The sequence below is a fragment of the Hydractinia symbiolongicarpus genome, chromosome 13, assembly GCF_029227915.1.
Source record: "Hydractinia symbiolongicarpus strain clone_291-10 chromosome 13, HSymV2.1, whole genome shotgun sequence".
NCBI lineage: Eukaryota > Metazoa > Cnidaria > Hydrozoa > Anthoathecata > Hydractiniidae > Hydractinia > Hydractinia symbiolongicarpus.
The window spans coordinates 11,362,575-11,640,503 of NC_079887.1; the positions used below are offsets into that span (position 1 = coordinate 11,362,575).

Consider the following 277,929-nt stretch of genomic DNA (forward strand, 5'->3'; position numbering starts at 1 on the left):
AATCAAATCAACAAAAATTATGTTTTACACAATGATAATTCTTTCTTTTAACATAAATAATTTCCTAATAACTTCATCTTGTTGATTCATTTTTTTTTCAAACTTACTTTGACTTTCAAAAATTATGCACCTCACAACAAGTAACAACAAGCGAGCCCTAATTGGGTTTACATAGCTCAAAATGAGCATTAAAAGCTCAAGGACTCTCCATCTAAGCCATGTCCCTTCCCGGAAATAATAGACAATGCATATCCCTCGATATTTGTGAGGCTAGCCATGTAAAATGTGCACATCTATCTATCTATCTATCTATTAGGATGCATCTTTGGTATTCTTTTTATATATATATGTATATATGTCAAATCGTTCCGACACAAAAGGTATAAGAATGAAACGGAACTATCGAAACTGATATGAAGACTGAAAGATGAATCCAAACCGTACCAACTGTCATGGAGTATCGCTGCAAGAGCATTCCCATACAAATGTTGAACACGGAGATGCGACCTTTGCTTGTCCGACCTTTTTTTTATGTTTTTTTTCATTTCATTATTTATGACGAAAATAGCACTGTTTATTAGCAAATTTACCTGGCCTTCATAAATACATAATCTTATTTCTCAGTATTGAAATATAGACAGTGTTCTTAACATGAGTAATGAGTGTTTCATATCCTAAAATGTAAAAGTGATTGAAAAAACAAAGCAATTTCTATGACATCATAGGTTTCTATTTTTTTAAGTTGTATATATTTAATAGAGAGATTTCATAATGAGATTTAATTTAGGAAGGATCCTAAGAAAGGAAATCTCTTGTTTTTTGTGCTATTTAGTGTAAGGTTTCCTTGCTTGTTGTATGATTTTGCAAGCATTTTTTAAGCCCATAATTTTACTGCTTAAAAGATAATTTTAAATTGGGTAAAATTTTAAATTTGTACTGAGACGATATTTTTTAATTTAGACTAACTAGGAAAAAATATGGCACACCCTGTGTAATTTAACAAGCAGAAATGGTAAACAAAAATAATGTAGGTACTGAGTCATTGGAAAAGACAGAAGAAGGCCAACAAGATAGCACAAATCCAAGTACCGATACTGAAATAAAAACCGTGATGCCTGCGCGACAAAAAGTGTCAGGGCGAGCCATAATCACACTTGCAGTGCTTGTGTACATAAACTTACTGAATTACATGGATCGCTTCACAGTATCAAGTAAGTGAACTTCTAAAATCAAATGTAAAAAAAAATTGACAAATTAATTTTTTTTAAAAGGAAATTTTAGGTCAAAGTACTGTTTACAGCTCAATTGTATATTAACATTTTAAAATAATTGCTGTCAACTTAACACGTTAATAACACATTTTGTAGCAACATTATATAGTGTGTCACTTCCCATAACGTCTTGTTCTGAATGTAGTCTTTTAATTCAAACAAAGCTCTAATTTAAAAATCAATCATCAAACATTTTGAGCTTCAATCGTATCCTTAAGAACTTTTTATGACCACTTTAATTAAATTGAATTATTTTAAAAAACGCTAAATTTATTTAATTAAATACTGCCTAATTTTTGCTGACGACCCCATAACTTCAGATCTGCACGTCGGGTTGCAATTAAATTTTGTAAGAAAACATATAGGGCTTATACAAGCTTACCCAGCTTAGTTATTGCAAACTAAGTTGCAGATCCCAAGTTATTGGGTCATTAAAAAAAATTTAAAAAGCCTGGGACGAGCAAACAAGAGTTACTTTGGCAAAAACATTTATGTTAATCAATTCAGCTATATATTATCTATGCATTAAAGAAGTTTGAATGCACATCCCTTAACAGGTCTAAAATTACCAATGCCGGAAAATTTCAAAGTTTGCTATTACTTAAATATGACATCATAATTTATGCAACATAATTAAATACAACTAGCGGTTTACAGACGGACTCATAATTGAAGTTAAAATGTGCAGAAATCGAGCGCAATTAATTATAGAACAACAGAATGGTAGATTGCTTGTTAACTTGTGTTATTTTATCGTTGTATTGAGGGAAGTTAAATCAGAGTTGCAAATTTGATAATCAGAATTTTTTTAAAAAGTTCAACATTGCTCTTATACAGATTTTATGACCATGGTTCACACACGCCGTATTTGCAAATGTACATTTGACAGCCTTAAGGGACTTAATATTCATATGTACTCTTGTAAACAAAAACAAAGTCATTATAACAGACGTGTTAATAACAGTTTGAATGTTAATGTTGCATGTGATTATGATGAAGACGTGGAAACCATCAACTGCGCTGAAACCTTATGCTCGGAGGAAGAAATGTCAACTGGAATTACCAGACAAGAAATTTTATTAAACTTTCCAAAATTCACAGTGCGAGAGCATTTAACATCCAATTCTATTGTAAACAATCTTACAGGCAATGTGTTTACCAGCCTTGTAAACAATGCTTACAATGAAACGATATTTTGGATGAAAAATTTATTTTTCTTACCATCAAGGAAAGCATCTAAATTATTTATAAATGAACTATCTTTCTGGATTGACCAATTTAATCGTGACACATAATTCCATTGAATCCTGTTAAAAGTATTTATGATTTTACCAAATCCTCTCCTTCAAAAACCATCGAGGTAGAGCAAAGCAAAAGAACACAATTCAAAGTTAGCTGAACGGTTTCAACTTTGGAAAGACGGTAAGATTAAATTATTACTAAAAAAAGGACGCAAAATTCAAAAACGAATGCGTGCGACACAAGCAAAACACACCAAAAACTTTCGCAAAGCTAATGATGCAAGGAAAGGTCTCTGCTGCATTGAAAATATTATCTGATGATGATAATCAGGAAGTTTTACCTCCAACAGATGAAACGATTCACGAATTGAAGAATAAACATCCGGAGCCAACATCTATTAAGAAGAAACATTGTTTCAAGGTCCAGTACCAGTACCAGAAGATTACAATTTCTATTTTGATAACATAAATGCTGACATGATTAAGAAAGCTGCTCGCCAGACCAAGGGTGCTCCAGGTCCATCAAAATTCGACGCAGAACAATTTAGAAACATTCTTTGTAGCAATAAATACAAGCATAAAGGGCAGCTGGTCCATTACAAGTAGCAACTGGACTAGAAAGTGGTGCCGAATACGCCATACACTCTATGCGTGAAATCGTTGAACATCAAGACCGCAATGCCGTTATTTTTAGTTGACACAAAAAATGCCTTTAACTCATTGAATAGACAAGTTGGACTAACATACAATATATTTGTCCACAATTCGCAACTGTGCTTATCAATACATACTGCAGTCCTTCGCGTCTTTTATCAGCGATGGGAAGGAGATTTTGTTGCAAGAAGGGACAACTCAAGGTGATAACCTTGCAATGTCCTTCTATGCCTTAAGTACTGTGTTATAGCAAGAACGTCTAAAATCTGCTGCAGATTGTTTTTGTAACAGAAAAGGAATAATCAGAAAAAACATAATTTACTTTCAAAATGTTAAATTATAGATATAAAACAGGTGAATTGTAAACAGCTTTAAATTTTCACTATTTGGCAATAAACAGAAGACTATATTTTGTTATTTCATCACCAGCAAGCAAGGGAAACTCTGAGTAGCATGTCATCAAATGCAAACTGTGCATAAAAAGCATAGAAATGCGAATAAATAACACCGTTTTTCTTTGTTTTACTCATTATAGGTGTTTTAGTCGACATACAGCATTGGTTTAACATTGAAAAAAAGAAAGCTGGACTTTTGCAAACTATATTTGTGTGTGCTTATATGGTGTTTGCACCAATATTTGGTTATCTTGGTGATCGCTTTTCAAGGAAGTATGTCATGGCATTCGGAATCACAATATGGTCAATAACAACTTATGCAGGCTCACTCATGGGACGAGAGGTACAAAAAAAATTATGTCTAACAACGTACGTTAGTTGATAAATAAAACATTATTTCCAATATTTTCTCCCTAAAATTATCCTAAATTTCCATAACTTTGTAATGACTCTAACAAAAACCTGCAGTTAGGATAATGAGGTTTGAAATACTCCTTGTTATTTATCAATGTATTTTGGTTTGGCAGTAAAAGAATCTGTGCGTTGTCTGAACTCTATAAACATCAGCCTTTATTTATGTTTTTTTCAGCACTTCTGGGGTTTCTTTGCTCTGCGAGGTTTGGTTGGGATCGGAGAAGCAAGCTATTCCACTGTTGCTCCGACTATAATTGCTGATTTGTTTGTGGGAGACCGAAGAAGCATAGCATTATCAGTGTTTTATTTCGCCATACCATGTGGAGGGTAACTGATTATATGCATTGTTTCTCTGCATCAGGAAAATTGTTGCAAAAATCTCTTACTGTTTATTTCATTTATAGCGGTCTTGGTTACATCGTTGGATCCAAATTTGCTACGTTGCTTGGAGGATGGCAGTGGGCACTAAGGGTTAGTATAAAAAGATTTCAACAAAATATTGCAGCTTGTGTCATTGCATCGAAGATTGTAGTAATCGTTCAGCCCACTAATATTGGCTTAAAATTTGTCAAAATAAAATCATATATCAGATGAGTCAGCAAACACAAGTGACATGTTTCTTCCATCAACCTGGATTTGCATTCACGTTTAAACTAAAGATTTTGTAAAACTGTCGAATACTTCTATAATTCAATCCTCGAAAACAAGTTGTTGCTTTAAACAAAACAAGGAGGAAAAAATTATATGTTCTTTTAATTTCTTTTTTTAATAATACAATAAATTTACCATTTAAATGGTTAGCGATCACTAAATTTCATTGGCTTTATTCTCCAATTTTTTATTACTTTTTTTTAGCTTTTCTAAACGTATTTTTTTGTTTGGTTTGAAATATGTATTTATTGCTTGATTTTTGCTATACGCATAAGAAATATCAGGTTTTCCATTGGGTAGTCTTTTTGCTTCACTTTGATCAATGGGTTTGATTAAAAGCTAAAAAATATGATTGTTGAAAATTAAAAATTGCGAATGTTTACCTCCTTATTTACGATGAAATAGATTATGAATTATTTTTATGTATATATTATCATTAAAAACTGATACTTTAAGGGAAGAGAGTGTTTGCATATAAAACTACGGTTCTCTAAGATTTTTTTGCGGATAAGATCAATTTTTTAATCTTTTTTGATTTATTTTTATACATTTTGTCATACCAGTAAAATTTTTAGAAGCCATCTCTTTTAGAATATTTCGCAGAATAAAACTTTTGCTGTTGACGATCGACCTTAAACGTTTTGCAAGAATAAACGTTTTTGTGAATTTTATAAGAACAAAACCAAAAGTGTATTTATAATAAACCAAGCTTAAGAAATAAAGTTCCAGCTCCAACTATTTAGTTAGGTAGTAGCTAACCAGCTATTTACACGCCTATCATCGTTTTAAGTTACTTTAGAAGGTTGCCTGGTAAAGGTGTTTTTCTTTTCTATTATCTCAAGTACAGTCGCCGAACACATTATATAGTGTCCGTTTACCTCATATTTGTTTAGGTGACACCTGTTCTCGGCATTATAGCTGTTCTACTTACATTGATTGCAGTGCACGAGCCACCTCGGGGCGTCATCGAGACAGAGGGGACGACCCCTGATGTTGAGGATCTGTCTGAATCGGTCGTCTTGACGCCTCATTCAAGCTATATTGAGGATCTGAGACAAATTCTCAATGTGTAAGTTTGAATCTGTTCATTTAAAGACACGTGTGTGTTCAGGAGCAAATATTAATTTAGTGTTTTCTTCCAAAAAAAGGTCACATTTTATGCCCCTTGCGAAAGTTGATACCTGCAAAATTACTCCTAAATAATTATTCACAAAAGTTGATAAACATTTTTTTATAGGCCGAGTTTTATTTGGGCTACAGCTGGTTTTACCTGCGTATCTTTCGTTGTGGGTGCTTTGGCTTGGTGGGCGCCTGAATTTGCCTTTTATGCCGAACAAAGCCATTCATATGACGCTAGCCGAAAACAAGATGATGTCAGTTATATCTTTGGTATCGTTACATTTGTATCTGGTATACTTGGTGTTTGGATAGGCGCTGAGTCTGCTCGAAGATGGAAAGTTTATAACCAAGAGGCAGATGCATTAGTTTGCGCGATAGGAATTATCTCGTCCATTCCATTCCTGTTTTTCGCTTTATATATAGCTGATAAAATTATGATTTTATCCTGGGTAAATTTATTTCCTCAAATATAAAATTTTAATTCTGCATTTACCATTTTGAAAAGCTTATTATTTTATTGCCTTTCTTTAGATTTTGATTGCCTTTGGCGAGATCTTAATGTGCATGAATTGGGCGCCGAATGGTGATTTATTATTGGTATGTGTTAGCGCTTCCGCATGTTTCCATATTCATTTGCAATTCATATCAAATTATTTTTTGCAACAATTCAATATTTTTGTTTTTGTAGTACGTAATTCCACCAAACTGTCGCTCCACCGCTGAAGCAATACAAATTCTGATTATCCATGTTCTTGGAGATGCATTTAGCCCATTCGTTGTCGGCGCCGTAAGTTTAAACTGTTATGTGTAATATGAATTTCTATTTTTTTTCTTCATCTTTTGGTATAAGGTAGGTACGTGGGTTTCTAAGTTAAGGCTTTGAATTTACTTTTCACCTAAATTTACTTTTTTTGAATGTATTTTTTATTTTATTTTTTGAGAGTAAAATGTGATACCAATCTGTACAGTTCTTGTACATTACGAACGTTCAACAAAATCAGTTTCTAAATCAAACTTTTATGATCCATTTTTAGTGTAAATTTACAGGCATTGTCTGCATAAACACATTAAGACTAAAAGTCACCTGATTTGGTCCCAAATCACCATCAGCAAATTTCAAAAAAAATCAAAAAACTAAAAGTAATGTATAAAACTTTTGACCGTGTATTGTTGGTGTTTACCGATGAATTTTTTTTTAGATATCGGATGCTTACACCGGCGAGGTGGATCCAAACTCTGACTATAAAATAAAACATCTAGGACTTTTATACGCCTTATACATAACGCCTTTTATTTGCGTGGCGGGTGCAGTGTGTTACTTAATTTGTGCAAAGCACGTACCAGTAGACAAAGCAAATGCTGAAGTAAAAGTGCGTAAAATTATGGAAACGCCTCCCGAATCTATACTAAATAGTTTCCCAACGTCACAATCACCGTTACCAGATGAACCGGAACCTTCTGCGGTACCGGATGTTTATCCTGATTCAGAGAGTGACCGGTATGATGCTGATACAGACGTAGAACAATTGATAAAAAAGCCTGCTCAAAACGTGCGTGTTTAGATCTTTTTTAAAATTTGACATCTTGTTGGTCGAGACAAAGTTTGTATCTGCTTTCTTTTTTGCTCTTTATTTTATCATTCCTTTAGTTGCGATTAAAATGCGCATGACGAGAGAAATTTAATAGAGTTATATATAAATTTTTTGTTATTAAAAATGTTTTGAATTTTTTTTTTGTCCTTTATTTTTTAATTTGATGTTTGTCTTTTACTCTTAAAAAATCGTTGAAAGGAATTAAATTTTCTGACTTTTCTATTCACAAATGCTTCTTTGCTTTGCAAAATATGTAGTTGAGAAGAATCAGTGAGTTTCTAAGATAAGAGAGTTTTTTTATAATTTGTTTTTGACGTTTTTTATACTTATATTTACCAATTTTAACTAGAGTACTTTTACCTTTGCATTAAAAAAAGAGAAATTACTACGGCACATACATCGTGGAACAAAAGAATGCGAATGTCATGCATAAAAAAAGGCCACCCAGAAGGAGGGTGTAAAGCTTTAATTACACGACCTCTTTCATAAGAACACCCAAATACTAACCAGGCTGGTTGTTATTCTTATTAATGTATTGTCTTAAACGATAGACCTATTGTTTTTATCCTGAAATCACAGTCTAATATTCTTACAAGGGATTTTTATAAAAAGAAGCATGTAGGTCTTATACTTTTGTAGCCGTATCCTTTCTTTTGCTGTTAAATGTTTTCAAGTTAAATTTAAAGCTTATAACTAATCAGTACGGTACTTTGTTCCTCCAAGCGGTGCTAACGATTGCTAATATTGTGAAGGTACACATCAGATATAACTAATTTTCAACGATAATGATATTTAATAAAACGGTTGAAGTTTACCTTGTATAACAAAAAAAAAACTGTCGGACAAAGTCAAATGTCATTTAAAAATATGTCGTCACTTTTAATAATTTTTGAAATTTTTTGTTTACACAGTCCTTTTTTCCCAACCACTGATTACGTAATCGGGCAAAAAAACTTATAACAATTCAACACGATAATTCGTCAGTGTTGTGATACATTCCTTCCGGCCCGCTACCATCCATCACCCAAAACCCCGAAAAATTGCGTTACCTTTGCTCGACAATTTTTTGTTTTGGCAGGTAGCTACATTTTATACACAAAAATATGATAGCGTTGTATATGTTTATATTTCAAAATAATTTGAGTCCAGTGTTCATATAATCGTTAATGTAATAAATAAATAATATAACAGAAAAATTTTTTACGTTATTTCCCTGTTCTAATCAGTATTTCAAAAAGTTCCGTTGTTTCGTAGCACCAATCGCTTGACATAGATCTGGCATTTGTTGACTCAAAAGACAATAAAGACATTAATTGCAGATAGACTGCAAGCCTTTGATGGCGACTGGGGTAAGTGATGGTTCGAATCACTTTTTCTTCTTTGAATCACACACCCAACATCGGGCAGTTTACCGTTTTGTGATAAGACATTTTATTACACTGTCCTAATGAGGGCTGTGACCAAATTTATTCTTTCACGCGGTCAATCTTTTTTTTATACAGAAGGTAGTTCACAACTTTATGTCTCATCATGTTTTTAATTTTTTGTATTTTTGATACTTCTATAAGAGAAATCAGTGAATGATGATAAACGCTGCCCTTTCCAAAACTAGGTTTACAGTGCATTAACTTAAAAAGCGTTTAGGAACTGATGTACAGCCGTCGCGCAACAGCTTTGCACAACAGTCACGTCTTTGACTTTTTTGAAAACTTATGTTGTACAACAACAAAAGCGGGTGCAAACAACCTCGTATCCACCAGGGCTCTTTTACGCCTATGTCATTCCGATATCAGGGGCGTAAAAGACGCTAGGGGAAAAGGTTAGAAAAAAAGGAAAAAAAAGAGAAAAGTAAAAAACTTAGAAACGGATGTAAAATTACTGACTTCATCTCCTGCGTAGGTAACTAGACACCAGCCGAGACCAAAATTAGGTCACTTTCTCTAACCTGCGTAAACTCACCACCGGCTTCGACATCACGGGTTGATGGCGTTATCAAAAGACCTTTAAACCCCAAAATACACGCTTTTGTTATAAGAAACTTGTTCTAAAGATTTTTCTTAATTTTAGTGTATACTTAAAGTGCTTTTAGTTGAAAAGGTTCTTATTCGGTTTCTTATTTCTTGCTGCAAACGTTGGTCCAGATACTTGAACTTTTTCTCCGCGATGGATGTTTTAACATTTTGGTGCTCCCCAAACTGGGACAATGTCGCTTGCTTCATTTTAAAAAAATATTTTGTAGTTTTTAAATTATTTATTGGAACGTTTGATTTTTAAATGAGTTTAAAACAAATTTGTCTCTGCAATATAATAGCTTTATTTAAATAGAAGTTTTCCTTTTAAAATAAGAAGTCAAATAAGAAGTCAAATAAAGTCAAATATGGAAAAAGGTTTCTTATTAAAAAACAATAATTGTATCGTAGACGACCATGTTCGTATCGCCGTCCCAGGGTCAGAAAAGATTCAAGATGCCCTGGGGACGAGGTTGCAGCCACACATATATGCGATCAAAAATCCGAGTTGCAGAGCAAAACTTTTGCGACAGTTTCGAAGTGATGACACGGATTGTTTTTGACCCCATGCTTCCTTGTTCCCCCATCCCCCTATCCCACAGACAGTGCTTTTTTGTTTTCAATGGTCCCGGTCATCATATAAACAACTAAAAACTTCTTATCATTTTGGCGCTCCAACACAAAATTTGTTCCGTAAAATATCCTGGTTGTTATGACAAAACACTTATTTACAATAAAAATGGTGGAAATCGATTAAAACGCTCTGGGAGCAAAAAAAGAGCATGCCAAAGTAAAAGTTGCAGATTCTGACTTCCTGAGTTTTGATTTAACTACTGTCGATTGAAAAAATTTTCACCATGGTTCGTGAACTAAATATGGATACTCAAAGACAAAATTTCTGGAAAGAATCAATTCATAAAGAGGCTACAGTTAGATTGGCTTGGCACATGCGTTTTTCGAAAGAGTTTGCAAACAAAACATTTCAACCTTTGCGAAAAAAAGAAAAAAGCTTGGTTCCAAAAGCCACAAGAGTAAATATTGAGACAGCTAGGAAAATCAAAAGCAAACCACATAACAGCTCTTTGACAGATGAAGACAAATCTTCAGCACTCCTAGTTGAAATGCGACCAGTGTCTTCGCAAACTCGTAAGTTACTTTACAAGGGTTTCAGCGCTCTTGGTGAGGGAAGATATGCTTATCTACAAGAGAGAAAACAAAAGAAGCCTGAACAAAAGTATGAGTTTCCTGTAACTTCAGGCTGGGAGTATGGATGGAAAATAACTGAAGCAATGAAAACATCTGCCACAAAACCGGCGGAATTTGGAAGGACCAGGATTGTTAGGGATTCGTTTTATCGCAGTAATGGCGTCGTTCCACATGATGGCATAATATCTTCTTTCCAATAAAATCCATAAAGCATCCTAATTTGTATTCTTTTTCTTTCAATTTAACCAAACTATTGCTAAAATTTGGATGATTTAACTATGGGTTAATATTTAAGCTTTTCTTATTTTTCCACTCTACAAAGAATTTCTAAAATATTTTTTCTATGTCAGAAAAAAGTAAGGAATACCAACTTCATTAAATATTTCAGAAATTTTAGGGTTTTGTCACTGAAAACTATTTTCATTTTTCAATAATAGCCACAAATTTTTTGAAATATCAAGAATTGTATTAGTCAAAAAATGTGAGGAGATTGTCAGGAAAAAATTGAGTGGGCACCCTGCTATGAAGCATGTTCTAGTTTTCAGTTAAAATATTGCTATGCAAATGTCAATATTTTATTTTTATTTCTTCATTTTTTTAACACTATGCAACCTTATCCAAAAAATTATTTGGAAGTAATTAGAATAATGCACACATTTTTAAAGATGTTTTGCCTTTTGCTACAACCTGATCCGTGTTTTTAATATTTGTTTCCAAAAAACCTTGTTATTAACTATTTAAATTTTTTCAAAAAAAATTTCTCTGAAAATTTTTCATACTAATTTTTTTTATCTTTAAAGGGAATATAGCATGTTTTATGACTTTGAGAAGTGGCTTATAATTAAAAAAAATATTTTTTCACACCATATTCCCTTTAAAGTTGTTTGTACTGACTAAAAAAAGATGACATTAAGTAAGAAGTGACTAGATTTTAGCACAGTAACTAATAATTTTCACAGATACTTTAATATATATATTGACTTTTTCTAATTATTTTACAGACAAATAAGAATTTTTTTGCTTTAAAAAGAACTGTCATCTTTTTAATCCTTCCCAATATCAGTTAGCAAAAATAAACTATATTTGTTTAATTTGGTTGTGAAAAGGTGACTAAATTTTGTGCTAGTGACTTATATTATTGTTAACTTAAAATTTTTACCCTCTTAATATGACGTCTACAAATACATGGAAAATACATACACAAAGCAACATAAAACTATGATTGCTAACTATAATTATAAGGGCTAAACTTTAATTGAGTCTTAGTTGTCAGAAAAAAGAATTCCAATTTTCTTTCAAAATATATATTTCTTTACGGTGTTTTTATATCTTTTTTTTAATACACAAAGAGTACAATCACTATTACATTTTATATAGTATTTTCTTGTACTATAAGGTTACAGTTTCTTGTATTCGTTTTGTAACAGAAAAAACAATAGAAATATTAATACTTTTACTTTTCTCAAGAATGTGTTTCTTCCAATTTGAAATTACTTCTGTGCATTCGCCCTCTAAGTGAACTGGGATAGTAAACGAGTAAAGACTCTGATCTAAGTAGTCGCTAGTTACAAAAGCCTTATTATTTAGAGAATCTCCTAACTTGGCCTCAAACAGCAGTAGATCCATTGAATCTAGAATAATGTCCAAATCAGCAAGTACATATATGACAGGATAGTTCAAAAGGGCACCAAATACTGTTGGGGTCAATTCTTCATCAGGAAGTACTGTCCTACACGTTATCGCATCATAGTTATCTTTTTTTAGCGTGTTGCAAACATGACGTAAATTCTTTAAAAGTTTTTCTTTTAAAAGTTTTGTTAAGACCATACAGGGAGCTAGACCATTTTCTAAAACAATATATTGACTACTTTTACTTAACGTACCAGAAATAATATTCTCTATATTTGACGTTACGGTTTGTAGTGCATAATCTTTATGCAAAACTAAAATGTCTGTGCCGATCTGTAAAACGCATAACGTGTTTCTTAAAAAGCCAACTTCTGTACAGTAAAGAATAATCTTTTTCATTTCTGATAAATCTGACTGAAACAAATCACACAACCAGGCTGGTTTTAAAAAAATATCCACCGCTTTAAGATATTTGTACGCCAACTTTGCTTTTTTCATAAGATGGTATGGTTTTAAACCTTGGAAGTTCATGTGATCCGCCATGTTTGTTTTCATGGAAATGGCGCGCCAAACTCATAAAAGCCCGTGTTAGTTACCAATCTCCTTCAGAAGCTCGTTTTTGAAGAAATATGATCACACACCGGATATGTGGACTCACTGGTGGAACTGGGTATATACTTTATGTTTGTGGTAGACTTAAGTTATGAATTCCTATCCTTATGACTTCTAACACAGGATTTCTACGCCATCTCATACCTCCCCAATTTTTTAAATAGTCTTCTCAAATAGATAGCAACTTTTTCATCTCATTAATTTTACTTTGCAAAAATAGATGGCTAGCTAGCTAGTTTATAGTCAAGAAATACAGTCAGTACTAGTATACAGTCAAGAAATCTTTTAAATATGCTGTTACAGTATAAATAGTATGTTACCTTCAAATTAAACGTTCTATACAACTTAAATAAGCAAATTACAGCGTAAAAATATGCTGTGTTAAACTTTAAAGGCTAATATACGGCTTTTTTTTCCCTGGTCGCATTGTGTTTTGTTTTTTAATGCAGGCCTTGCCATGAGCAAATAACCTCCCGAGCAATTAATTGCTTGCGTCAGAGTGTCCACGCGAGCAATTTTGCTCGCCATATTTTTTGCTAAAAAAAATTTACATTTAGTCTCTCAGGGCAATTTTTTCAAGAGAGGCCTTGGCGCGCACCTAAATCGTTTCAGGCGTAGCTCGTTTTGAACTTTCGTCAGTTAAAACGTCTGATAGATTTCCGTCTTGGTCGGACACTTTCAGATCTCAGAATTACTGAATAGTCCTGGTCCTTTAAATCCATGAGCAAGCCTATTCATAGCCAACCTGACCATCCTAGCTTATACACCGACTCCTGACATAGTTAAAAAAGTACGTAGACATAAATCTCTTTTGCCTGGCCACTTTGTCGTTGGTAACCATGTCTTACACAAGAAATCCAGCCATGCGGTTCTTAACTAATGTGGAGGTGAATGCCGACGGAGCACGGATGACGCAAGTCTGCAAAACTGCACTTACAGGCTGAACAGACAATTTATCATGCATTTAGTTGTAGATAATTTCTTCATTTGACGAAACAATTGGAGACCATAGGTCCAAATTTAATTGATTATTTTCTTTATTTTTTTTTATTATAAGTGTTATTTAAACAATTTTAAAAACGAAACCCACGTGCGGTATAAATTTTTTTTCTTTATAAATTTTATTTACCTGACGTGTACCTTTTTAAAAAGAGATATTTTATTTATTAGTTTTATTTAAACCACGTGGATAAAGTTTTTTTTTAATTTGATAAAGAAGCACATTTTTTCCTATTGGCTTGTGATGATCTCAAAAATGAACATTAAATTTATGAAAACGACAGTATAGTCATGCATACTATGTCGGACATGTAGAAAAGGGAGTTAAGATTGAGAGAGTCACTATACCAGTAGACACTTGATCATCGTGTTTGGGGTTCACAATTTAAAACGTCCCCCACTTTCCTATTGCAAAATGAATGCGCATTAGAAAATGGCAAATGAAGTGTTGCATGATGGGTTGAAAATAATCACACCAAATATTCTTTCAGTTTCACTTAACAGACCAATCAATTCTTGAGAAAAACGTGTACACTTATCTCAAAATGTTGATATTTACGCGAGCAATAGAATGGGTTTTGCTGCTTATTTAAGCGTGTTAGTTTCCCCGTAAAAGCACATGTTCCCCACATCAATCACTTTTTGATTGGTTTAAAATAGTTGAAGGTGGTCATACATACTTGCTTCCTGGCATCAAAAAAGATGCGAATTTCGGCTTAAGTATGTGAGTTTTGGAAAAATTTGTTTTTAACAGTTCAAATAAGCGATTTACTGCTTAAATAGGATGTATTGGACGCTTAATTAGGAGGCGTAGTTTATTTATCCTGTAACTCTTAAAAGTTTTCCCTGACTGTATTAGTAGTAGTATTTTGTGTGAGATAACTGTGTATTTTACATTAAATAAATACCTACGGGAAGACCATCAGATAGTATAAATACTAATGTAGGCGATGGCCACCTATATAAGAGGAACGATTGCAATAAGCAATATGAAACTACAAAAAAATTTTAGTAAAATCTTTTTTATGCAATGGAGAGATTACTGTTATAACAATCCAGAAGATAAGTTTTGCTAGCTAGCTAGCTACTAGATGGATGTGCATATTTTACATAGCTAGACGGGCAAAATATTGAGGGCTTGTGGCTCAGATATTGGGAGCCCTAGAGTATTTAATGCTCACTTAAGCTACGCAGAGTCACTTAAGGCCCACCCCTTTTCTGATTTTTCCAAAATGGTAGCTTAGCTGCGCAATAGCGGTATAAAAAGGACGGGCGAACCCGTGGATTGTCCATGGGCTAACGACTAGTAAGTTAAAATAAATGGAAGAAATTGTGCAACAAAGTAGTTATTGTAGTTTCTTCTTTTGTTTAATTTCTTTTGTTTTGAAAGCATGTCTCTTTCTACAGGGAGCAAATTAACTTTTAATGAATCAATAGCGAAAATTATTTTCGATTTCGCCATCTGAATTTGTTAAAATGCGATATATTTTTGATGCTTACGCCATAAGTTTAATGGTCTAATCGCTACCTCAATAATCACTTTATATATATTTCGAGATTTTAGCTTTTTAGGTTATAATGATTTTTAAAAATGATGCTATGCTCCCTTTTTCATTCACGTAGCTGAATAAACACGCATCGCCATAATCGCTACCATATTTAAGTTTGTTTGGAACTGTATCGCCGGTAGCCAAATTGCGAAAACATACCCGCTCTGAAGAAAGAAAAATATATAAGTTACGCAATAAAACTTTAAGTAATCATTCAAAACAACTGTTGTAAGAATCAAACAATGTGGTGGACGTATGCGTTGCGATTTTTGAATTTTCTTTTACGTCCAGGATATGATATGAAAAAATTATAATTTTAAGATAGCAAATTTTTATTTAATAAACGTTTTGAGATTGCTAGTCCATAAAAACTGATCGCAAATCGCGATCCCTTAATTCGATTGTTGTTCTATTTTCGCAAAAATATTTTGTTTGTGTGTTGCTAGTGCTTATATTTAGAAAATTCCATGAGAAGAACAATGCAATTAAACTGACGTCAGTGCATTTTTATTAAGATTGGTGAGGACACTGCATTGCAGTCGTAACCTTGAGGCCAAATAACTTGGAGACAAGATTGTGGTGTCAGACATTTTTTACCACTTGGATAACTAGGCACAACCTGGGACCAAATTGGGTAAGTTTTCCAAACCGGGATGCCCCAATTCGTTTTGAAATGAAGGGGTCCAATGAAGTCATCCAAGAACAGCTAAACCTCAATATCTGTGAACTGTTTGTGAAAAGTACATGATTTTATACATTTTCTCTACATTGGAAACGGGCGTACAAATTTTTAGAATTTCTTTTTTGTACTTGGAGGGAATTTGGTGACCTCTAAAGCTTAAAATTTTTTACATTAGTTTATTGAACAGAGCTTTAATAGTTAAATGCTTTATTTTTTGGGCACATGGGCAACTGTTGTGGAATGGCTTACAAGAATTAACTTTTTGCGCATTTGCAAATTTTGAAATTTTCGCAAAATAATTTAATTTGCCACTGAGAATGCCCCTAGGAGTTTTGTTATATATAATTTAACCAATTTTTGTCCTGGCCGAAATAATTTTCACAAAATTTGTTGAAACTATCTAATTACAAAATTAAATTCTTGCTAAATTTAAAGTGTTGCTGAACTAAATTTAGCTAATAGAATAAACATTTGTTTATTGTAACTTTCCGTTTTACTTCTTAAAGTGAATTTTTCATGGGACTTATATCTGGCATAGATAAAATATATTTGCGGTATTGCTGCAATAGATACCGCCATGGTAAGCACATTCTGGGTACCTGAGTTTGTTCAATACAAAGTAACTATACTAATTCTCTTTTTTTTACTAGAATAAACTAATTATACAGCCCTCAAATTCCAGTATAAAAAGCGTTATATTGTTTGTGTAAGCAGTAAGTTTCTGTCAACAAAATCCATACCAAAAAACAGTATAGACCTTGTTTCAATATGAGTGACAGTGATGATAATCAAGTTGTCGTGAAGGAACCAAAGAGACGTAAAAGAACATTCCAAGGTAGTATTTTTTATGAAATTTATGAGTTTAAATTATAGAATATCTCATAATGACACCTTGTGTTGTCTTTTCATGTAGGTACTCGACTTGAAAGTTGACTTAAATGACAGCTTCTTTGGATTACATATCAATAATGGCTTATTGTTTTTTTGGCTGGAAAATTCATAACAATTATAAATTGTTATGAATTTTCCAGCGCTTGTTTTTATCTTAAAAATCAGATTATTACGACATCCTAAACGTTACTTTATGTGGATTTAATGCACTCAGTTCTTTTGTGACACACACTGGTCTATGAATGTTCTATAAAGGTCGTCTATCTAAATTAATCTGATTGAAGATATGATAAAAATAAGTGACCAATTTGTCCAAAATCTAACTTCAGAAGGTCTGGTACATTGAATTCACCACTATTATCTGACTTAAGTACTACCTGTTTGCAATAATTTTAACAGCTGTCAAGGAAGAACTTACGTCTGATATAGACTATTTTATATATTTTCTTTGCTTGTTTAGAAGCTGTCAGTACTGAAGACGCTAATGAAGATCCACCCTCAAGCGTAAGATTTTTTCTCTTACTACTTCACTTTTTTAATTTATACATGTTACCCTGGAGTCCAGCCAACTTCTTACAGTATGGTTAAAAAATTCAAATTATTATTTTTAATAATTCTGTAGACGTTAAGTTACAAAAGGCTAAAAACAACAAAGTTTGTCTATGTTTTAAAAAGTTTCTTTGCAATGAGTTTCAATGGTATTCACATTTTTCTTGGTATAATTTAAATGTCAGAGATCTTCAAAAGACATTGTTGATTGCCATTATGGGCATGTAAAACAAGCGTAGTATCGAAGCCATTTCCTGTCAGGTATGTATATGCAGGTTAGTATAATAAAAAAACACTCCAACCGTTCACATGTGTTAATGTTCAACATTTGATGAAATTTAACTCTGCTTAGACGTTCCTTTTACAAAATTTCCCATTGTTATGTAAGGTTTTGCAACTTTGATTTTTTCTTTTCCAGCGTTCACCATCACCGGCTTTACCGTCTCGATTAGACCGGATTCCCTCACCATCTTCATATGAGGTTGCGCCGGAAAGGCCGTGCCAAGAAGGTAGCAACGCCTTTTTATTTTTATTTTGGTATTGTGGTCATCCTAAGGTCACAAGAACAAAATAATATACATGTTATGTGAGTTTGAGTTGTTTTTGCAATTCTAGGTAGTCAAATCGTGCGAAAAAACAACACCGGGGAAAATGTAAGCGAAAGTGAGGCACAAGAGCGAAGTAGATCAAGAAGTGTCGAAAAAAAGCGAAAATCTCGAAGCCCGAAGCGTGATAAAAAACGATCGATCAGTCGAAGCCCTGTAAGGAATAGAAAATCACGAAGTACAAGTCGTAGTCCCGTCAAGAGGAAAAGGTCACGAAGTCGAAGCCCCAGAAAGAGTAGGCGGTCTAAAAGTCCAGTTCGCCGAAAACGCTCTCGAAGTAGAACTCGCGATCGTCGTCGTCGTCGTTCACGTAGCAACAGTCCTGAACGTCGTCGAAGATCACGTAGTAATAGCAGAGAACGTCGTCGCAAATCTCGCAGTAGAAGCAGAGACAGGAGACGAAGTCGTAGCAGGAGTCGTGAACGAAGGCAACATAGAAACGGAGGACGATCACGAAGGAGCTACAGCCGTAGCCCAAGTCCACACTTTACCAGCAAGTGGGGAATGAAGCGAACGCATGGGTTAACTAGAGCAGTTTTACCAGCTAACCCAAGTGGTGCGTTGATAGATATAATTGTTCTTCGTGCTGTTTTAAATTCGAAGCGGGTTTTATATGTATTTACGTATAAAAACGTTTTTTTTTTGTCAAGTGTAGTCATGGAGGTAGCTTTAGTAGAGTTTTATTTTCTTTTAGACAAAAAGTCAAAAGTATTATCGACACAAGAAGTTGAGGAGAAGGTTGCGCGTCATATGAGAACAGTAAAAGAAAAAGCAGAGGAAGAAGCAAAGCGAATTAATCTTCCTGGCTATTTAAATCCAGCCATGGTGAATGTGCATCAGTTTAAACAAGTTCAAGACAAACGGAAGCTTTTATGGAGCAAAACGAAAGATAAGGTAGCGCCCTTGTTATGTTGAGTAATGGCGATTAAATAAATATTACCTTATTTTTATTAGTCTATCCTGATTAATTCACGAAAACATATTTTTCAAATAAGTGTCGCGCAAAGTGGCAATAATACCTGAAAACGATAGAAATAGCGAAAACTCTTAAAAAAATGAAAACGGAAAAACTGCTTCAATTATCTTTATTTTATCAATTATCTTTAACTATCTTTGTATTAGAGGGAATACGGTATATATTCTGCATTCTGTTTTCGTTTAGAAAGAGAGCGCTACTCAGTGGGCAGGAGCATTCGATGATCAGGGTAATGACGAAAAATTCAAACGTTTTATGGGTATTCAGGGTGTCGAGGTCAATGCAGATGATTCTCAAGTATCAAATAGCAAAAGAGTGTTGGATGAACTTGAAAAAGAGTACGAAAAGTCACGTGCTTTTCAAATGTCACGTGGCGCTGGTGGCTTAACTGGAATTGGCTTGGGATTTGGTTCAATGCCTTCACAACCATAGTTTTTCAATTGTGTGTTGGAGATTAGAAAAAACGTAGAAGTTGGTGGCCCGTGTTTTCATGTTTCAAAGCGTGGGATCCTTTTTATTGCTGTTGCAATCGAATTTCGTGACATGCGAAAGTAACATTGTTTTCGCAATGAGCGGACAAACGAACGTGTTCTTATAACTGAAGAGTTTTATACGTTTATGTTTTATATATATAAATGTTTCTTGTTAGTATGTAAGGTCTTCAATTTAGTTAAAAAAGATGTTTAATAAGAAATACTGCACGGTTTACATCTTTACCTTGAGGAAACTATCACGGTATAGTGCATGGTGTAGCTATGTTTAGATTTGATTTGGAGTCGCCATAACCTCGAAATTATAAATAAGGCAATGTAAAAATATCCTGAACTAACGAACATTCTTTTTTAAACTAGTTGGTGGACTGTGGATAAATGTACGGGTTCGCCCATTCTTAATATAGTTCCAACAGCTTCTTTCTTCATCTTAACTAAGGGCCATGCTTCAATAAAAACAGCTAAAGATAAAGGTCTTGTTCCTTATCTCTGAAAGCACAACAGTTTTCGTTTACACGCGCGCCGAGAAAATAGTGTGATAAAATTTTCCTGAAGACCGCCGCCGCGCCACAACGAAAGGGTACACCAACATATCATACTACTCCGTCTGCGTGATTTAAAAGGTTTTTTGAAGATATTTACAGAATTTTTCCATTTCTTTCCCCCTAAAAACTTTTAAGATAAACCTAGGAGGAGGAGACCTCCCCTACCTAGAAAAAACCTGTTGTCTAAAAAATTCCAATCGCAATTTTGTAATTGTAATATAAAAAAGGGTTTTTAGATTTTCAGATATCTTAAAAAAACAAGGCCTGAATCGTGTTGATTTTTACGCAATCAACAACTTGTCAAAAAAAACATCATTTTTGGTTTTACAGGAAAATCACACTAAGGCAACCTCGATAGTTGGCCCTTTGATAGCTTCGCATTCGGCGATAAGGCAACCCGGGAACAAGGATGCCACGAAAAATGTAAAGCCATTATTAATTCGCCTCGTGTTTATGACCTTGACAACAGTCAAGCGATGTCGGTGAAGACAAAATGAAAGTAAACATTCAAAAAAACATCTGTTTTATTAGCTGTATAAATATTTCCATTTCCATCCAGTGACTAGCAAATTCGATAAAACAGATTTTCTGATTGTTTTCTGATAGTTTTGTATTAATTGGACGAATCTTGCGCGAAAGAAGTAGCAGGTGGCCACAGCGTAATGCTGTGTTGTTAGTAGTTCGCTAGCTAGTTAAACGTCGCGCACATTGTTTTTGTAATCATAACGAATGCTACTGTCATGACGAAAAGAAAAGTTTCTGGTACCCAAGAACAGAAAATTCAAAGCCTTCAGCACTCTATTTTGTTCCTGCAAGAGCAGCACGCTGCTACTTTGTCTGGTCTTCATCAAGAAATTGAAAAGTTGCAACAAAAATGTGTTGGTAATAATTTTACTTGTTTATTTAACTGTAGCTATAGCTATATTTATATCTCTTTATTATGGTTCACATGATTGATTTACTTAGCTCAGTGATGTGAGTCATAATATAATTCTTATCCATCTTTAAGAGATAAATTAAAAATCAAAATGTTTTGCCAATACTGTTTTTATTTCGTGATTATTTCACAGCTCTAGTTACAATCTGGCAATTCCGCTTGTTACAAAACTCCATGGTTTTGACTAAAAGGTACCCCTAAAACAACTTTGCAAAAATGCCAGTCAACAGGCGTTTGTGTAAGTAGGGTCGAACAAAAAAAGAAGCAGTCAAAACGTTCTACATGTGTAAAATAGTTGCAATACTTGGTAACTTGTCTCAGATTTAGCTATAATGACTCTTTCAAAAATGAACCATGAACCTTTTTCTTTTGCTCAAAAATTAGATGCGAGATTGGGAAAACTTTGTAAAGCGAATTAACAAAAAGGATCTATGCAGGAGATCATCCATAGTAATGAAACTTTTTTCTAAAATATTTTCCAGTCTGTCTAATTTCATTATTGGTTTGCTTTGTATTTAATAAATGATTATCTACCCCATTGATGTTTAGGCTCTCTGTTTTGTAGCCAGGCGACCCAGCGTAATTTTTCTTACCACCAGGAAATTGGAGTAGTTAAGGTGGGAAAAATTACGCTGGGTCTCAAACGATAAAATAAAATGGCCTCTGAAGCCATTAGTCACATTGTTCAAGGGTTTCCGCTGAGTTATTTGTTCGCGTTAAGCTTTTGTTTGAGAGAAATTCATTTTATCAACTTGAAGAAGAAAGCTTGGTTAACTAGACTATCTGTTTTGTAAAGGACACAAATTTTAGTTCAAGCTAATTTGTAATATGGGTAGATTCTTAAGGTTCAGGTTGGCACATCAACAACAAAAAATGTCTGAAAATCGAAATCAGGAAATTAATCTTCCAACCAACTAATATGCTCAACATGGCTACATTGCGATTCCTCGTCCATAGCGACATATAAATATATAACTATTAAAAACCCAGATACTATTGGTTAAATTATTATATTAAAGCTTTTTTACAGCGCCCTCAGAAAATCTTAAATATGGGCATACGTTGCTGTTTATGAAAATTTTGCCTTGGATTCCAATTTTGTTTCAATCTCTAGAAAGTCCTTCAATTTAAATTTGTTTTTGCAATTCCTCGCATTTTCTTTGATTAATGAAACGGATGATTGTTTTACTAGGTTGGTTTTTGTTTTTGTTAAAAAGGCAGTGACAGGTCTTGATGTCTGAGTCTATACTTTCAACATCAATAATATATACTCACAATTTTCACAAGTTTGCTTTTAAGATTGTCACCAAGTATCTGCAGGCCTTGCTATGAGACGCGAGCAATTGCTCGCGCCCATGTAGTGCTCGCGTAAATGCTCGTTACCAGAGCATTCTATGGCTCACGTAAATATTAACATTTTGAGATAATTGTAAACGTTTTTCTCAAGAATTGATTGGTCTTTTAAGTGAAAAACCTGCACGAACGCTCAACCTGAAACTGAAAAGATATTTGGTGTGATTATTTTCCATTCATCGTTCAAAAGTTCATTCGCCATTTTGTAAAACGCCTGCGATACAGGCATTAAGGTTAATCTTTGTTGCGCATTTATTTTGCAGTAGAAAAGTGGGGGACGTTTTAAATCGTGAACCCCAAACACGATGATCGAGCGTCTACTCTCTCAATCTTAACTTCCTTTTCTATATGTCCGAAATAGTATACATGACTATACTGTCGTTTTCATAAATTTATTGTTTATTTTTCAGCAAATGTAAAAAAAAATTATACCGCACGTGGGTTTCGTTTTTAAAATTGTTTGAATAACAGTTGCGGCATAAAGAAAATAATCCTTTAAATTTGGACCTGCTATGGTTTCCAATTGTTTCGTCAAAGGAAGAAATTATCTACAATTAAATCCATGTCTGTTCCGCCTGTAAGTGCAGTTTTGCAGACTTGCGTCATCCCTGCTCCGTCGGCGTTCACCTCTGCATTAGTTAAGAACCGCATGGCTGGATTTTTTGTGTAAGACCTGGTTACCAACGGCGAAGGGGCCAGGCAAAAGAGATTTATGTCTACGTAGTTCTTTTAACTAGGTCAGGAGTCGGTGAATTAGCTAGGATGGTCAGGTTGGCTATAAATAGGCTTGCTCGTGGATTTCAAGGACCAGGACTATTCAATAATTCTGATAACTAAAAGTGTCCGTCCAAGACGGAAATCTATCGGACATTTTAACCGACGAAAGTTCTAAACAAGCCACGGACATGTCCGACCAAACTGGAAATGTGGCATGCATTTTAATCACCGCCTGAAACGATTTAGGTGTGTGCCAAGGCGCACGCCTCTCCTTAAAAAGATGCCTTGAGAGACTAAATGTAAAGTTTTTTTAGCGAAAAATATGGCGAGCAAAATTGCTCGCTTGGACACTCTGACGCGAGCAATTAATTGCTCTGGAGGTTATTTGCTTATGGCAAGGCCTGATCTGATCAGGGATTTCATAAATTTATAAATTATTTTTTCTGACATACTGATGTCTTTTTCCATCTCAATGATTGTGTCATCTTTTCTTAAATTATCTTTTTTTTTCTTTGTGTAAAACCCATAAGGGGTGTAAAAATCTTGTCCATAATTTAAAAAAAAGACACTGAAAAAATTTAATCCACTAGCATTAACAAAGTTTCTCAAAGTTAATCTTACTATATATACCTTTTCTTTCTTTTGTTTTAAATGCTATTAGAATATTTTTACATCTGAATAATCACAGCCACATATTGCGTCTTCTTCGCCAGTCAGTCTTCAGTGGCTGATGATGGTCTATTATCATAATTTACGTATATAAAGGACTTGGGAACAGAATTAACTGGTGTTAAGTTTTTTTATGCACCTAAAAACAAATGTACTGCTGATCAAAAAATCCTAGGGAAAAATCCAACTGATCAACCATCATATTTTTTTTATTGTGGTCTGAAAGACAAGACAAGACAATATTTGTGGCCATGTTCCTGCATGACTGCAAAAGGATTTCATATCATTATGCATTATATGTCATTGTTAAGTATGCAGAAGTATTTTCGATGAGTCCTACATTATAATAAATTTATTGGAGAATTAAGATTTAAATAAGAGGACATTTCCACTAAATTTACTCTTTGCCCAGCCTGCTTGACCACTTGTCAAATGAAATTTAATGTAACTAAAAATGAGGTAAGCGGTTTTAAAATAACTACTTCGTTGTGTAGAGTCATAGTTGGAACTTCAAAATAGGGGGTTGTTGTAAAATGGGTAGGGTTGCTCTATATTCTGGACAAATATATTCTTCTTTGACTACCTACTTCAAGTAAGACAGCTCATTTAATTTAGCCTTTTTTTGTATTGTTTTAGTTTGCAACCAGTTTCTATTTCTTTTTTTAAAAAGTTTGTTTGTTCTTACTAAAACTGAGTAAGCAGTGCTTGCTTTGAGTTGCTCATTCATAAATCTAAATTCATATTTCTGCCTGTCAAAACCTATTAGAAAAAATCATTTGAAGTTGACGAAAAATATAACAAACTTTCAAAATTGCAATATTGGAAAATTAGAGAATTATTTATGCAGATCTTGCTGAAAGTTCTATAATTACTAGGTATTTGTACTCACATTTAGCAGAGCAAGTAGGCAATGGAATTAACAAGAGCACAATCCCATTTGCTAGTACTTTTTCTTGCTATCAATTTGTTATATACAACTATTTAACATTTAACAACAACAACAACAACAACAAAATAATTTCTGATGTCTTTTAATATGAATTAAAATTGATAGGGTGTTTGTGTTACACATCTGTAACAAGATGAAGCTAATAGCTTGACCTCCAAATAATAGGTGGGTCACTCTCAGAATTAGAAGGGTATAAATCTATCCCCCTAATGATAGGGGGTTAGATTTATAGGATTGAGTTTCCATTATTTATTTAATTCTTTGAATTGGATTTAAAGAAAAAAAGTAATGTTACATCATTATTAGATGATGTGACATTGATCTGATGATGATGTGACATAGTTTACGAGAAAGTATAATGAATTTTAAAAATTGTGTTTTTAACAATGAGGGGTTCTAGCACTTTTGAGAGTGGCCTTTGCTTTCAAGCAATGTTTATTTCATCTCTTTTGATATGGTTACTGTAAGGGGGTTTTGTAAAATCTTACGTTATAATTTTTCATTATTTTTTAACAGAGCTGACACTAATATTTATGTAGGTAGTCAAGAAACTTGAATACTTTTATTAGCAACGGAACTATCAGATTTTTGTAAATATCATAAAAAAAATCATGAAGATACTTATACTGTGATAGCTCAGGATGAATGTTTACACCTGCAGCTTGAAACAAGTGATAACTCTCGCACAAGTGACATTAACTGTTAATTTGCAGTAATGGATATATAATTAATATGCACCGATTCATTCTGGAAGGTAAAACGCTCTTTTTAAGTTTGGGTGAGATGAGATGAGAGTTTTCCAAACGAACAATTCTATATTGATAACTATGAAATTAGAACTAGAAAAGATAGGAACAAAAATGGAGGAGGGTTAATTGAATATGTTAAGAAAGGAATAGCCTGTAGACAAGTTAATGATTTGGGTATAACAAATAATGACATCATTTGCTCAGAATTAACGATAAGAAATAAAAAATGGACAGTTATCAGTATTTATAGACCACCTCATTATTCAAACTTAAACAACTTTTTTGAGGAATTAGAGATAGCTTTAAATAAAGCTCTATCTAAAGTCGAAAACATAATAATTATGGGTGATATAAATATCGATTGCCATAACTCGAACGATTCTGGTTTCGAAACCTTAAATAATTTCTGTGATATTTTTAGTCTTGAAAATCTTGTCAAAAACAAAACCTGTTTTGCTAGTCCTAACGGAACAGCTATAGATGTCATTCTTACAAATAGACCCAGATGTTTTCAACACACACTAACATGTGAAACAGGATTAAGTGATCATCATCAAATGGTAACAACATTTTTAAAATCTCATTTAGCACGCTTAGCATCCAAGAAAATTATTTACAGAAGTTACAAAAATTTTAATGAAGCCAACTTTTTACGTGATGTTGAGAACGCAAATTTTATTTGTAATAGTAAAGATCCTGAACTGAATTATGAAAACCTCATCAATGTTTTTACATCTATCATAGAAAAGCATGCCCCACAGAAGCAAAAAACTCTGCGTGGAAACGAGGCACCATTTATGACAAAAGAGTTAAAAAAGGCAATATATACAAGGTCTAGGTTCAAAAATAAATACAATAAAAATCCTACTTCTGAAAACAAAATCACGTACAAGAAACAGAGAAACAAGTGTGTAAATTTACGCAAAAAGGCTATCAAAAACCATTTCAAAAGGGTAACAGAATCAGGTTTTATTTCCAAAAAAACGTTTTGGGAAACTGTTAAACCCTTGATATCAAATAAAAGTGGAATAAGCAAAGGAGATATAGCGATCGTTCAAAATGAAAGTTTAGTTACTGATAAAAAACAGCTTACCAAACTTTTCAACGAATACTACATCAATATTTTAGAAAATTCTTGTAGCATGAAACCAAATCCTATAAAATATAAGAATGTAAATGATAAGTCACAAATGATTGAAGAAATTGTTGATAGTTTTGAAAATCATCCAAGTATCATTAAAATAAAGGAAATCAATGATTCTAACAACAATGAGAACTTCACATTCCAAGAAGTTGATGAAAATACAATTTCTAAACTGTTTAATGATTTAAACACCAAAGTATCAACAGGTGAAGATACAATACCATCAAAGCTGACAAAATTAGCAAAAAGGCACCTAGTAACGCCACTAACAGATGCTATAAATAGTAGCATAGTTTCAAACAAATTTCCAAGCAAAGCTAAGCGAGCTGCTGTAACGCCATTGGATAAGGGAGGAAAAGATAAAACTAAAATATCAAACTACAGGCCTGTCAGTGTTTTAAATGTTTTTTCTAAATTTTACGAAAGGGTTATGAAAGAACAAATAACCGCTTATATGGAATCAAAATTGTCGACCTTTCTCTCCGCCTATAGGAAATGCTATAGTACCCAACAAGTACTAATTCGCTTAATAGAGGAATGGAAGAGTAAACTTGATAAGAATTATGTGGTGGGTGCGATCTTGATGGATCTTTCAAAAGCTTTTGACTGTGTACCACATGACTTACTAATTGCGAAACTAGCTGCTTATGGATTTGACAATAAGTCTCTTCAATTCATTCTATCTTATCTTACTGATAGAGAGCAAGCCACTCGAATAAATGGGATCTATAGTCTATTTCAAATTATCTTATCTGGTGTACCACAAGGTTCTATTTTGGGACCTATCATATTCAATATATTTATAAATGATTTGTTTCTTTTTATAGAAAAATATAAGCTACATAATTACGCTGATGATAACACAATATCCAACTTCTCAAATTCTATTCCTAATTTGATAAATACTTTAGAAAACGAAGCTAAAACTGCCCTCTCCTGGTTAAAAGAGAATAAAATGATTGCAAACCCTGAAAAGTTTCACTCGATAATTCTGACAAAGAATAAGGCAGATAATTTAGGTCTAAAATTTAATATAGGAAATAAAACTATTGAAAGTGAAAATAACGTGAAATTACTAGGTGTGACTATAGACAATAAATTAAATTTTGACAGACACGTTAGTGATTTGTGTCGCAAAGCATCAGCCCAACTAAATGCCTTATTTCGATTTAGAAGTTTCTTATCCTTTCAAGCAAAATATATTTTAGTTCAAAGTTTTATCTACGCAAATTTCAATTATTGTTCCCTTATATGGCATTTTTCTTCTTCTAAATCTTTATCTAAAGTCGAAATGATACAAAAACGAGCATTAAGATTTCTGTATAATGATACGGTAAGTACATACGAAAATTTACTTAAAAATTCCAGCAAGAGTCACATGAATGTAAATCGCTTACGGTCATTGTGTATAGAAATCTCTAAAACTATAAATAGCAGCAGCCCTCTTTTTATGAAAGATATATTTTGTTTAAATGATAACGGTAGGACAGTCAGAGAACAAAATACAAATAATTTGGTAGTCTCAAGGAAAAGGACCGCGACTTTTGGAACTAATAGCTTATCAGCCCTGGGACCAAAGATTTGGAATAACCTACCATCACATTTGAAACGATGTGACAACCTTAAAGTTTTTAAAAGCATGATTAAAATGTGGGACGGATCTAAATGTAACTGTGATGAATGTAAGGTCCCTTTATAGAACTTTGTTGTTATTATTGTTTATATATATAAAAAAAATGATTTTATTTAATTGTAAACATAAAAAAAATTTAGTCGATTTAGATTAGTTTTCTTAATTACTTTTTTTTGGAAACTATTGTAAATATGTGAATAATCGACTTTAAATAAATTGAAAAGAAAAGAAAAAGAAAGAAAGGTTGTTTATTTCGACTTCGATTCTCTTTTGAAAATCTTTGTCACATTGAATCAACAATACTTGTTTATCAAAAGTATAGATCAAGGAGAAGATTAGTTTTGGATTTGATTTCGAACTTACACTTCCACTGAAAATGTATCAAAGTACAAAATTTCACGACATACGTTTTAAATGTCCCCATCCTAAACAGGATTCAAAACTTCTTCTCCCCTACAAATTTAGAATCCTTAACCAGAGTTTTTCTTATTTCTCTCCAGATGGAATATTTATGACATGGCCTAATTTGTCAGTACACATCTAATTTTTTTAATAATGCAAATTTTCCATTTGATCTATTCTAGTTTATTTTAAAATACTTTATATTGCATATGCAAGGTATTTAAAATTTTAAAATAAAATATCCACTTTGCGTAAAATATTGTGTTTGATTTTTAGCTGATCAATTGCTCAATTTTATTTTTAGATTTGACATATCAGGTATCAAGTGGTCAATCTTCATCCATAATTAACGAACAGCCTTCTTGTACAGGTAGAGTTGTTGTTAATTGTTCACCGTTTGATGTGTCACAGCACCGTTAACACTGCAAAGACAATTGTTCCAATAATGTTTTTTTAGAAATAAGTAACAGTATTACATTTAAACTGATTCAAAATAATCATTTTCGAAGTAAAGGTATAGCTGTGATTTGTGTTATGTATATATTGTTTATATATTGTTATTAAACTAAAAGTCTAAATGCCTAAAAATGAACACTTTCGGCTTGTTCAAAACTGCATATTCAAAGTTACATAGCATTTGGACCCTCTAATTTTATTAATGTGTAGCCTTGTTTAGTAAAAGTTAAGCAGTATAATGCATTCCTTGAATCGTTCGCTTTGGTCTTCGGTTCCAGCATACTGGTATTTCTTAGAATGGATTAAAATGTCCTCAAGCCTTAAAATTAGGATATGGAGAAGGTTGATTTTACTGAAAAGGTTACGATTAAGGATACTTGAAGTGTAGCGTCGTTTAAACTGAAAGAAATATTTAGAACGGGTGGAAACTCTATGTACTATTGTACTTGAAATGAGAGACAAAAAATAAATGGCCTAAAGGTTTGGAGCTCAATAACATTAAAATTAAAAGAAAAAAAAGCTACCTACGTAGTGTCGCTATCGTTTTTTTCTTTGTTTCTTATACAAGTATTTATCTGTTTTAGGTTCGCTAAAAACTACATTTGAAGCAGAAATTCGAGATCTGCGCTGTGAGAATGCTAAACTAAAAGATGGCTTTGACACAAAAGAAAAACGCATTGCTTTGCTTGAGGGCCAGTTAAAAAGTCGAGAACAAAAATACCACGACGATATTCGAAACGTGGAAAGAAAAGTCGCCGAGTTGCAAATCGAATTAGATCATAAATCACATAATATCATTTACTTGACCTCACAGTTGCATCAACATAAGCTACGAAGTAATAAGAACTTTAATGACCCTCATACCATTGAGCAGCCCAGGGTGTCACTAAGTCCTTCACCACCGCAAGGTAGCCCACCAAGAAAATCAGGGTACAACTTACGGCATCGTTCCACTACTTCTCCAGCAGCTAATGTTACAGGACTAATTCAAGAGAGTAGTTCTCATCAGTTGATCGCTTCAGATTATGTTTTGCAAAAATCTTTACCAAAGACGAACAGTACTAGATACTCTAGACGATATAAACAATCCATTGAAGATGCAGCCAGGCCTTCTATGGGACATTCTCATGCGAGGAGAGAACGGGAATTGCGATTGGCCGCTAGACCCAAACCTTCTGACTATGAAGACTTTATAAATTTAAGTCAGTCCCAAGAAGTTATATCTAGATCAAGTATAGAACCGTTACCGCCAATAACTACTCGGAGTGGTCGACGATTACGTGAACCAATAAAAGCACGCGCTCGCATTTTAAGAGGTCATAAAGCTGCTGCAAACTCTTCTGGAGAGGTGGAAACTATTATTGTGGAGAATACACTTACATCTCCAGAAAGAACATACCGAACGTTAAAAAATTAAACGAATAATTTTTTTTTGTTCATTTTTAGTATTTTTTAGTTTGAAATTTGACGTGTGTGCTACCACAGAATGAAAGTTTATTAATTTCTTTTCTTTGTAATGTATTTGTGTGAATGAATTGAAAATTGATTTTATCTTATTCAAATTACAATTTACCAAACCCACCCTTGTTGTAGTATTGTCAATAAATCCTGTAACAATTTAATTGGAAATTTTACGTAAATAAATGTCATGCGTTAGAAGTATCTAAAATTCAGTGCTCTCTACTTGCTGCAGAAATTTTGTGTTGAATGTGTCACGATTTTATCTCCTTTTGCATACGATGTTTTTCAAAAGCGAACACACAAGGAGTTCTCCATGACAGCTGTTGTGGATTCGCTGGTTTTGTGGCAGTTTTGTTTTTGCTAAAACACGGACCGGTATATCTAATTGGTGACAAAATTTAGCCGTGTTTAGATTTGTCAGGAATATAAGAACTTAATAATAGCGCATTATTATTAAGTTCTTATATTTTTTATTTAGATTTTGACTGCACAATGGTTTGACATTGTGATTACTACCTTAAACACTTGAGTTTCGCGTAGTAGTTTTCGCGCAAAAAAAAGCTCATTAATGCGCGAAATTTTGAACAAATTACGCGCAAAAAGTTTCTCACGAAATTTGCCACACGCTAAGTAGGCTTATATTACTATTGCATGAAAAATAATGCGTGCGAAATATTTTTTTTGTTTTCTTGATTACACAACTGTTACACTACAGGCCTTGGTTTTAAGGTTTTATTCTCAGCTTTTTGGTGATCCAGTGTAAAATCCTTATTTGATTATTGTGCAAATATAACTTTTTAAGAGTGTTAGTTATTTTAAGTCGATGTTTATCCTCGCAAAAAAGTATTAAATTTCGGCGTATAAATTAACATAACTTATTTTTCCCAGATTTTGTTCCTATACCTTTTTATATTTTTTTATAGCAAACAGTTTGGTTAAAAATTAATTTTAAGTTAATCAAAATACGATAAAAACAGCCTTTAATGGTACTTCGGATGAGAAGAGGCAACTGAAGGCCAATTTCACGGAGTGTTGGCGTATTTCTAGCTCCGCCCTTGCTTACTCAAATACACTCACATACGGGTGCTGGCGTGTGTGTGGGCAGAATATCCAATTTTCACAGAGCACAAACGAGAAAATTAAATCTCTAAGATGATATAAACGATAGTTAGAGGTGAAAAACAATCGCCTGTCACTTCTGATCGCGTGGCTTTGTTTTCCACCAGCTTGTTTATCAAAAGATTACACAGGGACAAAAGTTGCATGCGCCCAACTCTGTGACTCACCAAGCTGACAGAGCACGCGATTTTTTTACTATTTATTTGTTAGATAGATGTGCATATTTTACATGGCTAGCCTCACTAATATCAAGGGATATACCCTGTCTATTATTTCCAGGAGGGCCCATGACTTAGATGGAGAGTCTTAGAGTATTTAATGCTCATTTTGAGCTACGCAGACCCAATTAGTGCCCGCGCTCTACTAGACAACTCCCGGCAACATCCAACGGCCCACACAGTGTGGTGCCATCTCCCCAATTTCCCTCACATAGCTTGGGTTAACCTGGGGCTATGGTAACATTCACTTGAACATATGTTGAATCGCCGTCAAGAGGAATCGAACCCCGGTCTCCCGCACAGAGTACGAGACTTATAACCAATAATCTACGGCGCCACATGGTTCCTTAATTTTCCTATCTATTTTCGAATTTAAGTTAATTTAGAGGTTTTAACATTTATGTTATTTCAGCCTTCTCGTCCAATTTATGGTTTGTGTTTAGTTGTTTCTTCTTCCAAGGTTAAATTTCTTTTCACAAAGGGTCCCGGTCTTTTTTTTTTTAACCGTCGTAGCTCATTTCTTTGAATTGCAGTCCGCACGTGTTTTCCGTTTTCAGCGGTAAAAGAAAACAGAAAGCAAGAGTAAGAAATAAAATTATTTTTTTCTATATATATTTTTTCTCCGTTTGGAGTAACAGGGTGTCATCTGTAAAGAAAGTAAGGAATTTTCAAAATATTGTCAAAATGTCCGGAAAAAGTAGGAAATTATTTGTATATAATTTTTATGTATTTTCTGTGACGGATCGGACATAATGTCATTTTGCCTTTTACAGGGTATTACTTCTTACTTGTGTTACTTTTGTTAACTTTTGAAGTTGTAGCTTCACGCCTGTTGTGGACGACCGACGTCAGTCACTTCTTCCTTTTCTTCTACTCCATCTCTAATGAGAGGAGGATAAGGATTAGATCGAACTACAGTGACTATACTGCTTTCTGAGGCTTCATTTGTACCGGGGATCAGAGGTTCATCTGGGAGAGTTTGAAACTTGTTGAGGGCTGTTTTAAACTTTAAAACTGGACATGAAGTGATGCTTCTTAGAGACTTCGGACTTGTTCCAAGGTTTTTTATATAGTAGGTGAATGGGTTGGAGGACGCATGCGAAATATATTTGCAGTAATGGCCTTTATACAATAGATGCTATAGATTCAGGCTGTATTTTGTTAGGGTCAACATTTTTTTGACCACCACTAAGTGAATGGACCACATTTTATGCTGTATGGAAGTACACTTGCATATGTTTCGTCCAGAAAACTTTTGTTAAGTTGGGGGGACTCTTATAATAATACAGAGCTTCCCTGTGTCTGTATGTGACTTTTACAAAGTGGATTATATTCTTCACAATTTTCTTTGATAAAGTCTATAAAACATTACCTATAAATTTGTTCAGTAATTTACAACTTTGATGTTAAAATAATACTGACGTCAGAGAAAAGTATATTAAAATTACTGAAGTCATTACAAGGCATTTAAAACTTTGAGGCCAAATAACTTGAAAACGAGGTAATGATGTCAATGATTTTTCATTTCGTAGGTAACTAGGGACCACCTGGGATGAATTTGGGTAATTTTTCCAAACCTGGGTCCCCAAATCCGTTTCGGAATGGACTGTTTAATGACATCTTTAAAAAACCTTTAGATCCTAATATCTTTGCAACAAAGGCAACGATATACAAATTTTTTGTGTTTTGACGGGACTTTGATGATGTCAGCAAAATTTTTGAACCCCTATATCTTCTTAGGCATTCATTAAAAGCACACGATTCTATACATTGTTTTGACCAGCATTTCAACCTCTATTTATTACAGGCAACGAATAAACTAATTTTTGAATAATATAAATATCATCATGTCATGAACAAGCGAGTTTATTCTAGGCTACGTTTCGACAGCTACAGCTGTCATCAACGGGCAATGGTCGTAATCATCTTAGGCTATTTATTATTTGAAGAGATAATTAGAGGATCGAAATTAACGAAGTGCGGGTAACCATATTTCTAAAAGTTGATAGGAAATACTATTGATATGAGTATTTCTGTCTATACTATTTATGGTTTCTTTTACTTTTCTTGCTGTCCAACCAGACTCTCGGCCTATGATCTTTTTATTGTCCCAGTCTATAACATGATCATTCTTCCAGCTATGGTCCGCAATCTGATTTTTGTCTGTATCTGCGTTGCGTACGGCTCTTTTGTGCTCTTGCACACGTTGTTTAAACATTCGTTTTCTTTCACCGTCATAAACAGCATCACAATCCTTACACAGGATTTCGTAGACAATATTACATTGACCCTCTAGACATATTTTGTCTTTCGGATGCGACAGTATACTACGTAGCGTGTTTTTAGATTGAAACACTGGCTTTATTTTATGATTTTTCAATACCCGACGAAGTATATTACTTGTCCCTGGTATATATGGCATACATACAGTGGCTACTGGATCATTTTCTGCATCTTTCCCATCACTGCTCTTATCAGTCCTGTTCATGATTTTCCTCTCAACCTTTTTATTGGTCTGTCTCGAGTACCCATTTGCAATAAGTGTTGCTTATATGAGATAACTCTTTCTTTCGGTCATTCTCTCAACTGACGACATTGGCTGCTCTGTTCAGTAATGAGGACACTACACTTTCTTTGCAAGACATTTGGTGATTAGATGTGTAGTTGAGATATTGATCAGTATGAGTTGGTACTGATACTGATAAGTTACCACCGTTGCGAGAAACTAATTTTTACCAAATTTTGTTTATATCTGTACTGCTGACGTCAGGAAAAAAATCTGAAAACCTTTTTCCATTTTTCTTTTGCCTAAGTAGATTTTTTTATTGGCTTTATTGACTAGTTTAATCAAAATTTTGAATATAGTCCTGGACAAATGTTTCTCACTTAAAATTTGTTGTGTCTGCTCTCTTTCTTTCTTGTGCATTGTCAACATTGTCTACTTTTCACATTAGGTAATGTCTGCACAAAATAATGACCCAAAAGATGCTGTTGCTGTGAAGGAATATGTTAAGAAAAATGATGAATCTACATTTTGTTTCAGTAAGGAGCCATCACTTGAAAAAATGTAAGTTTAGTTTTTATATTGTGTGTTTGTGTGTTCACATTTGTGCCAACAAAGGAGCCGGTGAAAAGATTCTTATCATCGCCAAAGTAGATTTTTAGGAAGGGGGCAAATTTTGGGGTAATGAAATTAAAAATACAGATGAAAATCACTTAAGATGTATACATTATCACAAAAAAATAATAATAACCATATACAAGTTTTAATTAAAACCCAGTTTAGAGTAGAGAGTAAGCAGGCTGAAATTGCAATAAAAATTAAGGATGCCTTAATCAAGAACATGCTGAGCTTCAAACAAGTTTTTGTGCCTACAATATATTTTCAATAAGTTACTTGGCCACTGTGATATTTCTCCCATACTTGTGGTGCTTTCGTTATTTTTGGAGCACTTGATGGAGTCCAAGTCCTAATGTCCTACATTCATGTGGTGTACTTTGCTTCATTGGTCAAAAAATTAATGAATTGTACAGAACTGAATTCCCCAAGTTTAATTTGAAGATGGTGGCAGGGTGCCGATGCCAGGGTGATGATGTGCTCCAATATTATTCTTGTTTGGTTAGCTAGTGACTTTTTTTCAGCATCTGATATAAAGTTAATATGGATTTTAATAATAAGTAACATATTTTAAAGAACCAGAAAAAGCCTGGTGAAAAAAAAACATGTCCAGGGCCTTTTGCATGTGCGATTTGTCACACTCGCAACTAAAACTCATGCCAATGCCTGATTCAGTAAAGAGTTTTGAGAATAAGGTTGTATTATGTGTCATACATTCTTTTTTTATAAAACTTCCCAGTTGTCAAGTGTAAAATCTGTACAAACAAATTTGTCTTTTTTTTCTTCTTTTTTTGCTGTTCCACGATGTTTCTTTTTATTGTGAAACTTCAAATAGAGCAGTATTATATATTCTACGATGACGGCATCAAAGCTCACCAAAATTGAACTATTATACTTCGAGTTTTTTTTATTACATTTTTATTTTTTCCTTTTTTTAGGGTCAGTCATTTTACTGTAAAAGGAATACTGGGAATTCGTATTGTAAAAGAAATAGTAAATTGTTAAAATTTATTAAGAAATAAGCAACCACACATTAAAAAGAATGGATTGCCCTTTCCAGAGCAATAACATCAATAGTAACATGATTGTACTAAGTACTAATTGTTACACTGTCAAAAGAAGAAATTACATTCTAAACTCTTCAAGAGTAAGAAACTTTATTTTAATAAAACCCAGAATTGCCCAGTGGACAAATATGCTTTTAGGATCCATTTTTTCAACAAAATATCTGGCTACAAGTACCACAAATCCCACCATTTGCAGAATTTTTTAATTTTTTTCAGTCTTTTGTGGTACTTGTATCTGAATTTATTTGCCTCCCTCCGGAAGCAAGGCAATGTAGTAGTGGTGGTACTCATAGCTAAACTAACCTGAACCTCCAGTGTAAACCTTTATGCTCCGACTACCAACTTTCACCCATTTTATTCTGATAAAATGTGGCAATCGTAGTAATTTATTCGCAAAAAGTTACCATATTTAAAATAATTATTGTACAATTTATGCTTGTTGCATAGTAACATAATTAGTATGTAAAAGTTTTTTGTGCGTAACTCGTCCATGTTTGTTTACAAACTAATGTATTCGGATAATTTATGCAAATAACAACGAAATAATTATATTATTTTCGAACTATCCATTTTCAAAATGGCGAACTAATATGGCGTTGTTCGTGGCCAGATATCAATTGTTTTTTTTAGCCCTGATAAGTGTCGTTGGTACATGTGGTATTTGTAACTGTTTCCTAAGTTGAAAGAAGTGGACCCTTATGATTAATTAGTTGGGGGTGTGCTAGTTTGAGTTTGAATGATTTTTTTATCTCTTGTCTCTAGACGTCAGATGCAAGCACAATTTGCTGATGAAAGAAACTGGAATCAATTCCATTCGCCAAGAAACCTACTTCTGGCTCTAGTAAGCTACAATTCCTTAATGCTTGAAACAGTTATGCTAATGTGTTTTAATCAACATACTAAATTTATACATTCTTACACACTACATATATACATTCTTACATACTAAATATATACATTCTTGCAAACAAAAGATTGAACATTATTGATATACATAACTTTTGTAAGTGATTATAACATCAGTTTACTGTATTATTCCCGCCAAGGATTAACATTTAAACCTAAGAAGAGAGGCAGGTAGAGAAAAGATGATAATTCTTGTGACTATACCATGTGAGATTTGGAATGTTCTAAAAAAGTTGTTTAAATTATTATCGACCTACATTGTGTTGATAAGCATGTAAAAGAAATCCTTATCTAAAAAATTCTAAATAAACATCACATAGCATCATGTTTATGTGAAAGATAAACAATAATAAATATAAAGTCCCAAATGTTTATTTGATATTTATTTCGAATGTATATTCTTGCTATCCAAGTACACCAAAGTTATACTAAGCAATAAGATATAACAAAAACAAGTGTCTTGTTGAGACTGACTCTAAAATATAGTTTTTGTTTGTTATTTTTATTAAAAGTACTATGAGCAACAACAGCATTTCATAACAATACCTTATATATTTATGTCTTATTCTTTAATCACAAGAAACTGATTTACTTCATATTACATTGTGTTTCAAATTGTGTAGAAAAAATTGGAACAGATCAAATTTGCTCTTATATATTTTATATATTTTTTTCTTTGATATTGCCAAATTAAATTCAGGTGAAATTTTTTTTTTTCTGCCATAGTCATATAAGAATAATTAAACGTTTTAAATGTAAATTTTACGTAGAAATTTCCATAAAAAAATCAGCATTTTTAAATTAAATGTGTGCTAAAAAATGTTCAACTTCTCTCGTCATAAATTGTGAACTCTTCTAAACTTTAGGTTGGCGAAGTTGGTGAATTGGCGGAATTATTGTAGGGATTTTTTTTATCTTAAGTATTTTTTGCAATTTAATAAGATGAAAATAAATGCAGAAAAAGAGTGGATAGTGGAATAAGTATTTTAATAACCTTTGGCTTAAATAAAATGACTTTTTGGCTGGTTCTAAAATAGTGCCCAAAAAAGAATATGAAAACATAAAGATGATTGTAGTTCTTCTGTGTAGTATTTTTCCTTTAAAAAAATGTTAAGTAAGTAGAAGTATCCATTCCTGATTTGATGTATCTTCTATTTTAGTCAATGGAAAGGTGAAGTGAAACAAGGCTTGCCAGGTAACTTTTGCTAAAGATTTGCATGTAGATGTTTTCTTTTTAATAATTGCTTACCTTAGTGTTGCATCTATATTATAATACTCGTATACGTCCGTCCGCAAATGGTAGCTTAGCTGCGCGAGTAGTGAGACGCACAAACAGAAAACGAATCCTTATTGCTTCGCCACATTGTTACCGACTTTTATTTTTTCAAATGTCACACTTAAACACGCACACTAAATGATGTGAGGGAATGTGAAATTGCTATAATGTTTGCCATATGTTTTTGTGTATTATACTCAAAGCAGTCATAATCAGCCTACCTTATTAACACAATAATAGGCAGAGAGATTGTTGAAAGCAATTGCCGATACAATATAATGAGAGAGGGGTCAACTTTCTCAATTTTGGCCAAACAGGGAGTTAAGAATTTCACAGTAAAAAGGGTGGAGATTAGCAAAAAAGGGGGGTTGTTGCAAAAAGGTGGAGTTGCTCTATACTTCAGAGTAAGTTATTGCTTCTTAGATTACCTACTTCAAGTAAGACAGCTCATTCAATTTAGAGGTTGAGAAATTGAAAGACTTATGCATTAGAGATCTTGCTAAAAGTTCATAAAATACCAGGTATTTTTAGTCACATTTAGTGGCAAAGACAAATGGAATTAGCAAGAGTACAGTTTAATTTGCAAGAACTTTTTCTCACTATCAATTTTTGTAACTATTAAACATTGCTTTTTGGCAGGTTCCACATATTTTTTAAACAATAACAACAATAAGTCCTTTCTGATGTCTTTGAATATGAGTTCGAATTAATAAAGGTGTTTGCGTTACATATCTGTTACAGAATGAAGATAATAGCTTGACCTCAAAGTAATATGGAGGTTACTCATAAAGTAAGAAAGGTGGGGTTCCTAATAATAGGGGTTTGTTTTACAAATAAGGGGTTTCTGACCCCTCTGCCAATTATGATTGTTATTTTTTATATGCAGATTTTGTTACATTTGATATGCTTGAATAAATGCCATAATTTCCTTACTTTTTGTGCCTTTTAATCTTCACCCACTGAAATTACAAAATGTTGGCATGAATTATCTTGCTGTAATACATGCAGATTAATATGTTAATCTTTTTCTGTTAAAGCATAATAAGTCTAAATTTCATAAGAGTTAAGTAAAAATTAAGACTTTTTTATTCCAGTGAATTACCAAAACAAAGCACAAAATTCATGCAAATTTTCAAAATACGCATAAATTAAATTCCCCTTATCAGAGTGTAACATAAATAAAAGTAGTATTTATATTTGTATTTATATTTTCCCAGTAATCACAATACAAAGCACATACACATACACTTACTTTGTTCCTCTTGTTTGATTGACAATATTGTAGACATTTTGGAGAAAACTAGAAAAAATGAAAAGGTCTATCAAAATTTGCGTTTCTAATCTCCTGCAAAAACACGTTAATCAAATTCTTACTAAGTTGTTATAAAAATTTGTGTTAATTTCCTTTGTGTTAATTTTGTGATAGTTAATTCTATGCATTGTTAATTTTTTGGAATAGGATATTAATTTTTGTTTCGACTCAAAACCTACACTGACAGAAATGGAGAATCATGAGCCTGCTTATATTTTGTTGCAAAAAATTTACAAAAAAGAAAAAAGAAAAAGGAAGTTAAAAGATTATTTTTTACTAGACTGGACTGAGAAAGAAAGGCGTAATTTGGGTGAAGAACTTAGTGATGTTGTTATGAACACTGTTCGATTAGCTGATGTTTGCAATATTGACCTTTCGAAGGAAATACTTCATAAATTTGGCGTTAATGCCAAAAATTACCCAGTACAAGAGTGCTTACGAAATTCAATGCATAACAAACCGACAAAAAAAACCAAACACGATGACGAGTTTAAGCCACGAGAGAAATGATAAAATGAACTATTTTTAGACTGGAGTGATAGACAAAGAGAGCATTTGGGTGAAGAATTAAGCGATGTTTTGATATACCTGGTGAGACTAGCTGACAAATGCAACATTGATTTACCTGCTGCAGCTTGTCGAAAATTCGAATTAAATGCAAAAAAGTATCCAGCAGCATTAGTTAGTGGGTCTAACAAAAAGTATACAGAATATGAACAATAAAAATTTTGGTATAAATGTATGATAACTTTTATAGGACGCTTATTTTTAACGTTATGTTTATAGACAAAGTGTAAGACTTACCAATTAGTTACAGAATGATCTCAATTCTGTGGTTGTTTTTCTACTCTGGAAAATTTTTTTTATTTGTGTAAACCTTTCAAAAGAATGATGTTGTTTTTATTTTTGCATGCCCTTCTGTTTATTTCTAATATACCTACACTGTTTTTTGGCTTTTAAGATCATTACCTTTTGGAAATGTGAAAGTTTTATGTCAAAAACTGCAGGTGGCAGAATCTCATTTAACAAAACTTTGTGACCCTTAATTCTGGCAACAAAATCCTAGCTTTAAAGGTTCTTGCTTAATATTACACAGAATATCCACCTGCCTATATGTTTTGTTAATTGGTAAAAAAACCTTTATAGTTAAATAAATATGTGGACATGTGGTAAAAAAACATTTATAGTGAAATAAATATGTGGACATGTCACTTTTAAATATATTGGAAAAGCTGAAGATTGATCAGGAGAAGATTATTAAAATGAAAGATCAGGGTATCTCAACAGGTAAACACTTATTTACTTCTAAATCATCTTTTTCCTACTTTTTTGTTACTGCTTTTATAACTTACTATTAAATTAGGTGCCCTGTATTAAGTTTTAAATATACACCCGTGGTTGCTTCGGCACTTCTACAATTTAAAGTTAAATTTGTTTTGCCACTTTAGTTAGTTAGGGATAAATAAATAATTAAAACAAAAAATTATCTTTATAACATGACTGATACAAAAAACCAGTTAGTATGAAAAAATCTGCCTATTTGATTGATTTACAGTTCACTAAAACAGATCGTACGAAGTCATTCTAACCAGTTTGGAAAGCCATTACTAAAATGTTACAGTAAAAACATAAACAAATAAAAAAAAGATTTCCGTACCACAACAAAAAATATAAACCTTGTTCACCTAAAATAATCTTCTAGTTTCAATTTACATAAACAATAATTGAAATTTGTTTTGTGTACTTACAAACCTTTAAAATTGAACAATTTTGACTATAAAAGTATCTAAATCAAACATGTTTTTTACTTCCTCAGTGACTTGGAAAGACAAATGGACTTAAATTTTTGTACTGGGGTACTGTAGAACTGTACAATGCAATACCCTCGATTAAAGGCACATTTTGTATATCACAGTTCAACAGCAAAACTAGTCTGTATTTTACCAAAATCGACTTGTAGACTATAAATCTTTATTTTTAGTACTAGGATTTTTGCAGCACAGTGACAATGATGAATTGATGAACAAAGCAACTCTGACACAACAAGTTAGTTTTGTTTGTTTGTTTGCTTGTATGTTTTGTCGGTTTTGTCAATTTTGTATTATTTTGTTTGTTTTGTCTTATTTTGTCTTATTTTGTCTAATTTTTTTTTTGTTGTTGTCATTCCATCCTAATCAAATTATTTTTTTCAGGAAGTTAACTTAATAAGAGAGAATTTGTTTGCAGAGCATGCGAAAGTTCCAATACGAGGCACTGATCTATATAAAGAAACGATGAGACTAATGAAGATACTTCCAACAGGTAGGTTTGGTGAAGGTTGTTTATTGATTTTATTTTGAACTCATACACAATCAGAAAATGTTTTGGAAATTGTGTGATGTTTAAATGCAAAGCTTTTGTGACTGTAAATTCTATCAAACAATTTAACTTGATCCAGGCCATACTGATTTAACAATCGCTATTGCACACATGATGCCTAAATTGAAAAAAAGTTAGAAAAGTTAAAACTTTAAAGGACAAATGTTACAAAAGTATGAAAACGTGCAGCTAATATCATTGATAATAGCTTTAGAAACGTTGGTTTAGTTTGCTTAACGGAAAAAAAATATTTACACTGTAAAATCTGTTTTAGGCAGAGAGGTACTGAAATTTGCATTGTTTAATCTTTTCTGTTTGTTGTTTTAGCCTGTAGCAAGTAAGTAGCAGAACCAGCATTAGTAAGTTCATTCACCTGAATAGCTTGATTACAATTCAGAATCATTGTTTTTTTAGGTTATTCTTATCATAACTTAGTTTTGTTGATCACTATTTTCCTTTATGTTAATAATCAATATGTTATGAGATCATTATATTTTGTTGCTTTTAAATATTGTACAAATCAGCTTTTGGAACGTCTTTTAAACTATATACTGTATAGCTATATACCGATTTCACTACTTAAACGACTACATGCATTTTTTACATGCATTTTATAAGCAACTGTACTGAAATCTTTTGTACAGGTATTTTGATTGTTCAGTTTTTTGCTAAGCAACCTTCAGCTAAATTTTTTATTGATTTTAATTTGGGAGTTCATTACTTGACTTTCAAGTTGCTTAAAAAGACATGTACCACAATCAGCATCATGTTTTACTTTCACCACAGTTGACAATTCTTGATATTTTTGAATCATTACATAGTTTGGATGAGTTGCTTCATGGTGGTTTGTTTACTACTGAAATGTTGGAAGTGTATGGACCACCAGCTGTTGGGAAAACTCAGGTAAGATTACTGAAAATTCTGTCTTTAAACGCCTGGCGTGTTAAATTGTAGGGGAATTTAAAAAATACCATAATTATGCTGAAGAAAAGGAGGAGGGTGTTGTGCTCAAGATGTACGATGGGATATGTTTTCTGCCTTAATTTAAGAAGGCCTGTTTGTGTCAGTGTGCCAACACTTCTAACTTTTCTAAAGTTTTAAAGTTATTTCTCGAAAGGTCACAACTACTTCATTATGAAGCAAACCGAAAAAACTTGTGAGTTTTACAACACATGATCCAATCCTACGAATCGATTCAAAAGTTAAACATTAATTTATATATATTATAATTATAACCTTTTTTGAACAGCGCGTAAATTAAGCTTTAAGAGCTTGCCTAACTGAGTTGTCTTTTTCTTCTGCTTTTTTTGTCTCTTTAAGAGTTTCTGTTAAAACTGGTAATTGAGTTGTCTTTTCTTTCCTCTCTTCTTGCCTCTAAGAGTTTCTGTTAAAGCTGGTTAATTATAGTTTCAACAGTTACGAGAGATTTTGTAAGGTCTCAATTTGTTTTTTGTTTGACGTTTAGATGTGCTTGCAAGTGACAAGTGTTGCAATCTCTGCACAGCAAGCAAATGTTGTTTACATGGACACTACAGGTTCCTTCACCACAACACGTCTGGTGGAGATGATTGAATCGAACGTGAAAGCACACTCTCCGCCGGTGTGTCATTTTTTTGTTCTTCCCTGTTGATTTGATGAGCAAGCGCTATTGTACCACGGAAAAGTTTTTTTTGTCTTTTTTTCATGCAACGGCGAGCTAGCAGGACAGAACCACAACAAATCTATCAGGTTTGGAATTAAAAAAATATCGCATAGAATAAAATGTGGTTCATCTGAAAAAATTCTCTTTTTTTAATTACTAAGAATGTTTTTCTTTTTTTTCCAATTATTATAGTGTAATTGTATTTTTATACTGTTCCGTGAATACGTGTTCACTGCTCGCTCTGGAATTTGAATTTAACCTTTTACGTCCTAAAATCGTTTAATGTTCTTAAATTATAATCTCTCTGGAAGGAAAGAAATGTCCTAAATTCCTAGTTATCAACATTGAGGCTTAACTTTAAATAAAAGAACAAAATGTTAAAACTTTTCTTTTTGATCAGATGAATAACTTTTTTTCCAGGTAATGAAAGACATGTTATCTAGAGTCCTCCATTGTCGAATCTTTGATGCTTTTGGTATGACGTCACAATTAGAATGTTTGAAAGAAAAATTAGAATCAGAGGTAAATTTTACACTTTTGACGACTTTAAAGGGGCTACGAAGTGGCTTAAGTAAGATCTCCGTCAATGATGTTACTCTCCATCTTCGCACATTCTGAATAACATTGGGTAATGTCCAAACCATTCAGAAGGTTAAGATACAAGAAATTATACTCACTTTTTGCAACATATTATTGCAAAAAAGTGTGTATAACCTGTTATGGATAATTAATTTTTATGATTTTCTACTTTTTAATGGTGTTTTCCGAAAATAGGTACGTTACCAGTAAAATAAGCCACGGTCTGCAAAATATACTACATTATTGTAAAATTGTTTTGATGTAGAAGCGAGACAACCTCGACAGACAACATGCTGTACTAAATTGTCTTAAGAATGTTATTAATACTTCTAAAAAGATTTTAAATTTGTTGGTGTTGCTTCAACTGACTTGTATGCACTAATGTGGTATATTTTTTGTGCAGAATTTAAAAGACAAGCTAGGTCAAAAAACTTTCTTCTACTAAAAAATTGCTTCGGCGGGAGTTGTGTTTATTGTCAGCCGATACGACTGTCAATAACTCATTGCATTGCCCAGGTCCACTACTTAAATGTTAGCTCAATTGCTAATGATGCGACCGTACTTTGGTATATCGAAAGCCTAGAAATGTTAAACACTTTAAGCAGTAGGGTCATAAAAGCATTCACAAACAGCCGAATTATCAGTTAAATATACGTTCTTGATAATACTACAACACTTCTACTGTCCTAAGATGATATAAAATATATATACGATCACCGACCTATCTTCTTGTTAGTGTCAAAACACCTGTTTCTTCATTCTGCCGAGTAAACTTGTACCAATGTAGTGGACCGGCGCGTGTGATTAATAATAAAGAGATGCCATTTCTGCCGTACCTGTCGTTCGTTTGGTGCTGCGTTCGGGATATAGTTGAGTGCGTTCAAATAGGGGTTTGGGTGTTGTGGAACCTGTAACAGAAGCAAAGCAAATGCTTAAATCGAATAAATTTTGGATATCCATTTTATGCAGGGAACTTTTCGGTCATTTCCAGTTAAATTTGGGTTACTTGTATTATATCTAAGTTGTTTTTTTTTGGTTGTTTTTTTTATCGTCATTGTTAATAAACTTTTCCAGCCATAAGCTCGACTTTCGTGTAAGTCAAAAATCAACAGCTCGTTGCGTAGCTCCTTTAAGAATACTTTTGCAAAATCAGGTTAGGAAATAACTTTTTTTTCTAGATCTCGTAAAATTTAAAAAAGTTAGAATTGCGAAAACTTGATTTTACGAATACGTTTTTGTTATTCTCGCAAAATAGAAGGAACTTGTCAATCCCTAGATATTTGTTTTTATTAAATTGTACGCAAAACCTCTCTTATTATATTATTTTTGCATTAAATATATTTATTATATTTTTTGTATCCTAAAGAATAACTAGTCTTTTCTTGAGCTGTTGACAAAGTAATAAAAGTGAAATTGAATTTCCAGCCAAGAAAATTTCTGAAAATTCGCTTCCCAGAATGCCATAAAATGAGCTTTTCCTCCACGTGTAACTTTTAACCAGCTTAAAGCTTAATTTCCGCGAAAAACAATTTAATTTCTTATGAAAGAGCTTAAAAAGTCTAGCAATTTGCTTTCAAGTTTTCACTATGATTTTTGATGAAATTTTTAAAAAAATAAACATCCTCTTTCACCCCCTTTATTTGCGTGCGTGCCAGTTTTTAAATTTAGTGTCACATAATTTTTTTTTACATAGTAACCCAAGTGACAAATGTGAATTATAACGCTTATATTGTAACTTACTCGAGATTTCCAAAATTTAAACTATTTACAAATTTTATCATCCGCTCAGTATTTTTTACCAAATAAATGGTTCCCTCCCATTAATTTTAAAAAATTTTCAGGTAGCCGAGTTTTGTTCGCACGTCAAGTTGCTGATCGTCGATTCAATCGCATCTGTTATCACTCCAATTCTTGGTGGACAGCAACAGCACGGTAAACATTCTTCTACTTAGGCGAGAATTTTTTTACGAGAAAAAAATATTTAAATAGAAACTGATGGAGCAATCTCAAATTTCAAATTTTTTCATTGAAATCCGAATTCGGCACCAAAACTATTTAGGTTTATTTTGGTACGCGTAAGATTTAGGTTCTACGCAAAAACGCAAAAACGTTTTTATTGTAACTTTTCGTTTTTTTTATAGTTTCTGTACGTTTCTATGCGTAGGTCATGCTATTATGTCAAAAATTGGTTTGCTTCTCAAACAAATCGCTTATGAATACGGCATAGCTGTTCTGGTACGTTTCTTTTATTTTAACATGTTTAATTTGGTACGTTCATTTTGATTCTCTGCTGTCAACTCTGAATCTCTTTGAATAATAAAAAAAATATTAACATTACATTTTTTGTCTGCAAAGTATATTCCACAAGCTGATATAAAAATCTTAATTCGTTTGCTGCAGGTAATATATATCGTTTAGTTGGAAATGACCTAAGGACACATGTCGCACCAGGCTCCATCAGAAGTCCTCCAATGTCTTTTTTTTTTCTTTTCAATTGAGCTATATAGAATTAATTATGGACCAGTCATTAGAGTGAGATGACCGACTTTAAAGTCTAATTTAAGGTGTTCAGAAAAATTTTTAAAAAAATTGAATTATTCTTAAAGGTTGTCAACAACGCAGTTACTGATGATTTTAAGAATACTCGACAAGCACACCGATTAAAACCATCTCTCGGAAAGTCTTGGTTAAGTGTTCCGCATGTTCGATTATTTATGGATGTGGGCTGCCAGAGTGAGAAGGAAAAAATTATTACCATTGTGAAGCATCATCGGATGGTAAATACTTTTTATTATTTTACTGTTATTTTATTTTTGTTTTATTATTTTGTTGTTTAAAAAAACACGCCAGTATAACACTCTCTGTTTTAGTGTGCAGTTTTTATATTGTTATTAATACCTGTAGATGAGTAATAATTGTTTATTTTTTTATTGCTAGCCAACTGGTGTCTCTACTGCAGTTCACATCACGTCGAGCGGTTTGCGTAATGCACAAAAAAGCTGACAAACTCAGAAAATATTGATGTTACTTTTCGGCCTGATCTCCTAAAGATTATTTCTTCACAAGATGGCTTATTTTATATTTATTTTTGTATATAACAAATCCTTTCATAGATTATATTTCTAACGTTCACAAAACTTTTTCTTTTTCTGGTGGAAATGATAGTTGGTACAAAAATGAACGATAAATTGTAAATGGCACATCTTAAGCGCTTAATTTTTTTGAAAATACAATTTAGCAACTTAAGTCCCAAAATCGTCAAATAGACAGGGAGCCTAAGTGAGGACCAACTTTTTCCAATCTACATCTTAATCAGACCCTGCCTTTTTTACAAACTTTAGGAAAATTTGTCTATTACAAAAGGGCGCTAATTTGAAAACTTTATCTTACCCCAGAGCGCTTATTCGGCCAGGGGTGGCTATTCCGTCAGGTCAGCAGTATCAGAATAATTCTGGAAGCAGAGTATTGGCAAAATTGAAATTCGTCTCAATGTTATTGGCGAACATCTGTTACTCATTGCGTTGTGTAGGGGGGAAAAATTTGGCGCATGCGTGTTAAAATGTGATGCTATTTTAATATTTTCTTAAAGCTGCATCTTGAAAAAAGCCATGTTTTGAGGCTTTTTTAGTTTTCACTGTGCTTGGTTGTCCCATTTGTAAGAACAGAGAGCCAACGAAATTGGGGAGAGTGTGGCAAGGCCATGGTCCCCAATTTTTTATACAGTTTGCGCCGCTTAGAAAACATTATTTCCAACATTAAAACACAGTTTAAAACACACAGTTAAAACACGCACACAAATTTTACCTTTTAAACAACGTTTTAATTAATCTGAAAGTCCTCAATATGAAACATTTCAGGGAAAGCCCAACAAAGCGCAACCCTACTTAGCCACTATATTGTTAAAACCCAACTGTTGAAACTATTTTGTATGTCGTAGAGACATTATTATTTGGAGTTTTGTTTATCATAAATATCTTATATTGCTCATTTATGTCATACACCTGGTGCATGAAATTTGGTATCTCATTTGTTTGTTTCTTTTTTTGCCCCCCTTGAGCTTTTTTCGCTTTTGTTTGCGTGTTGTCGCATATCACAAGTACTTTTTTTCTACTACTTTAACGCCAGCACGCGCATCAAAAAATAAAAATTGTTGATTGTCGAATTAGGTTCAACTCGGATATCATTTTACACAGGGTATTCCTAGCATTTGCAGTTGGTAGAAATCTGTGTGGTGCATTGTGCAGAACTGAACTAAGATGCTCAAAGAATTGAATTTAACATTTAAAATATCTATTTCTTATTTCGACCAAAGATATATTGGAAATATAAGCGTTTACATGAGACTGAAGTGAAATTTCACACCGTAGTAAATAGTACGGTTGTTTACATAATATTCGCTTCGCGTTGATTTCAATTTCAAGGGTGGTCAGTAAAGGGCTGGTTCTTTCGTGTTTGTGATTTTTGACCATGCAGAAATCTTATTTAAATACCCCTTCAGTCAATTTGAGTGGAGTGGATTTTAAGGCACCCAAATTAGTAAAAACTCATGTAAACAGTCTTACGAAACACATCGTGGTCCGGTTTGAGTTCACCTCGGATCTGGTGTAAATGGCCTCTAAAGGACATGGGGAAAAAATAGCATAAATTCTCTACAGTAGAATCTCTCCGTGGCAGACATTATTCACTTATCGCATGGTTGGTGTTGCAAGATTCTGCGGTGGAGAAGTTCGACTGTGCGGTTTTACAATATTCAAAATAATACAGAGCTTCTCTGTCACTTCAAATCATTTTTACCATATAATATCCACTACGTAATTTTAACCAAACACGTTTCATATAAAGATATTGTAACCTCGTTCCCAGGGCATTTTGCCGTCATGTTAAACTTGAGAACGAATCTAGACAAGACATTCTGAAAACGAGGTTAAAGATATTCATGATATTTCATGATTTTTGCATAACTTCGTTAATAATTTAAATTTTCTTTTCCAAATCTGTTGGTCCCGAACTCTCTAAAATTTAAATGAAAACAAATGTTATTAAAATGTTTCTTTATAAGAGGCCGATGTTTTTGGTGCGTTAGGCAAATACTTAATGTATGTAAATCAAATTTTTTTTTGCTGGATGAACCTCTTTTCCAAATTTGCGCCCAAAGAGGAATAAAAGTATTAGAAAATTACAGCTTGATGTACCTTACTTCTCTGGACAACTGACGTGCCGTAACTCCAATACAGAACGTTCACTTAATGCTAGCAGCACATTGGCTGTTTCCATAACACCACCAAAGGAGCCATCTTGATTTTGTTGGGATATGATCCAGTTGTATATCTTTTCACAGAAAGGATGTTGGGTAATCTTATCACCGTTGATAGTCCGCATAGCCTGTAGAGAATGAAAAAGTAACCTTGATTTTCATCTTTTTTTAAACACTTTTTTTAAAAAAAAGAGAAGAAAATGTTTGAAGGTTGAGAAAGAAAGAGATAGTGCGACCTTTTCCGAACTTCAAATTGAAAGCGAGTGTCAACTGCACTTGTTTCCTACTGACTCATTGTGGCAATATTTGAGTAACAACCTCTTTCCCAGGGCTTGTTAAGTTATTCCATATTTAGATGGAACCCGAAAAACGTTCAGACTTCGTCAAATTTAAAAATAACAAGCCCTGGAAACAACGTTAAGTCAGTACTTATTTTTACAAGGTAATAAAATTTATTTCGTTCAAACTAATTCAAAGAATCCACGAAAGAAAAATTCAGACAATATGTACCCCAGGAAACTCCCGTCGATATTTCCACAGGACGACGAATGGTTTATATTTTTTATATTCCTCCTTTTGTCTGTCCGTGAGGTCGTGCTACGGATACACACAATAGCAAATGCGATATTATTTTATGCTGTTTGTTTAGACGCATAAATTCTCATGAAATGCAACATAGTTTTATCCACTTTGTTGCAACGGACGGACAAATTTTCGAAAAACTAGTATTCCCATAATAACTATATTCTAACTATATTACTATATAATAACTATATTATAACTTTGTGTGTCACTGCACCGAGTGTTTTCTTACGCAATATCCTTCTGAATGAAATTAAAGTTAATTCAAAATTTGTATTAAATTATTTAGTTTTTCATTGGTTTGTAAAAACTAAATAATGCAATTATTTGACTGCTCTTCTTCTTACATAATGAGTAAAATTGCTAAGCATAGCTCTCACCTGCGGTGGTGTGCGTTCACATGATACTTTGTTGCGATGGCAACATTTAAGTGAAGAAACACCCTCTGTAACACCTTCATGTTCTTCCACAGCGTGAAAAGAACAAAATCTTAAACAGGATTGTGCGCATAACAAGACACTTGCGCTTCTGTTTTATGTAGACGGGTATACCCCTTGTTTAAACTGATTGGCCCTCTTGTTAGGATTTTCAGTTATTAAAAACGCTTAGAATGTGACGTCATACCTGCATCATGTGCGCATGCGTCATCAAACTGTCAGGTTTATGACGACGAAAGATATGATTAATCTTTTTAACAGCTTTTTCTTGTTCACGATAGATATGCTTTCGAACCCAGTGTGACATGAATTTCTGCTTACCAATGGCTGACAATGCAATAACAGATAACGCTTCAGTTTCCGCCATTTTGTTCGGATTTAAGATTTTACGCGTGCCTTGATCTTTCCGTCCAATCAAAACATTGCTCAAAATCTCTTCCCCAAATTCAGATGGTATATCTTGTCCGTTCACGTACAATGCAATAACACCCAGACAGTACTGATAGAAATTGTCGAATTCACCTTTCGGAAAAGCATACATCTTTTTTCTCAAAATGTTGATTAGGTTTCGCTGTTTAAAATTTTTCACATCTTTGCAAGAAGCTCTCATTCCAATCATTAAAAGCGCCAACTTTCCACCAGACAAACTGATAAAGTCATCAATAGGCGCTGCATCAATTTGTGTCATAGCACTCTGAATTGTTTTCATGCAATGTTTATTTTCGTGTGCAAAGCCAGCCAGGTGCAGAGACTGCAGAATCCATGAAGAAGTTGGCACATCAAACCACAAATTCTGTATGTGTTGTTTTCTTAACCATTCTACAGCTTTTGCAACAGAAGTTGATATGTTTTTCATTTGTTGACTTGCTTCTTCTAAAACCACAAACACACGTAAAGAAACTGTAACTTGAATTGTTTAATAAAACTAACGAGAGAATAAGGCTTGTCCACAGCTGCATCTTAAGCCAGTAGCAGCATGTACAAATGACCTGTAAACCCAATCGTTGCTTCGATGTACCGAAGACTGCATCCTACCTTTTGAGGCTAACTGACAGATTTTTCTTGATGCTATCTTGTGGCAGCCAGCATATCGGATTGTAGTGTCACCACGCGCTGAAATGGTGCGAAGAAAACGAAATAAAACAATAAGGTCATTTAACTTCTATGAAGTAATGAGGTACAAATTTCAAGAATGTAAATAAATATATAACATATATTTAAAGAAAAATCCCACTGAAGTTTCTTACCACTTAATACGCTAACAAGTAGCAGGAGTAAATACATTTGTGATCACAAAGTATTTGTGTCCAATCTACAACAATAGAAAGATTTATAGTATTATTATCGTATATGCTTAATGGTTGCAAAATAAGTACTACAGTACAGACTACAATATGAAATATAATATTTAAGTTCTGATATTTTTGGCTGGTTATTTTCCGAGCATTTAAGGGAAGAAAATGTTAAAACAAGAAAAATATGTCATGTATTGTGCAAGAATGAAACGCTATAATTTTATCCCACTACAAATAGGGACAACCATGAAATTACACGTGGTATAAAATGTTTGACAATAAAACAATCTGTTAATAACGTATTATCCACACATAAATTAAAAGACAAAAGAAACAAACAGAAAAAGTTAATTTACCTTGAACATTACTTGATAGATTTATTTTGGGCGAGTTGTTTCTTTTGAAAAATTATTTTTTTTAAAAACTAAATATTTTTATAAAAATTCTTTAACAGCCATCGTACGAAATTATGGACAATAAAATCACGTTTGCATGTCACAGACTGACGACGGAATTGAGAAAAAACATACAAACAGAGCTTCGTTTTCAAAAGTTCTGTTTTAATTGCATTCGTTAAGCATTCGTTATTATTTTCTCTCTCATCACTCAGACTCGAACATTTTGCGCCGTCATATTTTGCATTTTAAACACAAAATACTAGCTGGAAGACCTGACGTTGAACGCTAAGTACTAATACACCGTGCCACGCACCCAGGTGGAGTGCTTAAGTACGGCACCTTATCGAAAATCCAGTGGAGGATTAGGCGATTCAATTCTTCCCTAAGTCTGTTTTTATTTTAAGGACCCATCTTTGAAATACTATCTAAATGCAGGCTGAAGCTTTACAGCACATACCAAAATACGTAGTTAAAGCGCTCTTACCTCTTTTTTAGCCGTCTTTATATCTTCTTGAGTTGCTAACTAAGTTCATTCATGAAAGATGGTATCACAAGAACATTTTTTTAAATAATTAAATTCGTTTTTATTATAAATATTCTGCGTCCATTTTTTATTGAGCAGATATAGCTGCCAGAACTCGTGATTTTTGCAATAAATTATTTAATTTTCATAAATAAATTTTTAATACTTTAATCGTGAAAATGGACTTTCAACTTTATTTCAAACTACATATTTGGTTGTACGAATTTTAGTGAGATTCTCTAATTAGACATTTTCAAAAAAGCTGGACGTGTTTGAACCAAAGCGCTCAGAATAGTTTTGTTCCTAAACATCATGAAGTGAAAATTGGTCAAAATTTTTTTTGTTGAATTCGAGACACCTTCATCACTGACATGACAATCGATTCAATATTTGATTATAGTTTATACTTGTCATGTTTCTTTCGAAACCTTTTTTTTTTAAAAAAAAATCGCCTTGTCTCCTGAGACCATTATTTTCTTAGATTGCCTAATTGCCTAAAAATATTATTTTTTCGTTTGCCTCGTTTCCCCAGGAAATAAACGAAATTAGGTAACTATGTCTGGGAACCCTTCGCAGCTAGGGGGCGGAGATACGCACCAAAGGGACGGATCTAATGCGATACAGTGGAAACACGCGTTTCCTTATTATTCCCATATCGTCTTGAAAATGCAAAAGATGAGAGTGTCAACGTTGATGGACAAGCGGTGACAGGACTATGTGGAGCATCAGACTTTTTCATGGCTTTTTTGTCCCAAGAGATGCTGTAATGAATAAAGCGAAACAACTTGACCCCCAAGGTTGCATAGAACGTGGGAAACGTAGATTAGTGAAAAAGGAGTATAATGTACGAGGGCCGAGCGATATTTGGCACGTAGATGGTTACGATAAGTTGAAGCCGTGAATTACCAATTCATGGTTGCATTGAAGGATATAGCCGAAAAATCATATGGCTCAAAGCAGTACATTCGAATTACAATACCATTGCACGGTTATTTTTAAACATGCCGTCTGAGAAATAGGTGAGTGTCCCGAGAAAGTGAGGAGTGATTGTGGGACTGAAAATGTAACTCTAGCTAATATTTAATTTTATTTGCGGCGTAATTACACGGTGATGAGAATGCAGGTACAAAGTCGCATATGTACGGTGCTTAAAATAAAGATTAACTTCTCTTTATGTTACTTCTTTTTTACGGTTAGATAATTGCACATTCGCCCATGTTGAATCCCTATTGACACTTTCTCCAATAATAACTACTAGGAAGTTTAAAGGAGCGAGAAATCGTTTTTCCGTTAATGTCGGTTTTTCAATAGGAAGCGAAGCGGTCGTTTATTTTGAAACTCTGATTGATTAGCGTCCCGAATCTGCGGCGCAAAAGTAAAAACTTGTTCCAACAATAGTTCGCCTGGGTGGGGCTGTGTGCACTGGGTGAAAAGGGGCAAGTCTCTAACTCTGTAATTTTGCTAAAATAGCTAATTTCTTATTAATTCACCTACCAAATACCAATTCCATTGTATTATCTGGAGATTAAAGAGAAGAAATCTTATACCTCGTTACCAAGCCTTTTTACGCCTTGCGGTCATAGCCTTTCGCTCAACCTGTGTTCTTGTGGTTGATACAATACAAAATACCCTGGAAACGAGGTTAGGGTCATGTTATTTTGAGAAATATTTTATCTTTTTTAGGGAACCATTTCTACCATTTCGAAATAGATTCTTTTCTTTTTTGGAAGAGATTATCACTATTTTGAAAGACATTTTTACTTATTCGGGAAAGATTTTTGCACCTATCGGCTTCCGTACTTATGGGGTTTTATTTTAATAATCTTAAAGTTTTGGAAAGTGGAAAAATCTTCACCTTCGTCCTCAGGGTTTTTGCCTTCTCTCATACCAAAAGGCAAAAAACCCTGGGGACGGGAGTGGAAAAACCTCCACATTTAGAATTTGTTTAAGTTTTAAGAACTTTAAAATGTGCGTACGTAATGCATGTAATCTAAAGGTGTCTGGTATATGGTGTAAGGATTATCAGTAACATAATATTGTTTTCAGCGTTCATAGAAACTTACTAGGGGGATTTAACCATTCATTGTGGTAGCCTATTAGCCTATTAAAAACAGTAGGAAATTCCTTATTGATTAACCAAAATTTTATAAAATAAAACAACTACATTTTGTGAAGTCGCAAAGCGGCCGCCGCAATAAGATTGTAATTTTATGAATGACATCGAAGTGCAATCTACACTATCCCTTTCACGCCATCCGTATAACTTGATCTTTAAGGTCAATTTGTTATTTATTGTTTAAATTTTAGAATGTGGACATGGTCCTTTCAAACTTTGGCCTCCCAAAAAAATATTTCGCTTTTCTGATTGTCCACATACTTTGACGGTCTATAATTCGAACTCCTCCTTTATTCGACAATTTTTCTACTCTATTACATAGAAAAAATGTCGTAACAAAGTCTCATTTTTTCAAATAATTCGAACTTTTTTTCTGTCCCATTAAGCATTATCCGTCTTCAATTTAAACACGCATTGTGTCGGACTTCTGAATGTCCATTATTTAGATTTGAGGTTTTTAAACAAGCTCCGATCTCCGATTTTTTCTTCAAAGAAATAGATAATTTCAGAATTAATATGTTTTCATGTTCCGTTTCACCAAAATACAAACTAAAATTTTTGAGTGTATAGATACTAGCATTCCAACTTTCCCTATGTAATTCGAACTCCCTATAATTCAAACAAATTTCGAAAGTCTACTATAGTATGAAGAAATTTTAGATGTTTTATTTGTGACACATATATATATATATATATATATATATATATATCCCAATGAAGAAATTTATGCCTGTACTTATGTGTATGTAGAACTTGTATCTGTAATTTTGAAATAGTTGTATGTAAATTTCTTTTGGCGAAAAAAAAAAAAAAAAAAAGAGGGGCGCAAACATGATAAATCTAGTGTATTTTCGCTGGGCAAACGGAAATTTCCAAACGGATAAACCATGCCATCAAAATGGCGACGGTGCTGCTGTGAAAGTTCTCTCTTCTTGTTTACCAAATGATCAGCAAATATATCAATTCTCCTGCTATGAGATTGGGTTAATCGGGGGAGTTTAAGCGGTATATCTCACCTTTAATATTTTTAGTTGGTGATAAAGAAATCTTAGAGACTTATGTCTCAAAGGTTGGGTGGGTTGATAGATATAGATAGATGTGCATATTTTACATGGCTAGCCTCACAAATATCGAGGGATATAGGAGGGGCCATGGCGTAGATGGAGAGTCCTAGAGTATTTAATGCTCATTTTGAGCTACGCAAACCCAATTAGAGCCCGCGCTCTACTAGACAACTCCCGGCAACATCCAACGACCCATACAGTGTGCCATTTCGGCGCCGTAGATTAGTGGTTATAGCTCTCGTACTCTGTGCGGTAGACCGGAGTTCGATTCCTCTTGACGGCGATTCAACATGGGCGAGTGAATGTTACCATAGCCCCGGGTTAACCCAAGCCATAATTTTAAACCTTGTTTTTGCGTTGCCTCAGCTGCGTAGAGCTTAAAGCACTGATCAAGAAAATCTATATAAGCATGTGGTTTTGATAAACGGTTAATGAGATATTAGGGTTTAAAAATTTTGCTGACGTCAGCAAAGACCCGGACAACCTTAACAATTTGAGTAAGTTTACCAAACCTTGATGCCCGAATCTGTTTCGGAATGGACTGGTTTATATGTCATCAACAAACATTTAAACCCCAATATCTTTTCAACCGTTCGTCAAAAGTACATGTATACATTTTCTTGATCAGTGTTTCAAGATCTATACGATGAAGGCAACAGGTATACAAATTTCTAAAGAATTTTTTTTCCTTTTGGTAGTAGGGTCTTTGCTGACACCAGCATAATTTTTAAACCTTTATATCTCCTTAACCATTTCTCAAAAGCAAATGATCCTATACATATTTCTTATCACCGTTTCAACCTCTGCACATTACAGGAAACGGATAAACAAATTTCGTTAATTTTTTTTGAAAACAACCTATTTTTCCATTGTCCTTCTGCTTCCACAGGCCTTATCGACTAGTTCATTAAATAAAGAGCAACCTATACTATTTTGGAACTACAGGCTGGAGAAAATTGTTATCATGTGTGCTCTCCTCCACAGATCCTCCTTTTTATTTTGCATTACTAAGTTTTTCTTAAGTTGCATCTGCTTTTGGACCAATAGAAAAAGATATACATGGCGATGTTTAAGGCACCACTAGCTACATCTGAGACAAGTAAGCAAGTAATACAACCATCTCAGATTGGAATAAACAAATTACCTGAATTGAGACGTAAATCACACAACTAGAGTGTTTCATCTAATTTCTTTTTTGTCTGGCATTGCTCCATTCCCCAGCCATTTTGCAAAGTTGTTTTAAGAAATGGCTTTTGATCAAATCATAAAGTTATGTAGGAGCAGGGTTACCTAATCGTCGCTAGAGGTGTTTGTTTAGATAAGCATGTGATGGTATACGTTAATAGGGTTATAGGGAAAATTTTAACAAATACAGTCTTTAAAGAACTGAGCCAACAAACGTTCAACAAAGTTTGTTTGTGATACAATTCACATGTTTTTTGGTCAAAGTTATAGTGCAGGACTTTTATTAAAAAAGGCTTAAAGTCCTGCCATTAATCAAAACTTGTGCTACTAGAAAAGATATGTTTGGTCCATGAAGCTCTTATTGATAGACTTCCTTATTAAAGGGAAACTAAGGTCAAAATTTTTTTTTTCATAAAAACGTTTATTATACTATTTAAAAAAGATACCTTAAATTTTTTTTCAAAAAAAATGTATTTTTATGAGGATTTTAGAGTAAAAAGGTTATTATTTACATCTCCGTTAAAGTACATAAAAAAACTCTACGATGGAGAGCAATGACGTATGATCCGCGAGTGATTTAGTGAAACCATACTATAAGGTTCGCCTGATTTGATGTATGAAGACATAAAAGATGAATTTTACTTCTTAAAACTATAATTGTACATTTTGTCTTTACTACTCAAAATGCCAAGTTGCCTGGCATATGGATGTTCGCAAACCACTGGGAGAGTAACTGCTAAAAAAAGTTTTTTCATGATCCCAAAGCCAGTGAATACAACTGAGAAACTTCGCGCAGCACAATGGTTGCATAATATTGGTACTGGATTGAATGTAGAAACATTTCCATTTGGGAAAAATAAAGTTGTATGTGAAGACCACTTCCATCCTGACTGCATAAAAGATGATTTAAAAGGACGTCTAACGGGGATACCATCGAAAAGGAAAGAGCTACTTTGTGGAGTGTTGAAATGTAAACTTTATATATTTGCAGAGTTGCTTCGACTGCTCCAATAACTTTATGACTCTATGACTCTAAAATTTACAAGACGTTCTCCTATTTATATATTAAAGATAAGATACTTTAGAATGTTCTAGTATATTCCAGATGTTCTATATTTACTATTAGTAGTTTCTAGTATAGTTATCTTATTTCTGGAATATTCTCCAATGTCCCTTATATTTCTAGATAGTACACAAGGTTCTAGAATGTTCTTGCGGCAAGAGTGCCTATTTTCAACACTCCTCCTCACTCGCAGTCCGTAAGGTTCTTCAATCCGATCATCGTTCGCAACTTATCAAACTGTACTCGTCCGATTCCTTTCGTCATTATATCTGCGATCATATCTCCACTTTGACAGTACTTCAATTGGATTTGGTTTGATTTAACTTGCTCTCTTACGTAATGATATTTCATATCGATGTGTTTGGCTCGTCCGTGAAATTGAGGATTCTTTGTCATTGCGATGGCTGATTGATTATCTTCATTGATGATTGTTGCGTTTGGCTGCTTTTCTCCCATGTCTGCTAAAAGTCGTCGTAGCCAAATCGATTCCTGTGAGGCTTTTGATAATGCAATATATTCGGCTTCTGCTGTTGACAAAGCTACACATGTTTGTTTCTTGCTGTTCCAGCTGATTGCTGCTCCGCTCATCATGAATACGTATCCAGAAGTTGATTTACGATCATTCAAATCTCCAGCCCAATCTGCGTCAGAAAATCCTTCTATTGTTGAATTCTTTTCGTACAAAAGACCATAATCAATTGTTCCATTGAGATACCTCATGATCCTCTTAACGGCAATCCAGTGTTGTTGTGACGGTTTTGATGAAAATCTGGCAACATTGCTCACAGCATAAGCGATATCTGGTCGTGTTCTCGTAGAAAGGTAAAGTAACTGTCCAACTACTGATTGATACATCTCTGGATCAACGAGTTTATCTGTTTCATTTGATTTGATGAGTTTGCTTCCAATCTCTACAGGTGTTGCCACAGGTTTGGAATTCTCCATTGAAAACTTCTTGAGTAGATTTCTTGTGTAACTTGGTTGTCCAATCCAAATTCTTCCTGCACTAAAATATTCTATCTTGACTCCTAGAAAATGGTTCATCTTCCCCATGTCTCTGATGTCGAATCTATCTCCAATCATCTTGATAAATTCATCAATACGTTTTTGATTGTTTCCGGCCAGTATGATATCATCAACATATACAGCGATTATGAATGTTTCTTCATCTGTTTCAAGCGTGTATATACAAGGATCGTTGTTTGATTGTTTGAAGCCCATACTCTTTAGATGTTTGTCAAGTGCTTCGTTCCAACATCTAGATGATTGCTTCAATCCATAGATACTTTTCTTGAGTTTACAAACCAAGTGTTCCTTTCCTAGAATTTCAAATCCCTCTGGTTGTTTCATATATATGGTTTCGTTAAGTTCACCGTTCAAAAATGCAGTTCCAACGTCGAGTTGATGCAGGAGAAGCTCTTTCTTGACTGCCAATCCAATCAACGTTCGTATTGATTCGAATCTAACTACCGGAGAAGTTGTTTCGTCATAATCTTCTCCATATCTTTGATTGTATCCTTGTGCAACCAATCTTGCTTTGTATCGTTCCACATTCCCATCAGAGTCTTGTTTCTTTTTGTATACCCATTTGCTGCCAACAACTTTTCTGTTTGGAGGTAATTCAGTCAACTCCCATACTTCGTTTTTGTGTAGAGAATCCAATTCGGCTTCCATTGCTTGCATCCACTTGTCTGCATCATGTCCTTTGATTGCTTTAGAAAATGTATTTGGATCTTCTTCTTGAGTGATGTATACCCATTCTCCGTAACGATCAGGAGGCCGTCGTTCTCTTACTTGTCGCTCTTGCTCCTCCTGTATTTGATTATCTGTGTTTTCTTTACGAGGTTGTAATTCGATCTCTACTTTTGGTTCGTCTATGTCACGGTCGTCTTTCAATTCACCACAGATTTCATTGAATGTCACATTTCGGCTGTAAAAGACTCTCTTCTTGTCGTTGTCATATAGACGATATCCCTTGATTCCATCACCGTATCCAAGAAATACACTCTTCTTGGTTTTTGAATCAAGTTTCTTTCTTTCATCTTTTGGTACGTGAGCATACGCATCACATCCGAAAATTCGTAGATTTTCGACATTTGGTTTCTTTCCAGTTAATACTTCAAAGGGTGTCTTCCCTTTAACTGCTGTCGTTGGACATCGGTTACGAAGGTACGTTGCTGTAGCCAAGGCTTCGGCCCAAAATCGTTTTGGTAACTTTGAATCTGCTAACATTGATCTTACAGATTCCATGAGTGTTCTGTTCATCCTCTCTGCAACTCCATTTTGTTGCGGTGTTTTCGGAATTGTCAACTCATGATGAATACCTTCTTTCTTCAAATAGTCTTCGAACTCTTTGGATGTATATTCTCCACCATTGTCAGTTCTAAACGTTTTTATCTGAATTCCAGTCGATTTTTCCACAGTTGCTTTCCATTCTTTAAAATTCTCAAACACTTCACTTTTGTGTTTCATGACATATACCCATACGTATCTTGATTTATCGTCAATGAATGTAACAAAATATTCTGCACCACTAAGTGATTTTGTTTCTATCTTTCCACAAACGTCGCTATGGATTATACCAAGGAGATTTTTCGATCGATCTCCTCCTGTCTTCGGAAACGGTATTTTGCTTTGTTTCCCATCAATGCACGGTTCACAAAATGTCGGTTTCTTTGTTGCATCATAATCAAACCCTTTAACAAGTTTGTCCCTTGCCAATCGTTTAAGATTCTGCACACCGAGATGACCGTATCTTCTATGCCAAATTTCTTCCTTTGTTGTAGCGTTATTATCACATTTCATAACTGTGTGATTCTTCTTATTTCTCAATCCATTACAGTTGAGATGGTAAAGGTTGCCATGCTTTGTTGCTGTACCAATGATTCCGTGTTTCGCATCCACGATGTCACATTTGAAATCTTCAAACTGAAACTTCTTTCCATTTGTTGCAGCTTTTGATACACTAAGTAAATTGTACGAAAGTTGTGGTACAAATAAGACATCAGATAACTTGCATACAACGTTTCTGTTTTCTGAAATGTTCATTTCCAAGGTTACTGTTCCTTTTCCAATTGCTTGTACTGAATATCCATCACCGACAGTGATATCTTGTGGTATTTCAAGTGACGAAATTTCTTCGAACAATTCCTCTTCGTTACACATGTGACATGTTGCGCCTGAATCAACTATCCAGTTACTTTTTCCTTTGACTGCCAAAGTATTTTCAGCAACTAAACTGATGATTTCTTCGTCATCATCTTCTTCTTCTTCAGCCGTACACACATTTTGCGGCTTCATTCGATTTTTACCGTACGTCGAAGGAGTCTGTCTCTCGAACTTCTTCGTTAATTCTTTGCAATATCGTTTCACATGACCAATCTTTCCACAGTGATAACATCTGGGTCCCTTTCTTGGCTTTCCATGATTCGATGTCATTGCTTTGACATTCGTTTCCAAAGTGTCCTTATCTTTCCGCTTGCTTTCCTCGTGTAACAATCGTTCAGTTACGACTTCAAGCTTCGGTACTTCAGCACTAGCCTCCAGAGCTGTAACTAGCATATCATACGAGTCTGGTAAGCTTGCTAACAAATGAATAACTTTACTTTCATCATCCAACGGGTCTCCAATAATTGCAAGTTCATCGAAAATTTCTGTCAAAGCTTTAACGTGCTTTTGAACAGATTGCTTATCTTTCAACTTCAAGTCATACAACTTCCTGCGTAGTGTCAATTTATTACTCCATGTCTTCTTTTGGAACTGGTCTGCCAACTTCTTCCAAACCTCAGTAGGATCTTCTGGATCTGGTCCAAGCAGGTATAACAGCGTTGGTTCCACCGACAAAACAATCGTTGCTAACGCACGATCTCTACGCAAATTAAATTTCGGAATTTCTCTCTCTTCAGTTGGAGCATTTTCTCTTCCATCAACAATTCCCCAAAGTCCATCTTTGATTAATGCCATTCTACACTGTACCTTCCAAGTAGCATAGTTTGCTCCATTCAATGGTTTTATCAATACTTTGGTGCTTTCCATCGCCATTTGTTCCCTATTCAACTAATCCGGATAAACCGTTTCAGGTTTCCACAATACGATTTTTCGTGCGAACTTTACACCAATCCAAACCAAAATCAAAACAAACTCGTCGGACACACAAGATGGCTTCTTCTTCTTGAATATTATTTCTGTAAATATTCAATCTTCTTGGGCATAGACTGGGCCCATAACCTGTTGAAATGTAAACTTTATATATTTGCAGAGTTGCTTCGACTGCTCCAATAACTTTATGACTCTATGACTCTAAAATTTACAAGACGTTCTCCTATTTATATATTAAAGATAAGATACTTTAGAATGTTCTAGTATATTCCAGATGTTCTATATTTACTATTAGTAGTTTCTAGTATAGTTATCTTATTTCTGGAATATTCTCCAATGTCCCTTATATTTCTAGATAGTACACAAGGTTCTAGAATGTTCTTGCGGCAAGAGTGCCTATTTTCAACATGGAGCAGTTCCAACTATTTTTAAACACAAAACTTACGAATTTATTAACATGGATGGCACTACCGTATTAAAACGTGATTCATCTTTAAAAAGAAAAATGCAGGAAGAATGCCTACATGTGAGTTACAAAAATCATGTTTTTTAATTTCAACCTTTTCTGGTACAACTCTTTTAGCGAACATATTTAATTAGATAGCCTGGTTTCTATATTGTAATTAAGATATAAATGTGTTTCGTAATTTTTTTTAAGTAGTGAAAATAAGTGGAAATTTTATAAAAATTTCCATGAAAAATTCTTAATAAAATTTGGAAAAACGCACGAATGGTATTACTTTTTATTATCATATGTTATTTTTGTTATCAATGTTAATGAAAACCAGGTTAAGTTTTCATGCGCACCTGGCTGGACTTCGAAGAAAAATATAAGGGTTGATCTACACTTCATTTTTTTATTCTAGACCATAAAGAAGTTACTTAGTGAAAACAAAGAAACCACTCTCACAGACATTACCGACATCATCATGCGTCACGGAAAATTCAAGTACAAACCAACTTGGGCTAACAATTGATCTTTGTTCTAATGAAAATGAGGTAAGAATATAAATCCTGGAAACAAGGTTGGTGACATTGAAAGGCTGTTATCACTAAGGAGAGAAGTGGTTGCGGCGCTTTGGGCGAGAAGAGATGGCGATATTTATCAAGTAAACTTTCAAAGGAGTGGATTGCGAAGCCAGTCATGGAAGCAAAATCTCATGATTTTATTGAAAAGTTGCTTATGGAGGTAGTGCAACGAAAACTAGATGGCCAAAACATCTACAAGAAAGTAAGGCAGGTTTGACACTCCAAGGAATATTGCGTATACAGATCGTCCAGAAAAATTGAGTATACTTGAAAAAAATAAAAAAGTAAAACAATTTTCTAAGTGGATTTGATTTGTTTGTTATACACTTTTTTTTATAAGAACAAGGAAATTTGGCTTCAGCCTGAAGTGTTCCTATTTTTTTCACTCGTTCAGCCTCATTGTTCTTATAAAAAAAAGTGTATACGTAAACTAAAATTACAGATTTTGCAAATCTACAAAAGCTTTGAATCCTGTATATTTTCCATCTTTTTCTGGGAAACTTTCACGAATTTTTTTCACAACGCATGCCGGTATAACAACTCTACATCCTTTTCCCAGTGTTTCATAGTAATGCACCCAAGCCGTATATTGTCTGTATGCTGAAAAGCGTAGTTGTCTAAAAAGAATATATGTTTTGTTGTTGTGGAACCTAGGCCTTACAAAATGTTGTATATATATTTTTAAATATTCTTTGACTCACATTCAGTAAACGAACTTTTATGTAGATAAAGAACGCATTTTTTTTTCGCATATGAAGTAATATTTTTTATTTGTTTTGAAAGGTAGAATAATAAGCTTACTTGTTTTGAAAAGATTTTATATCCTTGAAATTATTTTGATATCTGCGATGTCTAATGCTTGCTGTCTCTAATACGGTGCGATTTTAACAAAGAATATTAAAATCTTTATGCAAGGTAATACATGTATTCTCTTCCAGCTTTTCTCCCAGTAAAGTTGTAAACTCCAAACAACACTTGCATTCTTCAACAGTCATTAACTCGTGTATATCACATTTTTTACACTTACACCAATGTAAGTTTTCTAACCTGCTTGAGTCTAAATCCTCATCTTCGGCGTCGTCTGAAATATCATTCGCAGTTTTTGATGAACAAATGTTTTTCAACTGACTTTCAGTATATTCAGGTTCGTTATCATAACACCCTTTGCAAATACTTTCATCTGTTTCAGAACTATATACTTCGCTATGTTCACTAGCACAACTACTTTCTTCGCTGCTATCCATGACTAAGTGATTTTGAGTCTCACGGCTCATACGTCATAATTCTGTATGGTTCACGAGGAACCGTGAATGGAGTACACGGTTAATTTCAGAAAACCTTAGAACTTTAATGGGCTAAAACAGCCTAAATAATGAAAATTAAAAGTTTATTTTTTTTCAATAGTTTATTTAGATGTTATACAACGTTCTTAATTTTTTTTTAACAACATTTTTTTTTGACCTTAGTTTCCCTTTAAGAAGCCGTTCTAGTTCAAATTTGTTTGTGTTGGCAAAAAAGGCTGATACGTCATTTACCTGTGCCTTCACACGTTGGCAATACTTAAGATGCTTGCCACCTCACCAATCATTAAACCACATGCCTATCAGTCAGGGACAAGTGATTGCTCTCGCTCATGCAAAGACGCTCTCAGTACCAAGAAATATATGATAATAACTGAACCATTGCTTGCCCCAGCCCTTAGTTTCACAAAAAGCTAGACTAGGTATGTATCTTTCTTAGCCGATGTTTAACTTTTTCGGAATTTAATTTTATATGCATAAATATTGTTTGTATAAGTAGTCACAAAGCTAATTAATGACTCCTCTTAAGATTTTTTTTAATGCATTGGTTGAAAAATCCGACTGTAAACATTGCTGAAACTTGTATATACTACTTTTGTTCCTCATGTCAAAACAGCACCCACGCTTACGCAGTGTACAGGGCAAAGTAGTTTTGTTTTTTTATTTTCTTATATTTTTATTGTAATTTTGCGTGATTGTGCGGGTGCTTTTTTTATTAATAACCCTGTAACAATTGTTTTTTATGCAATTACAAAAGTGATTGAGATCGGATCTAACCCCAAATACTTCCGCCTATACCCTTCTATATACACACTGTTTTAAAAGATCCGATAATGTTTTTGCAGGAAAATGAAATTATATTCTTGGCTACTTAATAGTTCAAAAAGCAGTTCAAACACAGATTCCGTACATAAAATACGTGCTACTGTTGCATCAAGGTTAATAAATCCTGAATTATATATCAAACCAAACAAGCATGTTGTTAACTTTGGCGTTGCAGCACTGGCTGGATGTGTAATGTATTTTGTTTATATGATTTCCACAGCTGATCCAAAAAAATCAAAGAAGGAGAAAACGTTCTCTACTCATACTGGAAAAATTTCGTCACCCAATAAGTGGGATTGAAATCATAAAATATATATTATTATTTTTTTTAAAATGAGTATAACAATGGATGTATCTTGGATACATATGGAACTTCAATATAAATACTGTCAGTTTGTTCGTTTAAAGCTGCAGTTGATACATCACTGGAAGATGTTAAGTAACAAAGCTAGACTTTTTTATGGTGTTAGTCTATGTTGCGGGGCTTCAGTAGCTGGTTATATGGTTTTTATTTATTTTGAAAAAAAAGAAAGAGAATTGAAGTCAAAATTTACAAAGGATTTATTTGAAACTGCATCAATTTGTAAAAGAAGAAAAAAGGGTATGTATTTGCTTATTATTGAGAGGAAAGGGTATATGAGGGTATATATATATCTTTTTTTATTGATGAAGAGAGAGTATAATATGTATACTATAATGTATACATATAATGTACAAATTAGTCCTTGTACAGTAACGTTTTTAAGCTTCAAAGTTTGCTACTATGTTTGAGAAATTTAAATTTTAAAGTGAACTCTTTCATGAAGCTGCATAATATAAAATTTGACTGAAAATAAGAATAGTTTTAAAGAATAATTTTTTGTTTTTGTTAACCAACAAAAAAAGGGTAATATAATAATACTTCTTTCAACATCAAATTTTCTTAAAATGGAGCGTATACGATAAAACGATTGGTGGACAGACAACTTGTCAAGAATTTTGAAATGATATTATTGATCTTTAAAGACGAAATGAACAAATTCTTTTTTAACCATGCATATATAGATCAGAGGTCAAACAGTACATTAGTGTACATAACTAACATAAATTACTTAATTTTTGTGTTCCTTTTTTAGGTTTACCACCTGGTCTCTTTAATGAAGGAAACACATGTTTTGCAAACTGTATTTTGCAGGTATGTATATATAATATTATCTGAATTATTTTTTCTTTCAATTTTTTTATACTACCAGCAGTGTTAAGTATAATTTACTTTGTTTTACTTCACCATACGAAGAAGGGGTCGGGCATACGTGGAACAAAAAGTTCTGTTTTAGAAATTTTTAAGAATTAAAAAGGTGGTTATATGTTTAAGGACTCGAATTAGAAAAGTAAAGTTGGTTCGCAAAAATTTTGACACACTGCAACGAAGTAAACCACTTTCTAGATGTGGTCTGGGAACACCTTAGATCAATTACCCTTTTTCCATCGCCGCTCTTGGTTCTTAAGCTTTTAAAATGCGATCTAAAAAAGCTTTTCTATGCCGTTCTTCATTCTTAAACTTTTAAAATGCCATCTAAAACAGCATTTCTATCGCCATTCTGCGTGCTTAAGTTTTTAAAACGTGATCTGAAAAAGCATTTCTATCGCTGCTTAAAAATATTCGATTCAGAATTTTATCATTTTCTTCACAAAGGGATTCGCAAAATGGCATTTCGATTCGCAAATTGCGAATTGCGAACTGCTAATTCGAACCCTGTGTTTCAAGATTTTACATTTTAAAGATTTTATTTAGTTAATTTTCAAAACAGAAAAACTATTTGCTTTAGCATATATTTTAATTTTGATTTTTAGTGGAGTTGATTTTATATACAAATAACTGCCCTATCTCTTCTAAGTCTTTTCTGTACACCTGCTTATGTGGGTTATGTAAAGTGTAGTATCTATTTCTATAATATTTTTTATGCAGTTAGTTGTACGCAATTGTATATACTTGCACAATATAATGTATACAGGTCTAAGCACAATATTCAATATGGTGTGTTTTCAAATGCATGTGATGATTAATTTAATTTTGTGCGAAACCAACTTATAATATGAAAACATCGACGTTTTTTATCTGATTTTGAAACAGAGGCAACTCAATATGAAGAAGAAGATTGGTGGCAAAAAAATGACACAAATTTAATAGTATTATATATTAATACGACATGTTTAAAATATATCTATTTATTTAAAAACAGAGCTTTTCGTAAGTATACTTACCTGATGATGTAAGTATACTTACGAAAAGTTTCGTTTTTAAATAAAAACATTATTTTAAACATGTTGTATTAATATGTATTTACTATGGCAAAAAAGAAACTACTCATATTCAATAGTATGTATTTAATGATGATGTTAACTCCAACCAAAAATTATATCTTTCAAAATCATAAATTTACAATATTATTACAAAATTATAAGTTGAACAGTGGCGATAAAATTGCCACACAGATATAGAAAATTAAAGTTTTTGACTTGTCAATTAATTTCCATAATTTCGTTAAATGTGCATAAAATAAAAAAAATTACAATTAATTGCAATTTATAATGTGCTTCCACTCAATTGATGATGGAGGCTTGTCGAGTACATAACACAAAGACATTCTAATGGTTATGCACATAACCGTAAACCTTGGGTGCAGTGTAGTCTAGAATCAGAAAAGATCCTAGCTAAAAAACAGCAATAAACCTGATGCAATAGAAATAATTCTATGTCCAAACAGTACATTAATTTTTTTTATTATTAGAAACTTTTATTATTAAAAACTTAGAAATTCATTGTATTTCTCTGTATACTTATGTTGTTAAAAGTTGTTATTATTTATTAATTTTTTATCGCTTCAGCTAAAAACATTTTAACATCAACATGCAATAGTTGATACTCGTTGATTTTGCTTCACAGTCAATCAATTACCAACTATTCAGATTTCACAAAACATGAAAAAAAAATCTGCAAATTGTATTCCCTCTCAAAAATAAACTCCTTCAGAAATAGAGGTTACATCTTGCAAATACATTTTTTATGCTTTTGCGTGTTTTCAATTAAACTCCTTTGAATCTTGATTTATGATGGGATTTGATGTCTTATATTCCAGAACTGAGTAATCAAATCCGTCAGTGTTTTGATTTTAAATTCCATTTCAGGCACTTTCATCTTGTTCAACTTTCCTGAACTGGACATCTGAAGTTCTTGAACATAAAAATGCAAGCCAATTGACTGTTTTTCCAAGTGTCTGCTGTCTTCTTAAAGGTATGAATACATGAGTAATATCAACATCTAAGTCCCTGTCCATGTCATTAAATGAATCACACTACCTAGATACGATTATATCTCTAGTAGCCCTGTAACCTTATTTAAATGCCTGGCGACAGCAGTTTGAGGATGTCAGTTGAACATTATGATGGGTGTGTGCTTAAAAAAGTGTGGGTAGTCAACAAGAGAAAATATTTTTATTCATGCATTTATTGCAAGAAGGTTGATCATTAAAGAAAAATAAAAAAACACAAAAACAAAGAAGGATAAAAAAAGATATTTTCCTAATTCTGAAGTATATATCAAGTTAATTTTTGCTAATGTTATTCTATCCAATGAGTACTTTTTCAGTTTCCAGAATAACATTTTTTTTTTTAATTAAGTTTTTATTGCTCTTTTATTTCTTTTATTTTGTTATACTTGCACAATGTCAATAAGTTATTACTAAAAATTTTGTATTTCTCCTTTAGCAATCTTTATTTGTGTTGTAAAATTACAAATGCATTTTGCTGTTTTTATTATATAGTAGTACACAAGTATTTTACAAATAAAGAATCAAAAAGTCATATTCTCCCAGTTTGAGCTAAGAAGGTGGATATGATCTATTAAAAAAATAGGTGAATTTCATTTATCCAGCAGGTGAAATATTAGAATGCTAGCAATTAGACGGACTGATAAAGCATTTTAAATACTAGCCTAATAGGGTTTTGAAGGTTTATTTCGTGTAACACAACATACTGATTGGATTGCTTCATGGAATATACTCATGGAAAATCTGGGAAAACTGGAAAATGATTTCCCTGAATTTTTTTTTGTTCAGAATCCATTTTTTAATTTTATTAGATTATGTAAACTGTTTACATTTTTTGCCCATTAAAATTTCTGCTTATGTGGAACATTGTGTATAGTCAAAATTGAGAGCTGGCTTCTTTTGTAGAATAAAGATTCGTAATTGTTAAAATTTTGGAGACAGCCTACCTTTTTGCTGTCTTTAATAAATTACTTGCCATGCCTCAAAACTTCTATATCCTCAGTTTTGGAAAGTATCCTCAAATCTCCTCTAAACGCAGATTTTTTAACAACTTACACCTCAAATGTCCTCAATTTTAATTTAACAACCTGTCGCATGCGTTCATCTTTAAAGTATGCTACATTCGTCAATAACTCACTCATGCCATATCAGGTTCAGTGTTATCTGTGCACATCCAATTTTCAAACTTAATGTTATTAAAAAAGGCGACAGTGTTTTCATAAAACAAATTATTTTTTTATCTTTTATTCAAAATAAATGAAAATGTTTAAGGAGATTTTAATGGTGATGCTCAGCATTGATTTTCTTTTGTTACAGTGTTGACAAACAAAGCAGGAAACGAGGATTACTACTCTGCTCGTGACGTCATGAACTCGTTAAGTGCGCATGGATGGGTTATTTCAACAGAACAACAAGATGCTTATGAGTTTTATCAAATTTTACAAGTAACTATGGAAGAAGAAGTTGAAAAAGTCCTAAATGGTTCTCAAGCATCCTGCAGTTTTAGGTAGTTTTTCACATTGAATTTAATCTTTAGGTTATTTACTTTAATATAAGATAGAGGTGTAAAAGAAATTACAAATCTGCTTCAGATTCTGTAGAAACTATTTGACATTTCATCTATCAGCAAAACATTTTTTGAAACAATTGCACATACTTATTTTATGCATTCATTGTTTAAAATAGACATCTGTTTCAGACTGTTTATTCCAACCTAAATGTTTCAGCCTTTTTTAATGTTCCACAATATTATGATGATATTTTATTATAATTGTTCTTCACGGTGCCAAGTTTTGTTGTCTCGTTTAACAATTTGGAGGAGTAGAGTTTGTCTTTTCCCCGACTTTTCACAACCCAAAAAATACCTGACATGAGCAGAGTTAAACGTAACGTATTTTACCCTTCTTATCTTTCACTATTATCTTTAGAGAGTCTGAATCGAAAACTACCATTTTGAATCGTGTGTCCAGGAATTTACCTCAACTGTTGAATCATAAGCTGTCATCACCGTTTAAAGGTTCTTTTGCTAATAAAATGACCTGCATCACCTGTGGATATCAGGTATTATTGTTATTTATTTATTTACTTTTTTTATTTATTTATTATCTACCTTACTCATGTTTTGTTGCAATTTCATATCTACTATAGTCTGGTTTATGTCCCTCCCCCCATATGTTGCTAGTTATCGCATATTTTTCTTTTGTTGTTCTTAGGGACCCAAAATATACACGTATTTTTGATAATATTTTTTAATCAGACAATTGATTTATTTTTTAACCATTTGAAGGGTTTTTCATTTTTTTTATTTGTTGTACTTATAGCCTCCAGTAAAGTTTGAAACTTTTGAAAGTTTAATTCTCAGTCTGCAAAATGTATCATCTGTAAGTATTAGAAATTCTTGTAGATAGACACTCTATATTACAGGGTGGGGTGAGGATTTTTTGCAATAATTCTGCCTCACATTACCGCAGCACGCAAAATTAATTATAGAAATTAGCGTGTGAAAATATATTTTTACATTTTTTTTAAATAATAACCTAATTCATGTTTTTTCTAAAACCCTGGATATTAAATTACGTTAAGAAATATTTTTTCTACTGGGTGAAATTACTGCAAGTATGATATATCTTACTTTCATAGTTGCAGCGTCACTTCCGTTAAATTAATAGTTTGAATTTTTTTTTATTTAGTTTGGTTCAACGTTAAAGCATTGTCTGAATGAGTGGATCAAAGCAGAGTTAGTGCGAGACGTTGAATGTAGCAAGTGTTTAGCAAAAGGCTTGAAATACTCCTCATTCTCCAAACAACTTTCCATAGCCAAGGTATATAGAGAACTGGCTTGAAGAAGGGCGTCTTTATTGATTTCGTAGTAGAAAGTTTATTACGCCCTTATAGTTGAATATAAGCTGTAATTACTTAAAATTTAAACATATGATAAGCATATTATGGAGCTGAATTGAATTAACGAATGATCATAGAACACGAAATTTTCCCACGCCAAAACATTGTACAGAAAATAGATGAAGATAAATAAAAAGGGACCATTATCGAGAACGTCAATATCTGTTTCTAAAAAAAATGGATTTGGTGTTTTTTTTAAAAGTATTTTCAATGCTATCTCCGAGTGTGAGTTTCATGTGAAAAATATATAAAGGCAGTTAATGCAAGAATGGGAATGAAATTGAAGATAAAATATATATGTAAGGGGATATCAAAAGCTTAGAAATGTACATGGTTTGGGTAATAATTTTTTCCCTTTTAGCTTCCAAAATGTTTATGTATTCAATTACAAAGAACATCATTCAGTTCTTCAGGAGAAATTATAAAGAACGCCACACATGTTCAATTTGATGAACATATTGATCTCACTACATACACTTATCAACATGTGTCATACGAGAAAAAGTTTAAAACACCAGCTAGTGAGAATCCATTATTGCAAGGACGTTTACTTGGTGGACGACACAGTTTTAAAAATTCAGCAGGGTGCGAAAGTTTGTTTATTTTGTGTTGGCTTTTATTTAGATTTGTTTTTTTTCTTCTTTTTTAGTTCGTTTCCATTTTTTTTACTTTCGAGTTTTTACTTATTATATTTTATATGCTCATAATTTTATTTGGTTTATTTTTTTTATACATATATTTTTTTTATTTTTATTTTTTTGTACTATTTTGGTTTTATTTGATTGTCTTAGTATCATTGTCCTAAATACATTTAGGATTCAATATTTACTGTTTTATCAGTGACAAAATAATACCTGGCTTGCTAGCCAAACTGTTTTTCTATCGATCAAAAACTTGCTCATGCATTGCTGATTTTTCTATAACTATATAACTGTAGTTATCCATGCACTTATTTTGTAGATGTAGCCTGTCAATTGGAAGTTACAAGTTATCATCCGTCATTCTGCATTATGGTGAAGCTGACGATGGCCATTTTGTAACTTACAGAAGAATTTGTGACGGCTCCAATAACTGGGTATACGCATCTGACCAGCTTGTTAAAACTGTACCAAAACAAGATGTATTTCTGTCTACTGCTTACTTACTGTTCTATGAAAAAATATGACGTAACAGTGTTCTTACTTCATGATCAACTTTTTTTGCTATTCTTTGTGCAATATTTTTGTAATTAGATGAATATTTTTGCATTTTTATCTTCTTGAAGGATGTTTTGCGAATTACGCTTTCCTGATATTTTCTGGTAGTTTTTTTATCACAAGTCCCATTGTCCTGTTATGTAAAATAATTTGTATTTTATGAATATAACTGTTTGATAAATATAAAAGTTAACGTTTTGTCACGTGTTTTTCTCTGATGTGAATTAACCCTATAAAGAGGCTGTAAGAATTCTTCTTTAGATAGGCTGTGTGAGTGTATAAAGTATATCAGTTCTGATACAAAGGTCTTGCTATGGTTTTAAACCTTAGTTTCCCTTACTAATGTTGGTAGAGGATAGTGCTTCTACAACAAAATTTTAATAGGAGATAGGACTAATTCATCTGTTTTTCGTATCTTGGAAGAAAATGTAGGCGTAGAATTTCTGATTCGGTGGGTTCTAATTAATATCACAGAGTTTTTTCCCAAAATAAAATTTGCCACCTTCCATTATTTTTTAGATAGAAGAGAATGTTTTTTTGGTTGTCTTTAAGTAATATTTTTTAAAATTTTTTATTATGTTAGTTTATGGATAATACTAACTTACAAAAGTTTCGAGCAGAATGGGTAGCAGAAATTGTTACGAAAAAGAAAGACCCCAATTCAATTGGTGATAGTACAGCTGATGTCAAAGTTGGCAATGTTACTGATTCAGACATACATGCAGCCAGTAGCAATTGTAGTGAATTGCAAAGTAGATCGTATCCAAACGTGTTAGCTGATGTCAAAGTTGATAATGTTACTGATTCAGACATACATGTAGCCAGTAGCAATTGTAGTGAATTGCAAGGTAGATCGTATCCAAACGCGTTTGAAATTGCAAATAAATATTTAAGAGATGTTAATCCAGAATGTTGTATGTGTGTGAAACAAAAAAAGAAGATTCAAAAAGAAAAGCAATCCAATGAAAAGCATAATATGTGCAAATGTTGTAATAATACCTCGAAAAGATTGAAATTAGATGTGAACACGAAATTCCATGAAGATGCAACAGTAAATGAATACAATGAAAAAAGCGAAAACTTGATCGATTTGTTAATTGCAGATATTGATGAAATAACTTGCATTCCTTTCTTTGATCTTGAATTGCCAAAAGAAATTGCTGTTCGGATATTCCAATATTTGTCTTTGGCAGATTTAGCTAGTTGTTGTTTAGTGAACTCCAAATGGAAATTAATTGCTGAAGATGACTTGATATGGTTGTATTGGTGCGATGCATTGGGCGTGCGTGAGGATACAGATTGTGTTGCAGGGCGTAGCGGATGGAAAATATATATAAAAGAGAAGTTGTTAGAAAGAAGAAGAATACGCAGCAAATGGAAAGAAAGATATTGCGAGGTACGAGACTTGGAAAATGAAACAGGTATTCACTATTGTGAATTTTCATACGACACACAAGTTGCGGTGTATGAAGATTATTTGCGAAGATTAATTTTCGCGCCTTATCGTGTTGAGATAATTCGCGAAAATCTTATTTTGCGAATAAGCCAATTTGATTTTCTTTTGCGAGAAATCAAGAAGAGTTTACACAGCCAGTTGAAGCAGACAGTGTGTTGCACAAAGTAGCTTTTCTCAATTTTTAGTAATCCTGTGTTAAAGAATTTTACAACTAAGTTTAAATGGTGTTAACACGTACAAATTTCAGTGCAAAAAACTTAGTTTAATCGTGTAAACACTGCTTTAGTTATTCAACTTAAATTTTTACAATTTAAATTTAGTTTAAGACAAGCCTACTTGTTGAGATAAAGTAAGCTATAATAACTTCCTTATATCATCACAGAGGCTGTCCGATACTTTTATCAACTACAAAAATGAAAATTTATGGAGCAAAAAAACAAGAGATTTTTGATTTTTGAAAATTATAATCAGAAGATTAATTTTAGCGAATAAAGTCATTTTAGCAATTTCTCGAATTAAACATGCTGGAAATTTTTCCGTAAAAAACTGCTCGTCGCGATGTTAGCGACGCACAAAATAGCTCTACTTCCATTTGATCGTGACACGTGTTTTTAAATTCTTGTTGCTGACTTATGTTTTGTAATATAGGTGGAATTCTATGCTCAGCAGCCATATATGACGCCACATTGATATCTGCTTACATTAATGGATCTGTAAAACTTTGGGACCTCTCATCAGGAAGTTATGGTCAAAATTTGAAGGAAAAATACAGCAGAGATGAGGATATTGTAACGTCCTCGTGTACATGTGTAGCCATGAATAATGACATTTGTGTTGCTGGATTTCAAAATGGTGTGTATGTACTTACCTTCTGTGTACCGTAAACACGTAATTTAGCTTTTTCTTTCAGGAAAAACACCATAAGCGCACGTTGTTGTTAATTGGGTCAAAATGTCAGGTGCAGTTAGGTGAAACGGAAATCTTTTTATAACTTGAATATTGTGTTACACCCTTTTTTGAATATCAAAGTGTATTTTCTTTGGATTTTGTCTAGTTTAAAAAAAGTTTGCATGTGCTCCCGAAATTTTATTTCTCGCCATTGCATTCGCGAAGATAAGTATCCGCCAAAAATTTGATGGTTATATACGCAGTTATATCAACTAAAAGTTTTTTTAAAACATTTAGGTGATCTGATGGTGTGGCAACGAAATGCTGATGGTCGTTTATCGGCTCAATTGATATTTATGCGCCATTTTGAAGTTGACGTCATACGTAGCGTGCACGTGAGTGAAGTCAGCAGTAAATACAACATGCTGGTCTGTGTTGTATCAATATCCAATTTTTTTGTCCTTCGACCTGATGAAAATAAATCGCTGCAAGAATGGACATGGGAGACGCTTTTAAACGAGCAACTGGGAGATAGGGTAAGAGATTGTATTTGTATTTATAAATGACATAAAAAATTAGACGGCAGAACGGTGAGAATTAACGTAGCCATTCAAATTGTTTGCGCCGCAGCTTGTTAAAATGCCCTCAATGTAATTCATTGCTGATGGGTGAATTCCCGAGAGCTTTTCTACGGGCTAACCTCGGCTAACCTAGCTGGTTTCAGAAATGCGCAAATTAATTCCAACGAATATTACCTTGTTTTCTAACAACCGCGTTTTTTAAAAACGTTGAATTTTCTTCAAAACAATTTTTTTTTAAAAATGTCGAAATAAATCACTGACATTAAAAATCTGTTTAGATAGTGAGTTTTCTGTTAATTGATTCGAGTGTGGACACACCCAAACTTGCAGTTACCATTCATAACCAGCTACGCGTATACACTCTCCTTCATGGGGCTTTTATCGTATTCGACACTTTGATTGGTGCATCTTTTTCTAATATTGACCACAAAAGTGAATCTCTTGTTGCTGGTATTAACAGCTTTGGTTATAACATTCTTGGTGGCTTTCGGGTGAGTGTTGTTTGAAGTTTTTGTTAGTAACAGTGACCAATTGCGCCCATTATTGTAAGGCGACGAAAGTAAAAGCTTATATTTATGTTTGTCTTAGTTATAATAGATATAATCATCGTGATGTTACAACTAAGTGATCTGCGTTGACTATTACTTTTTCTTTCACGCCCTTGTTAGGCCTATATACGCCATGAGGGCGTAACATTGAAATTTATGTAAAATGTTCAAAACATCAAACTGAATGACAAAAATCATTTATACGCATTGGTAAAACTGTTAAATCCACCTTACAGCTAATTGATGATGTCAGGCATAATTAGCTAGAACTTCTAACCCCAAAATCTTGAGAACCAATTAGAAATTTTCAAATAAATATACAAATTCTCAGACAACTTTTCAGCTTTATCCGATCGGTAAACTTTATAGCTTTCTGGAAAAGTGTTCGATAACCAACTGCAGCTATTGATTACGTAACGAAATATAACAAAAAGCCCTGGGGGCTATAAGAATTTCCGCTCGCTACCAAAATATTTGATGACAACCTGCTAATTCGTTGTGTTCTCGTGCCAAACATTCGAAGAGGTTTGGTGCTTGAAGTTCTGAAGATAAAACACACAAGTGACATTACATCTTACAACAAACGCAAACAAAACGAAACATGTCATAATAAACTCACACTTTAAAAGAAACTGCGAACAAAAATTATAGCCTATCATTCATGGTTGAAAGTCTTCCGATTGAAACGTTTATGGTCTTAAAAGGCATTTAGTTGATAAAAAAACAAAATTTTGATGCCACCATCATGTTCAGCATACTTTTTTTATTAACTGTGCCAAATTTTGTCGAAAATAAAGTAGTTTTACTTTTTGGGCCAATTTTGGCCTAAAATGACATTTCAGGTGGCAAAAAATCAAAATTTTGATGTCACCATCATGTTCAGCATATTTTTTTTGTGATCTGTGCGAAATTTTGTCGAAAATAAAGTAGTTTTAATTTTTGGACCAATTTTTGCCTAAAATGACATTTAGGTGGCCAAAAATCGAAATTTTTATGTCACCATCTTGTTCAGCATACTTTTTTGTTAACTGTGCCACATTTTGTGAAAAACAAAGTAGTTTTAATTTTTGGACCAATTTTGGCCTAAAATGACATTTCAGGTGGCAAAAAATCAAAATTTTGATGTCACCATCATGTTCAGCATATTTTTTTTTGTGATCTGTGCCACATTTTGTGGAAAACAAAGTAGTTTTAATTTTTGGACCAATTTTTGCCTAAAATGACATTTAGGTGGCCAAAAATCGAAATTTTGATGTCACCATCATGTTCAGCATACTTTTTTTGTTAACTGTGCCAAATATTGTGGAAAATAAAGTAGTTTTAATTTTTGGACCAATTTTGGCCTAAAATGACATTTCAGGTGGCCAAAAATCAAAATTTTGATGTCACCATCATGTTCAGCATATTTTTTTTGTGATCTGTGCGAAATTTTGTCGAAAATAAAGTAGTTTTAATTTTTAGACCAATATTGGCCTAAATTGACATTTAGGTGGCCAAAAATCGAAATTTTGATGTCACCATCATGTTCAGCATACTTTTTTTGTTAACTGTGCCAAATATTGTGGAAAATAAAGTAGTTTTAATTTTTGGACCAATTTTGGCCTAAAATGACATTTAGGTGGCCAAAAATCGAAATTTTTATGTCACCATCATGTTCAGCATACTTTTTTTGTTAACTGTGCCACATTTTGTGGAAAACAAAGTAGTTTTAATTTTTGGACCAATTTTGGCCTAAAATGACATTTCAGGTGGCAAAAAATCAAAATTTTGATGTCACCATCATGTTCAGCATACTTTTTTGTTAACTGTGCCAAATATTGTGGAAAATAAAGTAGTTTTAATTTTTGGACCAATTTTGGCCTAAAATGACATTAAGGTAACAAAAAATCAGATGAACGTGAAATCCCATGGTCGATACTTTCTCAAAAAATGCTCCAAAAGAAAAAACGACGGTGTTAAAGAATTTCCTACGCCTTCGGGCGCGGAAATTTAAAAACGAGGCTGTCTTCTCATTTAGCGACGGGTGTTATTTTATTACTTATAAATTTGAAAGTTGTGTGCGACCTTAATGGTATAGATAAAGCTTTTTATGTATACTAACCGTAAGATTGCGCTAAAATTTTAAATCTCACGCGAATATTTGATAAAAGAAAGTATCTATTCGCAACGTGTGAACACGATCGGAATCCTCCCTGTTGTAGCGCAGCCAGCTATTTCTCCGTAAAACGGTAACTGTTTTAGAAGCACATAAATCAGACATTAATTTTGATCGAATTACGAAGATTGGTGTTCTTTGAGCCGACTACACATTTATATCCGTCTTTTAAAAGCTTTTATGACCTAATTATTGTCCATTTATATTGCCGCTTTTTTCCATGTGCATACTTAATATGTTAACTAAGCAACAATCATAAAAAACTACGTTTTAGTTGAACGAAAAATGAATATACCATCCCATAGGTATATGTTTCCTTATGCTTGTTCTTGTTTTTTTAGATCAGAAAATATTCTTTAAGCAGTGGTAAACAAGTCTCCAATATAATTGGTCCGCACACAAGAATCACAAGTCTTAATTATGCTGATTGTCATAACGACGAAGTTGTGATTGGTTGTTCAGATCACAAGATTCGAATTTATGATTTAAAAACAGAAAAATTGTTGTTTGTGATCAACGCAATAGACTCTGAGATCACGACCTTACAGGTTTGAAAATATCTTTGTGCTGTTGTTGTGTTCTAAAGGACACAAATTAAGTGCGGAAGAAGGGGTAGACTTCTACTGATATGAAGTCATATCAGTAGTTCTTCCATATGAAGTCATGTTACTGATATGAAGTCATAGTGACTTTATATCTGTAGCATGCAATCTCAAAATGACAAAACACATGCGAGGCTGAGCTTAAAAAACACTGATAAAATGTGTCAGTATATATTCTGGTCTGCAAACCGCATTGCTAGGTAGCCTAAGAAATATACCGATTCATGTCATTTAGGTACTAAGAATCTCAAAAAAGTGTGCTTACAAAATCTTTTTTCTGTTTTAAATCATTTTTACAGTTTTCCTATCTTGTTTATGTTTGTACCGTTTTCACAGGATAGCAACACGTTTTACCGCTAATTTAAATACGGTAATATTTGCGAATTCGTTCGCGATTTATCTTCTCATGAAAGGAGTGGTCAACATTTTCTGTTTTCTTTAAGATGGATGAGTGGAAAGTGGTAAGTGGTCATAAAGATGGCAATGTTTGCTTGTGGGATCGATCAAATGATGCTTTGTGTTGGCAGACGACACTTAAGCATCCTGTGCAGTTGTGTCGCTTCAATGAAAACTTTTTAACGATTGTGAATATTCCAACAGATAAATTTCCTCAAAATTCAAACTGGTTTGCCGATGATCTTATTCAACACAGACGGTACAGAGGTAATGTATAAACCTACAGGGCTTCAAACAGGCCTTTTTTAAAAATCATCCCAATATATCTGACATTTTGACTAAAAAGCCCTACTTCAAAATTTTGTGTCAAGGTTTGTTCCATAATTGATATTTAAAAAATTTTCGTTTATTCAACTTTCTTTTTAATTCCGATAAATTTACTTCTTGTCCTCCCGTTTTCTTTAGTATAAGATAGGTTACTCTCGTGTTTATGTTACGTGAAGTATGAAATTTCGTGTTATAACTACATGGTACCTTATACTAGCAACTTGTTTTTGTTTGCCTTACATTGCAACGTGTTTTTGTTACTTTCTAATTTACGAAATAAAGATGATAGGTATATAATCGCACGTTTACTCGTGCAATTAGGAAATAATCGAACGAGTATTTTTTTTTGCTTTTAATTTTCTGATTCCGTTAGGACGAGGATAAATTTAAAAAGCAAAAAATTGTGAGTTCGATTATTTCCAATTGCACGAGTAAACGTTCGATTACGAGCTAATCACGCAATGAACTATTTTTGTAAGAGTAGCACAGGATATCAATTTCAATGTTTTGATTTTTTTATTACCCGATTTATAATTAGTTCGATTCATTGTCAGGGTGGCCACTCGTCCTTGAATGTTCTTGAATGTTCTTGAATTTTATTTGGTCTTGAATTGTTCTTGAAATAGTATGTTTTTCCACCCTTAGTTCTTGAATGTTCTTGAGTTTTTACAATTCTATGAAGAATCTTTAGAATAGTAAAAAAATGTCTAATAAAAAAAGTACCAGAATGCATGGGAAAAGTATTTTTAATGAAATTTGGTTGAGCGATGAACAGTTTAAAATATGATTGAAAAGGGGACCAGATAAACACAAAGCATTATGTGGACTTGTAACACAGTGATAGACATAACTGTGATGGGAAAAAGTGCTTTAGCATCGCATTCTAAGGGCAGCAAGCATCAATTGAATGTGAAAAAATATGGTCCAGTTTCTGGTCTGTTCTTCAAAAGTAACCCTCCGAAGCCATCATCAAGCAAAGACGCCTCCCTGCCACTAACAAGATTGATTTAATGATGAGTACATTAGCATTTTCTCATGCTGAAATTCATTGGGCTCTGAAAGTACTAACATCACGTCATTCATTGCGTTCTTGCTTGAATTTGAACCAGCTATTTTGTGTGATGTTTCCTGACAGTGACATAGCAAAAACGAAATGTGCGTACTACATCGTACATAAGTTAGCCCCATACTGAAATCTTGCTCCAAGAAATTAAAAATTCGCCAACCTTGGACGGACCAATCACTAATTGTAAAGTTTATTAAAATTTAAAATCGCATCGTACTATAAAAAGAATATCCCCAAATTATTGATGTTGGTTCGTGTGGATTACACTGGTGCACAGAACCTTTCAGACTATCGTTAAAGCAACTAGCTGAAAATTGGAAAAGGTTTTAAAGGTCATGTGGGAGCTGTTCAAGGATTTCCCAGCTCCAAGAGATCTATATATTCAGTTAAGCAAATCAGATGTTTTTTCCAATAATGTTTATCCAGACAAGCTGGGCTGAGGATAAACCTGTTTCTATCCGAGCAAAGGAAGTTTGGGAAAATGTTGTGAATGTGAAAGCTTTATCAAACCTTATGCAAATCAAAACAACCAAACAAAAACAGTTCGTATGACATCTGGTCACCCACCACACTGACATGTTTATGCAAGTAAAGTTACAATTCTTTGTTGATGTAGCCAGCATGATGTCTTCGTATCTGAAGCAATTCCAGACGGATAATCCAATGATGCCATTTGTTTCGGAAATATTAGAAGATATTATCCGTCGGTTAATGAAGATTTTCATTCGGAAAACCGTTATTGATGAAGCTGATTTAGCTTATTCTTTTATTAAAATTGATTTGCAAAAACGAGAGAATCATTTACCACCGGAATAAGTCAAGTTACCAACTGCCACCAAAACCTTGCTTTCGTCCCTTCAAGCCAGTTTGACAAAGAAGTTAAAGTTTAAAGGAGAATGTGCTGCACTTATTAAAGGTATTTTTGAAAAGCTACAAGAACGATCGCCATTGAAACACCTTTTTGTTCGATCTTTGTCTAGTCTTGTTCCAAAGAATATGATTGAAAGTAAAAACTCTCTACTTAAGTTTGAAAAGCTAAGACTCATAAAGATAGGTTTCTTGGCTTTAGCCTTTCTGGTAATTGTTTGGGTCATTTTTACGGCGAGTATTTAAACGGTTCTGATAAATACAAAGATTTATTGAAAGTCAGGGTAATGGTCTTCAATATTGCACATGGATGAAGCCAGATCGAGAGAGGATTCAGCAGCAACAAAGAAGTCACTATCGAAAATCTTAAAAACAAGTTACTATGTGCTCAACTGTTGGTATATGACGCCTTAAAGTGTTGCAAGAAAGATGTGCATGATATTAAAATCACTGCCAAAATGGTTACATCATGTAAAACAGCCCGTTCTAGGTATGTATTTGCGAGAAAGCAAGTGATAATAGCATTAGAGATTAATGTGTAAAACGCAAACAAATGAAGGTAGATACATGTATTTGATCATTAAACAAAGATATGAACAACTGCCTTGACGAGGGTGAGGTTAGCCATGACATTGCTATGTTTCTGAAACCAAATCCATTTAAAAAGCCATTAGAGAGAAAAAAAGTGACAATGATCGATTTAGATGAGGCTATTAAAAACTGGAGGAAGATCTCAAAAATTAATAACCTACATATTACTCGTAGTTTGTTGACATTAATTTTTTTCAAGATATATGGATTATTTATTAGCTTCATACTAGCGTCATTTTGTCTGGTTCATTTTCTAATTTGAAGATCTTCTTATACAATACAATATATGTTCTATTTTTAATTGGAAAGTAAAGTTTTATAAAACACAAGAAATAGAATCCTTTGGACCGTTTCCATAATACTGGATAAATTTTAAAAACAGGAAGAGAGGAACACTATTTATTGAAATTTGATATTTTGTGACTTTCATATTCTGTTATTTTTAGTTATACACTTTTGTTGCTATTTAATTCTAGCATTCTGATAAGTATCTTCAAACTTGTACACAAAGTAGCTACGTACTCCTAAAAGAACGATTTCTGGAACGATATCAACATTATTATCAAGATTTCTACATGTCTACACTCTTTTATTTTGTTCAAAATATCACGAATATGCTATATTGATGTATAAAGTCCGTGATATTAGCTTTTTTTAAAGTTGTTATTAATTATTTTTGGCCTTAAAAACCAATATTTTGTTCTTGAAATGTTCTTGAATAGTTCTTGGATTTTTTTTAATTTTGAGTGGCCACCCTGATTGTGAAGATATCTTTTTTTGACTTTTTATAAAACGCGAGAAAATAAATATTTATGGGTATGAATCCAAAAGCAACAGTAATTATTTTGAACGACAAGTAAATATATACAACAGTAAAAATATAATTTTATCACAACACAAAATTAAACTATAGAATATGTTTACTTCGCACTTCCTCTCAGGAAGAATAAATGATCAGTCTTTTTTCCTTTTTATATTATTTAAAATCAAATTAAATAATATTAATATATTATCTACAAAATAAAAGTTTTTTGAGCACGCGAAGAAACAAACTTAAATAGTTTACGCAAGTGGTTAACGAGAAAACTTTCAAACCTGTCTTAATAAGTTATTATATTATAATACAACTAGTCGATAAGGCCCGTGGAAAAATCCACTTAGGCAAAATACGATGGAAAAATAGGTTATTTTAGATTTTTTGCTGACGTCAGCAGTGCAGTGCAGATAAAAAAACATTGCGAAATTTAGTTTATTTTTTGTCTGTTATGTGTAGAGATTGAAACGCTGGTCAAGAAAATATGACCATGTGCTTTTGATAGACGGTTGATAAGGTTTAAAAATTTTGCTGACTTCAGTAATGGCCCGTCAAAACGCCTAAATTTATTTTAGAAGTTTGCATACCTGTTGCCTTTATCGTATAGATCCTGAAACACTGATTAAGAAAATATATAGGATTATATACTTTTGATAAACGGTTGTAAAGATATTAGGGTTTGAAGGTTTTTTGATGACGTCACCAACCCGACCATTCCGAAACGGATTTGGTAGCCCAGGTTTGGAAAACTTACCCAAATTGGTCCCATGTGGTCCCTAGTTACCCACTTAATTAAAAAATCATTGACGTCACCACCTCGTTTCCAAGTTATTTGGCCTCACAGTTTTAAATGCACTGTAGTGGCTTAATTAATTTACTATAGGATATTGATGTTAAAGTAGTGTTATTGACGTCGCGCCGTAACGTCATAAAATTTAACATTTGAGACATACTTTTTCGGCAACTTCAAAAGAAAATGAACACATCCACTCTGACCGTCACATACACTTCGTATTATTATATAAGACTAGTCGATAAAACCCGTGAAAAAATCCACTTAGACAGAATAACAGTAAAAAAGAACCATTATTTAAATTTTGATGACGTCAGCATTGATCTGTCAACAACAAAATATTTTTTCATGGAAATTTGTTTTCACGTTGCCTCTATTGTGTAGAGCGTAAACTGCTGATCAAGACAACGTATATGATCATGTGGTTTTAATAAGCAATTAATGAGATAAAAGGGTTTAAAATGTTTGCTGACGGCAGCAATGGCCTGTCAAAACCCCCAAAAAATTTTTTAGAAATTTGTATACCTGTTGCCTTCATCGTATAGATCTTGAAGCAATGATCAAGGAAATATATAGGATCATGTACTTTTGAGAAACGGTTGCAGAGATATTAGGGTTTAAAGATTTTTTGATGACGTCATCAACCCGTCCATCCCGAAACAGATTTTGGGACCCAGGTTTGGAAAACTTACCCAAATTGGTCCCAGGTGGTCCCTAGTTACCTACGCAGGAGATGACGTCAGTTATTTCCACCCGTTTCCAAGTTATTTAGCCTTAAATTTAAAAGTGCAATGCAATGGCTTCACTAATCTTAATTAACTTTCCTTTGACGTCAATACTATTTTAACGTCAAAGTTTGGTAAATTACAGAACAATTTTATAGGCGATGTTTTAAAGAATTTGTTAAAGAAAATTGTGAAGAATATAATCCACTTTGCAAAAGTCACAGACAGACAGACAGACAGAACTGGCGTATTATTATATAGATTTTAGATTTTTTGCTGACGTCAGCAGTGCAGGTACAAAAAAAATTGGCGAAGTTTAGTTTATTCGTTGCCTGTAATGTGTAGAGGTTAAAACGCTGATCAAAATAATGTATAGGATCATGTTTTCGACAAACGCCTAAGGAGATATAAGGTTTTAAAAATTTTGCTGACGTCAGCAATGAACCGTCAAAACCCAAAATTTTTTTTAAGAAATTCGTATACCTGTTGCCTTCATCGTATAGATCTTGAAGCACTGATTAAGAAAATGTATAGGATCATGTACTTTTGGTAAACGGTTGCAGAGATATTAGGATTTGAAGATTTTTGATGACGTAATTAACCCGTCCATTCCGAAACGGATTCGGGGACCCAGGTTTGGGAAAATTACCCAAATTGGTCCTAGGTGGTCCCTAGTTACCCACGCGGTGAAAAATCATTGACGTCACCACCTCGTTTCCAAGTTATTTGCCCTCAAAGTTTTAGATGCACTGTAATGGCTTCATTATTTTAATATAGGATATTGACGTTAAAGTAGTATTATTGACGTCACAGACACACGGAACTGGCGTATTATTATATAGACTAGTCGATAAGGCCCCCGTGGAAAAATCCACTTAGGCAGAAGGACAATGGAAAAATAGGTTGTTTTAGATTTTTTGCTGACGTCAGCAGTGCAATTACAAAAATTTTTGGCGAAATTTAATTTATTCGTTGCCTGTAGTGTGCAGAGGTTTAAGCGCTGACCAAGAAAATGTATATGATCATGTCTTTTTGATAAGCGTTTAATGAGATATAAGGGTTTTAAAATTTTGCTGACGTCAGCAATGGCCAGTCAACCGCCCCAAAATTTTTTTTTAGAAATTTGTATACCTGCTGCCTTCATTGTATAGGTCTTGAAACGCTGATCAAGATAATGTATAGGATCGCGTGTTTTTGACAAACGGTTGCAGAGATATTAGGGTTGAAGGTTTTTTGGTGACGTCATCAACCCGTCTATTCCGAAACGGATTCGGGGACCCAGGTTTGGGAAACTTACCCAAATTGGTCCCAGGTGGTTTCTAGTTACCTACGCAGGAGAAGACGTCAGTTATTTCCACCCGTTTCCAAGTTATTTAGCCTCAAATTTAAAAGTGCAATGCAATGGCTTCACTAATTTTAATATACTTTCGTTTGACGTCAATATTACTTTAACGTCAAAGTTTGGTAATTTACAGAACAAATTTATAGACGATGTTTTATAGACTTAATCAAAGAAGGTTTATCCACTTTGCAAAAGTCACAGACAGACAGAACTGGCGTATTATTATATAGATAATAAAATAAATAGATAAATTAATCTAAAAGAACAAAATAGAGAAAACTGGGTTAAGCACAGATTAGTGACATACAAAAAATTAAAAGGTGTTTGGAGGTCCGAACATGGATAAAAAAATAATAAAAAATCATTGCAAGGACAAACATTTTGCAAGAGATTTATCTTTAAAATACTTTTTTTGCCTCTCTAATAAAACATTTAAAATCTTCACAAGTTATTCTTTTGAAAGATCATTGAAACTTGATGCTGGGTCAATAAATTTGTTTTTTTCACCACGCTCTAGTTTCATTACGTTGTCAGCTCGTAAACTCCTACGTTCTTTTTTTATTTGCAAAGGTAAATAACTCAGCCAGTTTTTGTCATGTATTGCATGATGCGCAAGTTTCACAGTAGCAAAGTCGATATTTTCTTTCACCGGTTCAAATACTTTTGACAGGATGGGCAAGATTGAGATGGGTCGATAATCGGATATGTTGACTGGATTTTGAATTCTAAGTTAGTTCGGATTAGTTAAAATTCTACAGTGCAATTAAGAAATAATTGCACTCTGCACAGTGCAATTACGGTATAATTTGCACCGTAGAAGAAGCGCCAAACAAGAAAAAATAGGTCATCGTGTGATTAATGCTGATATTTCGTGCAGAAAAGTTTACTGAATTAAATTTTTTGTTTTTAATTTTTACAAGCAACAATGAAGTTAATACACAAATTTATAATAACTAATTTATTCTGCAATGTTTTTCACCACCTCGGGCTACCCTATAAGTCCCTTACGTATATCATTGTCTCCCCCTCCTGTAATTTTGAAATTATTTTAAGAAAATTACCTTAACTTTCTTAATTTACGAATAAAAATTGTCTTTTTTTTTTTTACTTTTAATTAAATTCCTCGCTGCAACATAAAGTTGATAAAAAAATTTACAACTTTCAAACCCGCTATTTGCACATGTCGTGCAATAATGCGACCATCAGTAACTACTGTTTTATCTGTGTGGTTGTTGTTTACAGGTCCTACATTGATACCAGGATTGTAAATATTTCTGACGTAATCAACCTGTAAAATTATAATTGTTAATAAAATACTAAAAAAGTCTTCATTACCACTGATGATGAAAACGTTTTCCCTGTTGTAAAGAACAAATTTTATTTTAGGAAGTATTCGAGTTATGGACTTTACAAAAGACACATTCAATTTCACCGTTCCTCACGAATGTCGAGCGGAGTATAACAATATAACTGGTTATGATTACAACATTCAACTGATCGCTCCCTACGATGATGTTGCAGCGCTGAACTTACCGAAATTGTAGGACATTGTCGGTGAACATCAACCAAGTTAGATCGTAATGCACGACTGGACAATAAGCTAGCCAAACACGCAGTTGAATCCGCCCGAAATAAGACCAGTTTTCGCCTTTTTTGGTTATTCAAAGGTAAAAACTAAGGCTTATGCGTCGTTTTGATTTGCCAAAACAGTGAGAACCATAGTATGTTATTCCCTGCTACGATCCAATTTCAGCTGTATTAGCTCCTTGTGCAAGGTAGAAGACAAAAAACTAGAAGTTCCAGTGATCCTGATAGTTCTGGAGAATTCCAAAATACTGTTTATATTATTAATTTATTACTGCTATTTTTATCGCCATATTGTATTGCACTTTAATTTTGATAATGACTACTACTACTACCATAATGCATTGCTGGAAAAAGAATCACGGGAACAGTAGCATAATAAATTCACTTAGAGGGTAGCTAATTTTCTAAACAAGCAAAGTTAATATTTTTTTTCGTTAGTTCTTTCCTCCAAGGTTAGTGTTTTACATCACTGTTCACATCTTTACAGAATGTCAAAAAAAAAACCTTTTATAATGACTTGAAATGCACTCTACTTGTGAAAATTGGATAAAATTAAATGTAGATTTTTTGGATATGTGTTTACTAAAAAGATAATTAAAAGGCTCTTCACCCGAACAGAGGATCAAATCACGAAATTTTTTTCCTTAAGTGCAAAACAAAACTAATTTATGCATGATTTTACAAAAGGCTTTGTTTAATTGTTTAATTTAAATTTTTATTTCACAAGTCATGGGTTATTAACGAGATTGTTCCCTCAATACCATTTTTTGTTAATGATTTTCAGGTTTGCCTTTTCAGTTTCTAATAGACCAATTATCAATGAAGGACCTGGGGAAGAGGAGAGGCTAGTGTGTTTAAAGCTTTATTTAAAATACGGAATGTGTGCAAACACAACAACTGCTCCCGCCTAAGATATTAATCCTATTCTCTTGCTGAGCGTTAAGCAGAAAGGATCGATTCACACTTATATAATCTCTGGCATAGCTCGAACAAATATAGTTTAATTTGTCAAAGCTAGACTACCTGATCTGGAACAGGCGGTTTCATCAGGTCATCAAAAAGCCTTTCAATCCTTATATCTCTTTGACCGTTTGTCATGATTTTGATCATAAACAAAAATGTACATGGGCATGATGTTGCTGAAGTCAGCGAAATGTTATTTTTAATACTTTGACATAGTGCTGCACAAGAAATATTTATAAATCTCAGATTAACATTTCACAACAGAACTTATTAAAATAAAGTCTACAGAGTTTGTCTCAGATTATCCTTCTTAATTTCATTTTGTTTCTACTGTTATAATCTCCTTTGCTTTTGCAGGAAATTGTAGAAATAAGACTTCTGTGTTTTTCTTTGGTTAAATTATTGCCGCTTTCGTTAACATTCAAGGTGTGACGTCATATTCGAAGCAATTTTTTTCAACTGCATAATTTATTCCACGCCGACTGTTGTTTTCAATATGAAATCAAAAATTTAACTTGTCAGTAGTTTTGAACGGCTAAGAGAAGAACTATTCCAAGTTTTGTTTTCAATATGAAATCAAAAATTTAACTTGTCAGTAGATTTTGAACGGCTAAGAGAAGAACTATTCCAAGATTTTAGGATTTTGCGTAAGATCACAGGACTCTTGTGAGCAAGATGTTTCTTCTCTTTCGGAGGTAACTGAAGAGATCTTGATCTTCTTCTTCCTTCAAAGTCATCAGGTGGCGGTCCTTCTAATAATATTACAGAGCTACTTTTCAAGTCATATAAAAGTTTTTCGTGAATTAGTTTCACTAAAACTGTGAACATTCTGTCTACGCCTTCTCTATCAGTTAAAGCAGATAGTTCAAAGTACTTGCAGTTTTGTTTCTTGGCGAGATATTCGCCATCAGAACGCATCACATTTCTGTAGTGCCATAGATCTGATTTATTAGCTACGATAGCCACGCAAGGTAGATTGCTGCTGGTTATGACGTTAATATGTAAACACAATTCTTTTGCTCTTCGGAAGCTTTTTACGTCATTGATAGCATATACGATAATGATACCATCAGCATCAACGATGCAACTTGATATGTTCTGTAAAATATCACAATATATATCTTTATGTGATGAAGCCTTATTTTCGCAAATGAATCGTTTTAAGATTTTTGCGAATACTTATTTTCATGAATCTAATAATTATTCGCAATTTGAGGCATAGAGGCTAGCCATTATTTCTTTTAAAAAATAAAAATGGAAAAACTAGAGAAGAAACAATGAAAAAATCCTTTCGTTTTGCCAAATCTTTTTAAAGCTAATATTAGCGAATATATAATTTATTTCTAGTAATTTCACAAAGATTTATTTTCGCGAATTTTACTCATACGTAAAATTCGTGAAAAAAATTACCTGAAGGTACACGTTTTTTCCTTTTATAAGAATGTGCTTTGTAAGAATATCAGGCTGGGATTTTAGGGTGTAAAAACAATAGGTTTATTGTTTAAACAGATCAATACAGAGTTTTGGTTTTATAAAAAAGTATTTAGATGAGAATGCCTAGAGTAAATAAAATGGAAATTTACTTACACTTTTAGATGTGTCTAAGATTTTGATTTTCACATCTCCAGACGCCATGTTTAATGTGTGTGGATACACCAAGTCTTCTCCCGTGACATATTCATGAATAAATTTCCCAGTAAGAAAGCGCACCGTCAATGCTGCCGATAAAGATGACAAAATAATAACATATCTCATACCAATATGATTGGGTTCTAATTGGTTTAAAGTTTGAAATGAGAATTACAATGAGAATTACACGAAATGGCAAACCGTAATAATTGTCGTGTTTACTTGAAGTTTTTCACTGCACATGCGTAATTAAACTGTACGCATGCGCGTTAACTTGTGAACATGCGCCATAGTTTCATTTTTGAGTAAATCGTGTGAATATTTGAAAAACGAAATAAAATCAACACCAAAATGACTTTCATTTTTCTGAAATAACATAAAAACTACACAGACTGAACTAAGGTTACCATTTTGCGACTGAAATAATACTTCGTGTAAAGGGTGCCTAAGGCTCGCTTTAGGATTACATAATTAAAAATAATTAGACACCACAAAGCCCAAATTAGCAATTATAATTCTTATAACATACAAAACACACACACCTGTTTTTCCTGTGTTTTTATCACCTAAAACTACAATTTTAAGTGTCTTCTTCAGTTGTCTCTCCATTATAAAAGCGAGTCCCAAAGTTGTCATTCATTCATATCTGTCTGAACTGTAGTGTTTAACAAAATAACTATCGTAAAAAAATCCTCTAATATTGTTAAAATAAATTTTATCGCAGGATAAGGCCAGTCGTTAATCAGAGCTTGATCGCTTCCTTTGTTTAATCAATATTAATTACCATGTAACGATGTCCAACTAAATGCTCTCATGGAATTAACAAGTGATTTAAAGTTTACTAACTACGGGAGTTATATTATCAGTGATCACACTTTTATTTTGTTCTTGATCAAAGCCACTGATCAGCACAGGATTCGTTTATCAAGACTCTAAAAACTATCTGATGAAATTCCGATAAAGTAAACTCTGACCTATTTCTTTTATGTAATCACACGACAATGCTACCATTTTGAACAGAATACTACGATGGTAAATATAATTCATAACGTTGATACAGCCAAGGCACGTTTTACTATTTTTAAAAGTTTTACATTTTAATTCGATTGTAAATATTATTTTAATCGAAAGAAGAGAGTAAACAAAGTTATGGTATCTGTGTTCGTAGTTTGTGGTGAAGAACAGAAAGTTTCTAATTAAGCTTTTCGATGTGACACACCGCGCAAACTTGATGTGAGCTTACCATATTTCCAGAGCTTTTAAAACCGACATCTAACCGTGATGAACCCAGCTTTGTCACTCACCTTCGCACAGCTGCCTCCTTATAAAACGGTATGCAGAATAAACACAGTAAAACGTATTACCTTCAAAACAGTATAAAATAAAGGTCATCAGATTCTTTTCTTGCGAAATTGTTGCAAAAGGTTAGGACTTTGCACAAATTAGTTCTCGTGAATATTAAAGCCTGACAAAAAAGAAGCTTCTACGCAAAAGAGTTTTTATGAAACCGCTTTTGGATGGAGTAGATACTGACACACGAAAAACGTCATATCGATGGATAGCATCAAAATAAAAAGTAATCTATTGTAGGTATTAGTAAAATACACACGGTGAAATTACCAAATAAGAAAATAAAACGACGTACAACCTCGTCCCCAGGACGGCGAGGTAAATACTGAAATTGTCATCAATATTGAAATTAAAAGCATATTTCAACGGAAAACATTTCAATACAAAGAAATGTAGGTTTTTAAAAAAGCAGAAACTAATATCAGGGGTGAATAAGACTTCTATCACATTAATTTTGAGTACGCTTCCATTAGTCCTGTGTGTTGCTGAAGGGAAAGCGAAGAGGCCCTCCGCTGTTCAACTTTGTTTCTAAATAACTTTTGATATTCACAGTTAGGTACACCTTCTTTTATTCAGCAATATTTTGTAATGTGAGGGAAAAAATCGATTTTTTTTTTCTTTTTAACTTTTAAAAAACTTGTCATTTCATGTAATGTTTATAACAATTATTTAAATCATAAGAAATCTCAAACCTAAGGCATGTCATTCCAATTTTCATAAATTTGATAAAGCCATCGGTAAAAATGCTGACACTAGCAATTTTTAAACAGAATGTCACCTGGACAAAACGTGTAAGAACTTTGCTGTCGAATGAACAACAACTTCAAAAATTACAAGGATGAATGGGAGGGGGGAGTCGAATCAGTCTCCTCAGCATTGAAAAGCCACCAAACAGTTTTGCAGGAACATGATTATGATAACAAAGCTATGGTTGAAAATGAACAAACGAAATATCGATTTAAGAATCTCTTCCTCCTCACCAAGCAAATATTCCAGGTGATATCCTGTTACAAAATAATCGTAATATTCAGAAATAAGTCAATCGAATGTCTTAGACACCGCATTTACTGCCGAGCTTTTCTTGGATTGTATATCTTTTTCGACTGACCATGTAAATCCCATTCGATCTTGCACTTATCCTTGTTATTGTTGTCCTTTATCCTTTCGCGTTTACGAAGCTCAAGAGTTTTTTGTGGAATAGCGGGTGCCGTCCAGTTTATTACATGTTTTGATTTCAAATTCTTAGTGAAATGAATCGCTCTGTTTTCCAAGTACTAGTTTTTTGTGGCGACGTTTTCACGACTTTACCCAACGTTAGAAGATACATTCTGAATATAAGATGAAGCTAACATAGTGTAGTTAACGTAAGTAGAGAGCAACTGCTAATTCTTAGAAAACAATAACCTTGATAGTGTTTTAACAATTCATGAAGCAATCTAACTTTCACCTCACCCGATGGTGTTTTTTGCAATAAAAATAAAACAGTCCATGATGGCAGAGTTTCGTCAGTAATTATAGTAAATGGAGATAGGCTTACAATGTCGAACAATATTAAACATTGTATTTAATTGAATGTTTTTAGTGCACGAATAGACGTTTCATTTTACCTGCAAAATAATTTTCGCCTATCACACATATTTGATTTTCTCGCTATTTTTTTAGGTGTTTTAGATTCTTTAGTAATTTAAGTTTTTTTTTCACCGTTGAGAACCTTATCCCAAATCCTGATAATACATTATGTTCACGATATTCCGACAGAAATTGTTTTTGTTTTGGATCGGTATCTTTTTTGAACAACGATATAGATCTAAAAGATATGAAAAACGATAATATTGGATTAATACAGAAATCATAACATTCACATAAGAATCAATCACAGAAACAAAATTCAAAAACTTTCTGTCCATTGTAATCCTAAAATTTCAATATGCTGTGACAACCAAAGCAAATTTTCGAAAAAACGTTATTTCGGAAAATATTTCAAAAAGTAACAGAATTTAGCAACTTATTTTTTACATAAACGTATGTATGGGTAGTTAATATAAAAAAAACTTCATTTGAAAAAAAAAGGTAACTGCATTGCGACGTTCGTAGTAAAAATATTCATATTACTCTGTTGCTTTGTCATATGCTGCTCCTAAAGAAAGACTTTAATTTAAGTTAAATTAAGGTAAGACACAAGTAGCTTCTAAGTGGATTCAACGAGCAACCCTTGAAGGTGAATTTGTCAGCATTATAAGCATACAACCAAAAGGAATTAGTTGCCGGGATTGTGAATATTCTATAAATCCAAAGCTAAAAATTAAAAATGCATTTCTTTATTCATTAAGATATATCAAAATACAAGCAGCAATGCGTTCCATTTTACTCTCAGATCGTAGTACCATGTCGCAAAGATCACGTTTCGCGTGAAACCACAGTACGACAATGATTTATGTTGGAAACATGTAAACATAGAGTGAAAAAACTACTATTATACTTCTGTTGCGTAATCAACATAGCTAAACACCAACGAAGAATAACAAGGAAATTACCCAAAAAGGCACAGAAACGTCCTTTCGGGTGCTAAAATCATCACGTTTAGTTCTTTCACATTGTCACCTAATCATTATTCACCCTAAGTAGTCAAGCAATACCGTCGAGTTGCACTGCTATGTCATCGCTATGTCATTCTCCCTTTATTATAAAAATCACCATGCTCTGTAGAAAACGTTAAACAGCTTCGTAAATTCAAGTGTTGGCATACTTCCAGTAGACAACAGTCAAGGTAGGAAAGCATTCGTCATATTGCATTAATGTAAATGCATCTGTAGTTGTGAGTGTCAGTGAATACACAATAATTAGTGACATCTTGCGGACCAATTACACTCAAATACAAGTTGCACGGTCAAAAATTGTTTACTTTGTTCAACTGCTTGCACATACCTTAATTGAACAATTTTTTGCGAGAACTAAATCCTCTTTAATAGGTGTGAACATGTGTATGACTTGCGCTACCATAAAAATATGTGCGTTATATAATAGTATTTGGTCATTCCTGTAAACAAAAATTCTCGAAAAATTTATTGAAAGTATCCATTCGCGAATTTTTTTTATCTATATAACAAATAATTTTTCTTACTTTCAGAATGTATCTACACACGTTCCTTGTAATAATGCTAACATATTCAAATTATGGTAAAGTCGTGAATACTTCATCCCAAAGTCCTTTTCACTATGAATTTGAAAACAAGACATGTAATAAACTGAACAACACCCGCTATTCCGCAATTCCTGTCGTCAATTATTACTAATACAGTTTCTAATATTATCATAAGAATTTATATATATTATCATTTGAATTTTTCCAAGTCAAAAGTTATTTCAGGAATGAAACATTGAAATCTACGTCTTTCTCGATGACACCAACATGTGCGCGGTTTCTAACCACCAATCTTTGAATACCATTTTCTTATAGGATATAACTCCTGTATATATTACGAGCGAAAAAGAAGAAGTACTTTTTGATGTAAGCAAAATTATGTTATGTTTTTTATATCATTTGGTCTCAAATAACCTTTTCATAGCAACGATGACTTCCTTTACTTAATGGGTTTGACCTTTGTTATAACTAAATAATTTTAGAAAGTGTCACAAGGACCATTTGTAAGCGTTTTTGTGCACAACATTTTACAGAGCGGACAAAGTGAGGATATGTTCAGCATATCTGCTCAATACATCACAAGCCATATAGTTGGATATGTAGCAAATCAATTTTTCTGTAGTATCATTTCATCAAGGTGACTTGCGGTTTTAATTTTCATTCCATAGTCAACTAGCAGAAGCTATTAACCAGTTAGGGAATTACCTTGGCAAAAATAAGTTAAAAATAAATGGGTTTTTTAAATCTTTCTGGAATGGCAACGATGAAAAGCATTTGAATCATGATATTAGAAGTAGTATTTTCTGACATTCTTCATTATGTATTGACATAAGGGTCATCAATAATATGAATTTCATGGTTGATTGCCATTTCTATTGTTGCTATTTGTGTATGCAAGTTGTGAATCATTTTGTCTTCACAAACCATATTTTTGTTATTATACTGTCAGGTATGGAAGCAAAACGGATGTGTGTAGCCATTTCGTGATAAGACAAGTTGACAGGTAATAACCATTTTGTTTTGTATCATGGAGAATTAGATTACGATAAAATCTAGTGTTCTAACGCTCTATATCCTTCATTATTCCTCATCTCTTTCTTCTTATTATTTAATAAGATTGTACTCACCAAATATCCTCTACATTCTTCAACAATGTCTTTTATAATGTTTTCTTTATTTCTCGGGTTATGAACTAGTCTTTAAGATTGTTACTACTTTTGCATCTGCTTCTCTTTGGTGATTGTGTCTTGTTTTGTTTTATAGAATGTTTCTACATACATTCATCATTGCCATTGCATCGTGTTTTCTTTTAATTGAAACCTATAAACATCCCAAGAACGAAACAAACATTCGAAAAGAAGAATCAATCATTCCAGGTTCACCAGTTTGGAGAAATATTATCTTCAATAGGACCATAACACAACCTAAAAATTGTGCCAAGAATTTGGAAGAGTGTAATGGTGATAAATTATGCGAAAATAGGCGAAAATTGTATAATCGTGTGTGTAAGTTAATAAAAAGAAATTTCGGAAATTTCTTATGAAACTTCTTTATTGATTCTTTATTAAGAAAATTCTTGGAAAAAATTAGTATGTCAAAGTTTCTTGTAAAGCTTTCTATGAAGACCATTTTATTGGTTAACTTTTGTTGAAGGTGGGATTAACTAGCTATCTATTCTCAATTTTATAATTTTTTATGAAATCTATGCTTTGTTTATTATGTAAAATTTGTAGTGGACAGTGTAATTTTTTTTTATTAAGGTTTTAATAAATTTCCCACTGTTATATTGTGTCCAAATATAAAACTCTAAATGAAATATTCAGTCCTTCTTTTTAAAACAAAAATAAGATCATGCAGAGGAAAATACTCACGATTGACTTGTTTCAAAATACGTGTGAGTATGCTTAAACAACATACATGTAACAGATTGGCAGAAAATCTCGTGGAAAAATGTGAAGTTCCTTCTTTGCACAATGTTTACTTTAGATTTTGTGATTAAATTCACAACAACAGGTCATTGTTTTACCGGCGACGCATATACGAGCAGTTGCCATAAAGGTAGACGAACTTGATCAAAATTGTATTGATTTTTGATAGCTATATTACCATAAAAGGTTCGGAGGAGGTTTGATTGTAAAAAATTTAATGATTTACAATTTTTGTGATCGGTCATAATGGAAAGGCAATGTTAGATAAATGTTTTTCACTTAGTTTTATTAAATATATATTTTTAAAGAATTATAATGCTATGTCACAAAGACAGCCCCCCTTACGTCAATGTGTTATCGCGCATAGTGGGTGACATTTTTATAATGTCAGTGGTGGTATTGCGTTAAATTGATTATGACGTTCCTTTAAGAGACGATGATTAATTATTGAGATGAACTGCTGGACCACATATGACACCAACACATTGACTTATTGAGTCAATTTACATTTATACCTTGTTGATACTGCTTCATTTTTCTTTGTTAATGTTACACTAGGATCATTGAACCCCAACCTATTATAATTCTCTCCATTAAAGTATTTCACAATGAAATTATCTCTGTCTGATTTAAAGGTAAGAAAAACCTAATAAACAAAACTATGGCCATAGAAAAGTCGAACTGAACAACGAATTAAATAATTGTTCTTGACTGGTAGCTTTTTGTTAAAGTTTTTGATTCCAGTGCAGAAGGCCTTGTGTTCAAATACCGACCAAGTTGTGAGAGAGACTATAAAAATGTGAATTTATTATTGATATCTTGGGTGGTTGTCTAGTTGTGCTTTCACAGCTTTCGTTGCTCAAATGGGACCTTTAAATGCACAAAAAACCCTTTTCCCAGGACCTTTTGTTAATAGCAGTACCAATAGGAACTGAAGAGGCTATATTGCACAATAAAATTATTCCTTTTTGCATAAAAGGTTTTCTTTCAATACAGATAAAACCCAAAATGGTGGTAGAATATTGTAAAGGAGTAAGGTAACGTTAAAGTACTTAGATGTAATCACAGCACAAACAAACAAACAAACAAACAAACAAACAAACAAACAAACAAACAAACAAACAAACAAACAAACAAACAAACAAACAAACAAACAAACCCTTCTTTTTTTCTTTTTTTTTGTTGTTTTTGTTTCTGTCGATATAAATTATTTTTTTTTTTTCTCAGCTTATTTTGCAATGCAATACAAAGGGCTTTGTTAAAACTGGGCTCGTAGCTCTTTTGACGTATATAGCGCCAAATTTAAGCAGAAGCGTCAAATATAAAAGATCCTCCTCAACTATACTTATTTGAAATTATTTGTGAAAGTTTGTTCATAATTAGTTGCCATTTGTTTATTCCCCAGTACACCAGCTCCTTTTCCACGAATAGAAACTCCCTTTTTCATATTTTGCAACGTGACGTAATGTTTTTATTTCGTATGGAGAACAATGCCCATGCGCATGCGTTTTATAAACAGTAAGACCATGGCGCAACTAAATGAAATCTAGTAAAAAAATTGACGCCTTTTAGATAAAATTATTTAAGAATCTAAGCATCAGGATGTATAGCTGGTTCATGTGGTTCTCCTTTCATTGCCCGCATTTACTGAATTTTGCAAACATTTAAAAATTTATCTATATGCTGATTAATCGTTTTCTGTTAACATCTTCTCACTTGCTCTCACAACTTCTGATTGTTTGTTTGGAATACCATTTACCTTATCGACATGAATTATGTCAGCTAACTATTTTGTAAACTCTAATTAGTCTTGAAGCCAAATTTTCGATACCTTCTAAAAATATTGTCACTCTAAGCCGACGACTGTTGATATTATAACGTCTGTTGCGTCTCTGTCATCAGCCATCTTACTATAACCTTGTTTGGTTTGCTTTAAATAAATAACAAGAATGTTTAGCGTTCCACATTTTCTTAAATTAATGTTTTATCGACCTTAATATAGACAAAATATAAAATGATCTAGGATGGCAAATTTTGAATTTCGCCACCACCAGTGATAATATTAGTTGTTTTCATATCAGAGTCGCGCATTTTGAACTTGTTAATGTTCACTTGTCAATGCTAGGTGATTACAGGCACGGAAATAAAACTTGGCAATTTTAAATGTTGATACATAGCGGTATACTGGGACTTTAGATCTTAGGTCATCTCTTTAAATCCATACTGTTGAAAAATGCCAATTATTGCTGACCTCAGCAAGAAGATTCTTCTATGTCGATATACGAAATTCTAAACTTCAGAACCCAGTAACAATTGTTGACGCTTTCCCCCAAACTTCGTTTGTTTCCGGTGCCCGATTTGGATTATTTGGTACTTTCCACATGCTACAAATTGATCACGTCAGCAATGATTAAGACTGGTTAAGAGTTTGAATTTATGTAGTTAAGACCTCCAGGTAGTAAAGACTCGAGTGTGCAATTATCATCTTGGATATTTTGCAGATTCTGAGAGAAATTATTTAGCCTTATTTGGTATGTGTGTTTATGGGCCTTAAAAGTATGGGGGAGGGCAAAGTGTTCGCACTTTAATTAGTTATGAGATAAAATTTAGTACAATTATAGTATAAAGCAAAGGGAATGAAATGGCATAATAACTTTTTTGATGACATCAGCATTTTTGCTATCAGCAAGTTTAAAATCGGGGAATAGACAATTGCCTAAAAATCTTATTTCAACGCATTTTGGTTAATATTTAGCCATTCTGTTTTTCTTTCTGTTAGTAGTATAAATGGTTCATAAAACATCGTCCAGTTTTTGCACAACGTATTGACAAAATCATAAAAATGTTTATATATATATATGATCAGTTTGAAATTGTAGCAATCGGAAAAATTGGATCATACACAACGTATTGACAAAATCATGAAAATGTTTATATATAACATATATCAATTTGAAATTGTAGCAATCGGAAAAATCGGATCATACAGGTAGAAAAACTTTGTTGAGATGTTTGAATAACACAAAACTTTGTAAAAGGTGCGAGTCATTAAAATGTTAATAGTCACAAAGTTTCATTTTAATATTGAGCACGTAATTCGGATGGTATTAGAATTTGAATTTTTCGCGGACACTTTATTTTTATTTATTTATTTATTTATCCAATATTTATACAGAATTGCCAATTTAGGATATATAAACAGTATACATATGTACAATTCTGTTATCAATATGGGTCCTGTGAAAAATAAAATTGTCAAAAATTAAAAAAATTGATGTTTGAGAAGAAAAAAACTTTAGAACCACAATAGAAGGATTAAAGGAGGAAAATAAAATAATAATAATAAAAAAAATACAAAAAACATGACTGACTGAAGCTAGGATAGAAACTACCACAAAGAGATATGTGGTAAAACTAGTAGTTAGCCCGTGGAAAAATCCACAGGTTCGCCCGTCTTTTTTATACCGCATTGCGTGCGTCTCGCTACCTGCGCAGCTAAGCTACCATTTTGCGTGACAGACAGACGGACGGACAGACAGACGTATACGGGTATTATAATATAGACATTTATTAACCCCAAGTCAAGTTAAGCGTGATCTACACAAAATAGGGATAGTTAAGCTCAACTCTTTTTGAGCTTAAAAAAAAGGTTCGAGTAACTTTTATCCATGTCGATATATATCGATGTTATAAACGTTCTGGGTGTTATTTTGTAGACCGTGCATATTTAAAGAGAAAAAAAAAAGATCAGCGGAAAAATTATATGCAAGAAAGTTAAACAACGATAATTTATTGTTTCAATTAATAAATTTTGACGTTCTCAGGGAGATTTTTTATATGGACGGAAGAAAAGTTTGTCGGATAAGTTTTTTTTTTAAATTTCCCACGACGAAACTTTTTCTGAATAACTTATTCATAACCTGTAACTGCGATTCAACTAGATTTTCTTTTTAAAGCTCGGAATTTTCTTATGTACACCCATGAGTTTATTCCAAAGTGGTTATTGGCTAAAAGTTAGTCAATTTTATTCTTATAGGGTCTCCAGAATATTTTCTCATTTTATATTAGTGCCGCTTTGAAGGGTTATCATTATAATTATTGCCGGAAAATCATGATGTAATAAGCACTGACCCTAATGTCAATGATTAAAGAAGCTGTCGTGTCTGACTCCACTGAATACATTTATGTCACAGTTAAATAAACTAACCAGCCTTTTTGCTGGAAATTTCATGTCAGTCTCGAAATAGCTAGAAGTTATAGTTTACACCGTTTTCAATTGGATAACAGAGTAAAATAATTTTATTAAAAAATAGTTTTGGTCACCAAAATGGTAAAGTGCTTTTGCACATCGGTTAGCCAAGAAATTCAAAAGTCATGTTGTTATCCTATAATTTGTTGCACAAAATAATTTTGAAACCTCGTTTAATAATATATTCACATATATATATTTACAAGAAATGTTAAGTAAAGAAGTATTAAAATAAATATTTATAACGGAGTTTTGATGAATGGGCCTTACAAATCATGTAATGGAGTTTCTTTCTGCGTATGCAGGCAACATCACCATTGCAATATTCTTTGCTTTTACATTTATCTTTATTATTGTTCTTGTTTTTTCTTTTATATTCACAAATCTTCACAAAAATTATTGGAAGATCAGGCGCTGTGCAATTTAATGGCAGTTTCAACCTGGAGTTGCCAGTAAACGGTGTTCCATTTTTCAGTTTTGACTTAGTGTCATTTCGGGATGAAGCTTTTTTTGGCGGAATACCGTGTGCTGTCCAGTTTATTACTGGTCTCAATTTAAAATCCTTAATTAAAAAAAGTAATCTATTCCTTGATTCCGAATCATTGTCATCTTGGGGTGAATTATTCACGACTTTACCATGCATTGAATATGTTAGCATTATTGCAAGAAGCGTGTGTAGATACATTCTGAAAGTAAGAAGAAAAATTATTTATTATACAGATAAATAACTAAGAATCAGTGTGCAAGATAAGGAGAGTGTGAAATCCTATTTCAAATGGAACAAACGATATCAAGTAAAATAATATCACACATAATGAAGAAAGACAAAAAAAGTATTAACTGGACGGTTAACAAGACAATATAAGACTAATATACACACCTGCTGTAGAGCATTGGTATCTTGATCCAATTTTTTATATATTCCTGTCACAATTGTTCTCTATTGATAGATTTCCAACACTTGCATAAACGAACAAGTTTACCTCAGATGATGGTGTTTTTTTAAATGAAAAAAAATAAACCATCCGATGTGATAGATATGAAATTCTGTCAAGGTTGTTATGGGAACTTAGGGTCAACCATAATCAATTAATAATAAAAACAACAATAATGATGATGATTGGATGGTTTCAGCACGTGAAAGAACGTTTCCTTTTGCTTTCAAGAAATTCGCCTATATTGCGTATGGCTATCATCCTTGTCATTTTTGTAGAGTCTTGCATATTTGAAATGCCTTTTTACTTGATATGTAATGTTAAATGTAAGATATTAAATGTTTATGTTTGACCATTCAGGAGCGCATTTCATAATGTGACCGAGACCTATAACCTCTAACATATGAATATTAATTTAACTCTATCTTAGTGCTTGCTGTTTCATTTAACAAATGATGCACAGAAAGCACAAATTTTGACTTGAATATTGATTTTATAAACACCATTTCTTAAAACCCCTTCCAAAAGAGAAACTATCTGTAATACTTTTCTTTCAAAAGTTCCCTTAACTGCGCATAAAAGTACATATTCAGATTAACTCAGATAAATATAAAGTCAGATAAATGTCATATTGAATAGTGTTATTTTGGTCATAAAATATTACACTGGAAAGACGTAAAAATGATCAAACATTTTTTTTGAGTTGCTGACGATTAACCATAAAAGGTACCGGCATTTAAATAAAAATCACACTATTGAAATCTACTCAATTGGATGCTAAGATGTTGTCTCAATCCTGAATTTTAACCTTACTTTAGGGGAGAGGGGACTTGTTTTTAGGGGATAATTTTAACCCCTATTAAATTCTGGGTTAGGAGAAACGTTGTAACTATAAAACTTAGCGCAGTAACTAAGCAAAACAGATAGAGTGATTAAGTTCGATTCTTTGACATTTCTCATCTTTGTAGCTAATTTACATTTAGCTAATGTGCCAAATGAAAAATTGAAAATATATTTAGATCAGAACATGGAGAGGTGATCAAAAGAAATTTTTCTTTATAGAAACATGTTAGAAATGTTGAATAATTAAAAATAAAAGAATCTCACTTATATTGGAACAAAATTTCACACAAACTTCTAGCCTATACCTCATCTAAAAAAAAATTAAACTAAAGAGGAGGTAAAATTACTAGCTCCACAACAAGGTCTAGTTTGAAAGTTGTCTTCGTGCTTCTTTGTTGTATTTTTTTAACCTTTCGCTGTCATAGTATTTTACCGATTAATTTTTATGAGAGCTCTCGGGATGCTTGAGTTTTGTCTCCATAAACGCTTGTACCTTTCAGCTTAATGTAAAGGTATATCAAGCCAAAAATTTTTATATCTAAATTATATCGAGATTTAAACTTCGTAAAAAATTAAATGTTATTGAAAATAACTAAGAAAAAATGGTCAGTTATTTTATATTTTAATTTTTCTTTTATCTTTTTTCATGTTAAAAATCATATTTTTGAATTTCCGCGCCCAAAGGCGTAGTAAATTCTTTAAAACCGTCGTTTTTTACTTTCGGAGCATTTTTTGAGAAAAAATCGACCTTGGGATTTCACGTTCCTCCGTCACAGATGTAAAATTCGTACCCAAGCTCCCTAAATACTGGGAATAAAGTATGCTGAACATGATGGTGACATCAAAATTTTGATTTCTTGTTACCTAAATGTCATTTTAGGCCAAAATTGGTCCAAAAATTAAAACTACATTATTTTTGACAAAAATTGGCACATTTAATAAAAAAAGTATGCTGAAAATGATGGTCACATCGAAATTTTTATTTTTTTTCAACTAAATACCGTTTAAGACCATAAACGTTTCAATTGCAAGACTTTCAACCATGAATGATAGATTGTATTTTTTATTATGACACGTTTCGTTTTGTTTGCGTTTGTTGTAAGATATAATGTCACTGGCGTGCTTTATTTTCGGAGCTTCATGCACCAAACCTCTTCGAATGTTTAGCACAATAACACTACGAATTAGCAGGTTTTTATCAAATATTTTGGTAGCGAGCGGAAATTCTGAGAGCCCTCAGGGCTTCTTGTTTTATTTAAAATAAATATTCTATAAACTGTAAGCTTTTCAATAATATAAAAATTAAAAAAAGAAGAGTGAGAAAAACAACGATTTGGGTGTTTCATGTATCCTTCACAAGTAGCATTCACACAGACATCTGAGATTAATTTTTCACGAAAGGTATTATACACCTCATAAGTTTACTGAAATGAAGAATAAATTAAATTAAATCTGCTCTTTGTTAGCATTTTCTCATTTTCTCATTAAACAATTTAATATTGTTATAATTATTCTTTTAATATTTTCTATAACAACTTAACTTTTAACCTTTTTTGTAAAAAGGTTATAAAATAAAAGGAAAGGGTAACTTAGTCTTACAGATATTCTTATAATAGTTTCAGCTTCACTATGTATATAACTTAATATTATCCTTATTATTATTATGATTTCGTGAATTTCAAAATAACATAGAAGGGAAAGAAATATAACAAAAATATAATTTCTTGTTATCTTCAGTTCGACACGTTGCCATTATCGTTGAATGGTAATACATCCTCTTTTTTTATAAGCAACATCTTATAAACAACATAGGGCTCAAATTTTTGAAAAAACGAAGCAATTGATAAGCAATAAGTAGCAAATATGAAAAAATTAACCAGAATTTATTTTCCGAGAGTTTCCTTGCGGATAAAAATCAAGCAGGTTTCATATAACCAAAAATTTGATTAAAATTTTTGATTGATGCTAGACTAACTAGGCATACATAAATTGTCGACAAACAAGAAATAAGCAACCTTGAGGATCAACGAAATTTATCTTGGTTTAAAAGAGCGTGTATTCTCGTAAAATTAAACTTTAACGCAATTAACCTGACTTATGCAGACCGCGAATACAATTAAATTATATTGGTGACCTTTTTCAATCTGGAAGTGTACATAAAACAAAATGTTACACGAGTTTTTATGTATAAAATTTTATATATAAGAGACAACAAGACTGCAAATTATATAAAGATAAAAATATGTGACTTATTTTTTTGTCTTAGTTTTATGTTTACATATTTTGTTGCTGTTGCTGTTGTTGTTGTTGTTGTTATCAATATGACCAGCACTGCTTTTTAAAAACAAAGAGCCTTGTTGACGAAAACAGCGCAAAATTAAAAAACTAACTGTCAAGATTGAAGGATATTTGCAATGGGTTTGTTTTGAAAACATGTCAAAAGGAAATTCTTTTAGCGTAAAACTGTTAAGTAGCATTTTTCAGAGTCTATTTTTCGTGTGGTATCGTATGTTGTACAATAACGGGAAATTCTGGAACAACCTGTTGTTATTTTACGTTCCATCAACATGTCATATATTCGATAGAAGTAATATCAGGTGGTTATACAATGCCCGCCCTCAATGCAAAAGGTTATGGGCGTAATCCTTAAATTGATCGTGTTTCTTATTTAAATTTATCATTATGGTGGAACTCGGAGGATAATCACATTTTTATTTACCAGTTACGAATCGCAGTTTCAACAACTATAATTACAATAATAACTATAACTGGCTATAACTGGCTATAACTGGCTATAACTGGTTATAACTGGTTTATCGCCCAATTAAAGTGGTTTACTGAAAGCAATGAGACAGTCTCCCTCAAGAAATTGAAGTTCATCGCTTTTCAACAAAAGATGTTTCTCGTCGTACCTCTTAATAGAATCAATAAATTTTGTAAATATATCATGTTTGAAGTCATGTAGGTTCCCTCCCGCCATAACTTCAAACTTTTAGTTACGTGACATTTGATCGACTGAAGTGCTTTTTCATTTCACAGAATTTCGTTTTGTGAATATTTTATGATTGGTGCTTCAAATTCACACACTGTGCTGCGATGTAACTTCCCTACTAATAATGATCATGTAAACTTTCGGTTTTACAAAAACGAACATGATGTTGACATGCACCTTTTAAATTGTAAAACGAAAAAAATTGATTTTATTGAAATTCTTTGGAATAAGAAATTTGAAAATAGTTTAGATGATGAGAAAAGTGACGGAAATATCATTTTTTATTTTCTTAGGGGTTAAAATTTGTTGTTTGTTTGTTTGCTTGTTTGTTTGTTTGTTTGTTTGTTTGTTTGTTTGATTGTATACTAAATTATGGTATGTATTCCATAGTTTTTGTTTGCTTGTTGTTTCTTTGTTTGTTTGTTTGATTGTATACTAAATTATGGTATGTATTCCATAGTTTTTGTTTGCTTGTTGTTTGTTTGTTTGTTTGATTGTATACTAAATTATGGTATGTATTCCATAGTTTTTGTTTGCTTGTTGTTTGTTTGTTTGTTTGCTTGTTTGATTGTTTGATTGTATACTAAATTATGGTATGTATTCCATAGTTTTTGTTTGCTTGTTGTTTGTTTGTTTGTTTGCTTGTTTGATTGTTTGATTGTATACTAAATTATGGTATGTATTCCATAGTTTTTTTAAGTATAACAAGGACAGTAGGACAAAGTTATATCATGGTGGCGTGCAGTGGAAAGAAAAAGAAAGGAAGCAGAAAAAAGGCATGAAGGTGGTCGACTAGTTAAGTGATTACTTTTGCGAATTTCATAGCTCAAATGGCAACTAAATTAGGATCCTCTTTTTATATAGAATGAAATTTATATATCTAAAACTACAGGAACGTAGAAACCTTTAGGGTCTGAAATTCTGACAAATTATCTATGCAAACAGTTTAAAAAGCTATGAAAACAGAATTTTCGTGTGAATAGAATAGAATTACGCTGATCAATATTAAATTTTTATATCAACAAAAGACATCTTGTTTCGGTCGTAGAATGGTTCTTACATGACTCTAATGACCAAGGGGATAAAATTTATGAAAGTAACACAGAAATAAATATAACTAATCACAATTAATTTTTGTATGACACAAATGATCCGAATGGTCTTCATCATAAAAAACTTTCCTAATTGTAAAATAATTTTTACAGGACATGTTAAATATAATAATTTCCTTTTGACACGGAAATGCCGAAATTCCATTGGGTAAAAATTTTAAAAATTTCTTTTCAATGTATTTTCTCACATAATGTGCTATCAAGAAAACATTTTTAACCCTAAATGAGACGCCAATTTTTTTTAGATTTATATGAAGAAGTAAATAAACAAATTAATAAAGACAATCAAAACTAACTAGTGAGATTTGAATGATGAAAAAGATAAACAAAAATCAACAGAATTAGATTGAGAATTGGCAAAAGTTGAAAAATGACAATTATAAATTTTGCGATCTGTATGCCAAACAACAATTACGTCATCAATTTTCTTCACCCCACACCTTTTATAAGAACCAAGAAATTTCAATTTTGATAACCAAATAACACATTTGATTCTTATAAAAATGTCTACTTTTAATTTCCCCGTGTTTAATATAGCTGTGTTGCAAATCAGCAAAATTTCAACCTTCCATACCGTGTTTTTCATTCTTTTAACTATTTCCAATCTTTTTGACGTTTTGAATATTAATGCACCGAATTTTCAGTTTCTTCGTTCTGGTGTCTAAATACTTTTTGTGTTGAAACTAGTCACAAATATGGGTACTTGATAGAGGCATAAAAACACTATAATATGACTTTATGTTCATAACCACGTTTAGGAAAAAAAACTTTTTTCTGACCAATTGTTGACTGTGAATCATCATGGGACATATGTGACGTCATACCAATTTTTTTAACAACCTACCTGATCAAATTAATTAATTCGTATACAACCTCTATTTGAAAACGAGGCAAGTAAGAGCAGTTAAAAATTACAAAATTGCTTAATCCAAAGAAAACGCACAACAAAAATCATAAATCAAATTTAAAAAGAAATAATAAAGAAACTTATAAAATGAAGGATGCAGAATGACATTCTCAGCAAAATTTTTCAAATGTTTTCAATAACATATAGATTTACTACATTTAGCAATTATTTTTTTTAATTATAATCACAAAATAATGAGCAATATTCAATATTCACAAGGTCCTTTCCTTGGTTAAATCATTAATAGTTTTTAGAACATCTGCGCAATTTCCTCCCCATGCTTTTTAACGCCAGTTCAATACGTTCTGCGAAAAGCTCTTGAAACTAGGTTGTTAAATTGGTCAATCTTATAACAATTAAAAAGAAGATAATCAATGAACATACTAGATGCGTCATAAAATCTGAACCAGAATCGTTACGCATGCGCAGTGGCAAAAACGTTATCATAAAGAAAGAATTGGTTGTACATAAAATTTATGCATTGTATGTATTTTATTGCTCATGAATCAAAATAGATTTATTTACATAAATTGTGAGCCAAAGTATAGTATAGTCGCAAATAGCCAAATTCACGTTAATATTCCAACAGCTGAACTGCCGTGGATTTACATCATGTGAGATCCCCGTTAAATCCCTTGACCCCTTTCTCTCTTCTATCATATAGTAGCGTCATAAAACTTCCCAAAATGTTGTTCTTGAAAGTTTTTGAGACTATTCTTGTATCATTGAGAACTCGTGTACTCTGAGTGTGAAGAAGGGAGTAGAGTAGAAGTAAATAGGCCTGGAGGTGATGTAACTTGTTCATACAGTAAAAGTCTTTGTAATGCATATAGATGGATGTAGTTTCACCTGTCGTTTAAAATGACTGTAGCAAGAAGTAATTATCACGAAATTCAACGTAGCTATACCCTTCTTTGAAAATTTCATTTAAATGACGTTTTAAAGAGAAATGATTTCGTTTTACAAGAATTTCTTATTTTTATTATTACATAGCCCTGTCTAGTTAATCATTTTAATAAGTTACAATTTGTTTTATTAACATTCTTTGGTGCAACGTTACGCGTGCCTGTCTCCGACCTTTTGACTACAATTACTCAAAAACGTCGGCTCATTAGTATGAGGTATTTTTAAGAACATAATTTGCGGTAATGATGGCTTTAATTTTCTTTTATAATTGTTTTCAATTAAACTTTAGGATATAAAAATAGAAGATGAAGCAAATCAAACAGTTTTATTTTGCAAGCAAGAACGAGAGAAAGTCGAAGGTGAAAGGTACGTTGAGAGTGACCCGAATTTTGTTTTCTCGTTTTATTTTGACAACAGGTAAAGGGAAGTCGTGGTGGCTGGTTAAATGAGAGCAGAAGGGCAGTGTCGTTGTGGTTCGAATTACTTAACCTTGAAAAAATTGCATCTGTTTATTTATTTTTTTTTGCATTTATTGCGTTTTTGAAATTATTTTATTGGCAGTGTCGTGTGTTAAAGTTATTCATTTATTTTTTTTATGCTTTTTATAATTGGAACTATGGTTTCATGTAACCAAGTATTTACTCTTTTACTTTTAGCATCTCGAGCATGGCTACCATCTTAAAACTGGTGTTTTTGTTCATTGTTGTCATGACAACCTGCGTATCAAGTAGATCCATTTCAACGAAACAACCACCCACAAAAAGAATCTTTAAACCTTTTATTGATTTCAAAGTGAAAATTACTAAGGATATAAACTTGCTATCGAAGACAAACATTAGGACAATGCTGCAGTGTCGCCATAAGGGGATCTGTTCAGGGTCGGGCAAATTAAGAAAGATGTTAGAAAGGTTGCTGAAGTAATGACTAAAAGAAATCTGTTCACTCGTGTAAGCTAAAAAAAGCCGTGCGGACAATTGGGCATTCGTGTATGTTCATGTTTATTTTACCAGCAGTACGCATAGCTTAAAGCTAGGTACTAACAACAGAAAAAACTGATGATACTGGCAATGGTTATTCTCGAAATCAGTCCCCTTCTTCTGTCCAGTCAGCCTGCAGCTTCATTGATTATCTTTGAACGTGATGAATGAATGCTCCTGTAAAAAACAGTTGGGATCAAGGCACAATTATTTCCTGAGTCATTGACACAAGCTTTAAATTTCCATTTGGAACAATGTTTGAAGTATGAGAACTTTGTACATATATAGAATATGTTTTAAACACTGGGAAAATACATTAATATATATAACACAAACTGAATTTTCCGACAAATGTTTTCTCTTACAATATCCTAAAGTTTAGCCGTAGTAAAGTCTAATTTTACTTTGTAAGGCGACGTTAAATTCACTGGCAACTAAGATAAATGGCAATATTAGCTTGGCATGTTAAACTTTGCAGATTCGGTAATATACACCTTTCCCGAGACTTATTCTTTTGATGTGCCGCAACTTTTTCTGTTTTATGAAAAACGGACAACAGATTTGAATTCCTTATCAAAAATGTCATAAACAAAGAAAATTTCGAAACAATGCAGCAAGTAAACAACCTGCTATTCTAATTTAAAGATTTGTGGCATGTACAACCTCTTTTTGAAAACGAGGCGGGACATGGTAACTTGAGCATTAAGAAGACTTTAACTGTGATATATATCTCCTCAAAATAGCACCATCTGTTGGCGTATCAAGTTAAACTTTTACACATAAATTAAACAAACAATGCTGAATTCAAATATGGTATTCATATTTTACGAGTTCAAAAAAAGTATGACTCATGGTCTCGGGAAAGGTGTATTGGCAATACTTTCGATTAAAGGAGCTGTGACAGATGGACACGCTAGAAATTTAGATAAAAGGAAGTTAAACATTTTGATCTCTTACTTGCTGGTGCTTCAGCTATTCTGTAGTCGTTTGAAAAATCATATCGCTATTAGTTTACTTACTTAGGGCACACACAAAATTGGACCATTTAAATATTTTTGATATTGGTTTAAAAATACTGAAAAACACTAAGTTTGGCAATGACATTAAATACACAAAAGTCAGTGTAGTTTTGCGAAATGTTTTAAAATATTATCATTAAGCAGTAATTAATTTTAGTTTCATGCACATGCGCAAAATTAAACTTTTCGTGTGGCAATAAAATCGACTGTTTGAAATATTCAAACAGTCCAAATTATTTATCGGCCGTAATTTTTGTCATCTCAAAACTTCGACATCAACCCTAAAAGTTCAGGCTCTACTAAAATAAATTTTTTTATAAAGAAATTTCACTTAATCTGTATTATAATACCCGTATACGTCTGTCCGTCTATCTGTCACGCAAAATGGTAGCTTAGCTGCGCATGTAGCAAGACGCACGCAATGCGGTATAAAAAGGACGGGCGAACCCGTGGATTTTTCCACGGGCTAACGACTAGTTTTCTCAATAAGTTTAACCGCAAAAGCATATCACAGCGCGCGTGTTCCAATACCAACCAATCAAAACACTAATTCAAATACTCTCTTTTTATGATAATAAAAACAAGAAAGAAGACGTATTACACCATAAGGGCTTGTTTACATGTGGTTAAACTACAATTACGTATAGTCAAACTTAAGGGTTTGTCTACAAGCGATAAAAACTACAATGATGTAAACCTTGGCAACATTCAGCAATTTTTAAAAAAATATTAATTACTGCAATCATGGTACGCACGCAAATTAAATTTTGGGCAACCAAAAGTTCAAATGTTAAAGACGTGGTATAAAATGAAACACATTTAAGAATCATAATCTACATGCCACAAGTCTGTGGTTGTATACACTAAAAGTTGTTAAAAATTTATTTCTAAAAAAAGACTACAACACCCAATGTTTTATAAAAAATAACAAAAATTTAAGTAGTAAAAACATAGTATAAAAATAAAGTACAAAACTAATTATTAGATAATAAAGATTCCTTGGTTGTCAGTTTCCGTCAGTTTTCGTGAAGCAACCTAAAATTATTTTTTTTAAATACATTTTTAAACTAGCATAAACAAACAAACAAACAAACAAAACAAAGAACCTTTTTTATTTAATCGCCCTTACTTTAAAACTCCCTTATTAGCAATTCGTGTGTCCACTTAAAGCGGATCATAAATATTTGGTATAGTCGGAACTGTCGTTAGTACGAACATACCGATACTACGAACATCTTGATATTACGAATATTTCAATATTATAAACAACATTTTGCTCCTGCTAAACATTGATATACCAAATCCTCCCCTTGTGCAATATAAAAAGGTCGATACCAACTATCCTCCTAGATAATAGGAAGCTATCAGAGTTTTCTGTTTTGTACTTTTTTTTTAACTATAAAGAGCAAAATAAAAACATTTTAAACAAATAAAACTATAAAAAATACTTAAAGCGCTTTTAGGAGATTTGAGCAGTTTTAGGGGAACTTTTTAAAGTTAGGTCGAGTTTTTCAAAAGACGCGGAAACCCAGCTTTAAGAATAAAGAAACGTACCCATCATATTTGTTTACATTGAAAGGTGGCTGGGTATGCGCATGCATCGTGGTACGGATCATAGTTGAGCGTGGTTACTTTTGAACATTTTCGATCGAATGTCCTCTCTGCATGGCACGTGATGTAGTTATGGCAGTTCCATGGGTTGCGCCAGTTTCCATCGAATCTACCTTTGCAGAAGTTTCCTAAAAACGAAATTCTTTTGGTAGAAGTAAATGAGATTTACTTTTCTTTTCTCGACACACAAGTCGGAATAGACTTTTTATCTCAGGCCTGCCTTTGCCAATTTACCACTTTTTAGAGGAGGTCCGAATGCTTTTCAAGACAATTATTGTAACCGAAATTTTATTACGCCAACCTATAACACTGCGCAACGATGAGCGGCGTTATAACGCCAATAAGAACGAATCAAACAAACTTACACTAAGTAACTACTAATTAAACACAATTCAAGCTATGAGGCCAAAAATCAAAATACGCTACGTACGAAGAGAAACTTCTTTTCCAGAGACGCACTTCTCTTGCGCAGGATGATACATTTCCCCTTTCCCGCATGCAACATATTGATGTCGATGTGAACGACAAACCATAACAACGAACACGTCACGGACTGGGTAGTGGCCGTCAGATAATTTTGCACAAGGCTCGTCTACGCCCACTGCTTCTGCAACAACCGCTTCTGGCATTACAACAGCTTTCTCGTGGTAAACTTCCGTATCTAAATACAAAAAGGTATTATACTCTTTCTTCGAACTTTATCAACAACACAACCTTCTATCCTGCACAAATACCGCAACTTTATCAACAATACAACCTCCTATCCTGCACCAATACTGTATCAACAAGAGAACCTCCTATCCTGCACCAATACTGTATCAACAAGACAACCTCCTATCCTGCACCAATACTGTATCAACAACACAACCTCTTATCCTGCACCAATACTGTATCAACAACACAACCTCCTATCCTGCACCAATACTGCAATAACAACAACACAACCCCCTATCCTGCACCAATACTGTATTAACAACACAACCTATCCTGTACCAATACTGCAAACTTAAGTGACAACAGTACATATATGAGATATATGAAATCATATTACGACCACATTTTTTCACCACTTCAATCAAAAATTCGTTTTATGTTAATAAAATGGAAATGAGCCGTTCGTAGTCCTGACTCGTTTTCATTTGATTGCATTTTCCGCTTTTAATTTCGCGCAAAAAGCTCACGAGTTTCTTTGTTAGCGCGTGCGCAATTTGAAAAAATTTGAGATTTTGTGTAAGTAAACATGCGCTAACAGAAAAGGTCGTGAGCTTTTTGCGATGAAGTGTAAAATGCCTTCAAGCAAAAACGAGTCAGAACTTTCTATTTTATTTAAGACTTTTAATAGGTTTTACCTAACTCTACCATAAAAATTTAAAGTACACTAACAAAATATAACGAATAAATATCAAATACAAACTTTAACAATATTTTTTTGTATCGATCTGCGTAAGAGATAACATGGTGACCACAGAAAATTAAAATCTAAATTACACGACATTCCAGAACAGTATTGTTAAGATTTCAAGACGAATCCAGGGCAAGAAGAGTGTCTAAAACAATTTTTAAGAATTCTAGTACAGGGACATGCTTCCCTTAACATTTAAGATTTTGATCTGCAACATTTGACTGAACACGATTAAAAGACTGTGATCACCATGCGGTAAATCTGCTGTTTTTATTTTTTTGGTGTCGTATTTTTGAACAAATCTTACAATTCACTCACCAACGTTTTTACACGGAAATACACTTGGAAAGTCACAGCTGTCGATATCAGGATCATAAGTCAGAATAGCCAGTGAACAGTTTCTTTTGTATCCTGTGCCAGCATGGCATGTAAAGAAAGCGTGGCAGTTCCATGGATCTCGCCAATTGCCATCACTTCGTCCCATGCAAAAGTCATCTAAATAAAACAGTGGTGACATAGAAAAGATCACTTCCTCCCAGTCAAAATATAACCAAATGTATTTTTTACAAAAAAAACTCTTTATAGGACAAACATTGATAACAGCGTTTTATTTTTGTATATATGCTGACTAACGTTTTTATCCTGTAAAAAAAATTTATATAAGGATTTGACACTTTTCTCTCAGTTTACACTGTGTTTTAACGGCTTTATGTAGGATACATAAAACACAGACTGCTAAAGTCAAAGTTTACAGATGTATTATATTTGAAGTGATAATCAAAGGGAAAAAAAGTGAATTTAAAAAGATTAAAACCCTCTTAAGCAAAATGTCAAGTTATTAATTCACTTTTTCACTTTTCTTAATATTTGGCAAGTTAGAAGTTGAAAGTACATCTAATCTCAGCCTCACTTTAGAAAACATTGTGTTTTTTTATATACATATAAAAAGTTGTGTACATAAATTATTGCCAAACTATTTGAAACACTTACGTTCAGGTGATACAACGTCACACCAGCACTCAAAATATATATATATCATCATCAATACAGATCAAATGAGGTAGATGAGAAATAATTGTCGCAAAGAGAGAGATGCCCCAATCGCAAAATTGCCAAAAATCGTGACACATTCTAAAACAAGCTACTCACCTTGTATGATTTTACTTGCATCAGTGCAATTTTCTTGGCCAGGTATATAAATTTGTCCCTTTCCACACGCCACTTTATGCGACACATGCTTTTTACATTGCAGTATCATTAATACGTCGCGTGTCGCGTAGTTGCCATCAGGTAAGGTGGTGCAGATGTCTTTAATTTGTGGTGCGATTGCTGAAGAGTTGGTTGGGTATGTTCGCTCTAAAAAAGAAAGATAGTATGCACGTATTCTTATAACACCAAATATTATTTTAAGTTGATGCTACATCCGAACATATATGACCATCCAACATCGCCGATGGGTCCCGAAAATAGACTAGTAACTAAACTTTCAGGCGGCAGGTTAGAAGTTTTTTTAAGCTCAGGACAAAAGTTTATGCTAAATTTAATATTTTGTGTCTTTTTATCACAATTTAATGCTGTAGGAGTTACAACAGCAACAAAAAATGTTGTAGCTTTTTTAACTTATTATACATTATTTTAATAATCAATTCATATCAACGTGTCGACTTCGTTGTTTGTTATAATATTTTTTGTTAGTTAATATTTTTTGTTAGTTAATATTTTTTGTTAGTTATAATCTTTTTTACGTATTATACTTCGTTCACCACACTTCCGCATAATAACAACAACAACAACAACATGAAGAAAAACAAGAAAAACATTCTGAGTCCGGCATTCTTTTTATAATTTCTTTATCACCTTTTTCGGCCTAAACTCGTTTTTCAAAACATACGATTTAAGCTATTCAGGCGATTTCGCGATTTCTTCACGTATATAGTCGCGAAAAAACTCAATTTGTATGATACCTGAAAGTTTATTCCCGTGAAAAAGTAAAAACCTAGTTTGCGCAGGCCCTTCCACACACGCTTAAAATCATTTTAAAACAAGTCATATAAGAGTCATTCACATAACAATATTTGCTTCTGACAAGTGGTTCTCGTCACGTGAAAGCGTCAATAATACTTTATTTACAATGCCCATTCCACCATATAAAACAAGAATATTTTTAAATTAATATAAAACTGCGATGAAATCAAAATAATCTAATTAAATTACTTTTTTTTTCTTTCTAATCTCCATTTTTTTAAAAAAAATTAAAATATATGAAAGTATTTCAACTGCTTCATATTTATATTTGAATGTTAATTAAATGAACCTTCTTTTACATTGCTTTCTGTACCAATCAAGTTTAGCTTTGTAAAATTTTAAGCCAATCAGGTTTCCCAATATTATAAACTTTTCTAGCAAAAATTTAGGACGACGCGAAATTCGTTATTAAAATCCTCGCTTAATTTTTCTTGTATAACAAAAGTTAGTTAAGGTCGACTTGCATTAAGCCGTAATTGTGGTACAACATTTGTTGTGCAACTTTGTGAAGATAGAAAGATTTTATATCTTTACAACATTTGTTGTGCAACTTTGTGGAGATAAAAGATTCTGACCTCTACAACATTTGTTCTGTTGTACAACAATCGCCCAACAATTTTAACATTAGTTGAAATCGACTTTTAGCACGCTTGATTTACTCATTGAGAAGTCTCCCATAGACACTCCGCCTTAAAATAATCGATAAATTTAGCATTTTCCTTATTTGCCATGACGTATCTCACAGGAGGGTAGAAATAATTGCTTATATATTGAAATGGTTCATCAGATGACAGTACTCACTAATCACAGTGCAGTTATAATCCTTCGCGAACTGACACTTGTCTAGGTCTGGGTTGTAGACTAATGAGTTAGTTGCACAAGTTCGATCATGCCAATAGCCATGAGTGCAGGTTATATAATAGTGACAATTCCACGGGTTTCTCCAATTACAAGCACACAATTTTCGATCTGTGCAGAAATTTTCTAACATAGGAAAAGATGAAATCTTGTTATATTTCAGTGCATATAAATTTAATCTCAAATTTCGAAAGGACAAAAAAAGTGAAACAGATAACAAAAGCATGTAAAAAGAAGCCAGGTGAAATATTTACGTGGTGTAAGTGTGGTTAGACATTTCTTTTGTACTGGTGAATATATCGCGCCCTTTGTACAATGACGCACATCATCCGTGTGGTTTGTACATATAACATATTTAAAGACATCTGTCAATGGATACTGTCCATCAGGTGAGCTTGTACACCACTTTTTTCCTCCATGATAGCCAGGTACTGGAGAGCATGGATATGTTCCTGGAAACCAAACATGAAACAAACATAAATACTTCAAATTTGAGAAAAGGATGCATATCACTACATCAACATACACTAACCTAAATGAGTACATCGAAATTGTGTTGGATATTCACAGCGATCTGTGTACGGATCATATACCAAGTAGGGTGACGGACAAGGTCTCTCCATATATGTGCCATGCACACAGGTGATAAAGCTATGGCAATCCCAAGGATTACGGTAATTTCCAGTCTTTCGATAAAGGCAAAAGACATCTTTCGAGTAGCCAGCACCAGGTTCACACTTGGAGTCAAATTCATCGAACATCTTCTCTTTATCACACTTCACTATTTCCGACTTTTCTTCATGACACTGCAAGTATGCGAACACATCTGCAATACCGTAGCGACCATCGCTTCTATCTTTACACAAAACATCAGGTAGTGGTTTAGACCTTGCAATGCTATTATCAATCTTGTCATTTGTCCGTTTACATTTAGAGCTTGTTGGATCAAACATAGAATGTTTTGGACAATTTGTGTACGTTGGTTTTCCATCTTGACAAGTCAAATACTTAAAAACATCTGAGATTGAGTAGACGCCATCTTGTTTGTTTTGACACGGATTACTAGTTTCTTCAAAGACAGCAACTACAGAAGTTGAAAGGACGAAAATAGGAGAGAAAAAAGGAAGATATAAAAAAGAAAAAAAAAGAAAAAAAAAAGAATTTGTTAACATCAAATAGATAGAATGTGTGAAGCGGAAAGCGGGTGATATGTGCAGTGAATGTATCAAAACTAAAGTGTGGGAGATAAGTCATTGTAGCATTATGCAGAAGTGTGCAGAAATAGTTAGTAACGCATTTTAATATTTATATTTATTTAAAAAAAAAGTTCTTAGTTATTAGTACTGTTTTTAAATAATAATCACAAAAAATTGATTTCACAAACATCTTACCTGTAATGTTTACACATTTGTATATGTATGGATACTGACACATGTCAATGGTTGGGTCGTAATTTAGTGTTGTTAAAACTGAGCATGGTCGGTCAAAAGATCTTTTAGCATGACATGTAATGTAATCGTGGCAGTTCCAGGGATTACGCCAGTTTCCATTAGGTCTTCCCTTGCAAAAGTTATCTAAAATTATTAAAAAAAAAAACACCTGGCATATTATTAGTATTTCTTTCATTTGTTAAGCAATATAGTATCAAGAGTAGTATTTCCTTACACTAATATTTGCAGACAAAACAATTTTGAACTTTTTCTCAAGTCAAAACAGATTTTTAATAAAAACGTGAAAAAGATACGTTTTATTACTATAAGCAAACAGAAATTAAAAATTGTCTATCCAGAGTTTACAAAAGATGCTGAGACAGCAGAAAAAAGACGTAACAAAAAAAGTAGTAACAAGCAGTTTCATTGCTGACGATAATTTAATGAAGAGTCAACTGCAGAAAGTATGAATGAAAAATAAAACATTGAGTTTATTTTTCTTAGTTTAAATGATGGACACTATGTATAGCTGTACTTCTTTTAAAATTTTTGATGACTTTATTTTTGAATTTTTCAGGAGGTATCGATTCCATCTACCTTAATATTAGTTTTGGAAAAAATGCCCAATCTGCTTGGAGGAAAGCACGTGTCACTTCACTGAATCGATTATTAAAAATAGCACCAAGATAAAAAAATTATAAAAAGAAATTGTCAATCTGCTTGGAGGAAAGCACGTGTCACTTCACTGAATCGATTATTAAAAATAGCACTAACATAAAAAATTTAAAAAAAAACTTTGTCAAGATTTAATATTTTTTTCAATCCTATTTATTTATATGCAGACAATTAATTTGAAGTCTAAAACTACTTGAGGTCAAAAAAATGAAAATAAACAATAATAAGAAAAATCATATTTAAAAAGTCAAAATTTAAGTCAAGCTGAAGGTAAAAACACGTACTTACCTAATGTGATGGATGAAATTGGTACGCATGTTTTCTCGCTTGCATCAAAGATTTGATCTGCACGACAACTAATGTAATGTGAATGATGATAATGACAATAGAGATATTTTGCAACATCACGAATTGGGTAACGCCCATCAGGTAATTTGGTGCAAGGATCCTCCACTGTGGTATCCACCTTTGTTTCAGAAGATGAAGTAACTTTGTCTTCTCTGTGATGTCCATCAGCGTCTACAGAAACAAAATTCAATGCTCTAAGAAATCATATACTTTGTAAATACTACCCGATATGTCTGTACCTGAGTAAATACAAAAGTTCATCTTCTAAAAACTTCACATTTGCTCCTTATAACTTTAAAAAGGAAAATACAAGAAATAAGTTATGTTGCTTCGAAAAGGAAATGTTGTGGAAATGTTGTTTTGTTTGTTTTTTTGTTGGAATAATATTTAGATCTTGAAAAAAGGTGACACGAAACCTAAGGTGACACGAAACCTTTTTTGTTTACAATAATTTATTTATTCCATAAATAAACAAAATTTCTGTGTTTTTAACATTTTTTTTGCAACATTACAGCAGGTGAACCACCTAACATTATATTAAGCTGTCCCTCCAGCATGTAATGTTGAGTTTTCTAGCTAGTTATCCAAAGATAAGGTTGTGACTCAAAGTTCTTTTTCAAATTTCTCTTCGAATAATAATGATTCTCCTTAAAAACTGTTATTAGGTAATGACTAAGAAGGCATTATGAGAGTTTAAATTATATCTAAAGTAACAAGTGGTAATGAGAAAGGTGAAACTACAGCAGCATACCATGTTAACTAGGATTCTTTAAAGTGGGATAAAATTAAATCTATATTTTATGTTGTATATTCTAACGGTTAACTCATTTTATTACTTTCAGTGAGGATCATAGAATATTTTTATTTAAATGTTTTTACAACTGAATAAAGGTAACAACTTAGCCGTTGCAGGTTAGATATTGAAATATAGGGGACTGGACTGTTATCATTTTATCTCAGTGAGAATTACTTTTTATAACCAAAAAATTTAAAATCACAAAAACAGTGTAAAAAATAACATGCTTGGAATAGTACTTAGCAGAAAAAAAATGGCAATTTAAAGAAAAAATAGCAAAAAAAATTAAGAGAAATAATCACAAAAAATTGATTTCACAAACATCTTACCTGTAATGTTTACACATTTGTGTATGTATGGATACTGACACATGTCAATGGTTGGGTCGTAATTTAGTGTTGTTAAAACTGAGCATGGACGGTCAAAAGATCTTTCAGCATGACATGTAATGTAATCGTGGCAGTTCCAGGGATTACGCCAGTTTCCATTAGGTCTTCCCTTGCAGAAGTTATCTAAAATTATTAAAAAGACTTTAGATTAACATCACCCATAAAATTTAAATTTTTAAAAAACTTTCAATAAAAGTTCAGAAGTTAAAGATGCTTGATACCAATTAAGTTTAAAATAAAAAGGATGTGGAATAACTTTTATGTCAAAGAAATTATTAGTCTTGATACAATGCTTTATTTGATCATGCAGATAAATTTTTCAAAACTACAAACATGATTTGTTAGAAATTACATCCTAGCAGGCGAAACGAAAACATGATGCCTGCAAAACTTTAGGGTAGTGCAGGAAACGTAATCAAATACAGAAAAAACACAAAACAAAAATAAAGCTGCTCAAAATAAATTAGAAATATAAGACTGCTATGAATTTTTTTACTCTTAAATATTGTGCAGTGGCTGTGAACAAGAAAAGAACTTCTTTTCTTTGTATCACAAAACATCAACTAATAAGCTTCTGTTCGAAACAAAACAGAAAACAAGAGAAACACACAAAACACGTACTTACCTAATGTGATGGATGAAATTGGTACGCATGTTTTCTTGCTTGCATCAAAGATTTGATCTGCACGACAACTAATGTAATGTGAATGATGATAATGACAATAGAGATATTTTGCAACATCACGAATTGGGTAACGCCCATCAGGTAACTTGGTGCAAGGGTCCTCCACTGTGGTATCCACCTTTGTTTCAGAAGATGAAGTAACTTTGTCTTCTCTGTGATGTACATCTGTGTCTACAGAAACAAAATTTTATGCTCAAAGAACAAGTTAAAAACTGGCAGTTTTTTTTTGTACAAATTTGTTGGCACTAGTCCAATGAAGGTCTTTTATTATGTCAACATTAAATTTAGAAGTCTTTATGTTTTATTTCCATTGTGCATTATTAAATTTCCATTGTGCATTATTAAATGACAATTAAAGCGTTAAAGGGCTTAAAATTCAAGATTACTGATCTAAAAGTTTTGTATTTTTAAAGAACACAACTACATATTCAGATTTTTCAGGAATATTTTTGTAGGGAAACAGCACACAAAGTATTTTAGTCATGCTTTTGAGTGTGCTGCGTTAGTCAGCATCCTAAAATGTTTTACATTCTGGCACATTTAGCAATAACAATAGCATAAACATAAGAATTCCATTGAATAGAAAAACAAACCTATTCTCTTGTTCCGTGCAGCTTGATGACAAGGGTACGCACCATATTCAACACAAACATCTTGGTAAGGATTAAAAACAAAGCCATTGATTAAACATGGATAAGATCGTGTGTTTCCCTTTGTGCAGGTAATATATTGATAACAGTTCCATGGATTAGCCCAATCGCCATCAGTTCGATCACGACAAAACGCAGGAAGAGATTGCGTGTATATGTTCACACACTTTCCACTTGATGGATCAAATATGTTATGATCTGGACAGGCAGTGTATGTTGCCTTTCCACCTTTGCATGTTAGATACTTAAATACATCTGGTATTGCATAATTTCCATCTGTTTTTCCATCACATGGATTAGCTGCTTGTGTTATTTCACCTTCTAAAAATAAAGAAGTAAGAATATTATTTGAAATAGTCCTGTTTTGTTATTTGGAGGTCTAAATTGAAAATCTTTAAAAGCTCTGGTTAAAAAAAATCAATGACGTAATTGAACTGAAATTAAATAAAGCATTGTAAAAGATTAATGGTACCTCATGACTGACCATATTTGTTCAAAGGTTATGAGTAAACCTGTACATTTTTAAACAGAAGGTAAAAACTTACTAAGTTGCTTGCACTTAAATTTAGTGGGGAATTCACAAAGGTCATTGTAGGGATCATACACCAAGCTTTTCACAGCACATGGTCTTTCAATGAATGTTTTATGGACACAAGTTACATAACTGTGGCAGTCCCAAGGGTCTCTAAAATTTCCAGATTGGCGGTTGTTGCAGAAGTTCTTTTTGGTCAGTGATGATCCTGCAACACACTTCTTTTGTTTTATATCATATACCTGACCATCAGCACAGTTAATATATTTTGTAACATGATCTTTGCATTGCATGTATGAAAATACGTCAGGTATATCATACCAGCCGTCAGGGCGATGTGCACATGGATTTGTAGGTCCATTATGATAAATTTTTGGCTTGACTTGGTTACATGGGTATTGATTTGGATAAACACATGCATCTATGTATGGATTGTAATTCAAAGTGGCTACTTGACAATTGAAACTGTGTGTTAAGCCTTGAAAGCATTTAAAAAATCCATGACAGTTCCAGGGATTTGCCCAGTCACCTTCACTTCTATGTTGACAGAAGTTTTCAACAGATTGAGTTGATATATCTACACATTCTCTCTTTCCAGGCTCAAAGATGTTATTGTCAGGGCATTTTTTATATTTTGATTTTCCTGCTGTACATGTCATATACTTAAAAACATCCCGAATCGCATAATCTCCATCCTTTAAAGTTTCACAAGGATCAGCTGCTGATTGTTCTAAAAAATCAAATCATATCTATAAGATAACACAAATCCCAAAAATGTCAAGCTAAAAATTTTTTATATGGAACATGCCGTTTGCACATCTGATATTGTTGTTTGTAACACTTACAATTTCAGATTGAAAATTAAATAATTTCTACCAATGGCGTAACTTTTTGATGTTTATTCCAATAGTAAATAAAAAAACATAATAAAAAAAGCTTGAATCAAAACATATACTAGAATGCTCTGTGCAATATTACCTCGTCTCTATGGTAATCTACTCAGAAATCTTATCTATTCTGAAAGAAAGAAAGATAGCAGGGCATTGCTATAGAAGAAAAGAGGAGGTTATCAGTGATATGGTTTTATGGTCACTTAATCATGATAGGAGGAAAATTGGACGACCCTGTAAGACTTACATCAATCAGCTAACGGAAGATACAAATTGTCAACTAAACGATCTCCCAGAAGCTATGGAAGATAGAGAATTTTGGAGAGACAGAGTTAATATGGTCCAGGCAACCTGCCCGATCCGATGATTCCAATAGTATCTCTATGCTAATAATATTTTTAGTTGTATATTCACTTTATAAATTCTAAATTTTATACATTTGACTTGATATATTTGTACCGTATTTTCCGGTATATAACCCGCGGGTTATAAGTTGATTTTTACGACTTTCACTGTTGGTGCGGGTTATAATAATGTGGTGCGGGTTATGTGATAAGTTTTATATTTTCTGTCATTTATTGTGAAATTTGAAGTTTATACATTCAATGAAGAAAATAGTATGAACAAAATAAAATGAGTACATTAATATAACTGCATGCGCTGTCCTATATCTACGTAATTTTACTTCAACTACGTGATTTAATTACGAGCTCTCTCTGAAACAATTCTGGAGATCATTTTTGTTTTGTGTTGAATGTAATTCTAATCTATTCATATGTTTGCAATCACATAGAGCACATTGAAATGATTTGCTTCTGGTAATAGAGCAATATAGCAGGTATCAGTTTTAGGTTTAATTGACACATATTTCACAACCTAGTGCCCAGGACTTAATTATTAATTCCTGTTAAAAATATTGAAAAATGATAATAATTTTCTCCTTTTATCTACGCTACCTTCGGGCATCAGGTGGCCACTGAAAATATCAAAAATAATTATAAAATATAATTGATAAGACACACGCAACTATCTCCTCCTCATTACTGCCATTGATTTTGTCATGCACACTGTGATTGCTGAGATATAAATAGATAACAAAATTCTATAAACATTAGAAAAGAACGTTCTGTACATCGATGTTACAGACAATCTGTGATAATTATTATGTTGTTTACTTTTATGCCAAAAAAAATATACATAAAAAACAGAGATTTTACTTTAGATTTATAACCTGATAGCATGGGTTTTTTCTTATTTGTTTGCTTGTTTAATTGCAGGAAGCAAGAGATATTATCGGCTGAAACTAATGTTTGCAAATGAAAGGAAAACAGCAATTAATTTTAATTCATTATTACTTCGGCAATCAGAAACAAGGAAGTTAAGACTAAGAGAGTCGCTAGTTCCGACACTTGGTTCTCGTGTTTGGGGTTCACGAGCAAAATGCAAAAAACAGAACACACACACATGTTTATAAAATGATTAGGGTAAGAACAAATACGCTGAATTTTTTTCTTAATACGATGCAGGTTATACAAAGGTGTGGGTAAGTAAAACACATCGAAATTTTATGCGGGTTATGCAAAGGTGTGGGCTATTTGGTAGCATCTAGTTTATAACTCCCTAAAGAAGCTAAGCTGCGGGTTATAAGATGTCCGGGTTATATACTGGAAAATACGGTACACTACCACATTTAGCCCTATGAATTTACGTTAGCATTTAACATTGCAGACTTAAAAGACAAGCTATATTGATTAAAGGACAGCTCTTTTCTGCTACCCTAAAATCGTGCCTAAAATGCTTATTACAATATGAATATAAACTGTGTTAATTTTATATTTGTGAGCTTGGTTCTCGGAATATGTGACGTAAGTCCATAGGGATGTAAACCAACACATTCAGAATAAACAAAGCAAGGGAATGCTAACTTCTCAAAGTGTGATTTTATTTATCATATTATAAAGTAAACATCTTGATCAGAATAAAATAATGTTTCACTGTATAAATACAGTTTTAGAGTTTTAGACAAGAGTTATCAAAAAGTTAGAAAAAATAAGTGTTACAAGTATTTAACTTTATTATGAAATTTTTCTGTGTTATTTTCGTATCAAAACATCTTGAAAGACAACAGGTGCTTCATTTAATTTGCTAGACTTGAAAATTAAACTTTAAATTATTATGCACAATAAAGTGTACTGGGAGTAATTTGGTGATAGAAAAACAAAAAAGTCTCAGTTTTTCTTTGTTTACCTACTTTTGCATGTTGTTAAATTGTTGAAAATTATTTTATCTACGATGATGTTGTTCTACTAGAATTTAACATGCCTTCTTCGTCGCTCAAACCTTGCGATAAAATATGATCTCGCTTTGAAGACGAAAAAGTAAGTGCATCCAAACAAGTCCTGGGTGAGCTATGTATGCCGTATGACATCACAAATAAACAAAATATGTACAAACCAGGTTGGCTTTTGTTTGATAACGGTGGCAACCTTATAAAAATTTTTATATCATGTTGTTTTTGTGATATGGAATGTAGTTTTTTTGTTAGTTTTTCTTTAAGTTATTTTAGATCATGAAAAATCTACTTTGCTGCTCTAAGAGAAGCATGTCAAAAATGTTTATTTCAAATCCCCACAATAAAGGACAATAAAAGTGCCAATCCCTGATGTTCCTTCAAATCGGCTTTGCCAACCTCATTTTCTTTGTAGGTTGGCAAGGCACTATTATGTTGACTTTCAGTACTTGGATTCACAGGGCTAAATATTTGGTAGTATTAATTAGATGGCAAGCATTGCAATGAGCAGATGTTAGAACTAAAATTATGTTTAAATAAATGCAAGTTGCAGATTTTTTATCTAGTCTATATCTTCAATAATAAGTTCTTGTTTCAACTTTTTTTTCTTTTATTAACTTAAAGATATACTATTTAAAGTGAGCTAGTCCATGTATGTATATTTTTTATGTTATGTTATTTTTGTTTTAGTTTTAAAGTTCTCACCTTAACACCATAGCTTCTGTCAAAGCCATCAAAACAAAAAAAATCGTAAATCTATTTTAGATATAACCAGCTTTATTTTGTAAGAGAAACTTAACGTAAGTTAGAAAAAATTAACACAGTCTAGATCAGATTGGCAGAGGGCCATTAATATACCCCGTCCAACCCATGCTAGCATGGAAAACGGACGTTAAGCCGAGAATGATGATGATGATGATAAAAATAAACTTTATTCAAACACTAATTTTTTTGTATGCACTGTATGTTTATTTATTTTTTCATTTTCAGTAATGCTAGGAAGCAAATATAACTAAAAATTATTACTTTAACTGGTGAAATAAAAGAAGTTGGGTAAGTTGGGCAAGAAGATTACTTGTTTCAACCTCATTCCCAATTTATGGTTTTTTTCAGAAAATGGGAATTTTTATAACCTGATCTGGTCTGATTCTGCTGGTGCAATTGTACTGGTAAAAAAAATTTTGCAGAGTAGTCTTTAGAAATTAAGACAGCCTGTAGTAAAATTAGTTTTTGTGATTGAGAGGGCCCAGGCCATAATAAAATTTCACAGAATATATTTTTGTGATTAGAAGGTATTTGATGTAAACTTTTATTTTAGAGATTGGAAGCCCTTTACCATATGAACAAACTCTATCAAAATAAACACCATAATTTTAAATCTAGGATAACAAGAATAATAATAAAATACATTATTTAATACCTTCAAGAATTTCTAACATTTTTGTGATTTAATAGTGTTTTCAACTGATTTATTTTTTGCCTACTTAGTGAAAGTGCCTCAAAAATTTATTTTCTTGAAATAGCATGGTTTACTATCGGTACTTACAAAGACTATATCAAATAGCTAGAAACTTACCAGATAATTGTTGGCAAGGGAATTTGCTAGCAAGTTCACATGTGTTGTTGTAAGGATCAAATACTAAACTTGACACTGGACAATCAAAAGGTACTGAAGAACCATGGACACAAACAAGAAACTTATGACAATTCCAAGGATCTCTGTAGTTCATAGTTGGGCGGTGCGAACAAAATGTCTTGATATTAACTTTTGAACCATCAACACACTTCAGAAGAACTGGATCAAATATATCACCAATTTTGCATTTTTTTATGGTCCCAACATGTTTTTTACATTCTAAATAGGCAAAAACATCAGGTATCACAAAGTCTGCATCACCTTTTGTTGCACAGGAATAGATGTCACCCTTTTCCACATTAGATCCAATTTGCTTACATCCATACTGACTTGAGTACACACATGCATCTAGATATGGGTCAAAAACCAAACTATTTAGTTGACAGGGAAAGTTATGTGTTCTACCAATGTGACACTTAAAAAAGCGATGACAACTCCAGGGATTTGCCCAGTCACCATCAGTTCTATTCTGACAAAAGTTTGGTACTGACTGAGTGGCTATGGAGACGCACTTCTGACTTCCAGGTTCATAAATATAGTTATTGGGACAGGCTGTGTAGGTTGATTTTCCTCCTTTACATGTCATGTACTTAAAAACATCACGTATGGCATATTGTCCATCTTTCAGGGTTTGACACGGTTCGCTGTCTTTTTCTGAGGACTGTTTAAACTTCACGTAGTCTAGTTCTTGGTCACACTGGAATTCACCATTATGAACACAGAGATCTAAATTTGGGTTGTAAACTAAAGGTGGCTGGGCTGAAGCACATGATCTGAAATATACTTCCCCATGCACGCAGGAAATAAAGCCATGACAGTTCCATGGATCACGCCAGTTTGATGTTGAACGATGCTTACAAAACAATTTTTTGTTGTAGCTTTTTATTGAGACACATTTGTCCTGATTGGGATCGAACATTGTATGTTTTGGACATTGTGAATACGATGCTTTATTTTCATGGCAAGTCATAAAACGAAACACATCACGCAACGGAAAATTTCCATTTGGCAAACCACTGCAAGGATTGGATGGAGCTATAAAAGAAATGATCCTAAAATATACATTTCTTAAATATTTAACCACAGGTTTGCCAATTCTCAGTATACTTCAAAACAAAAAGAAAATTGTTATAGTTTAAAAAGACATTCCCTTCATATAAAAGACCTGCCACATTGTTTTTTTAGATTCATTCTTTATTTTGCGTTAAGGTCTCATTTTTGAAATATTTTATGTTTACACAGTGGGTATGCAAAATTTACCATGTTTGAAATTAATCTCTAATTTCCAATGGATATTTTATTACAGTAAACAATTATATGTTAAGTTTCCCTTATGTAAACAAGTAACATAACAAAGAGTTGACCGACACCTATAATCAAAATTTCTTTTCCTTTTTTTCGTTTTTCCTGAGTATTAAAGAAGTGGAAAGCACAATGAAGTTGACTCATAAGTTTTCCCATGTGTTTCCTAGGTTTCTGCCACTTCTAAAACTGAGTTTAAGTCTGCTTAAACTATTATTTCAAATTATTTTTAGTTTGTTCTTTTCTTTTACTTTGTTGCTCCAAATATCACAAAAACATAGTAAAAATTATTGTTTTAAAGTTATAGTTTACTGTTTGCATGATCTACTGTACCACAGTAGACAGCAATGAAAACAGACTTGTGACCCAACTGTTAAGTTTTCTGCAGTGTGCTTTATCAAAACGTTCATTTACTGCAAGATTTTACATGTTTTGTTAGGAATAATATGTTTTCCCTACAAGGGTTATAATTAAGTAAAATATAATTTGCACAATAAATTTTGCAAAGTAAACTTGTTTACTTCCACAAAAAGCATATACTTAGGTATGTTTTTCTATTTTTTATGTATACCACCAGAAAGGTATTAAAATATATTTCCCAATGCAGAAAAATTTGCTTTATTATTTTAAATGGGAAAAAGGGAACTTTAAGAAAGTTGAATATGCTCAAACAAAATTCAGAAGCATGTGCAAATTTTTTACTTATAGCTTTGTTCATAATTTTTATGGCATGATAGAAATTGTTGATGCCAAACTACTACAAAACAGGAACTATTTAAATTTTTTACCACTTGTAATGTTTTTAACATGCTGTTTTCTTGATCATATAATAAATTCGTTTAATATCTTTATGTTTTACGGATTATATTTACTTTTGCTTTTACTTTATTTTTAAATCTTAATTTATAGATCTCGATATTCTAAAAAAAAATTACACTATTAAATTATACATATTTTATTATTAATCTCTTTTAAGCCAACACCAAAATGCTAAATATAGCAAGTTTCAATTTAAAAACAAATTTTTTATGCAGACTTTTTACTGAAGAGGGTTAAAAAATTGGAATTTATTTACTGTTTATTTGTTAAAGCAAGTATTTCTCCAGGAAGTAAATCTAGTCTAAGATATTTGTTTAGACTTGAGACAAAAATTGATGGTTTATGTACAAAAATGTTTCGTTAAACATCGATTTTTTGATTTTATTATTTGAATTTTTTTTCCTTAGATTTTTCATTATTTTTAATTCACAAAAAGTCTGACATCAAATACATGAAAAATTCTTAGAACAAGTATCAACTAACAGGAATGATCAAGTCATCATTCTAAGAACATTAGGCATGTCAAATAAATAAAGTAATGTAAATCCCTTGTGTTTTGTTTGTATTCTAAAACAAACAAAGAATCTAATCATAGGTTTATACGCTGACAGTTTTTATTTAAACAATGCAATATTTTTATTGTGTAAGTCATAACTAAAAAAATTGCTTTTCTACAAATGTATGGCTTTATGCACAAAGTATAAAAGTTCACAAATCAGATTTTTTACATTTTTCATGTATAGACACACATTACATGAAATAACAAAAATATCAAGCAACAAATCTGTATTCAATGTTTAAAAATTGAATAAAAAACATCCAACTTTAACGGGCAAGTGTTAAACTACTTTGAGGACATCCAAATTTTTTGTCCCAATAATTTTATTGAACAAATTTTTAAATAGGAGATAATCAAGAATGAGATGTATAAAGCACTTTTGTTATTGACTTAAACGTTTTTGACGAAAAAACACAATAAATAAATTAGCATACTTTTAATCTCCTTGCATTGCATTTTGGAAGGATATTCACATCTGTTAGAGTATGGATCAAATACTAAGGTGTTAACGGAACAGTTAAACGTATGCTGCTTGCCATGAACACACATGATAAACTGATGACAGTTCCAAGGGTTGCGATAATTCCCATTATTTCGATTTTCACAGATGGTATCTATAGTAACCTTGCTTGAATCTATGCACTCTTTTCGCTTAGGATCAAAGATTTGACCTTCTTTGCATGTTTTTATAGATGCAACATGGTCTTTGCATTCCATGTAAGCGAATACATCACTTATTGAATATTTCCCATCAACCAAAGCCATGCAAGGCTTTTTTGAATCATAACGTCGAAACCATGATGCTCCTAAATAAGAATCACATTAGTCAAACAAAAAACATTAAAAAGAAAAATTTTACGTATAGAGAATTTTGTTACGAGTTCAACTCAGATTTTGTTTTTCCACCAATAAACAGAGAGATAAACATTAACATAGTTAAATATTGTTGAGCCTAAAAAGTTATTTAACAAATTGTTAAATACAATTTTAACATTTCCACTTAATTAATTAAAAAAGTAAAAAGACAAAAACTAGTTTAATTGTATTATTTTAGACATATGGCTACAAACACAAGCACTATTTTATAGAATAAGCACCTTTTAAAAATAAAAGGGTATTCATTTTCTTTTCTAGTGATAGGGGTGTTTATTAATGCTTTATCAACATCAGGACATTGAGCCTTGTAGTAAAAAAAACCTGTAAAAATGTAATGGCAGATATACTGTGATGGCATCACAAGCAAATTTTATTTAGAAAATTTGTTGGCGTAGAACTTTTAAAAAAGCTTTCTTTGATACAATTTAATCGATAAATAAAAGTGACAAAGTTCTGTTATATACATCGAAGGTTGCCATATTTTGGAAGTTGAGTCAAGTTTTGCATTTCGGGAGAATGATTTGGGGAGTTCGGAGAAAAAGGAAAATTTTATTCAATAAGGAAGAAGAGCTTGCCCTTATGTATACAGGAGTTTTTAGCAAGTTGGCACCCTTGTATAGAAATGTGTCTATTGCCATGTTTGAAAGCTCTGTGCAATAATTGACATTTTAGTTTTCTGCATGCCAATCATTAAAATTTAGCATACAAAAAATTAAATTAACAGTAAAACAGTAAAAGATGAAGTGATTTTTTTCTGTCTTGTTTTGTTTTACTTTTATAAAAATGCGAACAAAAAACTAATTTAGACTACATACCTGCAGACAGCTGTACAAGACAAATTATTGTCAATATTTCCTTCCTCATTTTCACTTTCCTTTCCTAACAGCTTGAAATAAACAGCATCTGTTTTTTCATGGAGTGTAGCTTTTTGCAAACGAGAAAGTGAAAGGTGAGTTTGCTGAGCCGTCTTCCGACCTTTTATTGCATGAGCAAATCACATGATTTTTTGCACAGCACTGTTACACCAAACATTTAGGGGGGGAATGTTCTGTAATAATTATATTTAGATTGTGTGTTTGACATAGAAGAGGTAGTAAAAAGCGTCTTTATAAATTTATAACATAACGTTATATGCAATTTAGGTAATATTAACTGATATTTTTTTCCTGTCTAAATAAGCACGTACACTACAGGGACAAAACCCCCGGATAAAAAGTAAAATAAAATTCTGGGAAGCTGTACTTTCCCCGCATTTTTTAAATTAGCCCGAGAAAGGAGCGCAGGACGGTTCGCTCTACACATATTCCACATTTTAAAACTGTGTGTAGGGGCACCTTGTCCTCAGAGCCAGCTCTCGCCGTTCTAATATAAAAAAGAGATAACAGGCGCTGGGAACGAGGTTCGTGTGGTGAATCATGCAGCTTTGGGTTCAAGCTTGTTCAACGACTTTTGAAGAAGAGAAGCGTCTTGACGAGACAAGGTTAAGAAGGATACGGACGGTCCATGGTAGGGAAAAAAATCACAACACGAATTGACACATGAAATTGTTTGTTTGTCTCTAACAAAAAACGACAGCCAATACTGGAATGATTTTTTCTTATTTTTTCAGAGAAAATGTAAAACCTTATCGGTTTTTTAGATCATCATATGTTGATTGTATTTACTGCTTACATCTTTTCACACATTCCCATTGTCCCATTGGCAGCGTAAATCATTATGTCACGCCGAGACTCGAATAGTGTCTGTCTGGTTTTGTCATTTTTTTAAAAAATGACGAAAAGCTGACATCTGACAACAAATCACGACCTTGTTCCCATGTACATTTCTCCTTTTTTATATCAGCAAAAGGAAAACTTGCTTTGCAGTATCGGAGTATATTTAAAGACATAGCGTGACACCCTCGTCCCCAGGTCTTGTTGTCTAATGTCATAGCCGCTCTAGCGCTTACTTGACACGTCGAACGACATGGGTCAAAAACAGAAAAGAACCTTTGGGGATGGACAATGTTGAGCGCTGAAACAATTTCTACGATGGCCCACAAGGGCCACAGTGCGAGAACTTTTTATACACTGCGCGAGAATTCTAAAATGTGCGAGAATTTTCCACTACACTGCGCGAGAGCTTACAAACTATGCGAGAATTTTTTTGTACACTGCGCGAGAATATTCAACAATGCGCGAGAATTTCCAAATATTGCGAGAAAATTTATATAGACTGGACGAAAAAATATTTTAAATATCGCAGGCCTACATATCATCGATCTGGTCTTTAAAATTAATTTTCTTTCGCGCTTTTTTTCTCTTTTAATGGAAACAGCATGGACTTTCGAAAGCATAGCTCGAAGCCATAATGCCTATACCAACGCACTTGCCATGCATTTCAGTGAGTGTTAACAGTGATCGTGATTCTTTGATATCGCAATACTTCTCTCAAGACATGACAAATCTTGAAATAATATCTTTTCTTGCAATTCATCACAGTATTTACATAAGTTTGTCAACATTGAAAAGAAGTTTAAAAAAAATGTGCTTGAGACGACGCATTGGTCAGTACGAGTCCAAAGAGGAAGTGATTCAAGCGATTTCAAGTGAATTGACTGAAAGTGGAAAGTCACTAGGTATTATAGCATGAGTATACGAACAGGACTTAAATTTTTTAATGTCTTGTTCCCAAGCATTTTCTACCAGGCGTGAAAACTGTTATTACAGTTGTTTACTTTTTTTAGGCTACAGAAAGCTGTGGAAGGCCATAAAGGCAAACGGAATATCAGCCAGAAGATCATCTGTCATGGAAATTTTAAGAGAGTTGGATCCAGTAGGAGTTGAAAGTCGCGCAAAGAAACGGTTGAGGCGCCGAATCTACAGCGTACCTGGGTCAGATTTTTTATGGCACTTGGACGGGCATGACAAACTGAAGCCCTACGGTTTCAGTATACACGGTTGTATTGACGGGTTTTCCCGCCGATTAATTTGGCTCGAAGTTGGACCCACAAATAAACGACCAGAAGTTGTTGCCAACTATTTCTTAGAAGCTGTAACCCAGTTGAACAGACTACCTACTAGAATAAGAAGCGATGACGGGACCGAGAACAGCATAATCGAGGCCATTCAGATATGCATGAGGGCTGATCACACGGATGAGTATGCTGGTCTCGGCAGTTTCATCGTGGGATCCTCTCCGAACAATCAAAGGATTGAATGTTTTTGGTCGCAGTTGGCCAAGGATAGACCAATGTGGTGGAGAGAGTTTTTTGCAGAGCTTTCTGGGATGGGCTATTTGGATGGTGGCAATGTATTGATTGCTTAATGCGCTCGTTTTTGTTTCATGCACTTGATTCGAAAAGATTTAGATGATATGGCGGTGCGCTGGAATCAACATATCATTGCACCGAGCAGAGGTTCAACCCTACCACGCGGACGTCCAGATACCTTACATTTTATACCAGAGCTATACAATAGCAAATCATACAAGAAATTTGTTGACATTAGTGACATCAGCGAATTCAACGATCCTACATTTGCTATTGCTGTTGCAGACAACGAGCCTGAGTTTATTGAATTTGCAGACACAGTCCTTGCAATGAAAGGACACCCAAATGGACGTCCAAGTACAATTCAGCAAGCCTTAGAAATATACTTTCTTTTACTTGATGCTGTAGCAGAATTTATGTAGATAACAATGTAACAAGTTGGTGTTGAAAAATACAGATGTAATCTTGAAATCTTCAATCTTAAAACAAAATGTTTAATACATTTGAAACAGCTGTATTAAAAGTTAAAATAAAAAACAAAATAGAAGAATGGTCCATTATCAATGATAAAAAGCACTGATTCAGCTTCATTAAAAATAAAATACAGAACAAAATAGAGGAAAGAAAATCTGTGTCATTCAGAATTAAAACACAACAAAAACAGAAGACAAAACAAAAGACACCCCCTCCCCCCCCCGTGTCAACGGCTATGAAAAACACAATTCAAGCATTGTCGTGGCCAATATTTGCAAAGCTGAATGATGTTTTAAAAAATATGCTAATTCAAAAAACAATAGAATACCACTGATAAAATATACTTATCAAACAACAAGTATTTTTAAACAATGCCAAAGCCCGGCGAATTAATAATATCTTCGGTAATGTTTCTAGAAAATTTTGACCCAGTATATCTTGGTACAACCAGAAAAGTGAGCTGATACTGATATGTCGAAACACTGATTCTTCCCTTTCCAGTTATATGATCAAAAAGAACTTTGATTTTTTCGTTATTAGGTACAACAGTAGAGCCTGTGAGAAACATCATAACATCGCCTAGTGAAAGTTTTTTCTCTGATTTAGCACTCTCTTCTGTTTTTTCATTCTCGACATCAGATACGGTGAAAGTTTTAACAGTGATAGACTTACCGTGACCCAATTCATCGAGGAAGTTTTTCCAATTGTAAAAAATATCTTCCTCTAGGGCAGCTTTATCACTTTCGTTCGAATATGTTACATCAAAACAGGACTTGATAACCTCAGGATCAACAAGATCTTGGTTGTAAGTGAATAACTTCATGGCTTCCAAAGGATGCTTTCTAAGCAGATCAAGAACACCAAAAGCTTCAAGTCCCTTTAAAAATTGCTGAATTTCCTCTAATTGCATAGATATTATGATGTGGTGAGCAACCTTTTGCAATAAATCAGTTTTGTCTGCTAGTTTCGGACATGGTTTGTTGTAACCATAGTCAAATCGTTCATGGAAACGTTGAACTTGAGACTGAAATTCTGCTTCTTTATCACAATTTCTGATATTTTCAAGTTTAATTTTGAGGTCAATGCTGGGTATGTCATCAATGTAACATAAACAGTCTTTATGCCCTGAAATAGATTAAATAATCTTAGGCATAAACAAGAAGTCAATATCAAAATTTGCCAAATAATTCACTAAAACACATGCAAACAAGGCCTTTTATAAAGCTTCAATACATCAACACTAATGTAAACCAAACGCCACCTTGGAAATCACATGTTAGTTAATCCTTAGACTCACCGACCCTGAACCTTTGAAACCATATCCCCCCCCTCCCCCTAAACAATGTCGAAATGTACATATTTCATGAAGCAGTAAAATGACATGAAGGCAAAAATAGGTTTTCGTTTTTAAAGAACTCACCCACTATAAAGCCACTGAGACCAGCACTGAAGTATGGTGGATTGCAACCATGTAATAAAGATAATGACACAAATTTTCCAAAAAACATATATTGATCTTCTGTTAACTTTTGCAGATCATGGATGAAAAATTCATTATTTTGAATGCCATATGTAAGTTTACCAATTGTGCTTTGATAAAATAGCGATATTAACTCACGAGTAGGACCACCTGTGTCTACACCAGCTTCCTTACCACCCATACTGGTGAATTCTACCTTGAAAGGAGACAATTCAGCATCTGAAAAAAACACCTCCATTTTTTGCATAACATCATTAAATACACATCTTCTTCTGATATTAAAAGTTACTTTACTTTTTTTCATGAACTTCGCTGACAAAACATTCAACTCCTTCTCCAAGTTTAATTTTGGTGAATTACTAGATAGAGCTTTAATACGTTGTTCTCGCAAATTTTCGATAGATCTGTCAGTAATATTTTCATTGGATGGTTCTTCGGATGTTGATCCACCTTCAGAGTCAAATGAATTCTTTTGACTATCTTTCTGCAATGACTGTTCAACTCCTTATCTTGCTTACATCTGATGCAAAACCTGAAGTAAGTGCCCGAGCATGTGTCACAAATTTTTTTTTTCAAAGCAGGACCAGCAGCAGTATTAGGCTCAGAATCAGAGAGTGACATACAATCATCATTGTAATCATAATCAAAATAATTTTTAAGCTCTGGACCATTATCATTTAAACTAGTTCTCAAAACAAACCATGTTTTTGATGGAAACAAACCCCTTTCTTTAAGATAATCTGGAATACTGTCCCGTAAGTTGACTGTAGTACTGGTAACATCTTCCAGTTTTGCAGTCACTTCTAGTCGGTCTTCATTGAAACAGTTCTTTCCACACACACCAAAATAAACATCCAGACTTTTGGTCAATAAATGTTTGAAAGTTTCAAAGCAGGACCAGCAGCAGTAATAGGCTCAGAATCAGAGAGTGACATACAATCATCATTGTAATCATAATCAAAATAATTTTTAAGCTCTGGACCATTATCATTTAAACTAGTTCTCAAAACAAACCATGTTTTTGATGGAAACAAACCCCTTTCTTTAAGATAATCTGGAATACTGTCCCGTAAGTTGACTGTAGTACTGGTAACATCTTCCAGTTTTGCAGTCACTTCTAGTCGGTCTTCATTGAAACAGTTCTTTCCACACACACCAAAATAAACATCCAGACTTTTGGTCAATAAATGTTTGAAAGTTTGATTCTCCTGATTTAAAGCAATGAAACGGCTTCCTCCTCTCTCTGCTTGTTTCACATTTATCCAATTTCCTCCAACCTCTCTCATCCACCTTACTTGGATTCTAATATCCTTTTTATTTGTTGAAGCATTGCCAGCAGCACGAACACTTTTTTTGGTTATCTTTGTCAACAAAGTGTTCAATCTGGTAGTGATGTTTCCATGTCTCTTCTGTTCGTTCTTGATATCACTGGATTCTCCATTACAAGCTTGGTCTTGGTCTTGTTTTGACAAAATACTTCTTTCAATTTCTTCTTTCACCTCTTTCCTGACTTCTTCATTTTGAATTTGGAAAACAAACAGAACAACTTTGCTCTCACCCCGAGATACCTAAATAAATCCTCCATAAATGGTATGGGAGGCGCTGTGGTGGAGTTCAACCTCGGTTCCAGGATACTGCAGATAAACTTCAGACCAAGGTCTGTAAAATAGCATAAATTTGATTTTCATAAGAACTTTCTAACACAAATATAAATTCTCGCGCACAGTTTCGAAATTCTCGCGCACAACAGTTAGAATTATCGCGCAGTGTATAAAAAATTCTCGCACTGTGACCCTTGTGGGCCATCGTAAATTTCGAATCCCAAGGTTTTTTGTCTCCTTTCCTAATTGCTGTCCTGATATAAAAAAGAAACCCTAGGGTCCAGTTTAGCCATTTTTTTATTTTTCCCTGAACAAAGTGACAGAATTAATGTAAACAAACTTAATAATATCTTGGACAAGGCAACCATTAGGGATGTTTCCCGAGATCCACGTATTTTGTATAAGCACCCGCTTAAAGAATTACCTGTATTCAAAATTTGTAAATTTCTTTTGCTTGATGCATCTTATCTCCAGGACGTTTTGTCTCTCATCAGAGCTGCGTTTATCGTCAAATATACAAAAAGACGACAGAAAAGATACAAAATGCCCTAGGGACGAGGGTAAAAAGGAGATAACGGGCTTTCTACTAAGCAACTTATGAGAAAATTTCTATTTAGTTCAAAACAATTGTTTAGCAACTCGAGTACCAGGTCAAACGAAGGAAGGTTTTCTTTTTAAAGCCATCCGTAAACGTGTGTTCTTTTCCATTCCCTAATTGTATTGCCCCCATCTTAATTGCTTTGGCTTCCAGAATAATAACACAAATTGATAGAAACAATATATTTCCCTAGGAATGAGTAAATACAACACCTTCAGTATGCGTAGACTATTTATGGAAAATTTTTAGAAAGTGGGTAGAAATGAAGCTTCCTCCTTTGTGCTTCGTCATTTGCTCAAATATATAATGCATATCCTAAGCGTCAGGATATGCATTATAGGCGTCTTCATGCCTTGAAGGTCAGGTGCATGAGACAGATAAGATGCACTGAGCGTCAGATGCATCGACATGTCCTGAACGTCAGGCACATGCTAATTATGGTGTTTTTTTTCCATGGTGTATTAGAGAATAATAATGTTTTTATTCATAGTGATGTTTTTATTCTGAGTGTCAGGTGTATGAGAGATGCCCTGAAAGTCAGGGGCTTCGACATGCCCTGAGCGTCAGGCGCATGTTTCCTATTCACATGATGAGTACACTAGAGATGTCAGGTACGTTTCTACAATCACTTATATCAACAAATTACCTGCCTAAAGGTGTGACAAAGGAGGCCCGACATACCCAAATTTCCCCATACTGTGAACAGGAACCACAAGAAATATACGTTATTTGCTATTATCTCCAATATGACGTGATACAATGCAATAACACAATATAACCACAATGTTATCGACTGGCATAGCCATATTTTATCTCACCAACACTCATAGCTGACAACACGTAACACTCACAGATGATAATACATAAACAGTCATTAACTGTGAATTAATTAAATAAAGAAACTAAATAACACCAAGACAAATTAAATATGTCAACAAATTATACTGCGAGTACACTACAGAGCTCTCACATCCCATAGCCTATTGATCTTATTAACATTGGCAATGTTAGTACACCAGTTTTGTAACACAGTGTCACTCAAGTGGATATATCTACGATAACAGTCGCTAGACCACCTTCCTAGTATTTTTGTAGCTGAATTAGGGATGCTGCAAAATGCCGCCGCTGATGCCCCTCCAATTCTACAACTGGGTCTGTTCAAGTCAGCCCTGCATTTTAGGGATATATTGAGCATGGCACTGACATATTTCCGAATCACAAATTCACCAGTATGCAAAAAAACCAAGGACCGGGGACCAAACCGCGAAATGATAAGTAATGCGCAAATGCGTTTACGGGACAAAGGCATCCACTAATCCTGGCCAAACGGATCTTAATGCCGGCTCTAAATGGATCAGTTTTTGAGCTTTTGACATTAACGTACAGAATGATAAGTGTCTTAGAGGATCCCATTGGTAATTATTAGGAGAGACCTACTCAAATACTCGCGACAGGTCAAAAACACCATTTAACACTAAGCAACGCCAAATAGCCTTATCGTAGTTAAGAAATTGGCTATCTTCCAAAAACGACAAATTCTCTGATAGATGAACCGAGGTGATTGGCAGGCGAAGTGTAGGTATGTTAGGCAAGCTTCTCTGTATACCACGCATAGTGTATCTTAGTCTATTCATATTTGACATTGTGTTGTGACCATTAATAACACTCTCATATTGTACTGCAGCAACTTTTAAGGTTTTGTATTTAATCGTTGACGCAAGGTGCGTAGCAAAGAGTTGTAAAGTTAGTTCCTGAAGTGGAAACAAAGGGGTTGACAATTGATAGCAAAATCTTTTATACGCACGGAAACCAGAACGATAAGTTAACCTGGTGTTTGTGAAAGCGATGAATTTAAATAAAATCTCAATCGGCGATTTACATGAACCCGTGCTCCAAATATGCACCAATGTCTCATTGTCTGTGAGCTGCTTCTTATCCTTTCACCCGGCACCCCAAGTGTACAGCAACCACAATAGCCAAAAGCTCTAAAAATGTAATACTGTTATCCTTCCTGGTGAACTTAATAGAGAACCATGAACCGTCATAGAAACCACCTAAACCTATATTGGACGCATCTGTAAACAAATTTAAACTGGAGGAATTAACTTTTTTCTGACTGTATCATAGCCACACCGTCCCAGGTTGGCAAGAACTCACACCACCATTGTATGTCCTTTCGCGATGTAGAAGTAATACTAATATGATGGAACAAACTAGTCACAGATATGGAAAGATCAATCAAGTGCCTCAAGAACATGCGGCCATATTTAACAACCTTACACGCAAAGGACAACGAGCCAATAAGAGACAATAATTCTTTTTTTGTACACTTTTTTTACTCCCGTCACAGTTGTAAAGTATTAATTAACGCTTGAAATTTATCATAAGGTAAACGTATAATGAACTTGCTAGTATCAATTTCTATTTCCAGGTACATACCTGTGATGGCCCAACAAGCTTATCTGAGGCTAAAGGAAGCGCTGAAAATACATCTTTAATTACTTTTAATGTTGTTAAACATGCCTCCCTTGTTTTCTCTCCTCTAATGAAATCATCTAAGTAGTGTAATAAGTTTTTATAAAAGCAAGATAGTTAAGGATCCAATCAGCATGTCGGCAAATGTATTAAATATAAATAGCGAAAAACGAACGACCAACGATCTTTTCATTTTATTTTATTGTATAATATATTTAACTAATTTTAATTGATTATTCTTACATTTTAACTTTTAAACAGGACGCATATTAATAGCAATATTTTTATATTGAAGTGCACATTCTGTATAAATATTCTTAAATAATAATAATAATAATCTCCAAAGGGAAGCACAATATCAAAATAATACTGGCCTTTTTATTCATAACCTAACAGGTTCCAGTCCTCAAGGTTAACTGGGCACAGTCTGAAAGCATGTTTTATGTCCAGCTTAGCTAAGAAGCAATGTCGGCCTAAACGGATAACCATGCTGACAGCATCATCAAAAGAAGAGTACAAAACTGGATATTGATCCTTTGAAATTCCATCATTTACTAAACTCCCCTTTAGAGACGATAAATCTAACATAACCCTTATTGTGCCATCCTTTTTTGGAGCAGCGCCTAAAGTGGAACAATGAAAGTTACGTAGTGGGGGATATGAAAAAGGACCGACAGTATGTCCACGGTTTAATTCCTTAAGAATAGCCTCCTTAACCTTTGCCTTGTGAGTATCAGAAGATTTGTTATTTTTATTGCTAGAAGTAAGATAGCCACTATCCAGGCGAAATCATGTTTAAAAACCGACACAATGAAGTCAACTAAGGTCCTGTTAGGATAATTGGACAAAATACTAATAATAATACAAAATACTAATTGGTGGCAGCGAGAACACCTATGGGAATACAGGCAAGGCCTGGCGCGGCGAAACTCTTGGTTAAACCGCCGACACACTTGATAGGAGAGGGGGACATTCCAAAACCGAGTTACAAATGCACTTACCAACCGGTTTGGACAGCTGAATGCAAAATGTCCTTTCTCGGAACAAGGAAAACAGGTAAAGTCCTAGAAGCGAGAGGCAGAGGTGCTAAAACCAAAGGATTGAGAAGATGATGTTGGAGTGAGCAAAGGGGCCCCGCGCAGCTACTGATTGAAGAAAAGGTCATCTATGGCGGGACAGTGTATGGTCGATTAAAAGCATACCTATGTTTCAATTTTCTACATCAGTGCACAAGGTGTAAATATTTTTATTTATATATGGTACTCCATTATACATGTCTCCTGAATTAGTGGAGGAGAAAAATTGTCTTTATTAGCACGGCAACGAAAGGCGAAGGGTGAAGAAGATTTAGAACAGCGTCATAAATTACTTCGGGGGGAAAAGCCTGAGACGATGAGTGATAGGGGCAGCGTAGGCTCCCGTATATATGCCAGGTACATGAAGTTCTTGCCAAATACCATAACAAACCTTTTGCCAGAGAAACGCGATTTATGTTTGTTTTGCCTGCTGCCCTATGCATCTGGATCTGCACTGTCTGTGAGGGTTGGAAGGAGTTTTTGAACAGATAATTTAGATAAGCACACATATATGTGATTAGCAAAGATACATAATGCCAAATGGTGAGGAGTATCATGTTCTGGAGCTTATTGGCGAAGGTTCATTTGGCAAAGTTTACAAAGGAAGAAAAAAGTACACAGGCCAGGTAAACGACTTACCTAATAAGATGCTATTCGTTATGGATAATTTTCAATTAATTTTCCTCTTTTTTAACTAATTCTTATGAAGCATTTTTTGACGACTCTTTACTCTGATAAAGCGAAGCAAAAGGAATTGATACCTTAGTTTACTGTTGTTTACATCGCTTTCATGCAAAATTTTCATTGTTAATTATTTATTGTTTTCCACCTGCACATTTAGGCGTGCGGTCAGTAAGTAAGTAAGTAAGTTATATTTGCCATCATTATAAAATCGTTAAAAATATTTGCAGAGAAAAAGAAATTGAAAACAAATAAATAAAATAATAAACTATATATAATATTAAAATGTATCATAAAAAATATAAAATAAAATTAAATGCAATTTTCCTGAGTGTTGATATGTTTGATGGCTGGATAACACAAAACAAGCCAAGGCGAGATTTCCATTGTGGTCCATTTCTACCCTTATAGAAAAAAAGATAAGCAAAACGAAAACGAAAAGATTATCAAAAGATCATATGAATTTAATTCACAAAATCATCTGAGTCCCTTCTCGTTATAACATCAAAATAGTGCTTTTTTAGGTTGTGTTTAAAACTGTTTGTAGTACTAGATCTTTTAAGACCCTTAGGAAGAGTATTCCATAAGGAGGGTCCAAGGTAGGAAAGACACTGTTGACCTTGGGATGTTTTTACACAAGATTGTTCAAGCCTCTGGAATGATGAACGAGTCGAAGCTCTTCTATGACTTGATGGAATAAATACATCAGACATGTACAGAGGACATTTTTTCTGAAAAAATTTATATGCATGATTGTTTACGCATACTTTAAACCTTTCGCCAACTGGTAGCCAATTTATTTCCTTAAAATCCGTAGCACCTACATGTGATCTGCTACTTTTTTGTAAATAGAAGCGAACACATTTGTTTTGAGCAACCTGGAGCTTCTTTTTTAAAACTTTTGTCAGGTTTGGATACCACACAGTACTGGCATAGTCGAAATGTGGTTGAATTAAAGAGTTACAAAGAAGTCGTCGCAGATCCTTGTTCAAAAATGAGCTTTGACGATAAAGAAATTTAATTTTGCCATTAATTTTGTCACATGTAAGGCCATTGACTCACCAGACAGTGATTGGTCAAAGATGCAACCAAGATATTCAACTTTCGTATGCTGCTTGATTTCTACTCCATTGTAGGAAATATTAAGTTTTTCTGCTTTCTTAATTTTTCCCCTGGAGGCAAAAAGAATAGACTTAGTTTTATCTTCACCAAAGTGTATGCTGAGTTTGTTGTCCACAAACCAATCACATAAATTACTGAAGTCTGTATTAAGAGCATTTTCCATCTCAGTTATGTCTTTGTGTTGAAATAAGAGACATGAATCATCTGCGTAGAGAAAAAGATCACATTGTACTAAAGCTTGTGGCATATCGTTTACATAAAGTAAGAACAGAAGTGGACCCAAGATAGAACCTTGGGGAACACCACATACTTGTGTTACAACACAAAACGATGCTTGAGGTTTTTTTTAAAAAATCCTGGTCCTTGTGTGCATAATGTTTGTGCTGTGGTGCCATGGCACACAACGAGGGTGCCGATAAGCCGCATTCACCGTAAAAAGTGCGGGCGTTTTCGGGCGAGTTCGGCGTTTTGAAAAAAATTCAAGTATTCGCCCGAAAAAACCCGCATAGGCCCGAACAATGCCCGAAAAACAAAAAAAAATAGACACTAATATGATTCATAAAAACTATAAAAATTAAAATAAACTTACTATGTGGTAGCGAAGTTCTTAAAAGAACTGTTTTTGATGGTTTTTGATAAAGTTTACTTTATAACTAACTTATATATAAACGTTATTAACTCCTTTCTCTTCTAGCGCCTTCTTCCCAACTATCGTCCACATGGTTTGTTACAAGGAATTGCATTTCGGGAATGTTCCGGGCGAGTTCGGGAAAGTGTGGGCGGTTTCAGGGGACAACTGCCAATTTTTTTCGAAAAGTCGCCCGAACTCGCCCATATATATGCGGGCGTTTGCGGCTTATCGGCACCCTCTTGGCACACAAGTCAAAGAAGCTATTTTTTATGCTACTGATTACAATGTGATAATTAAAGCTATACGTTCTCTTTGCATTCACAGCGAAGCTGTTATTTTCTCTGTTTTGCTTAGCTATCAAGTAAGTAAAAACAAGGTCACAAGGCCCTGGAACCAATGCCTATGAAGCATGTGCAATAACAGGGGAGAAGGGTTACAATTGAGTATTTTTATTGTTTTAGTGATGTTAGCAAAACATTTCAAAATCCTTTTTAATTATTCTTTATGGGTTATACAGAGTAACACGATTTTTTTGTAAAGGGCCCTTTCTTGGCCGTTAATAAATGATCCAAGGAAATCATTACATATGCAGACTGGAAAAAAAACACAAGAAACTTAACAAATTAAAAAAATTATTATTTTTAGTTTTAGTAACTTTTAGATCTTCAAACTTTCAGGATAGTCATAATGCGTCCTGGAATATAAAATAAATCAATAAAATGTATATGTTAATCTTTTCCATAAGGGTTATTTTGCATCTTTAAAATCATTAGTCACTGCATAACATGGTAAAATTACAAAACAATAGAGCATAATCATCAGCATAGTCATAATAACTTAAATGTCATGTTGGCTGTTTGAATATAACTGATTTAAAAAAGCCCGAAAACACGAGTATATACATCTTTATTCTTTCATAAATTAAAGCTTGGGCGTGTATCTGCATTACATATTTTATTTCATATTTTAATTTTTTCTGTATGTATTCTAATATTACTCCCTTTTATATTACTTCGTCAAAAGTCTTAAACAACCTGAAATTTCAGTTGTGTTTCGTGGTCACTTGTGTACAATAAGCGTCCTTCCTATTCCACTTAAAGTTTTTTAATGCTAATTTTAAAGCACTGATAACATCAAGAATTACTATGTTGTTCTTGTCATATTAGTATATATATTTTTTACTTTTTTTAGGTTGTTGCAATGAAGTTCATTCCAAAGAGCAATCGTACAGAGAAAGAGTTACGTAATTTACAACGTGAAATTGAAATTATGAGAAATTTGAAACATAAAAATATTGTCTCCATGTTGGATTCATTTGAAACCGAAAGAGAGGTATTTACTTTTATAAAATTTAGATAATAAGAAAATACTGCAACTATAGTTGTTATTTTATAAGAAATATAAAAAAGGTTTCAAAAGGTCTATAATTTTGCTATCTTCTATGCTATTTTATTGTTAATTTTTTAGGCAGGTAACCCTGCAAAATGAAGTTAAAGACAACTATATATATAACTGTAAAGTTCCTTATAAACATGCTTATAAACATACATCCAAAAAAATCAAGTGTACTTCCAAAATATCTGCTTACAATGCCTGATTTTTATATGTTATAATTTTTGTAACCGATTTATGTAACCGCCTTTTTCCTAAAACTAACAATCTGGGCTACCCATACTTTCTCACCCACAAAAAATATAATATTGTGTAACATCTTTTTTCAGGTTTGTGTAGTTATTGAATATGCTGAAGGTGAATTATTTCAAGTACTTGAGGATGATCAGAGACTTCCAGAAAATCAAGTGTGTACATTTTGAAAAATTAAATATTTTTTTGATTCTTGTGATTCTTTTAGATGACAAAAAAAAGCTGGACACATTTGTTCTGCTGTGCATACATGAAGGCTGTCTATGTTACAGCTTGGACAACAATACTATTTTGTTTTAGGTGCAAAAAATTGCCGCTCAGTTGTGTGAAGCATTGTATTATCTTCATTCTCACAGGATTTTACATCGAGACATGAAGCCACAAAATATTTTATTAACGAAAGGAGGAAATGTCAAACTCTGTGATTTTGGGTAAGTAAGACATAAATGAACTAACTTGGGTAAGTAAGGCATGAATATGCTAACTAAGGTAAGTAAGACATGACTGTTAATTTGGTGAAAAACTTTTTAAGGTAAAAAACTTTAAACACCACAGAGTGTATACTCTTTTTAGATTTGCACGTGCAATGAGTTTTCAAACATTAGTCCTGACATCAATAAAGGTAAAGTGTCAACGGATAAAAGATATAATTTATTATGCTTATATTTACATTCAGCACCTTCTGACTTAATTTTACAGTTTTGTAGATTTAAATCCATGCTTCTGCTGTATGGTCGATTCAATTTTCTACATCAATGCACAAGGTGTAAATGTTTTTATGTATATAGGGTACTCCATTATATATGTCTCCTGAATTAGTGGAGGAGAAACCATACGACCACACATCTGATTTATGGTAAGAGTTTTTATTGCAGTCTGTGAATAAATCACTGTTTTACTGTTTTTTATTTTGACGCATATGCTTCTATTTTTTAATTTTAGGTCTTTAGGTTGTATATTGTATGAATTGTTTGTTGGCAGTCCACCGTTTTATACAAACAGTATTTTTCAATTGGTCAGCTTAATACGCAAGGTTGGCAAAATCTAATTAAAACTATTTTTAAAATGTGCATAAATAATTTAATTTCACTGCAATTATTTTTTAAAAACTGTACTGACATTGTCAAATGTCAGATCATTGTTTTCGAAGAGTATGACATAACATCATCCATTGTTATATTAGAACCGAAAATGCCTTTTTTAATATTTCTTTTAATAAAACCATAATGAACATGTGCTGTTTTGTGGCAATCTTATGGTGAACCATAGTGGGGATGGATGTTTGGAATTTCTTTTAAGAGGGAGCTTTGTTATGATGCATTAAATGTGTATTTCGTGGGACCATTATTCAAATCATTCAACAGTATATTTATCACGTCTTGCCATAAAATCCAAAAAAGATTCTCCTGTCGTAGAGTCACATTGGTATTAAGTACATTTTTTTGTCTGTTCTCATGAAATAATAAAATTACTCTCTAAGGAGTGCTGTGACACAACCCTTTAAACAAACACCCAGGTATTATTATATACGTTTGATTTTAGGACCCAATAAAATGGCCTGATGACATTAAATCAGACTTCAAGGTATATGTAATGATCTATATTTACCAATCTCTTATAACAAAATTTTATTTCCAATAGTGGGTTGTAGGGCATAGAATTTAAAGGGAGGTTTTTAGCGGCTTTATTTAAATCTGTGGAGACATTTCACAACACTTAAAATGCAAATTACTTGACATCGGCCATAAGAAATTATTATCCTCATGGATTATTGATTGAGTAAGGTTTCACTTTTTGTTAAAACCTATGTACTTTCATTAATGTTGGAGATAGTTGAGAACTTCTGTTACTTAGGTGATACATTGGGCAGTGAAGGGGGTGTTGGAAGAAGGGTTACTTCCTTTGTTGACTAGCAGAGTCCTGTCAATTGAGGTAAAAGGTAGGTTGTATGAGGCCTGTGTAAGAAGTGTTATGTTGTACGGTAGTGAGAGATGGGAAGTGAAGCAGGAAGATCTTGACCGTTTAGATAGGAATGATATGAGAATGGTTAGGTGGATGTGTAACGCCAGAGTTCAAATGAGCTAAGAAGCAGGCTAAGTCTCCGTAGAATTAAAGATGTTATCCAGATAAGAAGATTGAATTGGCTGGGGCACTTGGAAAGAATGGAGGAGGATAATTGGGTAAGTAAGTGTAGAGACTTGATAGTTCCTGGGGCAAAGCCCAGAGGCAGACCGAGAAAGACTTAGCAGGAGGTTATAAGGACAGACTTGATACAGAGGAAGTTGAGTTTAGATCTAACACGGTCTAGATCAGATTGGAAGAGGGTCATTAATATACCCCGTCCAACCCATGCTAGCATGGAAAACGGACGTTAAGCCGAGAATGATGATGATGATTGGATGAGTTTGTTTTAAAGCAAAAAAATTACCCTAACCACATGGAACAAAAATTCTTTTTGTCATACATACACTCTAATGCAAAAGATTAATTTAAATAGAATTATCTATTTTCCTACAATTTTCCTGCAATATGCGGGAATGTTTACATTTCTTATAGTTATTTTGTTGATTTAGCAATACTAAAACAAATATTTTTTTTAAAAAATAAAAGAAATAGGAAAACTGTAAAACCTGTTAAATTATCTTGTAAGTCCACGAATCTGATGAAGCATCATATTGGTACGTGACTATGTGCAAACTATCCTGCTAATAGTTTTTGTTTTGTTTCAGAGTTTCTTGCAAGGTTTGTTGACAAAAGATCCTCGCCAAAGATTGTCCTGGCCAAAGTTACTTTATCATCCATTCATTAAAGATTTAATTAACTGTAAGTAAACTTCACAATAAAGTTTCGTTTGTGAAACCTTTTTTCTATCACAAGCCGTATGCTTGAAAATCAGGCACATCTTATTGAAGTATGTGAGGAGCAGTATGTATTAAGAAATTATATTGCTTTTTAATTTGTGATCATATACAAATCATGGTATTCTTTCCTTAAAAACGTGTGTACTCTAATATCACATTTACATTTTAGTTGACTCCATAGATCAAGACATGTCAAAGTCGAAATTTTTTGATGACAAGCATGCAGTAAATGCTGCACGAGAAAAAAAGGTGCTCTCATTTATATTGTATTCATTTCAGTATTCTTGACATTGGGGTTTTTATTAAAAATACAGATGCATTCACCAAACAGATGAATGCATCTGGAAAACAGGATGGATTTAAAAAATTCCAGTAAAATTTTTTTTAACATAGTAACATGATCTCACAAAGAGACAAGAATTGGTTTAGTGCAAACCTGTTTCCTTATGCAGCGAAAACACAACATGTACTCCTTTGAAATTAAAATTCTATCAGTATATACCAAGGTAGGCGGTGGAGTATGAGGGGAACAGAAATTTTACATCAACCATGGTTTTTATTAATGCTTGATCTCTAGGGTTTTTATATTTGTAGTATGAAAATAAATTAAAGAATTCCAATAGACATTTCCAACACCTAAAGCAGACTTTTGTCAGCTGAAAATAAACAGCCCACAAAAAAAAAAAAAAAATTTCCTACATAGCCTGATTATTTTGTTGTTTTTTCAATATCTCTATATTTTTTTGTTACTGTTACAGCATCTATTTACTTGATACCTAACATCAAAAATGGTCCTCATTGAAATCACAGTTTAAGTCCGTAGCTACAGTTTGCGTTATTGATTTAAGACATATATTAATGCTACTGATTTTCATGTTTTTCACAGATTTTGACCAAATTTGCGAAATTATGTAAAACTACGAAAATCTTCTTTATGATACCGTTTTGTGATAATAAATACTTGCAACATATAAACTCAAGATGAAATTGAGGGCAATTTTATTCACATAAAGTGATAATGGAATACTCTTGTCAAACAAATCATTAGAATTATTCTTATGGAAATTTAATACCATGAAAGTATTTTCTTTTATTTAAATTTAAAGTGCAGTGCCCACTTAGGTGCGCCTTCTTATAGAATATTTAAATTATGATATTCTTATAAACCACATTCTTATAAAAAAATGTTAATAAATTTCTGATTTGAATTGTTTATTGTGTCCCTAGCAACAGGAGAAAGGTAAAGGACCGAGCTGGATCGACCGATTGCACAAACATCAGAAATCAAAAAATAATGAAAAAACAAATGAACAAAACAAAAACATACCAACGAAAGATTCAAGTAAAACACAAATGTCATCAAAAGAAAGGTTGAAAAATCGAATTGCTTCAAAAACTTCTGTGGAACAAACTGAAGGTATTCTAATATGTTTAAATTAATGGCTTTTTCTCATCTTGTGATTCAGGGTGTTCAATTGATTTGCTTACCATGACCTGGTTGTATTTTTTAAAGTAACTACGAAAAATAACCCATTTTTACACTTTGTTATTTGATGTATACTTAACATTCTATCTTTGTAACTTTTCTAATGTATCTATCTTCATCAATATAGTTCAGTTAATGGAGGCTTCTCTATCCTCTGATGGTGGCAGTCAGATTTCTGCAGATTTCAACAGGGAAGCAGAACTGGACAGACGAATAGCTGAAGGTAGTGACCGTAAGACTGATGCTTCAATATCAAAGAAAGAGGAAGATGTGAGTTTTACGTTTTTGTCTTTCACTGTGTTGTAAGATATTTATGTTGGTTAGGAGACTTCAAAAATTCACACCTTTTTGCTGTTTTTTAACATAGCAAAAAATCGTGAATCATTAATTTTTGTATAAACTTCAGAAATGCTGACATCATCTTAAAGATGTCAATTTTAGACTACTATCAAAATGTAAAAACTGTAACACCATTTTTTTGTATCCACTCCTTGAGCTCTATCCTGTGGCACAAGTAGTCACTTTGTAACTTTAACTTTTAAGTTTGTGTACGGAGTGATTTTTTGTGCTATTTCATCTTCATAGCGGTTGCAAGAAACTTGTCTATCTACTAACGGTTACCTGTTTATGTTTGCTTGTAAGTTAGAAATGTAGACATGTGCTTCTTTATTCAAAAGTCCTATCAAAATTTGTTTAAGAAGCGTGGCTTTATTTTATTAGGCGCAGCTTTGTTTTGCAAATCAGAAGTAATTCTGATTTATGTTGGAGAAAAATAAGTTTGTTCTCAACAAGCCTGTTATGAGTCTTTGTGCCAATAATTTTTATTGAAGGATGTTGACAGTGATGACGAATGGAATACATTGCTTGATCAAACAGACGAATTTAAATCATCCTCAAATAATTGTGACATCGAATCGATAATGCAATCGCATGAACTTCCCTTACAATTTCAACAAGGCTTAGACACCTCGATCAAAAATGTACTCGGAGGATTAATGGAAGGGGGATCAAGACTGCGTTTGTTGTTGAAAATATTAAGAAATTGCTTAGAAGCAAGCGCTAGTAGTGACATTAAGGTCAAGCTTCTTGACTCAATTAATTTTTTTGATGATATACCAAACTATACACATCAACTCTTGAGCAATCAGGACAACTCGGAAGCTTGGTTTACGTCGTGCGTAATTGACGTTTTGAATTTGCTACCCATCGTAATCAATGTGATAACAGGTCTGAACAAGAGATTTTTCCCAAAGCTTGTTAAACTGTTTCAATCTTGGAAGTCCTGCATGGCGTATCCATATGATAAGCACCACAAAGTTAAAACGCCCTATTTAAAATGCATGCTGGGTATTCTCGTTGCTGCGGGCAAACAAAAAACGAACTTGACAACAATAATGGACTCTCTTCTTATCGAGGATATATTGTCATCAGGAAAAATACTACAAAAGATACAACCGTTGCTACAAATATTTTACGAGATAATACACCAATTAATAGAGCTTCATTTAAATTTTAAAAGCATACTTTTAGACCACATTGACAATGGTTCACAGCTATGGATTCTAAATTTAATAGTAAAAGATCTAACTCGAAAAGTAAATCTTCAGTCTGTTCTAAGAATACTAGCACAACTTTGCGAATCGGAGAAAGTCTTGGAACAAGTTGTTAATCACTGTTCACACATACAATCATTATTATTGACAGCTACTGACCCTTCTATGAAAGCATCCTTGTATGACCTATGTATTTACTTGATGAATTCATGTGATGTGCAATTTGACAGGTAGTTATATTTCATTTTGGTTTATTACCACCATTATGTCGGTGGTGTAGCCACTGTAAGGAACGGAGAGCTATCAATAATTCAGACTGAAAATCAAAGTGACGGCAAAGCTACAAAAAATCGCCAGTATTTTTATTACAACCCAGTATTAACTCTATAATATATAATTATCAATTCTTTTTTCGCAGCGCGTAAAAATTCATAGTTATATCAACCAAGCCAAAGAAACACAAAATGTTTTTAATGTCTTATTCTTCTCATGTCTATTCTATGATAAATACCGAGTAACATTTTAATTATCCACGAGAATTAATCCTCACAATATTCTTTACTTTCCGTCACATGCAGAAATTAATTCAGCATTTTATCAAATCTGCGAAAAAGTTTTTTCTAGCAAAATTTTCCCAACAAATACTTTTTGATTTTTTAGTTTCTCATCCAACTCGTTAGAGTGCGATTATCTTCAAGCTGATAAAAACACAAAGTTGTCATTACTGCTTCTTATCACCATGCATAACATCAAATTTCAAAATGATAACCAGTTTAAGCTGAGTCAGCAGTTTCTTGATGATGTATCATCCACAGTTATCAACTCCGACATTATAAAGAAAACTCCATTGAATCATGGGAAATATGATAGCATTGTTTTTCTATATTTTCGTGTTTGCAGGGATGAGCCCAAACATTTTTATATTGAGAAATTATGTTCAATATTATTCTGTTGCTTCAATAATTCCGAGGGCATGGCAGGTTATAATCCTGATATTTTGTCGTGCAATGGAGTCTCATGCTTAATTCACGTGGTAAACGACATGTTAACCCGCTCTTCAAATAATTTAGGTCAAAATCTTTCCGAAGACGATCTGCCAAAACTTTTTTCTATTTTTGGTCTGCTCATACAGAAAGAAACTCGCCAATCTCTGTTTGTTAAATATAAAACTAACAACCAAGTCATCAATTACACTAAAATGATAAACTTGGAAGATACTCTTGTTCGACTGCTGTGTTTGCCTTTGGCTGTAGAAATGGACCAGTCGCTATCGTATGAAATTCTTTGCTCGTTTTACCAAACAGATGTTTCGCTATCTCTGATGTTATTGACAAACTCACAAAAAAATGATATTAATACGGTTGTGGGTTTGATTGCTCACTTGGTTCTAACTGATGATATGTTTGTATCTCAGTTCAATACCATGTTGGCCGATCAAGACAAAATGGATTTATTCAAGAAACTTATGATTGATCAACAGAACACAGTGGTTTTATGTGACTCGCTTGCACTGGTAAATCACTTGGCAAGATACTCACCAGATTCTGCGTGTGCAGTTTTAAAGTTGTTTGCAGAAGGTAACGTGTGTATTACTTATATGAAAAAAGGTTTTATTTTACAACTGGAAAATTTTTTAAGAATGCTTTGGGAGTAATCATAGTGTCAACGCTTTTAAATCTAGGATAGTTCATGTGTCCATGTATTATTTTATTTTTCATATCACCTCACTGGCCTTTTTTACACTGCATGATACTGTCCCACATAGGAGATATTTCTGCAATATTCATGACTAGTCTAGTATAGTTGATAAATTATATAAAATCGTACTAACAGGTATACACTACACACCCTAGGAAGATGGTTGGGTGGGAAACCAAAGAGTCATCCGGTGTAGCTATGCTAGTATGGACGGAAGCTTATTTTAAGAACTTATAAATTGCAGGAACTCCATACCTTATGCGAGATAATTATTTGTTACTTCCACTGGTAAGGTAAACAGTGTACAAGTAGTGGAATCAAAACGCGTTTGACCAGAGAATGTTTAAATTATATTTGGACTTTTTTTTTGCTAAGCATAAAGTAAATCATCTAAATACAGAGTTTGTTACTACATCGTTGCATTTTCTTGTTTTTTTTATTAGATCAGTCGGATCTCTATCATATTATTGAAAGTTCAAATCCTTGCGTTGCCACACGAGCTTGCATGCTTCTTGGTAACATATCACGTCACACCAGTTCTCTTTATGCAACCATAGCCAGGTATGATCTAGTTCTGGTTTAGGGGTGTTGACATTGAGAAAAATTAAATCAAAAAATATGAAATCCAAAAAAATTTCTCTACAACTTTGTGTTTTAAAAAACTTTTCTGTCTCTCCTTTCCTTGTTGTTTTCTTCACTAGAACAACTGCGGTTCCAGCTAAGAATTACTATCACGATTTGATATTTTTGTTTATCCTCAATTACGTGTTCTTTACTATGTTTCTCGATCAGGATGATTGTGTGACGATGGAAGTGTGTACAGTTAATCCATTCTTTGTTTAATTTATCATTTTTTTAAAGGGGCCTCGTAAACTGTGAGTAAGAAAACGTACATGGCTTTTTGAGGGGTTCTTTTTTTTAGGCATAAAATCATCCCGATTTTAACTGACAAAGTTCAAAGTGATGATGTTGCATTGCGCAAGGTTATTTTGTTTTAACTGTTTCCATAACAACCGTGTTTCTTCTTCATGTAACAAAATATTCTCACGATTTTTAGGACTTTTAAAAGCAACATACAGCTAATTTTTTTAACTTTTCTCATTTTTTATTAAGGCATGCAGCTTCTTGTTGGGTAATCTGGCATACCACAACGCCAATTTATATCAGCCTCTGTCCATTGCTATACCTATCCTGGTTCATCTTCTTAACGATAATGTCAACAAAGTGAGAGCAAATGTTGCCAGTAAGCTGAGTTTTTGTTGTTGTCTTGTTCGTACATTGTATATTCAAATATTTCCTCCACGGAAGTACAGTTTTGATGTTCGATTCAACGCGGGATTGCTTTCAAAAGAATAACTATTTTTCAGTGATAACGGAACTAATTTTGACGGGGAAAAAATTTCGCGAAAAAATATTTTTGCGAACATTAGTTCTGGTCTTTTAAGCGATATGAAGATGTTATAATGACTGAATTATTGGTGAAGCGAGACAATACTATGATTTTAATGGAGTAACCTAAAGTAACCTAAAAGGTGGGGATAACAAAGAATTAAAATGTTTAAATTTATATACAACCTAAGGTGTTTTGGCTAGCACAGAGGAGGAGAAAAGGGTAGCTTGGAAGAATCATTATCAGTGTTGCAAAGGTGAGATTATAGAGAATGAATTATTTCCAGTTTTAATGATGTACAACAGTGGCTCATTAGAAATAGTTGAGAACTTCTGTTACTTAGGTGATGTTGGGCAGTTAAGGGGGTTTTGGAAGAAGGAAAAAGTTCAGAGAGTTACTTCCTTTGTTGACTAGCAGAGTCTTGCCAATGAGGTAAAAGGTAGGTTGTATAAGGCCTGTGTAAGAAGTGTTATGCTGTACTGTAGTGAGACATGGGCAGTGAAGCAGGAAGATCTTGACCGTTTAGGAAGGAATGATATGAGAATGGTTAGGTGGATGTGTAACGCCAGTCTAAGAGACAGAAAGAGTTCAGATGACCTAAGAAACAGGATAAGTGTTTGTAGAATTAAAGATGTTATCCAGATAAGAAGATTGAATTGGCTGGAGCACTTGGAAAGATTGAAGGGGGATAATTGGGTAAGAAAGTGTAGAGTCTTGATAGTTCCTGGGGCAAAGCCCAGAGGCAGACCGAGAAAGACTTGGCAGGAGGTTATAAGGACAGAGTTGATACAGAGGATGTTGAGTTTAGCAATAAACTCAAATAAGCAACCAAATGTCTTGTAGAACTATATATGTTGAATTTCATGCGTTAGTTCTCAATCGTCAAGGTTTATTTGTTTACATCTAGGTGCTTTGGGTAACATGGTTCGGCATTCCCCTGTTTTGTTTCCAACATTGATCGAACATAAAGTACCACTGCGGTAATTATAACATTTCTTGTTGTCACCCAAATTTAAAGATTTTACATAGTGAGTTTGGCTAATACGAATTTAAAATATTTATTACATAGAAAAATCAGACCTTTAATTTTTTCTGTGACTTTTTCCGCCGAGTTTAATTAATGTCAATCTTTCGTGATAGAACGATAAAAAACAACTGTATGAAATTAGTGTTAATTTGATTAGAACATTCGATTACAGCATTTGCTTGTTTGCTTGTTTGTTTGTTTGTTTGCTTTTATTTGTTGTTTTTACATTTCATCATTTAGTTTACTCGACGTGGCATGTAATGACAGCGATGCAGGAGTTCAAGATGTTGCATTGTGGGCATTAAGATTGTATTTCCGAAACTCTCTATGTAACAAGGTTAGTTGTTTCAATTGCTTCTATTCTAGTCTTCTTTAATTTTCGTGAAGATTAATTTTTGCAAATTGTAGAAAACAAGAACGATGTACAAGAGGACTGAAGAAAGAAACAAATACTTGCATATATATAGTATAAAATGGGGAAAAAATTGCAGTTGGTACCTATGGACATTCTTCGCGAAAACAGGGAAAAGTCGTGCAATTTAAGAAAATCTCGTTAAGGTATTGAATGCCTTAACGGAATCAATTTTAGCGGGGAAAAAAATAGTATCCGCGAAAATTAGTAGGGAACTCGCTTTTCGAAATTCGCGAAATTTAGATTTTTTCCTTTTTAAAAAAGGATTTACACTGACTTTTTTTTCTATTTTCGGTGGATCCACTTAAACTGTGTATGGGAATTACAACCAGTATTTATATGTACCCAATTGAAAAGCCCTGGAAAAACGGTGTAAATTAAGAAGCAAGTGCCATTCAAAGCCTTTTTCGCGAATTCGCAAAATTTAGATTTTTTCCTTTTTAAAAAAGGATTTACACTGACTTTTTTTTCTATTTTCGGTGGATCCACTTAAACTGTGTATGGGAATTACAACCAGTATTTATATGTACCCAATTGAAAAGCCCTGGAAAAACGGTGAAAATTAAGAAGCAAGTGCCATTCAAAGCCTTTTTCGCGAATTCGCGAAATTTAATTCTTTCGAAATATTAGAACTTGCCAAGAAACAAAAGTAGTTCTCACAAAAATTAAATTTTATTTTTAAGAGTTTCCTCGAGGTAAGGGGTAATTTTGGGGTATTAAATAGAATAGCTATTGATGTCTGCTATGTGCCGGTTGTTCTTTGTTTTTAAGAGTTACAATGTGGAAATGAAGATCTATCTGTTTTGTGCATGTATTGGTCATAAAAAGTGACCAAGGGAACGTAGTGTAATGTATGTTTGTATCCTTTGTTTTTGTACTTTAAACTTTTAGATGCTTGTAACAGCTGACATTGAAGGTAAACTTGCTAGCTTGTTGTCGAGCAGTGTAAACTTGTCACGAATGTCATCAATACACAGCACTATAAGTGTGTCAGCTAGTCGTCATTGTCAGAAATTGTTGAGTAAAATTCCTAATCAAAAATAATGGTGAATCGGAGTTTATCTATACGAAAAGAGGACTGCTTTCCGTTTAATCATCTAGTATCGAGGAAGGCCCTATATATTGGATTATGGAGTGTCATCAGAAAATGAAGCTGTAGTTTTTTTTATTTTCACTTTGTTTTTGTTTTGAAGTAAAAAAATTAAAGTTATAAAGTTAAATCTTAAATTTCAAATATTTTTACCTATTTTTCTTTTAATGTCTTTATTCATTTAAAATATTACGCTCTACCACAACAGTACTCGTCGCTACCTTCAGACACCGCCTATAAGTAACCTTTATGTTTTTCAACAAAAAAAGTTGAAAGTTTCAATTTACAGAAAATTATAAAAGTTTATACTTCTTATTTATTATATTTAATATATATTCTAATTATAACACATTTTTTGTTAATGTCTCATTTTTACCTTTCTTGGTGTGAAAAGCATTTTATCACGAGGCTATGCTGTGGTTATGCATTTGAACAAAGTGACATATATGACAAAAGCTTGACAATGCGGATTTAGGAAAAACAGTGAAACCTTCAGTAGAGGCTCTCAACAGTTACGATCGCGTTAACACATAATGTATTTTCTGAAAAGTACTTTGGGTTATCTAACCTTCCCTGATTGTTATTTTTTTATATTATTTTCACCTTCATCTCTTAAGTTCATAATTATTGCGGACCCCAGGGATTCTAACACAGACTCCTCTCTTGAGCTTGGACAAGAATATTGAAACGGAGGCAGTTTTTCCTCATTTTTCAAAATATGTGTCAAAAAAATTGTCAAACATTTAATGCGTTTGTTGTCTTGTCTCAACATATTTTGATTAACACGTATTATAATTTTGTACACTTCTATAACTCACGAACGTTTTTTAGTAAAGTGAGTTTAGATTCAATCGAGTCAAGAAGTCACTGTGTCTCACTGATAATGCCCGACGATGGGTACTAGTGTGGACTTGATGAGACCTTTAATTACAAAACATCCACACAAGAGAGCAATAGTTAAATTGTGACAAAATATATGCGTTAAATAAACGAGTGACTTGCAGCGGATTGAGAAAATTACGTATACGTGCAAGAGCTTTCGTTTTTTAAGAAATATCCCTGCACACTTGTTTCACATGTAAGTTAAAACGTAACTTTAAGTCTATATAAACCCCTAAAAAAGTTAAACTCTATTGGAATTCAGAATACCAACTGTTCCTACAGAAAAGGATATTTATCAGGACTTGCAACCATTTCATTCTGACCAAACTATTCAATAATACTTAACGTGTGGCTTCCTAATTACGTTGTCTATAGTTTTATCAGAAACATATAGGGTGTTATCTGAGACGTATAGGTGGTGCCAATACATTTATGTAAAGCGCCACAAGCTGTTTCAATCTGAAAAGTATCAATATCATGACATACAATTTAAGGGTCGTCTATAGAACTTGCTCATAGATTTTTTCAAAATGTCCTTTTAGCATATTGCTTAATCATTCTGGCTAAAACATTAGTTGATGAAGTTACAAAACCTGCCATGTTGGACGTTGGGCGACGATTCTTTAGCACCAATTGACAACTAAAATGTCTTTGATAGTATGTTACTACTTTATGTGGCACCTTTACAATTAGAAATGAGAAGTCATTTGTTTTATCGAACAGGCATTATGAAAACGTCCTATTGGGCTATGGTAACGTCTAAATACAGAAATTATGTTTTTACACCACCAAGCTCTTTTTTTCGTGCAGAGGGTGTTGGAAAAAGTGATGCAAACAGGTTCCACTTTAAGAATGTTTAAAGAGATTGAAAGACAAAAAGAGATCAGATCAGCTAAGAAGCAGACGTTTTTTAATATTGGAGATTTTGTCCTCATGTTGAGTTGATACATTGAGATGTTTGGAAAATAGGTTAAGAAACTGTAGTGTTATTGGGGCAAAGTCCATAGGCAGACCGAAAAAGACCTGGCAGGAGGTAATAAGGACAGACTTAATCCCAAAGAATTAGAGTTTATAACTAACAAAGTCTAAATCAGATTGGAATAACCCGTCCTACCCATGCTAGTATGGAAAATGGATTTTAAGCCGATGATTACGATGATGACGAGAAAAAAAAAGTAAATAGAATTCAGGTTGCTAAACTCGTCCCCAGTGCCTTTTGTCTCTTTTTTTTTCGTCTCGCCATTCAGTAAAAAAAAAAGAGACAAAAGGCACTGGGGACGAGTTTGTCAGGTTGCTACATTCAGTACTCTGAAGTAAACACATCATAAAAAATTGTATTTTATTTGACAAAATGGGATGGGTTCGGGCAATTTGGGTCGTTGTTGTTTCTTGGACAATATGGATCAGCTGTAAAAACACAGGTCGGATGCTACGATGGCCCATGGCACTTCTCTGATTAATAAAACATGATATTGTTCCAAACAAAAGTCCTACTGTTTTCAGCTTAAAACCCCAGCCAGATGTTTATATAAAGTATATTCTCATAAAAAAGCATATAGTTTGCTTGGGACACTACCATGATTTTAACGACTCGAAAAATAAAATTAACTACTCTGCTATTGATCTGAATTGATTAATAATATTATTTTATTCATGCACATGCCATGGGACCTGCTGCAATATAAATCTATTGTTTAATTGAGCACATGTTAGCTAAGTGTACTTCTCGCAAAAAATGTAAAATATATAGACCATTGATGAAAAACTGCAGACCAGATTTTTAAATTTAGTTGTGAAGAGAAAGTGTAGCACCTCATGCAGAGAAGTGTTAAGTGCAAAATACAGAAGAGAAGTGTGAGAATACAGAAAAGAACTGTTTGGATCATAGAAGAGAAGTGCTTTTGAATTGCACGAGAAGCGAGCCAAGAGGGTTATCGTAAATGTGTATACGTAACTAAGCATTCTTCGAGATGATATCGAATTCAGTTTCTCTCAAACAAATGTCAGAACAAATAAAAATCAAATCCACCTGTGAGGCCATTTCTGCTCAAAAAATGTAATTCTCGATATTGAACAAACTTATCAAAAAGCGCGTCAGTATTCTGACCATAGAAAATCGTATGAGACTCAGCGTAATTTTTCCCACATTAACTATTCCGATTTCCTGGTGGAAAAAAAATTATGCTGGACGTCCTGGCTACGTTTTCTCACAAGTTTAAATAATCCTCGCGTTACGTCAACATTGTACCAAGACTCCCAGCCGGATTATGTCGTCCCATAACGGTAAATAGGTGCATTGTGCCAATTCATTAAACTTAACTACTTTGCTATTAGGTTAAATCAATACCATGGGTGTAAAATTGCGGACCAGATATCTAAATTTAGTTCAGAAGAGAAAGTATCTGGTCACATGCAGAGGAGTGTTAAGTACAGAAGAGAAGTGTCAAAATACAGAAAAGAAGTGTGAGAATACAGAATAGAACTGTTTAAATCGTAGAATACATCCTCGTTGTGTTCCACACAAGGTCGGGCCTTATACAAATCGGGCGGTAGCTTTCGCAGCCCAACTTGGACAGTTTTTGACCCACGTAGTGCATATTATTAATAATAGATAGGACATTTTTAAGTGTTTTATTAGTAAGAAATCATTTTACCTTATACTGTATTGCAAAAAATTGCTTTTTGGTCCAGCTTTGTGCAATTAAACCAAAGTAGGGCTAGTTAAAGAATATGGTCGTTCAAAACCGTGATTTCGAGGAAATAAGTGTGCGCATGCGCGGTACATGATAACCACGTCATTGGTATTGGAAACACTCTCTACTATCTTGTTTTATCCACCACATAACTGCAGATTATATCTTTTTTTCTTTTTAAGATAAAGATTGATGACCATAGACTACTATTTCGTCTGGGGTTGCTACCGAGAGGCGAGGCTCACAATTTGCTAGCTAAAGAGCACTATTGCACAACCTTCTGACGCGAAGTTTTGCCCAAAAACAATTTTCTCGATTGCATGTATCCCTTGGCAAGCGTTCTATCGTAATCTTAACCATGCATGGGTTTTTATTTTACATTCTACATTCGTTTTCAAAATAAAAATGAAATAAATACTATAAAGAAATGTCAAAAGGACTCTAATAAAGAAAAGAATGAAATAACACGATATTATATTTCGACAGTCACTGCCACTTTTGTGTTGTAAAGGAAAAAAGACTTTCTGTAACCTGGTAGCTAGCTAGCTAGGTCTAGTAATAGTATTTCTTGTGACAATGGTTGGTTTTAATTAGTTTTCCAGAAGCCAGTTATAGCTAAACTTGAATGCAATAGAGCTGGCCACCTACACATTTACTAAGGTTATGTGCCCCTCCCCCTAGTGGAAATAATCCACGAATTTTAGTGATTTTCTGGGCTAGCTAATTTAAAGTTTTATGTTTATTAGTATTAGAGTATTAGACTAGCAATTGGTTACAAAATATAAAATACATAAAAAGAGGGATTATAGAAAAGTTACAAAACCACAATCGATGCCAAGTAAAGTTCCCGGTGCACTTGTTAAAATTACCGTTAATCCGGAAATTCTATTTTGGACATCCTTTAGCTTTTAGTTGTCCATTAAAAGTTCAATTTTAAATAACAAAGATTTTTTTGTTTAAAGTCATAAACACAAAATAAATTAACAAATACATTTTTCTCTTTACAGGGGCTACACTTAAAGCATTGTTCCCCTAACAGAAACAGCACCACTAAAAATCGTTGAAAAAATTCCTGACAGTTCGTCTACTTCCTCGTGTAAAAATGTCTGGAACAGTTCAAATTGCCCAAATATAAAACTAATTGTACGAAACAAATCGCCAAATAACTATAACAACGCCAGTTATGATAAAATTCTTTTAGCAATGACAAAAAAACCTAACAGACTACGGAAAACATTCCAACGACTATTACAATTACTCTTGGTAACTATTATTAAGTTGCCGTGGATATGCATTTAAGTTTAAGGCCAGGGCCAGGGCCTTGTTCAGGCCGTCTAAAAATATGAGAGCTAACAAGCCTCGGTTTTTTTTTATTATAACTTAAAAATGGCTACGCACCTCTGCCCTTATTCCAAAAAAACAACAAAACCCTGATAAGCCTCCAAATTTATCGCTTGCAAACCCGCTTTGCGGGCCGTTATAAATTTATTTCATTAAGTTCAGTTCATGCATCTTTCATTCGAAAAATAGTACAAGTTATAAAGTAGTTTAATAAAGGTTTTTCATATGAGGCGAGCCAGCTCGATCAACCGAGCCAGCCCACTTTCATTTAAACAGCACGGCAAAATAAATTAGACGCCAAATTCATTGTTTACATTGGTTAACCGCGCTCTGATTGATCTAAAACTAGCAGCGAAACATCTAGCCGCGAAAAAGTAGGAACCGTTTCTACTTTTGAGCTGAGCGAATATTTCGATGCAAAATCAAAACACACAAAACTGCGCATGCTCAGATACAATTCGCCGTCGAATTCGCTGTTCAATTCGTTTCGTGAAAATCCCCCTTTAAGACCCTAAAGCTTTGGGGAGACGATACGATTTTTTTATCCGCATGCAATGCGATTTTGTTGCATTGCAAGGTCAAAAAGTCGCTCTCGTCTCGCCACCTGTGCAACAATTTATATGCAACAAAGTTATCACTTTCTTCACTCACAAACTCAATATGGCTGTGCAAAGAGCAGACTTGACGAGGAAGATGAGGAAGAAAGAAGAAGAAATAGAATATGGACTCGACCATGGATCGTAAAATAACAACAATATGGTGCGTTTCATACTATATTCACTGACTTAAATCTAGATAATATAGCCTTCAAGAACTATCTAGGTTGGAAAGAACACAATTTCAATTGTTGTTACAGAAGGTCTACAAACATATCATTAAACAGGATAAGAATATGTGTGAGTGCATAAAACCGGAAGAAATGTGCTGTCTTACATTGCGTTATCTTGCTAGTGGAGAATCGTTTCGTTCATTAGAATTTCAATTCCGAATAAGCAAAAGAACCATATCAAATATTATTCTTGACGTATGTATGGCAATAATTGAAGAACTGAGAATTGAATATTTGACGACACCAAACACTGAAGATGCCTGGTTGGATATTTCCAAAAAATTCGTATTGCGTTGGAATTTTCCGAACGGCATTGTTGCTATAGATGGGAAGCATATTATCATCGAGCAACCGTCACACTCTGGCTATCATTATCAGAAATATAAAGGTACTGACAGAATCGTTTTAATGCGTATGATAGGCCCAGAATATAAACTTCTCTTCGTTAATGTAGGTATTAATGGCAGAAATTCTGATGGTGGAATTTGAGGAAATCGTGCATTAAAGTTTGCATTAGAGTCCAATAGTACTAATGTCCCTGCTTCCACACCATTTCCATTCTCGTTTTTGATCTCTCTGCTCATGCACGTACGGAGAGAGTGGAAAGTTTTTTCAAGTACCTCTATTGTATGCTTTCCATCAAACAAAGAATATAAACTGTCTTTTACTGCTGATCTTTTCTGTTTATTGTGTTGATCTGGATCGTCATTTTTCCACAGTACTGGATTTTCTCGATAAAAATGTATGAGTTCTCGTTTTTTTTGCTCGTTCATTTTCAACTTTTCTTCCACACAAAAACAATAATTCTTTTCCTACGAACTTTTCGTTATGATTATTCAGCATTATCCAGAAAATGATTGGAGAAAATCCGTATTCTAATTGATAGATTATCATTGTGCAGCAAAAAAAATGTTGCAAACCATGGGAGACGAAGCAACGACCTGAAACTCTGCTGCACGTTGTCTGCAACATTCAAAAAAATGTTGCAAAAAATCAAATCGATTTGGTGTCTATTTGATCGATCAAATCGATCAAATAGATACCAAATCTAGCTACCATTACAGAACCCCTTCGAGTATTGACCAAGAAAGATACCAAATGGAAATGGAAAACAGAGCATAAAATAGCATTCAACACCCTTAAGCGTCTACTCATATCCACCGACACACTAGCACATTTCAATCCACACGCAGAAACCCACGTCATAGCTGATGCATCATCAACGGGATTAGGTGCACTGATATCTCTAAGGCAACCGGATGGAACATTGAGGCCGGTTAGTTACGCGAGTCGCTCACTTACACCAGTGGAGAAACGATATAGCCAAATCGAAAGGGAATGTCTGGGAATCTACTTCGCAACCCATCGTTTCAAGATATATCTTTACGGCATGAAGTTCACTGTCTCTACGGACCATAAACCGCTAGCGCCACTCTTCCGCGTTAATGCTAAACCACCGCCCCGTATCGAAAGATGGATGATGTACCTAACACCATTTTCATTTGACGTTCAATACCAACCAGGCGACGATAACGCATCGGATTTCCTATCACGTTCAAATCCATTACCCTATGACCATAAGGACGACAGCAGGGCCGGGTCCTACGTTTACGCTATGCTAAAAAGTACTCTACCAGTTGCAATCTCCAAGTCCGAATTTAAAATAGCTTCGAAAGAGGACAAACGACTTACTGAATTAAAAGATTGCATCATCACCGGTTTGTTCAAAGGCAAATTTAAACAAACCGCTCCATGGAAACCACACCTGTCCATCAAAAATGATGTCGTCATGTTTAAAGACCGAGTGGTCGTCCCTAAAAAGCTGCGTACCAGAGTTCTTCAGTTAGCACACGAGGGACACCAAGGTATTGTTCGCACAAAACAACAACTTCGCTCCAAGGTTTTGTGGCCAGGCATGTCCAAGGAAGCTGAGGAATTCGTTAACACATGCCATTCCTGTCAAGTCACTGAACCCCTGACACCCCATACACTATTGGAGATGACAAAAATACCTCGAAAACCTTGGTTGCTGCTCGGATGCGATTTATGCGGTCCATTCCCGAAATGCGAAAATCTACTGGTATGCATCGACTATTACAGCAGATATCCTGAGGTGGAAATCCTACACAAAGTATATACACACGCCATTACAAAGAAACTCAGGAAGATGTTTTGCCACTACGGATCCCCAGAAGAAATGGTCACAGACAATGGGCCACAGTTCATAAGTGCCGGCTTCAAACGTCTGATGACCGAGTTCAACATCAAACACCGAAAAGTCGCTCCATACCACCCACAAGCAAATGGCGAGGTGGAGCGTTTTAACCGGACACTGAAGAAATGCATCCAAACCGCCGTAGCTGACGGTATCGATTGGCAAATCACATTGGAGAACTTTTTATTGTCCTACCGTTCCACACCCCATGCCACAACAGGTGTGGCGCCTGCTGAGCTCCTATTCGGCCGTCCCATCCAAGATAAGATCCCTACAAATGATACATCACATCTTGATTCGACGCGAGTGGAAAAGCGAGATGCCGACCTCAAGCTCACTAGCCGTTGGGAACACAACCCCGCTGAAGTCACGAAGGTTAAAGGGAACGCTATTGCCCTTCGCCGTGATGACAAGTCATTCAAGCGAAATAGCATTCATGTCAAGCCATTTCGCAGTTCAGGCAAGAGAGTGCACACATCTGCAAAGTGGAAAACAATCAGCACCAGTTTAGATAAATCAGATGTGGATTCAATTACGACCGAAACACCAGATACTAACGAGGTCGAAGGTAGCACTGACGAAAACGAACCCGAACCATCCTTGCCAGAGAATTACCCTGCCGAGGTCGAGAATACCGCTGACGATTACGAATACGATTCCGAGCCACCGACACAAGAGAAAGAACGTGAGGATGCCGAGGAATCCGATGCCACCATACCGTATGATATCTCGGAAGAAGGGGAGACGCGCTCAATACCGAAATCGCGGAACCACAAGCAGAGCAACCTCACCAGGCAGTCAAGAGCACACACAGGAAGAGAAGGCCTCTCCAGGATATCTAACTGACTACGTCCGTGGGGGAGAGATGTGGTATTCCGAAGAGACATAAACATCCGACATGCTCACATAGACATCCGACAGGCTCTGCCGTTGTTCGGTAGAATAGCGCGTACGCATGCGACCTTGTTAGTTTTAGAAAAGATGGCGTCTTCCAGTACACACGCGTTTTGATTTTTCCAAGATTTCCATGCGTAATTAGGGATATTACATGACCCAAGCCTGAACCTTGGATACGAAAAGATTGCTTTTAAACCAAGGAGAACTCTTCTTCGAGCTCCAGTTCCTGTTACTTCCTCTGTGAGAAGAAAGAAAACATGCGAAGCTCCAGTTATAACAGAGTCACTAGCACACATCATCAAACAACAGTGATAATAATAATAGTATTATTTTTTTTTTGTCACCACAAACATCTCCAGCAATGACTTTTCATGAACACGACTACAGTTTGTCGGAGAATGTAAAAAAATGTGAGTCCTCTGATGATAAAAACAGCGTAATTCAATCCATGGACGAGGGTGCCGATAAACCGCATACGCCGTAAAAAGTGCGGGCGTTTTCGGGCCGGCGTTTTAAAAAAAATTCAGGTATTTGCCCGAAAAAACCCGCATAGTCCCAAACAATGCCCGAAAAAAAAAAGATTCACCATAAATGACTCTCAAAGAATTAATTATTTAAAAAAGTATAAAAATTAAAATGAACTAACTATATGGTAGCTAAGTTCTTAAAAGGACTGTTTTTATGGTTTTTGATAAGATTTACTTGATAAATAACTTATACAGTAGAGTCTCCATAACTCGAACAGCCACGGGGAAAAGGAAATCGTTCGAGTTATGGAGACATTCGAGTTGTAGAGGTTTTCAACTTTTAGCGCAATATCCTCCCTTTACGTGAACCAGCTGGATAAAAACGTTATATTTAATCTTAAGTCTAACTTTAAGGGGGCTATTAGGTTAATGAAAGTCAAAAAAATACACTTTTAATGAATTTTTTAATGTTTATTTAGAAAAGAAGTCGGTGATAACTGTTTGCTTACAACTCATATCAAAATCTTTGGCGATATTACGATTCAAGTCCCTCAGGGAAGCTATCATTTCTTCTCCAAAATGTGAAAAAATACTCAAGTCTTCGAGGACGTTGATAGCTGTACGCACTTGCTCGGCCGTTGGTCTTGTGATCTTATCTTCTTCCTCCTTGTCTTCTTCGTCGACCTCTTCTAATTCTTCGTCTTGAGTCCCAGTGATCTCAGCAATGATGTCAGCAGTCTTCAGACGCCCATGGGATGTACTGACTTCAATGTCATAATCAATGAAATCTTCAGTTGATAAGTCAGGATCAATGTGGTCAGGAAACCTTCGTTTTATGTAAGAGAGTTCAGCATCGAGGGTCGGAATTGGGTCTTCTTCTACTTCGCTGGTTAAACTTTTAAAAGGGTCGTCATCTTCGTTGATCGCTCTTTCTGCATCCTTTTGGGAAATTCCTGATTTTCGAAAGCAATTGGTGAATGTTTTGTTGGAAACATCATCCCATGCTTTCCTTAGCATGTACATAGCTGCAAGAATCGAGAACTTCGGAGTCGATTTTTCCTCGTCCAAGGCTTTTATCAATTTCCGCACTGCTAGCGATCGACATTTTGCTTTCAGGGCGCGGATAATTCCTTGGTCCATAGGTTGGGTTCGGGACGTGGTATTTGGAGGAAGAAAGATCAATTCTACCCATTCCAGGTTTTCAACATGAGGATGTGCGGTACAATTGTCAATAATCAAAGCAATTTTTCGCTTAGACACAGAGAATTTTCGATCAAGCTCGCGTACCCACTCTTCGAACAGCTCTCCAGACATCCAACTCTTCTTTTGCGAACGGTATCGACAGGGTAGTGTTTTGACACCTTTAAAGCAACGAGGGTTGGCGGACTTGCCGATTACAAACATTGGCAATCGTTCCCCCAAGGCATTACCAGCAGCTAAACCAGTAAGTCTAACTTTGCTGTGTTTTCCTCCAGAACACTTATCACCTTTCATATGCAAAGTTTTATTGGGAAGGCATTGAAAGAAAAGCCCAAATTCGTCGGCGTTAAAAATGTCTTCCAGAGGATAGCGGGAGAGAATGGTTGGTAATGTTGTCTCCGACCATGGCGCTGTCATTTCCTCAGTGACGGACCGTGATTCTCCAGCGATGGTTTTGAAGGATACTCCATACCTGAAAGGAATGGATGAGAAAAACGTTTATCTCTGTAGTTGTGATTAGTGTAGATGGAGCTTTATATTTTGTTTGATTCGAATCATGGAATTTTAAATTTAGAATGCCATGGCCATGATTCGAATAGAAAACATTCGATTGTTACCATGTTTTGATTTGTGAAAGAATTTGAATAGAAAAAGATTCGATTTTTACCAAGTTTCGAAGTTTTGACGAGTGAAAGAAAGCGTGGAAGCCATGAAAGTCCAACAAGTCAAAAGATTAACAGACATTATTTGTTGTATAGAACTTCCTATCATTAAACTTATTACGTACGAAATCGACGCTTTTGTCATGGGGTATCATGTTTATAAAAGTAATTGGACACCCTCTGTTGGAGATGAATTTTATGGTTTCATGGAACCAACAAATAAAATGGATAAATATGCAGTTGCAGTCAAGAAAAATGATGGAGAAATCATTGGACATCTACCACTAGGAAAGTCAGGACGCTTTGCAAAAGTCATATTTTACTTTCTGAAGAATGACAGCTTCAATGTTTGCAAAATAACAATTACTGGAAAGTCATTGAATGCTGGTGATGGATTAGGGATGAAAGTCCCATGCAAATTATCCTTCCTCTCTGAAAGACAGTCTATTGATATTTTGAAAAAACAACTACCAAAGCTATTGTAACATTTTTTTAGATTTTATCTTCACGAAGATAAACAAACAAAATCTTAGTCAACTAACCTGGTTTTCCATTTAGCCATCCCCTGAGAAGCTTGAAATGACTCGACACCCAACGCTTCGGCAAACTCAAGAGCTTTCTCTTTCAGCATCGGGCCACTGATTGGGATATTCTCACTCCTCATCATAAGTAACCATTTATGAACAGCTTTGTTCACATCTTCGAATTTTTCTGGCTTTGATCTCTTCGATGTTTGCCCGTTGTTAAACTGCTTGTAAATCTTTTCTTTATTTTTTTTCCAAGTTGACAGGGTGCTTGGAGGAATTTTGAACTCTTTTGCCACATCCTTTGGCGCAGTACCCTTTTCCAACGCTTTAAGAGCTTTGTACTTGATTTTGCACGACTTATTGTCAATTCGACGCTTTGATCCTGCCACAGACGACATTGTTATGAGAGTGTCTTTCTTTTGAAATTCTTTAGATTTTCTCGAAAACGTTCGAAAAAGACGTTCGAAAGGTTTGGATGACGCATCATTAATCATTCGAATTAATAATAAGGCCTGCAAAACACGTATTAACAAGATTTTTAGACCCAATTTATCAGGAAAACTGTTCGAATTTTGATTATGATGTCAGAAAATTCGAGTTATGGAGAGAAAAGTCTCCAAGGGACAAAAAAATTTGTTCGAGTTAAGGGAAGATTCGAGTTATGGAGGTTCGAGTTGTAGAGGTTTTTTTATAAGAGTTTATTAGGAAATTTTCACTGTGCCAACGAATTTGTTCGAGTTAAGGAGAGATTCGAGTTATAGAGGTTCGAGTTATGGAGACTCTACTGTATATAAACTTTATTACCTTCTTTCTCTTCAAGCGCGTTCTTTCAACTGTCGTCCGCCATGTTTATGTTACAAGGTGTTGCATTTCGGGAATGTTCCGGGCGAGTTCGGGCGTGTTCGGGAAAGTGCGGGCGGTTTCGGCGGACAACCCTCAATTTAATTCGAAAAGTCGCCCGAACTCGCCCTTATACATGCGGGCGTTTGCGGCTTATCGGCACCCTCTTATCTATGGATAGAAAGGTTACTGCCTTAACGCTGCAAAATGAACGATTGCAAAGTCAAGTGTTTACCCAAAAAACAAAACACAAGCTCCATTCAGCTGGAAACAAATCAAGAGTGATGATAAAATGAATTTCTACACTGGCATAACCTCTATTAAAGCTTTCCATACAATTTTTCGCTTGGTTTATCCCTATGTTCAACATATGAAATATTGGCATGGGTCAAAACAATTCCGAAAAAAAGCAAAAGTTAGAAATGTCAACTGGCGATTCCAACCACAGAAAATGACAAAAAGATGAATTTTTACTCACATTAATGAGACTAAGATTGGGTCTACTAAATGAAGATTTGGCAGGTCGTTTTGACATATCATGCACATTATGCTCCCAAACTTTTCAAATATGGATACGATTTCTGAGTGCCACTTTGTGTAATGCACTGGTAAAATGGATACCGAAAGAAGCTGTGTTAGAGCACATGCCAACAGTGTTTAAAGATTGTGTTGAATCTTTCATTGAAAGATCCAAATCCCTTGAAGCACAAACCCTGACTTGGTCAGATTATAAACACCATAATACCATTAAATTCCTTATTGACATTTCCCCAACAGGTTACATAACCTATTTATCTTCTTGCTATGGTGGAAGGGCTTCAGACAAATTCATTTGTAATGACAGTGGCTTCTTTGAATTGTTGGAGCATGGTGACGAGGTCATGGCTGACCGAGGATTTCAGATTACAGAGGAATTAATGATGCGACATTGTCGACTTGTTGTACCACCTGGTACACGAATGAAATCTCAGATGACATTTGCAGAATGCAGTAAGACAAAAACGGTGGCAAACCTCAGGATTCACGTGGAAAGAGCAATTCGTAGAATTAGGACATTCAGGATTCTCTTGACTGTTATACCTATCTCAATGCTTCATCACGTTGATGACATTGTTTTTACTTGTGCCACTTTATGTAATTTAAAACCATTGTTGATTCAAGAAAAAAAGAAGGGAAATAGTAGATATTTACTTATTTTTTGTATATATTTATGGCTTTTTTGTATTCTTGAAAATGTTTTTGATCTATTTATGTGTATATATACATAATTGCCTTATATATACTTAAAAAAAAAAAAAAGCCTTGATGGTCTAGTGGTTATGACACCCGACTGTTTCAAGTGGGTGACCCAGGTTCGAATTCTGCCCAAGGCAATATATTTAAATTATATTTAAAAAAACACGAAAGTGCTAAAAATACTATAAATGCTGATAATTGACCTCTTTTTATGTATAGACAAGTCGTTAATCTTTCTTCAACCAGAAAAGAAACTTTTACACCTGAATCATCTGGTGAAAGGTAGTTGATAGAGTAAGGACATTTAATTTCTAAACAGCTAAGCTCCCAACAATCACATTTAACGATAGCATCAGGACTTGCACCGATATATGGGATTTTCTCATCAAGAAATAAACCACAAACTTTATGAAATGGGTCATTGATCCTTTCTGAAGCCCTACAATCAGCTCGTAAAATACAATATTTAGAGGCCTCAGCTATTTGGTTGTAACTGATCTGACCAAGCCAGCCTTTCTTAAAATAACTGTACGCTTTCGAAGTTTTATAGTCATTGAGGTCTTCACTTCCTAAATTACTAGGAAAGAAGGTCAGAAAATTAAAAATATTGCCATAAGATAACATGGGGCATGATGTGATTGCGTCATCTTCACCCAACCAACCACAAGATTCATCTTTGAGAGGGTCTAAAATCACTTGACCAGCTTTGAAGCATAATTTTGCTTAAGGTCTTCTTGAACTTGCCGGCTGTTTTGACAACCTTTATATTGTTTTCGCCGGCTATAAAGACTCTGGCAACAAGTTCATGCTTCCTACCACTAACATTTAGTCCTCTCAGTCTTAAATAGCTCTTTAATTCGCTAACATTTATTTTTTCTATTAACTGATAGTCCATTTTCTGATTTCACTACCGGAACTGTCCCCGCTAAACTTCTTCCCAGTCTCCTTAACGCGCATAAACAAGAATGGTAGCTACACAGACTAAAACGGTGTGTTCTAGGCATTTTTGCCTTTTTTTTAAAAGTATTAAGTCTTTACCTAAAAATGCCTGAATTCATTCACAAATCTAAAAAACACTTGATTAGTTATAGCTATAGATAGCATAGCACCATTGTTGTATCTTGGAACCCTATGGGAACTTTGTCTGTAAACAAGAGCTCCATGACTACATGTCTTCTCTATCTAAAGTAGTAGAAGTTTTTTTGGAGCCTTGTACTGGAAGGGCAATAGGACATAGGAATAATTAGGTGGAAAATATTACACTAGGTCTCAAACGGTTTTTCTGCAGCCATAATTCTAACCAAACTTTTTGATTGGTTATTTTTATTGCTTTTTGCTCATGTGGCCTTAATGCCTTTGCTTTTTTAATAAATTTGACTATGCATTGATCAATTTCTTTTTCGATATATTTATATGCATCACATGGATGCCTACCTACTATGGCCTGTGCCTCCAATGCCCTGCCTACCCCTGTTTCATGTCTTCGCCGTACCAATGGCTATTTATTCAAATCTATTTCAAAACAATACACAAATTTGATATGAAATATTGATATTGAGCAATACGATAAAGAAAAATGTTTTTGTGCTATTCTTCTAAGTTTCCCAGCCATTTGCCCTTAAACTTTTTGCTTTACATTCATCTGTGAAAAATCACTTATCAGTGGTGCGTTTTCATCTTTTAATGGTGTCAAATAGTGTATTATCTTGCTGTATCTGCATCAAACATGCAATAAAATTTTTGTTTGTTTAAAATGTTTTCACCCATTTGTTACTTCTTCTTGCTTCTCAGTGAAGTTCATTTCTTCTTCAATTTATTTATATACATCACATGAATATAGATCACTCTCCTTTGATAAACTTCAGTCGACCAAACAAAAAAATAGAAAGCAATCCTACTTTTGAATTTGATCGAATTCGATGCCAGATTGATCTTGATCGACATGGATTCTACAATGTTCTGTTTTTGTAACATTGATACAATCAACGTCAATTGATTTGACAACATTCGTTTGAGTGGAAACCTGTCTTAAGGTTGAGCATTTTCTATTTTGACCTCAAATTTTTTTTCTTTTCTCATTTCTTCATTGTAAAATTCTCCCACATTATCACTCAGATTTTGAAAAATGTACTAAAATATAACACCTAAATACTAATATCTTTTAACTAATTACTTCCCTACATTTAAACTAAACAAGCAACTAGATTATCCTGAATGTTTTTTGTCATATAAAACCCTTTTAAATCTGTTATATCTTGCCTTGATTATCTCGCTGGTCTTAATTAGTATATATATATAGTATTTCTTTACGGAATATATTTAGTTGGGCTGTGGCTCGAGACCAGTACACACATACATAGCAAATTGATTAAATGAATAAGCAAGCAAGAAGCAAACAATGAGTTTGGGTTTTTAAGACTTTCTTCAAAACTTCCTATAGTTTGCAACCTTTGTGCTAGGCTGGACACAGCTAGATTTGTGTCCGGGCTAAGCCCTCGGAAAATTTCTATTTTCTCACAAGCCAATGGATATGCTTCATTTTTTCATTTCATGCCAATTTAATAACCAATTTGAACAAAGTTTGTGTTCTTCGCGTGGCCAGAACATTCTGCGTACGCCATGACTAAAAGTGGTCGTTGTAGCTTTGTTGATTTAGCTGGGGAGCTAAACATTCTTCTTTAAATTCGTGTATTTTATTAAGTAAGAATTTTTTTATTGAATTTTATTGAAACCTTTGTTTTTTTCTTTTGGAGCATTTTTTGAGAAAAAATTGACCCTGGGATTTAACGTATAACTGGTATAACTGACTAAGTAACCCTGTGCCAAATGGTCAATTCCAACGTCACAGATTTAAACTGCGTACCCAAGCTCCCTAAGTACTGGGAAGTCATCTAATGACCTTTCAGGCCAAAATTGGTATTTGTTGAAAATAAAGTAGTTTTAATTTTTGGACCAATTTTGGCCTAAAAGGACATTTAAGGTGGCAAGAAACCAAAATTTTGATGTCACCATCATTTTAATCATCACCTTCATCATCACCATCATTATAATTTTGATTTTTGTCACCTAAATGTCATTTAAGGCCGAAGTTGGTACAAAAATTAAACTACTTTTGACAAAATTTGGCACAGTTAACAAAAAAAATATGCCGAAAATGATTGTGAGATCAAAATTTTGTTTTTTTGCCACCCTAAATGTCATTTTAGGCCAAAATTGGTGCAAAAATTAAAACTAGTTTAATTTTAACGAAATTTCGCACAGTTAACAAATAAAGTATGCTGAACATGATGGTGAGATCAAAATTTTGATTTTTTGCCACCTTAAATGTCATTTTAGGCCAAAATTGGTTCAAAAATTAAAACTACTTTATTTTCGACTAAAATTGGCACAGTTAATAAAAAAGTATGCTGAACATGATGGTCAGATCATAATTGTCATTTTTTGTCAACTAAATGCCGTTTAAGACCATAAACATTTCAATTGCAAGACTTTCAACCATGAAGATTAGGAGAGCCGCTATACCATTAGTCGCTCGATTATCGTGTTTGGGGTTCACAATTTAGAAACGTCCCCCACTTCCCTACCGCAAAATAAATGCGCAACAAGAATAACCTCAGAGTCGGTATCGAATGCGTAACATTCTTTGCACGTGCGTTTTACATAGCGCGTGTCGGTTGATTTACATGTGCGAATCATCGTCCACCTTCTCAAATACTCCTGAAAAAGGCTGCTATATACTGTGGCTATATTCTCCCTTATTAGAATACTGTGGTTAGCTTCTAAATTTTTGAACTTAAACCTAACAAAACGTAAAGCAGAAAAGGGAGAAAATCACGCTTAATTGGCCATTTATACAAAAACTTTGAAAAACTCAAACTACTGTCTTACCGGAACCTCTCTATAACTTGTACGGTTAACGATTCCCTGTGACTGTTCCAGTCATAGAGAGTCCACTGTATAATTATTTTTCATAAATAATTTGTTTATTTGTATATTTTATATGGCTAGCCTCATATATATCAAGGGATATACCCTTTCCATTATTTCCAGGAGGGGCCATGGCTTAGTTTGGGAGTCCTAGGAGTATTTAATGCGCATTTTAAGTTACACAGACAGCCCTCAAAATAGCGGTCGGACATCGGACATTGTTCGATCCAGGCGCAAATATGTTAGTTCTGGCCTGTCATTTTGTCCGGCACGTTTCTGTAGCTATACATCTGCCCTATTAAAACTTGGAAAATTAAAAATTAATTTAAAAAAAAATTAAGTGGATAAAAATTATAATTTTGGTCCACTTTGTTGCAGCGGGTTAATTTAAAGGACGGGTGACCCCGGACTCTAACGACTAGTCTCTTTAATAATAGCCGTCGTCTGTCTGTCTGTGTGTCCGCGAAAGCCGTGTCCCGTAACGGAAACACGAAGTTTTTAAAATGTGCACCAATACCAAATGCAGTATATTTTTGTACACTTGTTGCAACAGGTTAATTTAAAGGACGGGTGACCCCGTGGATTTATCCACGGGCTAACGACTAGTCTCTTTAATAATAGCCGTCGTCTGTCTGTCTGTCTGTGTGTCCGCGAAAGCCGTGTCCCGTAACGGAAACACGAAATTTTTAAAATGTGCACCAATACCAAATGCGGTATATTTTTGTCCACTTTGTTGCAACAGGTTAATTTAAAGGACGGTCGACCTTGTGGATTTTTCCACGGGCTAACGACTTCTATATTATAATGCCCGTAAGCGTCTGTCTGTCCGTCCGTCTGTCACGCAAAATGGTAGCTTAGCTGCGACGGGCGAAACCGTGGATTTTTCTACGGGCTAACGACTAGTCTCTATTATAATAGCCGTATTCCGTCTGTCTGTCTCTGCGCGGACCCCCCGCTGAGTTAGGAAATGATGTTACGGAAACACGAATATCAAATGCAATACATTTTTATCCACTTTGTTGCCACGGGTAAATATAATGGACGGGCGAACCCGTGGATTTTTCCACGGGCAATGACTAGTCTATATAATAATAGCCGTATTTTGTGTGTTCAAAAGGGTTACCGATATTCCTTTGATCTTTCCGCGAATTTTTAGAAACCAGTATGTACACCTGTGTAACACCATTTAACTGTACTAAGCGCTCAGTCCGGTGTCACGATTAATTTTTTAACTTTTACAAAAACTTATTCCGAAAAATAAAATAATATTGAGCGATTGTTTTTGCTATGACGGAGTCACAACGGTTGTTAACTGTGTTTTTATTTCAGCCTTTGTTGCGGATAGTTATTTTTTAAAAGATATGTTACACAGTCGCAACACTATAATGGTGTGTGCGCTTCACTTGATTTACGACATACTGCATACCTGTACTAAAGCGCTCCACCTGACTGTGTCGCACAGTTTGCAGTTCTTTTTAAGAGCTCCTTAGGGCGTTCAACAACGGTTACTTGTGGCTCATTCCGGCGATGCGGAGCAAGTAGCGAGACATACGGAAAATCCCCGCGGTCCTGCAGCTTTATTTCGGATCCACGGCAGACCCCGTTTTTACCGGCTTTGTTTTGATCGCTTACGCGTAATAGACCAATCACGAGGCTCCATTTTCACCAATGATCAATCCAAGTGCTTCGCGGCCTTGTTCTGCCCAGATTGCGAAAACGGCCTGTTTACAACCGGGACAGCCGGATTATGTACACATGATCCGATTATGTTTTTTTTGCACTGGTTATGTAGTGGTGACCGCATTATGAACGCTGATATAATGGCTGGCCAGGCAGGCTGTAATTGTCATTTTCTTCGAACTTTTGTGAATTAAACATTCTCTGGAAGATAGAACACCCCTAAAAACTAGAGATGGCGGAAGAAAAAAGTCTCGACGTAATTCTTAGTTTAAAACTAATCTTGTAGTAAATACATTTCAGCATAATATACTTTGAAGTAACTAAATTTCACGGAACCTAAATTATTCTTTTTGCGGGAATTAAGTTTGGTGAAAAGTTATTAAACTTGCGAATCCCAAAATTTAGTATTTGCCACGAAATTTCGTTTCATTTGAGAACAACAACAACTTTGCCACCAGGGCTATTCGCTTGTCAGAAGTGATGACGAATGATATAAAAGCGGTCGGCCCCGATTATATTTGTTCTATAAGTCTGGAATAATATTTGACTGTCATACATAAGACGGCCTGCCCCGATTATGTTCGTTCTATAATAAATGAGAAATAATATTACACTGTCGTATATAAACTGGCCTGCCCTGATTATATGTCCCTTTTATAAGTGCCAAATAATATTTTTTGAGTAATAAGCCGGCCTGTCCTGATTGTGTTGCCCTGATTATGTATTTTCTGCCCTGTTCTTAACCGGTGCAAGCTGCCGTACTTAATCAGGCCAATGTTCATTATCCGGGCAGAACAGCCTCAACATGCCGACGGAGGAAACGTGCTACCACTACAAAGGTCATTTTGGTTTGGAAGGGATGGTTTGAAATTTGTATGTCTCCTTTTGATCCTTTTTTCTTATGAGTACTTTGTATCCTATAGGATTATTTAGTTTCTGTGTGTTTTCACATGTTAAGTTGAGTATAACATGACGTTTTCTAGCCATGTATAAATCTTAAACAAAACAATTTTAAGTGTTTAGCTAGCTAAAAAGGTAGATTTTGAGGCAGCTAGCTATAGCTATCTTTTGTTTTTGTTCTTATTCTTTTAAAGTTTTTTTCAGTTTGGTATATTCTTATTTATTTTTATGTTGAAGTTGGGTCTACCTAGCTGGCTCCTTTTAGGTAACTCTAAAAAGTGAAAGTAGTTAAATGCAGTTTGGCTGCAACACAATTCTTAATTCTTATGCTAAATGCAGTTAGCTAGGCAGCTACCAATTTTATTACTGCTATGAAAGCTTATGCTGAAAAATAGAATTGCTGAGTATACATTTTTTTAATTGAACTTGACAGGCAGTTTCCTGATTTTTTTTAAACTGAAGTCGCAGTAAAATATATTTTTTTAAAAATGGTGTTATACTCGTGTCCGACACAGGTGTTTCAACAGAGTGTATATATCCTGTGTTTTGTAAACCAAAGCTGCAATAGTTTTTTTGAATAGGGTCTTAAGCCTAAACGCATGTGCCGCATGGTTTACCTGTACTAAGCGCTCAGTCCAGTGTCACAATTAATTTATTAACCTTTAACCCCCGCAGTTCGACGCCGGGTTTCCCGGCTTTTTTATTATAATACCTGTATACGTCTGTATGTCACGCAAAATGGTAGCTTAGCTTCGCAAGTAGCGAGACACACGCAATATGCGGTATAACAAGGACAGGAGGAGAACCCGTGGATTTTTCCAAGGGCTAATGACTAGTCTCTTTAATAATAGCCATATTTTGTCCGTCTCTGCGCGGACCCCCTGCTGAGTTAGAAAATCGTGCTATGGAAACACGAATATCAAATGTGATATATTTTTATCCACTTTGTTGCAACGGATAAATATAAAGGACGGGCAAACCCATGGATTTTTCCACAGGCTAACGACTAGTATAAAATAGAATAAGTTAAGTTTGTATTATTATTATTATTTTTATTATTATTATTTGTAAACTCATCACAATCGAATGGGAAATAATATGCTTCATTTTCAAATTAAAAAAAATCTTTATCCATGTGGCTCAAATAAAACTTCAAAATTCATTCAGAAAGTTCAGCTACATTTAAACAAGAATAAAAAATAATACCGCACGTGGGTTTCGTTTTTAAAACTGTTTGAATGAAAATAACACAATTAATCCATGATATAACAATGTCTGTTCCGCCTGTACGTTCAGTTTTGCAGAGTTGCTTCATCCGTGCTCCGTTGGCGTTTACCTCTACATTAGTTAAGAACCGCATGGCTGGATATCTTGTGTAAGATCTGGTTACCAACGACAAAGTGGCCAGGCAATAGAGATTCATGTCTACGTAGTTCTTTAACTAAGCCAGGAGTTGGTGAATTAGCTAGGATGGTCAGGTTGGCTATGAATAGGCTTGCTTTTGGATTAAAAGGACTATTCAATAATTCTGAGATCTAAAAGTGTCCAACCAAGACGAAAATCTATTAGACGTTTTGTCCGACGAAAGCTTCGAAACGAGCTACGGACATGTCCGACCAAGCTGCGGATGTGGCGGAAATTTTGTCCGACGAGTCTCCAAAAATTATTGCGAGGGCTGCACAGACTCAATTAGGGTCCATGCTCTACCAGACAACTCTATGCAACATTCAACAGGCCACACTTCCCCACTTTCCCTCACCTGGCTAGGGTTAACCAAGCCATGTGAGGGAAATTGTGCTTCGGGGAATCGAATGCCGTTCGCCCACACAAAATGCCCAATTTATTTCCACTAAAAGCTACCATGCCAGTGAAAACAGCTAACTATTCTGTTCTGTTCTTCTTCTAGTGCCTAATTTTCTTGAAAATCTTTCCTAAACTCACCCAAAGTAACACAAAATATTCAAACTTGATTTTTAGAAATCTGACAAAAAGGACCATCGATTTATCAATTTTTCAAATTTAATAATTGTGTGTGTATACCTTTTTTAGCTTCAACTTCTTTTGATTTAGAAGTTAGATATTTTCAACTTTTTGGTTTTGTCAAACAAAACAATGACCAATCAGTTTCCTCAAAAAGTTTCCCTGAAAGAAATCAAACCAAAAAGCCTAATAAACAATCAAATTTTTTGAATCCAATAATTGATTTTAACAAAATAAATCCTGTTCTGTCCACAGGTTTCAAAATCATGTATTGCCTGGGCTTGTTGCACTCAGAGCATACAGGAATGTCGCTTGTTTGATGCATTTCATCAAAGAGGTGGTAAGTGAGCCTGATTTGGTGCGAGACTACAATGAAGTATAATAGGATAGAAGGAAATATTTGCTATAGCTTTTGGATTATGAATAAGTTGATTTTCACTGTTTTTCAGCGTCTTTTGGCGTTTGGCGTATGAAAAATTATTTTGGATTTTCAAAAATTGCTTCATAGCTTTTGCTGGCAACGACTTCATTTAGCACCGGGCTAAGTGGTCCCGACACACGACGTACAACATAACTAACAACCTTCATACTTTATCGACATAAAAGGCTGACAGACGTTCAGTCATACTTCTCCAACCAAATGGACCCAACAAATGAAACCGCATTATCCGACATCCTCTCTATATAACAAATACATATTTTTTCTGTCGATGGTCATACCAACGTAATATCGCATAATACTGCATAATACCTTCATAATACTCTCTGTCGCTACATAACAAATACATATTATTTCTGTCAATAATCCTTAACCAACGTAATATCGCATAATACTGCATAATACCTTCATAATTCAAAAAAAGTACATAAATTATCTGTCGATGGCCATAACAACGTAATATCGCATAATACTGCATAATACCTTCATAATACTCTCTGTCGTTACATAAAAAATACATATTTTTTCTGTCGATGGCCATAACCAACGTAATATCGCATAATACTGCATAATACTGCATAACACTCTCTGTCGTTCCATAAAAAATACATATTTTTCTGTCAATAATCCATAACCAACGTAATATCGCATAATACTGCATAATACTGCATAATACCTTCATAATTCATAAAAAACACATAAATTTTCTGTCGATGGCCATACCAACGTAATATCGCATAATACTGCATAATGCCTTCATAATACTCTCTATCGTTACATAAAAAATACATATTTTTTCTGTCAATAATCCATAACCAACGTAATATCGCATAATACTGCATAATACTGCATAATACCTTCATAATTCAAAAAAAGTACATAAATTTTCTGTCGATGGCCATACCAACGTAATATCGCATAATACTGCATAATACCTTCATAATACTCTCTGTCGTTACATAAAAAATACATATTTTTTCTGTCGATGGCCATACCAACGTAATATCGCATAATACTGCATAATACTGCATAATACTTTCATAATTCATAAAAAATACATAAATTTTCTGTCGATGGCCATACCAACGTAATATCGCATAATACTGCATAATACTGCATAATACCTTCATAATTCATAAAAAATACATAAATTTTCTGTCGATGGCCATACCAACGTAATATCGCATAATACTGCGTAATACCTTCATAATACTCTCTGTCGCTACATAACAAATACATATTTTTTCTGTCAATAATCCATAACCAACGTAATATCGCATAATACTGCATAATACCTTCATAATTCATTTTTCTGTCAATGGCCATACCAACGTAATATCGCATAATACTGCATAATACCTTCATAATAATGTCTGTCGCTTCATAAAAACTACATAATTTTTCTGTCGATGGCCATAACCAACGTAATATCGCATAATACTGCATAATACCTTCATAATTCATAAAAAATACATAAATTTTCTGTCGATGGCCATACCAACGTAATATCGCATAATAATGCATAATACCTTCATAATTCATAAAAAATACATAAATTTTCTGTCGATGGCCATATCAACGTAATATCGCATAATACTGCATAATACCTTCATAATACTCTCTATCGTTCCATAAAAAATACATATTTTTCTGTCGATGGCCATACCAACGTAATATCACATAGTACAGCATAATACCTTCATAATACTCTCAATCGTTCCATAACAAATTTATATTTTTCTGTCAATAATCCATAACCAACGTAATATCGCATAATATTGCATATTACCCTTATAATACTCTCCATCGCTACATAACAAATGCATTTTTTTGTAGATAGGCTATAACCAACGTAATATGCCACATTATTCCGCAGTAGAAACAAGTGTTCTCCCTGGAAATGACGTATCAAAATTTCTAAAGTAGACCAATTAATGCAAAGTGATCACATATTGAAAAAAACAACAATTGAGGTTGAGTATACATCCATTTACCAATAGAAATGATATTATGGCAAAATACTCTTCTGCGAAATGATACATCAAAAGTCCTACATTAAAAGTCCTCAAGCACGCCAATCAAGAGAAGACTTTATACTTTAAACTAAACAAACACTGATGTTGGATACACGTCAATACACAAAGAGACACTATATTTTGGACAAGTACCTTGCCGCGATATAAAAAAATGAAAGTTCTAAAGCAGACTAATCAATGTGTAGACTTTACACTGTAATTGAACAAATATTGAGGTTGGATACACATCCATCCACCAATAGATGTCATATTTGACTAAATACCCTCCAAGAAAATGAAACATCAAAAGTTCCAAAGCAGACCAATCGAAGGAAAAACTATTCACTATAAACCAAACCAACACTGATGTTGGATAACAATCCATTCAAAAACAGACACTATACTTTGGACGAATACCCTTCCGCGAAAAGATGAAGCACGCCAATCAAGAGAAGACTTTACGCCTTAAATTAAACATTCAGTGAGGTTGGGTGCACATCTATGCACCCATAGAAACAATATTCTGGACAAATACCCCCTCGCAAATGACACAGTAAAAGTCTTAGCTGTTAGATTTGAGGAAAGATGTATAGTATGCACTAAAAAGGCGGCTTTGTTCTATACCTATGCACATGCAATAGAGACGACAGTGATAGCTTGGATAAGACTATTTAAAAATGACCTAATAGATCTATTCAAATAAAGCCTCCCTAAACCAATAAGTAAATGGGATATTCCACAATACATGGCTAAAAAACAACCTGGATGAAAGTAAAGGTCGAAATCCTAGCAGAAAAATTAAAAGAAGTCTGTAAATGTGAGACACATCCATACGTCATTTAAGGTAACACTTTTAGAAGTTGAGGTATGTGCAAAATAAAATCTGAGATATTTTAAAAGACCAATCAAAGAGAAAATTTTATACTTTACCCTGCACAAACACTTATGCTGGAAATACATCCATACACAAATAGAAACAATTTTATGGAGAAATACCCTCCCTGGAAATGACGCATCAACAGTCCTAAAGCAGACCAATCAATGCGAAGGCTTTACAATATAAACCAATCTGAGGGAACACGTTGCACTATAGAGGTATTGAGGTAGGATACAAATCCATCCACTAATAGAACAGATATTTTGACAAAATACCAAAACTGCATTCTGGACAAATATCCTCTCGCGAAAAAACATATTAAAAGTCTTAAGGCAGACCAATCTGACGACAGACGTTATAGTATACACTGAACAAGCAGTAGTGCTTTATACCCATTGATTCATCTATAGAAACAATCTCTTGGACAATTACTCTTCTTTGAATAGCATGTTAGATGTCCTAAAGCAGACCAATCAAAGAAAATGGTTGCAACCTCAACGGTTATTTTTATAGTATAAGACCACTGAGGTTGAATACATATCTATACACCAACAGAAAGAAATGTTCCCGCAAAATAACATGTATTATGTTATTGTGGAGATTATAACACAGGTCAGTCTAAAAGCAGATGTTATAATAGATGCTAAACAGCAGTTAGTATTCTGTACCCATCGATACAACACCAAAAACAATATTATAGACAAATGCCATCTCGTGAAATGACATATTAAAAGTCTCAAAGCATGTCGATCTTAGGGAAGTCGTCAAACAATACATTGAACAGACAGCAGTGTGCTATACCCACTCATACTTCATTAGAAGCGATTCTATGTTCATTCGAACTGACATTATTAGATGTCCTAAAACATGACAATCTGAGGGAAGACGATATACTATACAATAAACAAGTGGTATTGTTCTATACTTATCCATACACCAAGAGATACGATGTTCTGGACAAATACCTTCCTGCGTAATGACACATCAAAGGTCCGAAACCAGACCAATACACTACACAATATAGAATCTTAGATCCTTTAAAAGGGCAAATAAATTCAAAGGAAAACCATCTTCTGGTCAGTAATAAAGCAGAAATGCTGGACCCAAGTCAATGAAAAGGAAATTTTGCGAGAATTTTTAGCTCCATTGAAATATTAGATGCCCTAGCAGAACAAGACAAATAAAATATATGTACGATACAGTAGACAAGCAGAGGTGGAATATACCCTTGCATACATCACTAGAAAGATACTTTTAAGAAATATCGCGCGCGAAGAAGATAACGTTCTAGCAGACCATTTGAAGTAAATCTTTACTTTTGCAAAAAGGCAAATCGGATACCCATTCATAGCTACATCACTAAAGAGATATTCTGCGAAAGTAACCAAACGCGGAATAAAGTATTAAATGCTCAAGCACAATAATTTAGTGCCCTAACATCATAACTTCCCTTGTGTTAGGTTATAAATTATAAAACTTGGTATGGATGATATCTGTCACATGACAATTAAAAATCATGATTCAAATGCTGACTTTGTCAGAAATTCTTTGCGGACGTCAGCATTATTTCTCTTGCGTTTGTGTAGCTTATGATAGCTTGCGCTTCAGCTTAACAGCCAATCAAAAGGTAGCAATCTACATGAATTACGAAAGAATTTTTAATTAGATCATTTCAATATGGCTAGCAACATCTCGTTTCTGTGTTAAATTTTTGTCAAAGCCAAGTGAATGTAGAGAAAAGGAATATATTTCAATCAAGTGAAGTAGATGAAAAACAAAATAACATTAATGAGTCTGTGGAGGCACAAAGAAACAACATTGTAAACAAACTTAAAAAGACTACTCGTGATCTGACGACATTAAATCCATAAGCAAAACGTTGTATAGTCCTTTGATTCTTCTTTCTATGGAAAGTCGTCTCATCCACATGTTTTTTTTTACGTATTTTACAACGTTGTTTATTTCTACGTAATAAAAATATTGCTAGGACTACTCTCAAATTTTGCAGCAACAAATATCGTCTGTTTACATCAGCCATGTTTTGCAAAAAACACGTGAGCAAAAATCGCTAAATGGAAATGGTTCGGTGTATGTGATAAAAGTCGCTGCGCATCTTACGACTGGGCGCAAAATGTAGCTGTATGGAAACCGGCCTTAAGATGGATCTTGAAACCTTTCATTTTAGCATTTTACTTTCTTTCATTTTAGCATTTTACCCTGATTTTATATATATTGCGAAGTTATTATTAATGTAATATCTGGTATAACGCAACATTTAAAAGTGATGAAGTAGATCTGGTTTTAGCAGATTACGAATATCGAGAAGATGATCGAGCCAATTATTTCTTCTGAGCAAAATTTTCTTTGAGATAATTTTCCGTTCCCTTGTTCTCGCAAGACATGTGCACGTGACCTGGTTTGTAGATGCAGGCAGTTGCAACTTCAATGCTGTGACTTTTCTAATTGTGGAGATGCTTGTACTAACCCAACAAGTTCACAAAAGTAGTTCGTTTGTGATGTTGATGTAATTGTACGAAATTTAAAAAATCTTGTTTTGACAACAAAAGTTAAATATGTACATTCAATTAGTTGTAACTTCTTGTAGTTGTAACACTTTATTTTAACCTTATGTCAGTATAGGTTTTTCTGATTAAGCATAAAATTTTCTAAAAAATAAGGGGCCGCAGGATTCTTTTTGGAAAAAAATTAACATTGACCTTTGACACATAATGGCGGAAATTGGACTATGAAACAAACAAAAAACATTAATTTTTTTGATCCCCTGGCCCATTATCTTGTCAAATCAAGATTTAAATCCTCTCTACAACGAACTTTATACGAGACTGCTCTCAGCTCCTAGAGTAATTAAGATAAACTACGTTACGTTAAAGTAAATTACGAGTAAACGCTTTTTTAAAAGTTTTGCTTTGACCTGTAAGAATGTGCTAAAAAAATTACTTTGGTATGTAAAATGTTTTAAACGTGTGCGCGATAAGCATTATTTTAGAAGAAAAAAAGCGTTGCCGTATCATGAAGATAAAAAGATCTTTCCTCGCACGTTTTCCACTTTGTATGTAGTTATATTTGTCCGACCAACATTATTTTTTGGTTTAGGAACCGATGTCCTAATCGATAGCTTAAGCTCTAAAGAAAAGGTTTTTGGCAAGCGAAAGCGAAAGTGAAGGTAGATGCAGATAAATACAGCAGTTACTTTTTTCATTAACTTTTCTATTCTTAATACTTGCACATGTCCATACAACATGGCAGGGAACATTACAAAAATTCCAAATTTGGTTCTTCAGCTGTACTCTTCTGTGCCCAATAAGTAGGTTTTTTTGTTGCTTTAGTTCATTTACTCCATGTGATCTTTTTTACTGACGGTTTATATGGAAATGTTCATAACTTGTCTATAGCTATGCTTTAAAAAATTAAGAGGATGACTATATGTTTGTTTATCCCTGTAACAATAAATTGGATGTAAGAAGGGAAAGGGGTAAAGCACTTTTTTTCTATATTAAAAAAAATTAATTGACAATAATTTTAATATTTTAAAGTACAAAGAAATGAAAATATCGTAACAAATATATGTGTATGGTATACAATATAAAATCAGAATAGTATAATAATAGTATAGAAATAGTCTATGCAATAGTATTTGAATGATTGATACATAGTCAATAGTTTGTACACGCAGTAGACTACTTTTAATATTGGTGTTACACATGAAAAAAGGACCATTTGTTTAGTATTATTTTGTGGTAACATCCTGCCATTCTCATCCCTTCCTTGTTATTATGTCAATTTGGAGTGATGTTATTATCTATTTCTAATGTTAAAAAATAATTATTTGAGGAAACCTTGTTAAAATATATTTGTTAAACATTTATATACCTATTAAAAAAATGGCAGATTGTCCTAGCTTTTTTAAAGTAATTTTACTTATTTTATTATAGATGGATGTAAAAATGTGTAAAAGAAATTGCAAGGCTGGACCACCAAGTTGAACGGTTGCATTCCAAAAAGGGCCTCACGATGTAAAGTTATATATATTTCTACATTTTTAAAAAACTTTGAAAAAAATTTCATCAAAGTTGTTTTATATTGTATCTTCCAAAGTAAGTTTGAAAAAATACCCTGTATCTCTAAGAAATCTATACACATGCAATTCGCCACCCTTCAGAAAACGTATGGCTGTAACTTTTAATTTCAAAAAGCCATCCATACACATGGAAAAACCTTGCTTTTACGAATTGGCTTTTTAGCACAAAATTCTGAATTAAGAAGAAATCTATATTCGTTCATGATAATATCTAACATATTATCATGAATGAATATAGAATAACACCGGGGTCCTGGAGAGGAGGTTGATCACGCAAAACAAATGTTAATTTTAAAGTGATATATTTTGTGGTTGTAAAGATACATAAATTGTTTCTTAAAATTAGCTTTATACCTGTGATCTACGTTTTTCTTTTATTTTCGTCAATTCAGTCGTTCCGTTGTCATAACGTCGGTGTTATGTCCATTACCGTCCAAGGCTTTAAATAATGATGAATTAGAGATTCTTCAAATAGTAATAGTATGTTGAAGATGTTGTCAAAGTTATAAGTCGTCCACTAAGAAAGTATAAATAAAAAAATAAAAAAAATAAAAAAAGAACAGTAGCTGCAAACATATTATAAATATTCAATATTCATCATGCGTATCAGCATGACTTAATGCAAGCCGTAGTTTTTTTTCGTAGGATGACTTCTTCTTTTGATTCCAAATATGAATCATAAACTGTGCATAAAACATGAAATTAGTTTGGGACATATGTTTTGCAGAAGACTTAATTCATTGTAGGTATGAATTAAACTGCTCATATATGGATGTGTTTACAGAGGTTAAACCAGGAAAGGATTTGCTGTTGTAAACAGACGAACAGCCGTGACTGTAACCGTGAAAGACATCGTGGAAAAAACGAGTATTTCTAAAGTACCCAGCTTCCCTATTCAAACAGTACTCTTCAAGGCTGCAAGAAAAATCATAATATATATTTTCTGGGGCGACAGGTAAATGTGTATGGAGTGAATGTGCAGCATCTTTACGACCTTCACTTCCATTTACTATGTGGAAGCCGTAGCAGTGGCCATGGATAGGGAAAAACCAAAGAAACATGAATGAAGATCCCTTTAACGCCACAACTGGGTAATTCTTCGAACATTTTGAGTTCGTAGGTGTGTTGTCATGTACTAAGGATGTGCGTTCGTTGTCAATGTGGAACTTTCGAGCGTGTTGAATTTCCACATTCCAGTGAATGGATCAAAAGCATTTTTCCACAAAAGGTATAGATATTGTAATCCTTACATTAGAAAGGACAGTAATTTAAAATAAAATTTGACATAGTCATACTTTGTAAAATAATTTGGAAATAAGGATTAAGCCATTACCAAATGATCAGCCAACCACCCTCGCTAACAATTTCTTCTTCTAACTCTAAATTGACATCCTCTACGTCATCAGTAATATCTATCTCTCCATCTTCACTATCAGAAACGTTATCTGAGCTATTTACCAGTTCTGAAGCGAAACATGAAATGGAAAATATACATACATTTTTAAATTGACAATGCATTTGTTATAAATTCAAAATAATTGAAAATTTTAGCTATATGTCACACAGCATCTTAAAACGATTTTTAATGAAGTAAACACGTCTCTTTTAAGATGAAAGAACGAAAACAGAAAAAAACGACGCAAACAAATTGTATAATTTATCTCTTGTATTTTTCAGCTCCCAATTCGGAATAAACTAGCAACTCTTAGTTAAAACAAAATTATAAAAATATACCTTGTAAATGGGCTAGCTTTTTTATGGCTTCGGAAAACTTTAAGATGTTCACAAATCTGTTCGCTATCATCTAAAGTCATACCAACAGCATATTTAACTTAACATGTAAAAATATATAAAAAAACAAGGACAGACTTAGCAACGTCAACGTTACGCAACTTTCAAAATGGCCGTAATAACACTGCTCTCTGCTTTACACATCCCTTTTTCGTGGCTGCAAAATCTCGGATTGGTTTTTCAAAAAAATCAGGCGTTGCAATTGAATGCTACACGCGGGAGAATAAAACAAAGTCGGTAAATATATATCGCATTTGGTATTTTGTGCAGATATAAGAATTTCGTAATTAATTAACAGGACGCGCTTTTCGCGGACAAACAGGCAAAATACCGCTGTTATTAAAAAGACTAACGATATCATACGTCTATTGGTTTTTCGGTCAGTTGCTCATAAAGTTGATCTTGTTAACTCACCATATGATTTTTTAACAATAGCCAATAATAATTACATTATTTAGAACTATTTTCAGCTTTTGTACTCTGATCCTAACTTCAATGGAATATCAAATCTACTGAGACTCTTTAAATGAGATAAATTTTATACTTATGCCTTTTTGGAACATCTTTGTTCCATGTAAATAGAAGTTTTGACTTTTAATTTGGAATTTTTCCATATCTGTTAAAAAAGTATTTTTTCTTTTTCCTAATGATACGTTATATTACTGACATGCCTTCTACAGAATTTCAGCCTAAGAGCCTTTGCCGATAAAAAGTTATGACCTGTGAAATTTTAACTACAAACAATGGAATAATTTCATCGTAAACGGCTCTAAACTTTAATGTGATATAGCTTCTATACGGCAGCAGCTTCTTCAGTCGGACAAAAATCATTTGAACATTTAAATTTTTATGCATCTAAGAGATTTATTTGGTTTAAGAACTAATCAAGCTATACTATTGAAATACTGCCCCGAAAAAAAGAGATAGAATTTACACTTTTGCATGGTCTGAAATAAAAACACACGTAATGTCTTTGGATTGATTGCCCTGCTTTAGCGCTTTTGATGCGTCATTTTCAGGGAGGACACTTGTTTCTACTGCTGTACGGATAAGTACATAACAGTAAACCCCGGTAAATTTATAGTATAATGCCTTGCCTCAGATTGGCATTTTTTAGGACTTGTGATATGTAATTTCGCGGGGGGGGGGGGGGGGGGTATTAGTCCAAAATATCTTTTCTATTGGCTATCGATGGGCATAGAACACTACCGCCTGTTCAATATATTGTACAAAAACGCCTCTTTGTTTAGCCTGCAATAGGGCCGTTATTATGTCTTGTTGCAAAAGGATATTTGAGCGAAATATCGTTTCTGTTTGTGTATGGATGTGTATCCAACCTCAAACTTTGTCTACTTTGTAAAAACAGCTTTCCGTAAATGGCAGTTATGCGAAATATTGTGGAATATTACGTTGGTTATGGCCATCGACAGAAAAAGTATGTAGTTTTTATGAAGCGACAGACATTATTATGAAGGTATTATGCAGTATTATGCGATATTACGTTGGTATGGCCATCGACAGAAAATGTATGTATTTTTTATGAATTATGAAAGTATTATGCAGTATTATGCAGTATTATGCGATATTACGTTGGTTATGGATTATTAACAGAAAAAATATGTATTTGTTATTTAGCGACAGGGAGTATTATGAAGGTATTATGCAGTATTATGCGATATTACGTTGGTATGGCCATCGACAGAAAATTTATGTGTTTTTTATGAATTATGAAGGTATTATGCAGTATTATGCAGTATTATGCCATATTACGTTGGTTATGGATTAGTAACAAAAAAAATATGTTTTTGTTATGTAGCGACAGAGAGTATTATGAAGGTATTATGCAGTATTATGCGATATTACGTTGGTATGGCCATCGACAGAAAATTTATGTATTTTTTATGAATTATGAAGGTATTATGCAGTATTATGCAGTATTATGCGATATTACGTTGGTTATGGCCATCGACAGAAAAATATGTATTTTTTATGGAACGATAGAGAGTATTATGAAGGCATTATGCAGTATTATGCGATATTACGTTGGTATGGCCATCGACAGAAAATTTATGTATTTTTTATTAATTATGAAGGTATTATGCAGTATTATGCAGTATTATGCGATATTACGTTGGTATGGCCATCGACAGAAAAAATATGTATTTTTTATGTAACGACAGAGAGTATTATGAAGGTATTATGCAGTATTATGCGATATTACGTTGTTATGGCCATCGACAGAGAAATTATGTATCTTTTATGGATTATGAAGGTATTATGCAGTATTATGCGATATTACGTTGGTTATGGATTATTGACAGAAAAAATATGTATTTGTTATGTAGCGACAGAGAGTATTATGAAGGTATTATGCAGTATTAGGCGATATTACGTTGGTTATGGCCATCGACAGAAAAAATATGTATTTGTTATGTAGCGACAGAGAGTATTATGAAGGTATTATGCAGTATTATGCGATATTACGTTGGTATGGCCATCGACAGAGAAATTATGTATCTTTTATGGATTATGAAGGTATTATGCAGTATTATGCGATATTACGTTGGTTATGGATTATTGACAGAAAAAATATGTATTTGTTATATAGAGAGGATGTCGGATAATGCAGTTTCATTTGTCGGGTCCATTTGGTTGGAGAAGTATGACTGAACGTCTGTCGGGCTTTTAATATCGATAAAGTATGAAGGGTTCTAGTTATGTTGTACGTCGTGTGTCGGGACCACTTAGCCCGGTGCTAAATGAAGTCATTCCCCTTTTGCTTCCATTGTTATTCACAATGTTTTAAATGATAATACAAGGATAGCCAGTTTTGAATTAGTCTAATCTGAGTTTCATTCTTTAGGAAATATACTTATATATATAGCTTAAAAAGTTTTTTTATTGTATATATCTCTGCTATGCACAAGACTGGCTCTATCTTGAGGGATAGGTGACTTGTTATTTATGGTTTATTTTTTTTGCAAAATAGATGGATCAGACTTCATTCACCTACGTTCACCAAAATATATATAGCATATCTGCTGTCATGTTGATTTATCTTTTTATTAAGAGTGCACTCCAATTGATGGTTTGAAAGGTTTCTTTGATAATTTTTTGAAGAGTAGGAACTATAAACTATAAATCATCACTATTTTTAAGTCTATAAATATATTGTAATTATTTCCAAGCTAAATTTGACAATTCAAAGGTCAACTCAGAATTTCTGTAACCGGATGAACTTGTGATGTTTTTTCAGAGAGTTTACGAAAAAAGCCAAAAATTTTGAGTTGTCAGTACTGGAGATTAATTGTATATCTAATACCAGTGAAGTTTAATTTTATAAAATTTGATCTAATCTTTAAAATGTGAATAATGTTTGAATTTTGTTGTAGATTATTAACCTGTAAAGAAATTCTTGTTGGTTCACTGGAATTTTCAGTCAGTATAAGTATTTTATGCCTCACTAATTTAGCATTTATATAACCAGTAAGCCATATTGCCTGTATTTGAAGCCTGTATTTTATGAAAAAAAACCTTGGAAATTTGTATTTTTTCTTTAAAATAGCTAGGTATAGCCTGGAATCTTCATTTAAAATATGAGTGGCAGTCCTGTCACCTAACATGTCGTTATGAACCACGTCTACTAATTGCTTGTACAATCTTTTTTTAATTACAACAACATGCGTGACAACATTTTTATGAACTATACATTCTTTCCATCACCAAACTTCAGTGTTGATTAGGTTTGCAAAAACACCAAAAGTTTCTTTGTCTTAATCCAAAGAGACTGTCCCAGGGACTGTCTTTGTGTATCTAAAGTCAAGGATGCCTTTGGAGAACACTTCACACATAAACAAATGTTGTTTTATTATTGAGAAATATAAACTTTGTTTTACACCATCATTTTATATCATCCTTTGTACTCATACCTTCATTCTTATGAGGACATGTGTTTGCAAAAGTTTGACAGATTGATATGACATTTCACATCTTGCCATCTTTATCAATTGTTTACGAGTCTTTCTTTTTGTATAGATTGTTTTTTTAAACCTTTCTTTCTCTACTGTTTTTTCTAAACCCCTACTAGTCTTGATCTTGATCCACATGAAGAACAACTTTAAACTTCTCTGCAATCTCTCAAGATTGTGTAAGGGAAAGCCAGAAGGCACTATCCACACAAATAAACGTTCCTTAAAATGTTCTTGTTTTGTGTTCTTGAAAAGGAATCTGTCACAGCAATCTTTACCTGGCAAAGAAAATGTTTTCACTTTTCACAATTTTAGAAAAGCTCAGTACGAAAAAGTTTAGCAAGGGAGGTAGATAGATCACAATAAGGAAAAGTAAGACCAGCTTAATCTACAGTTTTTGCTCAATTTTTCTAAGTTTTTATTTTTATATCGAAAGAAGTAAAAAAAAAATGTGTACTATATATGTTTATATGTATGTCTTATTGTTTTTAGGTTATTTAGATATTTTTAAGAATGGCAAACACTTTAGTTTCAAGTGATGTTCCAGCTCTTGCTGTCGATTCTGTTTTATTTAAAAGCGTTGAAATGCCGAAGGACGCATTAACAGTTAAGGGTTATGACTTCAATGAAGGAATAAATTACCAAAAAATTATGGAGAGTTTCAAGTACACTGGATTCCAAGCATTGCATTTTGGGCAAGTTGTTGAAGAAATAAATCGCATGTTGGAGTGCAGAGACTTGCCTTTGGAAAATGTGAGTGAACACATTGATGAGCAGTTTAAACCTAAGACAAACTGTACCATTTTTCTTGGATACACATCTAACATGGCCTCAGCTGGTATTCGAGATGTGATTCGATTTCTTGTGCAGCATAAACTTGTTGATGTACTTGTTACAACAGCTGGTGGTATCGAAGAGGATTATATTAAGTGCATGGCACCTTCTTATCTAGCAGACTTTAAGATCAAAGGTGCTGAATTACGCAAAAAAGGTTTAAACCGCACTGGCAATTTAATTGTCCCCAACAATAATTACTGCCTTTTTGAAAATTGGCTTCAACCGATTTTAGACCAAATGTTGAAGGAGCAGAATGAAGAAGGTATCAACTGGACTCCATCGAAAATGATAGCACGTATGGGAAGGGAAATTGATAACGAGGAATCAATATATTATTGGGCATACAAGAACAATATACCTGTATTAAGTCCAGCACTTACAGATGGATCAATTGGTGACAATATTTACTTTCATAGCTACAAAAATCCTGGCTTGCGTCTTGATATTGCAGAAGATATCAGGAAAATGAACAACTTGGCGATATATGCTAAAAATAGTGGTATTATTATAATTGGTGGTGGCCTCACAAAACATCATATATGCAATGCAAATATGATGCGGAATGGTGCAGACTACGCTGTTTACATTAATACCGCTGCAGAGTTTGATGGTTCTGATGCTGGTGCACATCCGGATGAAGCAGTATCCTGGGGTAAAATTAAAATGACTGCTAAACCAGTCAAACTTGTTGCTGATGCAACTTTGGTGTTTCCATTGATTGTAGCAGAAACATTTGCAAAATATCATTATGCGAAAATTCAGAAATAAGATTTCCATGACATTTTTTTTATCACATAGTAACAGTTTGCATGGTTGTTGTTGTTGTTGTTTTTGTTGTTATTGTTGTTGTTATTGTTGTTACTGCTTGTTAAATTTATAGGATTGTGTTTACTATTTTATACATCATGGTTGTGTTTTGATTTTTTTTAAATTTACTTGCTGTTTTTAAAAAAACAAGAAGCATTTAAAATGGTGAGAAACTTTTGATGTGAAAAATTTTTGCATCAAAATATTATTAGAAACGTTAAGTTTGTCATTCTGACCTTTTGATATCTTTATTAAAGCATATATGGAACATTTGTATTTCTGAAAATAAAATGAAACTGTAAAAATGTTTTATAGTTGCATTTTCATTTATTTAACGTTATAAAAATATTGAATTATTTTACACTCCAAGTACTTTTGACTTTTTTAATAACAATTATTATCAGTTACAGTTTCACACTTAATATTTTGGTGTTGTGAGAATTTTCTTTCTTTTTTACTTCATTTTTTGTTGTTGTTAAGTTAATAATGACCTTAATATTCGCCTTTTTTAACTAGCAAAATGGCTTTATAAAGAGATATCTGAGTAGAAAACTCATCCAACAAAATATGTTAGTTTTTTCAAAAAAGCCTTTGTATGTTTAGTACACTTCGAAATTTTCGAAAATTAGGTCTCCTAATTCTGGTTACCATTTTCAAAGAAAGCTGAAGTTTCAGTACTTGTATTTTGAATTTCAAGCAGGGCGTACAATTGAAATTACTTAAATTAACTCGGACAACTCTAGTTTTTTGCAGCTTGTTGTTAGAAATGTATTTTTCATTTTTCATTACGTATTTTAGGGGTAAATAAAGAAACGATTGGGTTAGACAGAGATCTCAATATTACCTAGACATATAATGGGTGATTGGAACATTGCTGAAAGTGACGAGGAGTGGGGGATGTACAATCCGCCATTAAACGCGAAACAAAACGAACCATACATTTCAAATAGACTTATTCCTTTATTTAAAGAGATTGATGAGAAGAAAGTGTTGCCGCTAAATTTTATGTGCGCAAGGAAAGGCAACGTCAGTAAAGAAACACCACAAAGCCAACTTCCTGTTGTTTCATCAGCTCAACATGTGAATGAAGAGAGAAATAAATCTTTGAAAGAAAATCCAGATACAAAGTAAGTTTTGACTATGGAAAATTGAAATTTTGGCTTTTTTTCGAATTGTCGTCAGCAAACCGGTTACAATATGTAATTAGACAAATATTCATTGACATTTATACCTTCATGTCTTTTTAGTTTACTAGAATAATAAAAATGTAAACTGTTTTTGTATCGTGTTCCTGTTTTTTTTAAGTTTTTAGAGAAGATTTTTGATCCACTTTAGTCAGCTAGATTTGTAACAAGAATTAATTTCACTGATTTTCTGTTTGCAACATTTTTTGCACATGTCAATTTCAACGAATTATGTTTTAACGTAGTTTTTTTTTATCCTTTCCTACTGATTTTCTCATTCTGCTTGCCTTTTTGTTTGTAGCAAATCGTTCGAAGCATTCGAATTTGATGAAGCCAATGAGAAACCTTCTTTAAAGAGAAAGACACCTGCAAGTGGTGAGTATGTTTTACCGACACCTCTACTCATTAATACTTTCAAACAACCTTGTTTTACCAGGACCTCTACTCATTAATACTTTCAAACAACCTTGTTTTACCAGGACCTCTACTCTTTGATACTTTCAAACAACTTTGTTTCACCGGGACTGCTACTCTTTAATTCTTTCAAACAACGTTGCTTCAATGCGACGTTATGTTTTAATGTTTGATTTTCTCGCTAATCAAGGACGTTCATTGATACGTCATAATTTTATCTTCTCATCGTTCCGCTTGTTATCTTCCAGCGAAAATACTCAATTTGTTTGTATGAAACTTAAATCATACGGATAATATTTAATTTAATCTTATCAAATGTTATTTCTATGCTGTTGCGTCATATTACCTTTTGAAACTATTCTAAATAATTAATTTGACGTCAAATGTCCTTGTGCGTCATTTCTGACCCTATTATGCGTGAAAATAGTCGTAAAAACAAAAAATGCATTCTATTAACATACTTCTTCTTCTTCTTCGCGTTATTTGTTGAAAACAAATCAGTTTTAATTTTTGTAATAATTTTGATATATTGTAAAGAAATCAAAATTTTTGTGTCGCTTTTTGTGGTTGCTTTGCTTTTGTTGTTTCTTGTACTTTTTAAATTTTGGTCGAACTGTTTAATCTCTATACCAATTTTGGCCCACAATGATTTAACGTGTCTCAAAGAATCCAGTTTTAATATTGCCACCATACTCAACATATTTTCTTTTGTTTTTTGCGCCAATTATTGTCGAGACCAGGTTTAGCCTGAAAACTTAATCTTGATGTCGCCAGCTTTGTTCAATGTGACAATTTTTGTCAAGGTTTACAACTACTCTGACTAATAAATTGACGTCAAATAGCGTCACCATCATTTTCAGCCAGCAAAACATATCATTTTCAAATTGTATGTAATTTTTGCGATTATCAATTGGGTGAGCGAAAATAAAGAAACAAAAACAAATGTATTATTCTTTCTCATAGCAAAACGTGAAAAGAAAGGACAAGTGGCGACGATGTATAATGTGATGAACGATCTTCTACGTAACAAATCACGTGATGAATCAGAGACGAATAAACCTGATGATGAAGCTAAGGATTCGTAAAGGCCTCCAACCCCTTCCGTTCGTCCAATAGAAGTTAAAGGTTCATCATTGTCGAGACAAGCAACTGTATTGCTGTTTTATTCCTTGGAAACTTTCCTATGTTGCTGTTTCAGTTGGTGGATAAAATTCTTGACACAAAAGAAATGACAAATGGATTACCAACTAGGACATGTTGTGTAATGTTGACCAAAAAAGGTTGTGAGATACGCTGCTGCGTCTTAGACATTTAAATGAAACGAAATGTTCGCGTTAAATGTATAATACCAAGTTTCTGCATGTGATAAAAACACTGTTTATTTAAACTTATCACTGTGTGGATTCAAAATCAATGTACTTTATTATCAAAATTTTTTGCAAGAAATAAAATCGCAGCTACGCGGTTTTGCAGAAATTTACTAAATTTTGTGCAATATCAAGTTATTTTCGTAAACGCGAAAATAAGTAACGAAAATAAATACCGGTAAACTTTGAAAGTCTTAAACTGCGATTTTCACCCGCCTAAATGTAAAAAGTTTTATTCGCGGAAATCCCTGGGAAAAAATTTTAGTTGCGAAGTATATCGTTCCCGTGTAAAGACTTGTTGGAATTATTTTGATCTAAATTATTTTTAAAAAAGCTAGTAGTACTAATAATGTTCTTTCTTGGATCACCTATGTTTAACATAATAAAATGTATTTTATATTCCCTATTGCATTGAAACCATATAACTGTAGAGACATTGTTGAAGGAAAGCCACGAAGTCATGATACTTGCTTTTTGTTATTTTTAACACAAGAGCACATTGCATTGCCACGCTAGAGTGATTTAACGGTTTAAATAACCGCACGTGGTTAGCGAAAACTCATGATGATTTCGCAAAATAATTTTACAAAACTTGGCTACATGGTTTCTTTAAAAGGTTATTTCTCAAACGGGACTACCTTTGACGCTGTGGTCGCCACATTTATCTCGTCTTCTGTCAAATTTTATCTCATACCGCCTGACGCGAAACTTCCGTTAACAAGAAGCACATTTACGACTGTGTTAGACAAAGAAAGTTGGAAGCTAGTCAGGTTTAGTTTAAGTGAAATCGAAATGAAGACACTTGATGACAAGTATGTTATTTTTCCATGTCAATACCAAAACAAAAAAGTGCTATGGGTTTCAATACTAAACCAGAAAATACCTGAGAACGTAACCAAGGTTGCTGCAGAACTTTTTAAGAATATTGAAACGGCGTCTCAAAAGACGGTAGAGAGGTGCTATTTGCTCTGGAACGAGCCGAAGCATGTAACAGTAGAAATAAGTGAACAAAAACCAGCAATAAACAGACCAGGCAGCCAACTGGAAATTAAACAAGACATTGTAAAAAGTAATTTACACCCTGAGAATGATCAAAAACCACTTCCGAATAATCCTTCATGTGTGAAACATCACTGCAAAGAAAAAGAGTCACCAATGTTTTCTCTACAGAGTATAGTTGTGCCTCGTTCATTCACACCACACTGTAAAAGTCTGGGCAACAAAAAAGGGATTTTGGTGACAAAACAAGGCGAAAATAAAGTCTGCAATACGAAAGAAAAACGCGTTCGATTTTTTATAAGTGAAAGTTATAAAAGTTACAAACTATGGCGGGAAGCTCGAGGAGGTATACCCCTTTTAAAAACATGCAATTATGGAAAGCGCCAAGTCAATAACAGGGCGTCTTATTTGCCAAATATGACGTCAAAGAAACAAAATAACAAATCTTTCGTAAGAGTCGATCGATTTTTACCAAATTTGACATCAACTAAAAAGTCAGTAAACACAAACAAAAATTTGACGTCAAATATGAAATTTCTCTATAAAAAAGGTTGTACTAAGCCGATTGATTTCAGAAAGAATCACGCATTCAGGGAAGACGGTCATAATTTGAAAGTGAATAGTGGAAGAGACAAAATCTCTGGTCTAGAAAAAATCAGAACTAACAAACAATTGATTTCACCCTGTACGAAAGAAAAGAAGATCATGAGAAAAAGCATTCCTATATCGAATGATTCTCCAAGAAAAAGACATTTGACTACATGGAGTATACATGAAGGGCCAGCCAAAGCGATTTGGCCGTCATTAGAAAATAATCGATCCAGTGAACGGGTGTCGTACGTAAATAATCGATCCAGTGAACGCGTGTCGTACGCAAATAATCAATCCGGTGACAGCATGTGTTTTAATAAAGAAGATACAAACCTAACTACTCGGTTAACACCTATACATCCACGTTTTAAATTTCTAAAACATCAAAACAAAATTAACCATCTCACAAGTACTAAAGAGATAAATGCTTATAAGCACACTGTACAAAGAACTGTGGCTGACAAACTGCCACAACAAAGGAAACGAATTAAAAGTTCAAAAAACGCGCGTATCATCAGCGAAGAGAACTGTTTCGATAACAGAAAATTCCCGAAAACTTTATCCAAAAACACGCAAATTAGTAAAATAAACGAAGACAAAAAGCAACGAAAAAATACAACTAAAGAAAAATTTAATCCTCAACTCATTATACAAGATTGTCTATCAAAATGTTGTCAGGTTACTAAACCAAGTACTGGCGTAGCTGCTCTTACAGAAGTGAAACCAATAGGTACAAAAGAATCGCTATTTCCGTACTGGAGTCAAGCGTCGAAAAATGTAGAGCAACTTTCTTATGGTGCGAGAGAGATCATAAAAAGAGGTAAGCTTGCAGTTCGTATTTTCCTTCAGCTGATTTTATGACAAGATCACAATTTTTTTTAGCGCCTGGAGGTATTTCAGTTTCTCAGTGCAGTGAGATTTTTATCTTTCAACCCGTAATCAGTTTTTATTGTTTACATTCTATGACAATCGAATCGGTCTACAACATTCGTGGCTGCGTAGGATTACAAAAATCGTCGACAAAATATGTTGAAACAAAAAGCTAATTTTGAAGTTGGCCGCCACAAGTTATTACACAGATTATTTCTGTATCGCATTTTGAACTTGTTTCACTTATCAGCTTTATTTTGATTAAACTCTTCCCCTTGAATAATTGTTGCAGGCGTCAGCATTTCTGACAATTAGGCGCACGAATACTTGATGCAAAACAAAGCTAGCATTGTATTAACACTTCCTTTTTGATTAGAAACCGATTAAAACAATGAAGACTGTGTGGAAAAGACCCTTTTTTACAAAAAAATTAATTCGCTATCAAAAATCCAAGTTGTTGCTGCTGTAGCTGAGGAAAAGAAAAAAATACTTTGTTTATAGTGGCTAGAACTATTTATAGCAACCTAATCATCAAAATTACAGTGCTCTATCTGTGCGGCTGTTTTTTGCCTGCTTTTTACCTGTATATCTACCAACTTTGTTCCCAGGTGCTTACGGTTACTATTTTAATTTCAGGTGAGCGCAGCGGAAGTTTAAACTCCACGACTTTACGAAACGACTTAACGCAACTTCTAGATTTCGTTCGCTTAAGCGAAGAAAGAAAGAAAAGAAAATGGTTGAAGTTACTAGTCCGGAAGAAACGACTCTGTGATATTCTTAGTAAGTTTGAAATGTTTATTCTCTAAGTGTTATAAATTAGCTTGAATTCAAACGAAGCTAATGTTTTCCGCTCAACCAGGTAAGACTAAGGTCTAATATTGACCAATCATAGAAACATTCCGTTCAGCATTAGCCAATCAGACGCCAGATTTTTCGTCATGCACTGTCAACCATCAGGACGCTTTTGACTTCGTGGTCAGTCTTCTTCTTCGTGCTGTTTGAGGGGAAAATTCATCTTTGAATCCATTTTTATTGATTGCAAATTGTATATTTTTGGTATGAAAACCAGTGCTTCCTGTTGTGCTTGAAGAGAGTAACTGTAAAAAAAATCATCATTATTTGTCAATTTGGCGCGTCGTAACACTTTCAATAAAAATGATAATCACACGAACCACACCCTATCAACGTACAAATTCAAACCTTTCTTTCTTCTGATTTTTTGGCATCATCAATAAAACTGTAAAAACTTTAGTTTAAAATGTAGAGTATGTAAAATACCCAACCCTGCTCCCAACTTATCCCTTTTTTACATAGGGATGGCGTGATGTTCGTCTCGCTGTCCCGATATAAAATAACATGTACTGAAAACTATTGATAGTGGAAAAGTTGCATTGCCGATTGCCAAAACATAAGTATTATCTGACAGTCGACTCACTACTGACTGTATTTCATTTAAACAGCATATCAAAATTCAAGAAGAGGTTTAAGAACGACTGCAGTGACGTCACTTAACTTAATAAAAGCAATGGCTGTGTTTTCAAAAAGCTTTTCTTCGAGATATCCATGTTTTATATTTTCCAACCGTTCCCTTCCCCTCACTTGTTTTACTTCCCTCCAAGTATATATTAATTTCCAGAACATTCCCAACTCCATTCAACTCTCCCCCTCTCTTTATACGGTACTCCAGAATGTGTGACTTACAATTAACACGCATCCAATTAAATATATCAGTAATACAACGCCAATTATGGTACCAATTTGTCGCTCGCTAAAATTTACGGCAAACGAAAACTTTTCGTTCGTTGAGTTTCTTATGTTTGCGTCCACTATCTAAAAGGTAAAATCAATTGTTAGTTAAAGTTTAAAAGTTAATAGCGACATGCAAAAAGGTTTATATTTGTTTATTTCGAAGGACGATGGGTCCAAATGGACCTTTAGATCGGCCATTAACTGTATTTTAGGTGATTGACTACATATACACGCTCGCATGTGTTTATTTGTGAATTTATATACAGTAAACTCGAATCATTTTTGGGGTCCCTTGAACTTTCTTTATTGCTTTCTGCTGAAAAACTTTGGTTAACTCGAACCTCGGATAACTCGAACATTCGTTAACCCAATTTTCCAACTCGAACTTTTTATTTGAGAAAAAGAAATCAAAGACTTAGTAAATGTCAGATAGCGTTTTAAAACTCCTGATGTAACACGATAGATAATAGTGTCAATGGAAATTTAATTTACAAGAGATAGCTTTCTCATCGCCTGAAGATTGACCTTCTCGGTAATTGTTGTCCAAGCTTTTAAAAAGATAGGTTTAATTCGAAATATTATCTTATTTAAGACTAGCCCGAACATTCGTTAGGTCGAACTTTTTTTCTCGATCCCTTAAAGGTTCGAGTTACCGCGAGTTAAGTATTTGATGCAAAAATGAGTGTTATTATAATATAAACCAAAAATTTCAGGAATTTTTTCTTCAGCCACTCAGTCTGTGGTTTCACTATTATTTCAGGGACAGTTGTAGTTTGAAAGTTGTAAAAGCTGTAAGAGGTGACTCACCACTCATGGAAAAGGGCGCGCTAAACTTTAAACCGACGTTATTAAGATTCATAAAAGTCAAAATCGAAAAACTAAGTGTCGCCAATCCCAGATACCACAAGCTCTCACTTAAGCTTTCACTTTTAAGCCTTTAAATGACAAATCAGTTTAATCTAAAAGAAATGATGCTTAATGAAATATTTTAACGTCGAGAGATTTGACGCTCCCTATCATGTCGGATTAAAGCTCAGCGTGCACCTGTCGATTTGTGAAATAAGCCTAACAAAGAAATATACAACTCACCTCCGCAGACAAAAGAAATAACATAACATAGCTCCACATCTCCACAATGATGAAAACGTCGCAAAAGGACCGCCTTTAAATTCATGTGTTTTCACATAAGAATTTCTCTGTTTACATTTTTTTATTGAGAAAAATTACGTAATGTTGTAGACATGGTTTCTATACCCTGTAGAGATATTTTTATTTTTTCAAAACAGAAAGCTTTTAAGTTTAAAGAATATACATTTTTTTTCCGTTGGCTTTGCGAATTTTTTTGTTTCTTTTATAGACTTTTAAAAGAATAAGCTTTAATTGTAATGAAATGCACTTTTAAAAAATCATGTGTAAACCAGGCCTTCTTTCTAATCTATTTTAACAATAGCAATTGAACTTTTCATTAATGAGCAGTCTCTGATGCTTCAACGAATCACGTGACGTGGAATTCATAATATATATTTAATGGAACTATTAGCATCGCTTGAAATTGCCTGCAATGCTTATAATCGCTTGAAGACTGGGCATTAAGTTCTAAGTAACGACGTTGAACAATAAATCTATGGATGAAACGTTCGTGGTTTAGCAAATAAGATAAACTTGTGCATTTCGCGACAAAAGACTTCTGTGTTGCAAAAATTTAAATTTTTTAGGGTTTTGGAAATAAGTACTGAAATCAGCATCGAGTGTGCAGACTGAGTTCCTCTTTATGAATAATTATATTTATTGTTTATAACATTCAGCGGATAAAAAGATAAAATTTTAGTTTTTTGTTTTTAAGTGTACAATACCATTTTTTGCATCTTCGTCGTGCGCTGTCTAATATAATAGATTTTTAATAGATTTACTTGTACAAAGGAGTACATGAATATTTTCAATATTCTGGTCTGAATGATGCCAGTCCTTAATACCACAAGATCACCTAGGAAACCGCATGAACTAACAAGTCCTAGTACAAAGTTATTGCCACCTTCAATATTTTAATCTGTTAATAAAAAATCAAGTATAAAGCTTTTTAATTTAGAATCGAAGCAAGAGTATAAAATAGATTTAAATGAATGGTTAAAGAACATGGTTGCTGGTGAATCAGCAGTCGCAACCAAAAAAGGTGAACCGATAGACAACGAAAAGTCATCGCTTGAAGAAACATACAACAGTGTGAACTCCAAGTTAATTTTAGAAAGTGAAAAGCTAGAAAAAAATTATCAATTGCAGTTTGAAGAGCGTATGTGTGTTGAAAAACGAAGAATTTATCAAGAAATGTGGAAACGAGTCCAGGTGAGAGATTTTATTTGTTGTCTATTATTGCTTCTATTTTAGATATAGATAAAAACTATTAAAGAATTCAGTTATGGAACAGCATGGATGTGGAACCCAAAGTGATAACATTTTATAAACAACAATATACCGAATCTCTATAGCAATAGCAGTATTTCGCAACTTCGTTCCCAGGGCATTTTGCCTTGTTGATAAGTTTTCGTAATAACGGCTCAGGGGCCACAAGACCCTGGGGACGAGGTTAAGTATTTCGTTACTTCGTGCGTTGTGATTAAAATTCAGTAGCCCTAAGGATGCGCTGAATATGTAGGACAGGGAAACGTTGTAGATTTTTTAATAAAGTAAAAAGGTGCTAGTGGCAATAAAACCCTCTTCCTCTGTTCATTTTAGCCGGAGACGAAAATGGTAATTTCATAATTGATATAGTTGATAGCTCCAGTTTGTTTGCTGGACGACAAAAACTTTTGTTGAAATTTCGTTTTAAAAAGGTATTATGATTTTTACCATAATTCTATTTTTAGGAATGTCGTGTATGCCGCCATATTGGATTGTTATTGGTATGTGGAGACTGTTTATCTGCATCGTACTGCAGTAAAAAATGTCAAATACAAGATTGGATGAACGGTCATGAAGATACCTGTAATTCAAAACAAGATCGAACTTTTGCAACTTAGTTTAACGTATTCTTGACTTTAAATAAATTTTATTTTAAAAATCTGTCCGTTAAATTTAGTATTTGCCGAATAGTCATAGACTATAGACTATTGCGTCCAGTCCAGAATATCATACGCGTAGAAGAGCCTTGGTACAAAGTTGCATTTCACTCTCAAGCGGGAACTTAGCTGAATTTCCACGAATATAGAGGCGGGCTCTGCACTGTAGGTATAAAAGATTTTACTTCAAGTTATTTTTGAAACAGCCCTTGAGAATCTTGAAATCACATTTATGCTTTTCTTTGATGCTTTCTTTCCACGAATCAACTCTGGGTAACGTTTAAAAGCAAAAGATGATAACATACTATATAAAGAGTGTAAAATATAGAAGCAATCAAATAAATCTCAAAGATGAAAAAGGTTTAAAACTACCTTTTTTAATTGTTTGTTCTTTTGTTTCAGATATAAACGCTTTCTTATACTTTTCAGATAAACATTCTGGCATTTCAATCACTTTATGAAACCACACTCTAAACACATACATTTAGCAATAGATGAATGCCTTTTATCTTTTTTAGCCTACTTTGCGTTGGATGTGTCACTGCAGATTAAACTTACGTGTAAATTTTTCTTCGCAGTGTAAACACTTGTTTTTCCCGCGAATCAGGATATACGACCGCATATATCGCCATCTTAAAGTGGATAGAAAGTTCTGCATTCCCCAATACACTTGTGAATTCCGTTGAATGCGCTACTTATGATCTATGACATAATTCTATTTTGTTAGGGTTATCGCTTTCCAATAAGACATTTGCCTATTTTGCAACCACAAAAGAGTTGAATATTTAAGTTTTAGAATATTGTTGACTTTTTTTCAGTTGTAGAATTTTTGGAATCTCCAATTAATTTGGCGAAAACGCATGATATGCCATACTGCATGTCATTTAATTTTTCTGTCACCCAAGTCATATGTTTATCAGATATGTGACACAAAGATGAGCTAGTTTTTTGGCAAACTTGATCTCAGGACTTTTTGTCTTTTATTAGATATTGGACGACGAAAAGTGCAGCGCCGAGGAGAGACAGAAAGTTCTAGGGATGAGGTTAAGTTCTTCGGTTATTATTTCTAAATCATAAATTTTTTGTCTATATTCGTGTATTAGATTTAGTTAGCTTCGTATATCCCCAGATGCAAGATGTTTGCACGCTTCTTGGTACACATTTCACAAAAGTTAAAGAGTTTAGCTCCTTTTCGTTTTTTATTTATTTAGCTTTATATAAGTTTTAAGCTTTAATTGCGGGTGAAATAATTGAGGACCATGCTATCTGAAGTTCTATGCCAAATATCTAAACGGCAACAGTAGTTCTCAATAGTTCTTTTTACTATTTGAGTAAAGCAACATTTTTGGCATGTATAATTTGTTGCATAGACTGTCTGCTCTCATGTCACTTTAATAGCTGATCATGAAAAAAGTTTCACACTATCATCCGTGTTTTTGGTATTATAAATTCGAAAGCATTTTTTTTCGCGCAATTCTTAAGTGTCTTTTGTGCTAAAGTAACGACAGCCGCTCTTTTTGTTAGAGCCCTAAATATAAAAAATTTTATTGATAAAAAAATTTTAATCTATAAAAATGATTTATTTAAATAACTGCAACTTCGAAACGGCAACTTCGAAAAACTTTGTAGCGCCGACGGAAGTTAGGTTTACTTGCCACGGGTTTTCAGTCCTGGAAATATTAACGGGAATACCCACGTGCTAAGTTATTCAATGTAGGTGCATAAACAAACCTTAGCTTTGTGGGAGCCTACTACTCGTTTGAAGACGTTTTGAAGAAATTAACTCGTTTTAGGTATGCATATGTATATATAATTTTTAATTTAAATTTATTTATTTTTCCAAGAATATATAATATAAGTAGAATGCGCTTGGCGTGGTACTGCAAACTTTACGAGCGCTGTTCTTCAAATTTTCGTTGGGTTAACTACAACGCAACTGACCATGTGGGAAGAAATGACTATTTTAAAGTTCACTAGCTACATGTAATGTACTCTTTTCAACCTGTATGGCTCGCTTAACCCACAAATTAACCACATCAAATTAGAATATTAGCTTAGGAAATATGGCACATATTTCATTCTGGACGTTGTAGCTAGCCATAACACCAATCCGGTCTAGCATTCTGCCATTATGGATACCGCGTTAAGAAAAGACTGGTATCTAGTTTAACATGGACAACTCGATTGTAAACAAATCTGTTAACTGAAGAGATAGGCGAAAAATGGATTACAACATGATACAAAAAATGAAAAACGAAGAACTAAAAAGTTATCTAAGACAACGTGGATTGAAAGTAACGGGTAATAAGTCAGAGTTGGTTGCTTGAGTATTTGTGGCTTGTGAGAACAACGTAAAACCGATTCTTACAGCTGCTGAAGTAGAGGTTACGCTACAGGAAGAATACAAATCAAATGTTTTGTTGAAAATGAAGTCATACCAGATCATTCAAAATTATTGAATGGTTGGATCACAGAAGAAGACGGAATAACCAATTGGCCTATGATAACATATGCAAACATTTTTAACTTCATAATGTTCTTTGCAAGAGAACTTGGTAGTACGGATTTAAATGACTAAAAAGCAACCAAAGCATATAGCTATTTTAAGAATGGTTGGCTTGGATATGTATTGTATCATCCTGTTTCTGAGGAGTCATAGTTTTGTCTACTCAAAGCAGATTGCAGAGCATCAAAGCGTCTTCGTGACCCTCCACATAAACTTTGGGTTTGTGTAAATAAAAAGGATGGTGTGATAAAGACAGCACATTGTTCCTTTATGGCAGGGATGTCGGAAACCTGTAATCATATCACAGCCTTACTGTTTCGTGTTGATGCTGCCACGACGTGTGGTCTAACAAACCCTGCATGCACTACCATGTGAATGGTTACCTAATCGTGCTGAAGTGGTGCCAAAAATTTAAGAGACATTAAATTAGGACGTGATGACTTTGGTAAAAAGCAAGCTAAAAGAAAACTTGTACCAACACCAAAGAAACTATACAACCCTCTTAAAAATTGTGATGAAAAGCCCTTAGCACTTAAAACCGTTGCGACAGCATTAAAAGATGTTATACCAGACAGTATTTTATACACCACGGTACCACTACCCAAAATTGACTTCGTACGTGAAGCATACATTGCATGAAAATGTGACATCTGTACATGTTTTAGATATGTCAGGGAGCTTGTAAATTTTTTTTGAAAATTTAGCTCACATTATTACACCAAGCGTAGTACAGAAAAATGAAATTTTAACTCATGGTCAAAGTGAAAACGAAGCCTGGTATGCATTCAGAAAAGGCGTCATCACAGGCTCAAAAGCACATGAGGTAAAAACAAAAATAAACAAAATTGAAAAAGGGCATAAACCTGAACTATGGCCACTATTTCAAAAAATATCAGGAAATGCTTTCGTGCATCCAGATATTGCTGCATTAAAGTATGGACGAGAAATGGAACCACTGGCTATTGAGGCATTTAAAAAGGTCTTGTCTAAAGAACACAAAAACTTATGTGTCAAAAATTGTGGGCTTTTCTTAGATGCTGATAAGCCATACATTGGTGCGAGTCCTGATGGTATCGTGACGTGTGAATGCTGCTCGGATGCATGCCTGGAGGTAAAGTGCCCAATTTCAATCAATTATACTAAACCGACTGATCCTAATATAAAACTGCCTTATATTATTAACACAGAAGATGGACATCACCACTTAAAGAAAAGTCATCCTTACTACACACAGTGTCAGTTACAATTAGCTGTCACTAAACTAAAAAAATTCTACATTGTAGTTTGGACTTCGCATGGACATTTCATAGACGAAATTGATTACAATGAAACCTTTTGAAAAACTTTATTTGAAAAACTTGAAACATTTTACAGGTATTATCTAACATATAAGTACACAGGTGAAAAATAATCTGTACATATATACAAGGATTAGTGATTAGTAAATATATATATATATCTTTTTCTTTACGTTTTTTTTTTTCTGAGTCAACAAAGTTTTCATATTACATAATGCTGCACATGACCAACTTGTTAGGATTATATAAGTTTTAATCCGTCTTATAGCTTTTTCCGCATGAATTCTTAAATTAGCGACAGTTTTTGTTTTGCTGCATTCAACTGTAGCCATTTGGGCTTTCATCCTGGCACCAGGCAGAACAACTAAGGTACAATAACGGAGTAATAATTACTCCTTTATTTGAAATCCTCGATCAGCCATAATTTAGTCCCCATAATCCAGTTTGTCATAAAAACAACTGTCATTAACTATAAACTTGCCTTGTTTACCTCCATAACAATGGGACAAGAAAGTGATGTACCTTGTTGGAGAAATACCAATCAGAAATTTAAATGTGTTATAGTGTTTGTACTCTGACCATGTAACAGCTTGCATTTCTAAAGATTTCGAACATTCAATAAAAACTTCGGCACAATCGAATATACAACGCACTTTTCCATAACCCTGTCTTTTAAACATATCAGGCATATGATCCATAACACTTTCTTTTGGTATCCAATTCACTAGGGCATTTCCAAGTGTCATACTCATTACTCTAATCCACGTTTTAAATGTGTTTGAACAAATGGTTTGGCTAATTCCAAAAGGGTCAGCTAAGTCCTCATTTAATATTCCCAAACATAATCGCATCAAGGTAAGAAGAAACTCATTTTTGTGTGACAGCTTTCTCAAAACGTTTGGTTTAAAATGTCGACGCACTTTAGTAGAAACCACCTTTAAATGTGCAACACCTCTCCAATATGTTGCTTGTAAAACATATGGCCACAAAATTTCAAATATTTTATGGAATGCCTGGATGCTGACAATTCCTGTGTAGAAATTCATTTTTGCGTCTTTTTTTATTTGATGAAACGAAAATGGTACTTTTTCAGGTTCCAAACGTACTTGTTTTTTCAATTTTGTGTTACTTAGTGTCAAATGCTCTATTTTTCTTGACATTGATTGAATCAAATTATTCTTATCAACACAAGATAAACATTTTTCCTCGTCAGGTTTAAGGCTGTACAAATGATCTGAAAATGTTAAACAGGTTGATCCATTTCTTGGTGTTGTTAAAGTTCCAGTAGGAGACAAGGGTGGTGAGCAAAACGGTGAAGATTAATATTAATTGATTATTATTAATAAGACTAATATTTTTTGTTTTTTGGGTGGTGGAATCAGCTGTTTGAAAGAGTTCTTCTTGGTGTTGAACTTATTAGTTCATATCCTAATTTAAGCGTAGGGTTAGGATTTTCAGCTGTAGCAATTTTATCCACAAAATGTTCACTACAAATTCTATCATTCCTTGTAGGTTTCCAAACAGTTTTATTAGCATTTTCTTGTCTCAGTAACTTTATCCATTGACTTTGTTTCTCTTTGTATCTTACCTCCCCAGGAAAACAAAACATTCAAAATGGCTGAGGGCATCCACAGTCAGCATTCAGCTTTCCTTCGTGAATCATACAGGATTCCTTCTTCCACTTGTCAATACGTCTCGTATTATTCGTACAACCAACAACAGCGCAGTTTACAGGACCCATAAGATTATATTTATTTTGTTCATCTTTTTTACGCCTTTCATTCACTAATCCACCATTACTGTAACTTAACATTACCATTTTGTCCATGCTAAAGTAGTGTCCAGTTCCTATACTGCGCTACGGCTTGAAAAAGGCCGGATTGGTGTATTCTTGTGGTCGGATTGCGTCATAACACTGGTTGAACCAACCACGGGCCAGTATTCAGGTTAAGCAGCCATTATGAAATGGTGTACAAATGCTGTAATCATGATGTTTTTGTGGTGAAACCTTCATAACTACAATACTGTATTTTTCAAGGAATTCTTTTTTTTTTAGTCAAATCTTTAATATGTTTTACATAGTGCTTAATTTTTGCCATTTTGCGACATTTTAACCCCATTTTGGTTGTAAATTCTGTTTAATTAACTGTGAAGGTTTGACCGTGAAAAGTCCATTTTGTACCCCATCAGAGAGCAACAAAGGAGAGTATTCCAACCGCAAGAATAAATCCATTCAGGAAATTGTCTCTAAAATTGGAGATCTTCAAAACTTAGATTGTCTCACAAACCAGAGGCAAAAAAGCAAGTGTTTCATTGCCTGTGGTTTTGAGACAATCTCCATTTCCTATAGACAGTGAGTTACTACTGCTATAATAATTATCTGTTAGGAAAAACTGCTATAAGATGGAAATAACTTAATTATTAGAATTACAGTCTAGTTTAGGTAATAGAAAGGTCTATTTATGCTCTACAAAAACATAATCATTCTTTATACCAAGATAACGCTGAAACTACACACTCTTTTTCACAATCGCACACAAGGAGAAATGGATGAGATCCTATTTGTGACGAAAATTAAAAAAAAATTGCTAAAGAAAATGCTACTAAACAACCATTTTGTAATGTATCTAAATTTTGCAAATGGAATCCCAATTTAGTGAATTATGTCATGTTTTTTCTGCCATCATTGAAAAATTTAAGGTTTGCATTGCTTAATTAGATGAAAAGTTGCTAACAAATGGCTATTTATATGTATCAAAGCAATTTATGGTCTAAATTTATTGCTTTGTGTAATTTGCTTTGTAGGACTAAAAATTATAAATAAAAAGCTTTTGCATTGATTCATTCTATGCAAAGGATATTTAGGCATTGCTTAATCATATGCAATTATCCTGCAGGATATTTAGCCCTTTTCAAGCTCTAATGTTTGTCATGAAACAAACAAGCAGTATTCATAGCAGGTGCATTTTTATAACAAAAATTAAATACAATAGTCATAAATATCATGAAAAAGTAGTTTCAATAGTTTGTTTTTTGTTGAATTTTTTTTTTTTTGTCACTATGCAATAGAAGAGCGTCAGGCAGTGAGATATGTGTTGATAGCCTAATTAGGAGTGATAGTTTATGCCAGTTTTAAAATCATACCTGTTTATGATGAAGCCTTTTTCTATATTTGTATAGTTTCAGGTGAACTGACACTCATACTAAAACTTTTTCTTACTAACAGACAGGTAAAAGAATATATCATGTAAGCACAATTTACCTGAAATGAAGCTACCGCACCTGCGAAAACATTTGTGTAAAAAATTCCGACAACCCAAATATGTAAAATATATGTATGGGTACCATATACACATGTCTACATTAGGGTTACATATAAACACAATCACAGAAAAGGAGTTCTTGAGAACATTGGTGTACCTGAAAAATAAAAAACAGGAGTCACCCATAATGTTTGTATAAAGCCATCATATAATTTATACCAGGAAATATATACTGCACTAATAACTGTACCAAGAATTTCATTTATGAATGCAACTGCACAAAAGTGAATTGTTTCATAAGATCTTACTTTAGACTTGTTCACATTCATGTTTTATCCAAAGAAGACATGCCTTACAACACAATGCGTGTGCATTAGTAAAAAAGATCTTTTCAAATGTTACAATGAAGAAATGGTATATATAATTCTTTTTTTCTAGCTTAGGATAGAAACAGCATGGCTAATCTTCGGCGTATACTTGGTACGATGCCTTTTGGTGGAACTTTGAATGAAATGGAGGTATGAAATAAATATGATTTGCAGTTCAGGGTACTCCTGTTTTTTATACCGTTTTTCTTTTCAGCAGCACAGCAAATATTTATTATCTGATAATAAATGTCATTTTTTTAAAAACATGACATATTTGATATTTTTAAAACAGCTTATTAATCGTGTCTTAACAAAATTTGGCATTTTGGAGGAAAGAATAAACTAACAGCAATGTTTAAGATTCATTAGAAGTTCATATAATAACAGATCATTAGGTTAAAAATTTAACTAAGGCATAGAAAGTTGAAGTACGTGTTGAGGAATAAAATACGACTGCCAGCCTTTAAAGAAAATACTACTATATGTAGTTTATATGCTGCATTGTCAGCATAAATAATAATGTGTATCCAAGGTTACAAAACATGTAACATAAGTAATATAACATATGACAATAAACGCCTGCATCTGAGTAAAACATTACATATATGTAATTACAGTGTTTAAATTAGTAGTTTGCAAGTCAGTCACTTTTTTTCAGCTGGATTTTGTATTCGACACATAAATTTTTTGAATTGTTACTCTAAAAATGCAGATTTTAAGTTATTAAGACCTGAAATAAGTGTTTCATGTTATTTAAAATGGTCTGTTTAACTAATAAAGTATAAAGCATGTCTTTTGATAATTAATTTTCAAAATTTTATAACGAGAATATCTTAAGATACTTTTAAAACTTAAAAAAAACATGGTGAAAAACTACCTAAAGCTTTGCAACATACATGTGTATACCACTTCTCACCTTTAAACAGAAAGCTCGAAGATTTCTCAGAAAGATAACTTCACCTTTATGTAGATCTGTATTGGTTTCAATTTTTAAATTTAGTCAAGACTTTCTTTAGGCGCATCATATGATCAAGCAATGGGTGAAGCATGGGTTCAGTGAAATAGATACTGCTATTGCGTAAGTCTCAGTATAGCATAATCTCCTGGACATAATATTTGTTAAAACAGCCTTGTTGTGGCAATTTCATGAAAATTACTAATCAGACTATCTTATCAAAATCCTACAGCATATAGACTATGTTACTTTGATGTGTTGGCAGGCCAGGTAAAGAACATTAAAAATGCAGTTGTCTTGGTTTCCAGAGTTCTCCCATTATGGAATAATCCATTTCATGGACTGTGTTAGTCTAGGAAAACAGGGTGTGTTAACTTGATTAGAGATTTTAATATAGATTTGAAATACAATTCAAAGTTTGCTGCAATTATCCACCAAAGATCTTTCACATGTTTTAGGCGTGTGCATATGTTCTTTTGAAAAAGGTTACTGTGGGTAAATTCTCTAAAATTTGGCAATGCAATGATCAAAATCATTTTGAGGAGATAATTACTCCAATTAAAATTAGCTATTAAAATTTTTAACTTTTTACAGACCTAGATTGGAACAAGGATTAAAATCTATCCTTTTTCTAAAAGTTTTTTTTATGTTACATTCCCTTTTTTCAAAATTTGCTTTCTCTTCCTTACCTTCGTCTGAAACTGTTTTGCACATTTTTAAATATTTGCTTAGTGTGTAGTCTGTGTGTTTCTTTAAGGGACATCCTTTATTTCCACCTGCCATATTTTTTGCTTACAAGAAGTATATGTTAGTGTTTGTATATGTATTGTTTGTGTACATAAATTTTTGTCATGTATAGTTTTTTTAGTTCCGTGTAGTTATTTTACCTTTGTATTTATTTGAGGTTTTTTATGTTTGTTAGTTGACTTAAAATATATATTTATTTGTGTATAGCGATGATCATTAGTCTAAACTTCTGTGTCTGCCCCTGTATCTGTAACAATGTTAAACCTCTACTGAATGATATTGATGTTGTCATAAGTTGGCGTTGATGTTACATAATTTCATGTCACATGTTTATCAAATATAAAACTCAATTTGCCACTTCTAAGATGACTGGATTGTTCTTCACCACTAATATTTAAAACTAAAATTTAATTTTTGTCAGAAAAGGCTAATTCTACATGTTTTTTTGACTAGTACTTTAATCTGAATTTTATCAAGTCTATTTAGGCTGATTGTTGTAAGGACTTCACCTATATTTTATATTTATTCAAGAATACTTCGTTTTAGTTTTTAAATGTTACATAATTTTTTAGTTACCAACTTGGTGAAACTGAGAAAGTTATAGGAACTCTTCCATTGGCAAGAGATGCAGAAAAGGTATGGTAAAAAAATACTTTAATTTTTTCTCTCCAAGGCATAATTAAAGTCAATTTTTGCACCACTGATGCATTTTAGTCTAGTATCATCGTGGTTTATTAGGATAATCAGTTAAATTTAAAGCAGTTCTTCTTCGATTTGTCATATCATTATACCCTATATTTGTACTGTCTTTGAAAGTTCTGTTTGTTTTCTTTAAAAAAATTATAAAATATACTGGAATATCATGTTTGAATAAATGTTTGAATTCACGCTTCTAAGATATAAAACCATATATATTAGCGGTGTAGTCAGAAGATTCTTACATGCTCCGTTTACTGCTTATTCTTGTATCTGCAGCAAAAAATAATTTCGGCTTCTGTCCTGCACATAAAAAGAGTACCTCTATTGTTATAGATATAAGTAGAGCAAGAATATGATTTCCTCTTGCTTATTTTTATACTAGCAAAGAATATCATATTTTGACCTCTAACAAAAGTGTACTAGCCAAAGGTCAGTTGATTTTCTGGTCGAAATATTTCACTATTCCCTTTTAAATTAGGTGAAAATTGCATGCAAAGCAAATCCAACTGAAGGTAAGAAGTTATAATACCTCTTTTCAGGAGATTCAGATAATTCTATTTTTCAGGAAAACTCTAAATTTATTTATTTTTTGCTTAAGAGTTCATGTTTGCCTGTGTGTCTCAAACATGTTTTATTTAATAGAAATTTGGTTGAGCCAGATGAACACTTAACATCTAAGTAAACCAAAAAAATTGATCTAACCACTAGTCCAAATAAAAAAATAAGGACCTTAAAAATGCAGAAATAAATCTTTAACTCTTTTATAGATGTGGCTTAAGAAAATTTTTTAGGACGATGTCTTCAATAGAAAATTAACTTTACCTAATGTAATACATACCATTAACAGGATTTAAAGCAGCAGAAGTTGTGGATCAGTTAAACAGGTCGCTTAATTCTTTGCAGACATCATCAGTTGATATATTTTATCTTCATCTTCCTGATCATAAAACACCTGTTGAAGAAACTTTAAAAGGCGTTCAGAAATTATATGAAGGTAAGATAATTTGATGTCGAGCATCTAAGGTTTGTTTCTAGAAATTAAAAAATAACCTTGGAAGTCTATAGTAGAACCTTGGGAAATCCCTCATTGTTTGTTGATAATCTGGTTTCGTGTCTTTTGATTCGCTATAAGTTAAATATTTTTTGTCTTAATTGTTTTTTGTTCTGATCATTAGATTTGCTGATAAAAAACCTTTTCAAGGACAATGTTAAAAATTTAATATGTTCGCCAAATCCTGAGAGAGGTTTAATGTTTTTGCATTATCAGTCAGAGGTGTAAGTGCAAAGTGGCATACTTTAAGAAGATTTTACTTTTAAAAAAATAATATTGCACAACTAAGCATCAATCATATGTCTCTGTCACTGCGTTGAAATTTTGTTAAATTTTTTAATAAACAAAAATTTTTAGAGGGAAAATTCAAGGAATTTGGCTTGTCTAACTATGCATCATGGGAAGTTGTAAGTTTTTTTGGAAATATATTTAAAAAATGATTTGGTTATATGTGTGAATTTTTATTACATCGAGTGTCGTAAAATTAATTGCACTTCGTTGGTTTATTTAGATTGATATTTATCACATTTGTAAACAAAATGGATTTGTCGTTCCAACTGTCTATCAAGGAATGTACAATGCGTTGACCAGGTAACGGAATTATTTATTACACATAAAGATATACGAAAGTTCATATGAGGTGCTTTCCTTTGTTCCATCGTGTGCCATCCTGTTCCTGCTTTTCCTTTTTTAATTACCCATAAAAACAACCTTACATTGGGTTGAAGTTAAACTAAATCATTCAATTTTAAAGAAGAATGTACACATGTGGAATTATTTTAAGAACAATAAACAGAGAATAGAAAATAAAACTGGTGTAGAAATTAAGTTTCTTTGAAGTTTTATATTCGTTATACCAAGCTGTAAATGACGGTTGGCCTGTTGTACTAGAAAAACTTAATTTTGTAATCACTAGATTTGTTTTAGTACAATTTAAAATGATGTCGTTTTAGGATTTTTAAGGAGTTTTAGGTACAAGCAATTCAATATAATTAAATACATTTTTTTTCAAAAGCAGCCAACAAATCAGCTGTTAGTGACAGGATGGTAAATTTTATTACGTTTTTGTGCTTAGCTTTGTATTGTAAACATAAAAAGGTTATTTTTATTAAAAATTGTCACACTAAAGTTTGAAAAAATTCTTCTTTTATAAGCAACTTTTACTTTTAAAATCATTGATAAAAGAAACAAATTTCAATGCTGCATATTAAAAAAAATTTATAGTGGAGGCTGCTGATAAACAACAAAAGAATTTTTTGTTAATTTTAAGTTTCTTGGAATTCTCTTCAATTCTACTGAATGATTATAATTTTTTGCTAGTATTGACTTAATCCTGTATCTTCACACAAAATACCTACAGAAATACCTAAGATATAACGTTTTTTGTATATCTTCATTGATTTTTTCATACACCAGCCAACTTTTACTTTTTACACAACAAAAAGACATTTAAAGGGTTTAGTGTATGCTTGTGAAATTGAATTAACAATGTCATGATTATCACTAAATTAAAAAAAATACCAAAACGCTACACAACATGAACATTGCAAAAAAGACCAAAGAGTTTGATACTGGCAGTTGTAATGTTCATCTGACAAAAACGTGAATTTTTTTGTCCCTACTTATCTAAACAATGTTTAGGAAGAAGTGCAAAAACAGACGCGTATGTAACCTTGTGTATTTTTTAGAGATATCGAGTTGGAACTGATCCCTGCTTTGCGTAGATATGGCATTCGCTTTTATGTGTACAACCCAGTAAGAAGTGTAGAATTTTTTGTTTGTTTGTTTTTACTTATTTTGCTTTTAATTGAAAAAAATTCACAGAAAATTACTTTGAGCTATATCACCTACTCAAGGTGGTAAGATAGTGAATTCTTGTTGCTTATAATCAAGATAGTAAGGTAGTGAATTCTTGTTACTTATAATCAAGTTAGTAAGGTAGTGAATTCTTGTTACTTATAATCAAGTTAGTAAGATAGTGAATTCTCGTTACTTATATTCAAGATAGTAAGGTAGTGAATTCTTGTTACTTATAATCAAGATAGTAAGATAGTGAATTCTTGTTACTTATAATCAAGATAGTAAGATAGTGAATTCTTGTTACTTATAATCAAGGTAGTAAGGTAGTGAGTTCTTGTTACTTATAGTCAAGATAGTAAGATAGTGAATTCTCGTTACATATAATCAAGATAGTAAGATAGTGAATTCTCGTTACATATAATCAAGATAGTAAGATAGTGAATTCTTGTTACTTATATTCAAGATAGTAAGATAGTGAATTCTCGTTACATATAATCAAGATAGTAAGATAGTGAATTCTTGTTGCTTATAATCAAGATAGTAAGGTAGTGAGTTCTTGTTACTTATAATCAAGATAGTAAGATAGTGAATTCTTGTTACTTATAATCAAGATAGTAAGGTAGTGAGTTCTTGTTACTTATAGTCAAGATAGTAAGATAGTGAATTCTTGTTACTTATATTCAAGATAGTAAGATAGTGAATTCTTGTTACTTATATTCAAGATAGTAAGATAGTGAATTCTCGTTACATATAATCAAGATAGTAAGATAGTGAATTCTCGTTACATATAATCAAGATAGTAAGATAGTGAATTCTTGTTACTTATATTCAAGATAGTAAGATAGTGAATTCTCGTTACATATAATCAAGATAGTAAGGTAGTGAATTCTTGTTACTTATAATCAAGATAGTAAGATAGTGAATTCTTGTTACTTATAATCAAGATAGTAAGATAGTGAATTCTTGTTACTTATAATCAAGATAGTAAGGTAGTGAGTTCTTGTTACTTATAGTCAAGATAGTAAGATAGTGAATTCTTGTTACTTATATTCAAGATAGTAAGATAGTGAATTCTCGTTTACATATAATCAAGATAGTAAGATAGTGAATTCTCGTTACATATAATCAAGATAGTAAGATAGTGAATTCTCGTTACATGTAATCAAGATAGTAAGATAGTGAATTCTTGTTACTTATATTCAAGATAGTAAGGTAGTGAATTCTTGTTACTTATAATCAAGTTAGTAAGATAGTGAATTCTCGTTACTTATATTCAAGATAGTAAGGTAGTGAATTCTTGTTACTTATAATCAAGATAGTAAGATAGTGAATTCTTGTTACTTATAATCAAGATAGTAAGATAGCGAATTCTTGTTACTTATAATCAAGGTAGTAAGGTAGTGAGTTCTTGTTACTTATAGTCAAGATAGTAAGATAGTGAATTCTCGTTACATATAATCAAGATAGTAAGATAGTGAATTCTCGTTACATATAATCAAGATAGTAAGATAGTGAATTCTTGTTACTTATATTCAAGATAGTAAGATAGTGAATTCTCGTTACATATAATCAAGATAGTAAGATAGTGAATTCTTGTTGCTTATAATCAAGATAGTAAGGTAGTGAGTTCTTGTTACTTATAATCAAGATAGTAAGATAGTGAATTCTTGTTACTTATAATCAAGATAGTAAGGTAGTGAGTTCTTGTTACTTATAGTCAAGATAGTAAGATAATGAATTCTTGTTACTTATATTCAAGATAGTAAGATAGTGAATTCTCGTTTACATATAATCAAGATAGTAAGATAGTGAATTCTCGTTACTTATAATCAAGATAGTAAGATAGTGAATTCTTGTTACTTATAATCAAGATAGTAAGATAGTGAATTCTTGTTACTTATAATCAAGATAGTAAGATAGTGAATTCTTGTTACTTATATTCAAGATAGTAAGATAGTGAATTCTCGTTTACATATAATCAAGATAGTAAGATAGTGAATTCTCGTTACATATAATCAAGATAGTAAGATAGTGAATTCTCGTTACATATAATCAAGATAGTAAGATAGTGAATTCTTGTTACTTATATTCAAGATAGTAAGATAGTGAATTCTCGTTACATATAATCAAGATAGTAAGATAGTGAATTCTTGTTGCTTATAATCAAGATAGTAAGGTAGTGAGTTCTTGTTACTTATAATCAAGATAGTAAGATAGTGAATTCTTGTTACTTATAATCAAGATAGTAAGGTAGTGAGTTCTTGTTACTTATAGTCAAGATAGTAAGATAATGAATTCTTTTTACTTATATTCAAGATAGTAAGATAGTGAATTCTCGTTTACATATAATCAAGATAGTAAGATAGTGAGTTCTTGTTACTTATAATCAAGATAGTAAGATAGTGAATTCTCGTTACTTATAATCAAGATAGTAAGATAGTGAATTCTTGTTACTTATAATCAAGATAGTAAGATAGTGAATTCTTGTTACTTATAATCAAGATAGTAAGATAGTGAATTCTTGTTACTTATATTCAAGATAGTAAGATAGTGAATTCTCGTTTACATATAATCAAGATAGTAAGATAGTGAATTCTCGTTACATATAATCAAGATAGTAAGATAGTGAATTCTCGTTACATATAATCAAGATAGTAAGATAGTGAATTCTTGTTACTTATATTCAAGATAGTAAGATAGTGAATTCTCGTTACATATAATCAAGATAGTAAGGTAGTGAATTCTTGTTACTTATAATCAAGATAGTAAGATAGTGAATTCTTGTTACTTATAATCAAGATAGTAAGATAGTGAATTCTTGTTACTTATAATCAAGATAGTAAGATAGTGAATTCTTGTTACTTATAATCAAGATAGTAAGATAGTGAATTCTTGTTACTTATAATCAAGATAGTAAGATAGTGAATTCTTGTTACTTATAATCAAGATAGTAAGATAGTGAATTCTTGTTGCTTATAATCAAGATAGTAAGATAGTGAATTCTTGGTACATATAATCAAGATAGTAAGATAGTGAATTCTTGTTACATATAATCAAGATAGTAAGATAGTGAATTCTTGTTACTTATAATCAAGATAGTAAGGTAGTGAGTTCTTGTTACTTATAGTTGGCAGGTGGCTTATTAGCTGGTAAATACGATTTCAATATGAAAGACGAAGATCAACCAAAAGGACGATTTTTTCCTTCAGGAATTGACAAATATACAGACAAGTGGACTAAAACGTATGTATTTTAGTATCGAGGGTACTACGTCGTATGTGTTGAAGTATCAATATTTTGTACTGGGAGTACCACATGTATCTATTGCATCACATTAGCCACGCGATGTATAATACTTTCTTTTTCACATAGAGAGAGGGAAAGGGGAAGGAATAATACCTAAAGGAATAATAATATGTAAGAGCATAGCAGACCCAGACCCTAACCAGTTAAGGGAGGAGAAAGTGCGCCAATTTACTTTATGTTTGCAACAGTTGGACATGAAGTATAAATAATTACCAGCTTGCCACGAGTATGCGCGAGTTGAGAAATTGAATTAAGAATTTGAAGTGCAATAGACTTGATTTGAAACTTGACAACTTGAATTTGACTTGTCTGTTCGCTGTCTGCGACTGATATAAGAAGATGATAAAAAAGTATAAATTTATATAAAATAAGGCAAAAGAAATCGTGAATATGCGTCTTCGTGCCATGCACAGTTAATTACACGTAAAAATTCATGTTCAACATAATCACCTGATGTTAAATTAGAAATTTATTGTTTAAAATCGTTACGGTACATACATGTAGTAACGTAGCAAACGGGTGGTATGGCTGGGTTTGTTGCGTTGCATGGTAGTCACTAGTAGAGAGAACAGAACTTGAGTTCAATATTTGGGTGAACTTGTAAAAAGAATTTAGTCCGAATGTTTTAAAGAGTACACAATTAAAATCCATACGTTTTCTGTCTAGGTATCAAGACCGATTTTGGCATTCCTCATATATCGAAGGTGTTAAGAGTGTCCAGAAAGTAATAGCAGACACATACGGCAGTGATGTAACTTTGCTTGAAGCATCCATGCGTTGGTTACATCATCATTCTAAATTGAGCGACAATGATGGGATTATACTTGGATGTTCCAAACCTGAACATTTTCAAATGAACATTGATGCTTGTAATGGTGATGCGTTGCATCAAAATGTTGTTGACGCTTTTGATCATGCTTGGGATGGAATTAAATCTAAGTGTCCGAAGTATAATCGATGAGCTTCGTGCGAAACCTTAAAAACTACGAGATAAGGATTCTTTCAGTAGTTCGAGTAGATATACTTTGGATAATATTCTTAACTTGTCAGGATTTTCTTCCTCACAATTCTATTTTATAGTTTAGTATAATTTTTTTTCTCTTGTTTTTTCACACTAAACATTTGCAGCATGCTTATAAGTGAGTTGTATAAAGTCCTTCATTGAAGTCACGTGAGAAGTCAGTTGTATAAAGTCCTTAACTGAAGTGACGTGATAAGTCGGATGTATAAAATGCTTCACTGAAGTCACGTGATAAGTCGGATGTATAACGTCCTTCACTGAAGTCACGTGACAAGTCAGTTGTATAAAGTGTTTCACTGAAGTTACGTGATTAGTCGGTTATATAAAGTGCTCCACCGATGTCACGTGATAAGTCAGTTGTATAAAGTGCTTCACTGAAGTCACGTAAAGGCAAACCTCATCGCTTCAAAATTTAACATTAAAGACAATTAATTCTGATATATATCACACCAAAATCTCGGTGTAGGTTACGGGAAATTTAGGACCAAATATCTTATCCAGCTCGGGGATGGTGGGAATGTGCTTCTAAAGCACAATGCCAAATGCATAATCTAAATTTCATGCCGTATAAATACAAAGTGGTTAAAAACTTATTATTTTTTTCACCTGGATCTGCAATACGTTTACTTGCACTAATTGCTCAGCCTAGTGCCACTCACAATTAATTTTTGAATACCCACAGGAACTTATTATGTGAAATGAAAAATGCTAAACAACTGTATTTGCTTTGCAGACGTATCAATAGGCTTCATTGTAAGTCCTGTGAATGTTGGTTTATGAAAAATATACTGTATCTTTAATGCAATAAGCGCTCCACTGGATTTGTAACACATTACACGAAGTGTCCTCCGTGTGACACAGTTTACCCCTTACTGGGTGTTAACCTGGACAGAGACTTTAGGTCTTCCCGCTCCAAGCGAATATTACTTCTGGCTATCACTACTCTCCCAAATTTTGTTATTTCATAAAAGAAACCGTTAGGTTAAAATTTATTTATGGAAAATAGGTTCCCGTTCGATAAAAGAAACCTGAACATTATTTGTTGCGACATCATATTTAACCAACATGCAATGCCTTGTATATAGCTAGTTAGGTAACTAGCTATATACTCAAGTCTTGACTGTTCACTGTTATGAGAGGTCCAAATAGCTAGCTAGCTATCTTTATTTAAAGCGACAGAATGCCTTGAAAAATCTTTTGTATAGCTAGCTACATAAAAATAATATATTTAGCTCTTGTACTTTATCACGTCATTGTTTAACAAGAAATGTGCCCCTGGAGTGCTAGCATGGTACTAGCTAGGTAGCTTAAAATCACAAAATAAATATTATCCAGATGCGACCATCTTTCATCATCAGACATCAGAAAGACGTTTCTGTTCTTTCCTTCTCATTGTGGGGTACCTCAAATTCTTCTATATCTAATAAAAAAAAAATTTACTTAAGACTTTCTTAGTACCAACTGCGTCTCCTTCACAAGTTTCAGCGCTGGCCAATATGACGGACAACGTCGAGGAACCCTGGGTAATTTTGAAAATATGTGGTTCTGCCTTATGATTTTCAGTTTTTTGCTGCTGATATCAGCATATTTTAGCCCTCGAGTGTCACACCTCCGCATATATAGGAGTTAATTATCTTTAATAAAATGAAATGAAAATATATTACTAAAACGAAAATTTTTGTAATATATCTGACGATTCTCTTAATTGTAGTTCGTATTATGTACGTCTGAAAGAACTGTGAAATATTTTTTACTTAATTATAAGTCGATCTTTCTGGAAGTTTTCTTGAAAGTTTTGGTAAAATTTTCTATTAAAGCAATCATCGAATTATTTTTTCTGTGAAGCCAACACTGGTAAATGTAAAAACACCTCGTGAAATTTTGTTAATCTTATCAAGGGGAAGTTAAAACATAGGACTAAGTAAGTAATTTTCACTATTTGTTGAAAAATATTTTTTTCTTGAAAATGTCCTTTCCGCACAAATCTATCTACGTATAGGGATTTTTCTCATTTTTCGTATATTTTTTATTTTAAAATATTAACTTCAGATACAACTAGATAACTGGCGTTCGTGCAAATTTCTCAATATGGCTCACATTCGTCGAATACTTGGTTCTATGACTTTTGGTGGTCCAATTAATGAGGCTCAAGTAAGTCAGAGATACACCTTAACCTCAAAAATTTTTACAGAATTTTGGACAAAAATAAATGAATAAAACTTAATTGCCAACTGTAAAAAAAGAAGTTGATTAAATATTAAAAAAATGGAAAGTTGTTCAGGAATTCTTTTTTATTTTTTGGAAAAATATTTTTCTATTTCCAATATTTTTGACTAAAAGTTTTGCTAATTATGCATGGCATCATGTATTTGATCATTCGCAGTATTAAAAACATATTTTAAAACATACAAACATATTATACATATTTTATTAAAAACAAACATATTTACGGCCCCTATGTTTTGTTGACACAAACACTAGTGGAATATTATGCTTGTATCATTTTCCCTTCTTTTTAGGCACACCAGTTGTTAAAAGAGTGGGTTAAACATGGATATGCAGAGGTGGACACTGCCATTGTGTACGTTTGAATTGTTGGAAAGTAATGTCGTAAAAATAACTGGTTTTTAAATTTTTGTTTTATGACGTGAATGTTGACTATGGCCGGTACTTTTCATAATATTTACCCCATGTTTTAAAGGAAAGGAATTTAATTAGCTTAGGATTAGCTTTTTTCTCTTTTTTTCATCGTCAAACCCCTAAGGTGATTTTTGGGGAAACATGAAGCTATTATGCGGGTTTTTTTCGTTCTTTTCGAAGGGTGTTTAATAAATTTTCACGGGCACAAAATTATTTTTGCAGAATTCTTTTATGTCAAGAAAAAATTAAGTAGTTAGCCTTGTGGAATAGAAGTTTTTCCCCCAAGCTCGCCCTGTGCTTAGTTTCGTTGATCTGTAAACTTTGATTTTATCTAACCTGTTTTTCTTACTTAACTTTCTTAATTTTAGATATCATGAAGGCAAGTCAGAGAGGATCATGGGTAAATTACATCTATGTAGAGATCCCCAAAAGGTGTGTGCTATTGAAATACTATATGTAGAAAATTAATTTTTCAATTTTTTTGCTATACTCTTTAAATAAATATCTGCCGTGTTGTTAGTAGTATCGTTGTTATTGGTTTTAGATCAAGATAGCTTGCAAAGCAAACCCGAAAAAAGGTAAATAGGCACGTATGCAAGTTTTTTGAGCAATGAAGCAAGAAAAATATTTATGGAACTACATTTTGCGGGTTTTGTACCCTTTTTATACCTTATTTTATATCTTCTTTTTTTAATTGTCTATGGAAAGTACAAGATTTAGCGCGATTGTAATTGATGATAAAAGAGAGTAGTCTTGTTTCATTCGATATCCTACGATCTTTTTCCATCACTAATACATTCTTGAAACAACACTTTTTTCATTTTTCTTAATAATATATGCAACTGTTTTTAGTGCAGAAATGTCTTTTCTAAGTTCAATAGCAATTTGAAGTGATGCTTGTGGACTTTAAATTGACTCGATTTCTTCACCGTACAAAAATGCAATTCTGAGATTGAAGTTTATGGAGTTGGATAGATGATTTTTCTGTCTTTTCCGCACACTCTTCTTTTTAGGAGTCTAATCCATACCAGCGCTTTTGTTAACACTTTTTCACGTTAGTTGAGTATCTAGTGACCTCATTTCATTCAATTTGTTTGCAGGTTTCTCGGCTGAGCAAGTCATTGATCAGCTTAACCAATCACTAGCCGCGCTGCAAGTGTCATCAGTGGACATATTTTATCTTCATCTTCCTGATCATACAATACCCATTGAAGAAACCTTAAAAGGCGTTCAGAAATTATATAAAGGTAAATTGAAATCAATTGTTCTCCAACTTGGTAACTATGTCAATCTTTGAAATAATGAAGTATTGTTTTGTTTAAGTATCCAGCATGCAATTTTTTGATTGGTTGGGTTTAAATGCAAAATTGTCTAACTAAACGTTTTCTTGTTTTTGATTGGTTGAATTAGAATGCAGCATTGTCTAGCTAAAGATTTTTCTTGTTTTTGATTAATTGGATTTGAATGCAACATTGTCTAGCTAAACCTATGTTTTTGAATGGTTAAATTTAAATACAACATTATCTAGCTAAACGTTTTCCTATTTTTTTATTGATTGAATTTGAATTGCCTAGCTAAACGATTTTTTGTTGAAAAAAAAAAGTAGCACAACTGACTAATTCTAGATATATAGACATTGTCAGAAACAACAAAAAGTTGCGTCTTTGAAAGGACATTATACGCTTTTTTCTAGGTATTTCAAAATTCTTGTTGTTATAAACCCAGCCAAATATTGTCTAAAAAGAAAAAAGATTTATATTTCTGTGTGATTTAGAAGGAAAATTTAAAGAGTTTGGATTATCTAACTTTGCATCTTGGGAAGTGGTAAGTTCGCGTACTACATCTTTGACTTTGCGAGATATTGATAATGCTCACAATGATTTCATACCAAGTGTGTTATTTTGCAAGATGTATTTGAATGTTGACACATGTGAAACACAGTAATAAATGTTTATTTAGATTGATATCTACCACATTTGTAAACAAAATGAATACGTCGTTCCAACTGTCTATCAAGGAATGTACAATGCGTTGACAAGGCGAGTATAATTCTACATTACTTGAGTTTTATTTGTACTCGAAAAGGTCAATTAGCGAAAATAAATATTCGCGAAATTACTTAAAATGACTTCGCAAGTTTTTTGGAAAGCAAAAGGATTTTTTTAAGTTTTTTATACCTGATCTCGATAAATAGCCCTGACAAATTAAGTACGCGGAAATGATTGTCCTCAAAAAACCTTAAAATAGTTTATCGCGAAAGAAAATCTTCGTCAAATAACATAGCTAATTTGCAAAACTTAATTCTCGTTAAATGCATTTTTACGAATTTTAATGAATAATTTTTAGAAAAGTCCACAGTTTTAACATTTGGAATTTTTTTTAGAGATATCGAAGTGGAGTTAATTCCATCGTTACGTAGATATGGAATCAGGTTTTACTGTTATAATCCAGTACGTGTTTTCATACTATACGTTCCCAATGTTATTTGAAGGTTTAAATAAACCATGTGTATGGTCAATCCTGAGAGTAAAGTTAGAATTTTATCCTAAAAACTTTGTTGGCTTCTGTCCAGACAGTAATTCTCAAAAACGTCCCCGTCTCTGATAAACGTCCCAGTCTCTAATAATTGTCCCCGTCTCTGATAAATTTCCCCATCTCTGATAAACGCCTCCGTATTTGATAAACATCCCCTTCTCTGATAAACGTCCCGTCTGTAATAAACGTCCCCTCTCTAATAAACACTTACTTTTATCATTCAAGCAATTTATTTGTGTTGAATTTTATATAGAAATTTATAGGTATGTGAAAATATCTTCGAATTGTTTATTTTTGATAAAAAGTCTAGTTTCCATTTAACGCCCGTTTCTAATGAACGTTCCTAAAAATATCGAAAATTAAATAAGCGCACAGAGCTTTTATTAAAGCATTTACGATAACAGAAGACTGACGTTTAAATAACTAAAATATTTTTTGAACTCAGAAGTTGGTGTCATTTTCTCCATTTTGAGTTATCTAACATATTTAAATCAAAAGGAGGAAACTTTCTACCTTCTTTTACAAAAATTAGCGAATCACTTTATTAACAACTCAAAACATCAACGCGCAGAGAATTAACGCGCAGAAAATTAACGCGCAGAAAATTAACGCGGTTGATCAAAAATATAAATATATGGAGCATAAAATTTACGCTGTTTTCTAAAAAAAAATTTTAAATTGCATGAAATAACGCAATTGATTTATTGATTTGTTAATTTACTGTAATAACGTAAAGTCTGTTCTGAAAAATTCATGAAAAATATTTCAGCTAGCAGGTGGTCTACTGACTGGAAAGTATGATTTCAGCGCCAGTGAAGAATATCAACCGAAGGGAAGATTTTTTGCATCAAATACCAAAGGATGGGCAAATGCAAGAACAAAAAGGTAAAAATATAAAAATAAATAGGTTTGTAAAGCTGGTACATTTTATCCATTTTGCAGATCGTTTATATTTTCACGTATTTCTTTTTACACCAGGTGTGGAGGAAGTTTAGGGACAAATGGGAAGTGGCGTGGGGGCAAATGGGAAGTGACGCAGGGGCAGGAGGCATTCTTAAACTTGATAGCATAAGTTTTTTTAAGTTTTTTAATTTCTTAATTCAAGAATATTAGGACTCAAAACGTTATTAGCTGTGGAACACACAGCTAGTTTCGGCTGAAAGCTCGAACAAAATCCTGATCTTCTGAGATTTAAGTGAAGATATGCGTATCTCGGACGCGGTTAGTAAAATTGACGTCCATCACATCCATGTAAATCTTAGTAAAATCATTTTATTATCTTGGCTATAACTGGCGTATATATATAGCAGGCCAGCTAACGTGGTCAGTGTCAGTAGATAGCAATACAGATAGCTAGCTATTTTGTGCTTTTCTCCAAAGTTTTTCATTTAGTTTGGTATAAGTGCACTTTGTGCTATCCATCGTTGTTACTTCTTGTGTTATCTTTTACCAACCTGAAGCTAGCCACAAAAGTAAGGAATGCCTTCTTACTTTTGTGGCTAGCTTCAGGTTTTGTGGCTAGCTTCAGCTCAGGTCAGCTATAAATCTTGCAATAATACCCTGCAAATTTTAGCTGAAATACTCTGCTTAACAAAGTATCTTTCCATGCATCATAGTTTATAGTATTAGCTTCACAGCAACAGAATAAAATATTTTATCCCAGTGGTATAAAGTTTCAACAGAGTTTCAATGTTTACGTTTTGACGGGATAATATAATGCAGACTATATAGAAGAAGAAAATTAACAGTCGGGGAGAACTGATAATTAGCTTGTAACAGGATAGTTAGTCGATGCTTATACGGCTATAATACGGTGGAGATCTTTTTTGCCTAAAAAAAAATAAGAAACTTGAGCCTCAGTAGCCAAAACTGGTTTCTTATACAAAAAACAGTGTGTACAGTGTATATATTCAATCTTGTCTGTGAGAGGTAATTAATTGGCATGATATACGACAGATTGTAGCCTGTTTATTATTTTATTTGATATGAAGTTACATGGGTGTTTTTTTTTGAAAGGTCAATGTGGTTTATTGTATTGACTGCTTGACCAGTCATTGTTTAACATTAGTTTTGCAACCTTTATAGGGAAACAGATTAAGTGAAATAAAATATGTCGTCTGACAGTTTTTGCTATAGCACACCTCCGTAACTGTTTTACTGGAAGCACCCCACACTGGTTGTGCGAAATGGTTTAACTGGACTATGTGGTCAACCTAAATTGCAATGCTAACCTTTTGTTGCTTTAATGAATTTCTTATCTTCCATGCTTAATGTTTTCTTGGTGCTGCATATACTTTATTGACATAAACTAACTCCTATGCAGGGATTTTGTTTTTTTTAAAACATGCTTTTACTGGTACAACTTTTATTAGAAACCTTATTTACTCAAAAAATGATGTAACTTTATTTCATTATATTTCAGTCTTGCGTTTGTGAGAAGGTTTAAAAAAACGATATTTAGTAATTAGTCTAGCATCACCTGTTGCAAATGCTAGGCAAGCGAGGCTTAAGTTTTTTATTGGCTTGCGATACGTCGATGATTAGAAATAGGCTTTGTGTATCCTAGAGTAACAAAAAAAACCCAGCTCAGTTTTAACATTGGTTCCACAGCTTCATAGCTGTACAGCTATCTTGTTTTAACTGTTTCAAGGTTTGGGCTAAGGCAAGCGCTGTTGCTCTGTTTCTATATGTTTTTATATAAAGAAACTGTTACCGATAACTTTGTAAGCTGGTTAAGAGAGTTTTTTCCCATCTAACTGCAGAACAAAAATAACTACTTTCCTGCATAAAGTAATTTTTTTTTTCATTTGAGCAGATGATATTCTGACAAATTGATATTCTAACAAATTTTATTTTTAGTTACATGGATCGATATTGGAGGGAAAGTTACAAAGCTGGTGTCACTCATGTAAAAAAAGTTCTCAAGGAGACATACGGCAATGATGTATCTTTGCTTGAAGCATCCATGCGTTGGTTACATCATCATTCTAAATTGAACGACAATGATGGGATTATACTTGGATGTTCCAAACCTGAACATTTTCAAATGAACATTGATGCTTGTAATGGTGATGCGTTGCATCAAAATGTTGTTGACGCTTTTGATCATGCTTGGGATGGAATTAAATCTAAGTGTCCGAAGTATAATCGATGAGCTTGGTGCGAGAATATGCGAACTGGTTGTGTTGAATATATTGGCTAAATTATTTTTGCAACGCTGAGGCCAAAAAGAGAAACAGTACATATGACTCAGAATTTTGTTGGAATTAAATTTGTCGTCTAAGTTAAACCCTTTGATAGGTCGGGAAATTATACTTTCAAATAGACGAAAAACACTATATGTTTTTTTTAAGAATACGCAATCGGGCACTGTACTGTATTGTCTGAACTCGTCTTTGTGTAATAACAACTTTATGTTTAGCGCTGTTCTACTAAAGCTAAAACTTTAAAGGCAACTTAAGTTTTTAATTTATTTCTTCAATAAGCATAAGTTAAGCTTGCTTTGACCCTATTAGCACCCGGGGGCATAAGTGCCCGCGGCTTCTTCGACTTGCATAACTTTTATTGGCATGTAATTAAGTGCTAAAGTTTTTTACCTTTTCTTTAATATTTTGAGGAGCAGTAATGAAAAAAAAATATTGCATTTTTGGGACGTTGTTAATTTTTTGGTCAATTTTGAAATGTGCTGACATGCATGTGTGAGATGTTCTATTAGTTATATAATTATTTATTATACCAGTCGGTAGCTCATGGAAAAATCCACGGGTCCTTTATATATTGCATTTCGTGTTTCGAAGGCTATTAGATGTATTAGTCCTTAGCCCGTGGACAAATCCACGGGTTCGCCCGTCCTGTTTAAACCGCATTGCGTGCGTTTCGCTACTTGCGCAGCTAAGCTACTATTTTGCGTGACAGACAGACAGACACGGGTATTATAATATAGACTAGTCGTTGCACGTGGAAAAATCCACGGGTTCGCCCGTCCTTTATATTTACCCGTCGCAACAAAGTGGATAAAAATATATCGCATTTGATATTCGTGTTTCCGTAACATCATTTTCTAACTCAGCGGGGGTCCGCGCAGAGACAGACAGACAGGATACGGCTATTATTATAGAGACTAATCGTTAACCCGTGGAAGAATCCACGCGGTCGCCCTACCTTTATATATTGCATTTCGTGTTTGCGTACCAGGACGCGCCTTTCGGCTACGGCTATTATTAAAGAGATGTTCGTTCCCGGGTGGTTATTAACGGTGGTCTATGGGTTCTAGAGATGAAATACGGACCATATTTACATGGAATTTGTATATATTAAGAGTTTCTACAAGTAAGCAAAGTTTTAATAGCTAAGCATAAGTACAGTACACGTCCGTTAATTCGAAACAAGAATTTTAATAAACGTTTAAAGGTGTTATGCTAATATAACTTTATTACAACTCTACTACAAGTTTTTATAAAAATCTTTTAACGTTGTTTGCTTCGAGATGGGCAAGTCTCCAAATTCCTTGTAAACTTCATTTTATTGGAAATGTCAATTTTATCGATAATTGAAAGAAAGATGCCACCATTGATGCAATAAAAATGGAAAAAAAGAAAACGTTTTTTTTTATTTCCCCATAAGATTTTATTTATCAATACACAAAAGGTCGAATTAACGAGCATAATGTAGCCTTGGGACTAAAAAATTGTTCGAATTATCGAAATGTTCGAATTATCGGAGTTCGAATTAAGCAGCTCAAAATATAAGATTTTATTAAACCAAACTCAAGGGACTTAGCAATTTGTTCGAAATAACGGAAAGTTCGAATTAAGCGGCATTCGAAATAACGGACGTCTACCGTAGTTCCGGATTTATAGCCCCGCGTAAATCCTCCAATAAATGCCCACCCTCTATTAAACACCCAATTTGGTTATAAAACATTCTCGGTGACGAAAATAAGCAAGTCTCGATTATTTTTTTTATTTTTTTTTTTCGACAACCCAGACTAGTTTTTACTAAACGCACTACCGCTAGCACTATCTCCAGCACTACCTCAAGCCTTACTTCTAGCACCACCTTTAACACTATATCCAGCAGTACCTCCAGCACTACCCCTAGTACTACCTCTAGCACTACCTTTAACACCACTTCTAGCACTACCTCAAGCCTTACTTCTAGCACCACCTTTAACACTATATCCAGCAGTGCCTCCAGCACTACCTCTAGTACTACCTCTAGCACTACCTTTAACACCACTTCTAGCACTACCTTTAACACCACTTCTAGCACTACCTTTAACACCACTTCTAGCATTACATGCAGTTACGTCCAGTACTACCTCTAGCACTAACTTAACACCACCTCCATCACTATCTTTAGAATTACCTCCACCACTACCGTCAGCACTGCATAAAAGTTTTTTCCGTGCCGTTTGTGTGTGAAGCAAAACACAAAAGAAACCTTTTTTAGTTGCATAATATTGTCTCGTAGAACTTAAAATCATGACAATATCTTGAGAAGACTTGAACTAGTATTTATTACCTTGTTGGAATCAATTTTTGCAAGAATTAAATTTCGTTATTTCGCGAATTTTTAATCTTCTCGCGAAATTCAAATCTTCAAACCTTGTTAAATTGGATTCTTGCAAAAATTTATTGCATTAGTATGAAAAGCGCGCAAATTTTATTCTTTCGACGCACACCTCATGTTACGCACATTTGGAAACTAGCTCTAAAATGCAGAGGTTTTTACATGTTGGCTCATCTAATTCCCCGATTTTTTTTGATAGGAGTACTGATTGACAGGAGATGATAGGAGTACTATTTGATAAGACACTGATTGATACGGGTATTGAATGACAGGGGTACTAAATGATAGGAGTACTTAATGTTTTTTTTAATGCTGCCATTTTGATTCGCTACTTTTGTACACAAAATGTAGCATCGGAACCTTAGAGATTATTTTTGGAACCTTCTCTATCTGCGTTATGTGGACATGGTCCTAACCTCTCTAGATGTAAATCTCAGTTGAGAAATAAATACCCGGAAAATGTGAAACGAAATTTTCTTCTTCCTTGAACAACATATTTTACAACTATTAACTACCAACCTGCCAGCACTTCACAACTTTTCATCTATTTACCTGCCACCTTTTAAATATTAAGTTCTTGTGATTTCAGTTTATCTTTCTTCTTCAAATAGTTTTCAACCATTTTCGAGAGTTCTTCAATCCGTATGGAATTCCACGAACGACGTTTAACGTTCTCTATTGCAAGTCGATGTTGCATGGCGTCCTTCAAAGTTTTCAGAAAGGACGTGACATAGAAACGATCCACTGTTTCTCGTTTACCAGGCTTTATCATAAACAAGAAACTTTGTCCAATCAAATACATAAAAAGTAGTCCCTTTAAAATCATCCTGAGTTTGGTTACTTTCTGATACTACATGAAACCTCTTCTCTCTAAGGACGTAATCTTAATACAATGTCTCTCAGGAAAGAGTATTTACAATTTTTGTTTTTGTTTTTTATGTACAACACAGTGAATGAGAGTTTCTTGTTTGACTTTTCCTTTTGGATACACAAAGAATTTATAGCGCTGATAAATCGCGGATAACATAAAGGAGTTATATTTCGTCGGGCAAAGAGAAAAAGCGCTCTTGCTTTGCGGCTATTAAATAAAACAAACATATATGAAAATATAAGTATGATAATTTTTGTGTTTTTCACACATTTAATTGATTATTTTTTTTATCTTTGGTTATTTTTAATTATTTAAAAATCTCTCTCAGCCGATGTAATATATATGTTAATTTTACCAACATTTATTAATTGCATTTTCATATTATCTTTTCTTCCTTTTCCTTTTGACATTATATTCTTAGACAAAAGATTCAAAACGAGCGATAAAAAGTTATCATTCCATGTCGGCCCTATTTATTCTTCAATAAATTAAACTTCAACGTATTATCGCTATATTGATACACAATATCATCCATATCCCTCATATATTCTTTAGCGCGAAAACAGCCTGAAAACGTATAATCTACCCTAACATCGAATTTTCTCACCTGTGACGGTGCATTGCGTTGTTTCTTTGAACGGATAAAGAAGTTCAGTTGATGCAATAAGAAATTAAAATTGTTAAATATCTTCAACAAATAAACAAAACATGTTCATAGTATATTCTTGATTCTTGACTCATTTTTAGCCTTATTGTTCTTATAAAGTATATTCTTATGAATCATACCTCCATATATACACTGGGTGTATATGAAGGTCTCATTTATATTTTCACCAATCATGAATTGTCGAAATCGCAGACCAAGAGGGTGTGCGTTTATTAAAGGAGAGGCGAACTGTGCTGCGGCACGGCTGCTGAATAAAGTTAATGATAAGTGTTGATTTTAAAGACCAGACTGACTGACTTGGTCGTCTGCTCCATAAAGAAGTCCCACTATTAAATCAAATTTGTTTACGTCTTTGTGAGAGTGCTGAATTATTTATAATTGAGTATTTTTACACATTTGCTAAACGGGTGGCTAAATTAAAAAACAATGAGATATATTTCTCTTTATTGTGATGGTCACGGGTCACTGCACACATAGTCTATAGAGAAAAACTAGACTATGATAAGTTAAAGATCAAAATAACAAAATGTTAAACAAGTTATTTTTATTTTAAAGGTGAAGCCGCCATATTCGGTCGACTTGTTATTCAATGTTTCCGGTCTGTATATTTATTCAAATTTCGCGCCATCTCATCATAACAAACTTTATAGTTTTAGGGGTTAGCTTTGATACATATACCATATATTTTGTGTTGTGGGGAATAAAGTAATGGAAAAGAACGACGGCTAAAATGATTACAATTTATAAACAAAAACAAAATAACAATTTACTCCAAGAAGTGATTCTTATACTACCCTGTAGGGGTGTATTCCATTTAACACAAAAATGACCCAAATAGCCGAATCAGCTTACCTTACTCAAGGTGAATACATGTTCACAAAATGGAATATACTGTGCAAGATTCGCAACATTTTCATAAAATGCAATGCAAGTGTTAACTTCACGTTTTCCGTAATTTATGCAAACACATGGAAAACGCGTATCAAAGTCAAAACAAATATGGCGAATGCACGACGGCGACAAATGATGATCGCGTCGGTTCCTTTGATAAGATAAATATCAAAATTTTGTGCCGAGGTGATTTATTGTAACTAGCTAGTACATTTTGCAATGAAATGTTTTCATCGCTGAGTAACATACTTGCAACGTTTTTTTAGATACCAACCAAATATATCCAAAATACATTTTGATCAGTTGGAAATTTTGCTGGATTGTTATCCACTGCTTCAGTATTTTCGGGAAAAAAACAGAAAAAGACGAAACTCCCATATTAAAACGAATTTGTATCTTTTTGTGCGGTTCGCTTCCGCAAAATAACAGTTAGTGCAAATAAGCGACAAAATTAACCGTCATCAATAATTTGCATTATCAGTTGCATTATAAGTTCATGCCTAAGGAGTTTTCAGAAATCAGTGGTGGTTTCCAGAGAATGCGTGGGTTGGAAGAAGTTGTTGGTGCTAATTACGGAAGTCATATACCAATAAAAGCACCGCAGAAACACAACGAGACATGCGTCAATAAAGAAAAAAATTTCATTCCATTATTTGCAAACTCTTTGTGGGTATAAAATGAGATTCAACGACGTGTGCACAGGTTGGCCTGGTTCTGTACATCTCAGTCAAGTTTTTGATAATAGCGACTAGTTGCGACAAATAATGATAGAACCAGATAAATTAGTACCGAACAGCGGCTTCCTTATAGGAGATGCTGCATATCAACTCCAAACGTATATCAGACCCCTTACAAAAATATCACGACTTCTGTATTAATAAAAAATGTTAACGAAGCAGAATTGAATTTTTCAATCATCAATGAAGATGAAGTTAACAACTTTGTGGTATACGGGTCAACAGCGGCGGATGTCAAACGTATACGAAATGACATAGCAGCAGTATTTTAAAGGATTCATTTACCATTTGAAAACGATTATTTAACATTTCTAATTATGAAAAACTTCCTTTACAGTCTCTCAAAAAATGTTGATGTTGGCTGCTTCCCGTTTAGCCTTTCTTTCCTTGTATGCTTCGAACATGTGTGGCGACCTTTGTAACTGCAGAAGTGTACTTCCATTTATTTTTCCTTTTTTCTCCAATTCTTTTCTAACTTTAATGCCACTGCTTGAGATGCACGCTATGAGCCAATAAGCCAAGCCAAGCCAATAACCTCTTGTATTTTTTTAAAAAAATTGCAAACTTTACTACCACTTCCAGATTTTTTTAAACAGTCAACCGACTTGCTGTAGCCTCTGACAAGACCCTGTCACTTTACACGACACTGTAAAATCAGGAAAAATATCCTATTCCGCGGAGGTACTGGAAACTTTCCATCTTGTCGCCCATACCTTTCCAAACATTCTCTTTTCGAAATCTTGGATTTTTTAATTTGTCAATGTTAATCTCGTACAAATCAATCAACTTCAGTGTCATTATGTCGTCCAAAACATTTTTCCAGCCTCGTTTTCCAGCGACTGTGATGAAGACGACGATGTAGAATCTATAATTCATTAAGTACAGTAATAATTTTAAATAAATAAATTTACTTAACATTGTACCACGTGTAGTAACACTTATACCTGCACTTTTATTTTTTTCACTTTGCGTGTGTCTGTCGTCTGCTGATAAACGTTGTTTCTGGAAGATATATTCTCTTTTTCCATCGTCTTTCGTTTGTTCTCTTTAAAGGTTAAAAAAAAATTAAACCATTTTATCAATAAAATAAGCAACGAATAAAACAATTAATCTGCTTACAAATAGACCTTTCCCGAATTTCCTAATTATGCCTAACTAAATTAAAGAGGTCAATACTAAAAATGATTTTTATTCCTAAGTTCTCTAGCAAAGGGTAGAACAAATTACTTAATTTCGTAAATATTTCTGTTCATTAAGTCTCAATTTCGAGTTAAAAGTTACGGTCAAACCCTTCATATAGCCGAGCCTCCTAAGAATAGCCTCATTTTCAAAATAATTATTTTCTTTAAATCTAAATAAAATCCAACCAGAATATTATATTGCTCTGAAAACTTCATTTTTGTCATTATAATTTAATATTCTATCTGAATATTCTTATTTGAAGAGCACAGAACCATTATAAAATTTTGGATGACGTTATAATTATTATAATTTATGAAATTCGGGAAAGGTGTATTCTATACCTGTCGACTCAGCTTGATCGTACGGCATTTTAAATTCCATTTTTCTATTTTCCTTATGGCTTTCAATCTGAATATCAGAAGAATTGATTGTCGATAAAATATTTCCAGGCGGGTTTGTTGTTGAACAACAAAAATCTTCGTCTTTGTTTACAAAGAAATCCGCCATTTTATATATTATGCAGAAATTACCATAGAGATTTGCTGACAGAGTTAAATTATTTAATTGTGTTACATGATGGCAGTACATTTTGTGCAAGTTTAGCACTTTTAGCGGCAAAATGGAATGGCTTGGTGACTTTTGCAGACTCAAGGTGCTAATTTAAATGAAAAATGAAGTTAAATAGAATGTATTTAGCAAAATTTTTGAGTAAAATTATTAAATTTAGCCACTTATTTGCGTTAAATGGAATGACCCTAAATGTTCTTTTGTTTTAAAAAACCGAAGAGTAAACTTTTGAATCTCCAAGATATCGTTTATACTACAAAGATAAGAACACAGCGTGCAGGTTTTCTCTTGAATAAAACACAAAATTCCGCCCTCTCTACCACCTAAAAATTCGGAAAATAACCGAGGCGACAAGACGGAATATTTGGATTCTCTCCGACAATAATTTTTGAGACGTACGCATACAACTCTCTATCATCAATGATTTTTTCAAGCACACCTTCCATTCTTACAAAGCACTCTTCTTTTATCCCAGCAAACAAATTAATATCTTTCTCAAAGTAATGCTCAAATTTTCTTCTGGAAAGACAATTTTTTAACTCACGTAAATAGTCTTTCACGCACTCCTTAAAATGTGCTTTGTCCCAGTCGTATTTCTCTTTAATGTGAAACAAAATTGTTTTTACACGGTACGAAGTGAGAGGCTTAAAAACACCATGTAAACTCGGCTGTAGTAAGGCTTTTACTGTACGAGTGACTTGTAATTGGCACCCACAAGAAGCGGTTATATCCTTGCGTATCTGTCTTTCTCACATAGAGTAAGATCTTCTCCAAGATATCATTTCATTGTCTTATTCCTGTCTTTATACATACAGCAATCCTAAGTATAGGTTTAAAAATATTTAAATGTGAAAAACATAAACTTTAAGCCCCGACTTGTGACTTGTGCGCAAAAAATTGCTGCTTCTCCAGAGAAATTTTGGCGGAAGAAAATTTTAAAAATAACTCATGAATGAAAATAATATACAGGATAAAATTTTTTGAGGAAATTAATTGCCGCGAATTTTGCATGTTTTGTCAATTTCACGAAATTAGTTACCGTAATATTAGAAACGGTTTTACACTCGTAACTTTTCAACTATTGTCTTATTTTCAAAGTTACTTGGCAGACATAACTCTATCCCTAACTCACAAAGATAGCAGCTTCATTTATATGTCTAGTGACGGGGGTAAATTTGAAAATAGCAAAGTTGACGAGAAGTTATTTAGCATAACATTCGTATTTTAACCCTTTACGGCTTTTTTGAATAGGAAAATATTTTTTGTGCACTTGCTTAAAATTTATGATTATTTCTAACTTTCATTGGACCTTGCGATGAAAAAAATATTTTTCGAAAATTTTTTTTACTTTGCGGGGTTTCGGCTTTTTGTGAAATTTGAAATTACAATTAATGCAAGAGTGTTGTACAATGTATGTGTGACGTTATTCCTAGTGCTCGTGACGTCATCAAATAAATTTTTACCTAGAATGAATTGTATTAGACATTCTACAACTGTACCTATAATTGTATGTTCTCAAGGTTTCATTACTTAAGCATTAACTAGCTTGGGATTTATGGCCCCTTGGTCTTTTGCTCTCCCCCTCTCAGGGTTATTGTGGCACGCGTCAGCAATAAATAGTTAAAAAAATATGTTTGTTATTTTCGCTATCTGCAAGTACCTTTAGACCTCTCAACTTCAAATACCTTTTTAACTCGTCTGCCTTCATCCTTTATTATTTCAAAATCCATAGTTATCTTTAATTCTATTTAATTCTAACATGTTCTTATAGTATGTTCTTGCCGGCTTCAGATTATTTTTAGGTTGTTCTAGCCTGTTTAACTGTAATTCCTATTCTTTCCATATTTTCCAGGCTAAACTTATACAACACAATATGCATGCTTCCAAAAATAAAAGTGTACCTACTTTCGTTTGAGCTGATAATGAAAAACGCTGGCATATAATCAAGCATATAATTGACCTTCCCATTTGTTATTTCCAATAGAGATGCTGGCCCATGGTCCACAGCACGAATGAAATGGCCGTTTGTACTCTGCCACCAATTTGTCCACTGTTTGATATTACCAAAAAAAGCTAATCGAAATTTTTCTGGCTTTATGTAACCGGTAATTTCACTACATACTTTTCCTTCGTAGAAGTTCATTGGTTGTATTGCCTTTAATACTTTGTATCCATCCTTTAAATCTTCGTTATTAACTATTTCAACATCCTTACCGTTCATTACAATCATGATGTCAATTTCTAATTCACTGCTGCAGATCTTCAGATCCTCGTATACACTGCCTGTATGTTCAATTTTAACAAAATCGCACTATATCTCATGTAGCTTTATAGGGTTTTTTATTTTGCTTTAAAATCGGCTAACATTTGTTTAACTTTCTCTTGAGGGTACTGAGCAAACTGGAAATGAAAGAGTTTGAGCTTATTGTATATATTCTGTGTTCTGTAGCTGGGTCAGAAGAAGGAGCCTGAGCAAGTGTTTGAGGAATTGCATCTAAAAATACGAGATGCAGAAATTCCTAAAATAACAATCACATGAAATCTAATGACCAATCTTTCATTTTAAGGAATTGGTTAGGCCAAGACCATAAATTTTGTATTCAAAAATTATAAAAAAATGAAGGAAAAGGTAAAAGTGCAGATCTAACTTTTAGCTCATGGATAATGTGTAAATAAAGACAAGAAACAAACTGTGGTATTTTGCGTATCAACCTCAGGCTGCGTCTTTTAAACTTTATTCAGTACTTCTTTTAAAAGGTTGATTTTAACCACTATAGCAGCCAACAAATAATTATCTGTAATATCTGCTAATAGTTTAGTGTTTTTATCAAGGTTATAGCAAATATTTTCAAGATCTTTAAATTCATCTTCACTGATACTCATAGCCATATTTTAAATTGATCTCCCGTCACCTGTGATAAAAAAAAACAATAAAATCAAAAATTATATCAAATCAAGTGATGTTTAGAGGTATCTTATGGAGTTCACATCATCAAAAACAAAAAAGAAAATTAAAATTTGAAATAATTGATGTTATATGTCACATGTACCTATTCGAAAACCAATCCAGATATAGTAAAATTTGTTAGGGAATATGTTTATTGTTGTGGTAATGTTCACTTTCTAAAACTTAGTCACTTTCAACCAACATCTTTTTTGAACTAATAATAGGGAAATATATATATACTTGTGGAGTTTTCCTTTTAATAAAACAATTTTGACTCAAAATTTTATCCTCGTATTTTTAAGCCATTTTTTTAAATTTACCATATTAGAAAACTAAAATAGGCACAAGACCTAGTCAGTAAAAATTGAAATCAGTAAAATTTGTAGGTGTCAGTATTTGAAAAGTGAGTGAGCTTAAAGTTGATCCCTTTGGGTCCTAAAACGCCTATAAATTTATTTTGCCTGTTATAGAGCCATTGCTATTATATTTTGGTTTAATATTGTGCGTTTTTGTGGTTCTTGCTTGTTATTGGCCAATGTTGGCCTACTAAAGACCATACCGTTGGATCCAGTAAGTTATTCGGTAAGTTATATTTTTAATTAGGAAAAATAAGCCCCTGTGAAAAGTTATGAGTAACCTTCCAAAATTATGAGTATAAATGCAGATCCACCGTTGGATTTTTCATGAGGATTTTATGGTAAAAAAGACAGGTAAAAGTGGGATTCATACTAACTACATGTAAATTTATAATTTCATGGTTACCTAACCAGTATCTATTTGTCTAGGACTTTTGACTTGATTTTGACAATTGTTTAGCAAAAAATAAATTTGATTTGCGGCTGTTTTTATGAGGTTTTTTATGAAGTTTGTTCATATATGTTATATTGCGTTTTAAAGGAAATTTAAATTACAGGGATCGTCCGTCCGTCCGTCACGCAAAATGGTAGCTTGGCTGTGCAGATAGCGAGACGCACGTAGAAAAAGGACGTGCGAACCCGTGGATTTTTCCACGGGCTAACGACTAGTATATTTAAAAATAACATATTATTTTCACCAATAGTTAAAAAAAAGTATATATATATATATAAACTTCAATATTTTCGGGCATCTCTGTACAGAAAAGAAAAACGCTTTCTACAAATAGAATAATTTTGATCATGCTCAAAAATAAAGTGAGCTCGGATAACCGGGCTTGTTTGTTGATATGGAAAAATTTCATCATGGCTTCCTGAGATCTCGGTAGAAGCAACAGAGATCTTGGAAAGTCGAACTGGCTTGCTTCTCATATAAACACACACATTTTGTATAAGGTTGTCTACAGCATGAAAGATCTTGCCTAAGTGAGGCAGCCTAGTCAACTGGGCCAGCCCGCCTCCATAGAAACACCCCTTAGTTATTATTGTTTCTATGAAGTCTTTGCAACATACCTATAATCTTGCTGTTGGTTAGTTGAACTAAAAGGCATTCCACATTGTAACAAACAACAAACCTGACACAAGCGGGACTGCTGTCATCCATAACTAGTGGAACTTTCAAGTGCAAAATCCTGGGAACAAATAAAAAATTTTCAAATAAAAAGATTCCTATAAACAACTTTCAAAAAATGAGAGGTAAGCTTTAAGATTAACGCTGAAGCAAAATTAAATAAAAATTCTAACAAGATTTAGACAGAGACACATGACAGGTGTAGCTAAGCATAAGCTAGCTAGTTAAGTAGGCTAGTTGAAAGTCTAGTAAACAAAGTGTAGCTAGCTAGCTAGGTGCAAAATGACATAATAACGTAATAGAGACCTAAAAGCACATGTAACCATATACATAGCTTGCTCACAAAGGACTCCTTACTATTCCAAATTTCTGACTCTCTCTAGGCAACTATCAGCTTCTGACCTGGACTTCTTCTCTGCTGCACAGATTACTCTTGGTTGGACACCACCCCATCTTGCTCAGAAAAAAGAGAAAAAGAGCCCTGGTGACACTTGGGGACCTCAGTTTTTATTCTATAGTTTTTACTGAGGGAGATTATGTTTTAAAAACTGAAAGTTTCAACTACTGTTTAAAAGATGACAATTTGAAATTCTACACGAGGACTTCGGTCGAAAAGCGAACTTTAAGACACGGTGATTATGGTCTAAAAAAGGCTCGTTTTCATTCTTCTTTTTTCGCTAAAAGCACGCGAGCTCTTTTGTTAGCGTGTGCGCACATTGGATAAAACTGGCCTAAAAGTTAGGACGAGGTGAAAAAATGAAGCTAAACAATGCGTGGTAAAAAGTTCGATGAGTTTAAATGGTGTGTGGACAAGGGTTTGGATATACAAACGCAAGGTAATATTGGCAACAAAAAGCTGCAGCAGTCACCAAACCTGCGCCAAATTCGACACAGTCCAAATAAATAATAGTGATCTTGTTTGTATGCATATATGGCAGTGACAATGCCATTATCTGAATTTACAGAAATGTTCGATGTAGCCTATACGCAGGCTAAAACATCTCGAGATGTTTTTTAAATTGTCTAGTTAATAGGCAGGTTTATTTTTTGCCGAAAAAGAGCAGGACATAACAGCGGTTTATGTTAATCAACACGGGGGCAACAGGGTAAAAGTTGATAGCCTGCAAAATCTTGTTTTCACATGTACTAAACATGCACGCAAACTTTTTCTAATGCGTACAAACCTCGTATGCAGAAATACCCCATTAACGAAGATGCTATGGTCGATCTGAACATCCTTGTATACTGCATCTCGTTATTGATTGTGGTAGACCACACATTTTAAAAATGCAAATGTATGCATTAGAAAGGTTTGCGCCAAGTACTTAGAAAAAATTAGTGAGTCAATGAGAAAAAAGAATGGGAAAATAGTATACAAAGAGAGATACTCTTCTGAACTCTTACAAATATTTTTTTTGACAATGTTATAGCATATATGTCATGCTGTTCAATATTTTTAATGTGAAAATGACCGTTTTCAGCCATTCTCTAATATGTCAAAAAAACTTTTGTTATTGTTTAAGGCTAAATGAATATCGTAGTCCGTCAACAAAGTTCTGTATAATTTCATGCTGGCAATTATTAATTAAATCTACATAATATATAATATATAATTGTTTTTGTTCAGGACACGATACGGAACATCGGATTGCACAACAGGAAAAATCCCCATTTAAAAACCAGGTGAAACCTTACAATGTATTAATTCAAACGTACACAGTATGAGATAAGCATCTTTCAAACGACTTTCTTTCGTCTTTAATTAGTTCAATTGCTTATTCAACGACAGGTGCTTGGTCTTGCAAATCACAAACGATGCACTATCTGTATGAAATGGCAATGAAAATTTTCTCTTTTCAAATTAAAGCAGAAGAGATAAGTAGTTGAAAATAAACGCTACAATAATGGACATTTTTGTTTATCAAAAATGATTATTATTTGCTGAATGGTTGTAGCGATGTGTGAGGTTTCTTACAAAAGTGATTGCAAAGAGGTCGTTTTAGTTTTAACCACTTTAAAAGGTTGAAATTTAAAAAGAAAATTTCGTTTGCCCTAAGTATGGTGGAGCCACCTTGAATGCTAACATCTGTAAGTTTACCCAATATAAAAAATCTTAGTTACGGTGCTATAAAGAAAAAAAAAATTTTGGCAACGTAAGAATTGGCAATAGGGGTTGATACACCTAAATCCTATGCACCGGATAATTTTATTTCGATTTTCTGAAGTTTGTTGAAATCTGTTTTAATTTACTCTTTACATCCCTGTTGAATGATGCATAAATAATTGGATCTGCCACGGAGTTTAAGCTCCACCACGCAAGGACAAATATTGGTGGATTTTCTCCTATGCAAAGCAAACCTGCAGTGGCGTAGCCATACAACAATAAACCAACCATAGGTAGCCACGCGATTAAGAACGATGACATTAAAAATAAGCAAATACACAAAGAGCGCAACTGTCTCTTCGCTAATCGTTGTCGTTCCTTTGTGTTTTCTGTATGATCATTTGAAACTGTTAATTTCACGATGTCTTTAAATTGTTTTCTTGTTTGCATATAAACAACACTGTTCGCATATACCACAAAACATAGAACAACCGGAGTTATCACCACAAATGTAAAAGTACCAAGCGAAAGACCTTTGATCACGTAAACAATGCAACCCAAAGTGTATGGAGTGTTGCCAATGAGGAGTGTGTAGGAAACTAATGTTCTTGTGTTTGTGTTTTGATAAAAGAAAGGATATCGAATAGCCATAAAACGGTCAACGACGATCAAAAGCATATTTATGAAAATAGCACTTGTAATAACTACCCATAAGATTAAAAAGTAAAACTGCCATTCATTTTTTCCTATTTTGCTCAGGGATGTATCCTTCGTTATGATTACAATGCCAGCCTCAGTGAAACCGCTGAATCCATTGAGAACGTGAGACAGGAATAAAGACACAGCAAATTTATTCGATCGTCTTTTTTGTAAATTTTTGTTTGAAAGAATTACAAAAATCATTAATGAATTTAAAATGACAATTGGTAACAAGATAAACCATATAACATATGTGAAATAACCGACAAAAACGTCGCTAAGATCTTTGTGCGAATCTTCAGTAACGTTGCAAATCATTTTACAAGCATGAGATTACAAATAATTTTCTAGTCTTCCACGGGACTTTAAGCTTGGTTATAAGGTTTTTAGAATTTATGGGTTATTTATAAAAAAAAACACTGGCAGATATTGTGTGCAATTAAATATTTAAAATTTCCATTTTATTGTTAAAATAAGAATCTACATTTTTTTATCTTGATTTATTTAGGGGCGGATCTTGAGATCTTCAAAACAGCTGCGTGTCCTTTAGCTATTGATGTTTAACGAACGAGGGCGTACCTTTGTTAAATCACAATCATGACTAACAGCTGGATTGATTTGACAGCGGGAAATGTGAAACAAAACTTGCTTGTAATTTGTTTTAAAATTGTGTAGTTTGATCAACGAGACCATAGTCTTTGATTCTGGTTTTGGTGACTTTGCTGTGACGTAATAATTAAAACAAGAAGCCCTGCGGCTTGAAAATTTTGCCTGAAAGATTCTGAAATTTGAAGTAGATCTTAGAAACAGAGATTTATGGAGTAAACAAATCATTGAGTATTCCAATTCTCAATTATTATTGTAACTAACCCGCAATTAAATGACAGTTAAAACTCTAACTGGGTATTTTCAAAACTAATCAGGAAAATTTTTGAAACTACAGATTACAAATCTTGTTATGTATGAATGAAGTAGTTCATTGTTAATTAATTCAGCAATGAATACATATTAGCATTTGAATTTTTTCAGGTTTTAGGGCTTCAAAATTTACTCTCTTGTTAAAGATTTTTTGAAAATGCTGATGGTGCACTGTTTGATAACAGCTGATCTGAAAAAGAAAGTACGTAAAATAAAGAAACAAGAATACAATTTTACCATAAACTGAATTAACACCGGGCTGCTTAATCATTGCCTCTTTAACCCCTCTTTGCCTTTTTGATTTGAAAAGGAAATTTATTAAATAAATACAAATCAATTCCATGTGATGCAAAAGGCATATTATATATATAAGTATATGTATATAAATTTAATCAAGCTGGCTTTTGATATCTTTGTTAAACAAGTAACATATTAAGCAGGCGATACATGATTTGAAACCTGTGGACAATACAGGATTTATTTTGTGAAATCGATTTATTGAATTTAGCAAATTTGATCGTTTATTATCCTTTTTTGATACGAATTCTCAATCTTCAATTTTTTGGAGAGTCTAATTAGTTGCAATTTTTTATTTTGAAGAAACTGATTAGTCATTGTTTTGTTAGAAAAATCCAAAAAATTGAGCATAACTAACTTTTAAAATTCTAAATTGATAAATTGACAAAGGATAAATACACATTTAATGAATTTGTCGGATTTGATTAATCAATGGTCTTTTCTAAGAAATCTAGAAAAATATTTGGTGATACTATGGGTGAGTTCAAGAAAGTGGCACTCAAGGAAAGCTGATAATTAGCCAGTAACAGAATAATAATTAGCTGATTTAGAATAATTATATATACTATGCGTACAGTATTATTAGCTGCTCATACTGCCAATTAATTATACGTGATATATATATATATATATATATATATTTTTATTTAAATTTCCACACTTATCTTTGTTATCAATCTCCCCATAGCATCTATATTTATATAGATCCACATAAAGTTGTGCTTCAATTAAAACTATGAAAAGGGAACAAGAAACGATTGTGCAAAAAACTTATTAATTTTACTGTAGCAAGCAGTATGTCGTGTTATTAAACAACACACTATTCTGATTTCAAGAAAAAAAACATGAGAAAGACGTAGTTAGCTGCAAAGAACACAAAGAAGCCTTACTAATTATATTGTGCGTAGCGACTAATTATCCTGCATCGGCTAACTATATATTTTGTTACAGGCTAATTATCAGTTCACCTTGACTGTTCGGTACAAGCAACAATAAACTTTTGTCACGTTTTGACAACTTTCCTACAAAAAATATAAAAAAATCCTGTACAAATATATATTTTTTTATCTGATAGAAGCTCCACAAATTGTCGTTTGGAAGTTATTTTTAGCCCACTTTTTAACTATAAGAACAGGAGTTGGGTGTCCACCCATGGAAAAATTACGCAAAGCAGAACAAAGATTTTTTATTGCTGGCTCTTTAAGAAAAAAAGGCACTCTAATTAAAGCACTATTTTGTGTGCTAGATAGCTTGACAGCTATAGCTAATAGCTAGTAAGTAATTTCACGACTATTAAAATGTCAGCACCGATCAAAAGGAGATCCAAGTCAGCACCAAAAAATGAAATAGCCAGCACAGCCTAGCTAGCCAGCACACTTTTCTCACTTATATCTCTATAATAATAGCTGTATTCCGTCTTGTGTTAACCACGCACGAAATTGCGCATAGCTCTTTGATCTTTTTGCTACGCTATTTTAAAATTTTATTTTATTTTGCCTTTTGCGTAGTTTCACAAAAGTTTAATTTAAAAATTTTCTTTTACAAAATTCATGCTTAATTAACTTTTATTGTTCCTTCGATGCAGTTTCTTTGTTATAAATAACTGCAGTCAAAGTTGCGGACAATTACTTTACGTTGTCTATTTCATTGAAAAAGTTTTAATTATTCCCGCCTTTTCAAGGAAAGTAACAAAAACAAGTTTTTAATAAAAAAAGGAGAAAAATAAATTTTAGAAAGGTTTTGTAAGTGATTTTTTGTTTGTACTAAACATAAATGTGAAATTTATTTTGTAAATTTTGTTTCATCTTTAAACCATTTATATTTTTAATGACAACAATAAACCTGGATGTGCTTATTTTTTTGCTGAAACTTATTGTTTTTTAAACTGAACAAAAATTGTAAGAAAATGTCAAATTTAGTTTTTTAGAAGCTATTTGCAGGGAGGAGCCTCTTTTTTACATCAAACTCAGGCCGTAAAAATGCACAAATTATTTTTAAATATATGAATTTTACGAGAAAGCGGCGTAACACTACTTCCGATAAACTATACTATAAAAAATGAGAAAGTGGAGTTTACACTGCTTTCGTGTATATGTCGAGGGACCATGACTACTGCAGAGTAATTTAATAACAGATGCGCGAAATAATTTCATTAACAGATGCACGAAATATTTTCATTAACAGATGGGCTAAATATTTTTATTAACAGATGCGCGAAATAATTACGTCAGCTAATTCCCGTGGATTGTTCCACGGGTTGACGACTAGTATATAATAATTCATACCTGATAAAATACACGGTATTAAAAAATGTGCTTAGCTCCCCAGCTACATCAATAAAGCTACTACGACCAAATTAGACCAGCAAGGGGCGAACAACAAAATGTAAGCACTTTTAGTCATGGCTGTACACAGAATGTTCTGGCCATACGAAGAGTACACAATCTCTGTTTAGATTAGTCATTAAATTGACAGAGATTAAAATAAAACATCTTCGTTGGCTTTTGAGAAAATGGAAACTTTCCGAGGTTTTAGCCTGGACACAACGCTAGCAGCGTCTGAACTCTGTGCCGTCTCTTCCTCTCTCTCTCTATATAGCTATCTTCCAATAGACGGTTTTAAAGATTCCGCCCCGCGTAGCGGCGACGGAAATAAAAAATCTTTGGTTTTAGTTTTGATAATTAACTGCCCTGTAAGTCTGCAGCCATTGTTAATGGCGAGCTACCAAAAAACTAAACAGGCGGAAGTTCCTGTCGGGTGATAGTTAACCAATTGAATTCGGCTTATGAATGAGAGAATTTTACAACTGTAGTTTTACATTATAAAAGAGATATGATATAGTGATATATGGGGATATGCTACTGTTAGGTCAAAAGCGGTATGAATAGATATACTTTACATTTACTTTACAGTTGACGAACCCCTTGCAATTTATGACGACTGCGCAGGTAAATTGTAGAAATATTTGACGGAGGTTTCAGAAGTAACTGATCACAATGACGAATTTAAAGAATTTATAAAGTTTTATTTTCAGGACAGGTCACTTTTCTGACTGTTGCAGACACATTTTGACCTTAATCTGCTTGACAATGCACTTTAATAACATATTGACGCCATATGAAAATATTGAAACACGATGCCGTGACTTTGCTTTTAATTTCTCTTTTATAACAGTTTTGAGAGTAAAACTCATCTCCGACAGTATGACACAGTAATCCAGTAAAAACATTGTATCACATACTTTAAAATTTATCATCCCAGCCACAACATTTTCACATTGCAAATAGTGATAAATAATTCACAGAGATGATTTTTAGACGCACTTTCATCTTGCACCTCATTTCTGATGACAATATCATAATTATCAGTGATGATTGTCGCTATCGAAGTTGGCGCTCCTGCAGATAGTGGTTTACTTTAAAGTACATAACATTACACTTCGACCAACTGGTTTCCATAAGAACCGTAAAATGTTATGGTGATGGTCTCAGAATGATATTTCAATATAGCTGAGTTAAATGACACTTTAGAACCATCTTTAGACGTTTTATTTATTTTTTCAGGCAGTTTCAATATACCACTTTTGTGCTCACTACATCGTATAACACTGCTAAGAAAAGATGGATAGTTTTTTTCTATGGCCATAATCTTTTTTATCCTGTAATGCAAGGTTACGATTAACCTTCATGTAATGTTTTTCTTTTACAAGATGCGGATTTTTTAAAAAGCCCAAATTTTTAAAGCATTTTTTTTTTTATATTATTAAAGATATTATTTCGGTTTATCTGTTCAGTATTCATATTACTGTGGAAAGTTTAACATTTCTTGAACATAATAGTTTAGTAGGCGACGTTTCGGGAGATCCTTCTCCCATCATCGGGCGAAGTAAAATGATGTTGAGCATGTATTTATATAATTGCAGAGGATCGAAATTCATAAAAAATAACCAATAAGAAACGAACTGATAATTACAGTTAATTACGGTAATTAATGTATGTTTAACAAACAAAACAGTGCAATATTATCTAAATCAAGCAGTTCGAATAATAGAAACAATAACAGAAACCCTAACGTGCATTAGAACAAAATCAAACCAAATTGGAAACTATCAGTTGTGTCAATAATATTTTTTTAAAGGAAATGCTTAATGAAAAGCTTGGGCAATGAAACAGTGATAGAACCTCACTACTAGGTTTATGGAGACATTGCATTGTGTAATGTAAACAAAAAAGCCAAAATTCTGCTTTAATTTGAATTTGTTGTGATTTTGGATTGTATTTGAGTAGATTGTATTCAAGAAAAGTTTCACTTAACACTATAAATTTTTGTAGTGTTAGAAAAATACAAGATTTCAGGTAATTATGGCAAAATTCAATTTTTTTATTTTTTTATTTAAAGAGCTCTCAATACAATGAACGTTTTTCATTTCCTTAGCTCAATTCGTTAATACCAAGAGTCTTCTATACCTCAATCCTGCAATAAAGTAGAGTAATTTATTAAACAGGCCCCTGCGTTCATCGTAGAATCAATCTTACGTTTAAAAAATTTTCGTTTGTGCGAAGCCTGTTTTGCACGTGCCCTGTGTGTTTGTGCGTATCTGGTTTACCGACTGAAACTGTTCCCTGCCTTGATGACAGAATCTTGCATAGTTAACAAAACATTATGCTTAGAAATAGATTTAATATTTTGATTTTGTGTCACATCAGTAATATTTCAGGCTAAATTACGAAATCAATTCGTTACACCCAGCGCCAGAAATTCAAATTAATCTTTCCAAAATTTATACTTTGACAGCATTACATTAATTCTCATTTTGTGAAATCATAATCAAAGGCTTGGTTTTTTTAATCGTGCCTGCTTTTTGCTTTTAAAATGAAATATGCCTGCGTATTATGTTTGAAAATCAAATTTAAACATTAAACGATCTGTAAAACATGGGAATCGCCCTAATCATCCAAAAAATATTTCGAGAATCTAAGCCGATCTAATAAAAAGCAAGCAAACAAATAATTTTAACGCAAATAAATTTTATAAGTGCAATTATCTAGTGGTTGTTCAACATCGTTGATTCTCTCTTTCCGTGTCATTTTTACGTGTTTTGCAGATCGTTATGATTCGTTTCAACTTATTTTTAACATCTCTGTTAAATGATGCATATAGAATTGGATCTACGACAGAGTTTAAGCTCCACAACGCATGAACGTACAAAAACAGATTTATATTTATACATGAACTCCCAACAAAATATGCAAACAACATTAAAACAACCAGAGGTAACCATGCAATCAAAAACGATAACATTAAACTCAAACAGACACGCAAAGAGCGCAACTGTCTCTTCGCTAATCGTTGTCGTTCCTTTGTGTTTTCTGTATGATCATTTGAAATTGTTAATTTCACGATGTCTTTAAATTGTTTTCGTGTTTGCATATAAACAACACTGTTCGCATATACCACAAAAGATAGTACTGGAGGGATTGTTACTGCTATGGTCAAAAATGCAACTTGTTTATGTTTGATACTAGAAACTATCCATCCCAAGGAGTAAGGAAAATTGCCAATGAGAAATGCGTAGAGAATTAATGTTCTTGTTTTTACATTTTGATAAAAGAAAGGATATCGAATAGCCATAAAACGATCAATGACGATTAAAAGCATATTTATGAAAATGGATCCTGAGATTACTTGTCCTGAGAGATATAAATAATACCGCCATGTACCTTCTCTAAACATCATTGACGACTTTCTTGTTGCAATCACATTTCCAGCCTCTATGAAACCACTGATACCGTTCAAAGCATGAAATGTAAAAAGAGACAAAGCGAACTTGTTTGATCGCCTTTTACGTAAGTCTTTGTTGCAAACAATTACAAAAAGTAACAGAAGATTTAAAATGACAATAGGAAAAACTATAAACCAAACCACATACGTAAAATAACCAACGAAAGAATCATCGACCTCTTCATTAAAACTAATAGTAACATTACAAGTCATTTTACCAAACCTTTCAGGAATTATCTACGTTAAAAAAAGCTGTTAGGTCTTTCTTTCTTTGACTCTTCTTAACCTTTCACAATTCAGGAATGGCGTGTTAAGTTTTTTATTCCATAAACGTAACCTATTAAGTTTCATAAAGCAGATGCTGTGAAAAAAAATTATATTAAATTTTATGTATTAAAAAGTATATATTTATTCTTTTGATGATATTTTTTCGCTAAATGAAATTCTCACCCGCGGATGCAGAACTGATTTCTTATTGAAATATATTTCAGAAAACTTTTTAGAAAGAATCTCAAATTTTTCTTCCTAGCTATTAAAATGTACAGCATGTCTGATTTATGACATTAAAAGTAAAAAAGGTTGAAAAATGGATATACCTGAGGAAACATTTGCAAAATAATATTTTGATAAACGAATAAGATGCACCTGTTGTAAAAATCTTTTACTGATTCTTTAATCAATTCTTTTGACTTGTTTAAAGCTCTTCGGGTTAACTGAAGTTATTCTACGTTGTATCAGAAGAATTAAAATCATATACTTTCAATTGATTACAACTCACAGCATTTTCGAAACTTAAAAGATACGCCATTTATTAAACCATAAAAAATTAAGTAGTCTTAAATTAGTTAGAAATAAGATGCCTATTGTGTATATGTTTAGTTCTGTTTAAACTTAAAATATCTCTTTGAAAAGGAAAAATCATGCTGAAAGCCTAACTTTTTCAATAGTGTTGAGTTTTCTCTGTCTTTTCTAATAAACTTGAGGGAAAAAAATAAATTAAGCATTTAGTAAAATTTATTTGGTGTACTTTTCTCCCTGTAAAAATAAAAACGAACGAAAACCTAAGAAACTTCCAAACCCGTGGAGTTTTTAAGGCGTTAACCACCAGCTTTTATTTAACATACATTCTATCTAATTACGTTAAGGCTGAAATACACTATCATTTTTCAATGATCATTTTCCAATGATGCATTCCAATGACATTAAAAATGGCAAATTTTGGCGCAAATACACTATCATTAAAAACATGAAACTTGAGCATGTTTTCTTTGCAACATGGACTCTGAAGAAGAAATAGCAGCTGCTGTTGTTGTGTATATGTTATCAAAAAAAGAGAGCTAAACATAGGAAAAAAAAGCAAAGAAATGTATGGGTGAAGCTGTATAGGCGAAATGAACTTGGCATCTACAATACTCTCATGTATGAACTGCGTGTAGAGGAAATTGCAGAGTATACGCGATTTTTAAGAATGCCGCCGAATATTTTTGATGAGCTCCTAAAACTCATAGAAGTTGACATTGAAAAAAACCAACGCATTTGCGAGACCCAATTCCTGCTAAAATCAAAGTAGCTGCAACTTTGAAGTTTTTCTTATGTGGGATAAATAACGCCGAATTACAGTATTTATTTCGCGTTCACAAAAGTACTTTGTCACAGTTCATCGCTGAAGTTTGCGAAGCTATTTACATGCGATTAAAAGAAGAATACCTCAAGGTAAATATATATTTCGTTCAGTAATTTATCAAACAAACGTACTAAACTAGCAGTCACACATTAATACCCTGCACTTTGTGAGCCCTCACTTTCTGGGTTGAGATCTGACAAACTTTCTCGACTCTGAAAAGTGTTTTGATATATGTTCACTGGGTGTCGGTACATATTCTGTAATGTGTGGCATGTGTTGAAGAGTTCCTTGGGATCGGAGATTGAACTGGCGGTGTTCTGAAAGAGGGTACGGCGAGTAATCTCATCTGAACAACTACAGAAATGATGAGAAAGATATCAGGGATAAATTTTGTGCGTACTTTAACTCCACTGGTGCTGTTCCATGGCAAGAAAAATTTGTCTGAAATTTATACCCACTATCGAAGAAGTTGTTTTTCTTGGGACGATGGAGTCACGTAGGAATAGCAAGGACTGAAAGTATGGCCATTTACTTTCGTAAACATCATCTGTTTCTGTTGTTTACTTTCTTCAATTCTGAGCTGAAATAACTTCGCAGTATATTTATTTTACTCCTCACTATTTTCTCTAAAAAAAAACAGATCATAAAAACATGCATGTTTTTCTTTTCTCATCCAAACCATTCGAAATAACACAAACCTTCCATTCCTAGTCTGCCTTTGAATATCTTTTGCCTTCTCGTTTCTGTCCTTATAGAACGGGGATTTAACATCCCACCAAATCTCAAAAAAACTTTCGGTGGCTTCTTGCGTCTTCATTCTCGGGTGAATTACTTGTTCAAATCTTAATTTTTATCTATGTTTACGCCTAAACTATATCGCGTGCAACAAACACGTGTGCGAAAACAATGGATTCGATTTAAAACAATAGAAAAAAAATTACAGAGACCTTTCAGGCGAATGTCCTTTAAAAAACAATCTCCTTATTACCCAGCTTCCATTGCACAGACACAATTTCATTTTGAACAATAAGATTTAGTGAACGCTTCAAAACTAATGGTCACTTTAAGTAAAAAGAGGCTACAGGCAGTCACCTTGCTTTAGGAAGTAAAAAGATCGATTGCGACCATGTGTGAATGTGCATTTCTTTTAAAAATCTTAAGTCACGGATTTAAAATCCTGAGTCATGGATGACTTTCAAGATGATGCAGGTTTAACACGTTCAAATCAAGAACTTTTATAAGCACTTTTTTGACAATTCAACATGCCATCCAGAGTCCATGATAGGTTTCCACAATCAGGGTCATCTTTCTAAACTTCACGACTGCCAGAATTATTCTGATTTTTAAATCCATGTACCGAAAAAGGCTTGTAAAGCATGTCCTCGCAAGAATCAATGAAATAGATTTAGAGCCTGATTATATGAGTAGAGTTGGCTCGGCGTTGACTCGCCATATGCTCAGCATGATAAAATTAAACAGCTCGGCATAATGGCAGATCACTACAAAAAATATTTGACATTATATGAGGTGAGTCAACCCACCTAGGCGAGCTGGCTCGTTTTTTCAACCCGGGACAGGTTGGTTAGATGGGTTGACTCGGTTCATATAACATAAATTTGCCGAGCCAGGGCCGGGTTGAAAAAGAAGAGCATGCGCATTGTGATCCAAAACAGAGGAAAAGCAATAATGGCAAGCAAAGCAGCAGACATGAAGTTTAAATGGACTTTAGAACTTGTGGAGCAAATTATGTTGGTGTTTCAAACGTTTTAAGAGTTTCCTTCGTTTTGTTAAAAAATATGTCAATATGTTCTGTATTAGGCGATTTCTTCGAAGCAATGACAAATACAGAACACCTTGGAATTAGAATAACAAATTATTGGCGACCAAAATACTTAATGATAATTTTGATTTAATTTCGCTTGTTTGTTTACATCTTGCATCCGCCATTTTTAAAAAATTATGCGCACTTTTTTTCAACCCGGCACCAGTGTAGGTCTTCACCCGGGTTGACTTTTCCCATAAAATGCGTAATTTTTTCAAACGGGTTGACCCACCAACCGGGCCAACACCGAGCCAACTCGCCTCATATAATCAGGCTCTTGGCAACACGAATTATCTAAAACGTAAACATTATTTGTTTAATACAAGAATCATGGGAAGTACCCAGCTCAACTGTCAGCACTTGTTTGAACAATGTGGTATTGTTAAATGCAATAAAGAAGAAGATAAAATTGATTTTGAAGGTCTTATACAAGCTCGTCAGCTTACAGATAAAATATCGACGATAGCATTCAAGCATACGGACCAAAAATCAACGAAAACGAAATCGGCTGGGGAAAAAAAGAGAGGGAAGCATCAATGCTGTTAAGTAAGTTGCTGATAATGTTTCTGATGACGAGAAGAAAAAAAAACATTTTAAATATCGAAATTATAGTTTCCTTGTTAAATTTTTTAGATGATATTGTTTATTTTTTTATTTTGTAAAGACAGAAGGACAGGAAAACAAGGATGTCACCTTTGCGGTGAAATCTCGTCTAAAAGTCTCTACAAATGACATTTTTATAAGACGGAAAGTTTTTGTACCGATAGTGTCCGTTTTAGAGAGATTTTACTGTATTTGACAATTTCGTTGCAGCTAACGACTTGGCTAGTTTCACTTTTTAATACAAAACAACTTTAGTAAAAATCCAATTGGAGAAAACATAGTGAAAATAACAAAAACAATAATATTCGCTTGATATATGTTAAATTATTATTTCTAACGTGTAAAAAGAAATACAAAGACGCATATTTTTAAATACAAGATTTTGAAAGTCTGAAATCGTTACATCAAGGTAAAACAATAAACAGGTGCATGTCACAATAAATCTTAACAAAAAAATCCGTGTTTCTTGTGAACGAATTTCAGCTAACACCTGGTAGTAACCAATATAAATTAAGGGTTTCAACAAAAACATATAAAAATTTTTCTTTCTTTCTTTACAAACAAGAAATTATCACAGACCAAAGTAAATCCACCATACACATCAACATATTTTCATTCCAACATTTTTTTACAGTTTGTTAGACCCTTTTCGAAAACACTGCTTTACTTCAGCCAAAGAATTATCAACTTCTCGAAACTTGAACCGCGATTGGGGGCTTAGAACAAGGCACAGATGGTCGATGTTGGGTACCGTTGGGTAACCCATGTTTGTAACAACTTAGTCTTCAGGAGTTATGCAATGCCAACTGCAGGGCTCTTTTTTGCCCAATTTCGCCCGGACATTTGCGGAACCGGTCTTTTAAGAGTTAAAATTCGTTTTAATTTATTCTTAACATCTCTGTTGAATGACGAGTATAAAATCGGATCTGCAACAGAGTTTAAATTCCACCATGCATAAACAAACAGGAATGAATTTTCATTTACACATGAAAAAGTTCCAACAATATAACTGAACAACATTACACCAACCATAGGTAACCATGTAGCTAAAAATGATAACATTAAACTCAAACAGACACGCAAAGAGCGCAACTGTCTCTTCGCTAATCGTTGTCTTTCCTTTGTGTTTTCTGTATGATCATTTGAAACTGTTAATTTCACGATGTCTTTAAATTGTTTCCGTGTTTGTATATAGACAATACTGTTCGCATATACAACAAAACACAGTACCGGAGGAATTGTTACTGCAGATGTTAACATGCTTAGTGATTTTTCTTTGGTGAAATATACGATCCATCCAATGGTGTAGGGCGTACTACCAATGAGGAGTGTGTAAAAAACTAATGTTTTGGCCTTACAATTTTGATAAAAGAAAGGATATCGAATAGCCATAAAACGGTCAACGACGATTAAAAGCATATTTATGAAAATGGAACATACAATTAAGTTCCAAGACAATTGAATATAAAACCGCCATGTAACGTCCATGCTGACAGTGTATAATGATGCTTTTTTTGTAAAAATTACACTGACAGCCTCGATAAAACCATAGAAGCCATTTAGAATGTGAGATATAAAGAGAGACAAAGCAAATTTGTTTGACCGTCTGCTACGTAAGTGTTTGTCGTAAGAAATTAAAGAAAGTAACAAAGAATTTAGAATGACGGTTGGAACTATTATAAACCAAATGACGTATGTAAAATAAGTGACGGAAAGATCATTGACGTCTCTATCAATACTATTGGTCATATTACAAGCCATTTTTCTTTTAAAGAAACAGATCAAATCAGCAACGTTTTCGTTTCTATTCTTGCAGAACTAATATTTATTTTCAGTTGGTGTATTCAATCTAGGAGATTAAATGTTATTGTTTTTCAAAATTTAATCTATTTAATTACTTCGGCAGATGTTGTGTGAAAAAAAGAGAAAGAAAATATTAAACTTTTTTTATACTTTAAAGATAAGAAACCATGCTTTGATTGTTTCCGCTAACGCTATAAAAGAATTTCATATTTGGATACCAAACTATTCTGTTCATAAGAAAAGCAACTGGTCCAGGTGCGCTGTGTACCACTCTAACTTGACTAAAACTCAAACTCTGCTATGTTTCTAAGTGTTAAAGGTACGTCACATGTAGCCTGGAAATGAACAAGAGGATAGCCTGGAAATGAACAAGAGGATAGTCTGGAAATGGACAACACTTAGCAGTCATCGAATTCCTATTTTTTTAAAAAACCATTTATTCTGTTATTTTAGCCAAAGTTGTGGAAAACTAAATTTTTGGAAGAGGCATTACACCCGAATTACCGCATCGCTGTTAGCACTCCACTTGATCACGCTATTAACCTGCACCAAGAGGCCCACGAAAGTATGGAACAGTGTTTATCAAAATCAATTTCAGATGAAATTCCTTTTGATTTTCTTCTATTATTATTATTTAACCAGTAATATTGACTTGAAACTCAAGAGCTAACACCAATCTAATTCCCAGGACTTTTTAAATTTATTACGTTATACACCACTCCAATTAATATCTAATTGTGAACTGATTAGTGAACTGTACCACTATCGACACCCAAAAATTGATTATTTACTTTTTACGCTAATCTAATGATTGATCTAGCCAAAAAAAATTGTAGCCAGATCAAAGCCACATCTGCATTTTTAGAAAAGTTTAGTAGGAATACGGTCCAGCCAATACAGGCGTTCTTTTTTGGGTGGGGGTTTTAAGGAATGTATTTATTTTGTAAGATGACCAAACATTTTGTGAAACAAATACTTTGGGGCCGGGTAGAAGTAGTAGGCAACCTCGTTCTCAGAACTTTTGTCTCTCGCCGACGCTGCGCTTATTGACGATAATGAGAGACATAAAACCTTGGAAACGAGATCGTCTGAAAAGCTAATTTATTTTGTTCTGGAATATTTTTGTTTACATATTTTGCGTATTTGTTCTTGTGCTCATATTTCTCAACATGCATTGACGTAAATCAAAAACTACTCTCCCGTGTATTTTAATGCCGAAAAAGGGTGTATGGCTAATTTTGAGATACACGTGGCTGATTTTAAAATATACATGTGAACTAGCCCTCAGATGCATTTTGTGCACACTCTTTTTTTATAAAGCCAGTGAAATTTTAGTGAGCTACATTTTTCCATGACTTGCGCTTCGATTTTTCTTATTTTGTTTTTATTTACGTGGCGTCTTAATAAACACAGCAAGCGTTTTAGACTGTATTTTTCCTACTATAGCAAGGAATTTCCTTTGCTTTGTGCTTTAAAAACAGTCAAGCTAACAAAAAAATAAATAAATAATAATAATAAAAAATGCAAAACAATCTAAATTTTTACATTTTTATCATATATAGATCATTGTTAAACAAACTGATCTAAGGGGGATTTTTACGAAGCGAATTGAGCGGCGAATTCGAAGGCGAATTGTGTCTGAGCATGCGGAGTTCGATGCAAAATCAAAACAAGAAACCTTGACGGTTTGAAACACTCGTCGTTTCTGTATATGTGCATGTTAATGAGTATTCTATTACTTATATTTTGCGAAATGGCGACAAAATCGCTAAATGGACATATCGCTTTACGGCCGTAGTTCAGCGGGCGCGGGTTCAACTACCAAGTGAAAAGTTTTGTTCATCGGACGGACGATCATATATATTGCGCAATATCCTCAGATTGCTCAGAGCGCGCGTTCAAATACCCATGAACCGGCTTCGCAGCTGTGCGGTTCGTTAAGCACGGTCTCACGTCTCCGTAACACGTGACTATCCACACATAACTGTCTCACACTACGTTTCCCCGAGGCGACTATCCATACATCACCGCTGTCTTCGCGCTACACTTTCCTAAGGCTGAGAACGTTTCAATGCGTTGTTTTCACGACACATCGTGATCGAGATTTTCGAAAGAAAAATGATTTCAGAAATTTCAAAACAAAATGCGCATACCCGAAACTTTCTCACACCAATGTGTCATGGATTAGGCAACAGAAATAATTAAGCGCGTAACTTATTGCATCAATTAACCACAAGACTTGAAAACTTATCCGCGTAGAGAGATTTACCCATGGTTTCACAAATCGATTATAAATTTCATGATTAGTACGCAAATAATTTTGAGTCATAAATATTGTTTCGAATAATGCATTAATACATAAAAAATTAATACAAACATTGTTCCGCTGACGTTTTCACGAAGTAGCAACCTGCTCCACAAGATTGTTCTATAACATTCTGCATGTCAATCGTATATGTCCCAGCATAGAACGTAATGCGTTTTCTTTGCATTATAAGATTAGGCAAGTCTGCATGTGAGTCGTATATGTCCCAGCATAAACATGATCAAGGATAGCACCAGCTAGATGAGTAGGTCCTGGTACAATTTGTGTATAATCATTCATGATATCTGCTAATTCTGGCTGGTCAGCTTGGGCATTTATATTGAAATCTTCAAGTATAACATGTATGTCAGCACTTGCAATTTTCCTTGACAGCATGTTGTAAAATGTCTGCAGATGACTGTTAACTTTTCTGTAAATAACCATGACATTAAGAACATCAAATGAAAAGGACGGTTTGCGAAGTGAAACAGAACTGACCCCAGGATTATCATGAACATTATGAACCAATATATGCTTTCGAAAACACAATGAACTGTTTCTGAATTCATTTGTCCATGAGCTAAGAAGTAATGTTCATCACCCAAAAGAGCTGACGTAATACTCAGGAAACTTATAGCAAGTTGAAAACAATCAATATTGATGTTGGTAACTCATAACATGCCAAGGGTCTGTTGAAATTTGACTGCTTAAAATTAGCATCACCATGTTCTAAGATGTTATCTAAATCAAATGACTAAATCAAATGATATTCAAAAAGAAATTCTTTTGAGTTGGGACCAACATATAGCTAGAAGAGCATTGCACATACACTGAATACCAGCAGTTTCACCAAACTTTTTGTCGCCTTGATTAAATGACCCATTGACTGATTTAATATGGTAAGCCGGACCTGGATTAGATTCAATATCCCCGCACAAAAATAATAGAAGTTTGTGCAAGAAAGAAGATATCGTAAAAACATGGCAGAAAAACATAATTAGCTAGTTACATGAAATAAAATAATACACTAAGTCAATGGATTGATGAATAATATTCAGCACGACGTACCTTGGTACTTAAAGCAGATTCCCCAGGTATTGAAAGTCTTCTCGATCTAGCAGTTTTAAATTTCAGTGATTGAAGGTAGACTTTGCAGAACAACAACACACTAGGCACACTTTGTACAACAACAGTAGGTCTAGCAAGATAGCAGATTGCAATAAAGCAAGATAAATATTCCAGCGATACTTTATATTTATATTTATATTCCGCTACTATTTTTTAAAAGAACTTCGTAGAAATGTGAAAACACAGCTAAGAATGCCTCGATTCTCAGCGGGCAGTGCGCATGCTTCGACTTCAGCGGTAGCGATGCATAAACGACTGGTCTGTTGTTTGCAAAATACGGGTTAAGACACGCACAACGTGATAAGAAGCGGGAAATAGGGTCGCGGAAAAAAAGAAGAATTATGGCGCGGGGGAGCGGGTAAGTTACGATATTCGGTCAGATCGCATGTCACTTTTGGTCGCACAAGCCGAAACCAATACACTCCTGTCCTCCGGGACGAGTGTAACAAACAAAAATGCGCATGCTCAGATACAATTCGCCGTCGAATTCGCCGTTCAATTCGCTTCGTGAAAGCCCCCCTTTAAACATAAATGGTTAGATGAGTCTGTTTTGCTTTGATTTTCATGGAGAGCAATTTACACTGGTTTTGCTGCATTAGGTGACAAGAAGTTTTTTTATTTCATTACACTGAATAAATCTAAGCCCAACCTTGTTGTTGTTCTTATTTTTTACCTAGCCTGATTGTTATAAAGTGTGTTCTTATAAAACAGAGAGTGTATTTTTGGTCATTTTGATAATGGTGTTAGGTGAATTCCCGGAGAGTTGCCCCCGGTGTCCCCCCCCCCTCCCCCAGTAAACTGTCCTCCTGGAAGATTGCCCCCGGAGATTTACCCCCCGGAGGATTGCCCCCCCGGAGGATTGCCCCCTGGAAGATTTCCCTCCGATAAAATGACTTGTATTTTTTTAAAAAAAATCAGGAAAAGAATTTTTGTTACGTGTTCAGCCTGGAATTGGTCTTATTTGGTTCGTATATATTTTAGCCATTTTCAGCCTTTTGCTGCTATAAAAATATTTTAATAAAAAAAAATGTATTTTGTTCTAAAACAGTATGTTTTTTCTTTTTAAAACACAGTTTTCGCTATGCTGCAAATGATAAATCTATGAAGAATAGGACAATCGTTATTCAAACGAAATAACAAATTCTTTATAGCAATAAAAGAGACAAATTCGCTTAAAAACGACATAAAGTAAAAGTGTAACAAACTTATTTAAAAATCAGTATAAATGCTAAACTAAATACAATGTACAAAGTATTACAAAGCCAAGTTATGGGCAATAGGTATTCCATGATACGATGATTGGGGTGGAGTCATCTACGATATGCAAAATTCTGGCGTTATTGTCAAGATATCGTCTTCGTCGAGGTGGAGCAGGATGTCCTCCAAGATGTTGAAGTATCGAAATACGAACAATAGCCACATCTCCTATTTGCATAATAGCCAATATCGTCACTTAAACAGCTGTTAGGGCGTGTACAAAATATATAAAAGAATAAAAAAATTGAAGATCAGTTGACAATTTTTTTCTTCTTTTTTTGGTGGGGAGGGGGGCAATTCTTCGGGAGGGGTGGGGGTAATTCTCCGGGGGCAATCTTCCAGGGGGAAATTTACTGAGAGGCAATTCATCGGGGGTGGGGCAATTCTCCTTTTCCTCCTCTTCTTTTGAAAATAAATATAAGACCCTGTTTGAGTGTTTCGCTCATTTCATTGCATTTAATTTGTTTGTCAAAGATAACGAAGCTAATATACCATCCAAGTCACTTAATTTAACCTTGAAGGAAAAGTCTTCCCTTTAAGATTCACCAACACGCTCAATGTTAACGTGGGGTGTGATTCAGTCAAAAAGCCTGAAATTGAAAATATTTCGTTAACTTTTTTTTTATTTCTCAATATCCGGTTATCAATTTTGTTTATACTTCAGTAGGTAAGCGATTTCTCCACTTGCTAAGCGACTAATTTTCGTAAATATAGATTTCATCTTAATCAAATGCGTTATAACTATTTAATATCCTTTTTATGTACATACAAAGTCAAGATCATACCTCTTTTCCAAACTTTCAATTAATAATTTTACTTATGTGAGTGGATGTACACGATTTTTAGAAGTTTCTTATTCGGTTTTTTATTTTTTGTTAAAATATATTAATCAATGATAGTTCTAAATATTTTTTAATTTATAGGATTTGTTAATTTATAAATTTTAAGAAAGTCGCTTGCTTCATTTTCAAACATACTTTATAGCTTTTTAATTCATTCCTTTTGTTTTACCTGAAAAAAATAAAAACATTCAATCTTTAAATGCGTTTGAAATAAATTTGTCTCTGCAAAATAATAGCTTCATTTAAAAAGAAGTTTTTCTTTTAAAACAATTTTCTCAAATAAAGAAGCCAAATATGAAAAAAATTCTTATTTAAAAAATAGTCGTAACAATGTAGTTGTAAAAGTTTCTTAATTTTTTGAGATTCTACATGTAAATTTCTTATAAGCTGATTTCTTATAGTATAATAAGAACGTGTATGTTAAAGGTCAAATAAACATGTCGACATTTGTTACAACGACACTAATAACATAGATTGGATATGCAACGGAGAGTAGCTATTGCTTAAGTTGTGCTCCTTGTATATTTTTAAAAGTATAAAAATATTACATTTGCATAACTTATGTCACTAGCACGTCAATTTACGCTTTCATTTTATCCTTTTCGTCTGCTTTTTGTTAGTTTTAGACAAAATAAACTTTGAAGACTCACACGAGCTTAAATAAATGTCAAGGGTCCTGAATAGCTAAAGTATTTATAGATCTGACTGAAGTTTCTGCCGTTAACACAAAAGCTGACTAATTGAATCGCCTGCAGAAATGTCAATCTCTGTTAATAGCCTGTATTGATTGTTTCATCTAATTAGTAACGATAAACGCAAAATATTAACGAGGAGACGTGTTGCTAATCGTTTAATAGCGCAACATTCATTGCTTTTAATTGTTTTTACTTAGTTCAAATTAATGTTATTCTCCAACTAACCACAAGATAGCTACCGTCAACTCCTGATAAAGTTGTTTACAGATAAAAACTGTCGTGCTTAGATAGAAAGTAACCCAATGTTTTTGTTTTGTTTTGTGGTATTTTTCTTTCTTTGATGCGTTGCCGTCGTCAGTATTGCCGTCGTCATACCGATGTCGTTAGCGTCGTCGTTGGCGTTTGTAGTTGCTGTTGTTGTTGTTGTATTTTTTGTTTGTTGTTATTGCTGTCGGCATTGCTATTATTTTTATTTTTGTTTTTGTTATTGTTGTTTTTGTTGTTGTTTGTATTGCTGCTTTTGTTTTTGTTATTGTTATTCTTACGTTATTAACAACAGATCACACCTAAAACTCAAGCATCGTTTAAATCATTAGAGACAATTAGCAAGAATATAACCATCAATTTGCTGCCCACTTTTTATTAGCATCAAAAAACAAATAGATAAACGATAACATCCGCTCTTATTGTATTTCGGAGTAAACATTCGTGACCGAGATTGATCATTAGACTAAGATGCTAATGATTGAGCAATCAAGACAAGGTTACCGCGAATATGATATGATTTCGGCTGATATGTGATCAGCTATACTACATAAGCTTTTGTTATTTTTGTCTGTTTTTTTTTTAATAAAATAATCAGCCATCGTGTAACTAGACAGTTAGAACAAAAAATAACAATAGGAAACCACGTTTTTTATTATAACTGGGGAAAAGGGCTTCAGCCTTAATGTTCTCATATTTTCGCAAAATTTGGTGAACTAGCTGACGGATGACGGAAGATATGGATAAGTTTTTATGTAAAAAATGAAATGTTTGCTTTTTAAAATATTGGGGTTGCCTTAAAGGAAGAAAAGTTTGCGCAGAAAAGAGAATTAAAGATTGTGAATTGAAGCAATGATCCAGGAATATTTCCACAAAATGGCTTGATAATTTTTTTTCATTTGGATCATTAAAATTTCCTATTTTGAAAAATTCTTTTGATGCAAATAATTGAGGGGTTTCCTTCCTATACTTTATATCCTTTAATTTTCGCGCAGCAAAGTGCGCGAAAATTAAGGGAAATAACTCGGATAGCAAAATTACATTGCGAATTTTCTTTTTTTCTTTTTTACAAATGCAGAAGAAAAGATTGTGGATTGCTACTCCTGGCTAGAATTGCGGAAGAAAACATTTTGACCAAATTCGCAATCTGTTCTTGAGCAATAATTGATTTCAGTACCATCAACTTTGTATATTCAATAGGATAACAGAAGAAGATGGGGAATACTGGGCAAAGAGGATAGTGAACAGGCGGAAGAGGACGTTTTTGTGTTGTTATACAACCGGAAATCACATTAGAAATATTTTTTGTTAAACTTTCAAGCTTTATATGACCACTTACTGCTTTGTTGAATGCAGAGAGGTTAATGTTTTTCTTGAGAAGGTTATGGTAGTTTTCCTTGCATAGTGATAATTTTTTCATCATGTGATGCTAAAAATTTTTTTTATCTTCGCTTAGTTTTTGTTTACATTTAGAGTTACCATATTTGTTTTAGTACGCGACAGAGGTCAATATTCGAAGGTATTGCCCGAAATAAACAGTTATTATATGGATTATTATCCGAGTACTGCATTTTACGACATAAAAATATAACATTATAAGCAGAATGTAGAAACCATGTCTTTATAGACAATATTCCCATATGGAACGTACATTCGAACAATAAATATACTTTTTCAAATCGAATATCGTATAAACATGACATTTATTGTAGCTACAAAATAGAATTCTTTAATAGATAAAAGTAAGTTTCACTTATGTTTCGCGGTTTGCTTACTTTTTTCGTGTTTACTTACATTTAATGCTACCATATTTAAACTTTAAACACGGTTGCTATGGTGGCGGGCAATACCGTGGAATATTATCCGCTATGACGTAAGTTCTAACCAATCACATTGCGCGATCTTCGAAAATATCGATGGCGCCTTTTTACCTAGGTAATAATTGGGAATAATACCAGGGTTGCGCAATAATCGAACGCCTCGTAACCAATCAGATTGCGTTTTGCCTGATGAATTGTTTTTGTATTTTATTTGTATCCCTTACTTCTCTTTTAACACAGTTATATTGTAATTTTGTCTCTGCAAACACACGGGAGAAACAAAAAAGTCGTAAAAAATTTTTTACCCTCTGTGGCTTTTTAAATTACCTAGAAATTATATCGCTACCATTTCTGTATTCGCCAAACCAGTTTCGCCAATACTTACAGTTATAAACTGGAACTATTTTCATCTTCAAAGATGAGAAATTTTGCATCCGTCTAAACTTTGCAAAAAGCTGGGTGTTGATATTTTTTTAAAAGAAATTAGCCTCAAACATTCGTAAGCGGAAAATTATTTTTGCAGAAAATTTGCTGTTAGGTCAGCATGACCCGAATAAATTTAAGAACGCTAGATGCTACAACGTAGGTCCGTTAAAAAGAACCATGGGAACGACGTTGTTATCAGAACATATATGCAACAATGTATGTATAAACAGAGACTGCGGCATAATGTTTAGTGGAGGAGGGGTTGGGCGAGAATAAAAATGTTTGGTCGCCTACAAGTTATTTTATTGTTAAGCCTTACGTTGTTTTTTAAATGTGGTTTATTAAAAAACCGCTAACTCCCTCCACAAAACGACGCTTAAAAAGCCTTCTCTATGCTTGCAAACAAATGAACAAACAGTCCCAAAACACCTGGTTCGTTGCAACTTTCTATTATACGCCTGAATCATGTTTGTAATGACTTAAAGTAATAAAGTACTAACCCTTACGAGGTTGTTTTATGTTAGCCAGGACACCCAGCATAATTTTTCTTACCACCAAGAAATCAAAACATTTAAGGTTGGAAAAATTACGCTGGGTCGCAAACGAATTTCCAGCGGTCAGAATAATGACCGCGCTCTTTGATTGGTTACTTTTATTGTTCTTTGCTCACGAGATTATTATCAGGAAATCTTTTAGCTTAAACAAATATAATTAATTCTACTAAAGAAGTAAAGGTGTGACGAGCTTTCATATGAGAGACGCTGAATTTTGACATAGTTAATGGAAAAACATTGACTTTGATAAGAAAGTTTAGTTAGCCAAGCTTTGTCATGGCGCTAAAATAAATCTATATTATAATACCCGTCTACGTCTGTTCGTCTCTCACGCAAAATTGTACCAAAAGTAGCGAGACGCATGACGCTATGCACGCATGACGCTATGCGGTTTAAAAAGTACGGGCAAACCCGTGCATTTTCCACGGACCACAGACTAGTATTCCTAATAAAAGTTTTAGTAGCGTTTGCCCACTTCCAGGTACCATCCTGAAAGGGATACATTAAATATTTGAAACGAGATAATTTTATTTTGATGTTGCTAATAGCAACACGTAATATTCGCCGTACACGATTGTAGGGCATCGATTTGCTCATGCAACATACTGAAAGTGATAACTTTGCAAAAAATTCGTGCCCTCGTAACCTGTGATGCGTATGGTACAAAGATGTTTGTAAACTATTTTTAGTTTGCGACATTTTTCCATGCACAAACTGAACCTTTTCTGAATGAAACTTACTCAGATTGAGACAACCGAAGACGACGGCAGGTTAAAAGATGGGTGTAGCCAGGAAACATGGCGTAATTTTTTTTACCACTGGGAAATTGAAATAATGTGGGGAAATATTGACCGTGCTTTTTGATTGGTTACTTCTCTTGTTCTTTGCTCAGGTGATTATTGTCGGGAAATCATTTTTTGAGCTAGAATGGTCTCACTCACCCGAATAAATATGAATAATTCTTTCTATTATTTAGGAGGGTAAGATATGACTACTCTAATTTGATGCTTGTATTGGATATTCAGAAAAAGCCTATTTATAAATCCAATGAAAAAATTGCTGATATTACTTTCGTGGCGTACAGGAAAGTCAGAACGCAGGTAAAGCGTCATCAAAATCGAATAAAAATTTTGGGGAAAAAATGAATTAAAGGATAAGCAAATGCATAAACTTTTCGAATCTGAAAATCCGAGGTTTTGTTGTTAGGTGGCATCATACAAAATTTTTTGACTGTCCTAGAGCTAACTAAAAATCTTGAGAATTCACCAAATTTCAACTGCTAAAATTGCATACTTCAGAAGTTAATACAACTAGAATACAGGCCTTTTTACTTTTTCTGACAATCCAGCACAACAACAACAAGAAATATACTGGGGACGAGATTGTCCAAGTGGTGCAATGACAACATTCACTACATCTGTATTAAACGCTGTACGCACCAAGATGATCTCAAGTTATTGTTTAACCAATTTTAAATTTCGCGCTATGAGAAAACTGGTGTGGAGCAGGTGTAATGAGATAATGATCATGGGTAAACGAAGGTCTCAAACAGAATTTACTCACGTGCAAATGCTTTTGAACAGCAGATAAGTTTCAAAAATGTGTACATATGAGTTCTATTTAGGATGATTATGCTCTGTATACACTAAAAACAAAATTTTGAAAATTATAAAGGGGATAGGGGTGGGGCACTGTTGCAAACGGGTTAATAGCCGTGTAACTGGTGCTTTGAAACGTAAAATGTATGCTAATACAAATGTTTTCCATTGCAGCAAGGTTGCTGATACACCTAATGCAGCAATGATATAAAAATAATTCCTTTAATTGATTAAAAAGTATTGGATACTTTCTCGTAAATTCAGAAGGCAACTTTTTGCATTTCGTAGAGATTTACCGAATAAAATAACAGTAGCCGTTTATTTGAATTCATTTTATATTTTTACTACCATAATTATTTACAAATAGATAAACAAAATTCTATCAATTAAAAATTCCTGTCGCTGAAAGACCAGTTGGAGATAAAGATTGAAATACGTTTGCGACATTTTGTCAACACAAATAAATTAAAATCCACGTAAATAAATAGAAGGATATAAATACAACAAATAAACAAACAAACTGGTTGAAACAAAACAATTATAAATAAATTACGAAATATTATGTACAAGAAATATATTGATTAAGCTAGTAGTCACGTGATAATTAAATCTAGTTTTAGCTCTGTAGCTAATAAGACGGTAATGGGTCGACGAAATGTTGGGTTTGTGGAGGGGAAAATCTGAATTTTTCAGAGATAAGTTAGAAAGGTTCACAAACACCATTCAAACATCAACATAGGCAATCTAAAGTTCTTAATTTAAAAAACTTTTCTAAGACAGCCCCGACCATGACAGATAGATAGATATTATATCAGCCCCTACACTTTGAAAACCATTTCGTCGGCTTTGGCTAACATTTTTTTAGTTCTGTTCGAATTAAATGTATTTATAATAAACAAAAAATTTGAAGAACCGAATGTCTTGTGGTAAGTAATATATAATAAATAATTGAATATCCTGACACTGTATAAAATCTGATAAATTTCTAGAAAAGAGTAAGTTCTTTTTTAATAAGACGAGCAGCTACTACTCCTGCAATGAGATGATAAACACCCGCAAGGATGTGTTGCCGGTAACCGAGAGAACGATGTTGCTAAGTGACTAAAATCAAACAAAGTTGGTGGCAGTCTATAAGGAGGTAGCGACGAATCCAGTGACGAATGTCGGCTTAATGACGTGTATAAATTATGTGTCGGTGACGGTATTATTCGATTAGAATGAATGTCTTGAGGTATTGGACCATTTACATCCTGCCCTGGGTTTTGTTTCTTCCACTTTGTTCTTCGGTTTTGAAACCATATTTTTACCTGTGTCTCCGACAAGCCAAGACTCAGAGCTAGATTTAGACGTTCGCAAACGGATAAGTATCTTGTGGTACGGAATTTGTTTTCAAGGGATACTAATTGTTCGTAGGTAAATGCCGTTCTTATACGACGGCTCTTTGATGTCGGCGTCGTCGGTGAGTTCGGTGACGTTGAATCGTCGTCTGACAACGAGCCGCTGTCGTTGTTTTCGCTGTGGTTGTCTTCGACATCTATGTCGTCTGAATGTTTTCGAACTGCAAACAAGAATTAAAAATAATATTAAACTTCTGCGCAATGTGAAGTAGCAAACAGGGTATAGAAAACAAGCTGAAAAAAACATAAATGGTATCTAAAACAATACCTTCTCAGGTATGTTTCCTATAAACATCCTGTTTACAGTATCTCATGATGTTGTTATTTCGTGAAAAGCCATAAAAATTCCAAGCTTTTACAATATTTGAATCCGCAAAATTACATTTTTTTTTTCCTTCAAAACACCTTAATTGAATTATAAACCATAAAAGTAATAAAAAACAACTTTTGTTTCCAAATGAAAAGTATTATTGTTTCAAAAGAATGTTGTTTTTTGCTCTGACTAATAAAACTCACTAATCAGTTAATTAGAAGAAATGAAATTGTCAATTACGAAAAAATTCAGATAACAGTAAATACTAATTCATAACCTTACATTAAGTAGATAAGCATGCACTTGTAATAAAAACGATTCAATTGGACGAGTCAAATTTGATCAAGATTATTTTATCACTTAATTGCCTTTATGCTAACAAACAGATCCGCCTAACTGATCATAGCCTAACAGTAATAAGCCTTAATGATTCTCTAATTAGTTTCTTCTGTCAGTTTTATTAGCTTGTAATTAGCTATACAAACAATATCCTAATCCTAGGTAATATTGTTTCCATCTCCGATGATTTAATTGGCACGAAGTAAAGAAAATCAAGGGGATTCAGAGCGGTGTACTCTATGATGAAGAGTTCGTAACTGGTTCCTTGTTAATGCGTATTGATAGCGAATAAGACTGTTATCTGAATTGGTAATAGCCACTAACTTATCAATTCATTATAACACGGCTTTAGAGACAACTGAATTAACAAGATGCTGGTGGTCAAACGACAAGACAGTAATAAGAAAAAAAGACGTCATTCGATGATAAATTAATGTTGACGATTTCTCGTTTTTTTGGTTTGTAATACGATTTTTATTATTCATTTGCAAAACACACCTACAATTTTTGAAGAATAAATATTCGTGATATATTGAGCTAGTGACCCAGGGGTAAAGTTAAAAAAAAAAAAAATAGAAGAAGAAAGGTCTACGTGGCAACACCTTTTTGTTCCTGCTTCGGCGCCCTTATCCTCAAATAATGCAAAACGTCCCTCTAGATCAAGCTAATTTTAGAAAATAGTAACTGTTGAGTATTTATGAATTTATTTAATCGTTTGCAGTACAAAGTAAACGCTGTTCGTAATATTTCATTCTGCAAAATACACATTTAATAAACAGCTCGGTTTGCTCATGTAAAATCAACTGAAATACTTTTTATTTTGTTTCGTTTTTGTTTTTTCGTAAAGTTTAGGATTTTGTGAATTTGCAAAGTCTAGTTTAAAATTTAATTTTTAAATTAGGAAATTAAAAAAACAAAGTATTTCTACAATCTTCATCGCAGTTTTTCGCTGTTTAGAAAAAATGCCGAGCATGATTCCAAACTTCATTAAAATATAATTAGGCAATGAATTTTTGAAAACAAAACTGGTATCCTCGTTGTGTTAACTGGTGTATTTGTTTTCAAACAGCCTCAAGCTATATTTCTATTCTGCATTGTGCTGAGGGCGCCTAAAATTTCTTCTCATTTCGGTTATTGCTTAAAAGTATTAGCAAATTCTTAACCCCAATAAATAAAAGACAAAATTTCTGACATTTTGCTAATTTTTATTTAGATTGAAAGAAACCTATCTTAACAACTGTAAACATGAAAAATGAAACATTAAATGTAACATTTCCCCCCTCCCATGTTTAAAATTGTTTGTTTTTGTTTCTTACATAGAAGAAAAAAATAAAAATATAAATATAAATAGTTTGGAATTAACAAAAGGAATATTTATCACCTTTAGCTTCCTTAAGATATGTCGTTCTTTCGTCAGCGTTCCTTTTTCGTGGCGTCTCGTGATTCCATTCTTCTTGTTTAGTTTCAACAAACTTCTCCATTTGTTTCCACGAGAAACATTTTGCGGGAATAAAATGAGTTGAAAATATATCTTCCTTCTCCTTCTTTTCTATTTTTTTACTAATAGTTTTATTTATACCCAGCAACGACTCGATAGAGAAGCTCATCCTTGCAAGTGTCTAAAAAGGATACCAACGTTTTATTTCTCCAAGAAAATGCTCGACTAGACCAATGCAGCTACTGATTTGCTAGAAAAGGCAATGTCTGACCGTCTCTACACACGAACACAACTGAACAACTTAAGGTAGATCATTACTCCAATATAGAAGAAATACACTATTAACGCAATTAGCGCTGCAATTTTTAACATACAATGGATAGATAATACGTCTTTAAGAACTGCTATTTACAACAATAACACACGCAGATCATTTGTAGACAGTATAGCAAGAAGGATAATTAACTAATCGAGAAATATTTTTTTAACAAAGGAAATTGTAAAAGAGAGTTACTTGGGTCATTAGCTAAATAATTATTGTTGTCTTTTGATAGCGTAATACACAAGTTGATAGGTAACAAAGGGGACAATTTTTACGTAGGATATAGATAAGAAATAGGGAAGCGAGGAAAAGACTTTAGGGAGTGGTAATAATAATTAAGTAAATAATTAAGTAAAAGTAATTAAATCTGTTTTAAAAATATTATACTGTCAAGTAAAAACAAAATGAATAAAAATAAACAAAATTATAAATACCGCATCGCGAATTTGTGATTTTAGTTTTGTATATTTTTTCAAACGGTACCGTTCGCTGTGTTAAGCTCATTATTAATTAAATACACACGTGATTTTAATACACAAAAAGAGCATCCTGAAATTGAGCTAAGGAAACAGAATCTAATCATACAGCGTTGTTATTGTGCAAGCTGCACATTCGTTATATCTTATGTTGTTGAATATGCGTAAAAAAATAAAACTGACTGGTCATCAAATGCGACAAAACATATTTTCTTATAGCAATTTATTTTTACGTTGTAAATGTTTTGGCAGGTCTAGTACACAACACCAGTTTTCTATAAAACCCGTAAACACATGAATGGTATCAATAAGCGCTATCCAAATATGCACACTGTCATTCTCTGCTTTGTGACAATAACTACATGCTATATACCCGTTAAGTTTACAAACCGTAACAAGATTCCAACTTTACTAATGAAATTATGCATAATTTTGGTTACAGTAATTCTACTTTCTGTTACACAAATATATATGCTGAAAAGCTTTTGTCTCTCATTAACATGATAAAACAGTAGAAATAAAAATACCGGGGACTGTGACGCGAGGGAAAGGCTATTAGCCGTTTTTGACCCCCTCGTTATCAGCCCTTTATGTCACATGGTATACAACTCCGGTATTGATTTATTTAATGGACGGCAGTTAAAAAATATTCTCACTAGATAGCACTCGTTTGACATATTAGTTACCAACCAAGTGAAAATATCTACAAGAATTTGCCGCCGCTACCGACAACTACCTTCTTTGTCTCACGAACGAGTATGTTTGTGAGAGTTTCAATATTACCATTGTAAAAAACAATCTACAACAGTGCGAGTAGCGGATACATGCATTATCAGGATAGGGAATATCCTTATTCCCAGGGTCTGTTGACCAGAGGGCCAGTCATGCGACAGATGATGACCCTTGCACATACCCACGTGATGAGATAAAGAAATTCTATTTTAATAAAGGGTAAAATGCCTTGGAAATGATATGTAAAGTTAAGAAACATTTACAAGATCAAACAGCATTAAAAGTAAGTAAGTAGATACTCTCCAATGTAGCTATAAGTAAGAAGTGCCAATTTCGGCTGCTACTGATCCTTAAAAGTAAGAATCCACAACGTGAAAAATCAGGTCCCCTATTCTCTTGTCGTGTCGGTGTTTTAAACAAAGTAGTTTAACTTCCAAATTGATGTTGACAATCTCCAATTACCTCTTCAATTAACAGACACATCAAGATAATATATTATTCAATTGGTCGTTTACAAACCGTGGAATATTATATAATAAAAATAAAAATTGATGAAAAAGACAACAATGTAGCTTAGTACGTGCTCTGCAACTTGGATGTTTTGAAGACATGTACGTGCATGGCGGAAGCGACACCACACTGGAACTAAATACGTTTGTGTTTACTTTAGATCTCTTTACTAACATTGAGATTTCTTAACGTTTAGAGGAATGGAAAAACAAACATAGCTAAGAATGTTTATTTTATTTCCAGGAAACGTTTATTTATTTTTAAACAATGTCACATTCAAATGAATCTTTAATTTATGTTCATTAGCTAGACTTCTCATCACGCAAACTCTGCAACACGGGTCGTTCGAAATACATTTAAATACAAAGTTCTGTTTTATCAAGGTGTTCTTAGCTACAGTTGCTACCGTTTAAAATTCTACCTTCAAATCATAGCTTTCATATATAAGCTGTAGCATATATATGCAATTTTATAAGTTTCTTATGGTTGACTTATACTCGGGTAAAAGCCTTATACACAGGTGGTTTTCACATGGAAAAACAAACGTCTATCCATCGTGTTTTATTAGCCATGTAGTATTCTTCAGTATACTCCAGAAAACATTATCAGCTCTATATTTTCCATATTTTGAACATCCATATTTTCAACAAATCTCAGCAAAGTTTTAGATACCATTCAATGTTTTATTTTCTGCTATAATGGGCTTAGCTATACAAGGGAGAACTTATAGCTACATGGAAAGTGTTAGGAAAAAAAATAATTTGCTGATGCAAGGGAGGCCTTACATTTGGACGAGCTTATAATCGGAGGCTAACAGTATGCTTAAATCTCCGGATATTAAAGACGGTAGCGTTTTTAGAAGTTTAATCAGTTTGAAAGTTCTGCAAACACTCAAAAAATTAACTTGAGTCGTCAAAGTTAGCGCTACTAAGATCCACCGATTCTACGTTTCTTACTTGTTATACCACATAAACATTATGACATCTTCTTGAAACTTACTCCAGGAATCCTCATATTAAGGAAGGCCTGTATAAATATTTTAGTCCTTTCTCTCTCATATTTCAGACAGAAAAAAATTCGACCCTTACCAATTAATGTCATACCGAGGAATGGATTATTTGAATTATTTACAAAATTAGACATTTAAATCGATAATAGGTGCTTCATTTTGCAGCTTAGCTTGGTTTTTAACTTGATGTCTTATTTTATAATACGTAAAAATGTTGCGCAGAAAAAATACTTTACTAAAATAGTTTCTTGAAATGCTATCAATGGCTATTTACATTTGTAACTCTAGGACTACGTATAGAATAAACCTTCGCACTATCTTTGACCAATGTCGCTACGGAAATATCTAAACGGTTTATTTGCTTGTGGAAATTACGTGACCAACGTATAATAATTTCCTCGTCTCATTATCTGTGGTGTCTTAAAAACATATCATAAGTGACTCATATAGGAGCCACTGGTTGCGGTAGGAAGGTCTATTTGCGCTGTCGTTTAAAGTAGTTTTGACACTGTGCACTGTTTTACATAAGAGTAAGTTCCTTTTAAAACTATGCATAACTCCTTAAAAAAAGGTCTCAAAATACTGTGCACAGTTAGTGGTCTCTCACAACACCAAGCACAAGGAACACATATTTTCTTTAGAACACATTTAATAACTATCTATTATTAGTATTGACAACAACCTGCACTATTTGATATGATATGAAATTACGTTGGCGTGACTAAGTTGACATAATATTGACATTTTGCTGTATTGTCAACACGTGTGACAATGATACGTGACTTAACGTGAGTTGAAATGTAGTTCCAAAATTAAATGAAAAGTTAAACTTCAAATAAATACTAATCAGGGCTCGATTAAAAAACTCTCGGGAAATAAGTTTTCTGATGGGCGTTAGGTGTTGATTATATTTGTTCAAGGTCCTCTCAAAATAACGTCTGAAGTTACCATACTAAACCATACGACTATCAATAATATTTTCTATATTATTCTCATTTTTATTTATATTGTACTCCTTACCCCTCATCTCCCCTCTTACAATTACTGTTGAAAACACCACCTGATCTTGAAAGCGCCCAATTAATTTTTCTTCTAAAAAAATGTTTTTACGTAAGCCTTATTGTCTTTTCCCGTCATGATAATTTGGTAATATTTTTTAACCTTTTAGAACAGGGGGGCAAAAAATGCATATATTTTTAACTACAGGGATATATATTTTATGCAGAAAAAACTCTAAGGATGAAAAGATGTTTGCTGTTTTGTCGACGTGTTGCTATTCTTAATTGGATTTTGTGTTTGTTGTGTTTGTTTGCTTTTTTATTTATCTTAAATAATGTTTACAAAAAACTATTGACGAAGGCGCAAAGTGATTGACAATTTATATATCATTGTTTGAGTCTAGCCGCTTTTTTTTACCGCTTCTGCACAAACAATGTTGATAATGACAGACTTAATAGCTGCTAAATGTTAAATAACTGATTCTTCTTTTCATGGAGATGATGCAATTTAACATCAGAGCTTCATAATTGCAACCTTAAAAGTTCTAACGATTATATGCAATTAGCATAGCAAGAACATTTTAAACTTCGTTCTCACTTATCACTTATTTGAGATTTATGGGCAAGCTACAGAAAGCAAACAAAGATGCAGAGAAAACATTAAATACAGCAACCAACCAAATGGATGGATGGCCTAAAAACACGATTGACGCTGATTCAGTAATATTCTCACATCTTCACACAAGATTAAATATATAACCGCTAATGAAAGAAAATATTAAAGGTCAAGCCAACAATCATAAAGCAAATTGATGTAATTAGATTGTTAAGGGATTGGTCAGTTTGATAGTCATGTCACCATGCCATAGTAAGATTACAAAAATTGCACCGTAGCTGTGTAACTACATTATTTTTCCGTAACTTAGATGGTTGGGATTTATAAAGGTGAAAATAAGAACAACATCGGATAACCCCCCTCCCTTCTAAATAAAAAATAAACAAATTTCTTTTTCTTTAATTTACAACGCAATTCAAACAGATGTTAAATCAAGTATACAATCATATGGATCATCCATGTGGATTGCAGTTGTTAGCCCGTGGAAAAATAAGTTTCCTGCGCCGATATTTCGTGCGTCTGAAAATATTTCATGCTTTCGTGCGTTCAGTAGCATAGCATATTATTAAGACTAGTTTCAGGCATTAGTATGCCTGAAACTAATTCTAATAATATGATATATACATTTTTAGCACAATTTAACAATTCGATTACTATTTTAAAAGAGGCAAAATTTGGAACTTCTCACAAAACGTGCGTAACATGTTTAAAACCTTTTAAATTAAAAAAATGTCAAAATGTACATAGCCTACCTAAAAAACAGAGCACGTCACGTATGACTAATCCTCCATTTTTTCAGACAATCCCTAATAAACATGTATCTACTAATTTGTAAACACATGTTGACACTGTAAAAACCGCAGAACAACTGATAACAATCTACTACAACTAGTTGTGTGAATTGAACAACGTAAACTAGCTTATCTCTGCTTGTCTGTTATACTATGGTCACGGGAAAAAACTAACGACGCACACTTGTGACGTTATAATTACCTGGAAACGCTCATAGATGCTTTGACGCCCAAAGATCCTTTGACGCCTAGGCATTGCTTTGCTGTGAATAATTATTGATTATTACTATAAGTTATAGACTATAATATTATTTCCCTTAATGTTTTTAGAGAATGGCTACTTTAAAATAGTTTATTCCGACATGAAGTACACATTGACAAGCAAACATACCGAAATCATAGATATTTTCAAAAAGCAGATTCTAATAAAGTATTAGGCAGAAATTTATTTTCGCAAAAATATTTTTCACAGATTAAAGTGCCTACTGTCTGCGATTTTTTTGAGTCATTCAAAAACAACTGATAACCATCTCGCTTATCATCGCGTCTTCATGATGACATAAACGTTCATCTAATAGATACAATTTATGGCAATTTAAAACTTTTTAAACTTATATCAACGAGTATGGGGGATCTAAAAGGTCGGAGAATCAGTTAATCTTCCCCCTTCACCCCTTAGAAAGACATCGTATTACCACAAAACTTGTTTCTTAAGATATTGAAAAAAATAGGTAAAAAAAATTAGGTGACGTCATTCAGTCCAAGATGACCTCTTTTAAATTTAAGAAGAGGCTAAAACGATGGATCATAAATTTAAGAATTTGAAATAGTGCTTTGGTAAGAAGGATACTTTGTTTGTTTGTTCGTTTGTTTGTTTGTTTGTTTGTTTATTTGTTCACACGCATAGGGAAGAAATCTAACTCGTTAATTATTAACCAATTAAGCAGCATAAACACAGGAAATCATGCTTGCATTACCACACCGACACGTTAAACTTATCACAGATCATTAACTTGTGTGAAAAAACGAAGCAGAGTCTGCCTGTACTTTGTAACGAAGAAGCCGAAAATCGGTGGCACCGTTGTTTACACGCCTCAAGGATAGAATCAATTAAATTTCGGCAACATCTTAAGAGATGCGTAGTAAAAATTATAACTGTTCGTTTAAGTACCATGGAAGTTGATTATTTGTTAACATCATTAATACATTGCTCCCAACTTTGATTTGACCTCATTTATCGCCATATGTGTTTGTGTATTAATAAACATTTGA

At 33.4% G+C, this 277,929-nt stretch overlaps 28 protein-coding genes and 1 long non-coding RNA gene across 42 annotated transcripts; 18 read left to right on the plus strand and 11 right to left on the minus strand.

The window, feature by feature from the left end:
• The first annotated feature begins 939 nt into the window (after positions 1 to 939).
• LOC130624220 (protein spinster homolog 1-like) lies at positions 940 to 8,223 on the plus strand. Its single transcript, XM_057439791.1, has 9 exons — positions 940 to 1,211; positions 3,702 to 3,904; positions 4,151 to 4,302; positions 4,380 to 4,446; positions 5,520 to 5,695; positions 5,864 to 6,194; positions 6,277 to 6,342; positions 6,434 to 6,532; positions 6,945 to 8,223. Exons 1-9 carry the CDS (start codon positions 1,010 to 1,012, stop codon positions 7,305 to 7,307), a joined length of 1,659 nt encoding a protein of 552 aa, XP_057295774.1. The 5' UTR covers positions 940 to 1,009; the 3' UTR covers positions 7,308 to 8,223.
• A 1,839-nt stretch (positions 8,224 to 10,062) lies between these two features.
• On the plus strand, positions 10,063 to 12,021 carry LOC130624226 (protein ATP6V1FNB-like). The gene has a single exon (XM_057439799.1). It carries the CDS (start codon positions 10,204 to 10,206, stop codon positions 10,750 to 10,752), a length of 549 nt encoding a protein of 182 aa, XP_057295782.1. The 5' UTR covers positions 10,063 to 10,203; the 3' UTR covers positions 10,753 to 12,021.
• Positions 12,022 to 12,793: 772 nt separating this feature from the next.
• LOC130624224 (serine/arginine repetitive matrix protein 2-like) lies at positions 12,794 to 19,741 on the plus strand. 2 transcript variants are annotated; one of them, XM_057439797.1, is made up of 8 exons: positions 12,794 to 12,851; positions 15,858 to 15,976; positions 16,675 to 16,859; positions 17,376 to 17,419; positions 17,883 to 17,973; positions 18,080 to 18,625; positions 18,764 to 18,963; positions 19,232 to 19,741. In XM_057439797.1, exons 3-8 carry the CDS (start codon positions 16,793 to 16,795, stop codon positions 19,475 to 19,477), a joined length of 1,194 nt encoding a protein of 397 aa, XP_057295780.1. In that variant the 5' UTR covers positions 12,794 to 12,851; positions 15,858 to 15,976; positions 16,675 to 16,792; the 3' UTR covers positions 19,478 to 19,741. The 2 variants fall into 2 exon arrangements, with proteins under 2 accessions (XP_057295780.1, XP_057295779.1); XM_057439796.1 differs by lacking the exon at positions 12,794 to 12,851 and having other exon boundaries at positions 14,562 to 15,976.
• A 776-nt stretch (positions 19,742 to 20,517) lies between these two features.
• Positions 20,518 to 30,671, plus strand: LOC130623019 (uncharacterized). The gene is made up of 3 exons (XM_057438517.1): positions 20,518 to 20,963; positions 28,939 to 29,004; positions 29,675 to 30,671. Exons 1-3 carry the CDS (start codon positions 20,822 to 20,824, stop codon positions 30,505 to 30,507), a joined length of 1,041 nt encoding a protein of 346 aa, XP_057294500.1. The 5' UTR covers positions 20,518 to 20,821; the 3' UTR covers positions 30,508 to 30,671.
• Positions 30,672 to 32,364: 1,693 nt separating this feature from the next.
• On the plus strand, positions 32,365 to 40,456 carry LOC130623021 (dCTP pyrophosphatase 1-like). 4 transcript variants are annotated; one of them, XM_057438518.1, is made up of 6 exons: positions 32,365 to 32,470; positions 34,843 to 34,955; positions 36,836 to 36,914; positions 37,846 to 37,877; positions 38,140 to 38,174; positions 39,848 to 40,114. In XM_057438518.1, the coding sequence occupies exons 2-6, from the start codon at positions 34,846 to 34,848 to the stop codon at positions 40,075 to 40,077; spliced, it is 486 nt and encodes a 161-aa protein (XP_057294501.1). In that variant the 5' UTR covers positions 32,365 to 32,470; positions 34,843 to 34,845; the 3' UTR covers positions 40,078 to 40,114. The 4 variants fall into 4 exon arrangements, with proteins under 4 accessions (XP_057294501.1, XP_057294502.1, XP_057294503.1 ...); XM_057438519.1 differs by having other exon boundaries at positions 32,445 to 32,545; XM_057438520.1 differs by lacking the exon at positions 32,365 to 32,470 and adding an exon at positions 32,488 to 32,585.
• Positions 40,457 to 40,657: 201 nt separating this feature from the next.
• Positions 40,658 to 47,283, plus strand: LOC130623025 (DNA repair protein RAD51 homolog 4-like). Its single transcript, XM_057438527.1, has 11 exons — positions 40,658 to 40,854; positions 41,549 to 41,613; positions 41,760 to 41,868; positions 42,253 to 42,262; positions 42,747 to 42,828; positions 43,391 to 43,525; positions 43,988 to 44,089; positions 45,988 to 46,078; positions 46,311 to 46,381; positions 46,753 to 46,923; positions 47,084 to 47,283. The coding sequence occupies exons 1-11, from the start codon at positions 40,773 to 40,775 to the stop codon at positions 47,147 to 47,149; spliced, it is 984 nt and encodes a 327-aa protein (XP_057294510.1). The 5' UTR covers positions 40,658 to 40,772; the 3' UTR covers positions 47,150 to 47,283.
• Positions 47,284 to 48,913: 1,630 nt separating this feature from the next.
• LOC130623023 (uncharacterized) lies at positions 48,914 to 52,669 on the minus strand. Of its 5 annotated transcripts, none has more exons than XM_057438525.1 (6): positions 52,597 to 52,669; positions 51,667 to 51,731; positions 51,455 to 51,532; positions 50,607 to 51,292; positions 49,344 to 49,528; positions 48,914 to 49,158 (listed from the first exon to the last, which is right to left on the minus strand). In XM_057438525.1, the coding sequence occupies exons 2-6, from the start codon at positions 51,701 to 51,703 to the stop codon at positions 49,113 to 49,115; spliced, it is 1,032 nt and encodes a 343-aa protein (XP_057294508.1). In that variant the 5' UTR covers positions 51,704 to 51,731; positions 52,597 to 52,669; the 3' UTR covers positions 48,914 to 49,112. The 5 variants fall into 5 exon arrangements, with proteins under 5 accessions (XP_057294508.1, XP_057294505.1, XP_057294509.1 ...); XM_057438522.1 differs by having other exon boundaries at positions 51,667 to 51,729; positions 52,455 to 52,667; XM_057438526.1 differs by having other exon boundaries at positions 49,339 to 49,528; positions 51,667 to 51,729; positions 52,455 to 52,660.
• A 12,949-nt stretch (positions 52,670 to 65,618) lies between these two features.
• Positions 65,619 to 72,919, plus strand: LOC130624332 (ubiquitin carboxyl-terminal hydrolase 30 homolog). Of its 2 annotated transcripts, XM_057439919.1 has the most exons (9): positions 65,619 to 65,917; positions 66,432 to 66,490; positions 68,485 to 68,590; positions 69,942 to 70,131; positions 70,553 to 70,685; positions 70,946 to 71,005; positions 71,315 to 71,446; positions 71,887 to 72,110; positions 72,486 to 72,919. In XM_057439919.1, the coding sequence occupies exons 1-9, from the start codon at positions 65,650 to 65,652 to the stop codon at positions 72,688 to 72,690; spliced, it is 1,377 nt and encodes a 458-aa protein (XP_057295902.1). In that variant the 5' UTR covers positions 65,619 to 65,649; the 3' UTR covers positions 72,691 to 72,919. The 2 variants fall into 2 exon arrangements, with proteins under 2 accessions (XP_057295902.1, XP_057295901.1); XM_057439918.1 differs by lacking the exon at positions 70,946 to 71,005 and having other exon boundaries at positions 65,631 to 65,917.
• Positions 72,920 to 73,081: 162 nt separating this feature from the next.
• On the plus strand, positions 73,082 to 87,790 carry LOC130624330 (F-box/WD repeat-containing protein 8-like). Its single transcript, XM_057439917.1, has 7 exons — positions 73,082 to 74,142; positions 74,826 to 75,029; positions 75,363 to 75,601; positions 75,925 to 76,137; positions 78,691 to 78,897; positions 79,395 to 79,614; positions 87,259 to 87,790. Exons 1-7 carry the CDS (start codon positions 73,308 to 73,310, stop codon positions 87,414 to 87,416), a joined length of 2,076 nt encoding a protein of 691 aa, XP_057295900.1. The 5' UTR covers positions 73,082 to 73,307; the 3' UTR covers positions 87,417 to 87,790.
• Positions 87,791 to 88,550: 760 nt separating this feature from the next.
• Positions 88,551 to 91,106, minus strand: LOC130624333 (ras-related and estrogen-regulated growth inhibitor-like protein). Its single transcript, XM_057439920.1, has 3 exons — positions 90,594 to 91,106; positions 90,010 to 90,140; positions 88,551 to 89,520 (listed from the first exon to the last, which is right to left on the minus strand). Exons 1-3 carry the CDS (start codon positions 90,685 to 90,687, stop codon positions 88,999 to 89,001), a joined length of 747 nt encoding a protein of 248 aa, XP_057295903.1. The 5' UTR covers positions 90,688 to 91,106; the 3' UTR covers positions 88,551 to 88,998.
• A 19,855-nt stretch (positions 91,107 to 110,961) lies between these two features.
• LOC130622959 (uncharacterized) lies at positions 110,962 to 131,159 on the minus strand. Of its 2 annotated transcripts, XM_057438415.1 has the most exons (17): positions 131,000 to 131,159; positions 129,743 to 130,114; positions 126,569 to 127,663; positions 121,826 to 122,542; positions 121,224 to 121,601; positions 120,571 to 120,801; positions 119,886 to 120,068; positions 118,701 to 118,931; positions 117,699 to 117,881; positions 116,840 to 117,391; positions 116,562 to 116,759; positions 116,251 to 116,433; positions 114,574 to 114,780; positions 113,743 to 113,919; positions 112,453 to 112,683; positions 111,966 to 112,150; positions 110,962 to 111,446 (listed from the first exon to the last, which is right to left on the minus strand). In XM_057438415.1, exons 1-16 carry the CDS (start codon positions 131,046 to 131,048, stop codon positions 111,969 to 111,971), a joined length of 5,169 nt encoding a protein of 1,722 aa, XP_057294398.1. In that variant the 5' UTR covers positions 131,049 to 131,159; the 3' UTR covers positions 110,962 to 111,446; positions 111,966 to 111,968. The 2 variants fall into 2 exon arrangements, with proteins under 2 accessions (XP_057294398.1, XP_057294399.1); XM_057438416.1 differs by lacking the exons at positions 116,251 to 116,433; positions 116,562 to 116,759; positions 116,840 to 117,391.
• A 1,374-nt stretch (positions 131,160 to 132,533) lies between these two features.
• LOC130623069 (uncharacterized) lies at positions 132,534 to 133,490 on the plus strand. Its single transcript, XM_057438571.1, has 2 exons — positions 132,534 to 132,801; positions 132,910 to 133,490. The coding sequence occupies exons 1-2, from the start codon at positions 132,534 to 132,536 to the stop codon at positions 133,488 to 133,490; spliced, it is 849 nt and encodes a 282-aa protein (XP_057294554.1).
• A 622-nt stretch (positions 133,491 to 134,112) lies between these two features.
• LOC130623944 (uncharacterized) lies at positions 134,113 to 135,695 on the minus strand. The gene is made up of 2 exons (XM_057439493.1): positions 135,329 to 135,695; positions 134,113 to 135,033 (listed from the first exon to the last, which is right to left on the minus strand). The coding sequence occupies exons 1-2, from the start codon at positions 135,690 to 135,692 to the stop codon at positions 134,273 to 134,275; spliced, it is 1,125 nt and encodes a 374-aa protein (XP_057295476.1). The 5' UTR covers positions 135,693 to 135,695; the 3' UTR covers positions 134,113 to 134,272.
• A 5,449-nt stretch (positions 135,696 to 141,144) lies between these two features.
• LOC130623509 (serine/threonine-protein kinase 36-like) lies at positions 141,145 to 156,863 on the plus strand. Its single transcript, XM_057438997.1, has 20 exons — positions 141,145 to 141,764; positions 144,764 to 144,904; positions 145,294 to 145,371; positions 145,517 to 145,647; positions 145,790 to 145,838; positions 146,005 to 146,072; positions 146,159 to 146,249; positions 146,759 to 146,800; positions 147,946 to 148,039; positions 148,247 to 148,326; positions 149,305 to 149,494; positions 149,691 to 149,833; positions 150,394 to 151,346; positions 151,777 to 152,693; positions 153,258 to 153,375; positions 153,737 to 153,797; positions 153,928 to 154,057; positions 155,112 to 155,184; positions 155,472 to 155,568; positions 156,535 to 156,863. Exons 1-20 carry the CDS (start codon positions 141,672 to 141,674, stop codon positions 156,685 to 156,687), a joined length of 3,702 nt encoding a protein of 1,233 aa, XP_057294980.1. The 5' UTR covers positions 141,145 to 141,671; the 3' UTR covers positions 156,688 to 156,863.
• A 9,665-nt stretch (positions 156,864 to 166,528) lies between these two features.
• Positions 166,529 to 169,671, minus strand: LOC130623070 (tigger transposable element-derived protein 6-like). Its single transcript, XM_057438572.1, has 3 exons — positions 169,522 to 169,671; positions 168,462 to 168,958; positions 166,529 to 167,729 (listed from the first exon to the last, which is right to left on the minus strand). The coding sequence occupies exons 1-3, from the start codon at positions 169,669 to 169,671 to the stop codon at positions 166,529 to 166,531; spliced, it is 1,848 nt and encodes a 615-aa protein (XP_057294555.1).
• Positions 169,672 to 169,768: 97 nt separating this feature from the next.
• Positions 169,769 to 170,600, plus strand: LOC130623071 (uncharacterized). The gene is made up of 2 exons (XM_057438573.1): positions 169,769 to 170,465; positions 170,587 to 170,600. The coding sequence occupies exons 1-2, from the start codon at positions 169,769 to 169,771 to the stop codon at positions 170,598 to 170,600; spliced, it is 711 nt and encodes a 236-aa protein (XP_057294556.1).
• A 5,661-nt stretch (positions 170,601 to 176,261) lies between these two features.
• On the plus strand, positions 176,262 to 194,405 carry LOC130622940 (deoxyhypusine synthase-like). 3 transcript variants are annotated; one of them, XR_008981118.1, is made up of 3 exons: positions 176,708 to 177,002; positions 185,455 to 185,524; positions 186,294 to 186,430. XR_008981118.1 is itself a non-coding variant. In XM_057438399.1 (2 exons), the coding sequence occupies exon 2, from the start codon at positions 192,712 to 192,714 to the stop codon at positions 193,801 to 193,803; it is 1,092 nt and encodes a 363-aa protein (XP_057294382.1). In that variant the 5' UTR covers positions 176,942 to 177,002; positions 192,691 to 192,711; the 3' UTR covers positions 193,804 to 194,405. The 3 variants fall into 3 exon arrangements, 1 of the variants encoding a protein (XP_057294382.1); XR_008981119.1 differs by lacking the exon at positions 185,455 to 185,524 and having other exon boundaries at positions 176,262 to 177,002; XM_057438399.1 differs by lacking the exons at positions 185,455 to 185,524; positions 186,294 to 186,430 and adding an exon at positions 192,691 to 194,405 and having other exon boundaries at positions 176,942 to 177,002.
• LOC130622942 (uncharacterized) lies at positions 189,387 to 192,674 on the plus strand. The gene is made up of 2 exons (XM_057438401.1): positions 189,387 to 189,756; positions 190,047 to 192,674. Exons 1-2 carry the CDS (start codon positions 189,710 to 189,712, stop codon positions 190,402 to 190,404), a joined length of 405 nt encoding a protein of 134 aa, XP_057294384.1. The 5' UTR covers positions 189,387 to 189,709; the 3' UTR covers positions 190,405 to 192,674.
• A 210-nt stretch (positions 194,406 to 194,615) lies between the features above and the next one.
• Positions 194,616 to 196,916, plus strand: LOC130622941 (uncharacterized). Its single transcript, XM_057438400.1, has 3 exons — positions 194,616 to 194,969; positions 195,328 to 195,401; positions 196,404 to 196,916. Exons 1-3 carry the CDS (start codon positions 194,698 to 194,700, stop codon positions 196,523 to 196,525), a joined length of 468 nt encoding a protein of 155 aa, XP_057294383.1. The 5' UTR covers positions 194,616 to 194,697; the 3' UTR covers positions 196,526 to 196,916.
• Positions 196,917 to 197,056: 140 nt separating this feature from the next.
• Positions 197,057 to 204,537, plus strand: LOC130622939 (uncharacterized). The gene is made up of 4 exons (XM_057438398.1): positions 197,057 to 199,217; positions 199,904 to 200,047; positions 203,103 to 203,356; positions 203,878 to 204,537. Exons 1-4 carry the CDS (start codon positions 197,369 to 197,371, stop codon positions 204,028 to 204,030), a joined length of 2,400 nt encoding a protein of 799 aa, XP_057294381.1. The 5' UTR covers positions 197,057 to 197,368; the 3' UTR covers positions 204,031 to 204,537.
• Positions 199,758 to 202,239, minus strand: LOC130622943 (uncharacterized). The gene is made up of 3 exons (XM_057438402.1): positions 202,106 to 202,239; positions 200,969 to 201,097; positions 199,758 to 200,364 (listed from the first exon to the last, which is right to left on the minus strand). Exons 1-3 carry the CDS (start codon positions 202,142 to 202,144, stop codon positions 200,221 to 200,223), a joined length of 312 nt encoding a protein of 103 aa, XP_057294385.1. The 5' UTR covers positions 202,145 to 202,239; the 3' UTR covers positions 199,758 to 200,220.
• Positions 204,538 to 205,357: 820 nt separating the features above from the next.
• Positions 205,358 to 222,841, plus strand: LOC130623399 (aflatoxin B1 aldehyde reductase member 2-like). The gene is made up of 11 exons (XM_057438876.1): positions 205,358 to 205,862; positions 211,575 to 211,654; positions 212,521 to 212,582; positions 213,779 to 213,842; positions 214,384 to 214,417; positions 214,753 to 214,899; positions 215,314 to 215,363; positions 215,468 to 215,547; positions 216,645 to 216,711; positions 219,884 to 219,999; positions 220,729 to 222,841. Exons 2-11 carry the CDS (start codon positions 211,592 to 211,594, stop codon positions 221,021 to 221,023), a joined length of 978 nt encoding a protein of 325 aa, XP_057294859.1. The 5' UTR covers positions 205,358 to 205,862; positions 211,575 to 211,591; the 3' UTR covers positions 221,024 to 222,841.
• On the minus strand, positions 208,299 to 208,919 carry LOC130623072 (uncharacterized). The gene has a single exon (XM_057438574.1). It carries the CDS (start codon positions 208,917 to 208,919, stop codon positions 208,299 to 208,301), a length of 621 nt encoding a protein of 206 aa, XP_057294557.1.
• A 53-nt stretch (positions 222,842 to 222,894) lies between the features above and the next one.
• LOC130623400 (aflatoxin B1 aldehyde reductase member 3-like) lies at positions 222,895 to 229,904 on the plus strand. 2 transcript variants are annotated; one of them, XM_057438877.1, is made up of 11 exons: positions 222,895 to 223,004; positions 223,133 to 223,234; positions 223,603 to 223,664; positions 224,092 to 224,155; positions 224,268 to 224,301; positions 224,824 to 224,970; positions 225,498 to 225,547; positions 225,683 to 225,762; positions 226,107 to 226,173; positions 227,028 to 227,143; positions 229,118 to 229,904. In XM_057438877.1, the coding sequence occupies exons 2-11, from the start codon at positions 223,172 to 223,174 to the stop codon at positions 229,410 to 229,412; spliced, it is 978 nt and encodes a 325-aa protein (XP_057294860.1). In that variant the 5' UTR covers positions 222,895 to 223,004; positions 223,133 to 223,171; the 3' UTR covers positions 229,413 to 229,904. The 2 variants fall into 2 exon arrangements, with proteins under 2 accessions (XP_057294860.1, XP_057294861.1); XM_057438878.1 differs by having other exon boundaries at positions 222,926 to 223,004; positions 223,143 to 223,234.
• A 745-nt stretch (positions 229,905 to 230,649) lies between these two features.
• LOC130623401 (uncharacterized) lies at positions 230,650 to 231,613 on the minus strand. The gene is made up of 2 exons (XM_057438879.1): positions 231,533 to 231,613; positions 230,650 to 231,484 (listed from the first exon to the last, which is right to left on the minus strand). The coding sequence occupies exons 1-2, from the start codon at positions 231,551 to 231,553 to the stop codon at positions 231,095 to 231,097; spliced, it is 411 nt and encodes a 136-aa protein (XP_057294862.1). The 5' UTR covers positions 231,554 to 231,613; the 3' UTR covers positions 230,650 to 231,094.
• A 10,276-nt stretch (positions 231,614 to 241,889) lies between these two features.
• LOC130624228 (G-protein coupled receptor 161-like) lies at positions 241,890 to 245,474 on the minus strand. Its single transcript, XM_057439800.1, has one exon. It carries the CDS (start codon positions 244,295 to 244,297, stop codon positions 243,383 to 243,385), a length of 915 nt encoding a protein of 304 aa, XP_057295783.1. The 5' UTR covers positions 244,298 to 245,474; the 3' UTR covers positions 241,890 to 243,382.
• A 4,775-nt stretch (positions 245,475 to 250,249) lies between these two features.
• Positions 250,250 to 251,188, minus strand: LOC130623073 (cannabinoid receptor 1-like). The gene has a single exon (XM_057438575.1). The coding sequence runs from the start codon at positions 251,186 to 251,188 to the stop codon at positions 250,250 to 250,252; it is 939 nt and encodes a 312-aa protein (XP_057294558.1).
• A 1,154-nt stretch (positions 251,189 to 252,342) lies between these two features.
• LOC130623954 (uncharacterized) lies at positions 252,343 to 257,960 on the plus strand. The gene is made up of 2 exons (XR_008981164.1): positions 252,343 to 252,688; positions 257,281 to 257,960. It is a non-coding gene; the product is annotated as an uncharacterized LOC130623954 (long non-coding RNA).
• A 10,074-nt stretch (positions 257,961 to 268,034) lies between these two features.
• On the minus strand, positions 268,035 to 271,518 carry LOC130624184 (homeobox protein slou-like). Its single transcript, XM_057439752.1, has 2 exons — positions 271,147 to 271,518; positions 268,035 to 269,274 (listed from the first exon to the last, which is right to left on the minus strand). Exons 1-2 carry the CDS (start codon positions 271,370 to 271,372, stop codon positions 268,724 to 268,726), a joined length of 777 nt encoding a protein of 258 aa, XP_057295735.1. The 5' UTR covers positions 271,373 to 271,518; the 3' UTR covers positions 268,035 to 268,723.
• Between the last annotated feature and the right edge of the window lie 6,411 nt (positions 271,519 to 277,929).

Bases quoted from the DNA above. Each gene is read 5' to 3' on its own strand.
- LOC130624220 (XM_057439791.1), top strand. From the start codon at position 1,010: ATGGTAAACAAAAATAATGTAGGTACTGAGTCATTGGAAAAGACAGAA. The intron at 4,447-5,519 runs GTTAGTATAAAA...ATATTTGTTTAG, and splicing joins GATGGCAGTGGGCACTAAGG to GTGACACCTGTTCTCGGCAT. The intron at 6,343-6,433 runs GTATGTGTTAGC...TTGTTTTTGTAG, and splicing joins CGAATGGTGATTTATTATTG to TACGTAATTCCACCAAACTG.
- LOC130624226 (XM_057439799.1), top strand. From the start codon at position 10,204: ATGGTTCGTGAACTAAATATGGATACTCAAAGACAAAATTTCTGGAAA.
- LOC130624224 (XM_057439797.1), top strand. From the start codon at position 16,793: ATGAGTGACAGTGATGATAATCAAGTTGTCGTGAAGGAACCAAAGAGA. The intron at 17,974-18,079 runs GTAGCAACGCCT...TTGCAATTCTAG, and splicing joins GGAAAGGCCGTGCCAAGAAG to GTAGTCAAATCGTGCGAAAA. The intron at 18,626-18,763 runs GTGCGTTGATAG...ATTTTCTTTTAG, and splicing joins TTTACCAGCTAACCCAAGTG to ACAAAAAGTCAAAAGTATTA.
- LOC130623019 (XM_057438517.1), top strand. From the start codon at position 20,822: ATGACGAAAAGAAAAGTTTCTGGTACCCAAGAACAGAAAATTCAAAGC. The intron at 20,964-28,938 runs GTAATAATTTTA...TTTTATTTTTAG, and splicing joins GTTGCAACAAAAATGTGTTG to ATTTGACATATCAGGTATCA. The intron at 29,005-29,674 runs GTAGAGTTGTTG...TATCTGTTTTAG, and splicing joins CGAACAGCCTTCTTGTACAG to GTTCGCTAAAAACTACATTT.
- LOC130623021 (XM_057438518.1), top strand. From the start codon at position 34,846: ATGTCTGCACAAAATAATGACCCAAAAGATGCTGTTGCTGTGAAGGAA. The intron at 34,956-36,835 runs GTAAGTTTAGTT...TCTTGTCTCTAG, and splicing joins GAGCCATCACTTGAAAAAAT to ACGTCAGATGCAAGCACAAT. The intron at 36,915-37,845 runs GTAAGCTACAAT...TCTAAACTTTAG, and splicing joins GAAACCTACTTCTGGCTCTA to GTTGGCGAAGTTGGTGAATT.
- LOC130623025 (XM_057438527.1), top strand. From the start codon at position 40,773: ATGTCACTTTTAAATATATTGGAAAAGCTGAAGATTGATCAGGAGAAG. The intron at 41,614-41,759 runs GTTAGTTTTGTT...TATTTTTTTCAG, and splicing joins AAGCAACTCTGACACAACAA to GAAGTTAACTTAATAAGAGA. The intron at 46,924-47,083 runs GTAAATACTTTT...TTTTATTGCTAG, and splicing joins TTGTGAAGCATCATCGGATG to CCAACTGGTGTCTCTACTGC.
- LOC130623023 (XM_057438525.1), bottom strand. From the start codon at position 51,703: ATGTATTTACTCCTGCTACTTGTTAGCGTATTAAGTG. The intron at 51,533-51,666 runs GTAAGAAACTTC...GCACCATTTCAG, and splicing joins ACTTGTTAGCGTATTAAGTG to CGCGTGGTGACACTACAATC. The intron at 51,293-51,454 runs GTAGGATGCAGT...TTGTGGTTTTAG, and splicing joins CTGTCAGTTAGCCTCAAAAG to AAGAAGCAAGTCAACAAATG.
- LOC130624332 (XM_057439919.1), top strand. From the start codon at position 65,650: ATGAGTATAACAATGGATGTATCTTGGATACATATGGAACTTCAATAT. The intron at 68,591-69,941 runs GTATGAATACAT...CTTTTGTTACAG, and splicing joins TGTCTGCTGTCTTCTTAAAG to TGTTGACAAACAAAGCAGGA. The intron at 70,686-70,945 runs GTATTATTGTTA...TTGTACTTATAG, and splicing joins GCATCACCTGTGGATATCAG to CCTCCAGTAAAGTTTGAAAC.
- LOC130624330 (XM_057439917.1), top strand. From the start codon at position 73,308: ATGGATAATACTAACTTACAAAAGTTTCGAGCAGAATGGGTAGCAGAA. The intron at 78,898-79,394 runs GTTTGAAAATAT...GTTTTCTTTAAG, and splicing joins CTGAGATCACGACCTTACAG to ATGGATGAGTGGAAAGTGGT. The intron at 79,615-87,258 runs GTAATGTATAAA...ATTTTATTTTAG, and splicing joins TCAACACAGACGGTACAGAG to GAAGTATTCGAGTTATGGAC.
- LOC130624333 (XM_057439920.1), bottom strand. From the start codon at position 90,687: ATGACAACTTTGGGACTCGCTTTTATAATGGAGAGACAACTGAAGAAG. The intron at 90,141-90,593 runs GTGTGTGTGTTT...CTTTATCGGCAG, and splicing joins TAAAAACACAGGAAAAACAG to CATTGACGGTGCGCTTTCTT. The intron at 89,521-90,009 runs GTAAGTAAATTT...GATATTTTACAG, and splicing joins TCTTAGACACATCTAAAAGT to AACATATCAAGTTGCATCGT.
- LOC130622959 (XM_057438415.1), bottom strand. From the start codon at position 131,048: ATGAGGAAGGAAATATTGACAATAATTTGTCTTGTACAGCTGTCTGCA. The intron at 116,760-116,839 runs GTTAGTGTATGT...TTTGGTTTCCAG, and splicing joins ATTTCGATGTACTCATTTAG to GAACATATCCATGCTCTCCA. The intron at 116,434-116,561 runs GTAAATATTTCA...TTCCTATGTTAG, and splicing joins TCTAACCACACTTACACCAC to AAAATTTCTGCACAGATCGA.
- LOC130623069 (XM_057438571.1), top strand. From the start codon at position 132,534: ATGCCTATACCAACGCACTTGCCATGCATTTCAGTGAGTGTTAACAGT. The intron at 132,802-132,909 runs GTATTATAGCAT...TACTTTTTTTAG, and splicing joins TGAAAGTGGAAAGTCACTAG to GCTACAGAAAGCTGTGGAAG.
- LOC130623944 (XM_057439493.1), bottom strand. From the start codon at position 135,692: ATGAAAAAAAGTAAAGTAACTTTTAATATCAGAAGAAGATGTGTATTT. The intron at 135,034-135,328 runs GTGAGTTCTTTA...AATCTATTTCAG, and splicing joins TCTCAGTGGCTTTATAGTGG to GGCATAAAGACTGTTTATGT.
- LOC130623509 (XM_057438997.1), top strand. From the start codon at position 141,672: ATGCCAAATGGTGAGGAGTATCATGTTCTGGAGCTTATTGGCGAAGGT. The intron at 148,327-149,304 runs GTGCTCTCATTT...TTGTGTCCCTAG, and splicing joins ATGCTGCACGAGAAAAAAAG to CAACAGGAGAAAGGTAAAGG. The intron at 155,185-155,471 runs GTAATTATAACA...TTCATCATTTAG, and splicing joins GAACATAAAGTACCACTGCG to TTTACTCGACGTGGCATGTA.
- LOC130623070 (XM_057438572.1), bottom strand. From the start codon at position 169,671: ATGCCAATATTTCATATGTTGAACATAGGGATAAACCAAGCGAAAAAT. The intron at 168,959-169,521 runs GTAAACACTTGA...CGTGTTTTGCAG, and splicing joins GCTTGTGTTTTGTTTTTTGG to GCCTTATTATTAATTCGAAT. The intron at 167,730-168,461 runs GTTAGTTGACTA...CATTCCTTTCAG, and splicing joins ATGGCTAAATGGAAAACCAG to GTATGGAGTATCCTTCAAAA.
- LOC130623071 (XM_057438573.1), top strand. From the start codon at position 169,769: ATGAGACTAAGATTGGGTCTACTAAATGAAGATTTGGCAGGTCGTTTT.
- LOC130622942 (XM_057438401.1), top strand. From the start codon at position 189,710: ATGCAGTATTATGCGATATTACGTTGGTATGGCCATCGACAGAAAAT. The intron at 189,757-190,046 runs GTATGTATTTTT...TTTGTTATGTAG, and splicing joins TATGGCCATCGACAGAAAAT to CGACAGAGAGTATTATGAAG.
- LOC130622940 (XM_057438399.1), top strand. From the start codon at position 192,712: ATGGCAAACACTTTAGTTTCAAGTGATGTTCCAGCTCTTGCTGTCGAT.
- LOC130622941 (XM_057438400.1), top strand. From the start codon at position 194,698: ATGGGTGATTGGAACATTGCTGAAAGTGACGAGGAGTGGGGGATGTAC. The intron at 194,970-195,327 runs GTAAGTTTTGAC...TTTTGTTTGTAG, and splicing joins AAAGAAAATCCAGATACAAA to CAAATCGTTCGAAGCATTCG. The intron at 195,402-196,403 runs GTGAGTATGTTT...TCTTTCTCATAG, and splicing joins GAGAAAGACACCTGCAAGTG to CAAAACGTGAAAAGAAAGGA.
- LOC130622939 (XM_057438398.1), top strand. From the start codon at position 197,369: ATGATGATTTCGCAAAATAATTTTACAAAACTTGGCTACATGGTTTCT. The intron at 200,048-203,102 runs GTAAGTTTGAAA...TTTTTAATTTAG, and splicing joins ACGACTCTGTGATATTCTTA to AATCGAAGCAAGAGTATAAA. The intron at 203,357-203,877 runs GTGAGAGATTTT...TTCTATTTTTAG, and splicing joins AAATGTGGAAACGAGTCCAG to GAATGTCGTGTATGCCGCCA.
- LOC130622943 (XM_057438402.1), bottom strand. From the start codon at position 202,144: ATGTGGAGCTATGTTATGTTATTTCTTTTGTCTGCGGAG. The intron at 201,098-202,105 runs GTGAGTTGTATA...TTTACCTTTTAG, and splicing joins TATTTCTTTTGTCTGCGGAG to ATAGTGGACGCAAACATAAG. The intron at 200,365-200,968 runs GTAAGTCACACA...TTTTTTTTACAG, and splicing joins TAATTGGATGCGTGTTAATT to TTACTCTCTTCAAGCACAAC.
- LOC130623072 (XM_057438574.1), bottom strand. From the start codon at position 208,919: ATGAATTTCTACACAGGAATTGTCAGCATCCAGGCATTCCATAAAATA.
- LOC130623399 (XM_057438876.1), top strand. From the start codon at position 211,592: ATGGCTAATCTTCGGCGTATACTTGGTACGATGCCTTTTGGTGGAACT. The intron at 211,655-212,520 runs GTATGAAATAAA...GACTTTCTTTAG, and splicing joins GAACTTTGAATGAAATGGAG to GCGCATCATATGATCAAGCA. The intron at 212,583-213,778 runs GTAAGTCTCAGT...ATAATTTTTTAG, and splicing joins GAAATAGATACTGCTATTGC to TTACCAACTTGGTGAAACTG.
- LOC130623400 (XM_057438877.1), top strand. From the start codon at position 223,172: ATGGCTCACATTCGTCGAATACTTGGTTCTATGACTTTTGGTGGTCCA. The intron at 224,156-224,267 runs GTGTGTGCTATT...TATTGGTTTTAG, and splicing joins TATGTAGAGATCCCCAAAAG to ATCAAGATAGCTTGCAAAGC. The intron at 224,302-224,823 runs GTAAATAGGCAC...ATTTGTTTGCAG, and splicing joins CAAAGCAAACCCGAAAAAAG to GTTTCTCGGCTGAGCAAGTC.
- LOC130623401 (XM_057438879.1), bottom strand. From the start codon at position 231,553: ATGCTAGAAGTGGTGTTAAAG. The intron at 231,485-231,532 runs GTAGTGCTAGAA...GTGGTGTTAAAG, and splicing joins TGCTAGAAGTGGTGTTAAAG to GTAGTGCTAGAGGTAGTACT.
- LOC130624228 (XM_057439800.1), bottom strand. From the start codon at position 244,297: ATGATTTGCAACGTTACTGAAGATTCGCACAAAGATCTTAGCGACGTT.
- LOC130623073 (XM_057438575.1), bottom strand. From the start codon at position 251,188: ATGACTTGTAATGTTACTATTAGTTTTAATGAAGAGGTCGATGATTCT.
- LOC130624184 (XM_057439752.1), bottom strand. From the start codon at position 271,372: ATGAGCTTCTCTATCGAGTCGTTGCTGGGTATAAATAAAACTATTAGT. The intron at 269,275-271,146 runs GTGATAAATATT...TCTTGTTTGCAG, and splicing joins ATATCTTAAGGAAGCTAAAG to TTCGAAAACATTCAGACGAC.